General features: G+C 40.9%; 1 protein-coding gene across 6 annotated transcripts; it reads left to right on the top strand.

The window, feature by feature from the left end:
- Positions 1-29852: 29852 nt before the first annotated feature.
- Positions 29853-174201, top strand: Usp9x (ubiquitin specific peptidase 9 X-linked). 6 transcript variants are annotated; one of them, XM_057760228.1, is made up of 46 exons: positions 29853-29940; positions 34830-34945; positions 84551-84804; positions 88805-88950; positions 91584-91663; positions 92787-92899; positions 94064-94282; positions 97623-97738; positions 98149-98400; positions 98476-98614; positions 100692-100844; positions 101516-101620; positions 103608-103814; positions 104909-105045; positions 107016-107164; positions 116314-116401; positions 117043-117385; positions 118535-118630; positions 119162-119373; positions 121563-121803; positions 122312-122461; positions 123129-123249; positions 127104-127234; positions 127433-127711; positions 129939-130064; positions 131370-131495; positions 132685-132851; positions 135107-135215; positions 135391-135537; positions 136795-136941; positions 137958-138180; positions 140908-141128; positions 144513-144703; positions 148755-148928; positions 152221-152362; positions 153807-154557; positions 155356-155479; positions 156763-156988; positions 158296-158425; positions 160628-160813; positions 161185-161405; positions 161494-161582; positions 164887-165043; positions 165432-165692; positions 167081-167176; positions 170320-174201. In XM_057760228.1, exons 3-46 carry the CDS (start codon positions 84709-84711, stop codon positions 170455-170457), a joined length of 7725 nt encoding a protein of 2574 aa, XP_057616211.1. In that variant the 5' UTR covers positions 29853-29940; positions 34830-34945; positions 84551-84708; the 3' UTR covers positions 170458-174201. The 6 variants fall into 6 exon arrangements, with proteins under 6 accessions (XP_057616211.1, XP_057616210.1, XP_057616209.1 ...); XM_057760227.1 differs by lacking the exons at positions 29853-29940; positions 34830-34945 and adding an exon at positions 57862-58134; XM_057760226.1 differs by lacking the exons at positions 29853-29940; positions 34830-34945 and adding an exon at positions 58560-59151.
- The last annotated feature ends 114157 nt before the right edge of the window (positions 174202-288358 follow it).

The raw sequence follows: 288358 nt of genomic DNA on the forward strand, positions 1-288358 counted from the left end.
TGCTTGTCTGTTTTAAGACAGGGTCTCATGTAGCCCAGGCTAGCCTCGAACTCACTTTGTAGCCAAGGACAACCATGAATTTTTTGACCTGTGTGTGTGTAGTGTGTGTGTTTGCATGTGTGTATGCATGTTCAGATCTGTATGGGTACACATGTGTATGTACATGCTGCTGCGGCCAGCGCAGCCTGGATAGCCAAGACTGGCGGGGGGTGCTGGGATTGAGACATGGAGGCTTCTTTTCAGGTGGAAGAACAGCAACCTTTATTTTGCCCAGCAACCTTTTATACCTCTACTCCTTCTGTGGAGACTCACCAACCAGAAAAAACACAAACATCCTTGTCAATTACAGACCACAAGGAAGTTCCGCTATCAGTCAGGGGGAGTGAGGGCAGCTGGATCACAACACATGTGTTCACATGGAAGTCAGAGTCTGATAGTCTCTCCATTTTTTTTACTGAAGCAGGCTTTTGCTGGGCTCAAAGCTCAAGGCTTCAGGGAGCCCTGAAGTCTTGGGGGCCATTTTCTGCCCTCTAAGTGAGAAACTGCAACGTTCTGTTTCCATGTTTCTTCTCCTCCATGCTAACAACTTTGTTTTGCCCCAGCAGACTCCGTAGTACTGTTGCTATGCTGGTTTCCATGTGGAGTCACACCTGCTGGGATGAAGTCTGCCTAGAGCAAGAGTACAAGGTGCAAGGAACAGCTCAGTCCTTGTCAGCCTCTTCCATTCCACGGCTTAAAACCGGACAGAGCACTTGGGAGGCAGAGGCAGGCGGATCTCTGTGAGTTCGAGACCAGCCTGGTCTACAAGAGCTAGTTCCAGGACAGGCTCCAAAACCACTGAGAAACCCTGTCTCGGGAAAAAAAAAAAAAAAAAAAAAAAAAAAAAAAAAAAAAAAACGGGACAGAGACCTGAGAAAGCCTGTATCTCAGGGTTGGAGATGGAACTCAGCAGGATACGGCTTGCTTCCCACACAGGAGCCAAGATTTGATCCCCAGCATGTAAAAGAAAAACAGAAAAGTAATGGGCATATCTTTTTTTCTTTTATATGCATTGGTGTTTTTTGCGGGCATGTTTGTGTGAGGGCATCTAATTTGGGGAATCAACCTGGGTCCTATGGAAATACAATCAGTGCTCTCAACCGCCGAGCCATCTCTCCATCCCTATGGGGATCTCTTATTGGAAGGCCTGCCTCCTCCTCTAAAATTTAGTCTGCTTGAACTTTTGTTTGAATAGTTGTAATCTGTTAATTGTTACTCATGGGCTTCATAGACATTTAAGGGAGGCTTGACATTTCAACTTTTGAAGTTTTTGTTTTATGTTTTGAAAGCGGCTTCATGTAGCTCAGGCTGAACTCTCATTATGTAACCAAGGATGTATGGAATTCTTGAATCTTCTTCCTCAAATTTGTCTAAGAAATGCATTAGCATGCCTGATTTAAGAGTTTAGTTTTTCATCAGGCAGTGGTGGCACACTCCTTTTATCTCAGCACTCAGGAGGCAGAGGCAGGTGGATCTCTGTGAGTTCGAGGCCAGCCTGGTCTACAGAGTGAGTTCCAGGACAGCCAGAGCTACACAGAGAAACCCTGTCTCAGAAAAAAAAATTCAACTTTTTCCCCTAGACATGGCAGGGAAAATACAGCTATGAACTTTCAACCACATGGCTGCTTAAACAAGGCCATAATAACGGCAATGCTAGTTAGCATGCCAATGTGAAGAGGAGAAATTGCACACGGCCCCACCCCTAGATGAAGAGTTACAGATAGTCAAGGGTTACTGACAGATGGAGAACCAGTTTTTCCCAGGAATAAGCCCCCACATAGGTTGTCCAATCTCCAGGGGTCCACCTTGGACACATGAACATAGGGGCAAAGCTAAATGGATTTAGGTTATATATACATGTGAGTACATATATGTTACATATATACGCACACATATATGCACGTACATGTATGTAGTAATAATAACAGTAACCAGAGGAGAGATCATGAATTTGAGATGCAGGACATGGAAGGAGATGGAGGGGCAGAAAGGTTGGGAGTGATGAAAATACAGTGTTTCCGTCTGAAATTTAAAAGAAATAAAACTAATTTTAAAAAAGATTTTTAGTTTTACAGATGTTGTGTGGGGCCGAGGAGATGGCTAGTCAATAAAATGTTGTAGAACAAGTATGAGGACCTGAATTCAATCCTCAGCATCCAAATGAAAAAAAATTGGGCATGGTGACATGCATCTGTACTCTCAGTGCTGGGGAGGAATAAGCAGATGAATCAGGAACTCACTGGCCAACCTGCTTAACCAATTGGCAGAGCTCCAAATTCTTTCCTTTTTTTTTTTTTTCCTTCCTTCCTTCCTTCCTTCCTTCCTTCCTTCCTTCCTTCCTTCCTTCTTTCTTTCTTTCCTCGGTACAGGGCTTCTCTGTGTAGCCCTGCTGTCCTGGGCCTCAAACTCACAGAGATCCACCTGCCTCTGCCTCCTGAGTGCTGGGATTAAAGGTGTGTACCATCACCGCCTGAAGAGCTCCAGTTTCAATGAAAGGCCTTGCCTCAAAACAGTAAGGTGGAAGGTGGAAGACACCTGAAATTGACCTCTGACCTCCACACGTGTGCACATGTACCCAAATACACCTCTCTCTCACACACACACTCACACACAAACAAACATGCACACACTTGTGCACACATGCATGTGTGAGGCTGCATGACTTTTCCTGGAGAAATCTGAACAAACGCTTATTCACCAATGACAAGCAGATGAAATGAATGAAATGGAGCTCGGTGAACCGTGATGTTAATATGATTACGTACAGGAGTATGGGTGATTCAGAGACAGCTGCATCACTAAGACACCCTACTCCAGCACAGTGGTGACTCAAAAGAAACATCCCTGGAGCTCCCTACAGGACTTGCAGGCAGCTTGAACCATGGAATATCTCCTTACCAGAAATTGTTACTGCTTGTATAATCTAAGGAAGGGGTCTTGTGAATCTTCTAAGGCACTTTCTGAAACCTGAGAATTCTGCTTGCATCCTAACACTAAAAATCCCATGTATTTACTGAGTCTTAATGAATCTCCCACTAAGAATGAATGTTTCAATTGGGACAGAATATCTAAGCAACAAAACAACTGCCAAGAAATAAACGCACAGATTTTATAGTTTTGTTTTTGTGTTAGTAAGCAAACCCAGGACCTTGGACATGCTAAGTAGGCATTCTAAACTTAGTTATAGCTCCAGTACCAACTGATCTCATAAAAGTAGGTAGAATAATGGTTAGTTGCTGTGATCCAGCTGCCCTCACTCCCCCTGACTGACAGCGGAACTTCCTTGTGGTCTGTAATTGACAAGGATGTTTGTGTTCTTTCTGGCCGGTGGGTCTCCACAGAAGGAGTAGAGGTATAAAAGGTTGCTGGGCAAAATAAAGGTTGCTGTTCTTCCACCTGAAAAGAAGCCTCCATGTCTCAATCCCAGCACCCCCCGCCAGTCTTGGCTATCCAGGCTGTGCTGGCTGCAGCAGTTACTGTGTTAGTCAGGGTTCTCTAGAGGAACAGAACACACACACAGAGAATTGATTAGAATGGCTTACAGGTTGCTGTGGTCCAGCTAGTCCAACAATGGCTGTCTACCAACAGAATGTCCAAGAATCCAGTAGCTGTTCAGTCCACGAGGCTGGAGGTCTCAACTGGTCTTCAGTGTACACCAGAATCCTGAAGAAGTAAGCTCTAATGCCTGTGAAGGAAAGGACTTGCCAGCAAGGTGAGAACAAGCAGGCAAGGAGAGCAAGCTTCCTTCTTCCATGTCCTTATTTAGGCTGCCAGCAGAAGGCGTGGCCTAGATTACAGGTGGATCATCCCACCTCAAAAGACCTGGATTAAAAGTGTGGCTTCCCACTTCAGATGATTTAACAAAGAAAAAAAAATCCCACCTTTAAACCCAGCACCTGAGAGGCAGAGGCAGGTCATCTCTCTCTCTGTAAATTAGAGGCTAGCCTGGTCTACGAAGCAAGTCCCAGGACAGCCAGGACTGTTACACAGAAAAACTCTGTCTCAAAAAACCAGAAGAGGAAGAAGAAGGAGGAGGGGAGAAGAAGAAGAAGAAGAGGAGGAGGAGGAGGAGGAGGAGGAGGAGGAGGAGGAGGAGGAGGAGGAGGAGGAGGAAGGGAGAGATCTCACAGGCATATCCAGCTACTTAGGTTTTAGTTAATTTCAGATGTAGTCAAGTTGGTCACCAATAATAGTCACTACAGTTGCTATATACTGGGAACTATGAAGAACAGTAGTCATAGAGAAAGGATGGTTCACAGGCACAAGGGTAAAACTGTTGAGGAGGAAGAATTTTTAGTGTTCTGTATCATGATGGGTAGGATAGCTGTGACAGTAACCAGTTGTGTATTTCAAAATGTTTTACTAAAAGAGAAGATTTTGTTCGAGACCAGCCTGGTCTACAAGAGCTAGTTCCAGGACAGGCTCCAAAACCACAGAGAAACCCTGTCTCGAAAAACCAAAAAAAAAAAAAAAAAAAAAAAAAAAAAGAGAGAGAGAGAGAGAAGATTTTGAATGTTCCCAACATAATGAAACACTAAATATCTGAGGTAAGGAAGCCAGTAATCCTTAATCTGATGATTGCACACTGACTTTGTATTACTAAAATATTATATTGTTCCTCTATTAAACATACAGTTCTTATGTATCTGTCAAGAATTAAATACATAAGGCCAGGGATGTGGCCAAGTGGTAAAACACTTTGCCTAGTGAGTTAGGTCAAAAGAATTAATTAAATCAAAAGAATTAATTAAAACTAAAACATACATACACATATATGTTTTTGATTTGTTTTGTTTTTTCAAGACAGGGTTTCTCTGTGTAACAGCCCTGGCTGTCCTGATACTCTTCCTTGTAGATCAGGCTGACCTCAAACTCAAAGATCCACCTGCCTCTGCCTCCCAAGTGCTAGGATTAAAGGCATGTGCCACCACTGCCTAGCTCACGTACGTTCTAAAAGTGAATATTCAAGCCAGTCAGTGGTGCTATATTCCTTTAAACCCAGCACTCAGGAGGCAGAGACAGAAGGATCTCTGTGAGTTAGAAGCCAGCCAAGTCTACAAAGCAAGTTCAGGTACAACCAAGGCTACACAGAGAAACCTTGTCTGGAAAAACAAACAAAAGACAAAACAAACAAAAGTGACTATTGAAAGGAAAGAGGGAGGAAGGAAAGAAGGGAAGGAGGAAGAAAATAGCAGCTATACTCACCTTGTTCTAGTTAGAGTTCTTTCTAGTTAGGTTTCTGTTGCTGTGATTAAAAAAAAACCTGAACAAACCAAATTTAGGAAAAGAAAGGATTTATTTGGCTTTTAAGTCTATTACAATTCATCATTGTTAGAAGGCAGGGCAGGAACTTGGAAGCAGAAAATGAAGCAAAGCTCATGGAGTCAATGCTGCTTACTGGCTTGCTTAGTCTGCTTTCTTACAGAAGCCTGGACCAACTGCCCAGGTATGGCACTGTCTTTACTGGACTGGACCATCCCATATCAATCATTAATCAAGAAAATGCCCCCCAAGACGACTTCTTCCTCTTTCTCCTCCTTCTTTTCCTCCTCCTCCTCCTCTTCTTTCTTTACAGGTTTTCCTGTAGCTTTGGAGCCTGTCCTGGAACTAGCTCTCATAGACCAGGCTGATCTCAAATTCACGGAGATCCGTCTGCCTCTGCCTCCCAAGTGCTGGGATTAAAGGCGTGCGCCACCACCGCCTGGTTTGGAGGCATTTTTCTAATTGAAATTTCCTCTTCCCAGATGACTCTAGCTTGGGCAAAATTGACAGAAAAACAAACAAAAACACACCACAATCAATCAACCAAACAAGAAACTAGCCAACATACACTTTAAGAGATTAGCAGGTTGCCGGGCGGTGGTAGAAATCCCAGGACTCTGGAGGCAGAGGCAGACGGATCTCCGTGAGTTGAGTTGAGCCGATTATGCAGCTTGCCCGAAGTTACATAGCTAACGAGTGTCAGGAACACAGTTTTGAACCCAGAACTTTGACTCTAGATCCATCACGATATCACTATACTCTTTTTGATAAAAGCAATCAAATTATAAATAAACTTAAAATCTATAATTATTTTAGAATAATCATTGTGAGTGAGAATGGTTATTTTTAGTAACATTTATTTTTTTCTCAGCAGCCAGAGTCTCAGAGGTCTAATGTTATGATCCACTAAATGATTCTTTAAATAGTTTCAATTATTTTCAGTCTCTTACATAATACATTTATTTATCGTTTGACTGGTAGTAAAAGATGTTAATTGTCAAAAATATAAGCAATGCACTAAGGGAAAACTACACAGAAATTCTACACAGTAAAATGCCAAATAATTTTAAACCTTATAGCTGAATTTGAATAGTTTAATCCAAAACCCTCATTTCACTGGTAACGAATCTGTTAAAATGTTCCCTGGTACCTTGCAACAGTTTTCACAGGGGAGTCTTCATGCATTTGCAAAACTGAAGTGGGAAATGCAGATAAGGTAGCAATAGTCTTCACTTAAACAACTATGTGTCTTACTCCAACAATTACATGATTAAGAATAGTGAAATATAATTTCTTCCTTGAGAAATGTGTCAAAATTATGACGTTATCATACAGGTAAAGCAAAAGTTTCTAAAGTATCATTAAATTTTACCAACAGGTAAAGGAATCATTCATGTACCCAAGATGGAAAAATAATCATCTTTTATGTTTTAACTCAATCCTTTAACTATTAGTATATGTTTTATAATGTGCAATTCCAAACAACTTCCTCATCCTTGTAGCTAAAGATTGGCCAATCATTAATTTGCCTCTGGCACAATGCTTTATCTTTTGCTTCAGAGTTATTTAGACAGGCAGGCAAGTTTAGAGAGCTTCTCAAAACCACACTAATGAGTTATAGGGAAACAACCTGGGCAGCTGTTACATATATAACAAATGTGATCTTTGGTTATGTGTCTGTGTTTTGTTTTCTTTTTTTTTTTTTTTTTTTGGTTTTTCGAGACAGGGTTTCTCTGTGGTTTTGGAGCCTGTCCTGGAACTAGCTCTTGTAGACCAGGCTGGTCTCGAACTCACAGAGATCTGCCTGCCTCTGCCTCCCAAGTGCTGGGATTAAAGGCGTGCGCCACCACCGCCCGGCTTTTGTTTTCATTGTACTATGTCTACTGGTACTTAGGACATGAGACCAAATGGCACCAAAACAAACAATGAGTTTACTGGATTATGAATATGTCCTTAAATAGATAGTCTAGAACATTGACAGAATGTCATCATCACTGTAGTTCAGGGCAATGACCTATGAAAGAAAATCTGTGGGCTAATATAATAAGAATATAATATAATGGGAAGATTTTTAGGAATTCCAGAAATTTTCCTTGGCCTTCATATCCACAGGGCACAACTCATCAAGCAAAAAAAACAGCCATTATAAATATTCTTACTGAAGTCAAAAAAAAAAAAGAGGAAGTATAGTAAAAGAAAATTAACACGTTCAAAAAAAGAATACTTGCTACACAAAAATAACCAAACAGAAATTCTAAATAGAAAACTATAATGCCTGAGTTTGCAAGATCTCTGCATGAGATTAAGAGCAAATACCTGGCTCCTAATTTGCTATTTAATCTTGTTTGGTTGTTTTTGCAATAACATCCTGTAGTGGGGAGCTGCTGGCTGTGTTCATGCCGCCCCAGCTCCCGGTCGCATGGCTAGCTTATGCCCCAAAATAACGACACATAAACTGTATTCTTTTAAACACTGCTTGACCCATTTCTATTCATGTGTGTAGCACCCCAAGGAGCGCTTACCGGGAAGATTCTAGCCTACGTCCATCCAGGGTGGGAGCTTCATCGCGTCTGCCGGGGAGAGGGGAGCATGGCATCTGTTTCTCAGAGGAGCTGCCCTGCATCTGAGGGCGGCAGGAACACAGCCAACAGCTCCCACTACAACATCCATTTCTGTTTTTGAGACAGGGTCTCTCACTGCACCTGGAGTTCATCAATTTGGTTACAATGGCTAGAGATTTTCTGGTCTCTACCTTCCCAGCACTGGAGTTACAGACACATGCTTTTACATGGATGCTGGGAATCAATCTCAGCACGACAAGCATGTTGTTGATGGAACCACCTCCCCAGCCAGAGATCTTCAACAGAAAGTATCTAAAGTAAAGCATTACAAGGAAAAACAATACACAAACCCTCAGTAACAGTATCAAGTTTTGTGTAGCTGGATGATGGTGGTGCATGTCTTTAATCCCAGCACTTGAGAGGCAGAGGCAGATGGATCTCTGAGTTCACGGCCAGCCTAGTTAACAGAGCGAGTTCCAGGACTAGCTCCATAGCTACTGAAAAACCACATCTCGGGGGGGAAAAAAAAGAAGAAGAAGAAGAAGTTTTGTGCATGTCTGATTAGAATCCCAAGAGAGGAGAAAAGCTGGTCACAGAAAACTATTTAAAGAAAGCTTAGTGGTGGGGGTACATGCCTTTAAACCAGCAGGGAGGCAGGCGGGTTTCTCTGATTTCCAGGCCACTTTGGCCTACAAGGTGAGTTCCAGGACAGCTAGGGCTGTTAAACAGAGAAACCTTGTTACAAACAAACAAACAAACAAACAAACGGCCCAAAGTATTCTGCAAGGTTCAGAAAATGATCTGTGGTATCTACTTCTGTTTTTTGTCTGTTTGTTTTGTTTTTTATTAGTTTTTGGTTTTCCACGACAGGGTTTCTCTGTGTAACAGCTCTGGCTGTCCTGTAAAACACTCTGTAGATCAGGCTCTGGCTGCCCTGGAACTCACTTTATAGACCAGGCTGGCTTCAAATCCACAGAGATCCACCTGCCTCTGCCTCCCAAGTGCTGGGATTAAAGGTGTGCGTCACCACTGCCCCATGCTACTTTCGAATGAGGGAGTTTATTAAGTATATAGTAAGCCAGAGTAAAAGAACAAATAGCACGTGACAGACAGATGCATTGATAGATCCAGGATATTGTCAACCTAGGTACTCAAAACATTCACCAGTCACCTAGAGTTCCAGATAGAGAGATTTCTGGGCACAGTGTCCCCCTTGGGTGAGGTTTCCAAGTGAGAACTACAAACAACACAGAGATAACACCATCAAAAGGGGGTTACAACATCTAGCATAAATTAACTGGAAAGTTGAAACAGGGGGCTGGAGTTCCCAACTGAGCTTTCCCTCCACGATGTGCATCCCATGACTGAGCTTCTGGCCTCTCCTGCCCACTGCAGGTAGTTTTAATGGCACAAACAACAGGAACGTCTGGAGGAAATGCTTTACCTTCCGAGCCAGCTTCTCAGTGAGCACAAGCAGCACATGACAATTTACCAATATAATGTACATTACACAGACTTTCCAAATGTGATTTTAAAAATCCCATAAAGCCACCCATCTAAATCGCACAACGTCTAACAACATAAACCACAAAGAAAACCACATCAACACACACCCGAGTCCAGCTGCTGCAAACTACTGCTCAAGGAAACCTAAAAAGGCTCATGGGAAGAAAGGTGCTTTACGTTCAGGTGACCAAAGCTAAGAATCACTGTAGACTTCTTTAGTTTTATGTGAAAGGCTTTAAAAGAAGCTTTTTAATGAATTGAAAGAGAGCAAAATGCCTCTTCTTAGAATTCTCTCCTCAGCAAACATAGCCTTCAAAAACACAGGGGAGTTGGATTGGAGAGATGGCTCAGGGGGTAAAGTGCTTCTGCACCATATAAAGGCGAAGTTCCGATCCCTAGCACCCAAGTGAGAACCTTCATAGCTGGACCCGACCGGTTTGCAACCTCGGGGATGATGAGTAGAGACAGACAAATCCAGAAAGCTCACTGGACATCCAGGTTAGCCCAAACAGCGAGCTCCTGGTTCAGTGAGAGCACGCCTCAAAAAAGAAGCATGCATAGGCCTTTAGGCTCAGCAGTAGTTTTGGGTCAGCTTGGTTTACATAGTGAGTTCTAGGCCAGCCAGAGCTACATCGTGAGAGAATTTCTTTCAATGAATCAACTAATATGAATGGGCAAGGTGGAGAAGTGATTGATGAAGGCGTTCTCATGTCAGCCTCTAGTCTCTACATATGCCCGTCTGATGCGCACACCGGTACTCATATATGACACACACAAATCTAATTGTGGGACACAGGGAAAGCCCAAGAGGCCTCAACCCTATACAAAGAGCTACAGGCGACTAAGAAATGCTGAGAGAGGGAGAAATAGTCTTCCCCAGGGAAGAAAGAGCACAAGCATATCCAATACCAAACTGTCAGCACTGAAAACATATATACAAGTAACAATATACAGACTGGGCAGGCTATATTTAGAAATACATGTGCATGCACGTGCACACACACACACACACATAGCACAAGTAATAAAAACCCAGAGACAGATATTGTGGTTCAAGCTGAAGATTAGAAAAGCAAAGCAGTCAACCACTGGAGAGACCTTTTACCTCTACCAAATCTTCAGACCAAAGGGGAGATATCATGCCTCCACAAATCCCCAAACTCCACTAGTTCCTGTCTCTTCCCCTTTATATTCCTCTCTCCGCCCAGCCATATCACTCCCGTCTCCACCTCCCTAGTGCTGGGATTAAAGGTCTGTGATCCCAAGTGCTGGGGTCACCTTTGTGTGAGCTCTGTTTCTCTTTTAGACAGATTCAATCTTGTGTAGCCCAGGGTGGCCTTGAACTCACAGAGATCCATTCCGCCTGTGTCTCCCGAGTCCTGGGAGGTGTGTGCCACCACTCCCTGGCCTGTGTGTCTGACTAGTGTGGCTGCTTTGCCCTCTGATCCTCAGACAAGCTTTATTTATTAAAACACAAATAACATAGCACTATGTATATAACAACAATTAAAGAAAAGGAGGCCATGAGTTTGGAAGAGCGGGGCGTGGGGGAGTAGATGGAGTGATTGGAGAGAGAAAAGGGAAGGGGGAAGTAATTATATTATAATCTCAAAAATATACATACATAAAAAACTAGAATAAGAACATACTGAATCCGGAGTTTAGAAGCCAGGAAGTGGTGAGGATGGAAGCTGAAAGCAATAAACTAGGAAATGGAAGCTGACAAGATGGCTCAGTGGATAAAGGTACTTTTGACACAAAGCCTGATGACCTGAGTTCAATCCCTGAAATCCATGGGAAGGTGGAAGGGAAAGACAAATTTTGCAAGGTTATCCTCTGGCCTCCACTCACACACCAAGGCATGTGTGTGCCCTCCCCATACATCATATACACACAATAATAAAAATAGGAAATGGAAAATAATAGAAAGATCAATAAACCTAAAACTGGATCTTCAAAACTATCAATAAAATAAATAAATCTCCAGGTAGCCTTATAAAGGAGAAAACGAAAGATGAAAATAATATCAGGAATAAAGGACATCATATAGGTTATAGAAACTATATGTGTGTTTGTGTGTGTGATTCCTTTTGTGTGTGTAGCAATGCATGAGAAAACAAATTATAACTATATTCATAAGACAAGGCTAGATTGCCGGGTGGTGGTGGTGCATGCCTTTTGTTCCACACTTGGGAGGCAGGTGGATCTCTATGAATTCAAGGCCAGCCTGGTATACAGAGTGAGTTCCAGGACAGCCAAGACTGTTTTACAAAGAAACCCTGTCTCAGAAAACAAACCAAGAAAAGTCTGGAAAATTGTGGATCTGATTTTAAACTAAATAGACAGGCATACCTGCACTTATGCAGCAAACAACCTGGAAAAGCTCTTAAAGGGTTTTCTGATTCAGGTTACTAGCTCTTAGAGAAGGCATTTTCCACAAAATTCCAGCACATAATACCAAAAATATGCAAAACTCTAGAGGGTTGCCACCATGAGTCATCACAACACAGTCTGGAAGGAGCTGGCAAAAACTGCCTTTTATTTTTATATGAAGGAATATGTTTATTTCAGAAAGGCGGAACTGCTGAACAATTTGAAAATAAAGATAAAGGCTATTCACCATATTAACAGAATAAAAGCCTTAAATGATGAGTAAATAAAACATCCATTCATGATTAGAAAAACTGTTCTTCGAAAGCTCCAAATAAGAGACGGGTTTCCTTCAGATGACACCGCAAGTATCATGCGTTGTGGGAAAAAAAAAGAAACCAAAACATCAAATGCTTTGAAAACAAAATCAGACAAGCTTGTGAGCATTGGAATGTAGTTCGGAGCCAGCAGACAGGGCAAGAATGTATCACTGACAATACTAGCAAGGAAGTAATGATGGCCTGTGTGGAAACTCTCATATGTGAAAGGTTGGCACGGGCCAAGGGGAAAATATCAATATTCAAAATCAGCTGGACTGGAGAGATGGCTCAGTGGTTAAGAGCACTAACTGCTCTTCCAGAGGACCTCGGTTCAATTTCTAGCACCTACATGGCAGCTCACAACTGTCCATAATTCCAGCTCCAGGGGACCTGACCCCATGGCAAAACACCAGTGCACATAAAATAAATATTTTTAAAAGATCAACTGTGTGTTTATACTCCATCAAAAATAATCAAGAAATGAAATTCCAAGAGAAACCATTTTCAATGACAACAAAAACCACCAAATACTTAAAATGAAATCTACTATAAAGGTGTAAAGCTTCTACAGGAAGAGTTACAAAATAATGGTCCAATTCTCAAGACAAATGTTAGAAAAACTGGACTGGAAAGCTTTATATTGCAAAAATATCAGTTTTCCATGAATCTGCTCTGATCATTTTTATATTGTGTCTATAGAGAGAGATTAGCTATATTACTCTTTTGAATTGGTTTACTTTTGTTTTGAGACAGCCTCTCTCTCCTTACATAACAATTGCTAGTCTGAAACTTGCTATATAGATCAAGCTGGCCTCTAATTTGTCCTCCTGTCTCTGTCTCTTGGTGCTAGGATTACAGATAGGTGTGAGTCACCACACCCAATTGGATTCTTTTTGTTTTCTGAAAGTGATTTTAATATTTGAAGGTAACAGTGCCATTATTGGAAGTATTGAGGTGCTTTTTTTTTTTTTTTTCGAGACAGGGTTTCTCTGTAGCTTTTGGTTCCTGTCCTGGAAATTGCTCTGTAGACTAGGCTGGCCTCGAACTCACTGAGATCCACCTGCCTCTGCCTCCCAGTGCTGGGATTAGAGGTGTTTGTTACCATCGCCTGCCTTATTGAGGTGCTTTTATGTCCACCTGATTAAAATGGCATTTGGAATAATGAGTGGCTTGTGTTGTACTAATAGCCTGACTAGCTACCTTTTATTTTTCTTATTTTAAAAAAAAACGTTTTTATATTTGTTTATTTTGGGTGGGGCACATGCACCATGGCATGAATATGGAAGTTAGAGAGACAGTTGTCTCCTTCCAACATCTGGGGTTTGGAGATCCAACTCAGGATTTCAGGCTTGGCAGCAAGTACCATCTTATTTTCCCTTTTTTCAAAAGTATAAAAATTATAAATAACTTATGGGAAGCCTTTAGAGGTGTTCTTCTGGGAGATCAAGGATTGGAGAAGCCAGAAACATAAGGCCAATAGGTCATAGAAGGTGGTCTCTACCAGATTTGGGCCTCCCCTCCTAGCAGGAAGTATCAGATTCTCTGTCCTCAATAGCATGAACAGGCAGTTGATCTCCTCCAGGGTTCAGCTCACATTTTCTTCTGAGTGGCTCAAAGAGCAAAGATGCCTGCTAAAATGGGTCTTTATATCTAAAAGGGAGAGTTTGCCAAGATTGCCTGATTTGGAACAGGGCAGAGCTCCAAATGTATTGAGTTTGCCTCTAGCCCTTGCCAAAGTTGTATCAGGCTCTTTTTAAAGCCATTTTCATTTCATTTTACCAGCACTGGAGGTCACACACACATAGTGGTACTTTGGGCTTTTGTAATCAGAAAACAGAAGTGCCATGCTGCCCCGGCAGGGATCCCTTACGGTGCTGAAGTCAGAGGAGCCCACGCCTTGGCAAGGAGCCCCTTCTGCTGTGAAGGAGGATTGGAGAAGAGCCCTTCCTTGAGTACTAGTGTAAACAGCCCTGCTGGGAACCAATTGGCCAATACAGAGCTCTGTGGAAGTGACCGGCAGGTTTTTCTACCTTGCCACATTTCTGATGCACATCATAGCACAGGATAGACTGTGCTCTAGTTGACAAAAGGGTGACCTCTGACCCCCTCACCTCCATCACCCTCTCATTTGCTTTTTCACACCTGCCTTCGTCGGGTGTTATTTGAAGATATTTTGTAATTCCATGTTGGTTTAGCTATAGTGTTCTTTGGATATATTTTGTTTGTTCCATTTCAGATAGGGTTTTGTATAGCCCAGGTTGGCCTTAAACTCATGATGTAGCCCAGGATGACCTTAAGTGTGTCTGATCCTCCTGGCTCGACTTCCCAAGTGGTGGAATTACAGGTACATACAACAATGCCTGGCATGTTTCTCTTGTGCTGCTCTCGTTCTTGTTCTCTCTACCTTTTTCTCTCAAGAAATGCACATGTCTCCTGAACTCCCAGGTTCAAGTCATTTTCCTGGTGCAGCTTCATGAGCAGCTGGGACTACAAATTCATGTCAATGTGCTCTGCTGGGTATATGATTGCATGGTACTTTTAATGTCTAAGTATTACATTATATATACACAAATTAGTCTACTGGAATCTCCATTGAAACAGTTTGAATGAAGTGTAGAAATCTGCCATCTTTCCTTCCTGATAGACTAAGACTTCTCTTGTCATTTCTGTTTATCAAGATTATCATGGCTATTACTTGCTATGCTGGGAAATAAAACCCAGGGTCTCGGGCTTGTGAGGCAGGTGCTCTACCACTGAGCCCTGCCAACTTCTTTTCATCAAAAATTTTTTCTTCAGCCGGGCAGTGGTGGCGCGCGCCTTTAATCCCAGCACTTGGGAGGCAGAGGCAGGTGGATCTCTGTGAGTTCAAGACCAGCCTGGTCTACAAGAGCTAGTTCCAGGACAGGCTCTAAAGCTACAGAGAAACCCTGTCTCAAAAAACAAACAAACAAACAAAAAATCTTCAAAAGTTCATTAGGATCTATATGTCAGCAACAAATTCTCTCCAATATTGTGATTTTGTTTTTTGTTATAAGAGAATGTATCTTGACTTCCCTATCATTCTTGAAGAATATGTTTGCAAGCTATATAACTCTATGTAAGATGCTGTTTTGTTCTTGTTTTTATGCAGGGTCTCACTATGTAGCCCAGGTAGGTTTCTTACTTGAGAGCCTTCTGCCTCAGACTGCCAAGTGTGGGATTACACATGAGACCAAGCATGCCTGACTAAATTTCTTTTCAGCACTTGAAAGACATGGCAATCTTCTATGGCCTTTGCTTTTTAATATTTTTCCTGTAGAGAGAACAGACGTTCCTCTGGATGTTTAGACTATTTTGTCTTAGTTTTCAGAAGTTTGACTTTGGTAATCCATGTTTTTGTTGTTGTTTATCCTGTTTAATTTTTTTCAGGTGTGCCAGGCAGTGGTCCACGCAGAGGCTGGCAGATCTCTGTGAATTCAAGACCAGTGTGATCTACCAAGCAAGTTCCAGTCAGAGCTACACAGAGAAACCCTGCCTAGAAACAAACAAACAAACAAACAATTCCATCAGGTTCTTGTTTGTTTGTTTGTTTTTGAGACAGGGTTTCTCTGTGTAACAGGTCTGGCTGTCCTGGAACTCACTCTGTAGACCAGGCTGGCCTCAAACTCAGAGACCTGCCTGCCTCTGCCTCCCTAAAGCTGGGATTATAGACGTGTGCCACCACTACCCAGCTCCCTCAAGTTTTTCAATCTGTCACTTTATGTCTTTTTGCCAAATTTCAGGCATTAATTCTTTGACTACTATTTTGGTTTCATCTCATGATCAAAAAATTAGATTTTAAAAATATTATCTCCCATGTCCTTGAAGGTCTGTTCTTTTTTTCCCAGTCTATTTTCTCTCCTTGCTTAAATAGAGTAAATTATCTTCTAACCTCCAAGTCTGATTCTCTCCCCAGTCCTTTAGATTCTGCTATTGAGTCTAATTATTTTTACCTGTATGCTGTTGTAAGTTTCAGTTCAAAAAATTACATTTGAGTTTTCTTGAGACCTTCCTCCCCATTTGTTTCAAACAAGCATGCTTATTGTTTGCCAATGCATTTTTTTATGACAGCTGTTTTTAAATCCTTGTCAGTTAAGTCTAACAATTCTGTCATCTTAGTGAATTGTCGTTTCCAACAAGATGAGAACTCCCCGATTCTTAGTATGGAAAGTAGTTTTTTTAACTGACGTTATATTAGTCAAATATTCTGTTTTAGCAGGTTTCCCCAGATGCTGCTCAAAGTACCGGGCTAAGGGTAGGGAAGAGTTAAGTTCCAGAGTCTGCAATCAGCGTTTGCTGACGTGTGCGCACGCGCGCGCTTGCACCTGCGCCTGCGCTCCTGCGCTCCTGGGCTGCATGTGACTGCAGGGCGGGGCGGGGCGGGATGGGATGCTGGCTCCACACTAGGCGTCGGCCGCCAACCACCAGTCGTGGTGCTCTGCAGCGCCTCACGGGGCCTCCAGTAAAGTGCTGGGAGCGGGGAACTCGTCACCGCTGCGCGGGGTCAGAGTTCAGGCTCGGGCCTGGCTGACGTCAGCAGAGGGGGCGGGACGCCTCGGTACTTCTCAGTTGAGGGAAAAGTCCGGGCGGTTTCACTTGAGCCCAGGCATGGGGGGCGCCTTAACCTCCCCGCAGGCACAGCGCTGTGACTCTGCCTTCCCTGATACCTCCCTGAGGCGTGGGGTGTTTGGGATCGTCGCCCTTACTAGTCTCGGTCCTTTCCTGCTTAGGGGCGGGGCCACACAGGCTTTGGGGGATTTTTTTCCCCCTTTAGTGTTTGTCTGAAATGGAGCCATCATCGTGCAGTTTTCTGTTTAGATAGAGCAGATTTTTCTTTCAGGGTTTGTTTTTTAGTTTCTTTTTTTCTTGTTTTTTTTTTTCAGTTTTCTGTCTGTGCCTGCACTTTCTAGGGTGCTGGCTTCTCCAAAGCCAGTCTGGAAGGTATAAAAACACACAGTCAGGTCCGCTAGCCCTCAATAGCTCTGCTCTTCTCCACCTTGTTTTATATTATATCTAAAACGAAGCATTTTGGGTGTTCTTAGTGGTATTGGGGAAAGTACACTTACTCCATTTTCCCAGAAACACAGGGCCCTAATGCAGCTTTATCTTACGTCATCATAACACAGAAAGGATGTGTACAGGCTTGGTAGGCCTTTCTACTGTACGGGAATCCGTGTGTGAATGGGAAGTCATCTTAGAAAAGCAATTAACTTGTTTTGGTTTTGGTTTTTTAACACTTGAAAAGATACATCCCTGCCAACAAATTTCTGTTTCCCTGCTTGCAAGATTATGTAAGAGGAAAGAGCCACGGTTTCAGGGAAAGGACAATAGAGATGGTTCTGGGAGGCTGTGTGTTTTTACTAAGGTTTGATTAGGGCAAGGATGTGTGCGTATTTAAAATACATGATTACATGCAACACACGCATACCACTACAGCATCACCACAATCAACACTCGGAACAAATCTGGCTCTTGCTCTGTAGCCTAGGCTGGCCTCCAGGTCACCGTCCTCAGGCTTCAGCTTCCTGGGTGTTGGAATTACAAGCTTGCTCTGCCACGTCCACGTCACCAATCTGCTTCCTCTCGGAAAAAGAATTATGTATTGTTTAGACTTTTGTAGAACTATACCAATGATTATTGACTGGCTTCTTTCGCACACGATAACTCACAATTCATATTATTGTGTCTGTGGACAGTTTTTCTACCTCCTATGGCTGTATGACAATTTGGTTATCCTTTCATTTGTTGATGGACATTCCAGTTGTTCCCAGTTTGGAGCTGTTTAAATAAAGTGGTTCTAAAAAAAAAAAAATAAAGCAGTTCTAAACATTCACATACAATGTATATGCTTTCTTTGCGTATGGCTAAATTCATAGGAATGAAATGGCTGAATCATAAACTAGGTACATGTTTAACATGTTTTTCTGTGTATATAGGTCAGAGGTTAACGTGGAGTGTTTCTCAATCAGTCTACACCTTACTTTTTGAGACATGGTGTGTCACTGAACCTGGAGCTCACCAATTCAGCTAGGGTAGCCAGCAAGCCATAGGAGATCCTCCGACGTCTGCCTCCCCAGCAATGGGATTGCTCATGTGTATCACCATGCCCAGGTTTGTTTTGCTTTGTGCCTTGATGAGGACTCACTTGTATCACTGGATGGCCTGGAACTCGGTGTGTAGACTAGGTCTCTGCCTCCTGAGTGCTGAAATTAAAAACATGTACCACTCATGTCCTGTTTTTTTTTTTTTTTTACATGGGCCCCAGGAACAAACTTGGGTCCTCATGCCTATATAGCAAGCACTTTACCAACTGCTAAATACTTTACAACATGATTATTAATTTGACACATCTTTTTTGCTCATTTGTTTGTTTTCTGAGACAGAGTTTCTCTGTAGCTTTGGACCCTGTCCTGGAATTTGCTCTGTAGACCACGCTGACCTCAAACTCATGGAGATCCACCTGTCTCTGCCTTCCAAATACTGGGATTTAATGCCTGTGCCACCATCATCTGACTCTAATTGACACTTGTAGCAATAATGTATGAGAGTTCCCATTTTTGCTATTTCCTTGCCACACCCACACAGTCCTTTGGATTTTTGCCATTATAATAGGTTAGACTGGTTTCTTGTGCCTTTTACATTTCCGTAACAATAGTAATGATGCCAAGCACTACAGTAGACTAAAGGCAGAAGCAATCTAAGTGCTTATAAATCCCTAAGTACCTAAAGAAATGTGCTGTGACCATACAATGGAATATTCTCTCTCTCTCTCTCTCTCTCTCTCTCTCTCTCTCTCTCTCTCTCTCTCTCTCTCTCTGTGTGTGTGTGTGTGTGTGTGTGTGTGTGTGTGTGTGTGTGTGTGTGTGTGTGCTATAGCATGGATGACCTTGGGGACTTTATACCAAGTGAGATAAGCCAGTGACAAAAAGACAAATGTTATGATTACACTTAAACAAGGTAACTTATATCATCAAATTCATAGAGATAGATAGCAGAATACTGGGATGTGGAGAGGGAGGAAGGGGGATCTATTGTTTAATGAATAAAAAGCTTCAGTTTTGCAAAAGGAGAAGATGAAGCTGGGAATATAGCTCATTAATAGAACACTTGCTTAGAATGTCTGAAAACTGGGTTCAATGTCCAGCAGCTCATGCACATGAATACACACACACAAAAGAAAGGAAAGGAAGGAAGTTACCTTTTAATAAAGTTTTTTTTTCTTTTGGTTCTTCAAGACAGGGTTTTTCTGTAGCTTTGAAATCTGTCCTGGAACTTGCTCTGTACCAGGCTGTCCTTGAACTCACAGAGATCTGCCTGCTTCTGCCTCCTGAGTGCTGGGATTAAAAACGTGTGCCACTGCCACTTAGCTAATAAAGATTTATTTATTTTTAGTTTATGTGTGTATGTCTGAGTTGCACGTGCCCACAGAGTCCAGAAGAAGGTGTTGGATCCTCTGGTCCTCTGTAACAGCAGCAAGTACTCTTTCTTAACTGCCAAGCCATTTCTCCAGCTCACTATATGTGTTTTGAACCCTGAAACACATCGTAATGACTTTTGTTTAGATAGACAACTACTTTTTAAAGATATTTACACAAATAAAATATATCTTGAAAATTCTTATGATATTCAGGTGTGGCTCAGTGGTAAAACACTTACCTAGTATACACAAAACCATGGGTTCCATCCTCAGCACTGCAAAAATAAATGATCTTATATTTACCAATTTTGCCCAGCATTTCTGGCTCGATTCATTTGTATATATTCAGACTTCCATCTGGTATAATTTTCCTTCTGCCTGAAGGAAACATGAACATTTCTTGAACTGTAAATACTCTGGTGATGAATTCTTCCAGCAATTTCAGATGCTGAAGAATGTGTTCATCTTGCCTGACATTATGAAAGGTATTTTCCCAGGTAGAAAATTCTCATTTTCTTTGTGTTGCTTGTGTTTGGAAGTTGTTGAGTTTCTAGATATATTTATATATTTGCATCAAATTTAAAATGCTTTGTTTTCTTCAAAAAGAAATTTCCTGTTCTTCTTCCTTTTCGTGAGGGAAACTCAGCTTTACAATACCAGAAAACAATAAAAAAATTTAAATAACATTTTATGTATAATATCATCAAAACCCTAAGTTACAGCAATTCAACCACTTGAAGTTGTCAAATATTTCATTGATGCTCTGATTTTTTTAAAAAGATTTGTATATGAGTGTTTGCCCTCATATATGTATGTGCACTACAAGAGTGCTGGGAGCCAGGGGAGGCCAGACAAGGCCATTGGAATCCCTTGAACTGGAGCTGCAAAACAAATCCGGGTCCTTTTCAAGAGCAACCAGTCAGTGCTCTTAAACGCTGAGCCATCTCTCCATCTGCCACTCTTAATTTTTGTTTGTTGTTTTGTTTTGTTTTTTTGAGACAGGGTTTCTCTGTGTAGCTCTGACTGTCCTGAAACTCACTCTGTAGACCAGGCTGACCTTGAATTTAGAGATCCACCTGCCTCTGCCTCCCAAGTGCTGGGATTAAAGGCATGTGTCCCCACTGCCGGGCCCTAGCCCACTCTTAATTTTTAATGCTCCCTTTTTTTCCCATTCTTTAAAAAAAACTATTATTTTTACTTTATGTGTAAAGGTGTTTTGGCTACATGCATGTCTGTGCATGTGTATGCAGTGCTGGGAGAGGATGAAGAGTGTCAGATCCCTTGGAACTGGAGTTACAGAATGCTGGGAATTGAACCACAGTCTTCTAGAAGAGCACTCAATGCTCTTAACCACTGAGCCATTTCTCCAGCCCCTCTTTTTCTTTTTCTTTCTTATGAGACCAGAGTCTCAAGTATCTCAGGCTGTACTTGAAGTTGCTAGTTAGCTGTGGATGACCTTGAACGTCTGACCTTCTTCCCTCTACTACTGAGTGCTGAGATTACAGGCCTATATCACATCACCAGGGTTTATGTGGTGCTTTGGATGTGGCCAAGGGCCTTGTGCATGCTACACAAGCATTCTGCCAGCTGAGCTATATGCCCAGCCCTAATTCCAATCTATTTTTTGTGTTTAAATTTTGATAGTTTATATGACTGTATCTTCAAGTTCATTATTTTTTTTCTTTCCTAGAGGATGAATGATATCTACAAAAAACAATCAATCAAACAAGAAAACAAAACTTATAGCTAGCATTGAGTTAATAGTGAAATATTGGATATTTTCTCATTAATTTAAGAGTCAGGCAATATATCCATACTCCCTACTTCTTTCAACATGGTACTAGATGTTTTACTTTGAGGAAGAATGCAAGGAGGGAAAAGAGGTGATGAAACTGTTTCTATTTACACAAGACTTTACTGTTTCTTTAGCAAACATTTAGGAATATACCCAACAACTGCTGAGAAATTTTTAAAGTCACAGAATGCAAAGTTCATGTGTTCAAAGCTCAGTTTTACTTTGATAAGCTACCAAAAAAACCCCTGAAAAGTAAAAATTTAAAAATATCATTTCACATATAATATCATCAAAACCATAAGATACCTAAATAAATTTAACATGTGACAAAACTTCTTTTTAGTATTCTTTGTTTGTTTGTTTTTTCAAGACTTGGTTTTTATGAATAGCCCTGGCTGTCCTGTGTCACTGTGTAGACCAGGCTGGCCTCAAACTCAGAGTCACCTGCCTCTGCCTCCAGAGTGCTGGGATTAAAGGCGTGCGCCACACTTCCTGACTTGTTTTAATATTCTTGCCTTTTAAAACTCTCATTTATTTTTATTTTATGTGCATTGGTGTTTTGCCTTCGTGTATGTTTGTGTGAGGTTCAGATCTTGGAGTTACATACAGTTATGAGCTGCCATATGGGTGTTGGGAATTGAACCCAGGTCCTATGGAAGAGTAGTTCATACTCTAACCATTAAACCATTTCTCCAGCCCACAACAAAACACTTTTGAGAGACACAAAAAGAAAATGAAGTAGATAATGAGATAATCCATACCTACAAATTGAAAGCCCCAACAATGTTAATATGTCAATTTCTGGTGTGGGATTCCCCTCTGTATGCTGTGAATACCATTGGTTAATAAAAAAACTGTCTTGGACCTGTGCCGGAAATAGAGGTAGGTGGAGAAAACTAAACTAAATGCTGGGAGGAGAAAGGCCAAGTCAGGGAGAAGCCAAGTAGCACCCCCCGAGACAGATGCCAGACCTTTAGCAGGTAAGCCACAGCCAAGTGGGATACACAGGTTAATAGAAATGGGTTAAATTAAGATGTAAGAGTTAGCCCATAAAAAAAAACTAGAGCTAATGGGCCAAGCAGTGATTTAATTAATATAGCTTCTATGTGATTATTTCCGGGCTGAGTGGCTGGGAACCAAATTGGTGCCAATGTGGCTGATTAAAATCCACTTAAAATCTGAGAGGGTTTGAAAAGGAATTCTAGACACAAAAATACAGAGTTTAACAGAGCTTCTTGCTGTTTGCTGGTGGTGTGCTGCAGCTCTTTTAAGAGAGGTTTTCCTGACTCAGCGGTTGCAGAAAAAAGCCATGCCATTTTGAAATGCTGGCTTTCTGGGCCATATTGCCAGCGCGAACTCTAGCTCTTTCAGGAGGTCAAGCATTTAAATGGGGTTTGTAAGCAGTGTGTTACAAACTGCTTGATGGCTTGACATAGACCAGCTGCATACTTGGAACTTTGGCAATGTGCACTGCTTGCAGAGGCAGTGAACAGACTTCCACCATGTTGAACTGTGCTGAGCAAGCAGGAAGTGCCATATATACCCTAATAATGCGGCAGCTTAAATTTTTAAGAAGCATTTAGCATATTAAGAAGTGCTTCTGGACAGTAAATAATTACAGGTACACAATAAAGACAGATTCAGATGGAAAAGACCTCTAAACGGATCACAGTGTTGAATAAATGTACATAGGCTTGGGGGAGAGAAGAAAAAGAGTATAGAGAGTTGAAAATGAAGTAAATCATGGGCAGTGGTGGTGCATGCCTTTAATCCCAACACTCAGGAGGCAGAAGCCAGATGGATCTCTGTGAGTTTGAGGCCAGCCTGGTCTACAGAGCTAGTTCCAGGACAGGCTCCAAAGTTACAGAGAAACCCTGTCTCGAAAAAAACAAAACAAACAAACAAAAAAAAAATAGAAGAAGAAGAAGAAGAAGAAGAAGAAGAAGAAGAAGAAGAAGAAGAAGAAGAAGAAGAAAATCATTTAAAGAAAGGAATGCACAAAACTCAAGTCCAAATGAATCAAAGACCTCAACCAGCCACACTGAACCTTATAGAAGAGAAAGTGGGAAGTACACTTGAACACATTGGCGCAGGGAACCACTTCCTAAATAGAACCCCAGCAGCATAGACACTGAGAGAAACAATTAATAAATGGGACCTCCTGGAACTGAAAAGCTTCTGTAAAGCAAAGGACACGGTCAACAAGACAAAACGACAGCCTACAGAATGGGAAAGGATCTTCACATTAGACAGAGGTATGATCTCCAAAATATACAAAGAACTCAAGAAATTGGACACCAAAAGATCACATAACCCAATTTAAAAAAAATGGAGTACAGACCTAAACAGAGAACTCTCAACAGAGGAATCTAAAATGGCTGAAAAACACTTAAGGAAATGTTCAACATCCTTAGTCATCAGAGAAATGCAAATCAAAACAACTCTGAGATTCCATCTTACACCTGTAGGAATAGCCAAGATCAAAAACACTGATGACAACTTATGCTGGAGAGGTTGTGAGGAAAAGGGAACACTTCTGCATTGCTGGTGGGAATGCAAGCTGGTATAGCCCCTTTGGATGTCAGTGTGGCGATTTCTCAGAAAATTAGAAAACAACCTTCCTCAAGACCCAGTAATACCACTTTTGGGTCTATATCCAAAGGATGTTCAATCATGCCACAAAGACATGTGCTCAACTATATTCATAGCAGCTTTGTTTGTCATAGCCAAAACCTGGAAACAACCTAAATGCCTCTCAACCAAAGGATGGATAAGGAAAATGTGGTACATTTACACGATGGAGTACTACACAGCAGAAAAAAAATAATGACATCTTGAATTTTGCAGAAAAATGGATGGATGCTGAGAGGAAGAGGAAGTGAGCTCAGATACAGGGCAGCTCCTCTCAGGGCAGATGCGATGCTGCTCTTCTCCAGAGCAGATGCGATGAAGCTCCAACCCAGGATGGACGTAGGCTAGAATCTTCCCGGTAAGCGCACCTTGGGGTGCTACACACATTAATAGAAATGGGTAATCAAGATGTAAGAATTAGCCAGTAAGAAGCTAGAGCTAATGGGCCAAGCAGTGTTTAAAAGAATATAGTTTGTGTGTCGTTATTTTGGGGCATAAGCTAGCCAGGTAGCCGGAAGCTGGGTGGCAGAAATGCAGCTCGCAGCTCCCCACTACAGATGGATCTAGAAAACATTATTTTGAGTGAGGTAACCCAGACACAAAAATACAATTATCAAATGTACTCACTCATAACTGGCTTTTAAACATAAAGCAAAGAAATCCAGCCTACAAACCACAGTCCCAGAGAACTTAGCCAACAATGCGGACACTAAGAGAGACTTACATAGATCTAATCTACATGGGAAGTAGAAAGTAGAAAAAGACAAGATCTCCTGAGTAAACTGGGAACATGGGGACCTTGGGGGAGAATTGAAGGGAGAAGCAGGGAGGGGAGCAGAGAAAAATTTAGAGCTCAATAAATATTAATAAAAAATGTATAAAAAGAAGCCGGGCGATGGTGGTGCACGCCTTTAATCCCAGCACTCGGGAGGCAGAGGCAGGCGGATCTCTGTGAGTTCGAGACCAGCCTGGTCTACAAGAGCTAGTTCCAGGACAGGCTCCAAAGCCACAGAGAAACCCTGTCTCGAAAAACCAAAAAAAAAAAAAAAAAAAAAAAAAGATTTTGTTTCTTTTTATACTTTTTTTTTTTTTTTTTTGGTTTTTCGAGACAGGGTTTCTCTGTGGCTTTGGAGCCTGTCCTGGAACTAGCTCTGTAGACCAGGCTGGTCTCGAACTCACAGAGATCCGCCTGGCTCTGCCTCCCGAGTGCTGGGATTAAAGGCGTGCGCCACCACCGCCCGGCAAGAAACAAAATCTTTTTTTTTTTTTTTTTTTTTTTTTTTGGTTTTTCGAGACAGGGTTTCTCTGTGGTTTTGGAGCCTGTCCTGGAACTAGCTCTTGTAGACCAGGCTGGTCTCGAACTCACAGAGATCCGCCTGCCTCTGCCTCCCAAGTGCTGGGATTAAAGGCGTGCGCCACCACGCCCGGCAAGAAACAAAATCTTTAAAGAGAAAGAGTACAGACAGTCATAGATTAAAAGGAGAAAGGAAAATAAGCCATGTATAGATGGAAAATTCAAAGAGAGTCTGAATTATATATATTATTGTGTTTTCTTTGAATTTTTGACTGTGAAGGAAATAAGTACAGAGAGACATTTCATTTTATGGGCTGCTTAGCTAAACCAGCATATATGTTCTAAAGGTATCAGGATTTTAAAATATGAGACTAAGATATGTTGCTTTTAGAAAAGAGGTTCTTCTTTTGTTTCCACAGATGATGAGAACCTGTGGATTCATTCCAGCCTAATATCGTTTGATGGACCAAGAGCCCCTGAAAGGTTGCCGTGAACACCCCCAAAAAATTACTTCACCCAACTGCTGACTGAGATGAACCTAGCACACAGGATACACCATGAAAGACCTGATAAACAGCACCCCAATCAACAGGAAGTAGTCTAGAGAACTTCGCCCAAATTCCCAAATATTGTTTATAAATGTTTGTTTACATTTAAAGGAGGATATACTATAGAGATTTGCATTGGTATGGATCTTGGTTTATTGATACAAAATTAAGGTCAATTTTGTTATATGTGTATTTCTGCTCATGATTAAGGTATTGTGTTTGTGCAGCTCATTTAAAAATGTAATGTATAATTAAGCATTAGAACTTAATAGAGAGTCACCTATAATAGTCAAGCTTGTAGTAATGTTAGTTAGATTTTCTAGATGTACAGGGATGTATTTCAGATAGATATGTATTCTTCAAACCTTTCAAAGACTCAAAATGTGACATTTAAAATGCTTTAAAAACTTAGGACTTTTTATAACAGTGAGACACATCTGCTCTTGGCAGCACCAATCTACTTCAAGAGCATGATGGGCACCAAAGAGGCTCCCTATGGAGTTTGCTAGCCATTTGGGCAAGAAACTGCTCTTGCCTATATTACTTAACTGGATATGAGGGATGCACAGAGAAATGATTGCTGAACTTGCCTAAAGGTGAGATGGTCCTTTGGGCTTCCTGCTTCATGAAAGAGTCTGCTAGACATTCTTCAGGACACAGAAGAAAGTGACTGACAAACTGCCAATATAGGCAGAACTGTTTTTGAAATTTCCTGCTTCATGGAAAAGTCCACTAGATACTGTGGGCCTATATGCTGATGATGGATGCCCCAGTGGTACTGAACTTTGGGTGACTATCCAGGCTGCAAAATGTCTCTGTCAATTCTAGAGTTTTGGAAGTTGTTTACAATGCACTCCCTGTTTACTTAGGTAATATTATATCCTTCTGGAGTCTTTGATGGAGTTGAAGAGTAGGTAGTAATAATATAGCTTTCCTTAGTCATGATAAAAGATAAAATATATATAAATATTGTAACTGTAATTCTTGCTTGATAACTGTTTTGTTATATGTAATTTTACTATGTAAAGTTAAAGCCTTCCTTTTTATTTAAACAGAAGAGGGAGGTGATGTAGGATTCCCCTCTGTATGCTGTGAATACCATTGGTTAATAAAAAAACTGTCTTGGACCTATGCAGGGAATAGAGGTAGGCGGAGAAAACTAAACTGAATGCTGGGAGGAGGAAGACCAAGTCAGGGAGAAGCCAAGTAGCACCCCCAGAGACAGATGCCAGAACTTTAGCAGGTAAGCCACAGCCAAGTGGGATACACAGATTAATAGAAATGGGTTAAATTAAGATGTAAGAGTTAGCCAATAAGAAACTAGAGCTAATGGGCCAAGCAGTAATTTAAATAATATAGCTTCTGTGTGATTATTTCGGGGCTGTGTGATTATTTCGGGGCTGAGCAGCCAGGAATCAACACGTGGGCTCCTCCGACAAATTTCTGCTAAACTGATCTCTAGATTCAATGTAACCCATATCCAGATATCAACAGATGTTTTGGTAAGAATTAAAAATCTAGTTCTAAAGTTTATATGGAAATGTAAAAGACCTAGAATGTACAAGAATTTCTTTTGGAAAGGAATAGAGGTATATTTGTAGAGAAACAATATAACAGGTACTGCACAGGAGGATTGAACTGAGAAATACAACAAACTCAGAAGATCCCTCAGATGACCACTTCTCATGCCAAGACCACCTTAACATCCATTTCAGAAACCATTGCTGGTGCGGGAGAATTGTCTGTATTCTGTCAATCATGTTATAAATAAACGCTGATTGGCCAGGCAGGAAATATAGGCGGGAAAACCAGACAGGAAGTAGAAATGATGTAATGAGAACAGGAGAATTCTGGGAAGGAGGAAGTTGATTCCTCCCACTCCTGCCCAGACCACCGAAGCAGCAGGATGTGATCTGCCCCACTGAAAAAAGGTACTGAGCCACATGGCTAACATAGATCAGAAAAATGGGTTAATCAAGATGTGAAAGTTAGCCAGTGAGAAGCTAGAGCTAATGGGCTAATCAGCTTATAATTTATGGAGACCTATGTGTGATTTTCTTTGGGGCTAAACAGTTGTGGGGTACCACGTGGGACAAAAACCCCAACAAACAAGCAGCCTGTCCCCCCATGTTACACATTGCTATCAATAGTTTGGTAGATTATCATTCAAGAATCTTTTCTCTTGGATTTGCATGTATGTATATACTGAAGAATGTAGTGATCACTTGAAAGTATAAATATGGAGGTATAAGACTGCTTGCATGCTTAGATGAGGCCCTAGTTTCAACCCCTAGAACCTCTGAAAGAAAGAAGGAAAATGGGATCGTATATGTATATGCTCAGTAACTTGTCTTATTCTCTTGTCAGCTTTTATCAGTTTTGCCAATCTGCTCATGACAGCACATGTACATTTTTTAACTGATTCATACTACACCATAGAACATGCATTTGCCAATAGAAATTTAGTTGTTTAATGTTTAGTTGTTTAAATGTTTTTGCCATTAGCAATTATTCTCAGTCAGGGAGATGGCTCAAAGGGTAAAGGTGATAGCTGCCAAGTTGGATCCTGGAACCCACATGATAGAAAGGAAAGAACTGACACTTACATGTTGTCTTCCAACCTCTATGCACATTCATGGCATGCTTGCACACACACACATGTTTTACAGACACACACACAAACACCAGATAAATACAATTTTATAAATAAATAAACATTTTAAACTTACTTTCCAAACAAGCTAGGTCAAATTATCTAATTTTTTAAAAACTTTTTTAAACTGGGCGGTGATGGCGCACGCCTTTAATCCCAGCACTCAGGAGACAGAGACAGGTGGATCTCTGTGAGTTCAAGGCCAGCCTGGTCTGCAGAGCTAGTTCCAGGACAGCCAGGGTTGTTATACTGAGAAACCCTGTCTCAAAAAACTAAAAAGGAAAAGATCCAAACTTTAAAAAATATTGTAGATTAATACCTGATTACATTCTCCATAACTCTGGATATTATCATTATCTTGTTTTTTTAAATCATCCATCTGATGTTTGAAAAATGTATTGAAGTTTTCTGGTGATGTTGAAAGTCTTTAAATATTTTACTAGCAATATTATTTTTCTTTTGTAAATTGCTTTTTTATTGTAAAAATTATATGCCTTCTCTTTTGAACTTGAGTTTTTTGGCTAATTCATTCTTTAAATACTCTAGACTCAATCTTTTGTCACTTCTGTTGAAGATACAAAACACCGGGTTGGAGATGACTTAAAGGCTAGGCTCAAAACTAAAAAGACAAAACGTTGTCTTCAGAGGATGGCATCACTTTTGTTTTTTTTTCCCCTCTGATACTGGGTCTCACCATGTAGCCCCAGCTATCCTGAGTTCCCCTGCCTCTTGCTTCCTGAGGGCACATGCCACCCCCCCTCCCCGCTGAAGGTCTTGATTTTTCAAGCATCCTGTGGTTAACATAACTTTTAAAGTTAAACGTATAAATGTATAAGCTTTCTGTATGGGTTCCACTTTTTAAGTCTTCCCTAAATGCCAGGCATGGTGAGACAGGTTTGTAATCAATCCTTGCACTTGGGAGGTAGAGGCAGGGCAGGGGTTCAAGGTCACTTGCAGCTACAGAGGGAGTTTGAGATTGCCTTGGGCTGCATGAGACCCTGTCTCAAGAAAACAAAAACCCCAACTAGAAACGAAATCCCGTATAACAGAGTCAAAAAGACATTCTTAGATTATCTCTTAAAATGTTTCCCAGATGTCTTTTCTGTGCAAATAGAGAAAAGACTGTATAAAACAAAAACAGAATGACATCATGCATATTGCTTTATAACCTGTTGTTATGTAGCAATATATTTTGAACATCTTTTCATTTGAATAAATGTATCGCTAGTGTTGTGGGTGGGGTTTCCCGGGAAACAGACTCTGGAGACAAGAGATTTGTGTGCAGGAAGCTTATCCGGGAGTGCTTACGAGACCAACGCGCGGGCGTGGGGGAAGGGAGTGAAATAGGATTAGACTGGAGAGAACGTTAGGCGGTGCTGCAGTCGTCACAAGGGCTGGAGCTTGGCGGTTTAGAATTCCCTTCATCATTGTCCCAATTCGAAGAGAGAAAGCTGAGGCATTTGTTTGATGCGGGCTGCCCCTGGGGAAGAGCTGGGGGTGTCACTGGGCAGGGCAGCTGCCTTCTTGTGAGTATCATTCCCAGAGCCAACAATCAGCGAGTTAGGGTTGTAGCTGGCTGGTCACCCTCCTGATAGCCCTAGCTAGGAGCCGGAAAGGGGGGGAATCTGAACAGCGCACCACCACTAAGGACACTGTTGGCTCCCAGACACTCACTTTCAGCTCGGCAATAGGGGATTGGTGGCAGAAAAGTATCCGTCCCTTTCGTGAGGAGAGCGAAAACTTTTGGAGAGGTGCCTAGTAGGCTCTCACATTTCATTGACCTTAACTAAAATGTTAGGTGAAGGGGGAGCTGGGAAAGTGGGGTCAGGGTTGCCCTGATTTTGTACCTTGAGCAGACAACACTACTGCTCGGAACAATACTTCAGCGTAGAGGAACATAAAGGATTTCTGACAGTATCTACCACAAAATGGACTCCTATAGAAATACTTTGAATAATTACATCTGCTTTAAAGAAATAGTTTTCTTATTGACTGGCCTTTGGGTGTCTATAACATTATGTTGTGGTCTGTGTTGAATTAATAGCCTAGCAATTTTCCCTGCCCATATCTTTCGTTGTTTCTTCAGGATTGTCTAGTTTGCTTTCTGTTGCTGTGGTAAACACTATGACCAAACCAACTTGGATAGGAAGGGTTTATTATCTTTTATTTTTGGTTTTTTGAGACTGGGTTTCTGTGTGTAGCCCTGGCTGTCCTGGAACTTGCTTGGGGGGGGGGACTTATTTTAGATCGTAAGTTGTAGTCACTGAGAGCATCAGACAGGAACCCGCAAGCAGGAACTGAAGCAGAGGCTATGGAGGAACACTGCTTATTGGTTTGCTCCCTGTGGCTTACTCAGCCTGCTTTGTATACCGCCTAGTACCACCTGCCCGTGGGTGGTGCCGCAATGGTGGGATTAACCATCCCACCTCAATCATTAATGAAGAAAATGTTCCCACAGTCTAGGCCAATCTGATAGAGGCAATTCCTCGGTTGAGATTTCCTCTTCCCAAGTAATTCAGTTAGTATCGAGTTGATGAAAAGTAACCAGAACAAAGATGAAACGCTAACCATATCATTGGGAGGTGCACTTTTAAAAGAATTTTGATGCAGAATACCAATGAGTGCCATGGGAAAACACTCTATATGTGTGATTTCCTTGAGCAGTAGATGAAGAGGCCAATTTTCCCCCTACATCCTTTCAGATATTGGATTTTAATATTTCCGTTAGTTGTATGTTCCTTTTTATGTTTTTAAAAAGTACCCTGCTTTCATTGTTATTTTGGTGCTTGTTTTTGTTTGTTTGTTGTTTGGTTTGCATTATAGTCCAAAGAAATGTGTTTTAAAATGCGTTAGCTCGGGAAAGCTTTGAGACACCATCTGTCTTGTGTTCTTTGTACTACAAGGGTTAATTCAGCAGACCTGCCTGGCTTTGCTAGTCAAGACATGAAACATACTAATTAACAGTGCTTATTTTTAACCATGGGCCCAAGGAATTTCAGGGCATTTCAACCCAGTTTGGTATACTTGTTTATGGATAACAATGACATTGATTACTTCCATGCCCACAGGACTCTAGCATTCAGAAAAATAGCTGGGTGCGTAAAGACTAAAGCCTAAATAATATTCTCAGGATTGATGGTAGCAGGGCCACATCTGTACAGAAGTACTTTACAACATGAGTGGTTCTTTTCTGACCTATAAATTACACTGAGTAGCTAACTAATGTATGCCAGAAATATTTTGGAAATATCACTCTGAGAAGTAAAAGGAGAAGTTATTCTGCTATTCCAGTGAAGAATGGGAACACGTGAATCTAGAAACAGCCAGCCATAGCTTTCCTGATGGGGAACATGACAGTGCTGTTTCGAAAATAATTTCCTGAATGTAAAGTTTATGAATAATAGGTCTTTAACCCCCATTTTGGATTTTTCTTAGTAAGAAGGTATTTACAGCCATTATTATAGTCAAAATAAAACTATGATGCTATAAATCTAACAAAATACTTCAGATATTTTCCTGTCTCTAAGCATATAAATATATCATATTAAAATTATAGAAATAATTTGTATTGGATTTTATATTGCTTGCATAATCATTGTTGTACTTCACAGTTTCTGTATACATTATAGTCTTGCATATAAATACTAAATATGGCTCAGAAAAATATTCTTGGAGTCCACATGCACTTTAGATTGGTATTTGCTATGTGTATGTGAATTTGAAAAAGAATGAATTATCATTAAAATGTGCCGTGATGAGGTAAACTCAGAACTAAAACATGATGAGGAAATGTATGACTCCTACAGGAATACACTTAGCTAGCTCTGTCACAATAGTAAAGATTAACCCAGTGTAGATAAGAATGAAGACAAGACCAGTCTGGTCGCCACAGCTGGCTCTATGACAGCCAGAACTACACAGAGAAACCCTGTCTCAAAAAAACGAAAACCAAACCAACAAAAAAGAATGCAGACAAGAGTCAAGCATGGTGGATCTCTGTGAGTTCGAGGCCACCCTGGTCTACAGAGTGAGTTCCAGGACAGTCAAAACTACACAGGAAAACTGTGTCTCGAAATCAAACAAAAAAGAGTGCAGACAAAACGAACACTGTCTGTTGTATGTAGAAATGTCATGGGGTGTAAGTGATGTGAGTAATGGTTAATGAGGATCAATTTTGCAGTGTATAAACAGGCACAAAGTAGACCTTGGACTTAATAAATCTGTACCTTAAAGTCAAGTTGTCTAAGATAATCTTATATCCAGAAAATCTTCATACACAAGGATATTCACTGTAGCATTATTTATAATGACAAAAGTATAAGCATTTCAGACACCCTAAAGGTGAAGAAGAATAATTGAGAAATGATGCAGGCGCTGAAACACTAAGCTCCTAGCGACTAAGGAACAGTAGTTTCATAGTAGAGTTCAGAGAGGCTCTGCCGTGAACTGATGACTTCTGCATGCTGCTCTTAAAGGTGTGTTGCTAGGAAAAAGCAAGGCACAGGAGTGTTGGGTAGCAAATCTTCTTTGGGGGCTCTAAGCCTGTGCCTATTTTCTGATATTTTTCAAAGCAAAATACTGGGAAGATAAAGCAAGGGCTGACAACAATGATTTCCTATAGGTAGAGCAGGAAATGTGGAATGTACAAAAGTAGGAGCTAGAGTTCTCTGAATGTATCCTGTTTCATACTTCCTGTTGTTTGGTGTAAAAGATAGCCTCCAATGACAACCATCTCTCAATATTCACACCCTTGTGATGTCCCACCAACAGGGTGGCGTAGTTGGGCTGTGTGACTCCTTCCACAATTAGATTTTAGACACAACGTGGCTTCCTTTTTGTTCTTCCACACTCCTGGGTCATTTGTATTCTGGGAAATTCTTTGTCCTGACAAGTGGTTCCACATGAGAATCTGAGGCCCAATGAGAGCCATGTGAGGGGCCCTGACGGCAGCCACGCCTCTGGCTCCGAGCTAGCCTTGAGGTGCTTAGGCTCAGTACAAGAGTCTGTGTTGAGTATCCCTGAACCAGAACTACTAAACTAAGTTGTCCCTGGTTTCTGACCTCCGAAAACTGGGAGAGAATTCATGTTTGTTATTTCACACTGCTAGTTTTTTATATAAGCTGTTAAGCAGCAGTTCATCACTAATGTGAGAACGGCATGCAGATTTGGATGATTAAATATCATTTAAAACAAACAAACGTTCAGAGATCCTTGGAGAATGGTTAATTCCAGTTCTGAGATGAACCTGGAAGATCCTCTGACTAGAAGTTAAGGATGAAATTAAGACTCTACACTTTCTGTGGAGCTCTTACTCGCCCAGGATAGAACAGTCTGAACTTCCAAAAGCATGCTGATTGTTAGTGTGGTTCAGTGGAAGCGTGTGCAAGGCCGTAGGTTCAAACTCTAGCACCCCTACCCCTAAAGCAAAGCTTGTGACAGTGAGACACTCTACATATTTATACTTTTATTTTAACTCATAGGGTTCAAAATGATGCTAATCAACTAATGCTTTGGAAGTTGCTAGAATGCTAAGCTGGTAAGGATAAGATTGACAGGTGAAGGGGAAGAAGACTGCATCTTGCCTTTCAGCAACTCCAGGAGCATCCAGAATGATAGTTTTTTTTAATATTTATTTATTTATTATGTATACAGTATTCTTCCTATGTGTATGCCTGAAGACCAGAAGAGGCCACCAGACCTCACTACAGATGGTTGTGAGCCACCATGTGGTTGCTGGGAATTGAACTCAGGACCTTTGGAAGAACAGGCAATGCTCTTAACCGCTGAGCCATCTCTCCAGCCCCCAGAATGATAGTTTTATTTGAAAGGAATTCACATATAGAAAGAGTATCGGGATTGGGAGATAGTCATTTAGTGAAGGAATAATTTGGGGTATGTAAATTCTTCTGTCGTCAGTGTGGGCAATCCATGCCTATACAATTTGTAAACATTTGTGCAGTCACTTGCTTAGTATTTATGTGTTTTATTGTAGATAAAGCAACCTGGCTATTTTGTTGTTACCATACAAAGTAGTAGGCTTCATTTGAACACTCACTTATGTATATAATATTGTACTGAAACTCACCAGCCCATGACCCTCTCTTGCCCCCCTTTTTCCTTCTTGTCGGTCCCCTTCTTCCCTGAACATAGTCCCCTTTCTACTTTTAGTAATTTCACCTCGTTGCTAAAAATTACAGACCTGTGTCACCACACCCACTTTTGGGGGAAGAGAGGTGGAACCCAGGACATCTCACTGTGCCTACAGCCTAGGTTTTGACTAGAAACACTGTAAGCCACATATCTGCCTTGCTGGTGGTGTCCCACTTAGTTCTGGCTATAAGAGGCATACAAGGACAGCGACAGTCTGGAGGAGGGTGAAGGAACTTAAATGCTTTCTGTTCTTCCTTCCTATCAGCTTCCTGTGCCTCTCAGCTTGCCCCAGAGGCACTTGGCCTTGGTAGCAGCTGTGTCTTTCCTGGGTCTCCAGCTGAGTCGTCTGCAGTTAACCAGCCTGAGAAACTCTGGCATGAGGTGAGCAGCATTGCTTCATGGGGCCTGGAGCCCAGCCCCATGGAGCCCCTCCTCCCAGTTTCTACCACCTACTTTTCCATCCTTTTCATGAACCCCCTTCCTGAGACAATCTTGGTTTCTCATAGTCCACTGCCTGCATAACACCATAGAGTGCGCCTTTACTCCCTTGGCTAGTTATGGAAAGTTATTAATATGGCCTCCTGTCCTTGACTAGCTTTTGACTGACAGACAAAGCCTCTCACTAGTCACTGGAGAGCTGCATCAACCCCCTAGAAGTTCTGCTAGTTGTTGCAAGTTGAGCCAGTTGATAAGGGAGAGGGACAGTGTCTACAGCATAGCCAAATGGCCCTTATAAAACAAGTGATTTCTTGTTGCACAAGCCTTCATTGTCTTTGAAGGACAGTTTGTTATTACTGATAAGCCCTCTCCATCCACCCTCCTGATCACCTTCTCTTCATTCCTCTCATGAAACAACTACTGTATTAGTTATCATTTATGTGTACTTTTTAACATAGAAATATGTTATTTTGAAATATATGACATTTATGTAGGTTTTTACATTTCAGTTCATGGTATAATTACTTTTTTTTTTGCAATTTGCCTTATTCACTAAGTAATTTGTCTTGGAAGTCATTCCATATAGCCATTTCTTTTTAACTACTGCATAATAGTCCTCAGCATATACACACCATGGTTTATTTCACCTGCTACTCTGTTTCCATTACAAAAGCTCTATGATTAATACTAGTGTCCTTGCTGTTTCACCAGTGTAGATTTGGAGTAGTAGAAATGTTGAGTCACAATGAATGCATATTTTAAACATTGCATTGGATGCTAACAAATATGTTCTCTTGCTGGACTGTGGTGGCACACACCTTTAATCCCAACACTTGGGAGGCAAAGGCAGGTGGATCTCTGAGTTCAAGGCCAGCCTGGTCCACAGAGAGAGTTCCAGTATAGCTAGGGCTACACAGAGAAATCCTGTCTCAAAAAAACAAAACAAATGAATAAACAAAAATTAAACATGTTCTCTTAAAATACAGTTCCAGTTTTCAAGTATCCCAAGAGACTGCCAAGTTCCTTCTTACCACGGGGCTTCTATGGCTGTCTTAGCATGCATTTACCATCTAGCACTGCTCTGGGCAGCTTTAGCTGGCACATCTTCATACCTTTAGTGGGGAGACAGAAACAGCTATTGTTCTTCATCATCACCATCATGATGACCATCGTGATCATCATCAGTAGGGCACTGAGCCCAGGGCACTGTGTCAGTGAGATATATCCCTAACCCTCTTTTTTCCTTTTTATTTGGAGATAGGGTCTTAGTAGGTTGCCCAGGCTGTCCTTGAATTTACTTTGTAGCCCAGGCAGGCTTGTGATCCTCCTGCCTCAGCCTCCCAAGTAGCTAGTATTATAGGCTTGTGCCTATAGACCTGTTTTTAAGCATTGTTTTAAACGTCACCACTTTTGGTTTCTTTGGTAACTTATTTCCTTCAAAACCACATAAAGTATCAAATCAGTTTTCTTCTAGACTCTTCTGTGAGCTGTAATCATACCTAAAGTTCTTCCCTATGCATACTCATCTTTTTTCTAGAGATGTCCTTGTGCTGTTGCATACCAAATGTTGTTTTTTTTTTCTATACACAATCTGTTTGCCTCTACACAGTTCCATATGCTGTAATCATACCCAAACTTCTTGTCTAGACATGGTTGAGAAGTCAGCTTTCTGTGTGTATTCATTAACTTGCTCACAGGATTTTCTCCCTTACAAGTTAATGCTGGTGCCCTGATGCCATTTCAGAAAACAGGCTTTGGTGAGGAGGGTACCACCTCCTATAATCTATTTTTGCATCAGGGCAGAATCCTTGGCTTACCAGAGGGACCCCCATGGTTGTACTGGAGCTGATCCTACCACAGTTTTTAGGCTGGCATAGCTGGTACTACATAACAAGGGCCAAAGGGTAGGAATGGTGCTATGTGGAGAGCTGTGTAAGTAAGATCAACATGGTGTCAATGCTCTACATTCGAGTTCCACAGGACGGCACCGGACCTAAGGAGCCAAGGGACAAACCACCTGAGTGGTAGGTAGTATATTCAGTCATGTAGAAGTCAGATCTCAGTGCAGAACAGCGATGTTCTAGCTTGCCACAGAAGGCTGTAGTTGCCCTTGAGCTGGGAAACAGGGAGGATAGAAAGGGCTGTCCTCCCTCAAACAGGAGATGGGTGAGAAATGGCCTTGTGGCAGTCTCCCACAAGATAGGGACAAGAAACTCCCTTGCAGCAGCTCCAGTCCTTATCTCTGCCTGTTCCAGGAGCAATCACAGGGCACCCTGCCAAGACTCCCTTCAGACTGCCTTGTTCATGTGGCCTAGATGAAGATGTGCAAAGTCACCAGCATGCCACAGTGGGGCCATTCCCCTCGACTTGGTTACACAAAGCTCTTCTTGGCCTTCCTTTAGTATTCTGGATGAAAGGGCAGACCATTTTTTAAACCCAGTCCCCAAATTTCCCAACTCTGACTTCTAACTTCTCCTTTCTGCTCTTCAACCAGCCAGTTCTTGCCTGGGCTTGCCCCCACCTTTCTCCCTCTCTCCCTCCTTTGCTAAGCAGAGCAAACAACCACCAATGCACACGTCCCATCACCTCCTGTCCCCTTTCCATGAAGTTATTGGTGCAGGAGGCATCCTGTATGGCTCCCAATTTATCACAGGTGACATTTTAATCAAGAATGTTGCTGCTTTTTAACGTGGATCTCCATCTTTCTGACCTTCAATACCAGTTCCCTCACTGCCCACTGCTCAGAAACCTCCCAAATGTGATTGCTCACCTTATGGTACTGAGTAAGCGAACAGGTCAAAGGGCAACTTTCCTCTAAACAGTCAGAAACCCAGGCTGACAAGGGCTCTGTGCTTTCAACACATAGCAACCAAAGTCATCATCTAGGGGAAGGTACAGAGTCCTAGGGATTGCAGCAAGCTAGAAGGGGAGAAAAGCTACTCAGAGTATTGGAGTTCATAGGAGCAGGGTCATGAAATTTCTTCTCATGCTCTACCACTGGTCATATCATCATATGGGCTGGGGTGTAACTTCATTGGTAGAGTGCTTGCCTAGCCTGCTTAAAGCTCTGGGTTCCATCTTGCCGTGCTTATATGGGAGCATGGGTGGTGCACACCGGTAGTCTTGGTGCTTTGAACGTGAAGGCAGGAGGATTGGCTAGTCTTGGGTATCTTTAGGTATATATCAAATTCCAAGCCACCAGCCTGAGCTACATGAGACCCCTGTCTCAACACACACACACACACACACACACACACACACACACACAATTCTATATCATATGGCTATATTTTTCTGTAAGGAAGGCAGGCACGGGTGAGGTGAGCAGCTAGCATCTCTACTACTGAAGCGCTGGTGTATTGGCAATGAGGATGGTGAGAAATCCTTCAACTATGAGATTATGTCGAAAGTAGAAGCATCAGAATCTGTTGACTCCAAGATATCTGACCTGAATAATTGGGAAGAATTGAGTTACCATATAACAAGGTGATAGATAAGAAAACCTCACTTTTTGACCTACAGTTTTTGAGATAGCACTGAATATGCACATGAAGTAGGCAGTCAAATAAGCAGGTCTATCATTCAAAGGCACACTCAAAACTGACTTTGTAAGAGTAGGGACCTTTGGGATAGGGAGCATCGTTAAAGCCACTGGACTCTAAATAGGAACTTGTATTCCAAACACTGAATTTTATTCATTCATCTTCCAACACTCAGTGGAATCTTCCATTATTGTGTGATGTTTTACTCTTTTGGCTTTTGGGGGACCCACCACCCAGCTCCCAAATACAAATCACTCTCGTGTAGGCTTATTCTTATGTCTGGTCTTAGCCTGTTTTGTTTTTGTTGTTGTTGTTGTTGTTGTTTGTTTGTTTTTTCAAGACAAGGTTTCTCGGTAGCTTTGGAGCCTGTCCTGGAACTAGCTCTTGTAGACCAGACTGGCCTCAAACTCACAGAGATCCACCTGCCTCTGTCTTCCGAGTGCTGGGATTATAGGCGTGCAGCACCACTGCCCAGCTTCTTGGCTTGTTTCTTGCTGCTTTTCTTAAATTATCTTTGGCCTCAGCGCTTTTATCTTTCTATATTGCTGTATACCTTTTCTTTCCTTCTTACTCCGTGTTTGACTGTGTAGTTAGTGGCTTGGCCTCTGGCGTCCTCCTCCCCCTTGTTCTCTCCTTGCTCTTTCTCCTTTCTCCTCCTAGTTATTCTCTCTGCCTGCCAGCCCTGCCTATCCTTGTCCCTGCCTTGCTATTGGCCATTTAGTGCTTTATTAGACCATCGGGTGTTTTAAACAGGCAAAGAATCATAGCTTCACAGAGTTAAACAAATACAGCATAAACAAAAGTAACACACCTTAAAATAATATTCCCCAACAATTGTGATTGGCAGCATCTTCTTTTCTTGTCAGTCACATTTGATCTAATAATTTTTGTTTTGTTTTGTTTTGTTTTTTGAGACAGGATTTACTCTGTAGCTTTGGAGCCTGTTCTGGAACTTGCTCTTGTAGACCAGGCTGGCCTCGAACTCACAGAGATACACCTGTCTCTGCCTCCCAAGTGCTGGGATTAAAGGCGTGCACCTCCACTGCTCGGCTTAATGATATATCTTATAATGGATGGGACCCCCAGTTCAATGAAATATGGGAGTAATAGCAGTAAAAAGCAAATGCTATGGAGCACTCACTACTGTACATCAGGTACCATACTAATCCTTTATTTTTATGTAGTTATAATATAGAAAGGTGAAAAGCAGGGGTTGGGAAGATAGCTCAGGAGCTAAAGACTTTCATTTGATTCTCAGAACCCACGTGGGAAAAGCCTGATGTAGTAGTGTATATCTGCAATTCTGGCAATAGATAGATGGATTCTGGGGCTCACTGGCCAGCCTCTGTAGCCTACTTGTCAAGGTCCAGGGCAGTGGGAGACTCTGTCTCAAAAAAGGGGGGACCTGGAGAGAGGACTTAGTAATTAAGAACAGTTGCTCTTCCAGAAGACTCAAGTTCAATTCCCAACACTCACACCAGACAGCTCATAACCACCTGTAACTCCAACTCCAGGGGATCTGACACACCCTCCTGGCCTCCAACAGCAACCTCACACAAGTGGAATACACACACACACACACACACACACACACACACACACATATAAATAAAAACCAAAATTTAAAAACTTAATGAAAAAAGATGGACAGCTCCTGAGGAGCCATAATCGAGGTTATCCTCTGACTTCCTTATGAAAGTATATGTATACACACACACACCCATCACATACATGTGTAACTCCCTCCTCCTCCCCTACAGAAAGACTAAAAACATAGTCATGAACAATCACAGAAATCAGACTAAATGCTTAACCTATCTTATCTAAAATGTAATCACAACAGTACCCAACTTAAGGTTGAGTCCAAGAACTAATAGGGATGCTAAGAGCAGTGGTTAGCACATGATGAACACTGAATTATTTCATAAGCATTGGTGTTAAAATGTGAGAACTGATATATACATACAAAAAATAAGTAGTTATGGACTTCTACACCTTACTGCATATATCTTATACATCAGAAAAAGGGTGATCATTTTTGTTTTATTTTAGCTCTTTTTAAAAAATTTATTATGTATATAGTGTTCTGGGCACCAGATCTCATTATAGATTGGGTATGAGCCATCATGTGGTTGCTGGGAATTGAACTCAGGACCTCTTGAACAACAGTCAGTTCTCTTAACCTTTGAGCTATCTCTCCAGCCCCTGTTTGTTTTATTTTAGACAGAATTTCATGTAGCCCACCCTGGAAATTCTGGTCCTTCTGCTTCCTCGATGCTGGGGTTAGATGCAGGCTTCTGTCTTGCTCAGTTTTATGGGAATGCTAGGGATGAAGCCTGGGGCTTTGTGTGTGCTAGGTAAACATTCACCCAACTAACTGAGCTAAAACTACAACACAAAATCTGTCTGCTAAATAAGAACAGGAGAACTAGGGCCATCAATAGTCACTGAAACATTTTTTGTATGAAATGAATGCTTCAGGTTTCTTTTGGTTAGTGTTAGGAAGACAAAAATGTTGTCCTTTTACTTTTGTTGTTGTCGTTTGTTTGTTTTGTTTTTGAGACAGGGTTTTACTTTATATCTGTGACTGACCTGGAATTCACTCTGTAAACCAGGCTGGCCTTGAATTCACAGAGTTCTGCCTGTCTCTGCCTCCCCAGTGCTGGGATTAAAGGCAAGGTCATCCTTCTAATCTTTCAATGACTTAATATTTAAAATGGGTTTCTTAGACAGCAAATAGTTGGGTATTTTCTTTTAATCCCATCTGGCTAGCTCCCTGCTCTCTTCCACTTTTTCCCTGTTCCTATCCCAGTTTCCACGCCATCACCTAGTTTGCTTGCTCTTTTTTTTTTGTGCTGGAGATGCAGTGCAGGGCACCACACAGTGTAAGCCTGTGTTCTATCACTGAGCTACATGCCCAGTTCCTCTATTTGTTGACTGGTGTTTTTGGACCACCAATACGTCAAGTAACTATCAATATAACTTTATTTCTGTCTCCCATGTTTGTTATTCCTTTCTCTTCTTTGACCTTGTTTCTTGCTGTCTTCAACTCTTTTCTACCCTTTCTGGTGTTAATTGAGCATTTTATATTATTCCATTTTCTCTCTTTTCTTAGCATGTTGATTATACTTAAAAAAGAATAATCCCTTAGGGAGGAGCTCATGAGCTCCACCTCAACTGAGGAGCTGTTGATGGTGGATGGCTTCTTGGGGAGGAAGAGACAGGTTTTTAGAAAGGGTGTGATTCTTGGTAGGTCAGCCATGCTCCAGTGAATGGCCCCACACCCAGGGTTATATAATCAGCACAAATAGAGCTTGATGGGTTATTTAAAAAAAAAAAAGAAAAGAAAAGAAAAGAAAAGAAAAAAAAGAGGTCAGAAAGTTGGGAGGGGTGTCAAGATGGAGTTCTGTATCTGGGAGGAGTTAAAGGGGAAGCAGGAGTGATTATGATCAATGTATATTATATGAACTTTTCAAAGAATAAATAAAATACCACATATGGGGGGTAGAGGGAGAAGTAGGAGGAGAGAAAGGAGGGGAAACTGCAGTCAGGATGTTAAATAAATAAATAAATTGAATTAATTAATACAATTTTTAAAAACCTATATATTGAAAAAAATCCCCCAACCCAGGTGTTATATAACAATTCCCCAAGATTGAAACATTCCATCATTTAAACCTCTTTAAGGAGGAAGGTAAACAGCTCAAAACAACTTCAGGAAGTCCCTGAAACTGACCAGATTCACCAGGCCCCCTCCCTTCCAGAGTAAACAATAAAAGCGGAGTGTTTCCTTAAGACTAGGAAGCTGAGCTGCAAAGAAGACTCAGAGGAGTAAAACATGCAAAAAAGACTAGGAGACCACCTTCTTAGAAGAAGCAGAAAGCTGCCGAGCAGCCTGGAAGAGGTTTAGACCAAGTGAGACACTTGTAAAGCTCACTCTCCAACTCTTTGGACTGCAAGCTATGCAGTGTGCTCCAGGTTCCCAGCTTTGTGAGCTGTTATCCATGTTGGGGTGGGCCTTGGTAATGTACCTGTCTTTGAGTCATTTTGGTTCCTATAAGTAACCCCTCACCCATACTCCTGCAGGTAACCCCAGTAAAACTCATAGGTTCACCAAATTGGACTTTGGTAGTATCTGTTCTTTGCTCTGTCATTCTTTCCATATAATTCTGCCAGCCATAAAACTTTGTTTGAGAAAAACCTTTATTTCTCCACATTTAAAGAATAATTTGGCTGGTCACAGAGTTCCAATTTGTGTGCCTACCCCAACACTTTTAAATATTTCATTACACTCTGATTTGCAAGGCTTCCAAAGAGAAGCCGAATGTCACTTTCCCTTTGCAGCTAAGATGCTTTCCTTCTGTGGTTTATTTAAAAACTTTCTACAATGAATATGACATTTGATCATAAATGAGTGAATATGATATCCAGATACTTACTTTTTTTTGGCATTTATCCTGCTTAGTGTTTTCTGCTCTTCTTGAATCTGTGGTTCAGTGTCTGTCATTAATACTGGGGAACTGAAGGCTGGAGAGAGGGCTGCTCTTGCAGAGGACCCAGGTATGGACCCAGTAACCACATGGCAGCTCACAACTCCTGTTTTCCATACAAGTCTTGTTTTCACAACTCTGGTTTCCATAACTCCTGTTCCAGAGGATCTGATTCCTTCTTCTGGCCTCTGTTGGCACCAAGCACACATGTAGTGTGTATACATTCATATGTACATGAAGGCAAAGACATACACACATAAAATAAAAACAAATATTTGTAAATACTGTTTAATTCTCAGCCATTATATTAAATCTTTCTTTTGTTCTTTCTCTCTTCAGTTTCTTTTTTGAAAAATACTTTATGTGCATTGGTGTTTTGCTGCATGCATGTCTGTGTGAGGTGTCACATGTCCTCTGGAACTGGAGTTGCAGACAGTTGTGAGCCACCATGTGGATGCTGGGAATTGAACCTGGGTCCTCTGGAAGAGCATCTGGTGTTTTGTTTGTTTGTTTGTTTTTTGTTTTTTTGAGACAGGGTTTCTCTGAGCCTGTCCTGGAACTAGCTTTTGTAGACCAGGCTGGCCTTGGACTCACAGATATCTGCCTGCCTCTGCCTCATAAATGCCCAAATGCTGGGATTAAAGGCATGTGCCACCACCACCTGGCTTTTGTTTTTTTTTTTTGTTTGTTTTGTTTTGTTTTTGGCAGCTAGTGCTTTTAACCACTGAGTCATCTTTCCAACCTTTCAATTTCTTTTCTTTCTTTTTTTGTATTAACATCTTAGAAGTTTCTTTTGGCTGTCCTGGAGCTCTCTTTGTAGACCAGGCTGGCCTCAAACTCACAGAGATCTGCCTGCTTCTTAAGTGCTGGGGATTAAAGGCGTGCACTGCCACTGCCTGGCTAACAATTTAGAAGTTGCCATTGACATACCTTCATATTCTTTGACATTTTCCTTGACTGCATACCCAGAATACTACAGTTGAGCCTGTCAACGTGTCAAAGGTACTCTTTTTGATTTCTGCTTCAGCTGGAGAGAGAGAGAGAGAGAGAGAGAGAGAGAGAGAGAGAGAGAGAGAGAGAGAGAGAGAGGAGACAGAGAGAATGTATATGTATGTATGCATGTACTGGGTATTGAACCTAGAGCTCTGTTCATGCTAAATCTACAGTCTGTGACCATCCTACATATGTAACCCCTATTTTGATTTCTAGCATTTTCTATTGGTTCTTAAAGTTTCTGTCTGTTTTGAATGTGATCCAGTTTATCATTAGATCCCTTAGTAATGGTTTTAAATTCCTGCTGATATGACCAGTATCTCTCCAATATCTGAATGTGCTTCTGATGCTTATCTCTTCAAACCGTGCTCAGTTTTTTTTTTTTTTCAGTGTGCTTTTAATGTTCTTGGTGACAGGTAGGCATGATGTTGAAGTTGCTGAGGTGAGTGAGTCTTCACTAATGTGGCTGCAGTGTTGGGGAAAGAGGAAGGATACAGTCTTGTACATTAGGTTTTAGGCTTTTAGTGAGCTTGTGTAGCTGGACGGTTGAATTGGGAATTTGGCATTTGCTTCTTCCCCTCCCCATCTATGTAGACTGGCTAGAGAGGGCTAAAGTCTGACATTCCTTTCCCCAGTGTCAAAGGTTAGAGGGCTCTCCAGTTGGGTTAGGATGATAACATCTAAGGTGATTAGACTTTGGTAAAATACTTTTCCTTGCAGGCATGTAGTGAGGAGCTGCGGGCTGTGTTCCTGCTGCCCCAGCTCCTGGTCGCCTGGCTAGCTTATGCCCCAAAATAACAACACACAAACTATTCGTTTAAACACTGCTTGGCCCATTATATCTAGCCTCTTCTCGGCTAACTCTCGCACCTGGATTAGCCCATTTCTAATAATGTGTGTAGCACCCCAAGGTGCGCTTACCGGGAAGATTCTAGCCTACATCCATCCTGGGTCGGAGCTTCATCGCATCTGCCCTGGCGATGAGCTGCATTGCGTCTGTCTCTGAGAGGAGCTGCCCTGCATCTGAGTTCACTTCCTCTTCCTCCCAGCATTCTGTTCTGTTTACTCCACCCACTTATGTTCTAACCTATGAGGGCCAAGCAGTTTCTTTTTTAATTAACCAATGACCTTCCTCCATCATTTCCTCTTTTTCTGTTTAAACAAAAAAAAGGAAGGCTTTAACTTTAACATAGCAAAATTACATATAACAAAACAGTTATCAAGTAAAAATTACAATATTTACATCTATTTTATCTTTATCATAACTAAGGAAAACTAAAGCTATAACTAACTATTCTTCAACTCCATCAAAGACTCCAGAAAGATACAATATTACCTAAGTAAATGAGAAGTAAGCAACTTACAAAACTCTAGAAATCACAGAGACATCTCGCTGCCTGGACAGTCACCCAAAGTTCCTTTGTACCATTGGAGCATCCATCTTCGGCCTACAGGTCCATAGTATCCAGAGACATTTCCATGAAGCAGGAAATTTCAAAGGCAGTTCAGTCACTATCTGCTGTGTCCTGCAGAATGTCTCGCAGACTCCTTCATGAATCAGGAACCCCGAAAGATCATCTCACCTTTAGGCAAGTTCAGTAGTCCTCTCTCTCTGCGGGTTCTCTGTGTTCAGTTTATACAACAGTCTAGGCAAGAGCAGTTTCTTGCCCAAATGGCTATCAAACTCCATAAGGTGCCTCTTCGATGCCCATCTTCTTTCTTCTTGAAGTAGATTGGTGCTGCCAGGAGCAGACGTGTCTCATTGTCATGAAAAACCCTAAGTTATTAAAACATTAAATAGCATATTCCGTAGTCTTTGAAAGATATGAAGAATGTCTATCTAAAATATATCTATGTATATCTAGAAAATCTAACATGACTACAAACTTGACTATTATAGATAACTATTCATTAACAACTTATATACATAACATTTTTACATGAGCTACACAATCACAATACCTTAATCAGTATCAGAAATACATATACATATAACAAAATTGACCTTAAATTTAAATCACTAAAGCAAAATCCATATCAATGCAAATTTTTCATACCTATATCATATCCCCCTTTAAATGTAAAAGAACATTTATAAACAATATTTGGGAATATGGACGTAGTTATTTCTCTCCAAACTGCTTCCTGCTGAATGGGGACGCTGTTAATCAGATATTTCAGGGTATAACCTGTGTGCTAGGTTCATCTCAGTCGTCAATTGAGTGAAGTAATTTTTTGAAGGTGTTCACAGCAACCTTTCAGGAGGGCGTGGTCTATCATACCATATTGGGATGGAAGCAATCGGCAGGATGTCATTGTCTGTGAAAACAGAAGAATCTCTTTTCCAAAGTATCATATCCTTAGGTCCAAATTCTGAAGTCAAGGTATTTTCAAAATATCTATGTTGGATTAGTTCAGTAGCATTTATAAACAAATATCTTTTAGCAATTGTTGCTCCTTCCTCAGCATTTAAACAATTCAAACAGAGCATAATAACATACAGTATCAAAATTCTCTGTGTATTTTCCATCTTTGTGCGCTTTATTTTAACCTCTATTTTGTTTAATTTTACTTTTATTTTTTGCTTTTTGAGACAGGTTCTCTGTATATCTTTGTCCTGGAATAACTCTGTCGACCAGGCTGTCCTTGAACTCTCAGAGATCCTTCTGTCTCTGCCTTCCAGGCATTGGGATTAAAGGCATGTGCTACCACACCTTGAAGTCACAGAGGTCAATCTCCCTCTGCCTCCCAAGTGTTGGGATTAAAGGTGTGTACTACCACACCCAACTACTCTCTTCCTTTTTTACTTTCAAATACTTTAACTTTTAGCTTACATATATATATATATATATATATATATATTTTTTTTTTTTTTTTTTTTTTTTTGGTTTTTCGAGACAGGGTTTCTCTGTAGCTTTGGTTCCTGTCCTGGAACTAGCTCTGTACACCAGGCTGGTCTCGAACTCACAGAGATCCGCCTGCCTCTGCCTCCCGAGTGCTGGGATTAAAGGCGTGCGCCACCACCGCCTGGCGCTTGCATATATTTTTAACACACTGTAAATCATTTAAACATTTTCTTTGACTTTGAATCTTTCTTTTACTGTATATCTCTCTTTTTCTGATCACACGAGCCTTGAAATTACTGAGCAATATGGGTAGGTTTAAAGCTGTGGTTTTGATGGCTGGATCTAGCCCATTCCTTAGCTTTCCAGCCTCATGACTGAGGTACCGGCTGTGGCGTTTCAAGGTCCTTGCCAGCAAACAAGCTACAACACTCAAATGCTCTCTCTATAGCTGACCTCCTGCCTCAAAGAGTCAGAGTTTGCCCTGGCAGGATGGCCCAGAAAGCCGGCATTTTTAAATGGCACAGCTTTTTTCCTGCTACAGCTGAAAACCAAAAAGCATGCATTCAGCTTTTCATCAACACCGTTTAAGTGTTTCGTGGCAGGACCTCTTAAGAGAGCTGCAAGTTTTTTGTTTTTTTTTTTTTTTTTTTTTTTTTGGTTTTTCGAGACAGGGTTTCTCTGTGGTTTTGGAGCCTGTCCTGGAACTAGCTCTGTAGACCAGGCTGGTCTCGAACTCACAGAGATCCGCCTGCCTCTGCCTCCCAATTGCTGGGATTAAAGGCGTGCGCCACCACCGCCTGGCGAGAGCTGCAAGTTTTTGCAGCAAAAGCTGAGTCAGGAAGCCTCTCTTAGATGAGAGCACTTGCTTGCCTCTAGCAAGCAGAGCAGACCCAAGAAATTGCTGCTATCAAGAAAACATGCTTTACTCTATTCTTTCCCAAGCTTTCTCAGGCTTTCTGTGGATATAGTTGTCCACACGTTGGGGGCCATTCTGTAGTGAGGAGTTGCGGGCTGTGTTCCTGCCGCCCCAGCTCCTGGTCGCCTGGCTACCTTATGCCCCGAAATAACAACACACAAACTGTATTCTTTTAAACACTGCTTGGCCCATTATATCTAGCCTCTTCTCGGCTAACTCTCGCACCTGGATTAGCCCATTTCTAATAATGTGTGTAGCACCCCAAGGTGCGCTTACCAGGAAGATTCTAGCCTACGTTCATCCTGGGTCGGAGCTTCATCGCATCTGCTCTGGCGATGAGCTGCATTGCGTCTGTCTCTGAGAGGAGCTGCCCTGCATCTGAGCTCACTTCCTCTTCCTCCCAGCATTCTGTTCTGTTTACTCCACCCACCTATGTTCTAACCTATGAGGGCCAAGCAGTTTCTTTTTTAATTAACCAATGACCTTCCTCCATCACAGGCATGCTTTTGTTAAGGAGAACAAAATCCTCTAAGAATATCTCAGAATTGTTTCTTCTCCTATTTGGCTGAGAAGCAGGTGGCACCCCTCTTGAAACATCCTCAAAGGCACACCCTCCGAACCTATCGGTAAAACTCACAATACTGTAGAGAACCCCTCATCAGCTAGTGTTTTTTTTTTTTAATCTGAAAGTTGTCTACACACACTTTCAGCCATTCATCAACTACAGTTTAACCTTCTCTACCATGGTTCTGTCTGTAGCTGGCAGGCTTCTATTCCAAAGCTTCTGCTTTGGTAAGCTGTGATTTTTCTAAATTTGCATGTGTCTCTGGAGGAGGCAGCAGTTAACCTTGTGACCTCAATTTTCTGATTGATGTGAAAGGAGTTGTTGACTTTAAGGTGTTTTGCTTTTCTGTTATTGGAAGGTCAGGCATGATGACTTCTAAGGGCCTTATGTGCTGGGTCAGAAACTGGAAGTCAGCATTTTCTTATCTTAGCAAAAGGATTAAATAGCATGCCAAATATTTATCAGTTAGGGACTGGTTACCAAGGACGTACAGCATTCACCCAGCAGGGTACTATTGATCAAAAATAGTCAGTTCTGAATACCCTCATGTGAAGTAATGTGCAAAATATTCAAAAATTTAAGTATGTAGAAAAAGCCAGGTTGTGGTGGCATATACCTTTAATCTCAACACTCGGGAGACTGAGACAGAGGCAGGTGGATTTCTGTGAGTTCGAGGCCAGTCAGCCTGGTTTACAGAGCAAGTTCCAGGACAGCCAGGGCTACACTGAGAGACCCTGTCTTGGAAAAACAAACAGAAAAAAAAGTAAGTGGAAAAAAATAAAGAGCTTGTTGACATTTGCTCAGCACTCGTAAACCGAATCAATGCTCATTTGAAAAACAGATACTCATATATTTCTACTATTTCTCAAAGACAATTCAAAGATTAGTAAGAAAAAATGCATAGATACCAAATCATAGCAGTTGTGTTTCAGCACTGTGAAAAATATTTTTCTTTCTCAATTTTCCAAACTTAACCTAGATGTGCCAAGGCAGGCCTGTAATCTCAGAATTCAAGAGGTAAAGCAGGAGGATTAACTGTCCAAGGTCAGCCTCATAGCAAATTTGAGGTCAACCTGGGTTTACCTGTGATGTTATCTCAAAAACAAACTAAAAGCTTCTAATGTTTTTAATTTCATTATATTATTTCAAGAGTTAATTTTTAGAAAAACTGTCCATTCAAATAAACCTGAAAGGAAATATGTTAAAATGACATCAGTCATTGTTCCTGGTGGTAGAATACAAGGCCCAGTTCTCGGCTATTAGCCAGACATTTTGTAGTGTCATCATATTCCATTTAATGTTGTTTGTGCGCACCACATAGAGTTTTGTTTGCTTTGAGCCTTTGGTGCCCAGCTGTTATAAAGTAAATGGAAAGTCCTTTTCCAGACCACTGCTTGGGCCAAGCTGCTTCTGTTGGCCATTCCACTTGTTTCGTTGCCATCTGCAGCATACATTTAAAAGCTGTCAGACGTCACTCTTTCAATAAGCGATTCCATGTTTGTTGAAGGACTTGAGCAAGGAAAAAGGCTGGCTGGGTGCTTAAGCAAACTGAGAGTGAACGCACCAGCCTCTGATAGCAGCCCCTCTTGTAAACAACCACATGGGCTGGCAAAGCTAAGGGTAAGCTGGCATGTCCTACCCCTCACAACCCCCCAAAGAAACAAGAGGTCCTACCAAGAACCTAAACAATGGAAAGGAGACAATTTGTGCTAGGCAGCTGACAAGTGGCCACTTATGTTTTCCCAAGAAGAAATCTTTATCTAAAAGAATAAATGAGAAAAGATACTTAGGAGCCAAGAAAGAATAGCTGTTTTTAAAATAAAACATACGATGTAGCGAGGAGGTGGCGGAGCACACCTTTAATCCCAGCACTTGGGAAACAGAGACAGGCAGATCTCTGAGTTTGAGGCCAGCCTGGTCTACACAGTGAGACCTCTGTCTTGAAAAAACAAAACAGGGCTAGAGAGATGTGAAGAAGGACGCTTAAAAGAAATTCTACATTAGCTCAGAATTGAGAAAAATAGACAGTTATTTATTTAGGGGTAGACTCACAAGTCAGAATCCTCTGCTGGAACAGAGAACAGACTCAGTGGTTAAGAGCACTGGCTGCTCTTCCAAAGGACCTGGGTTCAATTCCCAGCACCCACATGGTGGCTCACAAGCACCGTCTGTACCTCTAGTCCCAGGGACCAACATCCTCTTCTGACCTCCCTGGGCACCAGGCATGCATGTAGTACACAGACACACATTCAGGCAAACATTTATAAAAACAAAAGTTTTTAAAATGCAATACTTAAAATACAAAAAAAATACCAAAATCCTACTAGTATTAATTAAAAGGAAAAAATAGGACCTCTTTGAATTAGAAAAAGTTCTAAACTGTAGGATGCTTTTAATAAAATATCACTATATAAACATATTCTCAAACATATGAACTTAGTTAATGAATTCTGTCTTAGAAATTATGAAATAAAAAGATAAATTCTGAACTAAGTACAATTCACACTTTAGTAGCCTGCCATGGAATTATCTGGGAAATATCTCTTTTAATTGGATTCTTGGCAGCACTAGTCTTTTTTTTTTTTTTTTTTTCGAGACAGGGTTTCTCTGTGGTTTTGGAGCCTGTCCTGGAACTAGCTCTTGTAGACCAGGCTGGTCTCGAACTCACAGAGATCCGCCTGCCTCTGCCTCCCGAGTGCTGGGATTAAAGGCATGCACCACCACCACCCGGCTGGCAGCACTAGTCTTAATTCTAGAAAGTTCGTTGGAAAAAACAGCATTTATTTGGGTCATTGCTGTTATTTCCAAAGACATTTAAAAAAGCCGTTTCTATCACTAAGAATGACTTTGAATCTTAATGATTTAAGATAGCTAAATAAGTATCTTAATACAGTTTTCTAAAATTTTCAAACCAATTTTATTAGGAAACTAGATTGTAAAAAAAAAATTCCCTTATAATTTTGTTTATGCTGTGAAATTCAAAAATGGTTCCTTCTTTTCTTTTAAAAAAAAGAGGGTTTATGCCAGGTGGTGGTGGCACATGCCTTTGATCCCAGCACTCAGAAAACAGAGAGGCAGGCGGATTTCCGTGAGTTTGAGGCCAGCCTGGTCTACAGAGTGAGTTCCAGGACAGGCTCCAAAGCTATACAGAGAAACCCTGTCTCTAAACAAAACAAAACAAAACAAAAAAAACAAAACAAAAAAAACAAACAAAAAGAAAAAAAGGTGTATTTTTATGTGTGTGTTTTGCTTGTTTGTATGTATGTATGTACACCATGTATATTTATGGTGCCCATGTTGGAAGAGGGTATTGGATCCCATAGAACTGGCTACAGGTAGGGGTGAGCCGTCATGTGATTGGTTGCTGGGAAGTCAACCTGGGTCCTCTGCAAGAGCAGCCAGTGCTTTAAACTGATGAGCCAATTCTCCAGCCCTAGTCTTTTTCTCTTTTCCCCAATAACAAGGCAAGCATAAAGATCAAGTCAGTGGCCATGTAGAATATCATATTTTTATTGTGAAAATGATTGAGTCATCTTTTTCTGTGTACAATAAACCTAAGAGACTTACTTTTCAATGGAGAAAACCCAGAAAATTCAGACTATTCCAGATAAATACGTGAACTATAACTGTGAGGAGCTAGGAGTTACTAGAACATGCTAGGTCAGGAGGGAGACATAATCTGTGCCACAATGTGATACTCCTCTCAGACTAAAGAGATTTGTACTTCCTAGAACCACACAGAATTACATTATGCTCACCAGAAAAACACTAAAAGATGCAATTATTTTACATGGTAGTGGTTTACACAAAGTATATAAAATAGAATCCTTCGAATTTTAAGCAAGCATCCAAAGATCCCCATAGTCTAAAGTAAAACGAGTGTCCTTGTACTTTTAGTGAAGACTAACAGACGCACTGGAGAAATATTAACTGATGCTTCCTGTTGGTAGCGAGCTGAGTCAGCTCTAGGATTCAGCCACCTCAGGCCTCAGTTTTCGAATCTTGAATGCCTACAATCTGTCTAGTCTTTGGTGATAACTGCGTGCTAGCCAAATGTAGATAAGTCTCATGTATAGATCACAACTGGAAATGTTCATTTCTAAAGAAAGAAATCTCTTCTTATCAACAATGCTAGGGTATTAATTAACCAAGGGACCTGCTATACAGTGTTAACATTTTGAAAAACTGCTTCTTAATGAGATAGGTGCCCCGTGCTTTTCTGTGGCATCTTCCGTTTGGAGGGCTGGCCTGCTGCCTTGTGAGTCCTCTGGTTTTGTTCCTTCATTTGGACCCTCCTTTGGGCATCCTGCAAAGTCATGCAGCTCCTTGCACAGGTTCAGGGCACTGATCTTTCACCTGACCAGCTTTTAAAGTTCCTTTGAAATATCAAGTTAAACTGGGTGTAATGGCCAATGCCTTTAATGCCAGTACTGGGGAAGCAAGAGAACTTTGTAAGTTTGAGACTAGCCTGGTATACATAACAAACTCCAGGACATCCAGGACTGTGGAGAGAGACCGTCTCCAAACAAACAAACAAATAGAAAAAAAAAACACAAAAGAAAGAAAATGAAGGTGAAAAGTATTTCATCTTGTTATATGTGTTTGTGTTCTGTTTTTCTTGGCTTTTTGTTTAAAGTTGCTAGGAATAACTTTGTGTTTATTATTCAGTAGAGGCTATCAGAAAAACAAGCACAAACTTTTTTACCATGGACACTGAGTTAGTTACATTTCCTTTTTGTTTTTGTTTTCCAGGGTTTCTCTGTGTAGCCCTGGCTGTCCAGGAGCTTGCTCTGTAGACCAGGCTGGCCTTGAACTCACAAAGTTCTGCCTGCCTCTGTATCCTGAGTGCTGGGATTAAAGGCATGCGCCACCATGCCCAGCTAGTTCTGTTTCTTTTTTCTGTGATGGAACACTTAAGAAAAGCAACCTAAGAAAGGAAGGGTCTATTTTGACTCACTATTGCATTGCACATCTGTCACGATGGGGAAGTCAAGGCAGCAGGAGCTTTAGGCAGCTTTTCACATGACATCCACAGTCAGGAAGCGGAGAGAGAAATGCTGGGGTTCAGCTTGCTTTCTCTCTCTTTTTGTTTTTGTTTTTTGAGACAGGGTTTCTCTGTGTAACGACTCTGACTGTCCTGGAACTTGCTCTGTAGACCAGCCTGGCCTTGAACTCAGAGACCCACCTGCCTCTGCTTCCTGAGTGCTTCTCTATTAAATGTCTGTGCCACCACACTCTGTTTGCTTTCTCATTTTTTTTTTTTAAATGTAGTCCAGGAGCCCAGCCCAGGAAATGGTTCCGCCCACACTCAGGTTGAGTTTTCCTTTTTGCATTAAACCTCTCTGAGAAATACCCCTGTAGACACACCCAGAGGTTTGTCTCCTAAGTGATTCTAAATTCTCATCAAGTTAACAATCATAGTCATGAAGACACCTTCATACTTAGGTCTTTTATTATTATCATTTGTTGTGATTTTCCTCTTACCTCTTTTTCTTTTCTGAGACAAGGTTTCTCTGTGTAGCCCTAGCTGTGCTGGAACTCTCTGTAGACCAGGCTGACCTCTAACTCAGCGATTAAACTCTGCCTCCCAAGTGCTGAGATTAGAGACATGTGCCACCATCACCCAACTTCTCTTGCCTTTTTTAATAGAGCTTTGTGAAGTCTGACACACAATCTGGGAAGCTTTCAGGAAAAACTTTTCAAATTAAAATACAAAATTAGACACAAAAGATAATATTTACAGTGAGAACAGAAATCACCACAAATTACAAGTTGTAAAATAGCACAAAATCCAGGAGGGAAAAACAAGTGGTTGATTAAAATGTTTTTATTTATTGTGAATAGTTTAGAAACTTTTGTTCAATTTCACAACTTAATAATATCAAATATATTAAGGTGATTATGAAATTTGAGACAACTATCCAATTTCATATATGAACTGTAAACTCTTAAGACTTATTTACTAGCTAATCTTAAATATTCGTTGATTTGATAACACTCATTAACTAGCTTGTCCTTGATGGTCTCCTTGTAATGGCTGTGGTAGTCATTGGTGACTGCTGATGCAGATACCAAGATTAAAGCATTTACTTTAACTCTCAAGTAGGCAGGTATCAGACACTTCTCCTTTGGAAATGTGTGTGTATGCCCCTGAGACAAATTGATGATCCAAAGCCAGGGTTACTCTTGGTGTCCTTTCTGGACTTTGTATCCAAGCCCTTAACTGGAAATTGGTTAGTTTCAGAGAAGCACCAACAGAGCAAAATGGACAGACCATTTTCTAACTTTTTTTGGTTTTGTTCTGTAATGTTTTTGGCTTGGGGCAATGTTTCTCTGTGAAGTCTTGGTTGTTCTGGAACTCACTGTGTAAGAACAGACTGGTCTTGAACTCCCAGAGATCCTCCTGTCTCTGCCTCTCAAGCGCTGGGATTAAAGGCGTGCGCCACCACTGCTGGCTTTCTGTTTTATAGGGAGACGCATTTACCCCCCATACAGAACTGCTTTGAAATTTGTCCTCAAGAAATCCTATATTTAAAGATGTATGTTACTTAGCAAATTTTTTTTGGGTAGAGTGAAGAGGGGACAGAATGCAATGGGAAATTTTATGAGGAAATGAAATATAATAAGGTTCTGTTCTGATAGCAAAGAACCAGGAAGTTAAAAAAAAATTACAGTCTTCAGCCCTGAAAGGACAACTGTTAGCAAAGAGAAACCAAAACAAAGGAAGCGAGAAGAAAGGGCTGGACTACAGTTAACTTTCATCTTGGTTGTACTCGGGGTTGAATTTACTCTCTTAACCCAGCACTGTTCATTTCCTGTCTCATGAGCTGAATGGAAGATGTCTAAGTGGGCAGTCCTGTAGCCACACCCCCCTCTGGGAGCCAAGTGTACATTTACCCCTGGAGAGTTGCTGGAGAAGACTTAAGGGTGTAATATAGAGATCCCCGTAGGAAATTACCAGTATTTGATTGGAATTGTTTCCTCTTTGAATGGGGGTGGGAGATTGCTGAGGATTGACTCCAGAGCCTCACTTGTGTTGAGCATTACTGAGATTTTATCCTTAAAAATTACATAGTAAAACATACATAACATTTACCATTGTAATTACCTAAGTCTGTTGTTCTGTGGCATTAAGTACATTAACAGTATTATACAAGCATCCCCATTTCCCACTGCCCTAATTTTTTTTTGTCACCTCCATAGAAATCCTGTGTCCGGTAAACCATACCTCCTATCCTCTACCCTACTTTGTCTGTATAAACTTGCCTACTTTAAAGATGCCACACAAAGTGAAATCATATGGGAGCTTCTGTATCTGGTTTATTTTCCTTAGAAGGTTCCTAGGTTCATACATGTTCTAGTCTCTATCAGGAGTCTCATTCCTTTTTAAGGCAGGATAACATTCCATTGTGTATGTCTACCACATTTTATCCATTCATCTGCTCAATGTCTGGGCCGTTTCCACATTTTGGCTATTGTGACTAATGCTGCTATGAACATTGGTAGACAAGCATTTGTTTGAGTCCCTGCTTTCAATGCTTTAGGCTTTGCCTAGGAGTAGAGTTGGCTGGGTCAGATGGTAATGTTTATCTTTTTGAGGACCAGCCTATTACTTTCAGTAGCAGCTGCACCAGTTTACTTTTCCACCAGCAAGGTAGAATTTCAATTTTTGTGCATCTGGCCTTGTTATCTCCTTACTTTTTCTGTTACTAGTCTTAGACTATGTAATAGTAATAGACTATGAAGTGTTATCTCCTGTGACTCTGCTTGTGTTTCTCTAATGAATGGTGGTGGTAAGTATTTTTTCATGTATTTACTGGCCATTCATCTATTTGATGAATGAGTGTTCGAATCCTTTGCCAACTTTTATTTTTAAATTTTAATATTATTTTTCAAGATAGAATCTGACTACATAGCCCAGGCTGGACTCAAACTGAAGATTCTCCTGTCTAACCTAGAGTGCTGGGATTACAGGCACCTGCTGCCTTACACCCAGTTTCCTTTGCTTATTTTTACATTTTGAAAACTGTGTGTAAGTGTGTTCACGTTGTGGATATGCACGAAAGAGGACAACTTGCAGGAGACCATTTACTTCTTCCATCATATGGGTTCCAGGGATCAAGCTCAGGTTGTCAGGCTTGACAGCAAGCACTTTTACTCAGGAAGACATCTCACCATCCCCTTTTGCTTATTTTTATATTGAAGGATTTTGTTTATTTGTTTTGCTGTTGAGCTGAAGGAGTTTTATATATTGTGAATTTTAATTCCTTATTAAATGATTTAGAGATCGTTTAAAACATGCTGTAGGTTGCCTTTTTAGTCTGTTGATTATTACTTTAAGTTGACACAGTAATCATAAATATTTATAGGGCATAATGTAATAGTATTTTTTAGAGGATGGGTGAGGTAGAGATCTCTAGCTTCAGTCTTACTAAAATCACGTAATAGTTTTATTACATGTATTAGTTTTATACAATAAATATTGCACGTGTTTCGTTATAAGGACTATAAATAATGTGTTTGGGGCACACTATTAGTTTTTGTGGCGAGAACTTTGTAAACAGTCTTGTGTTGCATAGAGAAATGTTTAAAACTTAACCAGTAACGTGCTGTCACCTAAATTCTTTGAGATTCCATTTAAAACGCTGCTTTATTAGAAATGAATGTATTTATAGCATAAACTTAACAGTCCTATACACGATATATTTTATAGGATTTTATGATTTTACATGCGAGCTGCTGCCCACAGGCATTTTTAAGTCAAAATGAAATGTGATAGATCAGTAATTGTCTTTATTAACTTTTCATTTGTGCACTTTAGGAAAACCATACACTTGTTTCAAACTCCCCATCCCCCCCGTTTGAGATTGCCCTGATAAATTTTTTCTCTGCAGCCTGCACTTCGAATCTCAATATGCAGAAAATAGTCCCTGACATAGCGGATGGGTTCATAAGTCCCTTCCGGGTTCTCACACTGAATGGTGCTGATATGGCAATATAAGTTTTATTTTGCTACGTTTAGCATTACCGAGTAGCTAGCTGCCTGGTACGGTGTACAACTTTTGTCTTTACTGTTTTAACGATTCCTGTGTCCAAAATGTGCCCATTCCCAGCCAGTGTGCCTTTAAGGCTGACGAAATGCTTTCGGTACTGATGCTGCAGGACCGTGTGAATGAGCTGCTTAAAGCGCCTCCCTCAAAGAGTGGGAAGGAGGCCCCCACTCCGAAGGAGTTCTAGCCACACCTTCCCCCTATCGGCAGGGAGCAGGTGGTCAAACCCTTGGGACCTGGCACCGCCGCTCAGTGGCCCGTCCCGTCCTCGTGTCACGTGATGCGGGTCAGCTGCGCAGTCGGGACCCTCAAACAAGGCGGCTGCAACCGTCTAGCACTGGGACCCAGGAATCTTGACTTTCCTTCCCCCTCCCCCGCACCGTCCCGGAAAAGGGGGAGGCCGATGACGTCATCATCCGGGCACTCGACGGCGGGGCCACACTTCACAATGGAACAAAAACAAGCAGCTAGCTCTAGTCAAACTCGGCGACGCGGCTGCAGCTCGCTCCTTTAACCCTCGCCTGCCCATATCCCCTCCATTCCCGACAGTCCCGTCCACTCGCCCGCTCCGCACGGCAGAACTCCGGCCTCTTTCCCTTCCCCCACCCCAGCCTCTTCTTCGGAGCTTTTTGGGGCGACTGTTAGCTCTCGGCCGGGTCCCCTGGCCGAAGAGGATGGAAGAGTCTCTGGCCCTCGCATGACCCCTCGGAGGGGCCGTCCGGAAGCCACGGTAGGGCCGAACAACCCTTCGCCGGTATTGTCTTCCCCTCCCCCACCCGGGTCGTCGAGTTCCAGGCGTCCACCGCCTCAGCCGGCCCCCTAGCGGCGCGCGTTCTTCTTTCCCGCTCCCCCACCAACCTGAGGTGGCCGGAGAGGCGGGGGGGGGGGGGGGGGGGCTGCTGGCCGAGAGGGGGGCTGGGCAGGGGGAGGGGTGGGCCGAGCGCGGAGGGGCGGGGTCTGGGAGGGGCGGGACCTGACGGGGGCGGAGACGCGGTGAGCCTTGGGCGGCACTGGGACTAGTGGGAGTCTGCGCTGCTGCTGCCGCTGCTGTTGCTGCGCCGCCGCCGCTGCCACCGCCACTGCCGTCGCCGCCACTGGCCGTGCGGGTTTCTTTTTTTTTTTTTGTCTTTTTTTCGTTTTTGATTAGTTGGTTCCGCCATATTGACGAGGCCGTGATACCCAAGGCTGCGGAAGCTAGTCTCCGCCCGTGGCGGAGCCGCAAGCTCGGTAGCCGGCCCATTCGGGCCTCGTCTGTCTCAGCGAACCCTCTCCCTGCCTTGCACCGGCTCCCAGGCCTCGCGGGAGCCGGCCGCTGCCGCCTCTCCCTCACGGGAGGCGGCTGCTTTTAGCGCCCCGGGACTTGGGGTCGCTGACGGGAGCGAGGAGCGGAGCCGCAGGCAGGCGAACAGGCCCGGAGTGGGGGGATAGAGGCGGCGTCTAGGGGAAGGTGAAACTGCCGCTGCAGGAGGAGGAGCAGGAGGAGGTGACGCAGGAGAAACGCACCGCCCGGAGCTTGAGTGAGCTCAGAAAGCGCCCCAGCCTGAGGGGAGAAGGGGAAGAGCCGCCGTCGGCTGAGCGGCTGAGAGGGAGGAGGAGGCGGCCGCAGCCGCCGCGGCCCTAGGGCGGCCAGCGTGAGGAGCGCCGCGCCGTGTCGGCACGCGTGCAGCCTCTCCTCACGACCTGTCCGGCCTCGAGCTTTTGCCTTGCGCCTCTCGCCTCCGCGTGTCCTGTTTCTGAAGACTGCTGGGTGAGTAGCCCGGAGCTCGCGCGGCCGACAGCTGGCCCGAGGGTTGGGGAGCCGGGCGCGGGCGAGGGGGTGTGCGTGCGAGGGCCGGCCCTCCCTGGGGGCCGCTGACGGAGCACCGGCGGGGGGCTACCTCCGCGGCCGCGCGCGACCCTCGGCCGTGCACCCGGCCGGCGGCCCGTGTGCGCGTGTGACGGGGAGCGCGTCCGTGTGCGCGCGTGTGTGTGTCCGTGTGCGTGTGCGAGAGTGTTTTGGACTGGCAGGGAAAATGGCTGACGGCTCCGGCCCTCCCCTTCCTCTCCCTTTCCGTCCTGACTGGAGTGGAGAGGAGGAGGATGAAGGCTCCGGGCGCGGCGTGCCGCCCCTCCACCCGTGCGGGAGTCGGCCCCGAGCGCGCGACGGCGCCGGGGAGGGGGGGTCCGCGCGCCTCTTCACCCCGCCGCGGGCGCCCTCAGCCTGTTCCACTTGACACCGAACGCCATTACTGAGGAGGAGTGATTTGGGGCGGGCGGGCGGGCGCGCTAGGCCGCGGCGACGCCTGGCTATCGGGCCTGCCGGCGCGGCCACCTCCCCTCCGCCCTCGGCGATAACCGCGGGCGCGCGCCCCGTGCCAGAGCCGGGCCCGGTTATCGGCGTCCCACACCCCCCCGGTCCCGGCAGCGGCGCGCGGCCCAAGGCCGGGCAGGCTGCTCGCACGCCGAAGTCGCCTCCGAGCGCGAGCAGACCTGCCACCTTTCTATTTTTAACTCTTCCTCAAGACGGCGACGGCCACAAAATACTCGCGTGTGCGAGGTGCTGCCTAATAAAACCTTCAGCCGCCGGTGACGGGAGGCCCCGGCCGGCTGGAGACGTGGCTCGCTTCTCATTCATTGGGAACTAGGTGCGGACGCAGGGCGAGGGCGGGGGGTTTGTTATTGTTTGCACGGCCCCAGCCGCCGGAACTTGGCCATTTTTCTCGACGACGTGCCTCAGAGAAGCACGCTCTCATTCTGGAAGTTTGTAGTTCCACCGTTAATTGGGTTCTCACGGCCGCAGTTTACAGGTGTGTCTGATTGCCGCGGCCTGTCGTTGAGAGTGGGGGGGGGGGCTTCTGGTTTTAGGTTCAATTCTTATGTTAATGTTTGTAGGAGAGACAGTTGTAATTTTTTCACCTTAAAACTCACCAGCCTTTCATATCCATCCTTTGTATAATTTCACTCAAGAAGAATCATTTTGGGTGCACTGATGTGGAAGCTTTGCAGCCGGTATTTGTTAGTTCATTAGCTCCCTTTATTGTAAGGACTGGCTAACCAGAACTAGGTTTTCTTTTTAGAGACTACAAGCTCTCTAGATCGTTTCAGTCTGTTGAATCACCACCTGCCATTTTGGCTTTAGTAAAATGCCCTCCAATTTCTTGGAAGATTTAGGTATTAGATATATCGAGATACCAACATTTCTTTTATCATGTTTAAACTTGCGTGCATTGTCATACTTGTAACTTTAACCTTCTAAACTTTATTGTTCCAGTGTTTGGGTACACTGAAAGCCGGAAGTATTAGGAATTGACGTTCCAAGGGTGAGATTAAAAATAATTAAGTATGTTTTGTTTTCTCTCACTAAAAATTCCAGGTTTTAAACAATGTGAATGTCTTCGTCCTTTTTCTTATCGACACCTACCCCCCCCCCCCACACACACACGAAGACGCGCTGTTATCTTAATACTATTTATTTCTTCCTTTCGTTGGGTGACCTTGGCAGATTCTAAGAGAATGTCTGTGGGACTTGAAGACAAGAACAGTATGGTCGAGAATCTGTTGCTTTTTTTTTTTTCTGAAAGTAACTTTAAAAAATAGATTTTATCCTTAAATTATGGAGCACTTCATTGGGTCCCTCCATTTTCCTCCTATTCAGTGGAACGTTCCGGTAGGATTGACTTTGGTTCTTTTGTCTACCAGGACCTTGCAATACATTTTCTGATAATCTCTGGAAGAGCAATTTAGTGGTGTCTATTCAGAAATTATTTTTCTTTGTCATAGTATTAATAGTATTAATTAGGGATGTTTGTCAGAAACTCCCAGTCATTTGTTTTTGATTAGTCGGACACATGAAAACTTATATTCGCTTATGTTTTCTATTTAATAGATCAATTTAAAGTTTTTATATTTCTGGAATTTTATTATTGGAACCAGTCTTTGTTTAAAGCAGGTGAGAGAAAATTATTTGAAATACATAGGGGTGTCGGGCTGGAGAAGTGGCTCAGTGGTTGAGTACATATGGTTCTTGCAGAGGACCCAAATTGGATTCCCATCACCCACAGCCCACAACTGTCTATGAATCCCTCGGGTATTTGACACCTCTCTGACCTGTACACACACATACACACATACATTATTAAATTGTGTGTGTGTTAGTCTTTGAGACCCTAAACTGAGGAAGTGGTTATTGAGTTACTTGAGTTTTGTTTTAAAAGCATATAATTCTTTTATTATTATTGGTATATTTTCTTGCTGGTATGTTTTCTGAATCTTGAAATGTTTTCAAAAATTGAGAAACAGTCTTGGTTTCCATTTTATTGTTTGAGGATCTGCATCTTTGAAAATCATGTTTGTCGCCAAGTGTCTTGTATTTTTACACATTATAATAGTGTTTGGGAAAGAATTACTACATTGATCCTCAACTCCAAATGTTAAAATATAACAAAAACCTCAATGGATTCTATGTGGGCCTGGATTAGAGATATATTTTAAGGAGTGTACTTTAAAATATAAAGAAGTGTATGATTTCTGTACAACATCAGAGATAAAACCTTGGGGCTATTGTTGTATGTTATTACAGAACTTGTGTGGATGAATAGGAAAATGGATTTTTTTGTTTTCTATTTTCAGTATAATTGGCACTTAATAAGCATTAATTGCAAGTCAACACTGTTAAACATTTAAGCATTCACATTTATGAAATTATATGGGTATTATTTTCCTTATGTACCAGCAGAGGGCCTGCCATCTGTCATACTCTGCTAGTGGTACTTTAATTTATGTGCCATATTAGCGAAATGTTAGGTTGTTTTTTGAGACAGGATTTCTCTGTGTAGCTCTGGGTGTCCTGGAACTTGCTTTGTAGACCAGGCTGGCCTCAAACTCACAGAGAACCTCTTGCCTCTGCCTCCAAGGTGCTGGCATTAGAGGTGTGTGCCACGATTGCCTGCCTACTATAAAAAAAAATAGAGCCTTTTTAGTTTGTTTTCTGTACCAGAGTAGCTTTAGATTAGTTTTGTTTGTAAGACTATCAAAATAACTTGTTTAACCATGAAAGATAGGTGTCTTCCCATATGTCTAACAAAATGTTCAGAGTGAATTTATAGCTTAAATAATAAGAGGCAACTTTTATATTTCTGTAATGAAAACATAAATTTTATATTCACTAAAAATTTTAAGGCCAAGGGTTTCATTTAGCATTTTGTAGCTTTGGTTGACAATTATGGAATGAAAATAGCCATAACAGACATAAGGTGTGTGTGTCCTGTTTTCTTAGGGCCTAATGCATGCTAGGGTAGTGGAATGCTACCACCAAGTTATATCTCTGTCCCTATGATCATTCTCTCCCTCCACCCCCCTTTGAGACAGGGTTTGTGTAGCCCTGACTGTCCTGGAACTTGCTCTGTAGTCCAGGCTGGCCTCAGACTTACAGAGGTCTGAGTGTTTCTGCCTCCTAAGTGCTGGGATTAAAGGAGTGCACCAACACCATCTGGCCCCTATGATCATTCTTAATGTGACACAAGAATCCTTAAATATCTTTAGTGAATTTTAGAAAATGGGAATTTTAGTGGTCTTTAATGTCCTTTTGTATTATTTATGTTTCTGTGTTCTGAGACAAGAGCTCACAAATCTAGGCTAGACTCAAGCTGGCTGTATAGTCAAAGATGACTTTAAACTCCCCATCCTTCTGCCTCCACCTTCCAAGTGCTGGGATTGCAAGTAATGTGATGCTAAAATGATGACTACTATAGTATATTTTTAGAGAAAAGATACGGGAAAGTATTATATTAAGATGATATTTACCTAAAATTATACTTGAGCTTTGCCAAAAGGATGAGAAGTGACTAAAAATTATTTTTCAAGTATTACCTATGCTATGTTCTATGTCTTCATATGTACATATGTACCTTACACATACATTCAACAAATGACTTTTGGTTGTTGTAGAGTTTGGTGTTTCAGACTGGGTCCCTATGAAGAACATTGGCCCTCAGCTTTCAAAATACTTGAGACTACAGACCTGCCATGCCACACTGAGAAATTTCCAATTTTATTCTGGATGATTGCCTAGCAGTTATTTCTCTGCCTTAACTTTGTGTCAGAATCATTTGTGGAACTTTTTCAAAGTATGTTTACCTCTATAATTGGAGCAGGAACTGGCCTCTTAAAGGAAAAAAAGTAGGGCAAAGTAAGAACTACTTAGAGTACAAGCCTGATGACCAGAGAGCTTCCTCTCTGCAACCCAGGCCAGGAGAGTGTTTGTTTGTTTGGTTTTTGGTTTTCCAGTTCATTTAAGGGAAAGGGAGCATTTGTATGTAGCCCTGTGCTTTTTGTATTCTGTTAGATAGCAACACTCTTGAACCTAATTTTGATAATCAAACCCAGACATAGGGAGAAATTCAGGGATTAAATTGATAGGTATATGAGACACTGATTGTACAGACATGCTTCACATATGTGCGTGTGTGTATACATACGTATTTACTCATTTATCAGTTCTGAGCACCTTCTTAAGAGTTAAGGTTTCTGCCGGGTAGGGTGGCGCACACCTTTAATCCTAGAGGCAGAGGAAGGTGGTTCTCTCTGAGTTCGAGGCCCATCTGGTCTACAAGAGCTAGTTCCAGGACTGGCTCCAAAGCAACACAGAGAAACCCTGTCTTGAAAACAAACAAAAAAGAGTTAAGGTTTCTGACTCCAGAATTAATGTTTTTAATATCTTTTAAGGCATTGACTTTATTTCATCTGTCACATTTATTTGGTGTCTGCTTTGTGCTAGGCATTGTTTTAGCAACTACTATTGTGTAAAAGAAGCAGGACAGGATTATTCATCTCCAAAGTCCCTCCAAGGCATTAATTGTCATTTTTGTGTGTTTTGTAGAAAACTGATTTAGGTAGTTATAAGTAGATCTTTGTTAAGATGTAAGCCAATGAGATTGTCCTATTTTCACTTTCTTTAAAATAGAATATTCTGAACTTATTTTTATATATTAAGAATGGTATAAATGAGTTTTTGTTTTTGAGCCTGTCTCTATGTCACTATGTGTGTAACCTGACCTGGAATTTGCTATGTAGACCAGGCTGGCCTCAAACTCAGAAATCCACTTGCCTCTGCCTCCCAGTGCTAGGATACCAAAGTTACTATACCCAGCTGGAAATGGATTCTTGAGCATTCTTGGCAATGGGCTTTAGGAATTGATTCTCTACTCCTACACTGTCTGCTTTTGTTTTATTCATTTTGTTTAGTTGCTTTAATTATTCTTGTCTTCCCATAGCCCCACTCACACCTGTAGTCACAGACCTTGGGAGCCCGAGGCAGGACTGGAGGAGATGGACCAATATAGGAAGGGCCTGTCTCAAAAAGTTGTTGGTTGTTGTTTTGTTTTTGTCCTTTATGTACTTTTAGGTTGGTCGATTCTATCTACCCAGATTCAGTCCTAAGTCACACATTGATAGATCCTTAACCTACAGAAAGCGCCTGGCAGATGAATGCTTGGTAACCATTTGGTAAACATAGTCAGTTCTCTGTATACCATTATACGTTTTTATGGGGGGGGGTGCTTGTGGAGGTCAGTCTTTTTTCTCCTACTGTGTTTCTGGGGATGAAACTCAAGATTGTCAGGCTTGGTGGCAAATATTTTTATCTACTGTACCATCTTACCAGCCCTCAACACGATTTTTTAAAAGCTGGGTGGTAGTGGCATATAACTTTAAATTCCATCACTGGAGAGGCAGAGTCAAGTGCATCTCTGAGTTTGAGGCCAGTTTACTCTACAGAGCTAGTTCCAGGACAGCCAGGGCTACACAAACCTTTTCTCAGGAAACAAACAAAAAAGAGTACATAGCTACTTTCCCAGGCAACTTGGTTCCGTTCCCAGTAGCTACATATGGTGACTTAAAATCCACAACTATAGTTTCAGGGGATCCGATAACTGCTTTTTGACCTGTGAACACCAGGTGTGCACGTGGTGAACACACATACATACCTGCAGGCAAAAAACTCAATACATCAGTCTTGTAAAAATGTCTATTTTTGCTGTTTTAATTTTTCTCTTCACTACTTAGAGGAATCACTTGACCTAATAAGCCTTTATTTTTATTATGTGTGTGTTGGGGGGTGGGCAAACTATGTAATTTTTGTTGGCCTGAAACTTGCTGTGTATGGTCAAGGCTGGCCTTCAACTGAGATATGCCTCTGGAGAGCTGGGATTAAAAGGCATGGGTCACTATGCCAGGCTTCCTTTTTTGTTTTGTTTTAAGCTTTATTTTATGTATATGAGTGTTAAGTGCACACGTGGATTCATCGCCCCAAAGGTTCTTAAGAAGGCATTGGATCCCTTGGAACTGGAGTTATAGATAGTTCTAAGCCACCCTGTGGCTTACTTAAAAACCAAACCGAGGTCCTCAGCAAGAGCCAAGTACTCTTTACCATTAAGCCATTTCTCCATTCCCTGTAATCTTTTTATGATGAATTCTGGGATGAATTTAGTATGAATCTAGTCTGTCTTTGTCTGTTTCTCCCTCTTATTTTTTTTTTTTTTTGAGACAAGGTTTCTTTGTGTAAACAGCCCTGATTGTCCTGGAATTTGCTCTGTAGACAGGTTGGCCTCGAATGAATTTATAGAGATCTGCCTGTATCTATCTGCCTTCTGAGTGCTGGGATTAAAAGCGTGGGCCACCACTGCCCTGCTGAATCTAGTCATTTTTTTAGTGAAGAAAATGGTCTGGTGAGATGAAGAAGCATAACCAAGATACCATATATATATATATATATATATATATATATATATATATATATATAGTCTTCTTCATGAAACTGTTTCCATAACTAAAAAATATAAGCTGTTTTCTAAATCATTACCTTTGCTATCATCAGTTAATGGATAAGATCAGGGATTTTGTCTTTTACCTTTAGATATTTATAGAACACCAACAATGCTATTTACATAACTGCTTATTGATTCCCTGAATGACAAAATTGGGATCCTATTTTATTTGAGGTAGCAGAGATTAAAACCAGGGCCTTGAACATGGTTTGGCAAGTGTTCTCTCAGCCACTAACCTATATGTACCCTCAGTTCCATCCCTCTCTCCTTCCTTTAGTTTTTGAGACAAGAGTCTCAAAAAGTTGCCTAGGTTGGCCTTAAAGTAGCTGTGTAGCCCAAATAGGCCTTGAACCTTCTGCCTTACCTTCCAGAGTAGATAGGATGACCCGTGGTTGGGGTTGGAGAGTGGGGACAACATAACACTGGAAGATTGTTTGAATTTTAAGTTTTTAAAAATTATTGTATTTTATTGTACCAAATAAGCTTTATTATAATTTCATTGTACAAAATAAGCTTTATTATAATTTCTAAATGTTTCTAGTATACTTTGATCATTCACTTTTTTTTTTTTTTTTTTTGGTTTTTCGAGACAGGGTTTCTCTGTGGCTTTGGTTCCTGTCCTGGAACTAGCTCTTGTAGACCAGGCAGGCCTCAAACTCACAGAGATCCGCCTGCCTCTGCCTCCCGAGTGCTGGGATTAAAGGCATGCGCCACCACCACTCTCACCTTCTATTATCCATTCTTGCTTCCCTCTGCCCCCCTTTCTCATCCGTTTCCTCAAAGTTGCCGTTCTACTTTCATGATTTATTTTTTTATATAATTTAGCTTATCTTCTAAGAAGATGTTATGTTTTTGTTGACTTTCCTATTGAAAGTGCCTTAATTTTTAATTCATATCAGAGCATCGCTCATGTGGGGTAAAGGCTGTTGTCATTACTTTTACAGCCTAAGAAACTGAGGCAATGAAGTGACTGATAGCCAGGATTACTGGGCAAGTAAAATACTTAGGAAAGAGTAAGCATTGTCCCCAACATCTCTGCTGGAATGAACTGGACTAAACCTCCATACAGATGCATCATTATTTTATGACACCTTACACTTTTTTCTGTAACTTAAAATTTATGTTAACTTTGTACATATTAGATCCAGGTTAATCAAATTCAGTCAAAGGGGATTTTTTTGGGGGGTGGGGGGGATAATTTTGAGCTGCTTATTGGGCTATTAGATTCCAACCTGTACATTCTGAATATGGAAGGGAAAAATAATGAGGAAAATGGGAGAGAAGGGGAACCCTGTCTTTGTGCCTCATGTTTTGCTGACTGGTGGCTATTGAGAGTCGTAAGTTTTGGTGGTTGGTCACTGGTCTCTTTCTGACTGTCTTTAACTTGACATCAGAGAACATGACAGTTTGTTTAGAACCATATTCTGACCTTAACAGTGGTTTGTTTCTAAGGACAATAGTGCCAAAGAAAGTGCTTTCCTTGATGACAACTCAGGTCAAAGGAAAGATTGGCTAAACCTTTTCTCTAAAAGGTGAGTTATTAAATAGTTTGAACTTTGTGGGCCAAGAGGTAAAATTGGGTTTATTAAATTGTATGTTGAAATAAAAATGTAACTAGACACAGTTAAGTATAATTCAGGTCTAATGAGAAAAAATGGAATTTGGTTTGGTAGTATAATCTAGTATTTTGCTTAATTGGAAATTTTAAGTCAATGTTCTCTCGCAAATCAATTGCAAGCCATTTTGTGTTAAGTTCATTCTTAGCTTGTAGGCTGAACAAAACAAAACAACAAACCAAGAGGTTGGATTTAGTTTGATTTTAGTTTGCCTGTCCTGATTTAAAGAGTAGTAGTTCCCAAAAAATTCCCAGGTAGGGAATTACCCCTAGAGAATTACTTGATTAATTCTAGCATACCCTACTTCATCAGTCTATCACGGTCTAATTCTATCTTGAATATTTTGAGTTGTGCTTAATTTAAAATTTAGTTATGTAGTAAATGTCTGTTATGTACTAGGATGTACTGTGTATTAGGTATTGTACTAGGTAATAGGAATACAAGGTTAAAAAAACAGAATTAATGAGTTTAAAATTAGTCTTCATATACGCTTTGTTAGAGTCTGAGATAAAACATTTTGAAAGCAGGCCAGTGGTATAAGCTAAATTGGAAAAAAGTCTTCTATCAAATACAGTGATACTTTCTTCATCTGGTATAAATTTTCAGAACATTAAAGCTCTCTAAACACTTAAACTGTAATTTAATATTTGATGGAAAGCTTTCTTTCAGAGGTATTATGCTTTATAATTTTATCTGATTATGAAATTAACATCTTATTTTAGGTAATAATGGAAATAGGCATCTGCTATCATTCTTGACAGTCATTAGTTTCATCTCTCCACTCCACTTTTTAGATACTTTTTTGTTCAAAACTCAGTCATAAAGTTGATTTTTAATAAGACCTGACTTTATTTCTCACTTGTTTGTTTGAGACAGGGTCTCTCTGTGTAGCCCTGACTGTCCTTCCTGTTTTATAGACCAGCCTGACCTCGAACTCACAAAGATTCACCTTTAAATTTAAATGCCCTGTCCACTTTTTAAACACTTATTTTTCATATGCTCTGTTTGTCCAGCATCTTCTTTTAGAGGGTTCCTACTTTTTGGTAGTAATTTTTTTTTTGAGACAGTTTTATTTTAATCCAGGCTAGGCTGTAGCCATTATGTAGCTAAATATTACCTTAAACCTCCTTTTACTATATGCCGGGATTACAGGTGTGTGGTTGCCATGCAGGGTTTATGCAGTGTTGGGTATCAAACTCAGGGGTTTACTAATACTAGGCAGGTACTCCACTAACTGAGCTATATCCCCAACCTTTGCTCCTGTTTGACAGGTGAAGGTTATCGGGAATTTTATAATTTCCTGCATTATGAGAGTGGGGAAATACTATTTAACTTTGAGAGATTTGAATTCTTTGAAAGAGGATAAGGAAGTACACTTGAGGTGTATTTTTTTATTTTACATTTTGTTGTTGACAGGCTCTCTAGCTTCAAACTCCTGTTACTCCTGCCTCAGTTTCCAAAGTGCTGGTAGGGAATACAGGCTTGCACCACCATGCCTGCCTGTTTTCATTTTTAAGAACCAGTATCACATATCTCTGCCAACCTCCAGCTCCCTATAATCTTCCTGCTTAAGCACAAGAGTGATAGGATTACAGTCTTGAGCCATCAAACCCAACTGGGGAAAGTGATTGTGTGTGGTTGTGCAGCTGAATGAAGACCAAAGAATCTTCCCATGATTTTCCTTTAACTGAGAGCTTCCCCTTCCCACACATTTAAGTTAGTCATTTTAATGTAAGCTAGAGGTTGTTTCAATGTCATTATTTCTCCACAAATACTGCTCAAATTGCTTACTGTGCCAATTCCATGAAAAGCGTCATTTTGACATAGTCTGCTTTTGCAAGGTTCTTACATGGTACTCAGCCTTTTAAAACCCTCCCTGCCTCTCCACCCCTTCCTCTGTGTATTAGGTATTGTACCATGTAATAAAGTGTCTTCTTTCTCATATATGCCCCCCCAAACACACACAACTCCAGTGCCTTGGATTATAGTTGTAACTGCTAAGTAGTGAGCAAGTATTTGATCTTGGTGAAAATTTTTTTTTGAAAAAAATCAGACTCTGTGATTATTACTTTCTTCTGATGATTGACTTAAATTCCTTCATTTGACCTCATTATAGGTGTAGGGGATTATAAAGATGGTTATTAATGTCTTCATGACAATTGGATATTAAATAATAAAAACTATTTGGTACAAGGAGCTGGGGTTTAGCTAAGTTATAATGTGCTTTGTATTTACTACTCATGAGGGTCTGAGATCAGTGCTCTGCACACACCCCCTCCCCCCCCAAAAAAACCCACAAAAAGTGTGAAAATGTAGTGGTAGGAAAGGTTGCTCAGTTTGGATTTGAATGAGGCTTGCAGATCTTCAGAGATGCTGTTTTGATGTCCCTGTGAGTTAGGGCAAGGACAGTCAGACATTGTTTCTTAGTCTTATGTTATTGACCAAATACTATTTGGTCAGACAATTCCTTGTGGCACGATGACCTCCGTCCATAAAATTCCAGTTAATATCTACCCCTCTCCTTATTGTGACAATTATTAATGGCTTCAGGAATTGCAAAATGTATGCCAAATGCAAACTTGAGAACCATTTCTTTAAATCGTACGATGGCAGAATGACAAGACTGGTTTTAGAGGAAGAACTAGTAGAGTATAGAAGGAACAGTGGGGAGAGTGAGTCAGGTGGAGTTATGATGAAACTTAAAAGTAATTTAAGGCTAAGGTTACAAGGTATATGTTTAGGGAACTTAAGTTTGGATTTTAGAATTAAGTGAGCCAGGTGGTGATGGTGCATACCTTTAATCCTAGCACTTGAGGCAGATCCCTGTGGGTTTGAGGCCAGCCTGGTCTACAGAGCTAGTTCCAGGAAAGCCAAGGCTATACAAACCCTGTCTTGAAACAACAAAAGAATAATAAGCAAATGACCTTTAACTGAAAGACAGTTTTTGGGTTTTCTTTTTAAAGATAATTTCGAGGGAGCTGGGGAGATAAACCAATTATTAAAGCATGAAGACCTGAGTTAAATCCCCAGAAACCACATAAAAAAGTCAGGCACAGCATGCATCTGTTAATTTCAGCAATCAGGAAATGGAGATCGATGGATCCCTAGGGCTCACTGGCCAGCCCAGCCTTTCCTATTTGGACAGTTCCAGGTGGATGAGAGACCCTGTCTCAAAAATAAGGTGGATAACAAACTTCTAATGAACTACTCCCAAGATTGTCATCTGACTTACATATGCACTTGCCTGCATGCACAAACACAAAGGTTCTGAGCATTAGCATGGTGGATATATTGAAATTGGTAACAGGGAATTTAGATACTTTAATAGTTTTGTTAAGTAATAAAGATTTTGAGAATGAAATAAAAGAATGAGATCCACAAGACTCTATGTATAGAGACTGTAATGATATTTTGTTTGTATTTTAACAAATAAAGCTTGCCTGAAGATCAGAGTGCAGAACAAAGCCACTAGAGGCCAGGGAGTGGTGACACACACCTTTAATCTCAGTGTTAGAGGACAGATGGATCTCTGTTCTTTCAAGGCCACCCTGGTCTAACAAAATTGATCCAGTGTAAAAGAGAAATAGCTCACACAAAGGTAATCCCAGCACTAGGTAGGTGGAAACAGGAAAGGATATGGCTGGGCGGAGAGAGGAATATCAGACAGGAGAAGACGGAGCTCAGATGCAGTTTGGAGTGCAGTGCAATCTGAGGCAGCAGTCTAAGGAGTCAGTCACCCCTTTGGTCTTTGCATTGGTAGAGGTAAGGACTCTAGTGGCTGGCCGCTCTGCTTCTCTGATCCTTCAGCTTTCACCTCTTGATAGCTGATTCCGAGTTTTTATTAAGAACAATTAGAGTTCATTCTATAAGAGACTAGAGCAAAATACCTTTAATTTCTCCTAGCTCCAATTGACTCCCACTGGGAGTTGCTGTCTGCTGAGATGTTGTGAAAGGTCACAGAATAGAATTTGGGTTTAGAATGAGTACTTTTGCAATGGGTACCTTTACATTAAAGGGTAGATTATCCAAATATGTTTATCACCCTCATCCTCTAAATGTAAGGGGCCCAGGATCTGGCACCAGAAAGCATTAACTGTAAGCGCTCCTTGTTTTGTGTAGGTGTTGTTTTGCCAATTTAAAAATAACTAAACCAGTAAAAATAGGTGAATAATCTGTTTAAGGTAGCTTCAGTTTTATTGGTTACTATTTTGTAGGGTTTGTTTTCCTCAGATCTCTCTCTATTTTTTTTATTTTGTTTTTTATTTTATTTATTTATTATTGTACAGCATTCCTTCCATGGGTGCCCGAAAGCCAGAAGGGGGCGCCAGGTCTCATTATAGATGGCTGTGAGCCACCATGTGGATGCTGGGAATTGAACTCAGGACCTCTTGGAAGAGCAGTCAGTGCTCTTAACCACTGAGCCATCTCTCCAGCCCCCTCTCTCTTTATTTTAAGTACTAAGTCAGTACTAAGTTTGTTGGAACCAGTCAGGACTGTTTCACAACTTTAGCTGTCCAAATCTATTATAAATCATTTCATGAACCTTTTGGGTCTTTTGACTTACCTGCAAAGCCAAGGTACTACACAGAGATTGTTTTTGTTTTTTAAGTTCTTGAATTTTTTTTCCTTTATCTTTTTTTTTGTTTTGTTTTGTTTTGTTTTTTGAGATAGGACATCCCTGGCTGTCTTGGAATTTAGTCTGTAGATCAGACTGGTCTCAAACTCAGAGATCACTGGCTTCTGCCTACCAAGTGCTGGTGTTAAAGCTGTGTGCCACCACTGCCCAGCTAGCAAGTAATATCCTACTGAGGAAAAAATTGTGATCTCTAGGGGGGAAAAAGATCTTACAGAAGCCAGGAGAACCAGTAACTTATTAGACTGCTGTTTCCAGGAAAGTTTAGATGTTTAGAATGGCTTATCTATTAAAAATTTTACTTTTTAACAGATAATTTACCAGTATATCAATCAGGTTATGATACAGAGTGGTTTTAGTAGTAGTCTAGAAAGTCCCCTTATTACTCCAAAAACATTTTAACCTCTGTTTTTCAATTATGTCATATATACACATATGTTTGCTTAATGCATGATAAACTAATTTCATTACTGTGAAATGTGCATTTTATGAAATTATCTTGTTTTATTTATCCATTCTTCTGTTGGTTGTCACTCAGATTTCAGTGATTTATTTTTTTTAACCAATGCAAATGTTGACACAGAGCCTGGCATAGTGGGACACACCTTTAATCCCAAGCACTCAGGAGGCAGAGATAGGTGATCTAAGTTCTAGGTCAGCCAGGTCTACAGGTCTACATCGTGAGACTTGTCTTTAAAAAAAGAGAATACACACACATTTTGTGCATGTCTTTGGTAGTTAACTAACTTCACATTTAAGTATGTATATAATTTATCGTTATGATCTCCGTTTTGTGAAATAAAACTGAAAATTTTTGTTGTTGTAGTTCCACTTAGCCCTTTTTTTCTTAATAATAGTGTTAGGTGTGTGGCAATAGACTGGGGGTGGGGTGGGAATGTATTTCAGATCAGACTGGGTATATTTTGGAGACCCTGTCTTTTTTTTTTTTTTTTAATTTTGCACACTACGTACCCATTTTAAATTGAATTTCCATTTTTTGCTTGAACATGGTATTCTTTAAAATTTTGCTAACTTCCATTTGGCTTTTCTGTTTAAGAATTAATCTTTTTGGTCTTACTTTGTGTGCTGAAACCTAAATTTAGTATTGATTGCACAAAGACAGACTTTAGAATGGAATTAACGTATATAAACACTAACAGAAAACAGTTGAAGCCAGGTGGTGGTGGCACACACCTTTAATTCCAGCACCTGGGAGGCGGAGGCAGGTGGACCTCTGAGTTCAAGGCCAGCCTGGTCTACAGAGCCAGGACAGCCAGGGCTACACAGAGAAACCCTATTTCAACAAACAAACAAAAAACAACTGAAATGCCTTCATGGTGAATATAATTCATAAAATATATACAACAGTATATTAGCAGTAAAAAGTGAAGTACTGATACATACTACAACTTAGATGAACTTTAAAAGCATTCTGAAGTGAAACGAGTTATAGAAGGTAGAAAGTAGATTAAGGGCCAAAGGAATGAGGAGTGACTGATTAATGATGGGAGTATGGTTTCTTTCTCTTTTTCTGGTGCTGGTTATGGAATTTCAGGGTTTCTTGCATACAGCTTACCCCTGAGCTGAACCCTTAGCTTTTGGATGAGGTTTCTTTGTGGGTGGTGAAAATACTACAGAATTGTGGCAATTATGTAACAACATATACAAAGACCTTTTCAATTGTGCAGTTCAGATAAATGATCAGTTTTGTGGATTTTGAATACGCTGGAGATGAGCTCATTAATGAGAAGCAATTTGAAGTTGTTTCCTTTGTCAGATCCTTTACTCTTTTTTTGCCTTTACTTTTTTGACTTAACCAGTCTAGTTGTGGAAGATCCAGGCAAGTAAAAAGATGTATATAAAGTTAATTATTAATGATCTATCTGCCTTGATTAAATTATTTATTAAATGAAGTCCTTGTTTCATTCTTTTGGATTAGTCGCTTTTAAAGCGGTTTGACAAAGATTAATTCTGTAAACTGATAACTTTGAGTTCATTTTATGCTGCCATTTCAAGAGTAGGGTAGGTGATACATGTTACAGAAGGGTTTTCTGCTTGATAGGTGATTTATGTCTTCGATGTTTTAAACAGTGTTGCTCACATATGTTGGCTGATATGTTTTGGGGGCTGAAATTTATCCTACTCTTGTACCCTTTGCAAGGATTTAATAAAGAAATTTTAAATAAAAGTATATCTGTTGAAAAGAGACCCTGAACTATATGTACAAAAAGTTCCAGTATTTTGGAAAAAGAGGATGAAGGTAGATATTTAGCCTAATGTTATATTTTGGGGGGCAGAACTGTAACCAATAAACCAGTCACATAGGGAAATAGCTTTTTGATTGTAGAAAAAAGAAAAAAAAACTTTTGTTGGCAGCAAGGAGCACTGCAATCTTAAAAATGTCCCGAGGAATAGTAGCTATAGACTCTCCTTCATTTTGACTGGCTATTTTCAAATCTTAAATGTACTTTGAGCCATCCCATCCTGATTGCCTACAAGGTTCTGGCTTTTTGTGTACTTCTTTGTAGTCATTTTTTTCATGAATCACAAGTTGTTAATCTGTTTTCATCTATTGATTTCTGGGATAATGAGAATAGCAGGCCGACTTAACACATGAATGATGTGTTGGTGCCAAGGGCAAATGATAGCATAGCACATACCATGTGTACAGAGTGGTGTGGTAATTGAAGTAGAAGTGGGAAAGCTGTCTCCCACATGACATATGATGGTTGTATACACATGAAACCTCAGAAACTCAAGCCTTAGTAGTCACAACTACTCTGACATCTGTCATGTTATATTAATAGGTTTGTTTGTACTTAGTTAATGCCTATACTTTGGTTTTATATATTTTTATTTATATAACTTTAAAACCAAAATAAATGTTTAATCTTTTTAAGATTTATTTACTTATTATGTATACAGTATTCTCAGTACTCTGCCTGCAAGCCAGAAGAGGGCACAGATCTCATTACAGATGGTTGTGAGCCACTATGTGTTTGCTGGGAATTGAACTCAGGACCTTTGGAAGAGCAGGCGGTACTCTTAACCACTGAGCCATCTCTCCAGCCCCTAAACCTTGAACTCTTTTTTTTGTTTTGTTTTGTTTTTTCGAGACAGGGTTTCTCTGTCGCTTTGGAGCCTGTCCTGGAACTACTCTGTAGACCAGGCTAGTCTCAAACTCACCGAGATCTGCCTGCCTCTGCCTCCCAAGTGCTGGGATTAAAGGCGTGCGCCACCATCGCCCGGCTTAAATGTTTAATCTTAATTTTGTTTCTTTTTTATATTTAAGTAACATTTATTGGTTGATCTATTTATTTATTTATTTTGGGTTTTTCAGAATAAGGTTTTTCTGGGTAACCCTGGCTGGCCTGGAACTTGCTTTGTAGACTGGGTTGTCCTTGAACACCTTGAACTCAGGCCTGGCTCTCTTAAGTTACGTTTGTAACAGGAAGTAATTAAAAGATTCTCTTTAGAACCAGAATTAGCAAATTCGAGCCAGTTTAGCATTGATAGAAACCTAGCAGGTATAGTTACATGACCTGGGACCACAATTGCATACTTATTACTAAATCATTTCTCCATTAAATAGGAAAGATACATTTCTACCTCAGGGTGATTGATTTGTATGTTCTTTCATTCAGCAGATAATTAGTAAGTTGTATGGCACTGCTTAATTTCGATGTCTTCTTGTTACTAGTTTATTCAATTTCCTTTCTATTAAATTTTCTTTAGATCTAAAACTCTGATAGGAATATTATAACACTATAAATTTTATTGCAGAGGGTAAGAATTTTTTTTACTTGAAATTCATTTTCACAAACTACAGTGTAACTATCAAGTATAGTAGAGTTTTGGGTTGATGCAATAGAATATTAACAGCTATATTATGTGAAACTGTTGAAATTACGTATTTCACAAATCATCCATAGCAATTGTGAACAATATATCGAAAGCAGAAAATCTTGATAATGTATGTATTTTGGAGACTTTCCTTAAATTAGCCTAGAGATCATATTTTTAAGGAGCCTCTGAAGATTCAAAAGTAAGAATTGCCAAGGATGAGTAATAATCAGCATTTTGAGAAATAACCAACACTTGTTAAACAACCTATCATTTACTGGGTTCCTTCTGTGTGTTCCTGGCACTTGCACATTCTCTCATTAAAGCTTTCTAATAATCTCTAGAAGTGTTAGCCACCTAGAGAGAGCAAGATAATACTTGGAGATAGAGCTTTGTGTTGTGGGTTTGTTGTATTGCACTGTATACATTGCTGAGAAAAACCTGTATTCTGCATAATCATCCACAAAAAAAATAATGGGGTTTGTGGGAAACAGTAGAATTGAGAGCAATTTGATTACCCGAAATTAGTAACAGTTTAAAAAGGATGTTACTTTGTAATTATTAACTGTTTAAAATTCTTTTTTTAAAAATATTTATTATGTATACAATATTCTGTTTGTGTGTATGCCTGAAGGCAGAAGAGGGCGCCAGACCTCTTTGCAAATGGTTGTGAGCCACCATGTGGTTGCTGGGAATTGAACCCAGGACCTTTGGAAGAGCAGGCAATGTTCTTAACCACTGAGCCATCTCTCCAGCCCCTTAACTGTTTAAAATTCTAATACAATAAACTGCCTTTGAAAAGGTCCTAAATTCCTGACAACCTACAGTAAGTATAAGACCTTTTTAAGTTAGCATAATGGAAGGGATTGGGTTTACGGAAGAATGAAGTTACTGAGTTGGGATACAAGGTTAAAGTGCATATAAAGATCAGGTAGAACGGCAAAAACAAATTTCAAAATAGAGCGTATGACTAGGCAAAACCAAGAAGAATGTGGAACATTAAGCTTATAGCTACAAAATAGTATGATTGGGGAAGGCTGGCAACTACTACAATTCTACTTTGTATAACTATATGTATCTCATAAATGGAATCATGTTATTTTTCCTTTCCTGATTGGCTTATTTCATAAAATAATGCCTTCAAGTTTTCATGCGTGTCACAGCACATCAAAATTTATCTTTTCTCTCCCCCTCTCCCTCTTTCCCTATTCCTCCCTCCCTCCCTCCCTCCCTCCCTCCCTCCCTCCCCCCCTCCCTCCCTCCCCAGTGTCTTACCATATAGCCTTTGCTAGCCTGAAACTTCATCTGTAGACTAGGTTAGTCTCAAACTGCTTGCCTCCAGAGTGCTGGGATTAAAGGTATCACCACACTTGATAAAATTTCCTTCTTTTAAAAGAAACACATGCTGGGTAATGGTAGTGCAAGCCTTTAATCCCAGCACTCGGGAAGCAGAGGCAGGTGGATCTCTGTGAGGTTTGAGGCCAGCCTGGTCTACAGAGCTAGTTTCAGGAGAGTCAGGGCTATTGAGCAGAGAAATCCTGTCTCAAGAAACAAAAAGCAACATATAAAGGTTCCAATTTCTCCTCATTCTTACCACCACTTTGTTTCCCTATCTTTATTACAACCATCCTGAGGGATGTGTGATATGCAATTGTGCTTTTAATGTCTATTTAGATAAATATTTCGTTAGATCTTTTGCTCATCTTTCAGCTGGATTGTCCGTTGAATTGGATAAATATTTGTTCTAAATACAAGTTCATAATCTGATCATTTATCATTTTCTTTCTCCATTTAGATGGTTACCCCTTTGTCTTTAGGGTATCATTTGAACTCCGATTATTACATTTATTTATTTATTTATTTGTAAGATTTTTTTTAAATTATTATTTTTATTTATTTTCGAGACAGGGTTTCTCTGTAGTTTTTGGTGCCTGTCCTGAAACTAGCTCTTGTAGACCAGGCTGGCCTCGAACTCACAGAGATCCACCTGCCTCTGCCTCCCGAGTGCTGGGCTTAAAGGCATGCGCCACCACCGCCCGGCAACATTTATTTATAGAGTGAGTGAGTGAGTGAGTGAGTGAGTGAGTGAGTGAGTGTGTGAGTGTGTGTGTGTGTGAGTGAGTGAGTGAGTGAGATAGTGCTCAGTGTGGAGGTCAGAGAACAACTTGTTGGGAGTCTGTTCTACCATGTGAGTTCCGGGCAGGGATTAAATTTAGATTGTCAGTCTTGGTGGCAAGAGCCTTTGGCCTACTCAGACATCTTGTTGACCCTTTAATTTTTTTATCTTTGGTACTGGAGATTGAGCTTAGTGCCTGCTTGTTCACATAGAATGCTTGCATTCTCCCATTGTGCTATACCCCAAGCCTTCAAAGTTTGTAGTTTTAGTTAAATCTGGTTTGTCTGTTTCTTTTTTGCTTTTGCTATTAGAAGAATTCATTGCGAAATCCTTGACCATAAGATTTGCTTTTTATGCTTTAAATCCGTTAAGATGAGGCAAAATAATGTATTCACACCAAATTTTCTGTTTCAAGATGTCTTTGGATTTTGTCAGGTTGATTATTAAAATTTCTTGGTCTTGATCTTAATATATACTCCACCTGTAATTTGTTGAAAGCCTTTGATGTTTTTCATTAAATTTGGTGTTAGGTTTTGACCATATCTCATCACAAAGCTTTTATTTTTTTATTACCCTATATTTATGTGCCACATTGCTCTGATGATCTATCTGTTCATGTTATTCTTGCTCTTTCATATTGCTGTCTAACAACCTGCAAGTATGCTGATTGTTTCTTGTGTCAGACAGTTCTGCTGTTGAACCATGTTAGTGGATTTTTAATTTCACTTGTACTTTTGTCTTTGCCCACTCCTCCACCCAACTATTAGCTTTTACTAATTACCTACTGATTGCTCTATTTTATGTTTATTTACCTATTATTTATACAGTATTCTGTCTGCATGTATTCCTGCAGGCCAGAAGAGGGCACCAGACCTCATTACAGATGGTTGTGAGCCACCATGTGGTTGCCGGGAATTAAACTCAGGACCTTTGGAAGAACAGGCAATGTTCTTAACCACTGAGCCATCTCTCCAGCCCCGTGCTCTATTGTTTTACATGATGTTTTGGCTTATAAAATTCCCCACCATCTGATACCTGATCCAATTGAATTCTCATTTTTCAGGGATAATCTTTTGTGCTGGTTCTTGAGGTTCTATTTTGACCCAAGTTGGTTGGTTGTAGCTCCATTTCCCTTGTTCTCTTTGGTAAACTGTTAGTTGGGTATTTTAATTTGTTGACTTTTATGGAACTACCAATATCTTAATCGAAATATAGCCAGTTTACTATAAGAGAACTTTAGAGATTTCTGTTCTTATTTTTCACCCCCAGCCCCGGTGGAACCTTTATATCACTTCAGAACTGAAGCAATAGACTGTAGCTGGCTTCTGTCATAGTTAAAGTACTTACTTACCCTGAGCAGAGTGCTTCATGGAGTCAACATTTACTCTCTGACTCAGCCTGTCTCGTGCCTTGGAACCTTGACCCTATGGATGAATTGTGGTGAGAACCATTAGGACTATAGTATTCTTGGTTTGCTGCCCTTGAAGTAGAACTTCTGTCCCACAAGTTGGGACCTGGATGGAACAAAGGAGCCCAGACCTGATAGTCTTCCCTGCAGTAGAACCTCTTGCTGGATTGATGAGAAATATAGCTGCTTTCTTCTCCCAGGGAGATACCATTAACTAGAAGGGGAGAGCCCATTGTTTTTTGGTATGCTCCTCTAGAATGAAAAGTGCAGTGGTTTAAATGAGATAATGGTAGATTTTTCTTGCTCAAAAGTTTTGTAGTTTGTTATATGTTCTTTTTTTTTTTTAAAGATGTATTTATTTATTATGTATACAGTGTTCTGGTGCCAGCAGACCAGAAGAGGGCACCAGACCTCATTACAAATGGTTGGGAGCCACCATGTGGTTGCTGGGAATTGAACTCAGGACCTCTGGAAGAACAAGCAGTGCTCTTAACCTCTGAGCCATCTCACCAGCCCCTGTTATATGTTCTTAAGACAATTTCCAGAGACTTAATTTTTTCCCCACCTGGTGTTGGTGCTTTTACTGAGGAAACTGCTCACCAGAGCTCCTGATAGCACCATTCTTGAAGTCATTTTATTTGTCAAATTACAATAACCTGAAAAGTTGGCTTTGAAAATGTCTAGAATGGGTACTAACATTTACTGAAGCTTTCAGTATCATAATTGTATATGTAGGACTTGACAGACCTCACTGTGGAGAAGGCCTGAGTAAAGAGAATTTGGCTAATTATCAAGCATTTCTAAGTTGTACATTTCTGTTGCTATAAGTGCAGGGTGCATGTCTATTTTGACTTCGAGGGAGTTATCCTTAGGATAGAGCCATAGCTAGATAGAAGTGACTTAGTTACAAGATTTATGTGGAGGGCTCTAAATAGTGTTGAAAATAGAATGTGAATATTTAGTTGACATGGAGTAACATACCAAAAATTGAACATCCTCATTTACATTTTCTTAATTGATTGGTTGTAAAGTTGTCTAGACCAGACATCACACTTGAAACCTCGTTCTTAATGTTTGGAATCATAAAAATTCAGAATGATGAGTTTATGTACTGATAATTATAAGAGTATTGGGAGCTAGGACAGTGAGATCTTTTACCTATCTATGTAGATATCTGTCTGTCTATCTGGTTTTTTGAGACAGGATTTCTCTGTAGCTTTGGAGCCTGTCCTGGAACTAGTTCTTGTAGACCAGGCTGGCCTCGAATTCACAGAGAGATCCATCTGCCTCTGTCTCCCAAGTGCTGGGATTAAAGGCGTGTGCCACCACAGCTGGGCTCCGGGGATATCTTTTGTTTTTGAGAAAAGGTTAAATTTAAAAATTGCTTAGATGGGGCAGTGAGATGACTCAGCAGATAAAGGTTCCTGCCTCCAAACCTGACAACTCAAGTTCAATCCCTAGGACCTACGTAGTGGAAGGTGAGACTTGAGTTTTAGTAAATTGTCCCGAGGTTTGTTTGGAATTTTTTTCTTTCCTTGTCATTTTTTTTTTTGTTTGTGTTACGTTTTGCTTTTATTTTTCAAGACAAGATTTCTATGTGTATCACTGGCTGTCCTGGAACTTGATCCACAGACCAGGCTAGCCTCAAACTCAGAGATATGCTTGACTCTGCCTCTTGAGTGCTGGGATTAAAGGCAGTGTGCCAGCACTGCCAAGCAATTTAAAAATTTTTAAAATAAGATTGCTTAGAGATGTTTGTATTTATGGCTATGGGCTTAATGTTAAATTATAAATGTACTGTCTTTAAAACTCCATAGCATAACCTTTCACCTTTCATGTGCCCATTGAATAATAATTTTTATGAATTTTTGTGTGTCTATGTGGGTACCATAGGTCAATGCTGGTTTATCTTTCTTAATTACTCTCTTCATTAATTAAGTTTTTAAAAATTTTTAATTAAAAAAATTTATGTCTGTTTTACCTGTATGTATGTCTGTGTACCGCATGCATGCCTGGTGCTTGAGAAAGCCAGAAGAGGTTATCTGATGGATCCCCTGGGGGTTACAGAGTAAAATAAACTTCTTGTAGATTATAGGAATATAACCTGAGTTCTCTACAAGAATAACCAGTGCTCTTAACTGCTGTTATCTATCCATCCCTTTTAAATTTCTTACTGCATGTGTGCCACAGCATGTATGTGGAAGAGGACAGACTATAGAAATTGGCTCTTTACTTTCACCATGTGGATCTCAGAGATGAAACTCGTTGTCAGGCTTGGTGGCAAGCACCAGTATTAACTAAACTGGAACTCAAAGATTGAACTACAGTAGCTGGCCAGTAAACTCCAGGGATCGTACTATCTCTATTTCCCAATGCTGAGATTGCAAACATGTGCTGCTTTGTCTGGCTCTTTATAGGGGTGCTGAGAATTAAACTCAGGTCCTCATGCTTCTGTATTAGGTATTTTATGCACTGAGCTATCTCCCCAGCTTAGTTTTTAAAAAACTTATTTTAAAAATAAGTCAGTTTTTATGAATATAACTAGTTAGGTTTTAGAATATTTAACACGAGGAAATAATTTATTGAAAAGTTCAATTTTAGGAATCATCTCTTTATCATTAAAAATTTTTGATTGATAGATTTCTGTAATTTTGCCCCTTAGTAATCTATGTGGTGCTTTTGTCTGGGATGATTTTCTCATCACTTTTTCCCAATAGCTTTGGTTTGACTATAGATAGGACTTTTGAATATATACGTAAGGAAGGAGGTATGTCTTGTCTGTGCCTATGTGTATAGTAGGCAAGAGAGATGGCTTGGTGGTTTACTGATCTTGCAGAGGTCTCTGGTTCAGTTCCCAGGACCCACGTGGCAGATCACAACTGTCTATAGCTCCAGTTCCAGGAGATTAGAGCCCCCTGGGTTTGGTTCCCAGAACTCGTGGTGGCTGGCAATCTTTTTTTTTAATCCTCTCTTTCTTATAAAGGAAAATATTTAATTGGGGTGGCTTACAGTTCAGGGATTCAGTCCATTATCATCATGGCAGGATGCAGGCACGCAAGATGCTAGAGAGTTAGCTTAGAGTACATCTTTCAGGCAGCAGGAAGCGGTGTGTTTTACTGGCCAGTATCTTCTATCTTGAACATATATATATAAGAGCTCAGAGTCTGCCCCCACAGTGATATACTTCCTCCAACAAAGCCACACCTCCTAATAGTATTTATGGGAGGGTGGCTGGCAATCTTAGCTCCAATTCCAAGGTATCTGTCTCCCTCTTCTGGCCTCTGAGGTCACTGCTTTCACAGGCAAAATAGTCTTACATATGAAATATTGAGGAAGTAGTTTTCTATCAGAGACCTATAACCAGTCACCATTTCATTTTCCTCATTAACCCATCGATAAAAGGTACACTTTGTATTTCTTTTTTACTTTAAGAAGACATAATGTAGAGGCAGATACAAATTAGATTTCGTTCTGAATAGGTTTAATAAACTGCAACTCTTATTTTTGACTATGGGAAAAGGGGAAAGTAATACTTACCTTCTGTAGTACACAGACAGGAGAAACAAATGAGTTGTATAAAGTCCTTGAAGGCCTCTTGCACTTTATAGTTATGATACTGAAGCGCAGGAGCTCCAAGTATGTTTTATATACCATGCTGTATAAGAAGAAATTTTGTAATGTTTATAGACAATTTCTCACAAAGAGCCAGTGGGTTGGGTGATATTTCAATGTTAGGGTTTATTTTAATTTTAGTGGGAGTCGTGAAAATTAGATCCAAATACATTTCACATTAGATTTAATCACAAGAGATTTTTGTTGTTTTTAAAGTGCAGTATAGGCCTGATTACATCTGATGAGGAACCTGGACATAAGTGCCATTAAAAACACCTCTTCAGGTGCTTTTACTCTGCAGGCCAAAAGAAACTCAGTAGTCTAATATGGACTTAAAGTTTTGGTAGTATTCTGTGTACTTTTGTTAGTTTGTGAAGAATGCTTGTTACTAAGTGGTTGGGACTTGTTGCCTTGAATAGGGCTCCAAAGTGCTTTTGATAAATACCTTATCAAAAGTGGAAACTTTAATATTACTTGATGAATTCAGTTGTATTAGGGTAGTATGCTATACAGTTTTACTATGACGAGGCTTGAGGTCATTTGGTTTGGAATGGGAATAGGAAATACAATAGAGCTTGGATTTCTCACAATTATGGAATCTGACATCCAAGATCTAGATGTTGATTTGCTTATTTGTTTCTTTTTTTTAGCGTGTGTGTGTGTATGTATGTGTGTGTGTGTACGAACTAATTGCTATTTTCGTTAGCTAAGTAGTCTCTCTTAAAAAATTTACAAGTCAGTTTGTGGTTTTTGTCCTGATGTACATGCTTTTGCAATATACTTAAGGGATTAACCCGCTAGTTAAGGACAGTTTACCATTCCATGATTTAACTGAGTGGCAACTAACTTCTTGATAACTGTCTTTGGAGTCAGTTCCAGGAGAAAATTGAAATACTGCTTGATAAAGCTAGACTTACATGGTTTTGTGGAATAATAGCTATGGAACCATTAAGTTGAATGTAGTAATGAAGCTTTAGATTTTTTTACTTTTTACCCGTCATTTTATATAGTCATGCTCTCTTGACCTGATTCACTCATGCTACTAAACTTTTTAACAGTTTTTTAGTTCATGATAGTTATATCTAAAGTAAAATGTTCTCTTTCCTTTTACTTGCAGGTTATGCAATGGTCTCTGCAAGATGTTTTATTCTTGAATTGGGGCTTTTTAAGACTGACAAATGCTGGTACTTCATCTTCTATAAGTGGACTATAATTTCTTTTCGTAAGACAACTACATAAGCAGACAAAATTGCAAAGATCTGCCCTGTGTCGAGTATGACAGCCACGACTCGTGGCTCTCCAGTTGGAGGGAATGACAACCAGGGCCAAGCTCCTGATGGACAGTCTCAGCCCCCCCTCCAACAGAATCAGGTAAGACATTATAGATAAAGACACATTGGAATATCTCCTGTGTGCTGAGTGTGGAAACATGATAGAAATGATTGTGAAGCAACCGTAAAATGAATGTTTTGTTTAAGAAAAGTAAATACAGGTCTTCAGCTATAACAAAAAAACTCTAGTGCTTACATTGTCAGTCTTCAATAAAACTAAAGATTTAAGCCCCGTGTCGATTCTGGGAGAAACCATTGTATTATTTATTCAGTATAGCCTATGGGACCAAGTAAATCATAACTCTTATTTTTTTGTATGCCATATACATAAAATCATAAATTATCAATTTACAATAAGATTTTTAAAAGAATATAGAATGAAGTCTTATTACTGGTGTTCAAATTTTACCTTTGCGCCATACCAGCTTTATGACTAGATAAGTTACATAATTTCTAAACCTTAGTTTCTTCATTTATATGATAGGGATAACAGTAATGGAACTTCATGGCATTGTTTGAGGATCAAGTGAAATGTTCATAAAGATCTCTTAGTATAGATACTGGTGTCAGTTTCTTGCTTTGTCCCAATGCTCTTAAAGTAATATTTTTATACTTTATATTTGACTTAGGTAAAGTTTCCGGTTCTCCTGATTCCTGTTCCCCCATCGGAAGATTTTTTTTCTAGTATAATTTACTGATTGTAAAACAAAAACAAACAATAACAACAACAGCAAAAAAAACCTGTGTAGGTCCATCTGTTTTTCTTTCTTTTTTTTCTTTTTCTTTTCTTTTTTTTTTTTTTGTAGGGGGCGGTCAGTTTTGTCCACTTCATCTAAAGCGCCAACTTTATTTAGATGTAGTTGTTTATAATACTGTTTGTGCCCTTGGGTACTGAAATGGAACTCAGGTTCTTGCATACGCTTCTCACCCCAGATCCTGCGATATCCTTTTCACTATTTTTTTTTAAGTATATTGGGAGCTTGTGGCAGTGTGTCTTTATTCATCTCTGATACTGCTGATTTGTATTCTCTCTCCTGATTAATCTTTCTAGGGGCTTACCAATTTCATTAATGCCCCCAAATATTTTGGGGGACTTTGATATCCCCCAAAACATGCCACATGTTCTTACTGTTCTTTACTTTCTTTGGATTTGATTTTCTTGTTTTCATATTCTGAAATTTATCTCAGCCCTTTCTAATCTATATAGTTTTATACATTTGTGATAATGCAGCCCCTGTAGTACTGCAATGGGTAAACTGGTTGAGGTTGTGTAAACATGAGTAATAGGCATGCTGTTTACAGAGATATACATTTTTGTGGAGTTTGTATGGGTAAGTTTTAAAGCAAAAGTGTTGTTATTGTAGACTACTTATATTTGTGATTTGGGGCTAGGTTTTTACTATTCAGCTGTTAGAGGTTAGATATTATATCATTAGTCTTATAGAAGAGACCCTCCCTCTCTCTGTGTCTCTCTGTCTCCCCTTCCTCTGCCACTTGAGAGAAAATGAGCAAACCAGGTCCTCCCTTTCAAATGTGCCAACTTTCTTAATTCATTTCCATTTCTTGTTCCTATTTTTGAGACATAAAATGGTAATACATATGGTCACAAAACTTGACAAAGTAAAGTCTTTCCTGTCCCATAAATTTGAAGGTTCAGTATTCAGTATTTCTTTAAATATAGTTACAGGATTGTTGGACACCAATAATAACTATTTTTAAACCAGAAACTAGTAGTTTATCTTTCTCCCTCTTTATTATCTGTGTTGTATGTGGATTCTCACCTCTTTTTGCAATTTTCATGGCTTTGCAGGGCTTTTAGTGAAAAGAAATCTTGTTTGTTAACATTATATTTATTTTGAAACAGGATTTCTCACTATGTATCTAGCTGTCCTGGAACTCCCATGTAAACCAGACTGGCCTTAAACTCAAAGATCTTCCTGTCTTTGCCTCCCAAGTGCTGGGATTAAAAGCGTATGTTATGGAGCTAGATGGTTCAGAGGTTAAGAAAACTGGCTGCTCTTTCAGAGGTCCTGAGTTCAGTTCCTAGCAACTACATAGTGGCTCACAATCATCTATAATGATATCTCTTTTTTTCTTCTGGTGTACAGGCATACATGCAGGCAGGAAACTGTATTTATAATAAACAAAATCTTTTTAAAGACATTAATTTTATTTTAAAATGTACTTGGTTTTGTAGAGGTCTTAGGATTGTGATAGTAGTATTTCATGTCTGTTAGGTATTAATATATATTTTCATCTATTGACGATAACTCTCATCTTTAAAACAAGAGAATATAAGTAAATTACATTCTTACCTATACAACCACTCTTTACCTATAGAATTTCTCCTTGTTTCTTATTGCTATTTTTTGGTTTGATTTGGTTGGTTTTGGTTTTTCAAGACAGGGCTTGTTTCTTTGTAGCACTGGCTGTCCTGCCTTCCTTTACCTCTTAACTGCTAGGATTAAAAGTGTGTGCCACCACCATCCAGGCTATTCTATGTTATTTAATGATAGGATTTTATTTATTTCACAAAATCTGATAATGTTGGACCATAAAGAAGCAACCAAAGATTTAATCAGTGTCCGATTAGGGCTTAGGGTTTTTGATGTTGTTGTTGTTTTGTTTTTCTTTCCATTATTTTTAATTATATGTGTGTATGTGCATCTATGTGTGAGTATATGCACTAAGTACAGGTACCTACCGAGGTAGTGTCATATCTCCCTGGAACTGGTGGTTGTGAGCTTCCTGGTATGGGTGCTGAGAATTGAACCCACTGCTCTTAACTGCTGAGTCATCCCTCCAGCCCAGGACTCAGTTTCTTGATAGCTTTACACATACTGAAATAAAGAAAAAATTTTAAAAAATTAGTAACTGGAGGTAGTCATTTTTGTGCCACGTGTGTTCTTGGTGTTTAGCTTGAGTCATCAGGCTCAGTGACAAGCACCTTACTAAGCTATCTTGCTGGCCGATAAAGGAAATTTCTTAATCAAATTTTTAGCTTTAAAAATCTGTGCATATAGATTTTAAGGCTCCAAGTATGTCATAAAAACCAGTGACAAATGGGATGAACATTCCTCAGATATGCAGTATTTGAGAAGGTTCTAGAATGTAATATGACAGTGTATGCTAATAGTTTTTAAACAAATTGTCTATATTGTTGTAGTAAATGTTTCTAGTGTCCCGTCTTAAAGAAAAATTTGCTTTCTATAAGATTTATACATGGAAAGCTCATTAATTTTAATTTATGTAATGCTGAAAATTTTGACTACTTAGATATTGAATGGAAAGGGAATAGATACAGCCCTGATTTTGAAAATGAAAAGGACAGATAACAGTCCTAATTTTATTGAAAATTTACACATCCATGAATCGTTTTTCTTTACATTAAAACGATCACAAGGAAGTAATTAAAATGTCCTTGCTGGTGTTTTATTTGTTGTGTGGTATTATAGATGTTTAAAATTGGTTTTTGTCCGTATTTTTTGTGAGCTTGTAAACACAGGACAAAGTGTTTTGGTTGTTTAAAACAGGTTTCTAAAGTTATAGACTGGGGCTTAAGAGATGGCTCAGTGGTTAAGAGCATTGCCTGCTCTTCCAAAGGTCCTGAGTTCAATTCCCAGCAACCACATGGTGGCTCACAACCATCTGGAATGAGGTCTGGTGCCCTCTTCTGGCCTGCAGGCATATATGTAGGCAGAATATTCTATACATAATAAATAAATAAAATTTAAAAAAATAATAAATTTATAGACTTCAATTTAGCTATTTATATGGGGCTTCTGGCACTTGAATTCTTCTGGTGACTTTGTGTGGTAACTGTAGTGTTTTCCATGTTAAATGTAAAAATTCATCATTAAGTTGCTTACTTCGTCTTATAGTTCAGCACAAACTCTGAAAGGAGAACATATTAAATCATAAGCTTTCAGTGATTTCTTTGTAAAATTTTATGCTACTGACATTTTAAATCTATTAGTGTTTGGACTAGTGTGCGTGTGTTATAGAAACTTAATATCTGGAATGTTTAATTTTTAATCAAGACTTCATCGCCTGATTCTTCCAATGAGAATTCCCCGGCAACTCCTCCTGATGAGCAAGGTCAAGGTGATGCCCCTCCACAGATTGAAGATGAGGAACCTGCATTTCCACATACTGACTTGGCAAAGTTAGATGATATGATCAACAGGTCAGTTGGTTTTGTTTCTGGTGTATATAATACATAAGAAAGCCAGGTTTTCCAGCATTCTATGTGGTAGGTAACACAAAGACAGTGGAAGAGGAATCTGCTGCCTTAATCTTCCCATCATAATCACTACCAAGTACTTTATAACCCATGGTTCTTGGTGGATATAATGAAAAAGAGGGAGAAATTTTTTAGGTTAACAATATGCACCTACATAGGGCCATATTTGATTCCAAAGTAGAACTGTTTGTGGTTTTTTTGTTTGTTGTTTGTTTTGTTTTGCTTTGGTTTTTGAAGACAGGGTTTCTCTTTTAACAGTCTTGACTGTCCTGGAACTAGCTCTGTAGACCAGGCTGGCCTTGAGCTCACAGAGATCCACCTGCCTCTGCCTCCCAGTGCTAAATGATGAAGCAGGTTTTCAATTGGCGTATTCCTAAGTTTAATAACTTTAGGGTATCCCTGAAACAAACCAGATCATAAGGAGTTTCTCAGGATATGCCCTTCATGCTGACTCAGGAGAATGACACTTTTAAGATGTTCTTCAGGGTAAGGAAAGAATGTAAAGAAACAGAAGTGTATGTCAAAAAACCCTATCTGAATGTAGTCCTCACTGGGTAGAATGAACTCAACAAGGGCCCCTCAGAAAGAGTAGTGGACACTGGAGCAATGAATGGCTCAACCAGCAAGAGTACTTGCTGCTTTTCCAGAGAACTCAGATTCTGTTCCTGGCAACCATATGGCAGCACCCATCTGTCTGTCATCTGTTATTCTAGACCCAGGGAGTTAGGGTACCTCTTTTGGCCTTGAAAAGTACCAAGCATACATGCAGACTTAATACTCATACACATAAAATAATTAAAATGAGAACATTTTTAAAAGGATAATGGAAAATATACTCAGGAATTTTGCTTTTTTGTTGTATTTTTACTTAATAAAAGTAAAAACTGTTAGATACATGGAGGAATAAAAATCCTCTGCATTAAAACACACTGAGCTGGGTGTAGTGGTGCACATCATTATTCTCAGCACTTGGGAGGCAGAGGCAGGCAGATCTCTGTGAGTACAGGGTCATCCTGGACTACATAGTAAGTTATAGGGCAGCCAGAGCCACATAGACCTTATCTGGAGAAAATATACAAACAAAAATCTAAATTCCTTAGTAATAAGTATGCATTGTTAAATACGTATAGAACTATGTTGTATAATATATAGTAAATAGGTAAAATTTATCTAACCCCTTCCCCCAGCTTTATCCCCCTTACATATCCCAACCAAATATTTCTCTTTAACATAAATCAGGAGTACATCTTTCCATATTTGTGTTTACTATTATATATGTATTTTTCTCTCTATATAAAATCTTATTACAATTTTGTAACTTGTTTTACTTGTTTGGAATATTTTCAATTGATTCATCTTAAAGGGAACATTTGAAAGAATGTATGCTTCTAGTAGCAGCTTTTAATAATCACATGTAATGAACTATTGTCAAATCAATTTTTTTACTTTTTCTCTTTTTTGGGAGTTTTCCTACTTGTACCTTCTGTAAGGCTTTATTTGTAGGTAGATATTGTTTGAATTTGTATCTTGCTTTCTCCAGCTATGGTAATTGCAAGTTTTGGGTATAGTAAGCTGGGCTGTCAGATCAATGTTAGGCTATTTATAATGGTTGTTGGTTGTTCTTAATACAGAGATGACATACTGGAAAGTTGCATTGTTACATTTCAGATTTGTCTAGTGGTTGATGAAATATGCAGGCTAGATATTAGGTTGCATAAAAACTATTGTTTATGGAAGAAAAATGCAAAGGACTTTTTTTTTTGTTTTGTTTTTTCGAGACAGGGTTTCTCTGTTGTTTTGGAGCCTGTCCTGGAACTAGCTCTTGTAGACCAGGCTGGTCTCGAACTCACAGAGATCCGCCTGCCTCTGCTTCCCGAGTGCTGGGATTAAAGGCGTGCGCCACCACCTCCCAGACAAAGAACATTTTTTAAATAATGGTGGGTAGTTATTTATTTCTAATAGGTTATTAATGGAATGTTTTTACTAAAAGGGGCAAGAGCAGTTGAGATTGAGTTAAGACCAGCTCAGTGGTTGGCTAGAAGAAGGTTGACTCTTCTGGGGACAGTGGGTGAATTAATGGTGATGATTGGGAAGGCCTATGAAAAGGATAGCCAGATGGTCAGCACTGGAACTAAAGAGAAGGCTGTATCTTTGTTTAAGGGAGAGTCACCTGTGGATTCTGCAGATCCTTTAGAAAAAATTGCTAGATTATGAGGCATAAATCAGTCTTGGCCTCCTGAAGTTTTTGTTGTTTGTGAAGAAGTTCAAAGCATATTTCTAATCTGAATTCTGAAAGCCCTTTCCTGTGAAGTTTAATAATAGGCCTCTGATGCACAATTGGTATTTTATTATAATAATTTCTTACATTTTTTAAAAGTCTTGTAGAGACAACAAATGATACTTAATTGTTAAAAAGAAAATTCAGCCAGCGCCACTGTTTTAGTATTTAATGATATTTTAGTTAATACTTAATATTCTCATAGTCAAATGAATAATTGTAATTAGTAACTGACTATAGTACGTTTTATATTTAATACACAACCAGTAAACCTCTATTTTATTTTATAAATTCCTAGGCCTCGATGGGTCGTTCCAGTTTTGCCAAAAGGGGAATTAGAAGTACTTTTAGAAGCTGCTATTGATCTTAGCAAGAAAGGTATGTCTGAGTGTCAGTGCTTTTCTAAATGTGTGCTACTACATATATTTTCACTTTATTCCTGAAGACTTTATTTTCCTGTTAAAACACAAGTTTACAGATAAAGCTCTCATTTGTTTAAAAAGGACAGTCCTCAAGAGTGTTAGACAGAACATGTATATGTATTTATATTTCTAAAGAGCAAATCCATTGTTTAGATTTGCAGTCACTCAAAGATTTATTCCTGTTACGGGAATTCCATAATGTGCATAAAAGTTTTTACAATTAAGTACTCTGTAGGCAAAGCTACAGAGAAACCCTGTCTCAAAAAACAAACAAAATAGAAGCAATGCATCTTACTTGGTCTCTTGGAGAATAGTAAAGATATGAGTGGGCGCTAAGTACATAGTTTGCAAGCTAATATTTTAAAAATTATTGTGAAATGTCAAATTTAAGACTTTCAGAACAAAATACTTGAGTCTCTGTCACATGGCACTGACTCATTTTGGGTTTAAGTATAGTCTCATATTTACTTCCTTTATTTTATTTATTTTTTATTTTTTTATTTTTTTGGTTTTTCGAGACAGGGTTTCTCTGCTTTATTTTTTTACTTCATTGATGATTAAACCTAAGATTGTGTATATGTTAGACTAGCTACCCTTGCACTAAGCTATAGCTTCAGCCCTGAGTTATTGTTAATATTATCACTTCTGCATAATTATTTTAGAATTTGATTCGGGAGGCCTCGAAATAGCTGAGCAGTTAGTTATTAATGTTTGCTGCTCTTGCAGAGAGGGGACCCAGGTTTATTTAGAATAGCACTCACGATCATTGGCTCATACTCACCTATAATGTCAGCTCCTGGGAATCAGACACCCTCTTCTGGCCCTGCTTGAAACATGGTATACATCAGGCACACACACATAAATTTTTCTTAATAATTTTTAAAAGTTTATTTCTGACTTAAGTTTCCTTTCTGACATGTAGAAACTTTGAAATAACAATAGTGTTATGATAATGCTGTGAACTTTTTTTCCAGAAGTAGCCTTTAACTGCTAGCCTGTCATCCAGGTTTCCAATTACTTATGTCTTTCATTGCAAAGTTGAACATTGTGAAATAATTTTTTTTCCTCCCTTTTCTTAGGTCTTGATGTTAAAAGTGAAGCATGTCAGCGATTTTTCCGAGATGGGCTAACAATCTCATTCACAAAAATCCTTACAGATGAAGCAGTGAGTGGCTGGAAGTTTGAGATTCACGTGAGTTTTCCATTTGACTTTTAAAAAGCAGATTATATAGTGATCCTTTTGGTGGGGAGGGCAAGTATCTGTGTATTTGTTTATATTTGGCTGATTGGAGTATAAATGTTTAACTTTTAAAGTAATTTTATAGTAAATTATTTCTGTTAGAGGCAGCATGGGTATTTAAAACTATCATGAGGTTTATAGCTAAAAATACTTGATTTAATCTTTCTCCCTGGTTCTCCAGTACCTTTTAAACTTGGGCAAATCCCCCCATTTTATTGAAAATCTAATGCAGTCAATTGTAAGATGTAGTTTTATCTATTTTATATATTGTTAAGGAAGGCAAAATTGCCCAAGATGGGTAAAATGCAATGCATGTCTGAGGGACTAGAAAAGTCATTGTTGTAGAGGTAATGAGAAATGAATTCACCGCAGAAATGAACAGCAAAGAAACATGCATATTTCAGTTTTGGCACCTAAAACTTCTAAGTGTTTAAGCCATGAGTTACTGTCTAAACAATTCTATAGTCTGAATTCAATTTACAATTGTCATCCCTTTTAAGTAGATAACTCAGGGGTTATAATATCTCTGAGTAATGAACAGAAGCAAATGAAAATAGTTTAGTATTTGTTATGTGTAGGATGCAATCATATTTCGTTTAAAGAGTTGTATTTGGACTAACGAAATGCTGTAACTGCTACAGACCTATTACTTGTTTCACTATGGACATAGTCATAGTTTTTGTATTCTGAACATTTTTTCAGTTACAATGATGGGGTAAAAGTCACAATATAACATAATTTCTCAGATTTAGAAATATGATTTGTCAGTATATAGTCTTCCATTTGGAGTAACTGATACATTATTTTATAATTTTAGAATTGTTGCTTCTAGTGTAAGAATTCTAAAGAGGGAAAAAAGGGAATTTGTGTCTTGTCTGAAGACAGCAGGATCTGGCAAATCATTATTTCATTTTTAAGCAAGTAACTTCTTGAAAGTATACACAATATAAATTATAAAGCAGATTAATATGGTCATAATACCAGTGGATTAAATATATTCAAGTAATCAGTATAAAATGGGGAGTTCATTTAATATTAAGAGTAATTAGGATTGCAACTTCTGTTTGAAATTGCAGTGTTTCACATTCTAAATCACCTTTCTCCCATATATAACAGAGATGTATTATTAACAATACTCATCGCCTGGTGGAGCTATGTGTGGCTAAATTGGCCCAAGACTGGTTTCCACTTCTAGAACTTCTTGCCATGGCCTTAAATCCTCATTGCAAATTCCATATCTACAATGGTACACGTCCGTGTGAATCAGTGTCCTCGAGTGCTCAGGTGCCTGAAGATGAACTTTTTGCTCGTTCTCCAGACCCTCGATCACCAAAAGTATGTTGATTTGTTACTTTCAAAATTAAACATTAAGGTTGTTTTGTTCTACTGCAAAACTTTAATCTTAATTTCTTGTGAACACAGAAAGAGACTAATTTAATTATACTCTGAAAGGGATTTTGCATTATGGTTTGAATTCTTGATTTTATACCAAAACTGTTTTATTGTATTCTACTAATGTTTAGTTTTTCTGTGTAGTAATAGTTGAGATCTGACAACCAAATATGGCTTTGAGACTTTTAATGAAACAGTATATAGCACTAGGAGCCTTTGCGTAGTCATAGTATTTCAGTTCAGTGCTTATGGTCCCCCCCTCCATGTATAGTTAATCCCTATTATCTTTTACTCAACCTAGAAATAGTCATAATTTGGTTAATATAAGATATTTGTTTCGTTTGTAATTGTAATAGAGAAAAATTATAACTGATTAGAAACCTCAGGTGTAGATAATAAAGCCGTGATATTTTTTTAACTCCAGAATAGGAATATGTTATATATGCTTAATAATAAATCACAAAAGTAAAATAATAGAAATTATAAAATGGAAGCAGGAAGATAAAACTTTGAAATTTTACTAAAATATATAGTTAAAAATAAATTTCTTATAGCAGTGTAAACAGACTGTACTTTAGATTTTTTTTACTATATACTTGTAAATTTATACTTTTATAATTTTAATTTCCTTTAGTAAGTGCTGCTAATACATAGTTTCTAAATATAGACTTTAAGGAAACTTAAGATTCGTTTTTGTTTCATGTGCATGAGTAATTTGCCTGCATGTATGTTTTTACACCATGTACAAACCTGGTGCCCTTCAGAGGCCAGAAGAAAGTAATGAATTCCCTGTAATCCACAATTCCCATGTGGGTGCTGGGAATTGAACCTAATTCATCTGTAAGAGCAGTCAGTGCTTAACAGCTGAGCTACCTACCTGTCTAGTCCCTAGAGAGATATTTTTAAGATTTGGGATTTTTTTCCCCCTTCTAATCAGCCAAGAAATATTGAAAGTCAGAGGAATTTTGTGACTTTCATTGTTAAATCTTTATAAACTTTTTAAAAATTGATTATCAGGAGGTGGTGGTGCACACCTTTAATTCCAGCACTTGGGATGCAGAGGCTGGTGGATCTCTTGAGTTCCAGTACAGCCGGTGCTGTTACAGAAAACTTTTCTCAACTATCCCCCCTCCCCCGCAAAGAGCATGCACATTCTAGGCTATGGAATCATTTAAATTTTTTTTCTATGTAAGACTGGTTTGATGTTGCCAGTTCTGGGGTATGTGTTGCCTCTTCCTGACCTCCACCCAAAGGTAGTGCACATGCATGCATACCGAACACTTATAAACAAAATCTTAGAAAGAATAGAGGTTTGGGGGCTAGAGAGATGGCTCAGTGGTTAAAGAGCACTTGTTGCTCTTGTGGAGAATCTGGGTTCAGTTCATAGCATCTACATAGTGATTCACAATCTCCCTTAATTTTGACTCCAATGGACCTAATGTTCTCCTCTGGCCTCTGGCACCAGACATGCCACATGGTGAAGTATATAAAGGGAAACACTCATACATGTAAAATAAATACTGAGAGTTTAATGACCTAGGATTGGTCATTAAAATAAAAGATAGGAAAATATTGAACTTACTGAAATATGACAGTGTCTAGTCTTAGAGAACTTAAAATTTCAGTTGTTATAATTAGCTTATTGTATTTGTTCCCTTGGTTTCTTGAGATAGGGTTTCTCAGTGTATCCCTGGCTACCCTGGAACTCACACTTTAGGTCAGGTTGCCCTTGAACTCAGCGATTCCCACCTGCCTTTGCCCTGGTACTGGGATTAAAAGTGAGCACCACCATTGCCCAATAAACAGAATCTGTATTCTACATTTCCTCTTTATAAATACAGCTGTAGGTTTTTTTTTTTTTTTTTTTTTTGCCTAGGTCATTAGTAGAGAAACTGTATTTTCTTCTCCCTCATTTAATTTCAAAATACCGCCTTTTAGAGGGTGGCAAGGTGTAAAAGGTTTGTCTTGGGTATTTAGCTTTCTGATATATTGAAACTTTTTTTTCCCCCACAACAGGGTTTCTCTGTAGCTTTGGAGCATGTCCTGGAACTAGCTCTTGTAGACCAGGCTGGCCTCAAAACTCAGAGGTCCGCCTGCCTCTGCCTCCCAGTGCTGCGATTAAAGGAGTGAACCACCACTGTCCGGCTGATAGATTTCTTTGTAACCTTTCAGTTCATTTTGAGTTTTTTTAAATGGAAAACTTTATTAATAAGGTTAATAAGATGGGAATTGAATACATTTATGTAAATTAGCTAAAGAATCCAGAAGTTCTAATTAGTAATAACACATACCATGGTATAATTGGGTTTTCTCTTCCTTCCTTCCTTCCTTCCTTCCTTCCTTCCTTCCTTCCTTCCTTCCTTCCTTCCTTCCTTCCTTCTTCCTTCCTTCCTTCCTTCCTTCCTCCTTCCTTCCTTCTTCCTTCCTTTTGTTCCTCCTGCAGTGCAAGCAGTGTATCAAACCTAAGCCTTTGCTCTTGGTAGCCAAGTGTTCAACTCCTGTGGCACGGGCTAGTTTTTAATTGACATTTCATTTTTAGGCTTCAAGATTATTCTATTTATATGGAAATTTTTAAAAAAAATATTTATTTATTATGTATACAGCATTCCTTCCATGTATGTCTGCAGGCCAGAAGAGGGCACCAGACCTCATTATAGATGGTTGTGAGTCACCATATGGTTGCTAGGAATTGAACTCAGGATCTTTGGAAGAACAGTCAGTGCTCTTAACCTCTGAGCCATCTCTCCAGCCCCCTTTATATGGAAATTTTAAATGCTTATAACTGTAATAAGAAATTGACTCAGTGAGTGACACATGCCATTGATCCCAGCACCCAGGAGTCAGAGGCAGGCAGATCTCTGAGTTCAACGCTTGCCTGGTCTTCAGAGTGAGTTCCAGGACAGCTGGGGCTGTAGAGAGAAACCCTGTCTTGGAGTGAGGGGATTTACTTAGAATATTTTATACTAGATTGTTAAATAACTTTTCCTTCATCTATTACTTGAGTCTTTTAGCCTCATAAATTATATTAATATAGGTGTTTTTAGGTACTTAGGAAAGTCACATTCTCTTACAGTGTGTGATTGCTGAGACAAAACATGGATTTAATTCCCCAGTAGCAAAACTGATGCCTTATGTTTCTGTAATGTAAATTCATGCTTGCTGTTTACTCTTCATTGCAAGTGGATTACTGTGAATGATTTGACATTAATTGGTTTTAATATATCAGTCAAAATAGTACTTTTCTTAGAAGCCAAAAAAGTAAACTTTCTTACTTTAATTGCAGGGTTGGCTAGTGGATCTCCTCAACAAATTTGGCACATTAAATGGATTCCAGATATTGCACGATCGTTTTATTAATGGATCAGCATTAAATGTTCAGATAATTGCAGCCCTTATTAAGTAAGTTAGATTTTAAAATGAAATGTTCAGTGTTCGTAATAGTTTCGGGTTTTATTTTGGTTCAGTTAAGAAATGGAGTAATTGGGGCTGGAGAGATGTCTCAATGGTTAAGTGACTGTTCTTTTAGATGACCTGATACTAATATGTGGTTCACAATTGTCTGTGACGTCAACTCCAGGTGATCTGATATCTCTGACCTCTTGAGGGTACTTATATTCAAATGCACATGTTTAATCTAAATTAAAATATACACATGTGCGCACACAAAAATTTAAAGAGAAATAGTTGAAGTCAAGATTTTTATTACTTGTTAATTGGATGTTTTTAAAAATAATACGTGTACTATGAGAATCTACTAAATTTGATTTTAAGAAATTGAGTATTTACAGGAGTTTTCTATTTTATTTCAGACCATTTGGACAGTGCTATGAATTTATCACTCTGCACACAGTGAAAAAATACTTCCTTCCAATAATAGAAATGGTTCCACAGTTTTTGGAAAACTTAACTGATGAAGAACTGAAGAAAGAAGCAAAGAATGAAGCCAAAAACGATGCTCTTTCAATGATTATTAAGTCTTTGAAGAATTTAGCCTCCCGGGTTCCTGGACAAGAAGAAACTGTAAAGAACTTAGAAATATTTAGGTTAAAAATGATACTTAGGTAAGTTCCTTATCTTTGGAAATAATCATGTACATGAATTTTTAGAATCAAATCAAAACTGAATTTCTCCTACAGGTTATTGCAGATTTCTTCTTTCAATGGAAAGATGAATGCACTGAATGAAGTTAACAAGGTAATTTCTAGTGTGTCATACTATACCCATCGGCATGGCAATCCTGAGGAAGAAGAGTGGCTCACAGCAGAGAGGATGGCTGTGAGTTCTTTCACTTTTTCTTTTTTTTATATATAAATACATAAATCTAGAATGACTGTTACTTAAATTAGTAATGTTAGCGTTCAAATTAAAGTTGTAAATTGAATGTTTTGATTAATTTATAAGATTGTTAATCTCAAACTTTCTAAAATAGCATAATTATTGGTGGTTGATCTTGTGTTCAATAAATTTCTTGTTAAATATCATTTTATTGCAAGTTTTTCAATAAACTGGGAAATTGATTAAAAGAGAACGCAAGATATTTGAACATAATTGAAGCAAGGGGGCCTGTTCATATGACCAATTCCTGTTAATGACTTGAAAACATACAGGTGGGTGTGGTGGTGTACAATTGAATCTCAGCACTGGGGAGGCAGAGGTAGGAAGATTTGCTCCAAGCTTAAGGCTAGTTAGGGCTACGTATTGAGACTGTCATATATATTATACACACACACACACACACACACACACATGTACATATATATAAACACACGAGAATAATATATATGAGAATGAGAACTACATAAATTACTGTTTTATCTCAATTTTGAGAATTTGTTTTTACAGTGCTTGTCATGTATTTATCAAATATTTAGAAAACTATTTCTCTTCTATATTTCATGTATTACAACTTTTTTTTTGTTTGTTTTTTGTTTTTTCGAGACAGGGTTTCTCTGTGGTTTTGGAGCCTGTCCTGGAACTAGCTCTTGTCGACCAGGCTGGTCTCGAACTCACAGAGATCTGCCTGCCTCTGCCTCCCGAGTGCTGGGATTAAAGGCCTGCGCCACCACCGCCCTGTTCATGTATTACAGCTTTGATGAATAAATTTCCATTTAAATTAGAAAACCCATGTTCCTTGGGTACATGTAGACAGTCATGAGACACCTGTAGCAAACCAAAAACTTTATCTTTATGGCTCCCTTCTGTTAATAGGGGAAACAATTGAAATGATTTTTAAAAACTATCGAAAGGTTAGAGAGAGGATTCAGTGAAGCCTTGAGATCAGTCGTCAACCAAAAAATAAGGATATTTAGATATTTAGACCTTGTCCCTGGGTGAAGAGGCCGGGTGATGTCTAATTTTGTGTATGCCAAGTGCCTGTCTGCATTGGGAATGTTGTTGGTCCTTGAGCTGTGTGACTGACTCATTCTAGAACATACAGAAAATGGCATTAAATGCCTAAAAATTTTTGTAGTAGTTGACAGTTCACACACACACACGTTGTATTTTAGGAGGAAAAAGACTTTCCTTTACCAAGTTGGGAATTTTAATAACTTGTCCTTTAGTAGTAAAAATCTCCTATTTATGGCACGTTTTGGGCCCAACTCAGTATTCTCAGGTTGAATACTCTAGAGGCATAACTGTGAAATACCTTTTTCCATAATAATCTTGAGTCTTTCTGTAATTGCTTTTGAAGTTTGATAAATGACAGTCTAGCTGCAACCTAGCTTAACACAGTATTATGGATGGGTACAGACAAAGGAAGCATGTAGACTTGATTCAGATTCCAGTGCCAGTATCTGTAAACCTGTTTATTACACTAAAACAGTGTATCTCTCACTTGGATAAAAGTCTTTTTAAAATATCTTTTGATCTAAGATTAAAACCATTCTGGGGCAGAATTAGAATTAGTGTAAGGAACTCAAAAATACCAAAGTTGGCCTTATGCTCATTCTACCTAAACCTTAAGTGTTTTATTGCATTTAAATGATATTTTTGTGAGTTAAATGCTGTTATTTATAATCTTTTTAATGATTTGCATATAATTTAATGGAAGATACTCTGATAAATTACTATCAGGTATGGTAGCTCAGAACTTTAATCCCAGCAGTTGGGATGGAGGTAGAGGCAGGAGGATAACACATTCAAGACTAGCCTATGCTGTATATCAGGATTCCATTTCAGGGTTAAAAACTATAGAGTTTTTTTAAAGTAATATTCGATGATAATGCATACTTGCACTCTATTTTGTAAATAAGCTTTAGGATTCCTATGCATTGTTTACATTATATGAATGGTACTTTCAAAAAGTTTTGTTTTAGTTTGTTTTGAAACCTGTTTTTTAAATTACATTTAGGAATGGATACAACAGAACAATATTTTATCTATAGTTTTACGAGATAGTCTTCATCAACCACAGTATGTAGAGAAGCTAGAAAAGATTCTTCGTTTTGTCATCAAAGAAAAAGCTCTGACCTTGCAAGATCTTGATAATATCTGGGCTGCACAGGTAAAGATCTTGAAAACTTTAAGTACCCTAAAATTGTCAGTAATGATTAAAATATGCAACAATTCGTATTTGGTAAAAGTTAAAGAGGCCAAAAGTAAAATAATAGGGAAGCTGAGTATGCTTGTGTGTATATCTGCAATCTCAGCACATGGGAAGTAGAAAATAGGGAGAATCAGGAGTTGAAAACTAGCCTGGCCTACAAAGCAAGAATCTGACCCAGAAGACAAGGGGTAGGGAAACATATAGCCCAGTCCAATGTGTGTTATTTATGGCATTAAAATCTTAGTATATTCAATAAAATGTAATTAAAAAGTTAAGGCGGGGGTGGCACACACCTTTAATTCCAACACTCCAGAAGCAGAGGCAGGTGGATCTTTATGAGTTCAAGGCCAGCCTGGTTTTCAGAGCAAGTTCCAGGACAGCCAGGGTTACACATAGTAATCCTATGTGAATAAACAAACAAGTTGATAGGAATTTCCAAAGTACATATTAACTATGTATATGCAGAAATGGAATTGTGACGTTTTAGGTCTAAAGAATTTTAAGCATTTTATTCATTGATTAAATGGAGATTATGATAGTCTTCCTGATGGTCATCAGCAGTCAGTGTATATTTGTTTCTGTTAGTCACAGTTTAGTGTGCTATGATCTTTGTTTATATTTTTCAATAGGCAGGGAAACATGAAGCCATTGTGAAGAATGTACATGATCTACTGGCCAAATTGGCATGGGATTTTTCTCCTGAACAACTTGATCATCTTTTTGATTGCTTTAAGGTAATTATTAACACAGCAAGGTTGTTAACATTTTAATTTTAAATAGAATTGATTGATTAAAACTACAAGCTGTTTTTAGTCAACAAATAATCAAAATCTCTCATAAGGACATTCTCTGATTTGAAGGACTTTATCTGATGTGAAGGATCTTGCCAGTGTTTTTTGTTTGTTTGCCCATGTGAACTTGATTTTCATTTTCACAATAGTGCTAATAGCCCTAATAAGGACTCTCATTCCTTTTCAAAACTCATGTTATCACTTGGATTTTCTTTCCTATTCTGTATTTTGGAAATAGGTTGAAGTAAACTTTAGAAAAGTAGGAAACGATGATTATGAGAAATGTAAGAGATGACAAGAAAAGGAATAGCAAATACCATGGTATTTTAGGGATATATACTCAGGTAAAGCATAACGTAATAGAAATGTAATAGTTTACAGTGTTGTGCTAAGATCATTACAGTTATATTCGCATTGGTCCCGTTATGTAGTGTTAGCAATCTTCATCAGTGAATGCTTAATTAGTAAGTGAACTTGTGGATTAATAGTATAAGACATGACAGTGTTCACAAAGGGGAGGGCTTATTAACAATTAACACTTGGGAAGGTTAAGCGTTGTTTCTGATGAGGTACAATATTCTGGAAATAGTATAGCACAGCAGTAGAATGCTTTTATATTAGCTACAAATGGTTATGTATATAGGATATATAAGGGATGTCCATTTAATGAAATACTCCATGGCAGTGGGAATAAGCAAACTGGATGAACATCATTGACAGAACATTGAAAAAGGATTAAAACCACCTAATAATCTCTACCTTGAATAAAGTAGCATAAATGTTAGCATAAATGTCAGAAATAGTTCCAGATGGCTCCTTGGGTTCTGTTTGCCTTGTGTGGTTTTTAATATAGGTAATGATTATGTTTATGTCTACACTGGGTCCTCATATACATACATGCCTGCATGTATGCCTACATGCCAGAAGAGGGCATCAGATCTCATAGATGGTTGTGAGCCACCATGTGGTTGTAGTTGATATTAGGACCTCTGGAAGAGTAACTAGCACTTTTAACCTCTGAGTCATCTCTTCAACCGTACACTGGGTACTTTTTAATGAAACATGTTTACATCTTGTTTTATGTATATTCCACAGTAGGCGAAAAAATTACCCTCTACCCCAGGCATATTATGTTACGTCAGTTACTAGGTACAAGGCCTAGAAGACCTTTTTAGTTTTTTTGAGGCAGGGTTTCTCTGTGTATCCTTGGCTGTCCTGTCCCTGGAACTCAGTCTGTAAACCAGACTGGTCTCGAACACAGAGATCCACCTGCCCCTGCCTCTCGAATTCTGGTATTAAAAGCATGTCCCACCACCACAACCTGGCTCTAGAAGTCCATATTTTCAGTAAAGTCAGTCGTAAATCTGTGTCTTGAAAATGTCACTGATTTGAAGGGAACAAAGTATAAAATTAATGTTTTTGTGGTTTTAAATATCATCTTACACATTTCACACATACAAAGATAAACTTGCTGTGTGTGTATATATATATATTCCATCTTTTGAACTATGTTAGACAGCTGAGGAAATAATGTAATCAGTTATTGTGAATGCCCTAAAGTTAATAGTCATTCATCCTTAATGTTGAAATGACTCCTGAAATGGTGGTGATACATAACCAGTGACATATTTATACGAAGGAAAGAAATAGAACAATTGTTATTACATCCCCTGGAGCTTCTTCCTCCCAGAATAATCTTTAGATGATTCCTTAATGATTGATTCCTTTTTGGATTAATAAATGCTTATCAGGAACTTGGTAAATAACAAGCACTTTTGTTTTGAGTTGGGTATCTCACTGTTTATCCCTGGCTGGCTTGGAACTCAGGGTAGATCATGGTGTTCCCGAATTCAAATCTACTATTACACAAACCCTAAAAAAGAAGAGAAAACCAAATATGAATTTTCATGTCATTTAAATGTCTTTCTAGGCCAGTTGGACAAATGCAAGTAAAAAACAACGTGAGAAGCTCCTTGAGCTGATTCGTCGTCTTGCAGAAGATGATAAAGATGGTGTGATGGCTCATAAAGTGTTGAACCTTCTGTGGAATCTAGCCCACAGTGATGATGTGCCTGTAGATATCATGGACTTGGCTCTCAGTGCTCATATCAAAATACTAGATTATAGTTGCTCCCAGGTAAGGGGGTGCTGCTTGGCTTGGTTTTGTGACTTTTCTGCTCCTTCAGTGTTAGAATGGCTTAAATACAGGATAATTTTAGGTTATTCTGGTATTATCTTTTATATGGTTCATGTAAGACTGACTGCCTTTTATTTATTTAATGCAAAATGTTACGTTTTGCAGTTTTCATTCTTGCTTAGTAATTACAAATGGCTTACAAATAAACACTTGAGAAGATTTCCCAACTTTTCTGTATTTGCTTACAAGGTTGGAGCTTCCATCACTGGGTCACCTAAGTGGTTTTGAAAGAATGTGTACAGGTTCGTTTTACAGTGCATTTAAAGTTTGTAATCCTGTTTAAATACACAAAAATAGGAAGGATTAACAAACTCCTACTTGGAAACCAAAAGAAGACAGAAATGCAGTTGAGACAGAACCTATAAGAAACATGAAATCAGTTGGTCAAACTATAGATGACTGTCAACAAAAATAATATGGGCCCTCAAGGCTTTCTGTTTATGCTAGAGGAATCTTAAAATAATCAGAAAGTCTGCCTTTCTTAATTTCTCTATAATAATATTTTATGAATCATATGAATCTCTTTGGGAAAAACTACAAGCAATAGGTCATTTACTAATAATGTTGTTAAATATATGGTAAAGGAAAATAGGTCTTATACTATTAAAGCTGGGTTAGGGACTTTGGAGATGAAATGTTTTTATTTGCTCATAAAAGATTTCATCAGGGTGTTACATGATTCTATGATGAGGTAAAATCTCTTAATTTATTACATTAAAACTCAAACCTGACAAGTTTTAAACAATACTGAATGTACGTAGTTATTTTGGTCTTTTACTTTTTAGAGTTTGGTAGTAAATGTGAAGTTAAGACAAACTGAGAGCACTTTTTTAAAAAAATGTTAAACTTTTTACTTTACTTACAATGATAGAAAGTTAAAGTATTATGTTTATCTTATAAGAAAAACTGATTTTCTAATTCCATGAATAATTGAATTTTAGCTTAATTTTACTGTGATGTACATTTATCTATAAATACTCCAACTTAGAGTTCTCCTGAGTATTGATATATATAAAATATTGAAATTGTTTAAGGATCGGGACACACAAAAGATTCAGTGGATAGATCGCTTTATAGAAGAACTTCGCACAAATGACAAATGGGTCATTCCTGCACTGAAACAAATTAGAGAAATTTGTAGTTTGTTTGGTGAAGCACCTCAAAATTTGAGGTAAGACTTTTAAAACTAAACAATATGAATATTTTTATTTTTATGTTTTGTTAATAAATTTTACTTGGTAAAAGCAAATTTTTTAAGAAAATTAATGGGAACTGGAGAGATGGCTCAGTAGTTAAGAACTCTGAATGCTCTTCCATAGGTCCTGAGTTCAATTCCCAGCAACCACATGGTGACTCACAACCATCTATAGTGGGATCTGATGTCCTCTTCTCAAATAAAAGTGTACATGCAAATAGAGTACCCATATACATAAATAAATCTTTTAAAAAAATTAATGGAGTGACAGGAAACTGAGAGAAGGCCTCATTTGGAACAACAACAAAAAAACTTTGTCATTCCTACCTCCTTTGTTTCATTGATGAGGAAAGTGATCACAATCGAGGTGATACTGCTATTTCAGGGTGTCACATGGTAGTTTTCAAAAAAAGTTTCTTAGTAAATTTTTAAAGTTGATTTAGAAGATTGAATTACAGAGAAATTTAAATGATAGTAGATGACATGATAAAGCACTGAACTTTTTAATATCAGTCTTTAAATATACTCTCTTAGGCCAGGCATGGTGGTGCCCAACCATTCAGGAAACAGAGTTCGATAGATTTCTGTGGGTCAAGGCCAGGGTGGTTTATACAGTTCCAGGCCAGCCAGGATGAAATAGTGAAACTTTATTTCAAATAAATAAAATTAGTAACTAGAGAGATGGTACAGAGTTTATTAGTACTGGATACTCTTTCAGAGAACTCAACTTCAGCTCAAGACTATCTGTAACTCCATTTCATGGAATTCCATGCCCACTTCTTGCCTCAGTAGGGACTGCACATACATGTTGCCCAGATATAAATATAAACACTCATACACATGTAATGAAAATATTTTTAAAAGAAGAAACAAAGTAGGTTAGTGAGCGAAATAAATGTACTATCTTAGATTCCAAAATCTGCTTAATGAAATGAGTTGCCCTCTTCTTTCTGGGAACAGAGGTGGAGTAGTTGGCATAGAAATAAAGAACTGGGTATAGTGGTACCAATATTCATAAATCAAATGTGAACAATACAGTCATTTAATCTTGGGAGTATTCTCTAAATAATGACTTTCTCTGTGTAATAGATACAAATTGGCCGGGGGGTTATGTTTGTTAGTCTATTTTGAGTGTGTTTGGCCCAGTGTACATAACACCACTTGACCATTATCAAATCTATTGCTTTCAGGTAAACATTGTATTCAGCTACTCTCCTAGAAATTAATGACTTTATCTATACTAGAATAGTAGTAGCTATAAAAATTGACTAGCTTCAGAGAATGTGACAAAACAAATTGGAAAGTAGTTATTTTTCTGGTGACAAGAACAACTTAGCGACATACCAACTGTTCCCAGTGTATAACTTTACATAGCTAATACTTTTTTTTTTACTTTTTTTTATTTTGGTGGGTATAGGGGATGAGGATTGATGATACATTGTTTGTGTAGCAGTTGAAGTACAACCTTTAAGGGGGTCAGTTCTCACCTTGCACAGTGAGAATAATGAGGATCAGACTCAGGTTTTCAAACTGGGTGTCAAGTAACTTTTCCTCCTTAGCCATCTCTCTAACCTCTAAAAAAAATTTATAAAGACATTATTAACTAGCAATTACAATGCTATAGTATACAAAGAAGTTTAGATTTTTGTAATTTTTAAATAATCGTGTGCCCTAACACAAATGCTTTGCTACTATCATATTATGAGAGTAGATTTAGTCATTGAAACAGGCTCCTTTTGAAGTAAAGAGAATCTGATGCTTGAATTTCAAGGAATCAATATATTTCTGGTTTTGATACATAAATTTCTTTTAAATTGCTTAATATTGTCATTGAAGGAACTAAATGAGCAAAACGGGCTTTTGAATTTTTTAATTGGTAGCTAAGAATTTAGTTGTAAGAAACTCTTGATTGCAACAGAATTTAATTGCCTAATTATATTGTTAAGTTCTTCTCGTTTCAGTCAAACTCAGCGAAGTCCCCATGTATTTTATCGTCATGACTTAATCAATCAACTTCAGCACAATCATGCCCTAGTTACTTTGGTAGCAGAAAACCTTGCAACTTACATGGAAAGCATGAGACTGTATGCCAGAGGTATGTATTTATTGTAAGATAAGTGAATGATGGCAAGTAGTAATTGTTTTTCATTAATTACCTTAGGAATAGCACTTAATATTAAAAAACCTCAAGATAGTTTATGAAGGGCTGGAGAGATGGCTCAGCGGTTAAGAGCATTGCCTGCTCTTCCAAAGGTCCTGAGTTCAATTCCCAGCAACCACATGGTGGCTCACAACCATCTGTAATGAGATCTGGTGCCCTCTTCTGGCCTTCTGGCATAAACACACACAGACAGAATGTTGCATATATAATAAATAAATATTAAAAAAGATAGTTTATGAATTCTTATTGTGATGTAAGATACACATTGATGCCCAGATCTTATATAATCTTAAACATCAGTCTAGGATTGAAAGCTTTTTATTCAGTATTTGCCTTCCCCGGTTAAATATAGTTTCTCTCTACTTGGAGCTCTGCCAGTCACTACTAAGAATCTTAGAACCTTTTGGATATGTATGTACCTGGTTTGTTTGTTTTTTTTTTTTTTTTTTTAAACTACACCACCATCACCTTTTAAGAAAACGTTTTCTGTAAGCTTTTTTTCCTGTAAGCCTTATATCAACATTTCGCCTTCTAAAAACACAGCTGTGTCAGAACTTTTCACTAGTGTGCTTCTTGGTACACGTTCTTTGTCTTATGCCAAATTTATAGTTCAGCACTCCCAAAAGAAATCAGAACCATGTCATAGGTTCTGATTTGTTCCCATAGCCATAGAGAACTTTATATAGTATCTGTAGCATAAATTCTAATTGGTATTAATAGTAAAAACACAGAGTCAGGTATAGAGGTTAATGCTGAAGATCAGAGAAGCAGAGCTGCCAGTCCCTAGAGAGTTCTACCAATGCTTAGACCAAAAGGGCAATGCTGCATTCAGACTGCATGCCTTCTCAGACTCAGCTCCTGTCTCCTCCCACCTTATATTCCCCTCTCTGCCCAGCCATATCACTCCTGTGTCCAGCTCCTTAGTACTAGGATTAAAGGCGTGTGATCACACCTTTGTGTGAGCTGTGTTTCTCTTTGATACTGGATCAATTTTTTGTATCCCAGGGTGACTTGTTCTGGGTCAGGTGTGTGCCACCACTACCTGACCTCTAGTAGCTTAGCTTTGCAGTCTATCAGACAAGCTTTATTTGTTAAACCACAAGCAAAATATCACTACAAGTATCAGCACTATAGGCTGAATTAGGCATGGTTCCTATATATACCATTCATTTGAAACTTTATAGGACCTACAATGATGTATATTAAAAATGAGGCTTTTGTAACACTATTTCAGTAGAATGGACTTAGCACTGAATGAAATTCATGGTGCTTATAAACCACCAAACTTTTTTTAACATTAAAAATTCAGAGCTGTGCAGTGATGGTTCATACCTTTAATCTCAGCACTCAGGAAGCAGAGACAGGTGGATCTCTGAGTTCGAGGACAGCCTGATCTACAAAAAATAGCTCCAGGACAGGCACCAAAACTACACAGAGGAACCCTGTCTTAAAAAAAAAAATCATATAAACGTAATAAGAAAGCAATTCTTAAGATAGCCCTGCTGATTTTGTTAACCCTGCTCTTGAATTTCTCCCTTTTGGGCCAGGAAACAGTTAAAGAACCAGGCTACTGAGTACACTAAATGGTGATCTTTGATCATTTTAGTCTTAAGATCCTTCTCATCACCACATTGAAAGCCACATAGGTATATAGCCGTATGGTCTAAATGTTCTATACCAAAGAAAGCCAAAATCAGTGAGAAATAAGGTCATAAGCACTATACACAGACATTCAAATGTTGGGATTTAATTAATCAGAGTTTTTATATGATCTCTTTGGTGATTCAGAGCCATTGTAATTATCAACACAGTCTTTGCTCCAGGGTAAGAGTCATACAGGTTATGTGCGTTTTTCTGCTGATTTTTATGTACTTGCATTTCATTGTCAGAAGTTGGGAAGTCTGCTTTTGGATACTTGGGTGGTACATGTGTAGTTTAGTTTCTATTCCATTTGAGTCAAATTCTATATGAATTATTCCCTCAGTTTCATAATCATAAGAATGCTTGCATTCAAGTTTTTTCTAATATTGTCTATTTCTGAGTGTGAATACTTGTCAGTTTGCTTACATATTATCCGAATCTGAAATAATGACCCAAACATAGTATCTGTTAGGACCTTGAATAAATTATTTATGCTAAAGCAATATCTGGCACATAGTAAGGACTGGCTTTTTTCCCCTCTAAATTCATTGACATCACTCACCTTCTCTTTGTCCTAATCAGTCTTCGTACCATTTCTTCTTCTAACTCACAGCAGTGTTCTAGTGAACACTAGTCTGTAGATATTTCAGTATGGGCAAGAGGTAGTTTGTTTGTTTTGAGATAGGGCTTCACTGTACCTTTGGAGAGGTAGTTTTTAAAGCTACTAAAATCCTGTTGAACTCACATTGTTACTCCTGTGATAGTACCTGCCAATATTTCTGAATTTCCCACTGTGCAGTAAATTAGAGAATTTGCTTGTGTATAATGAAGGTATTGTGTGACTCTAATTATAGATAAGATGTTCAGCAAGCTAATGTCAGGCTTCTACAGTTCACTAATACTCTGAATTACAGGTAACCATTGTATCAGCATTAAGTATATGTAGGTGGGGTTTTCTGTCCTGCCAGCCTCTTCCCAAATAACCACATAGAGACTTAATAATTATAAATACTTGGCTGATAGCTTAGGCTTGTTACTAACTAGCTCTTACAACTTAAATTAACCCATATTTCTTATATATGCTCTACCATGTGGTACCTTCTTCCAGCATGTGTTCCTGGCAACTCTGTTTTCCTTCCCCACATTCTTTTTGTCCACAAGTCCCACCTAATCACTATCTGTCCAACTGTTGGCCATTCACCATTTAATAGACCAATGAGAGCAACAAATATTTACAGTATAGAAAAAGATTATTCCACAGCAAGTATATGTTCTGTTCATGTTTCATCACCAAAAGCTTCTTCAGCTTGGGGATGAGCTGGCATATCCTTAGTCAAATGATCAGCAGATTCTACCTTCTGCTTTTGGGTGTCTGTCTCTCCTCGCCCTCCTCACACAGGGTCTTGCTATGTAGCTTTAGCTGTCCTGGAATCTGCCTCCTCTGTCTGCCTCCTGAGTGCTGGGACTAAAGGTATGCACCACTATGCCCAGCTCCACCTTCTATGTTAGCATTTTTCGATAAAGGAAGGTAGACTTACTAAAAATTGTTACCAATGCATGCTGGTGCTTGCCAGTCTTCTTGAAGTTTTTCTGTGCATACAGCAAAGTGTAAACCTGTCAGTTATCACTGAAGCTTTAATTGGTAATTTAATTGGAACTTTTAATTGGTATCCTATATGGTAGGATAATTAATGTGCTGACCTGAACACTTAATGGAAATGTGATTTACATAATTTACCGTCATTTTTCCATGCTTATCATCAGCCGCGAAGTACTATGTATGTTTTCTTCTTGGCTTCAAAGAAAATTTAAAAAGATATATTTTTGTCAGCATTTCTACCTGCCTGGAGAAATAGAGATATTTTCAGGCCTGGAACAAGGACATGTTACTGGAAAAAGTATGAAAGTGACTAATAAATTGTGTTTATGTCCAAAAGATGAAGGATTTGGCTTTTATTGGTCAAAACAGAATCAAAATAATGAAAATAACTACCTATTGAATAAATAAAATATGATTATACTCACATAAAGGAAAATACTAAACATTGAGTGAAAACAAAGTAAGGAATTGTAGGATTTAACTTCTGGAATTGAATAAATAAAAGACTCAGTGGACCTTATCAAAATAAGCATTTACCTTGATAAAAATATAAAAGTTAAAGTGCCTAGAAGTTGTTGTAAGGAGTTTTAACAAATAAGATCCAAATTTCAGAAATAAGCATTTGAGCCACAACTTGTTTCCTGTCAACTTCACCATGTGGAAAACTGTTCTGGGCTGGTTTGACTAAGAAATAGTTCCCCCATGGCTCCTAGTGTAGGAGTGCACTTGGCCTCTCGCACAGCAAGCTGTTGACCTTTTTTTTAAATGTTTTTTTATTGATTTTTATTGAGCTCTACATTTTTCTCTGCTCCCCTCACTACTTCTACCCTCCCCCCTTCAATCCTACTCCCAAGGTCCCCATGCTTTCAGTTTACTCAGGAGATCTTGTCTTTTTCAACTTCCCATGTACATTAGATCTATGTAAGTCTGTCTTAGTGTCCTCATTGTCGGCTAAGTTCTCTGGGATTGTGGTTTGTAGGATAACTTTTCTTTGCTTTATGTTTAAAAACCACCTATGAGTGAGTACATGTGATAATTGTCTTTCTAGGTCTGGGTTATCTCACTCAAAATAATGTTTTCTGGTTCCATCCATTTGCCTACAAATTTCAAGATGTCGTTATTTTTTTCTGCTGTGTGGTACTCCATTGTGTAAATGTACCACATTTTCCTTGTCCATTCTTCAGTCAAGAGGCATTTAGGTTTTTTCCAAGTTTTGACTATGACAAACAAAGCTGCTATGAACATGGTTGAGCACATGTCCTTGTGGCACGATTGAGCATCCTTTAGATATAGACCCAAAAGTGGTGTTACTGGGTCTTGAGGAAGGTTGTTTCCTAATTTTCTGAGAAATCGCCCCACTGACATCCAAAGGGGTTGTACCAGCAGCTTACATTTCCACCAGCAATGCAGAAGTGTTCCCTTTACCCTACAACCTCTCCAGCATAAGTTGTCATCAGTGGTTTTGATCTTGGCCATCCTTACAGGTGTAAGATGGAATCTCAGAGTTGTTTTGATTTGCATTTCTTTGATGACTAAGGATGTTGAACATTTCCTTAACTGTCTTTCAGCCATTTTAGATTCCTTTTGTTGAGAGTTCTCTATTTAATCTGTACTCCATTTTTTATTTTATTATGTGATCTTTTGGTGTCCAATTTTTTGAGTTCTTTGTATATTTTGCAGATCATACCTCTGTCTGATTTGGGATTAGTGAAGATCTTTTCCCATTCTGTAGGCTGTCGTTTTGTCTTGTTGATCGTGTCTTTTTACTTAACAGAAGCTTTTCAGTTTCAGGAGGTCCTATTTATTAATTGTTTCAGTGTCTGTGCTGCTGGGGTTCTATTTAGGAAGTGGTTCCCTGTGCCAGTGCGTTCAAGTGTACTTCCCACTTTCTCTTCTATAAGGTTCAGTGTGGCTGGCTTTATGTTGAGGTCTTTGATCCATTTGGACTTGAGTTTTGTGCATGGTCATAATCCAGTTATGCCAGCACCATTTATTAAATATGCTTTCTTTTTTTCCATTTGATACTTTTTGCTTCTTTATTAAAGATCAGGTGTTAGATGTGTGGATTGATATCCTGGTCTTCTATTCGGTTCCATGTGTCCTCCTGTCTGTTCTTATGCCAATACCAGGATGTTTTCAGTATTGTAGCTCTGTAGTAGAGTTTGAAGTCAGGGATTGTTATGCCCTCAGAAGTTCTCTTATTGTACAGGATTGTTTTGGCTATCCTTAGTTTTTTGGTTTTCCATATGAAGTTGAATACCTTTCTTTCAAGATCTGTGAAGAATTTTTCTGGGATTTTGATGGACATTGCATTGAATCTATAGATTGATTTTTGGTAAGATTGCCATTTTTACTATGCTAATTCTGCCTACCCAAGAGCATGGGAGATCTTTCCACTTTCTGGTGTCTTCTTCAATTTCTTTCTTCAAAGATTTAAAGTTCTTGTCATATAAGTCTTCCACTTGCTTGATTAGAGTTACTCCAAGATAGTCTATGCTATTTGTGGCTATTGTGAAGGGTGTTGTTTCTGTGATTTCTTCCCCAGCCCTTTTATCATCTGTGTACAGGAGGACTGCTGGGTTTTTTTTAGTTAATCTTGTATCTGCTACAGTACTGAAAGTGTTTATGAGTTTGTAGAAGTTTCTTGGTAGAATTTTTGGGATCGCTTATGTAAACTATCATATCATCAGCAAATAGAGTTTAATGACTTCCTTTCCAATTTGTATCCCCTTGATCTCCTTTTAGTGTCTTATTGCTCTAGCTAGGACCTCAAGAACTATATTGAATAGATATCGACAGAGTGGACAGCCTTGTCTTGTTCCTGATTTCAGTGGAATCGCTGGGAGTTTCTCTCCATTTAGTTTGATGTTGGTTGTTGGGCTTGCTGTATATTGCCTTTATTATGTTTAGGTATGTCCCTTGTATCCCTGCTCTCTCCAAGACCTTTATCATGAAGGGATGTTGTATTTTGTCAAGCTTTTTCGGCATCTAATGAGATGATCATGTGGTTTTTACTTTTCAGTTTGTTTATATGAAACTGCTGACCTTTTTATCCTTAGTCCTTTGCTACAGAAGCCCTCTTACAGGCAGAGTAGCTTAAAGGACTCTTCATTACCCTGCCTACTTAGTGCCTATTTAAGGTGAAACATAACTCAAAATAGGGCCCTAGTTACCCTCACCATAGCTGACTCCAGTACTCCATACCAGGATACATTAGTGGCCCTATTTTCACCCCACCCCAACACCTAATGATTCTCCAAGGGATATCGTTCTTGGAGAAGTGGCTGCTGCTCTGCCCGAGTCCTAGCTGGTGTCAGACATTCTGCCCAAAGGGAAAAGAGAAGAAGCCATAGGGAACAGAGTTCTACAGTTGGTTACACCTGAAGAAACAGAACATTTCATGTCAAGTGAATTGTCTACGAAAAGTGGAGATGGGTGAAAAATAACTACAAGGATGGTTGTAGCTCCCTTTTACTGTTGTCACCAAGTGAAACGGTCCAGCAAACAGGCAAAATGAGCCCTTTTGTGATCTCAGTCTCACTGAGGGCTCAGAAATGGTGTGTGAGTGCATTTCACACTGTACCACTCAGAGCTGGATACGCAACAGACTAAAAGTTTCCCAGATGAGCTATAGATGGCTAATAAGAACTTTAAAAGATACTCAGTATCATTGAAGAAATCTGAATCAGAAGCACAGTAAGAGTACATAACTCCTACTAGGCTCATAGGACAACACTTGGTATTGCTGAGACTGTTGAGAAATTGGAGCTTCATTCTTTGTGGGCTCGTAAATCAGCCACTTTACTAATTAGACTGGCAGTTGCACAGAATATTAAACAATTTACCATAGTATGGCCCATACTCAAGTAAAATGGAAACAAATGTAAAAACTTAAATGTGAATGTTCATAGCAAACTTTGTAATAGCCAAAAATGTATAAATAATCCAAACGTCTTAGTTGATTACATACTTAATAAAAGGTGATATGTCCATACAGTATTATCCAAAATATTACTCAGCGTATCAAAAGAGTAACATGCTACAACACATGAATCTTGAAAACATGCTAATTGGTGGGAATGCACCCAGAAAAGACTATATGAAAGGCCTTAGGGTTGGGTATGGGGAGAAAATGGAGATACATGTAGTATTTGAGGTGAAAAATGTAGTATACTACAAGACTGATGCTAATTACAAAACTCTCCTAAAAATCTAAAAATTTAAAGTTGGTAGGTTGCTTATGATGGTAGTACATTTTGTTTAAGTCTTTTTAACAGGAGGACTTCTTTTAGATGTTTTTTTTTATTTTATATGCATGAGTGTTTTGCCTGCATGTATGTATGCAGTATATACATATCTGGTGTCTGAAGAGGTCAGAAGAGTGCATCAGATCTTTCTGGATCTGGAGTTACAGTTTGAGCCACCATGTGCTATGCTGGGAATTGAACCCTACTTCTACAAGAGCAGCAAGTGATCTTACCCACTGAGCCAGTTTTCTAGCCTCAAGTTAATTTTTTTTTTTCTTTTGGTTTTTCGAGACAGGGTTTCTCTGTGGCTTTGGAGCCTGTCCTGGAACTAGCTCTGTAGACCAGGCTGGTCTCGAACTCACAGAGATCTGCCTGCCTCTGCCTCCCGATTGCTGGGATTAAAGGTGTGCGCCACCATCGCCCGGCCCAAGTTAATTTTTTTATGATGCGTTCTGAAATGGCTCCCACAACTTGATATTTAAAATAACTACTGATTTATGTTGGTTCCCGGCTGTGATTTATTAACACTTCCCACCCATTTTCAAAGATAACTGAAATTGATCATATATATTTCCTTAATGGAATACTGCCACATAGACAACACAAGTTAGCAATGGATTGTCTTTATTTGCTAACAAATCAAGGAACTGTTAGGACTGAATATTTACAAAGTATCGACTTCTGTTTGTTTTTTTTTGTTTTTGAGACAGATTTCCTACCTGGCCTGGAACTCAATTATGTGTACCAACTGAACTCACACTGTTTAAGATCTGCCTGCCTCTGCCTCCTCAGTCCTGAGACTAGAGGTGTGCATCAGCATGCCAAGTTTATCTGTTTTTAATAGTCTCGGTGCTTCTCTGTATAAGGCCTCTCGTTGCACAAAGCTACTGTCACATTTCTTGACTTTCCTTGATAATTTGGCTTTCATTGAATTTTTTTAAAGCTCTATGTCCAAGGTGTTAGGAATTAAACACAGAATAGAGCTGGGCTGATGCTAAAGCTAGTGGGGAAAAGTAGCATCTTGACAATGGAGGAGCCTGGTAGAAACCATTTCAACTATGTAGTCAACATGAGCATAGTGAGGATTGGCATAAAGTGGCATGATCTGCCTTCTGATTGTAATACCAGGGGGGGTGTAGCATCACTTCTCTAATATTCTTGGCCAGAATTAATAGCACATCAAAGAGGAAAGGGATTGTGTTGAAGAATTTTAGTAATACATTTAACAGATCATTTATTTTGGGATGCATCAAAGGGAAGTATATTTTGCTAGAATATTAGATGGCTTGAAAAGCACCAATTATTAGTAGATTTCCAGTTACCTTATATAATGATAGAAGATTAATGTGTTTTGTGGTTTCTTTTTTGATTTTTCAAGACAGGGTTTCTCTGTGTAGTCTTGGCTATCCTGGAATTCTTTTTGACCAGGTTGGTCTCAAACTCACAAAGAACACCTACCTCTTGTCTCCCAAGTATTGGGATTAAAGATTACACCACCACCACCCCAGCCAGATTAAAGGATTTTTCTTTAAACTGACAGGTCATTGGTTGAAATCAGCAGTGGTATGATTATTCATATTTTTCTTAATTTGTAGATCATGAAGACTATGACCCACAGACTGTGAGACTGGGAAGTAGATATAGTCATGTTCAAGAAGTTCAAGAACGGCTTAACTTTCTTAGGTTTGTTTGATGTTTGACTATGTCTTTGGTGGGGTGGGTTTTTTTTTTGTTGTTGTTGTTGTTGTTTTTTTTTTGTTTTTTCGAGACAGGGTTTCTCTGTGGTTTTGGAGCCTGTCCTGGAACTAGCTCTTGTAGACCAGGCTGGTCTCGAACTCACAGAGATCCGCCTGCCTCTGCCTCCCAAGTGCTAGGATTGAAGGCGTGCGCCACCACCGCCCGGCTTGTTGTTGTTTTGTTTTGTTTCTTTTTGGTGGTTTTTTTTTTTTTTTTTTTTTTTTTGCTTTGTTTTTTTCTTTTGCCACATCTTATTTTCCCCCATAAAAGGTCCCATGTCTTCTTGTGTTGCTGAATGCTTTAAGATTAGTCCCTGGGTTGTAACATTCTCATTATTTTAAGCTTTAGGGTAGATGTCTCGTTTGTTTGTGCTAGAAATGCTTACTTTTATTACAGGACATTTTTGTTTTTAAAAAAGGGTTTTTCTGTGTAGCCCTGGCTGTCCTGAAACTTTCAGATAAAATCTGATGAACTCTTAGAAAGAGCTGACATTTGTAGTTAAAAATGTAAATGTGATAGAGGTATTCATACATAAACAGGTAGGTTGTGTTGTGTCAAATAAATTAATTTCCTTTTGTTTTTCTAAGATTTTTATTGAAGGATGGCCAACTGTGGCTGTGTGCTCCTCAGGCAAAACAAATATGGAAGTGCTTAGCTGAAAATGCGGTTTACCTTTGTGATCGTGAAGCCTGTTTCAAGTGGTATTCCAAATTAATGGGGGATGAACCCGACTTAGATCCTGATATCAACAAGGACTTCTTCGAAAGTAATGTACTTCAGCTTGATCCTTCCTTGTTAACTGAAAATGGAATGAAATGTTTTGAGAGATTCTTCAAAGCTGTGAACTGTCGAGAAGGAAAACTAGTAGCAAAAAGAAGAGCCTATATGATGGATGATTTGGAGTTGATAGGATTAGACTATCTTTGGAGGGTAAGTCAAAAGTAGGAGCTCTGTCAGCATTGCACCTGATGTTCTTGAATAAATAGCTATAACTAAATGTGTTGCATAAAGTATATATGTATTATCTGATGCTTGTCCCAAGAGTCTGGGATTCATGGTTATCTTTTGCATTTCTGTGCTCCTTTTTGATTTTATTTAACTTTTTTTTTAAAACCTAGAAAAGTATGATGTTAATCATTTAAGGCTAAACTATTTTATGTTTTATATTATTTCTATCTTTTCAAAGTGGCTGATATTCAGTTGCTTCTGTTTTTTACTTACATTTTAAATGTCTGCAAAGTATTTTGTGTAGTATTTTAGTGCTTAACAACTTTAAATAAGTAAAGCTTTTTGTTTTATTTTTGTTTATAAGCAGTGGAAGGGCTTGAGAGGTAGTACATACTTAATCATGGATTTAGCCCAGGATTTAGTCTCTAGCACATATTTTAATATTACCTTTCTGTAAATCCAAATTTGCACTTTAGATACAGTGAGTAGTGGTGTGGTATATACTTGGAGGGTGGAGTATTTTGACTTCTAGGGTAGCCTGAGGCTACAGGTGTAGATTGAGATTCTGATTTCTAAAAATAATAATAACAGTAATAAAACTTGACGTAACTAAAATGTAAACATAGTTAAAGAAAGCCTGGGTATTTTTGTTCATTGTCTCCAGGCTTCTTCATTCACCTTGCCCTCTCCAGTCCTCTTAACAGGGGTCAGTCTTGATACACTTCATATAAACCCTATAGTTTTGAATATAGTTTGAAAGCCACAAGTGTAATAAGGTGTGAATTTTAAATATTATGGAACTGAGAGACAAAAGGGAGAATTTTTATACTAAACTGTATTTTTATGTAGTATCTTGTTTTCTTCTATCTACTTTGAATTCCTTCTTGAAAGACTGAGTGTTTCGTCAAAGCATATTTTATTTGTAGTAAAATGTCATTCTTAAATTTCTTTATTTAAACAGTTGCATCTTGCATTTAGTCTTTATTTTGATCTGTTTGTCTCATTTTCTCAGTCAACTTAACCATTATGTTGTTAGTATAATTGAAAATAACTAAGGATATGATTTGAATTTAAATGCTCAACTAAAACATTTCCTGAGAAACACTAATCTTTTTTTTTTTTTTAATGCAGGTTGTAATTCAGAGTAATGATGATATTGCCAGCCGAGCTATAGATCTCCTTAAAGAGATATACACAAACCTTGGTCCAAGGCTGCAGGTCAATCAGGTGAGGATCCGTGTGCATTAAAACTTTCACAAGCTAGAATTCTAGTTGATAGAACTGTAATTTTCTTTTAATTTAGAATCATAACATATAAAACATAAAAGTTGGGTGTGATAGTATGTGCCTATAATGTTGGCATCTGAGAACCTGAGGCAGAAGAATTAGAGGTTTAAAGTGAGCTTGGACTATATAGTGACACTTTACCTAAAAACACATACATTTGTAAAATACCAAGTTCTTATATCTCTTATATGGAATACTATCTAAGTGAATCTTGCCTTGAGAATGATCTTGAGATGGTTGGATTATTTTGATGTTTATTATTATATTGAAATAGTAAAGACTGTGCTGAGTTTATTTTCATAACCAGTTACATAATCCTAAATGTCTTTTTTAAAATATCATTTGTCCTTAACTTATTTTGACACTAGCTTCCTTTTAACAACAATAGACTATCTGCTTAAATATGATTATTCAGAGCAACATTGTTAGGTGTTTTCATCTCTGTCTTTATTTGTCACATTATGTTTGTAGGTGGTGATCCATGAAGACTTCATTCAGTCTTGCTTTGATCGTTTGAAAGCCTCTTATGACACGCTGTGTGTTTTGGATGGTGACAAAGACAGTATTAATTGTGCAAGACAGGAAGCTGTTCGAATGGTTAGAGTATTAACTGTTCTAAGAGAATACATAAATGAATGTGATAGTGATTATCATGAAGAAAGAACAATTTTGCCTATGTCAAGGTATGTGAATAACTGATCAATTGAGATTAATTTTTAGTCATTTGGTATTTTCCTATCCATTTTTTTAAAATGTACAAGGAAAAAAGAAGAAATTTATCTTCTTGAAAAATGTTTCTTGCCCTTTAAAAAATAAGTATCTTTTGGAAATGTTTACCTATTTTTGTGGTAGAACAGTTTATTAGGAAAGAACACAACCCCAAGAGAGGAATTGGGTCAGGCCTTATATGGCTTTTTTAAAAGTGTGTGGGATTGTTTGTTTTGTTTAAACATATTCTCAGTGTGTAGTAAGTTAGTTTGTGTGTGTAGTCATGCACATGCCATGATTTTGAGTGTGGAGATCATATGACAGTTTGAGAGATCAGTTCTTTGCCATTTACTCTTTGGGTCCTTTGGGTCCCAGGGACCAAATTTGGGTTCTCAGGTGTGGTAGCAAGCTACTTTACGTGTTCATAGGCCCAAGTTTCAATATAATTGTGTGTTATATACACATGTATATATGTAGAATAAGTGTCCATGCTCACTTATGGAAGCAAAAAGTGAAATTTGGTTGTCCTGTCATTCTCTACCTTATTATTCCTTTCAGACAAGGTTTCTCACTGAACCTGGAGCTAGACTGGCAACAAACCCTAATCATCCTGTCTTTGCCACCCACATTTCTAGAGTTCTAACTTTTTAATGTAGGGGCCTGGGAAATGAGTTTGGATCCTTATGCTTCATGCTTGTACAGCAACCACTCTTAACCATTGAGGTATCCCTTCAGCCTCAGTTTTACAATTGTTTACACTATTAAATACTATAGCATGCCTCTTAGCCCAATGCTCCAGAAGCATAGGCAGGGGGACTGTTAAAAATTTGGAGCTGACTTAGACTGGTCAATATAATGAGTTTCTAGACCAACCAAGACTCTAGTGAGATTCTATTACAAAAAAAGAAAGAATATAGTGCATAGTTACTTCTTTTGAGTGATTGCCTACATTGTATGTATGTGTTCCATATGTGTGCCTTGGAGGTCAGAAACAAGCAGTAGATCCCCTCAGACTGAAGTTACAGACATTTGAGCCCTGTGAGATGAGCTGTCAGGTTCTAGGAACCTAACCTGGTTCTTCTGTACCTTGTGTCAAACAATAACAAAATAGCATACTCAGATTGAAAAGTAATTGGAATGAAGTCTTAAAAACTGACTATCAGGTAACCAATATAGCCAAGAAATACTTTCAAATGCTCAAATAATACTTTTTAGGTTTTACCATTTAGTAATTCAAATGATATTTATGTATATTGATGAATATAATTTCCTTTTTTGTATCATACCTTCAAGATAATATGCCAACATATTGTAGTTTTGCATTTTTTTTTTTCGGGCAATTCTGAGTGGTAGTGCATGCCTTTAATCCCAGCACTCAGGCAGAGAGAATGGCAAATCTCTCTGAGTTGAGAGCAATTTGGTCTGCATGGCAAGTTCCCGGCCAGCCAGAGCTACCCCGTGAGACCCTATCTCAAAAATAAATAAAATTCAGGCAAAATGTGTGACAGCTTTTTTGTTGATACTCTCAAAGTTAATCTTACCTTGCACATTTGTGAATAGCAAGAATTAGTGAGTTAGACTTTACAAGCATAAAAATTAACAAACTGTTACTATATCTGTGTCTTAATTTTGGGAGCTGCTTTAGGTTGCTCATCCCGGACTGAAATTTATAATCCTTCTTCTTTTTTTTTTTTTTTTGCTTTTTCGAGTCAGGGTTTCTCTGTGGTTTTGGAGGCTGTCCTGGAACTAGCTCTTGTAGACCAGGCTGGTCTCGAACTCACAGAGATCCGCCTGCCTCTGCCTCCCAAGTGCTGGGATTAAAGGCGTGCGCCACCACCGCCCGGCATAATCCTTCTTCTTCATCAGTGACTGAATTACTGAAATGAGGCACCATACCTGACATTTGTACTAATTTCTTATAGATCAGTACATCATTTGATGCCGCCATGGTTAATAACAAAGGAATATAGTCATTGTGTTTTGGATATTGCAGCATTTATAGTTAAAAGAATTTTTATTTTTAGGGCACTAAAAAGTCTTGTTTGCATCCTTTTGTTTAATAAGAAAATACTTAATGCTAAATTTTTATCTTTTTTTCTTGACAACTAAATTTGGAAATCTGCTGATGAGATATATTTTTTTTTTAATTTCTTTTTCCCACCAGAGCTTTCCGTGGTAAACACCTCTCTTTTATAGTTCGATTTCCAAACCAGGGCAGACAAGTAGATGATTTGGAAGTTTGGTCTCATACAAATGATACAATTGGTTCAGTTCGACGATGTATTCTCAATCGCATTAAAGCTAATGTAGCTCATACAAAAATTGAACTCTTTGTGGGTGGTGAGCTGATTGATCCTGGAGATGACAGAAAGTTGATTGGACAATTAAATCTAAAAGATAAATCAGTAAGTATATATAGTTACCAAAAGAAAAAAATTTTAATAGAACCTCAGACTGTATTTCATTGTTAAATATTTATGTTAGATGTTAAGCTTATAACACTAACTCAAACATTAGGATACTTACAGTATATCAAAACAAATAGCTACAAGAGTATTTTTTAAGTGTACTTTCAAAAATATTAGCATCTGGTTTTGTTTTATGTATATGAATGTTTTAAAAACTTGTATGTCTTTGCACCATGTGTGTACCTGGTGCCTGCCCTTGAAGATCAGAAGAGAGGGCATTGGATACCCTGGAATTGCAGTCACAGACAGTTGTAAACTGCCATGTAGATAGTGAGAATTGAACCCAGGTCCCCTGCAAAAGTAGCCAGTGTTCTTAATCAGTAAGCCAGCTCTCCAAGTCCAGCATCTGTAGTTTTTTGATTCATTGTTGGTATGTCAACAAATAAGTTTTCTTGTTTTTTGTGTTTTTTTCCCCGTTTTTGATTCTAATATATATCATTTTCAGCTAATTACAGCCAAACTTACACAAATAAGCTCCAATATGCCTTCAAGTCCTGATAGCTCCTCTGATTCCTCAACTGGATCTCCTGGAAACCATGGTAATCATTATAGTGATGGTCCCAATCCAGAAGTGGAAAGCTGTTTGCCTGGAGTGGTGAGTAGATTCAGTTGTGCAAGGCATTATGCTAGAGTTGTTGAAAATAATCAAATACATAAAAAAGTTTTTTTTGTTGCTGTTGAGGAACTCTTTCATGAGATAAAATATCTACAGAATTATCCATTTAAATTTCAGTAAAGCCTTCTGCAAGGTAACCCTGTAGTTACTATTTGCTTATACTTGCGTTTAGTTAATCTATTGGAGTTAAATTTGAATACTTCAGTATATGAATTTTGAAAGCTACTACTGTCTTACATACTTATCCTGTAAAATGAATCCTTTCAAAACTCTGTATGCAGTGAAGTATCTGTAATCTTTCTCAGATTGTATCCAAAGAAACAGTGACATCTCCCATTCTTGACCTCTTCTTTCACCCCTCCTTATAAGAACTTTAATGTCTTTAATGACAAGGCACTCCAGTATAAGAACAAACTGGTTAGGAATTTATTAGTGGCATGTCCAGAGTCATCTGAAGTTATATGCAGGTGAAAAGTAATACTTAAAAAAAATATTGCAGATCTTGCTCAGATGATGTTAGGTCTGCATCATGAAGAATTTGTAAAGGTAGGATGAGGAAGAACAACAGGTGCAATTTAAATTTTAGGTAGACCTTTTTGAAGCCAAGGAATAATTTACAGGTAATTTTGTGTATTTTGTGTTCTAGATTATGTCACTTCATCCCAGATACATTTCTTTCCTTTGGCAAGTTGCAGACTTAGGGAGCAGCCTAAATATGCCACCCCTTAGAGATGGAGCAAGAGTGCTTATGAAACTTATGCCGCCAGGTAAAATGTTTCCAATGATGACATAATGCATGGTAACAATAAACTCTGTGTGTGTGTGTGTTATATTCATATAAACATTTTTCTGCAGGTGTGAATTTCCAGACAGGGTTTGTCTCTTTGTGACCTTGGCTGTCTTATAACTTGTTCTGCAGACCAGAATGGCCTTGAACACACAGAGACCTGCCTGCCTCTGCCTCCCAAGTGCTGGGATTAAAGGTGTGTGCCACCACCGCCCAACAATAATTTTTTTTTTCTAAATGAACAACCATGTATCAGTGGTTGTAGGCCTAAAGACCAGAATCTTCCTACAGCTTAATTTTATACACCCCAACACCTTTTTTGAGACAGGGTTTCTCTGGGTAGCTTTGAAGCCTGTCCTGGAACTCTCTCCATATACCAGGCTGGCCTTGAACTCACAGAGAACCTCCTGTCTCTGCCTCTTGTGCTGGGATTAAAGGCATGCACCACCACTGCCCAATTTGAAAGTGTCTACATTTTTAATAGCTAAAATAAAACCAAAAGATATCTCTTGAGGATCTTGTGAGATGGCTTAGTGAATGAAAGTGTCCCTCCAGACCTAATGAACCCGTAGTTAGATACCAGAACCCACATGGTAGAAGATAACTGACCCCCTTCAGCTGTCCTCTGACCTCCACACATTTGCCATTCACTCACACATATACACATACAAACAGTAATAAAATTTCAAATACTTACTTTTGATACCAGATTTTATGAAATTTAAATTTTCATATCCTTTATATGTTTTGCTGGTGTATGGCCACACTCACTCATTCATATATTGTTTGCAATTTTTTGTCAATCAACAGCCAAGAACTGAGTAACAGACCATGTGGTCCCAAACCCTAAAATATGTACCATGGCCATTTGTAGAGCCCGATTACTTAGGACCGGTAAGATGGCTCAGCAACTAAAGGTGCTTGTCACCAGTCTTAAAAACCTGAATTTGATTTCTGGAACCCACTCTTACAGTGGAAGAAGAACTCAGAGATTTGGCTGTCTCTGCCTCCCGAGTGCACCACCACCCGGCCCACCTTGGTTAATATTGACAGTTCTATAGTGTTGCTTCCTCTTCTTTTCACATCGTTGGTTTAATGTATCATTTAATTCGTCCACATAATTTTTGAAGCGATCTTGTGCTTCTCTTAACCATTGTTTTCTAAAGTAAACACCATGTTCTGACATAAGCAACTTTGTTGTCTGGTTACTATGGGACAGAGTAAATTTTCATAATAGATTACCAGCTTAAACTCCTCAATTCAATTTAGTCCTGACCTGCCTATGACAGTTTTTGTTTTGTGTGTGCAGGTTCAACCTCCACAACATAGTTTAAAAATACAAACCCACACCAAAGCCTTGAGCTTGTGATTTGAACTTCCTGCCACCAGAGGGAGACAGTGAGCCAGTAAGGTCAGGCAAAAACAAAATAAAACAACAAAAAGTCAAGGTTGCTTTTTTTTTTTATAAAATCAAGATCTAATGCCTAAATTTGGACCATTAAGATGACTTAGTGGGTAATGGTCCTTACTACACAAACCTGGTGACCTGAATTACATCTCTAGAACACACATAAAAATGGAAGCAAGTAAACTAACTCCAAAAAGTTTTATTCAGACTTCTACACATGAACAATGTCATTGTGTACTCACACAGCTTACATGATTGATGAACTTTTTAAAATCAAACTATAATGTCTAAATTTGAAACAGTCAGCATTTGGTTAAAGTATGTATTGCTTTAACATATTGCTTTGTTATACATATGTTAAAATATGTATAACAAAGCAGAATGAGTTGCTTTTTAAGATCTACTTCCTTCAAGGAGTTTAATGTAAAGAGTATGTAAATATGCCAAACTCTGTTGTAAGGTCTTCATTCTCTTTGTTTTACTGGTTTTTTTAAATTTTTTTTTTTATTTTTGAGACACGATCTTACTGTGTAGGTTTTGCTAGCCTGTAATTCAGAGATCCACTTGCCTGTGCCTCCTCATTGCTTGAATTAAAAGCTACTACCACCCTAATTGGTTGGATTTACTTTTTTTTTTCTAATAATGCATTGCTTTAGGTATATAATTGCTTATATTTAGGCATCCTTTAAAGACTCTAGAGGGAAAACAGTAACCTAAGGTAGAAGCTTACAGACTGCCCACACGTATAGTTAAAAGCCTGCTTACTGTTCTGAATTACTCAAAAAAACATGTTTTCCTTTACTTCTTTTCTAAACATGCTTTCCTTAACACTTGGGCTTTCTTAAATCTTTCTCTAAAGCTTCCCTCCCTGCGTGTATATTGTTGTTTACTGCAAGTCTGACCTCTATGACAGCTTAAATTGCATGACTTTTTTTTCTTCTTCATTTGCCTCCTTCAGGTAGCTGCTGAGGTTTTACAGCTTGCCTGTTCTGAGGTTATTCTTTTAAGCACTGAAAAAATGGTCCTTCATCTTCTTTTAAAAAAAAAAAAGTAAATGAAGTAAATGACCCTTGATGACGAGATTATGGGCAGATTAATTTTTTTCCATCCATATTTTATAATTAAAAAGTTTGAATACGATCAGGGACCTAAAATTATTTAGGTGTGTGTATGCACACACCACAAAGCAGTCCTTTGGTTCAGACTCTTCAGAGAGATAAACTGTAAGCCAACAGCATTAAATGATTTGTTTAGCATTTGTTGCTTCCTTTTGAACTTTTTGTGACAGGGTCTTGCTGAATATTTCTGGCTGACATTGAACTTTCTATGTAGACTATACTAGCCTAGAACTCTTTGGCTGCCTCTACCTCCTGAGTATTGGGACTTAAGACATGCACCACCACACTTGGCCTTAAACTTTAAAGATTTATTTATTATGTATACAGTATTCTATCTACATGTATGACTGCAGGCCAGAAGAGGGCATCAGATCTCATTGCAGATGGTTGTGAGCCATCATGTGGTTGCTGGGATTTAAACTCGGGACCTCTGGAAGAGCAGGCTAATGAGCCATATCTCCAGCCCCAGGCCTTAAACTTTTTTCTTTTAACATTTGTTAAATTTATATATTCTTTTTTTTGTGTAGATAACAGTGTTTATGTGGTGGTCAGAAATTGGTCAGAGATTATGTGGCTCAGAAATTAATTTCCTCATACCACCATGTGAGTTATATGAATTGAACTCAGGTTATCCATCAGTTTGATAGCAAGGACATTTACCTACTGAATGAGCTTAAATGAGCTCATTTCTTCAGTCCTACCTTTTGGTTCCATCCTACATTCAAGATTTTTGATTGTTTGTTTGTTTTGTTTTTATTTGTTTGAGGTAGAGTATCACTGTGTACCTTTAGCTGTCCTCAAACTCACAAACTTGCTTTCCTCTGCCTCTGCACTGAGATTAAAGGTATGCACCATGTGCCAGGCTCCTCTTCAGTCTTATTAAGGTTCAGTTTTTTGGGTACAGTTATATCTATCACTCAGTGAAACAAACTAGGTAGGTAATAATGTAATGTCATTAGGTAAGCAGTTAATTTGGAGGAAAGAACCGTTTCTTTGGAAGTGTTTTTTGTTGTTTTGTTTTGTTTTGAATTGGTCTCCTGCAGCTGAATAGAGCTGTTGACTGGAGGCTCCTGGGATGAGAGACTGTTTCCTTGGGTAATTAAAAAGCCCTGGTTGGTGTTTTGTTTCTCTCTTATTTGGTCGCTTTTAAATCAACTCAAATAAGGTTCTGTGTTATAGAAGCTTAACTGAATGTATACCTCAACTGAATTGTTTGCTGTTCCATGCTTTTGAAAATATTAGAAGTGATAAAGGTGTAAATTGCGTTTTATTTCAGACTATGTTTCTCTATTTTTCTTTCCCTTACAGATAGTACAACAATAGAAAAATTAAGAGCTATTTGTTTGGACCATGCCAAACTTGGAGAAAGCAGCCTTAGTCCATCTCTTGATTCACTTTTCTTTGGTCCTTCTGCCTCACAAGTGCTATACCTAACAGAGGTTGGTTTTTTGTTTTTTACATTTTGAATTTGAGTCTTGATCTTTAAATTGATCTTTGATGTGTTACTATGAAGAATGTGGATAAGATTAGATGGTTTTAAAATAGTCAGGAATGTCTTAGTCTTTGATATGAAGGTTATGTTTTAAATTCCTTTTAATACAATCCTTTCCTTTTCCCCCTCCCCCTTTTATTTTCAGGTAGTCTATGCCTTGTTAATGCCTGCTGGTGCACCCCTGGGGGATGATTCCTCTGATTTTCAGCTTCACTTCTTGAAAAGTGGTGGTCTACCCCTTGTCCTGAGTATGCTAACCAGAAATAACTTCCTACCAAATGCAGATATGGAAACTCGAAGGGGTGCCTATCTCAATGCTCTTAAAATAGCCAAACTGTTACTAACTGCTATTGGCTATGGCCATGTTCGGGCTGTGGCAGAAGCTTGTCAGCCAGGTGTAGAAGGCGGAAATCCCATGACATCGGTAATACAGACTTGTTTGGTTTTGCTTTGCTTTTAGTTTCTAATAGTAGATATAATTTTTAAGATTAAATTTCTCAGCGATTTTAAAGTTCAACTTTGACTCAGTGTTGAAGTTTTCTTTCCAGTGGGTATCTTGTGACTGTATTTGTATTAAAAGTATACTAGATCTTCACTGGCTTCACTACTATTTTGGAGGGCGGTTCCTTCAGTTCTTTTCTGACCATTTGAGTTTTGTTTGGCTCTCACTGTAAACCTAAAAAAAAAAAATCTCACATGTAATGAATTTTTAACTTCTGTCAAACAGATAAGATACCAGTGGTGTTGAGTTGTAGTTGATTTAGCCTCTTACCAGTTTTCTTTCTCACCTTCATTTGCTTAAACTCCAATTATGAAGTTGTCATTCTGTTTTTGCTTGGATCGCATCTTTATTTTGGTGAAATTCTCAAGATAAGCTAGAGTTTTATGCCTAGTTAAAGGTCAAACTGAATTTAATTTTTTTTGAAGATTTGATTATTAGTGTACATTGGGGTTTTGCCTGAGTGTATGTTGAAGGGTATCAGATCCCCTAGAACTGGAGTTACAGACAGTTGTGAACCTCTGTGTGGGTGCTAGGAATTGAACCCTGTCCTTTGGAAGAACAACCAGTGCTCTTAGTCTCTTGAACCATCTCTTCAGTATGTTGATTTTTAATAATATTTAATTAATTGCTGAAAGAAGACAAAAGTCTTTGAGGGATGGAGGCAAGAGGATTATTACATATTCAAGGCCAGCCTAGGCTACAGACCCTCTCTTTACTTATGTCTTAATAGGGGAGGAGTGGAATGTTGGTGATTATGATATATAATTGTTGTTGCTGGATTTTAGTTTCTGGGATATTTTGTTGTTTTTGTTTGGGGGGGGTCTTTTTTTTTTTTATTTGTTTTGGTTTTTCAAGACAGGGTTTCTCTGTGTGACCCTGACTGTCCTGGAACTTGCTCTGTAGACCAGGCTGGCCTCGAACTCACAGAGATTCACCTGACTCTGCCTCCCAAGTGCTGTGATTAAAGGTGTGCACCACCACTGCCCAATGTAGTTTCATGATACCCAAAAAACAGCAATCCTAGAGTAAAGAGCAATAGAGATAGAAAATGAGAAGGAGTAATTAGGTAATTGACAATACTTGCAGAATAATGAGTACCTTGGAGATAATTGTATTATCTTATTCTGACCACTTTCATATGTTAGAAGTTTTCTGTAAAGCAACCAGGTGTGGTGGAAGTTTGTAGTCTCAGCATTTAGGAAGCTAAAACAGGAGTTTAAGGCCATAATAGTATACGAAACAGACCTAAAAGAAAGGAGCAAACTTTCTACAAAAAGATAGAAATGACTAAAATTAAGTATGTATATACATACATACATACATACATACATACATACATACATACATACAATATATATTTTAAAGTAATTCTTAATAGGTTAAAAGGGAAAGACTGGTTCTGGGTAGCTTAAACAACATGAGGAAGGCCAAGAGTTTAGTTGGGATCCTGTATCTCACCCAATGAGGAAAGGGCTCTTGTTGGGATAAAAACAGATTCATACTTTAATCCATGACATGACTACTTAATGATGTATACAATATACACAAAAGCCAGTAACATGCTTTTCTATCTCTTCTATAATACTTTGAGAATATGCCATTTGCCAGTTGCAGATATTAAGGTATTATAATTGTCAAGTATTTGTGGACAGTTAAAAACTTAGTGTAGGGATATCTTAAACATTAACAGTACATAGAAGTTAGAAATCAAAGTCAGAATTACTCAAACTACTTCATATGCCTCCTGTTCATTGAAAATCTTAGTATACTGTTAAGTAAAAATACCACTATCCTATCTATGTTAGGCTTTTTTAATAGTTGTAATTTTTCTCACTTGCAAAGTAGAATTTGATAACTGGAGATTATGAGCGGGGTCTACCCAAAGGGTGCACAGGTAAGAAAAAATAGTCATGATTTGCTGTATCTTTAGATGAGATTGTTCATAGAGACATGGGTTAGATTAATCTACAATAAGGTATTGTATAGAAATTTGTGCTACTTGGATGCCATGTTGGCAAAGTGGAGTGCTTTGTGTATTACTGCGGAAAGAAAACTTCTTAAGGGAATCATTTTAAGTTGATGAGTAGGGTACAAATGTTTGGATGAAGTTATATACAGAATCCTCAGTGTTTTAACTTTATTTTTTCAGGTCAACCAAGTAACTCATGATCAAGCAGTGGTGCTACAAAGTGCCCTTCAGAGCATTCCTAACCCGTCGTCTGAATGCATGCTTAGAAATGTGTCTGTTCGTCTTGCTCAGCAGATTTCTGATGAGGTTAGTATTGTTAAAAGTAGTTGTGTCATAGTGTTACTGCACAAAATTATTTCTATATAAATATGCAAATTACTTTATAGTATTATAATTTTGTGCACTAACACATATAATGCTTTACTTGTCTTAAGTGTTACTCTAAAATTTCTTTAATTTTTATTTTATTATGTGTGTTTTGCCTTTTTCAGTTTAGATAATGTTTTCCTAACGTCATCTTAATATTAGTACAATATTTTTCATCAGCTTTTTGTATAATAGACAGCAGTCTTTCAAAGTGTACAGTTGATACTTCTTTTTAAAATATAAGCACTACACAGAATATTTTTTCTTTGCCATTGGATCTCAAGATCAGATCCAGGGTTTTACACCTATAGCTCTAAGACAGAATATTTCTGTAATTCTTCCTTGTGTTTTTTTTGTTTTGTTGTTGTGTTTTGGTTTGTTTTTCAGTCCATTCTTTCCACTAGTCCCAGGTAACCAGTAATTTTTCTGTCCTGATGAAAGAGAATTTTTTGTTTTGTTCTTTGTTGCTTTGCTTTTCAAGGCAGGATTTCTCTATGTAACTGTCCCAGCTGTCCTGGAACTCACTTTGTGTAGACCAGGCCGACAGAACTCAAACAAAGATCCCTCCTATTTCTGCCTCCTGAGTGCTGAGACTAAAGGTGTGAGCCAGCGTGACTTGCTAAAAGGGTTTTCATTTTCTCGAATTTTATTCATTTGGATCATATGCCTGTAATCCCAGCACTTAGGATGCTGAAGCAGAAGGATAACAAGGCTAGCAAGACTGGATCAAAAAATAAATAAAAACAAGTTAATGACTTTGTGAATTGTCAGTGTTCTAAGACTCCTTAGTTCATTCGTTTTTGTTAAATATTATCCTGTTATAAACTGGTTGTAGTGACACATGCCTGTAGCCCCGTACTTGGGAGGCAGAGACAGGTTGGATCTCTGAGTTCTAGGCCAGCCTTGTGTACATAGAGACCTCCAGGACAGCCAGAGCTACATAGGCTGTCTCAAAACACACACACACACAAATACAAATATGCATATACTTAGAAATATATCTTTTATATATAAAATAAACCTGTATATATCCCATTATGAATGTGCCATACTTTGTATATTTGCCAAAATATACTTGGGGTTTTTTCTCCCTTTTTTTAGATATGAATAAAACTGGTGTGAAAATTCTATACAAGTATTTGACTTTTTCTGTTGTAAAAACCTGGGAGTGCAATCATTTTCATTTTTGTGATGATCAGCACTAATAGTCTTAACAACAGTTTTAATTAATCATTATTTTTATAGGCCTCAAGATATATGCCTGATATTTGTGTAATTAGAGCTATACAAAAAATTATTTGGACATCAGGATGTGGGGGATTACAGCTGGTATTCAGCCCAAATGAAGAAATCACAAAAATTTATGAGAAGGTAAGAGTTGTAAGAGAAATATATCCCTTATATAAAAATGAATGTTAGTGAATTATGTATATGACTATACTTATACTGTATTTATTTTAAAATATCCAATCACTTTCATAGTAATAATTGCAGCTATAATTGAATAAAGATTTACTTTGAAAATAAAGAATTTAATCCTATGAGGCTGCTTTAAAATTAAAAGAGATTTTTCTGTTTTCACTGAAGTCAAACTATCTCAAAGAATTTTTTTCACATTTGTTTTTTAATTATCTTTCAGTCCTATATTAAGTTAGGGTTCTGTCATGTATACCTACCTATCCCTTGGATACTACTGCATTCTTTGGGGGTTTTGTTTTGGTTTTTAGTTTTATTTATTTTATGCGTATGAGTGTTTTGCCTACATGCACATATGTGTGCCATGAATGCCTACTTCTCTCAGTCAGAAGAGGGTGTTGAATCCCCTAGCACTGGAATTATAGACAGCTGAAAGCCACCACGCAAGTGCTATAAATTGGAGCTCGTTCCTCTATAAGAGCAACAATGCTCTTAACTGCTGAGCCAACTCTTCAGCCCACACTGCTACATTCTTAAGAAAAAGTTGAATAGTAAGGACTGACTCACTCACTCAGTAGAACTTCCCCTTTGTATCAAACTCACTGTCCTTTTTACTGTTTCTATGTTCCCATATTATCTGTTTGGTATAGTCCTCAGTATTCATTCAGCAAAATAATTGAAAGCCTAGTTCATTCACATTACTATAGTACTGGCTTTTCGTTAAAATCACCGCATATTTGGGGTTAGGAAGATTTTTGAAACCCTTACTGAGCAATTATCCAAGGAGATTGATTTTTTTTTTTTAATTGCACAATAGAAAAGCTAGCTAATAGAGCTATTTTAACCTACTGTGGTTCACAGGAAAAAGAATGGTTGGTTGTCGGTCTTCAGGAGCTTCTTATTAAACACTTAAGTTTTTGAAGTCATATTTTCCTCTTAAGCACTTTTTAAATGAATTTATAAAGCATTAGATTTTTATTGCACTTTGTAAGCAAAATTTGTTTTTTGTTTCTTCCCTTCCTCCCTTTCTTGTTCTCTCTGTTCCCCAGCCCTTAATCAGGAATCTCCCCTTAGACTTTCATGTTACATATGGTTTTTCTTTAAAAGAATCTTTAAGTAATTTGTTTCTAATATAATTTTACAGACCAATGCAGGCAATGAGCCGGACTTGGAAGATGAACAGGTTTGCTGTGAAGCATTGGAAGTGATGACATTGTGTTTCGCCTTGATTCCAACAGCCTTAGATGCTCTAAGTAAAGAAAAGGCTTGGCAGACATTCATTATTGACTTATTATTGCACTGTCACAGCAAGTAAGTTTGTTTTTAATTTTAAGAAGCTTTATTTTTTTAAGTAGAGTCAAGTTTATGTTAGCACAAGGTATCAGAGAAACCAAATACTCTCCACAGTACATTAATGTTGAAGAAATTTTCATTTAACAATGTTTAACCTAATCTGAATTTGTTTAGTTTTAGTCTACAATATTGGATATTTATTGGCCTCCTGTCATAAATTCCTAGGTGCCAACTGTTACTTTAATGTGAAATTTAAAAGAGGGCTACATAGAAACATCATACTAAAATAAAGATTAATTACTTAGCGTAAATCCCTCATTTTTTTTTTTACCTCAAATGCTGCTTTTTATGTAAGTCATTCAGCTTTAAGGCATTCAAATTTGTAGAAAATGGTTTCCATCCATTTATATTAGTCTTAGTCTGATTTTTCACATCTAAGTAAATTATAAAACTAATTAGGCCAGGTATGGTGGGCACACACCTTTAATCTCCCCACTCTGGAGGCAGAGGCATGGATACCATTGTGAATTTGAGACTAGGTTGCTCTACATCTCAATTTCCAAGACAACAAGGGCTACATAGTGAGGCTATGTCTCATAAAACAACCACAAAAAAACTAGTAGGTGTTGCTGTTATATGTTAATGAGTCAGGTTCAAATTGCCTACTCCTGACAGCACACTAATGTGATACAGTGTAGTATCAAGTGAAAATGTACTGATAGGAAAAGAACCTTAAGTAATTTCCTTGAACACAGTCTGTCTGGCCAATTAAGAAACTCTTACTCTCTGAACGTGTTGGACAAGGAGGGCTGACTGAGAAGCCAAGGACAATGGCATTGGGTTTTGATCCTACTGCATGTACTGGCTTTGTGGGAGCTTAGTCTGTGTTTGGATACTCACCTTCCTAGACCTGGATGTGGATGGAGGGGAGCAGACCTTGGACTTCCCACAGGGAAGGACTTACCACATGACTGCTCTTTGGAGTGGAGGAGGAGGGGTGGGGGGAGGGAAATGGGAGAAGGGGAGGCGATGGAAATTTTTAATTAAAAATAAATGATAAATAAAAAAAGATGAAGTTTTTTTTTTTTTTTTTTTAAAAAGAAACTCTTTCAACCAGGCAGTGGTAGCATACATCTTTGTTTTCAGTACTCAGAAGGCAGAGACAGGCAGATCCTGAGGCCAGCCTTATCCACAGAGTGAGTTTCAGGACTACACAGAGAAACCCTGTCTCAAAAAAAGAAAAAGAAAGAAAGAAAAGGGTGGTGGTGGGAGGTGGGGAGAGAGAGAAACAAACCCAGAAACACTCTTTCAATAGAATCCAAACAGAACAGGAAAAGCTTGCTGCCTCTTTGAGAAAACTTTACGATGATTGGACAGCTCTGTACATTTAGTTCCATTTAATAATGCATTTGCATGCTGGTGTTAAAGGAAAGATTTTTTTTTTCTTTTTTTTATAATTTTTTTTTAATTTTTCGAGACAGGGTTTCTCTGTGGTTTTGGAGCCTGTCCTGGAACTAGCTCTTGTAGACCAGGCTGGTCTCGAACTCACAGAGATCCACCTGCCTCTGCCTCCCAAGTGCTGGGATTAAAGGCGTGCGCCACCACCGCCCGACAAAGGAAAGATTTTTGAATTAGGGAATGCTCAAATCTTAAATTTTAAATTTAGGCCCAAATCTGAAAGTTTTATTGTCATTGATGAAATTGTAACTGGTTCTTGGACACATACTGTGTCTCAGCTCTTTGAGGTTCTAGAAGCATCATGTCAAACAGAGTTGTCTCTGCTCCCCGTGAAGTTTATGTAGTATGTAAACTTAGGTGAAAGATTGATCCATAATTGTTAGATAAAATTCCCATAATGTCATTAGTCCCCTTAGAAAACATACTGTATAAATACTTTGTCCTTAGAGAATATCTTAATCACCTGAAAGATTTGTTGGCACATTCTTGGCCAGGCCTACCACCGTTTCTCATCAGATTTGAGAACTGGCACTTCTAACAAGTTTCCAGGTGATACTGATGTTGCTCCTCGGGAGCCATGCTTTTGGAACCAGTACAACAGTACTACCTACAGGAATATCCTTTCTCTGATAACATAATTCCCTTTGACCCCATATAAAATGCACTTGGATGAAAATTCTGTGTGGGGGTTGGTGGTGGATGTTTTTGGACTTGCTATAGAGCATTTTCTACCTGTGGTAAACTCATTTACTTAGGTATTTTTTATGACTGCTTAAGTGGATATTACTTTATGTTCTTAATAATTTCCATTTCAGAACGGTTCGTCAAGTAGCACAGGAGCAATTCTTCTTAATGTGCACCAGATGTTGCATGGGACACAGGCCTCTACTTTTCTTCATTACTCTGCTCTTCACTGTTTTGGGGGTAAGACACTTAAAAAAAATGTTTACTAGTGTAACTAATTCCTTCAACTACAATATTCAGGAATTTGTGAATTTAGCTTGTATCAGTTAGGGCAATCTATACTTAATCAGTAAGACTCAGGGTTTTGAATAAAAGAAATTCCAAGCATGAACATACTGTATTTTCCCATTTTCAGAGCACAGCCAGAGAGAGGGCTAAACATTCAGGCGACTACTTTACCCTTTTACGGCACCTTCTTAATTATGCTTACAACAGTAATATTAATGTGCCCAATGCTGAAGTTCTTCTCAATAATGAAATTGATTGGCTTAAAAGAATTAGGGTAAGTCACAATTAATGCTATGTTTGTTTTTATCATTGTTAAATGCTTTGTTAATAATGGTTCATAGTTTAGAACATTTTGGTGAAGTGAATAAATCTAAACTAAAATGGAACCAAAGAACATGCATTGTGTTGTTGGGTTGTGCTGTACAGAATGAATGCATTACTACTTACAGAAAATGTGTGCTTAAGATTTAGAATACATGGGCTGGAGAGATGGCTCAGTGGTTAAGAGCACTGGCTGCTCTTCCTGAGCTCCTGAGTTCAATTCCCAGCAACCACATAGCAGCTCACAACCATCGGTAATGAGATCTGATGCCCTCATTTGGAATGCAGGCATACCTGCAGACAGAGAACACATACATAAAAAGCTGAGCATGATGGCACATGCTTTTAAACCTAGTAGGTGCAGAAGCAAGCACATTTGTATGAATTCAGGGCTACATAGTAAGGTGGCGGGGAAGATTTGGCATACTCAGGTTCAGCTGCAGTTTTAGCTTTTTTGCCTTTCAGCAAATTTTCATTTAAAGAAAATGCTGTCCTGGTGGTGGTGGCGCACACCTTTAATCCCAGCCTTAGAGAGGCAGAGACAGGCGGATCTCTGTGAGTTTGAGGTGAGCCTGGTCTGCAGAGCAAGTTCCAGGACAGCAAAAGCTACACAGAGAAACCCTGTTTAGAGAGATGGAGAGGAGAATGAATAAATAAAATGCTGGTGTTCCCCCCAAAAGTAGTCAGATACACTTAATTTTGATTATAACTCTTTCGAAGACTTGTATAAAATTTTATTTCTGAGGTGATCTATAAGGGAGATCTACAAGGGTGAGGGGGTTTAAGAGTCCATATCAAAAAAAGTATGGCAGCAGAAACAGAAAACTGACCAATCCATCGTACTTAAACTAAAGAACCAGATAGGATGAAGCCAACAAACACATCCTTCTAGTAACTAATATATTTCCTCCAGGAGGATTCTACCTCTTGGAGGTTTTTCAAGTGTCCCAAATACCACCAGCAACTGGGGACCAAGTGTTTAAACATAGGAGCCTGTAGGGGACATTTCACATCTAAACTACAGCAGATTTTAGCCTTCAGATTAGCATTTCTTTTAGAAATCCATCCATAAAGCATATTTCTAGAAATTTCAAGATAATTTTACTTGCTTGACTGGAAGGTTTAAAATAGTCTCACGTTCTTTTAGCTGTCTTGTTCAGATTCTTCCATTTCATAAGTTCATCATTGAATTTTTTTTCCCGTTTGGCAGGATGATGTTAAAAGAACAGGTGAAACAGGTATTGAGGAGACAATCTTGGAAGGACACCTTGGGGTTACAAAAGAGCTACTGGCTTTTCAGACTCCTGAGAAAAAGTTTCATATTGGTTGTGAAAAGGGAGGTGCTAATCTCATTAAAGTAAGTTCTGTGTTCTGGATTTTAAACTACATATTCTATCCTTGTAAGTGTTGTCATTGAATCTGATTGATAGTATTAAGTCTTTGATGTGTTATCATTACCTTTTATAAAACCTACCTTTTAAGAATCTTTATCAAGGTTGCAATGTTTGTTTAGATAATATAAAGCAGTTATGTCTTCCAGTAGCCATGTCAGGTTTCTAGGCGTGTTTCTATATGCATATAAAATGTCAGTGTAAAGTGTTACTTAATTTTTCTTTTGTGAAAAATCTGAACTGCGAGCCGGGCAGTGGTGGCACACGCCTTTAATCCCAGCACTCTACAAGAGCTAGTTCCAGGACAGGAACCAAAAAGCTACGGAGAAACCCTGTCTCGAAAAATCCAAAAAGAAAAAAAAAAATCTGAACTGTTTCTACCTCTGTTTTGTTAAGACTACATCATATATAAATTGTTTTTCTCAATTTTTGAGACAGGGTTTCTTTGTGTAACCGTCCTAGCTGTCCTGGAACTCACTTTGTAGACCAGGCTGGCCTCTGAACTCACATAGATTCCCCTGCCTCTGCCTCCCAAGTGCTGGGATTAAAGGAGTACACCACCACCGCCCAGCTTATATTAATTCTTTAAGTTTTTTTAACAGGGTAATTTAGGTGATAAAATGTCATTTTAGTATAATTTCAGTCAAAGTTTTCTTATATTGATAACCATTTGATTTTTAAAGTAAATGTAAAGTAGAGCCTGGCACTACGATCTCAGAGTTCAAGTTCAGGCTGGGCTATGTAGATTCTGAGTAAATATAAATGATACTATAGCAATCAGTTCTGTCTTAATACCTAAAAATAAGTAAGAAATAGGTTGTGTAGATAGTTTTTAAAATTAGGATATTTTCACTAGAAGCCCCACTATGTTTTCTGTGATGTAAGAAAGTCTTAAGTTGTAATAAACTTTAAAATGATTTTCTTAAAAGATAAATTCAAAATATGTCATTAATAATATGTATCCTTTCTTTCAACTGTTTAGGAATTAATCGACGATTTCATCTTTCCTGCATCCAATGTTTACCTGCAGTATATGAGAAATGGAGAGCTCCCAGCTGAACAGGCTATTCCTGTCTGTGGTTCACCAGCTACAATTAATGCTGGTTTTGAGTTACTTGTAGCATTAGCTGTTGGCTGTGTGAGAAACCTCAAACAGATAGTAGATTCTTTGACTGAAATGTATTACATTGGTACAGCAATAACCAGTAAGTACATTAAAACATAAAATTGTGGAGATGATTCTTTTAAATTGTTCTCTTTTTACAAACATCTTCATATTTTTGTTAGTAACCAATCTTAAGATTTTTAGCAAATAGATATGTGGAAACATAGGTACAAGTGCAAGTAGTTGGTAAACTAAATGTCATCTCTCAAATCTGAAATATAATCTATCTTCATTGTAGTCAGTAGCCTTAGTAAATGCAACCAAAACCTAAATCTCATGACTCGAGTCTTATCAGGCATTCATAGAGAAATGAATTCACATTTGTTCTTGTTGTAATGTGGGTTTTTTTTTTTTTTTTTTGAGACAGGATTTCTCTGTGTAACCCTGGCTGGCCTCAAACTCAGAGACCTGCCTGCCTCTGCTTCCCAAGTTCCAGGTTAAAAAGTGTGCACCACCACCACCCATCTGACTTGATTTTTCTTTTAAGACATTTAACTATGGAGTCCTGATTGAATACAAACTCATAAGAGATCTTGCCTTCCAAATGCTGGGGTTAAATACATGTTTCTTCACATGGATATAGATAGATCGATAGATTGCTCAATCATAATATATACTATACAATACATAAATCCTCAGCACTATATAAATCTTTGAAAAGTCTGCAAAATGATTTTATTATTACATTGTATCCCAGAATAGAAAATACGGTTGTTAAAAGTACCTTAAAATTAGACATTTAGGGGCTGGAGAGATGGCTCAGTGGTTAAGAGTACTGCCTGCTCTTCCAAAGGTCCTGAGTTCAATTCCCAGCAACCACATGGTGGCTCACAACCATCTGTAATGAGGTCTGGTGCCTTCTTCTGGCCTGCAGACATACACACAGACAAAATATTGTATACATAATAAATAAATAAATATAAAAAAAATTTAGACATTTCGCTATTCTAGCAAATTTAAATATAGTAAGGTGAATTTTTTTTAAGCTTAATGGAGAGGTGTTTTCCTTTTAAGTAATATATTTGCATGTTAAATTTTAAGTATGAATTGGGTATGGCAATACACACCTGTAATCTCAGTATCTGGAAGGTTTGCTATGAGTTTGAAGCCAACCTGTTTGTGTTAGTTACTTTTCTATTACTATGATAAAACACAATGAACAAGACAACTTACAGGAGGGAGGGTTTATTTGGGCTAACATTTTCAGAAGGATAAATCTATCACCATCTCAGCCAGAAAGTATGGCAACAGGTAGGAACATTAGAAGAGCGCACATCCTGGAACTGCAAACAGGAAACAGAATGAACTGGAAATAGCACATAATTTTTAAAACCTCAGAGCCTGCCCCAAGTAACATATTTCCTCTAATAATGCCACACCTTGTAAATGTAACCAAATGGTGCCGCAGACTGGGGACCAAGTTCAAATGGCCCAAACTGTGAGATACGTGTCATTCAAAAGGACCATACTGACCTGCATGCAAATTCCAGGACAGCTAGGACTGCATTCCAAGGCTCGCTCTGTCTAAAATGAAAGCTAACAAGTGCTAAAGAAAGTATGCCTAAAAAAAGTATATTTCTGGCCATCTATTCTGGCATTTTTGATAGCCATATTATCATCATTTATATCTTCTCTGTGTGTTCAGGTCCTCTGGAAGAGCAGCCAGTGCAGTTAACCGCTGAGCCATCTCTCTAATCCCTTGTCACCTTTTCACTTGATCCTGCTGATATATATCTACAATCTGATTTGCTCCTCAAAATAACATGGTGTGAAAAAATAAGCAGAGCTAGTTTTAACTGTATTTGCAAGTGTAAGGACTAGGACACAAATTCTGGCTATTTGGGATTATTGAAACCACAAACATGAATGAATAGGTTTTATTTCATTAAAGCTGAGCAAACCACCATGTATTGTGGTGTATATAAAGTAAAAGTTAATAATGGAGTAGAAAGATAGCTCAATGGTTAAGAATGCTTACTACTATTGTAGAGGTCCTTAGGTTGGTTCTCAGCATCCACATTGAATGGCTCACAAATACCTGTATCTCCAACTCCAGGGGTTTTACACATATCTCTGGCTTACGTGTATACACAAACATACACATTAATAAAAATATTTTTCGGCCGGGCGGTGGTGGCGCACGCCTTTAATCCCAGCACTTGGGAGGCAGAGGCAGGCGGATCTCTGTGAGTTCGAGACCAGCCTGGTCTACAAGAGCTAGTTCCAGGACAGGCTCCAAAACCACAGAGAAACCCTGTCTCGTAAAACCAAAAAAAAAAAAAAAATTCAAAAAGTAAATAATGACTGAATAGTACAGATAAAACCAAACTGAACAAGGAAATGTTAGCTGTATCCCATCATATGTGAATATATCAAATAGACTGCCATAGAAGCAGAGTTTGTTGGAGTCAGAGAATGTGGCTCAGTTGGTAGAATGCAGTGACTTTCATTTCCTCATACTATATAAAGTAGGCATGGTGGTGCATACTTGTAATCCAATCACTGGGGTGATAAAAGCAAGATTATCCTAGGTTGCATCAATAGTTCCAGGCCAGTCTGGCTACATGAGACCCTGTCTCAAAAACAAGATTTTAGATTGGTGGGTCGCTATCTGTCTTAAATGCATTTATTAGTGGAAAAAATGCCAAGTGAGAGCCCTAACTCCAATGGCTGCACAGGTAATAGTGTTAACTGTTTTGACAGTTTAACAGGGCTTGAAAAAGACAAAATGATTCATGCTCATGCTATAAAACTCTTTATTTTTCAGCATGTGAAGCACTTACTGAGTGGGAATACCTTCCACCTGTTGGACCCCGCCCACCTAAAGGATTTGTGGGGCTGAAAAATGCCGGTGCTACTTGTTATATGAATTCTGTGATTCAGCAGCTCTATATGATTCCCTCCATCAGGAACGGTATTCTTGCAATTGAAGGCACAGGTAGTGATGTAGATGATGATACGTCTGGGGATGAGAAGCAGGACAATGAGGTAAATTTTGCTTATAGTACTTGTTTTTTGTGTTTGAAATTCTAATAACCGATACCATTCTCCCAAAGGCGACTGAGGGAGGCTAGTATAGTCACCAGTTTCCACAAGAGATTGGTCCAGGATCTCCTTCCAGATTCCCTCACCCCTACCCCAGGAGATCAAAATCCACTTACTGGCATTTACAAGTAGTTTGAATAGACCCTACACAAATCCTTTTACATGCTTTAGGTTGTCTGTAGATTTTATATAATACTTTAGTGTCAGTGCTATGTAGTTGTTGTATTACATAGAAAATATTTCTAAAAGTCTGTACATGTGTGGTACAGAATCAGTTTTCCTCCCAATATTGACCTTCATGAATCCACAAATGCTGTCAGTGGATATGAAGAGCTATTTCTGGTGTATTTTCCTTCCTTAGACTGTCAAAACTATTAAAGTTGGCATTAGCTTGGCCTCTCCCACTTGGACTACCTCCTAGTATGATGTCTCCAATGCATCTTTTTTATGTAGTATTTGATAAAAGTTGAACTTTGACTAGTTTAAATCAGCGATGACCACCCTTTTGGTTTTCTGGTCCACATTGGACAAAGAATTGTCTTGGGTCACACAACTTAAAAATCATATTCACTTTTCTTTTTTCCCATTTTTGTGTCCATGATTTTTGAGGAGATATTCCTGCTATGCTGTTCAAGCTATCCTCTGAAGGTCTCCAGCTTGAGTCTTGGAGGTGCCAGTATTATAGTGTATATGCCATGCTAGGCTGTTTTTTTCTGTGCTTACATGGTTTTTCTTATATACCATCCCCCACCGCAGTTATATCTCTACCTACTTAAAACTCTTCTCTACTTCAAATATTTTTCACATGATCTTGTTATGACAAGGCTTTTTTAAGCTGCCTGTAAAGTAGCCAAAGCAGATACTTAGGATGCCTGTTTTCAAAGAAGAGAATGTGGCAGTATTGAAGTTGGGTCATGTCTATACCCATACTATGTCCCTTTTTTAAATGTTTTATCTACCCCTGTTTGTAGTGTTAGTGGGAATTGAAGTGAGAAGCCCAAGTATACTATTCTTGTAAATGTTTTTGGATATTTCTTCTTTTCTTCCCTTCATTCAGGAAAATTGGATTTGTTTTAAAGAAACAGTTTACCACTTCTGGGTCTTCTAAACCAACTCTTCCCAGACATACTAGACTTAAATGATCCAGGGATTGGGGACTGAGTATTTTTACTTTTTACCAAAGCTTCATAGGGGGTGCTTATATCCAGACCTGGCTAGGACCCTACATATTGTCTATTCCTATAGCAAAGGTCAAACACAAAATGTCCACTGAACTATAAATTTTCCTTTGTGGCTCTCATGATTTTTTGAACCTTGGCAATTTTCATGTTATATCTTCTACCGCTATTTGTTTTTGTTAAGGATCTGACTGTTTTGCCCAGGTTGCCCATTTTTAACTCCTGGGCTGGGCTCAAGTGATCTGTACAAGTAGCTGGGACTTTAGGCACATTCTGCAGTACTCAACTCTACTATTTATTTTCCAAGGTTTTACAATATACTGATCTTAACCGTGTTTTACTGTACAGTTAAATAGTATTAAATGCACTTATTGTTGTGCATCATTACCACCATATCCAAAACTTTTTATCTTGCAAAAGTGAAACTCTGGGGCTGGAGAGATGGCTCAGAGGTTAAGAGAACTGTCTGCTGTTCTGGAGGTCCTGAATTCAATTCCAAGCAACCACATGATGGCTCACACCCATCTATAATGAGATCTGAGATCTGGTGCCCAGAACACTATATACATAATATTTTTTTTTTTTAAAAAGTGAAACTCTGTACCCATTAAAGAACTTTCAACCTTGGCAACAGCCCTTGACAGTGACTTTTTTCCCTATATAAATTTGACTACTCTTAAGTGCCTCATATAAGTGGAATTATACAATATTTGCCCTTCTGTGACTGATGAGGTTTTTTTTTTTTCTTTTGGTTGTTTGTTGTTTGTTTCGTTTTGTTTGAGAATAGTACAGACTGACCTGTAACTTGTGAGCTTCCTCCTGCCAGAGGATAATACTTTTTACTGGCTGTATGTAGCACATTTTGTTTATCCTTCATCTGTCACAGACACTTGGATTGCTTCCTCATTTTTTTTTTTAAGATTTATTTATTTATTATGTATACAACATTCTGCTTCCATGTATACCCACACACCAGAAGAGGGCACCAGATCTCATTACAGATGGTTGTGAGCCATCATGTGGTTGCTGGAAGAGTAGTCAGTGCTCTTAACTACTGAGCCATCTCTCCAGCCCCTGCTTCCTCATTTTAGCTCATGCTTTTATGAGCATGAATACACAGAAATCTCTCAGACCCTGCTTTTAGTTCTTAGCAGAATAGGTATTCTAGTTGAGTTTAAGGTAGAACATCTTTGAAGAAAATCTCCTTAAATCTTGCTGCTTTTTTTATTTTTTTAAGGAGGGTCTAATTATATGTAGTTCTGGCTGGCCTGCAACTTGCTATGTAGATCAGAATTACCTCATACTTGAAGTCTTCCTGCTTCTGCCTCCTAAGTGCTGGAATTGCCAGTTCTTTTGCATTTTAAAACTTGAATTGTGAGTTTCAAAAGTCCTATATATTCTGGGTTCTACTTCTTCATCAAATAAGTGATTTTCCATTTTTCTCCCACACTAAATTAGCTGCCTCTCTTGGCAGTGTATTTATGCAAAACTTTTTCATTTTCCTGAGATCCATCCAACTTGTTGATTTTCATGTTGCTTGTACCTTTGATGTCGTAGTAAGAAATCCTCTAGAAGATTTTTCCTTGAAGATTTTTGATGTTTTAGCTCTAACTTTTAGGACTTGGTGCAGAATGAGTTGGGTTTTTTTTTTTTTTTTTTTTTTTTATGTATACAATATTCTGTTTGTGTGTATGCCTGAAGGCCAGAAGAGGGCACCAGACCTCATTACAGATGGTTGTGAGCCACCATATGGTTGCTGGGAATTGAACTCAGGACCTTTGGAAGAGCAGTCAATGCTCTTAACCTCTGAGCCATCTCTCAGGCCCCGAGTTGTTTTTTTTTATAATCACATTTATTTATTAAGGTAATTATATGGGTTACTGCTAAAACAGTGAAATTATTTTTTTTAACTAATATTAAGGAGGCTTTAGCTTCATTCTTTTACAACTATTAATGTGTATATTCTCATTCATTGTGAAGTGGCAGAAATAAGTAATATTATAAAGTAATACATTAAAATGTATACACCTTTTGAAAATTAAGTGCTTTTGGAAACAAAAGTATATATATGTTCACTAATTGGAATATATCTCGACTTATTTTACTACACTTCTGATTAGTTCACTAATGATATCTTTTTGGTTTCTAGAGCAATGTTGATCCCAGGGATGATGTATTTGGATATACTCAACAATTCGAAGATAAACCAGCATTGAGTAAAACAGAAGATAGGAAAGAGTACAATATTGGTGTTCTAAGACACCTTCAGGTTATCTTTGGGCATTTAGCTGCTTCTCGACTACAATACTACGTGCCAAGAGGGTTTTGGAAACAGTTCAGGTAAATACATCTTAAAACTTGATGAATAGCTCATATTCCTAAAATACATATCTTCAGATATCTTTATGTTGAGATTTTAAGCAATAGTTACACTCCAGCTATCCTTAGACTGTTTTCTTCTTTTTGCCCATAAGAATCCATAGTTTTTCCCTATGACTGTCATAATGAGAGAAATGTCCAGTTATGTTTTACTCTTTTGATTTTTTGGGGGAGCCCACCACCCAGCTCCCAAATAAATCACATGGAGGCTTATTCTTAGAGAGTGCCTGACCTTGGCTGAAGATATGGCTCAGCAGTTAAGGGCACTGGCTGCTCTTCCAGAGGTCCTGAGTTCAATTCCCCGCAACCACATGGTGGCTCACAGCCATCTGTAATGAGATCTGGCACCCTCTGGCTTGCGGGCATACGTAGAGGCAGAATGTTGTATGCATAGTAAATAAATAAATTTAAAAAAAAGAGTGCCTGACCTTAGCTTGGCTTAAATTATTCCGTCTACCATTCGCCTCTGGGTTTTTTCCTTTTCTTCTATAAATCTTAACTTTCACTCTTGACTCTATGGCTGGCCCCTGATGTCTTGGTCCTCTCTTTCGTTGATTTTCTTTTTCTTTTACTCTCTGCCTGCCACCACACCTATCCCTACTCTCCTGCCTTGCTATTGGCCAGTCAGCTCTTTATTTGACCATTAGGTGTTTCAGACAGGCACAGTAACACAGCTTCACAGAGTTAAACAAATGCAGCATAAACAAAAGTAACATATCTTAAAATAATATTTCCCAATAGGGAAGGGCAGCTGTTTTATTTTTGATGTTAAAAATTTAACAGATTGTGGAATTCTATGTGATATTTTAATGCATATAGGGACAACATTCTAATCTCTTTTTTACTTTTTTTTTCTTTTTTTTCTTAGTTACTGTTTTATTTCTGTGAGGAGACCCCATGACCAAGGCAACTTTTTTTTTCTTTCTTTTTTTTTTTTTTTTTTGGTTTTTTGAGACGGGGTTTCTCTGTGGTTTTGGAGCCTGTCCTGGAACTAGCTCTGTAGACCAAGGCAACTTTTATAAAAGAAAACATTTGATTGGTCTTACAGTTTCAGATGGTCAGTCCATTATCATGGTGGGAAGCAGACAGTCATGGTGCTGGAATAGTAGCTGGGAGCTTTAGATCCTGATCTGCAGGCAGCAGACAGATTAAGAAAGGCTCTGGTCTTGGCTTGGTCTGTTGAAACCTTAAAGCCCACCCCCAGTGACACCTCCTCTAACAAGGGTGCACCTCAACTTTCCTAATGCATTTAATAAAGTTAATAATACCTTTTAATACAGTTCATGTTCCTGTGACCCCTCCCAGCTCTAAAATTTTATTCAGTTGGTACTTCATAACATGCTACTGTTGTGAATTGTAATGTAAAATACCTGATAATGAAGGGTATTTGATATACCACCCCGCTACAGGTGGAGTTTTCCTATCCTAGAAGCTGCTTCCTAATTACCACAGAGGCTTATATTAATTGTAAATGGTCAGCTAATGGCTCAGGCTTATTACTAACTTCCTCCTACATTTTAAATTAACCCATATTCCTTTTTTATGCTCTGCCACGTGGTTGTGCCTTGTTTTTTGTTTTGTTTTTCATGGAGGCTACTGGATGGGGTGGTGTGCCTCCATGTTTACCTCCATGAAAAGTTGATAAATGATGTTTGTCTTACTCTGATGGTAACAGCAATGAAATCTTTATAACTGCCAGTTTATCCAGAAAATGGGATTTTTTTTTTAGTGTAATTTTAAAGATTTAAAGTCCAAGATTAAAAGTCCAAGACATTTGAAGGAGGAAGGGGTGATAGAGACCCACCATTGCTGGATTATATATAGGAGCAAAATCATGAACAGAAGGAATAAGAACAGACAGGTCCAGACTTGGTCCTTCAGTAACAATCCTTTGGTGTCAACGGTCTTGTAATTTATTACAGATGGTGAGACACTGCCTCGCTGACTGTTATGCTACCCATATCATGCTTCCTATGGTTTTACAGTAAAGACAGCATAAATGAGCCGGGCAGTGGTGGCACATGCCTTTAATCCCAGCACTCGGGAGGCAGAGGCAGGGGCAGGCGGATCTCTGGGAGTTCGAGGCCAGCCTGGTCTACAAGAGCTAGTTCCAGGACAGGAACCAAAAACTACAGAGAAACCCTGTCTCGAAAATCAAAAAAAAAAAAAAAAAAAAAAAGACAACATAAGTGTACTACTGCTCTTGGAAATTGACTTCTTGTGATTGGTTTGGGTTGTGTTTTTGTTTATTTGTTTGGTTTTTTTAAGCTTTAGTTCATGTTTTTCAGTCAATACCTACAAAACTCAGGTAAAGAAACATTGAACTCTCCAGGTGGTGGTTGGTGGCAGTGGCGGCAGTGAGGCACACCTTTAATCCTAACACTCAGGAGCAAAGGCTAGTAGATCTCTTCAGTTTGAGTTCCAGGACAGTCAGGGCTACACAAAGAAATTGAGTTCCAAAGAAGACAAAAGGAGAAGAAACACTGCACTCTTGATTGATAGCAAGATATAGTTTGTTTTTTAAATAGTGCTGCTTTAAGGTGTTGGGGTTGCAGTTAATTAGTCTGGTTGCACACTTGCCTAGCATACCTAAGGGCCCTAACTCCCATCCCCAACAAAGGAAAGTATAGCTCCTCCAGGGAACCTTTAGGCAGCTGACAGAAGAAACCTAGAGGGAGGGGGCTGGAGAGATGGCTCAGCGGTTAAGAGCATTGCCTACTGTTCCAAAGGTCCTGAGTTCAATTCCCAGCAACCACATGGTGGCTCACAACCATCTGTAATGAAATCTGGTGCCCTCTTCTGGCCTGCAGGCATACACACAGACAGAATATTGTATACATAATAAATAAATAAAAAATTTTTAAAAACAGAATAATTAAAAAAAGAAGAAAGAAACCTAGAGGGTTGTCTGTCCTTCCCTGCTTCTGGCAGAGTGAGGGTTCCCCTTGTTTTTTTTCCCTTTCCCTTTAAGAATTTTTTTTATTTTTTTTGACACTCAGCAACAAGAACAATTGCAATTTCTTATATTTCCCTAATTAAGTACCTACTCAGTCAATACTGGAAGTTTGTATGTACTACCAGTTACACTTTTTTCACCAGAACACCCATCTTCTAACTTTACAAACTGACTATTCATTCGTTTTTTCCTCTACTTTATTCTTCTGCCTTTATAAATCTTTTATAAATCTACAATTTCTGATCCTGTTATTCTAAGAATTAAAACACTTTCTCACCTTTTTATGCTGCAATTTGTCTATTGATTACAGTTTTCTCCCCGTTTTTTGTTTTGTTTTTTTGACTTTCATTTTGGTGTTTTGATTTTTGTTATTATTTGAGACTGGTGTATAGCCCAGCCTGGCCTTGAAATCAGGATCTTCTTGCCATGGCCACCTCAATACTGAGATTGTAGGCGCATGCTACAATGCTAGGTATTTTCTCTCTCACTAAGCCTTTGCTGTTTTCTACATTAGATTCAGATTTAACTTGAAAGAGGGCAAAAAGGTTATATTAATTTCATATGTATGTATGTATATATATGTATATATGTATGAGTGAGTTGGTTTTTAAGATTAGTTTGTCTAACTTAAGTCCTCAGATCACTGAAAATAGATTAACTGTAAAAATCTTTTTCACTTGAAAAAAATCAGTTTAATGAAGGTAGACACACAACTCTGTAATCCAAAAATTTAGTGAAAACATCACTGTTGGATCCACCACCTCATTTTAATAGCATCTACAACTGGTTTCAAAATGCATGTGTATATAACATTATCTGAAGCTACCACCCTTCTTAAAGCCATGCTCTCTATCAACCATACCAGTAGTTCTGTGGCAGTTCTTTGCCACTGGAGTACCACTTTCAACGTAAAGTGCTGGACTTTTGTGATGTTTCCTACTTCTTCATGTAGTTGTTTCAGTATGCTGTCGTTATAATTGCCTTACCTACAACCCTAGAAAATATAATGTTCGTATTGTTGTGAATGTTACATGTTATATTGCATTCATTTCACAGACTTTGGGGTGAACCTGTTAATCTTCGTGAACAACATGATGCTTTAGAGTTCTTTAATTCATTGGTGGATAGTTTAGATGAAGCTTTAAAAGCCTTAGGACATCCAGCTATGTTAAGTAAAGTCTTGGGAGGTTCCTTTGCTGATCAGAAGATTTGCCAAGGCTGCCCACATAGGTAAGTGGTCATAGCTAATAGAGTTTCATATACTAACATATGCTAAGAAGAATAAAATTCTTATTAGTGTTAATATAAAAATAGAATATGCCATTATTTTATTCAACTCCCACAATTGAATAAATTAAGTATTACGAATATCTGAGTACTTTGGGGTGGTTTTTGGTTTTACTAAATAACTTGATTCCTTGTGCTTTTGTCTTGTGCTTAATATTTTACTATTTCATGCTTTTAATTCTTTCATATATTCCTAAGGAACAAAGATGACAATTTGCATATGACTAGAAATGTTACTTTTCAGTTCTCCTTTTTATCTTAGAGAATTTAAATGGTAATATAAATACAACTGGTAGATGACTGGCTAAAGGTGTTATTTTCTTTTTAAAACAGTAAAACAGTTCCGCCTATTATCATTTTTGCACACAATATGTGTAGGCATGCATAGGGTACAGATACATAATACTTACAATAAATAAATGAAACTTAATTAAAAAATATGAATTTATAAACACGGCATTTCTCACTATCAAATCACATCAAGGTTTTATTTTGGTGCTGTAAGGAAACCTGTTACTATGTGTACTAATTTCAAAACTGGGGGTAGCTCCTTGTTTAAAAACTGGCTATACTTGCAGAGGACCCAGGTTCAATACCCAGCACCCACGTGGTGATGTACAACTGTCTGTAACTCCATTTATAGGGGATCTGACTCCTCCTGGCTTCTTCAAGCACCAGGCATGCACAGTATACACATTCATACATGCAGAGGCAAAACACCCATGCACATAAATTTTTTTTTTAATAACAAACTCAGGCCTGGAGAAATGACTCAGCAATTAACAAGCCTTTCCTGTACTTCTAGAGAACCCAAGTTTAGTTCCCAGGATCCACAACAGCCAGTTCATAACCATAACTCTAATTCCAGGGATCCAACACCCTTTTCTGGTCTCTTTGGGCACACAACACAACAAATGGCAGACATAGAAACTTACACATGCTGGACTGGGACTGAACGAGCATGGGATCAAACTGGACCCTCTGAATGTGGCTGACAATTGGGGCAGACTGAGTGGCCAATGATAATGGCACTGGGATTTGTCTCTACTGCATGTACTGGCTTTTTGGGGTCCTATTCTATTTGGATGTATACCTTTCTAAGCCTGGATGTAGGGGGGAGGGCCTTGGACTTCCCACGGGGCTGGGTACTCTACCTCTCTTAGGACTGGAGTGGGGGAGAGGGGAAGGTGTGTGGGCAAGTAGGAGGGAAGTGTGAGGAGGTGAGGAAGTAGGAATTTTGATTGATATTATTTATAAAGTAATAAAAAATTAAAAAATAAACTTCATGAATTTTAAAAACAAAAAATACTCAAGTTTGCCAAAATACTGAAGGAGAGAACCAACTTCACAAAGTTGTCCTGACATTTGTATGAAGTGGCATACACACTCTAATACATTTTTAAATTTGTTTTTTATTAGAATTCTTTTTTTTAAATATTTTTTAAATATTTATTTATTTATTATTATGTATACAATATTCTGTCTGTGTGTATGTCTGCAGGCCAGAAGAAGGCACCAGACCTCATTACAGATGGTTGTGAGCCACCATGTAGTTGCTGGGAATTGAACTCAGGACCTTTGGAAGAGCAAGCAATGCTCTTAACCTCTGAGCCATCTCTCCAGCCCCTATTAGAATTCTTTTAAAACAAGTTGGTGATTTGCAATCTCTAAGATGATAATTTTAAAGTCATCAAGCAAAAGATGTGTGTCTCCAAGCTTGATGGCCTAAATGCCATCCTCAAGTCCCCTATTATGAAAGTAGAGAACCAATTCAGAGTATAATTTTTTTAAAGGTGGTATTTTTACATAAACCAAACTCTTTCTTTATGTAGTCTTGGGCTAATTTTGTCATTGAAGGAAACATTTTGTTTTTTAATCAGTAAATGATTGAAAAGTACTATATAAATAAACTTCTGTGGGTTTATAATTTAAATGAGAGGTTATATGTGTTCTTTCGACATATATTGTCCACTAGCCTGGACAACTTTTGGTTCTTTAGAAAAACCTTTTTATCAGAGGCAAATTATATAAATAATTTAACCTCTTAATTATTGATAAAATAGCCAACATTTTGATTAGCTGTTTCCATCAATCTTGTATTGAAATTTTTTACCAAGAAATTTTTTTAGTTTTTCAAGACTGGGTTTTTCTCTGAAGCCCTGGCTGTTTTGGAATTTGCTCTGTAGACCAGGATGGCCTTGAACTCTGCTTCTGCCTCCCAAGTGCTGGGATTAAAGGCAGGTGCTGTCAGCACCACTGGGCTGCCAAGAGAAAATTTTGAGAGCATAATCTTTATCATAATCTATATCAGATCCATAATGCTTGACCAACAATTAAACTAGTTTTGTTTTTGTTAAATCTAGTATAATCAAGTAGAGTCCAAGTCTACTATTACAGGACTTAATTTGCTTAGAATACAGTCCGAAAACTATAGAGCATACGCCTTATCGAGCTGGTTACCTGTTCTATAAAGTTTTATTGGAACTTGCTCACTCAGTAATGTATTGTCTATCTACTTTTGCTAAAATGGTAGAATTGAGCGGGGCGATGGTGGTGGTGCACGCCTTTAATCCCAGCCCTCGGGAGGCAGAGGCAGGCGGATCTCTGGGAGTTCGAGGCCAGCCTGGTTCACACAGAGAATTCCAGGACAGCCAAGGCTACACAGACCCTGTCTCGAAAAACAAAACAAAACAAACAAACAAAAAAAATGGTAGAATTAAACACTTTATACAGAGACAATGGGACCCATAATTAATTACTGTAAAGCTAAAATTACTGAAAGCACGGTAGACTAAAAGATCTTAACCTATAAGCGCAGCTAGCCCTTTTTATTGATGTTGTTTTTCAAGACAGGGTTTCTCTGCCTTGGCTGTCCTGGAATTCTCTCTGTGAACCAGGCTGGCCTCAAATTCAGAGAGTGTTAGATTAAAGGTGGGCGGCACCACACCCAGTTACTCTCTTAATTTCCATTTCACCTATTTCTTTTGACTAAATTAACCTTTCAGAACCCATTTCACTCAAGTGTGGGTGGTGATAGTTCTCAATTTTGTCATGAAGAGTGTATAATCAACCTAATGTAGTGACCAGCACAGTCTAAATAACCAAGAAATGCTATTGGTATTAGCTGAATTGTATGACTTAAGAGTTTTGTTTTTCGTTAAATATATAAATAATGAAATATTTGGAGAACTAAAGAGTAAATCCTTTTCTGATAATTCTTAAACAATATCTTTAGGTACGAATGTGAAGAATCTTTTACGACTCTGAATGTAGACATTAGAAACCACCAAAATCTTCTTGATTCTCTGGAACAGTACGTCAAAGGAGATTTATTAGAAGGGGCAAATGCTTATCATTGTGAAAAATGCAATAAAAAGGTACGTATTGTCTGTTAATTATAATAATTCTGGGAGCTATTGATAGTTGATAGCTCCTGGTAAGGGAAAGACATTCCAGTCTTTAAGTCCTGGTAAGTGGATTACATTCCAGTGAAGAATATGATCAGCACAAATTGGACTTGGTAGGTTCTTTATAAAAAGAAGCGGGGGGAAGGGGGGAAGGCTTGGAGTTTAGAGGTAGACCTACCTGTCAGTCACTTTTTTTTTTTAAATCTTCCTTTGTTGTGATAATAAAAAAAAGCAGGGTGTGTGTGTTGGGGGAAGGAAGTTTAAAAGTAGTGCCAGAAAAAGCTAGGAAATATAAAATTGTAATTGCTTATGTGAATTAACAGAGCTGATGGAGGAAAACATTTTTCCTCTTATGTTTAGGATTATTTTGCTGAAACTATTAGTTTTTTAAATAGAGTAAAATTGTTCTTTCTAATTAGATCTTTCTATGGGAATGTAACTCTTCAAGGGATAAGGTTATTTAAATATATATAAATAGTAAATTATGTTTATCTTTTGACTTCCAAAGTATTTCAAGTCTAAGTTAACCGTGTTGTGTGGCCTACCACACCACTTAGAAAAGTATTAAAGTCTGTACATTGGGATTATGAGCAATGAAGAAAAAGTAAACTATTTCTTCAGTTTATTTACAGCAGACAACCCTTGTTGATAACTATAAATAACAAACAAATAGCTGTAGGCAAGGACAGTATAGAAACCAGGCAGTAAGTAATGTGTCAATGACTGATTTTTGCAATTTGTAATCACTGGTATAGGCCGTTTCCATATTAACCAGTTACATTTACATCAACTTCTCAAATACTTTATGAATGCAATCCAAATAACTTATGAAAACTTGATATAGTAGTTGTATTTTTGTTGTTGTTGTTGTTAAGAGTTTGCTTAAGAGGCTGGAGAGATAGCTCAGCAGTGAAGAAGAATGTTTACTCTCTTGTATAGGACCTAGATTCAGTTTCTGACATCCACATGGAAGTTCACAGTTGTGTATCGTTCCAGTTTCAGGGAATCTATTGCCCTTGTCTGGTCTCCTCAGCAACTAGGCACACATGTGGTATACTTACACATAATTTGCTTAAAGAGCTAGATGTAGTGATTGACAACTTCACAAGGGAAAACATATGGACCCTATGAAGCCCTATCTTTAAAAAAAAAAAAAAAAATCCAAGAGAAAAAGTTTGCCTGGTCTGGTCTTAATGCTGTAACCTCAACTACTTCACATTCAAGACCTGTCTGGGTTACAAAACAAGTTCAAAGTAAATCTGGACAAAAAGAATTGGAGGTATAGCTAAAGGACAAGCACTTGCATAGCATGTGTGACACCCTAGGTTCACTTTCTGATTTCGGAGTGGTGGTGGTGGTTTGGATTTTGGTTTGCTTTTTATAGTGGATTGTATCTATTTTCTCTTTATTTTAGGTTGATACTGTAAAGCGTTTGCTAATTAAAAAATTACCTCCTGTTCTTGCTATCCAACTAAAACGATTCGATTATGACTGGGAAAGAGAATGTGCAATCAAGTTCAACGATTACTTTGAATTTCCTCGAGAGTTAGACATGGAACCTTACACAGTTGCAGGTGTTGCTAAGCTGGAAGGAGATAATGTAAACCCAGAAAGTCAACTGATACAGCAGAATGAGCAGTCTGAAGAGAAGGCAGGAAGCACAAAGTACAGACTTGTGGGTGTGCTTGTGCACAGTGGTCAAGCAAGTGGAGGACATTACTATTCTTACATCATTCAGAGGAATGGAGGAGATGGTGAAAAGAATCGCTGGTATAAATTTGATGATGGAGATGTAACAGAGTGTAAAATGGATGACGACGAAGAAATGAAAAACCAATGTTTTGGTGGCGAGTATATGGGAGAAGTGTTTGATCACATGATGAAGCGCATGTCATACAGGCGCCAGAAAAGGTGGTGGAATGCTTACATACTTTTTTATGAACGAATGGACACAATAGACCATGATGATGAACTACTAAGATACATATCAGAGATTGCTATCGCCACAAGGCCACATCAGATTGTTATGCCATCGGCCATTGAGAGAAGTGTACGGAAGCAGAATGTACAGTTCATGCACAACCGAATGCAGTACAGTTTGGAATACTTTCAGTTTATGAAAAAACTACTTACATGTAATGGTGTTTACTTAAACCCTCCTCCGGGTAAGTGTCAAGGTAGCTTCTTACAGCATAGAGTAATTCTTATTTATTGATAGGAATAAGCTTTGCTTCACCTACCCCCCCCCCCCAACTCCCCCTCCCGAAGACAGGGTTTCTCTATAGCTTTGGAGCCTGTCAAGAGATCCTTGTGTTTCAATGTGATGCTGGGATTTGAACCCAGGGCCTTGTGTATGGTAGTTGGAACACTGCCTTGGGTTATTTTTTGTTGGTTGATTTTGGGTTGAGGGGAGGTGTTTGTTTTTTGGGGTTTGGTTCTGGTTTTTTTTTTTTTTTTTTTTGGTTTTTTTTGTTGTTGTTGTTGTTTTTTTGTTTTTGAGATGGGGTTTCTCTGTGTAACAATCCTGGCTATTCTAGAATTCACTTTGTTGACCAGGATGGCCTTGTACTCACAGAAATCTGCCTGCCTCTACCTCCTGAGTACTGGGATTAAAGTGATACAGCGTGGCTGGCTTTTTTTGTTTGTGCTAAATTCAGGTATAAGAATTTTATAAGTATCCCAGCACTTGGGAGGCAGAGGCAGGTGGATCTCTGTGAGTTCGAGACCAGCCTGGTCTACAGAGCTAGTTCCAGGACAGGCTCCAAAGCCACAGAGAAACCCTATCTCGAAAAACCAAAAAAAAAAAAAAAAAAAAAAAAAAGAATTTTATAAGTAATCTGAGAAGAGTTCTATTTATTATTTTAATAAATTGAGAACCCAGAGTACAAGTTTGTTTGAAAATGGGGCTTGAACAGAAATTTTGATTGTTTTTAAAAATTTGTGTGTATGTGTTTGTTTTTTAGGGCAAGATCACCTGTCTCCTGAAGCAGAAGAAATCACTATGATTAGTATTCAGCTTGCTGCCAGGTTCCTCTTTACTACAGGATTTCACACAAAGAAAATAGTTCGTGGCTCTGCCAGTGATTGGTACCTTGTTTTGGATTTTTATTCCTATTTAAAATTTGGTGGAGTTCTTTAGTAGAGTGTTTTATTTTTTCAGAACCCTAAGATCATTGTTTCAAATCTAAAAGGCAGAATTTTTTTAAAAATGTAATCATAATGAAGCCGGGCGATGGTGGCGCACGCCTTTAATCCCAGCACTCGGGAGGCAGAGGCAGGTGGATCTCTGTGAGTTCGAGACCAGCCTGGTCTAGAAGAGCTAGTTCCAGGACAGGCTCCAAAGCCACAGAGAAACCCTGTCTCGAAAAACAAAAACAAAAAAAAAAAATGTAATCATAATGAGAGAAATCACACTAAAATACTTGACATAAATTGAAGCGTAAAAAAGAAATGTTAAAAAATATAGATACCATCATAATGCCTTGGGGTTTTTTGGGTTTTTGGGTTTTTTTTCCCAGATAGGGTTTCTCTAGTAACCCTGTCTATCCTGGAACTTGCTTTGTAGACCAGGCTGGCCTCAAACTCAGCTATCCATCTGCCTCTTCCTCCTGAGTTCTGGAACTAAAGGCATGTGCCACTACTGACCAGCTATATCTAGTTAGCAATTGTTCCTTATTAAGGGCCAGTGATGTTTCAGTGGGTAAAAGCTCTTAACCACCAAACCTGACAAAACTGAGTTTGATCCCCAGAATCCACATAGTGGAAGGGGAGAGCCTATTCTTGCAAATAGTCCTCTAAGTTACACACACTAAATCAATATAATTTTTTTTTTACTTATCCAGAAGATAGTTCAATAAGGAAAGAAGGGATTTTGTCATCATTTGATAATGTGTTTTGGTTTTTGATTTGGGGGTTTTTCTGTTGGTTTTTGAGACACAGTTTCTATGTGTAGCTCTCACTGTTCTGAAACTCTGTAGACCAGGAACCATTGCCACCTGGCTATTAATGGTTTTTTAGTAACCAACGTAAGCTTTCACCTATTTTGTAATTCCATGAGATTAGGCCAAGTCATATAGTAGTCATGTCTCTACTCCCAACGCCCACAAGATTTCTCTGTGTAGATCTAGCTAACCTAGAACTCCTGTAGACCAAACTAGCCTAGAACTCAGATCCAACTGAGATTAAAGGCGTGTATCATCATGCATGCCCAGTTCCATATCAGTCATTTTAATGTTAATACTAGAAGTGGTCATTACTGCTGCTGCCTTCAGTGAAAAAAGATGTTTGCTGTCTTTTGTTTCCTAGCGATCCATCCCTTTTACTGTAGGAAAAGTGAACTGAATTTATAGTTGTGGTTTGTTTTGTTTTAGGTATGATGCATTGTGTATTCTCCTTCGTCACAGCAAGAATGTGCGATTTTGGTTTGCTCACAATGTCCTTTTTAATGTTTCAAATCGTTTTTCTGAATACCTTTTGGAATGCCCTAGTGCAGAAGTGAGAGGCGCATTTGCTAAACTTATAGTCTTCATTGCACATTTTTCCTTGCAAGATGGGCCTTGTCCTTCACCTTTTGCATCTCCTGGACCTTCTAGTCAGGTAATTGTCCCTTTGTTTATAATTATTTGTGTATTACCCACCCCCGAATGTGTTTTCCTGAAGTTAAAGAGAGAAACTTGAATACTTTTTTTTTATTGTTTACCAAAGTAACAAAACCTGATCCTGAATTCCATTAAAATTACTAGATAAAAAGCAGCAATGATTATTTGCCCTTTAAAAAAATATGGGTAGCCTGGGATGTGATTTGGTGGTAGAGAGCATTCCTAAAATATACTCTGGTGCTCTAGTTTCCATCCCTAGCACAGAAGGGAATTTTTGTAAAGTTACAAGTTTTTATATGTATGTATGCATATGCTTTTTAAACATTTATTATGTATGGGATGTTGTGCATGTGCCACAGCACAAGTGTAGAGGCCAAAGAATAACTTGTGGGAGTCAGTTCTCTCCTTCCACCATGTGGGTACTAGGAATCAAACTTCTAGTCCTCTGTTTGGGTGGTAAGCTCCTTTACCCATTGAGTCATCTCACCAGCCCTATTTTTGGTTTTTCGAGACAAGGTTTCTCTGTAGCTTTGGTGCCTGTCCCGGAACTAGCTCTTGTAGACCAGGTTGGTCTCAAACTCACAGAGATCCGCCTGCCTCTGCCTTCCAAGCGCTGGGATTAAAGGCGTGCGCCACCACTGCCCGGCTACCAGCCCTATTTTTAATTAGCTTACAAAATAGTGTTTTCATGTGAAGATTTTCCTATCTACTTCATTTTGGTGGATTTTTTTTTAATTGCAGCAAAGTGAAAAATCTGTAATTAACTCAAAAGCTGAGTGTGGTGGCATGTGCCTATAAATCTTGAGAAGCTGAGGCAGGGGGATTGAGAATTGAAAGCCAACCTAGGTTCTACATATTGAGGCCTTGTCTCAAAACAAAATTAATAAAATGAAAAAGAAAAAAATAGGAAACCTACTTGAGATTTTCATTCCCTTTACCAAGAATCAAATCCTTTTAATAGTTTATGGCACAGGCCTATAATCCCAACCCCTTTGGAAGCTAAAGCTAGAGGATTGCAAATTCAAAAGCTAGCTTGGTCCAATTTAGTTTAGACCATTATCTATTAGTAAAAAGAGATCTTGGGATATAGCTCAGTGGCAAAGTTCTTCTCTAGCATTAGCATACACATGGCCTTGGATCAGTCTAGTGGTGATAGGCAGGATAGATAGAATTCATGTAATCAGTTTTTCCAAAAAAGTATTTTTGTGTTCAACATATGCATACATGTCCCCTTTTTATAAGAATACAATTATCGCCAGTTGGTGGTGGCACACGCCTTATTAGCTTGTGTTTTCTCCTTTACAGGCTTATGACAACTTAAGCTTAAGTGACCACTTATTAAGAGCAGTACTAAATCTCTTAAGGAGGGAAGTTTCAGAACATGGTCGTCATTTACAGCAGTATTTCAACTTGTTTGTAATGTATGCTAATTTAGGTAAGAAGTGAAATTTTCATTATCTCTGTTATGTTAAATGATAAGTCATTCAAAAGGTCAAATGATGAAATAAGGATTTTTTTTTCTTATTTTTGGTTGTGAGCCCAACCTTTAATGGCTAGGATTTTTTTTTTTTTCTTTGTATCAAACCTTTTCCCCTGTGTGCTTTTTTTTAAATGCCTCTGGTAAACACAGCTGAGACTCTTAAAGTTTTGCCTCCTTAATCGATGATACTGCATCTGTTTGCTTTATTATTTTATATACATTGGTGTTTTACATGCATATCTGTCTGTATGAGGGTGTTGAATTCCTTGGAACGGGGCTGCCTTGTTTGACAGCTCTCCTCAAAGTAACTTGCTCTTTCTAATGTCTGTTCATTCCTGTTCAGTTACTACTAGAACTGTACCTAAATATTGTGCTCTATTGTCTTCTACCATTATTTGTTGCAAAAGATTGGATGGGGGAGAAAACTTGTCTACCACAAATATGGACATTCCAACACTGAAGGGTGGGGACACACCTTTAATTTTTAGCACTAGGGAGGCAGACTGATCTGTGAGTTTGAGGTCAGTCTCCCTAATAGTGAGTGGTGAGTTCTAGACCAACCAGAATGACAATGAGATGTCTTCCCCCCCTCCCAAAAAAAAGCACAAATAATTTTTGTGTTGTTATTTTGGTGTTTATTTTAATTAGCTTGGACAGAAGATATATGTTCTGTAATATTTAAAATTATAAAAATTGCCAGCTGGTCAGTGGTGGCACGCATTTTTAATCCCAGGAGGCAGAGGCCAGCTTGGTCGACAGAGGCAAATTCCAGTACATCGAACAGAAACCCTATCAGAGAGAGAGGGAGAGAGGGGGGGAGGGAGGGAGGATTGCTAATAAGATATTAGTATACCGACCTTAAAATAATTGGCAAATTCCATATTTACGTTAATTCTATTTGGCCATATTTAGAACTGGTTCAGAAACTTGGAGAATTATTTTTTAATGACTTCTTTAAACATTCTTTTTAAAAAGCACTCAACTTTTATGTTGATTCATGGGCCTATTTACTTCTCATTTATCTCTGATTGGTTGCAATCTCCAGCCTGTACTGCATACCAGAACCCTATTGAAGAAGGACGCTTAAAAGAAATCCCACACTAGCTCAGAACTGAGAAATAGATGGCTGTTTATTTATAGGTCGACTCACAAATCAGAATCCTATGTTTGAATGGAGATCAGAAAATGAACCCTGCAACCAGAACAGAGAGGCCAGAAAAGAGAGTGTGCACACATGCTCTACATCGGCTTATGTAGTATAAGAGGCCACGCCCCAGTGGGTGTGTAACCATTGGCTGTAAGATTTCCTACAGCACCCTATTTCTCATTTAGTTTAGTAGGGGCTGCAATATAGTTCATATCTAGACTTTGTATTTTCCAGGCTATAGAGTTTTCCCTATCCTATTGTCTACATACTCAGTCAAATCATAGTCAAATGGTCACTGGTTTGTTTGTTTGTTATTGTTGCAGAGGTGTTTTGTGTGTGTGTATGAGAGAGAGAGAGAGAGAGAGAGAGAGAGAGAGAGAGAGAGAGAGAGAGAGAGAGAGAGAGAGAGAGAGAGAGAGTTTTTCTGTAGTTTTGGAGACCAGGCTGGCCTTGAACTCACAGAGTTCAGCTTCTCTCTGCCTTCCAAGTGCTGGGATTAAAGGCATGCACCACCACCACCCAGCATAATCACTGTTTTGTATAGAAAATTCTAAAGTGGTAAATTTCTTACTATAGTTAAATAAGTCTGAATCCAAGTAAGAACAATGTGTTCATGATTATAAAGTGATAGGCAAGAGTTAGGCATAATACCAGATGCAAGTAGATCTCTGAATTTGAGGCCAACCTGGTCTGCATAGTAACTTCTAGAAGAGTTAGGACTATATAGGGAAGCCCTATCTCCAAAAAAGAAAAAAAAAGGTGATAGACCAGGGTTAGAAAGGTGGCTCAGCAGTTAAAGTGCTTGTACAGGAGTTCAAATCCTTACAACTCAAGTATATGCTGAGTGGAATATGATGGTTTGCCTGTAATTCCAGCCTGAAAAGGTTGAGACATGGAAGCTACAGAGCAAGGTGGCTAATAACTGCTGATTTTGTTCACAAAGTTCTTTTTATCCTAATGTTTTTTTTCCCCATTTTCTCCTGCCTGTTTCCTGTCTCTTTTGACTGCAGGAGTGGCAGAGAAGACACAGCTGCTGAAATTGAGTGTGCCTGCTACCTTTATGCTTGTGTCCTTAGATGAAGGTCCTGGTCCTCCGATTAAATATCAGTATGCTGAATTAGGCAAATTATACTCAGTAGTGTCACAGCTAATCCGCTGTTGCAATGTCTCCTCAAGAATGCAGTCTTCTATCAATGGTAATGTATCCTTGGCAATAGTTTTGAATACTCTGGGTCAGATCTAGAACTAAATTAAATATAATACCGAAAATAAATACAAAGTAAGGATGTGAAGGAAGGTCCATGCTTATGACATTTTATAGTATTTACAAGTTCTGTACTTTTTCACATTAATATGAGTCTTTTTCTGCTTTCTACTGCGTTAAATTTCTAAAATTTTTTATGTTAGTATACCTAATCATTGTAGCATAGTCTACGTTTCTTCATTATGCTTAGGAAACTTGACTTTTGCAGCTCATTTTTCTAAAACAGGCTATTTTCTTAGATGTCTACATTGTTATTGTGGAGAAGCTTATTGGTTGTTCATTGGTGACAAATCTGTATTGTAGGTAATCCTTCTCTTCCAAATCCTTTTGGTGATCCTAATTTATCACAACCTATAATGCCAATTCAGCAAAATGTGGTAGATATTTTATTTGTGAGAACAAGTTATGTGAAGAAAATTATTGAAGACTGCAGTAACTCTGATGAGACCGTCAAATTGCTTCGCTTTTGCTGCTGGGAGAATCCTCAGTTCTCATCTACCGTCCTCAGTGAACTTCTTTGGCAGGTTAAGAAACTATAACCATTGCTACATCTCTATGACTTGATTTGTTATCCATTTATCCATTATTCACTGTGTCTTACCTATTTCCTAGGTTGCATATTCCTATACTTATGAACTCCGACCCTATTTGGATCTGCTTTTACAAATCTTACTGATTGAGGACTCCTGGCAGACTCACAGGTAAAAATACTTTAAACATGATTCAACTGAATTGTTTTTTACTTAAAGAAAACCATCAATAGACTTTTGTATACATGTGAATTCATTTAAGCCTAAGAATTATTTTAGTTTTAGAACTAACCTCATGACACAAAGGTAGTCCTTAGCTGAGGAGGTCACAGAGAATACAGATCTTTAATCCCGGCACTTGGGAGGCTGAGGCAGGCAGATTTCTGAGTTCCAAACTAGCCAGGGCTGTAGGGAGGCCTTGTCTTAAACAAAAAAGAGAGGGAGAGAGAGTTCGTAGGTGGAGCAACAAAATAACTCAGTAGGTGAGGGTACTTGGCTTCTGCCTGATGACCTGTGTTTAGTCCTACGTGATTAAAAGAAAACCAGTTCTTGCTGGGCGGTGGTGGCTCATGCCCTTGATCCCAGCACTCAGGAGGTAGGCAGGCAGGCAGATCTCTGAGTTTGAGGCCATCCTGGTCTACAAGAGCTAGTTCCAGGACAGGCTCCAAAACTACAGAGAAACCCTGTCTCAGAAAACCAGTTCTCTCCAGCTATCCACTGGCAGGCATGCACACATGGAAATGTATTGGTTATCTTAATAGATTACTGCTTACTTATTAACATTGAATTTACAGCCAATAGCTTACACCTCACACCCGATGTGAGCTTCTCTGGAAGATGCATCACAGCTTAGGAACACTAGACTGCACTTCAGTGCTATGCCGGTATACCATTTAAAACAGCAAAAACAAATACTTGTTCAGAGTTAGAAGGGGAAACAAGGCGGAGTCACTTTATTCGACCTCTGCTAGGAAAATGCTAGTTCTGGGCAACTCGAATTATTTGCTACTTTATTCATGATCACAGATAGCTAACAAAGCACTTTAAGTACTGAATTTTAAGATTACCCATTCTTGGGGTTGTAGAATGACTTGGCCATCTTTTTGAGGTGACTCATATTTGGTTCCTAACACCCACATAGTGATTCAAAACCCTCTGTATGTAACTCTCCAGTTCTCTGGGATCTGACAACCCTCTTTTTTTTTTTTTGGTTTTTCGAGACAGGGTTTCTCTGTGGTTTTGAAACCTGTCCTGGAACTAGCTCTTGTAGACCAGGCTGGCCTCAAACTCACAGAGATCCGCCTGCCTCTGCCTCCCAAGTGCTGGGATTAAAGGCGTGCGCCACCACCGCCCGGCCTGACAACCCTCTTCTGACTGCTAAAGGCACCAGGCACATATATATACAATGCAGGAAAAGCACTCCTACATCTACACATAAAATAATTTAAACCTTTTTTTTTTAAATACCAATGTTTAGTCTTAGTGGAAGATTGCAAATGCCAGAATTTACAGATTCAAACTATCAGATTATCTTTTTAGCATTATATGTTTCCAATTACTGTTATAAAAATAGCAGTAAGCAAAGTATCTGTTTTCTTGGAGACAAAATGTTCAAAGCTGTCACCATTGATACTTCACTCCTGAGATAATTTTAATGTAGTTTAGCTTCTAGTATTTTCCTTGTTGAAACAGTGTACGAGACTCTAGCTTTTAGGGAGTAATGGCATATATGAACTTTTAATTCCAGCATTCCAATGCAGAGGCAGGCAGATCCCTTTGAGTTCTGAGTCAGCAAAGACTACATAGCAAGATCCTTTTTCAAAAAATAGAAAAGAATTTGTAGCTTTCTAGTTAAACATACCAAATTCTCTTTTTAGCATATAATATGATGGAACCAAGTTGGATTAACTGTGAGAAAGAAAGTAGTCATTTTAACTCAAGCTTGAAAATCATCTCATAGCCGGGCGGTGGTGGCGCACGCCTTTAATCCCAGCACTCGGGAGGCAGAGGCAGACGGATCTCTGTGAGTTTGAGGCCAGCCTGGTCTAGAAGAGCTAGCTCCAGGACAGGAACCAAAAGCTACAGACCCTGTCTCAAATCAAAAAAAAAAGAAAAAGAAAAGAAAATCATCTCATAGAGAAAGGTGAATCGCTGTAAGTTCGAGGCCAGCCTGGTCTACAAAGGACAGCCAAGGCTGCACAAAAAAACCCTGTTTTGACAAAAACCAGGAAGAAGGAAGTTTTGTCATAATGGCTTCCCATGTGTCCTGCTTTGTTAGGCATGAGGAAGCAACATCAAGCTAATACTGTTTAAAGATGGTATCTGGAAAACTATTGATATTAGTGGAAAGTAATATTTTAGCACTTTATATAAGTTTGCAAAAATGAAGGTAAGGATTGGGGGTGGTTTAGTGACAGAAAGCTTATCTAACATGGGTTGCACCAGCTCTCACCCTCAGCACCACTCCCCCTCAAAAAAAAAAAATTTGAAAAGTAGGATTTATATGTAGTATCTTTTTTTTTTTTGGTTTTTTCGAGACAGGGTTTCTCTGTGGTTTTGGAGCCTGTCCTGGAACTAGCTCTTGTAGACCAGGCTGGTCTCGAACTCACAGAGATCCGCCTGCCTCTGCCTCCCGAGTGCTGGGATTAAAGGCGTGCGCCACCACCGCCCGGCTATATGTAGTATCTTAGATCAAACAGCAAGAAGCCTGTAGCCATTTAGACATTCTTGTTCCTTTCCCGTCCTGACAACCATTTAAATCTCCTTTCTTCTGTGAGTTTGCCTTTTACTATCATTTTGCCAAAATGTAAGTACAACATTTAGCATTTTTTCCCTTTAGCAGTTATTTTCCTTCAGTGTAATGTTTGCAAGGCTCATTTACCATTATAGCGTATATTGGTATTTTATTTCCTTTTTATGGCTGAATGATTATTTAGTCTTACAGGTATGTCATTTTGTTTATTGACAGGTAATGTCTAACACACACACAAAAAAAAACAGGCACTGGGCATGGTGTTACAAGCATATAATCTCAGTAGTTGAGAGACTGACAGTCAGATTGAGAGGTCAAAGCCATTCTTTGTTACATAATGAGACCCTTTCTCAAAAAACAAAAGACAAAAATAAAGCAAATTATTCTCAACTACGGAGTTTGTGAACTTGTTTCTTAACTTTTTTTAAGTTTGTGTTATTCTTGAGTGTTTTGACGTTGCTTCTGGTAATGTATTTAAACTTCATAAGAAGGGCAATTTGAACAAGTAAAGTTAAATGCACAGACTTGAGTCAGATTGGTTGGCAACTGTATGACCCTAGGCAAGCTGTTTATTTTGTCATCTTCTCCAAGGTTTAATAATATTTACTGTCCAGTATGAAACAACTGAACTCACAGGCATTTACTAGGTGACATGTAATAGCACTCAATAAATGTTAGCTTCTCTTAGATTTTAGAAGTTTTTATCTTCTGATTGTTTTTCAGAATTCATAATGCCCTTAAAGGAATTCCAGATGACCGAGATGGGCTGTTTGACACAATCCAGCGTTCTAAGAATCACTATCAAAAAAGAGCATACCAGTGTATAAAATGTATGGTAGCTCTCTTTAGCAGTTGTCCTGTTGCTTACCAAATCCTGCAGGTGAGGGTATTTTCTTGTAATTTCATAGAAATTTGAATCAGAGTTAAAGGTCCTATTTTAAAGGCTAAGGCTATATATAGCTCTGTGGTATACTACTTACCCAGAATATACAAAGCCTTGGAGTTAAATCCCCAGTACCACAAACAATAAGCAAAAATGACATTAAGATCTTGTTTTAATCCAGGACTGGTGGGTGTACATCTATAAAATCAATATTCAAGGCTAAGGCAGGAGGACAACAGGTTCAACAACCGCCTGAGCTACATAGCAAGTCTTTATTTCAAGGGGGGGGGGGACAATCCTGAGTTTGTAGGGGTGGTCGTCATTTTAAATTTTGTTTGAGATATTCCAAATCCTCTTAAGTGTATATATGGTTTTACTTTTAAAGGGCAATGGAGATCTTAAAAGGAAATGGACCTGGGCAGTAGAATGGCTTGGAGATGAACTCGAAAGAAGACCATACACTGGCAATCCTCAATATACTTACAACAATTGGTCTCCCCCAGTACAAAGCAATGAAACATCAAATGGCTATTTTTTGGAAAGATCACATAGTGCTAGAATGACACTTGCAAAAGCTTGTGAACTCTGTCCTGAGGAGGTAAAGAAAGCCACCAGTCTACAAGAGATAGAAATGGAAGAAAGCAAAGTAATTCTTTATTAGGCCACTGGTTGTGTATTAATGAAAGTGTTGTTTCTTAAAGGTTTTGCTAAAGTTGTACTTGCTTTAATATTTAGTGATAAGTTAATCAGGATGCCTCCCTCTGGAAATTTACAGTGCTATAACCTCATTCTTCTAAGAGAATCCAAATTACGAATTTTTATTGTTTTTTAAATCTTTATGTGTATGAGTGTTTTGTCTGTATATATGTCTGCACCATGTGCCTTCTTGGTGTCCATGGAGGCCAGAAAAAAGGATATTGGATTCCCTGAAATTGCAGTTCAACAAGTTATTGTGAACTGCCATTTGCATATTAACTTGAACTTTGGCCAGTAATCTCAGCACTTGGGAGGCAGAGACAGTTGGATCTCTGTGAGTTTGAGGTCAGCCTGGTCTACAAAGCAAGTTCCTGGACAGCCAGGACTGTTAAACAGAGAAACCCTGTCTCAAAAAAACCAAAAAAAAAAAAAAAGAAAGAAAGAAAAAACAATAAAGACTTGAACTGGCTGGGCAGTGGTGGCGCACGCCTTTAATCCCATCACTCGGGAGACAGAGATAGGCAGATCTCTGTAAATTCAAGATCAGCCTGGTCTAAAAGAACTAGTTCGAGGATGGCCTCTAAAGCTGCAGAGAAACCCTGTCTCGAAAAAACACCAAAAAAAAAAAAAAAAAAAAAAAGACTTGAATTTGAAGCAAGTGCTCTTTACTCTGACTCATCTCTCTAGCTCCATCCCCTTCCGCCTTTAACATCATTCATTTACTCTGTATGTGTGTGAATATGAACCATAGCACATGTGGAGATCAATTTTTTTCAAATTAAAATATAGCCACATTATTTTCCCCTTTTAGTTATTCCCACACATCCCCTTGCTCTGTCTTAGATTCATGGCTTCTTTTTCTTTAAATGTTGTATATATGTATATTCTTAATGTATAAATAACGTGTTCAGTTGTGTATAAAGTTACTTACGTGTCTATTACATTAGGAATGACCATTTGGTATTAGATATATAATTAGGGGATTGTTCCCTAGGGGATATAATTTTCCTGCTTTCAGCATTCCTTGTTTACCTATATATAGTTCTCTGTCTAGGCTTAAAATCTCATGAACTTTCCTCCTTCCATGTTAACATCTATCGATGTCCTTGTTTAGACAGCCATGTGTGTGGCTTCCCTGGCATTTATAGGAGATGGAGCCTCACAACAGACATCCTATTCCTCTGACTCTTTATAGTATTTCACCCCCTCAGTGACTGGGGAGGGTCCCTGAACCTTAGATTGCAGAAATTATAAACAGTTTTTAAAAGTTGTTACTACGTCAACAGAGTTGGAAGTGAGTTTGATGTTGCTTACATAATTCTTTTTCTTTAAAATTAGGAACCAGATGACCAAGATGCCCCAGATGAGCATGAATCACCTCCACCAGAAGATGCCCCATTATACCCCCATTCCCCTGGATCTCAATATCAGCAGGTAAGCAGGAGTCAGATAGTGGGGTTAACAACCTCTACAGTGGTTCTCAACCTTTCTAATGCTGCAACCCTTTAATATAGTTCCTTGTGTTGTGGTGACCGACAACCATAAAATTATTGTTGTTGCTACTTTATAACTATAATTTTGCTACTATTATGAATTGTAATGTAAATATCTGATATGTGACCCCTGTGAGAGGGTCATTCAGACCACCCCCAGGGGTTGCAACCCACAGATTGAGAACCACTGCTCTAAAACCAATTTCATGCTTAGTTGTAAAGGATGGCTTTTCCATGACTGAACTCAGATTATCTGAACTGACTCTGGGTACATGATCACAAGAATGGTTGTAATGTGATCATGGTGCAAATTTAACTTGCCCCAGTGATGTCGTTCCCTTACCAAATATATATGTCTTGTACTAGTATAGAGTGAGTAAAACTGCATGATTCTTCTCAGCATAATAATCGTTGCTTAGTGTCAAGGATTATGATAACACTTGTTAGGTTAAGTCTTTAAGTGGATTCTGAAAACACAGAGATGATAGTTAAGTAATGTTGCTTAATTAGCCTGGGATTTCATTGACAGTAGAAATTATGGGGAATTTGACATATTTCTACAGGTGATTATACCTGTAAAATCACAAAAGTAGGGGGCTGGAGAGATGCCTCAGTGGTTAAGAGCACTGCCTGCTCTTCCAAAGGTCCAGAGTTCAATTCCCAGCAACCTCATGGTGGCTCACAACCATCTGTAATGATGTATGGTGCCCTCTTCTGGCCTGTAGGCATGCATACAAGCAGACAGAATACTATATACATAATAAATTAATATTTTTTTAAAAATTACAAAAGTAGAGAAATATTCCAGGACAGGCTCCAAAACCACAGAGAAACCCTGTCTCGAAAACCCCCCCCCCCAAAAAAAAAGTAGAGAAATAATATCCTAAATGGGAACATTCCTAAAACGTAGATGTGACCAAATCAAATGTTTTGAGTTGACAGTAGTACACAATGGACACCAGCTTCTTAGCATGGTGTAGACTGTCAAAACTCACCAAGAGTAGATGACTTAACCATTAATCTCAGCAATCCTGAGACAGAGATAGGCAGATCTCTGAGATTGTGACCAGCCAGGGCTACATATTAAGACTCTATCTTGCAAACTTTTAATCCCAACACTCAGGAGGCAGACATAGGTGGCTATTAGTGAGTTCCAGGGCAGCCAGGACTGTTAAGCAGAGACACCTTGTCTTTAAGAGGGGGGGAAAAACGGGAGGGGGTGCTTGAGATCTGTTGACAGGTTTCCAGGTGTTGCTGCCCTGAAAAGTATGTCATGAGACTGCCACTTAAGACAGCCTTATGTACCAGGCGGTGGTGGTGCACATCTTTAATCCCAGAGGCAGGTGGATCTCTGTGAGTTCAAGGCCAGAGCTAGTTCCAGGACAGGCTCTAAAACTACAACAAAACCCTGTGCATGGGGGAGACACGGGCGGGACGGGACAGCCTTATGCTTTAGGGTACAAATGGAACCACATGGAATCATTAGTGTTTGTTCCATGTAGTTATTTTCATAATCTAGAATAATTGAACATGAAGCCTAAAATCTTAAATTGGCTTATGGAGTTATAAAGAAAACCTCAACCCTGTCAGGTTCAGACATATAAAAAGATGAAAGAACAGTTGCTGTGACACACTTTAATTCCAGCACTGGGAGAGGTAGAGATAGCCTGTTTGACACGATGAGTTTCTCCTCTTTTTTTTTTTTTTTAATAGTTTATTTATTTATTTATTTTTGTTTTTCAAGGCTGGGTTTGTGTGTGTAGCCCTGGCTGTCCTGGAATTTGCTCTATAGACAAGACTGTCCTGTAACTCAGACATTGCCTGCCTCTACTCCTGAGTGCTGAAATTAAAGGCTTGCGCCACCAGGCAAAGTAACATAGTTTCAAGGCAGCCAGAGCTACATACACCACTAGTCCCTATCCTTAAAAAACAATTTAGAGAACCAGCACAGAGGTTACTTTGATCAGCCCTAAGAAAGCTAATCTAACCTAGTTACTTTTTCTTCAACCTTATTGTGATTTCAGTAGCATTAACTGGTAATTCTGTCTGCAGCTGGGCTGTGATGGCACATACCTTTAATCCCAGCACAGGAGGATCTCTGTGAGCTCAAGGCAGCCTGGTCTACAGAGCGGGTTCCAGGACAGGCTCCAAAGCTACAGAGAAACCCTGTCTCGAAAAACAAAATCTGGGGGGCTGGAGAGATGGCTCAGTGGTTAAGAGCATTGCCTGCCCTTCCAAACGTCCTGAGTTCAATTCCCAGCAACCACATGGTGGCTCACAACCATCTGTAATAAGGTCTGGTGCCCTCTTCTTTGTATACATAATAAATAATAAATAAATATTTTAAAAAAAAAAAGAAAAACAAAATCTGTCTGCATAAGCAATTTCATCTATGGATTTCATAGACAATCAGGTTTATCTGCAAAAGAGTCAGTGGGTAAAGCCACTTGCCATACAAGTCCCACCTGAGTTCAGTACCTAGGACTGTTATATTAGAAGGAGCAAAGAATTCCTTCAAGCTATCCTCTGACCTTCCCATATGTATTATAATATACATACCTACACATAGACTAATAATAGAATTTAATTTTTTGAGCTGTCTCTAGTCCCTAAATTTATGTATTTGACACTAAAAATCACTTAGGACAAATATTGTTTCAGACTTAACCAAGTCATTTGATCTTTAGGGTCCTGAGGTTTGTATTTATTTGCCCATAAAGTTTTTCTTTTTCCACCAGTTTCCATTATCAGGCAGGTGTATTTAAAGGTTAAGTCCTAAGAATAAGATACATGTTTACATTCACAACAATTTCAACTCATGGTTTTAAAGTGTGCTTGCTATTGGAAAGGTTGGGTTCTTCCTAGATTTATTTTACCACGTTTAATTATGGTATTGTGCATATATGCCAGGGAGTATCAGTTGTAGAGACTCAGGTGTGTCAGATCTTGTAATTGGAGTTATGCCAGTTATAAGCCACCTAGCATGGGTGCTGGGAACCAACCTCTCATCCTCTGTATAACTGATACATAGTCTGATCCAGCCATGGAAAAGTTGTAATGCACAGATTTTTTTTCCCCTTTCAGAATAACCATGTGCATGGACAGCCATATACAGGCCCAGCAGCACATCACATGAATAACCCTCAGAGAACTGGCCAACGAGCACAAGAAAATTATGAAGGCAGTGAAGAAGTGTCCCCACCTCAAACCAAGGATCAGTGAAATGCACATATTAACTGGTTCCATCAAGACTGTGCACCCAGGCCTTACAGTCCAACTTTTTTCTGTGTCTGGCTAATATTTAAAACTATAAAAACTATTCCTAATCAACATGGATTGGAGAGTTTATTCACTGTCTTATCTGCAGAAATATGCTGTCAATATATAACCTGCCTGCAGTGGAAAGTGTATAGTGTTTTGTAATAAATGGCCTGATGCTAATGTGTAAATGGCAAAGGTGTATATAGTATATTAATGTTTGACTGTTAATTCTTAAACTTTTCCTTGATGAGACTCACAGATCTACAAAAACTACATTAATTTTCTTGTCATACCCACTGCACTCTGCAGCCAGTGTTGCCTACCTTGTGGCAGTTGGATCACCTCCTTTACAAAAACAAAAGTTAACAGCAACAAAACAGCCCATTCATGTCACACCAATAGTTTTCGTGTTCATTCTTTGCCACTGGAATCAATTTTACTATGAGCAATGTAAAGCTGGTTACCTTTTAATTATTTGGTTGATGTGGAAAATTGGTGATGTACTATGTTTCTAGATCTTTTTCATTGCCTTTTTATTCTGATGTTAGGTTAATCACTTTGAAGCTATAGATATGCTGTAACATTTAGCATGGCTTCACACAAGTTAGTGTAGCCAATGAGGAAATATTACCATAATGATTGCAGTTATCCTGACATGGAGACTGCATTGCCTGGAGCTTTCCTTCTTAAACCCTAGACTATAAAATACAGGCTGAGGGGAGAACTGTGGTAAGCAGGCAGTTCTCAATTGCACATGTGTTCCTTCTCGTGTTTGACAGTGCAGATCTCTGGGTGGAATAAAGAACACAAATTTATCAATTTAGTGGTGGGAATTTTGGAAGGTTTAAAACAAAAATGCAAAAATTTGCTATGCCAGGATGCTGGCTGGAGCCTAGTAGAAGACTGTATCTGGTGTGCTTGTTTTGTTCTTTGGTAGAACTTACTAAGTGACTCTTCTCAAACTGTCCTCTGCTGGACCCCAGTGATTCAGAAGTCAGAACCCCACAGTCTTTTGAGTACCTCTGCACCAAGATGTCTGACTGATTCTCTGCTCAGTCATAATTTTACTTGAAAGCAAGAATTGTCCTAGCTCCTGTTCCATTCCAAAAATTTTAATGTTCAAAGCAGGGTCTAATTTAAAAATTAAAAAATTACTGGTCATTAATATAATTGAAGTATCACAATTTTAGAATAAACAATTTGAATTAATTCATCAGTTAATACTGTATTTTAAAGAGAATTGGTGACTTGAATGTGTGTAATTTTTGGAAACTGTCTAAAACCAAATACCCCTGCAAAAAGATACAACCCACCCTATTTAAATATTTTGCTGTTTTATTTTATAGAAATTATTTTGCTGAATTCGCAAATAGAATTTGATTTAAGAAGAACTTTTTGTCTTGTGGTGTGTTTGGGGGTTTTGGTTCTCTCCCCATCCCTCTCTCCCTCTCCCCCTCTCCCTCTCTCTCCCTCTCTCCTGCATATTTTGTGCACAGAAGGATTGGCTCTTTACTAAAAAAGACTTGGAGAGCAGGATGTTGATGTTGTAAAAGTTCCTCTAACAATCAATCTTGTACTTTTTGTATTTTTTTATATACCTGTGTATTTAATGAGCACAAGCTTGGTTGTATTTTTTACATTTCAGTTGATAGAAAAATGTTGAAAGGCTATAGTTGACACTGTTCAAAGCAGATGCAAAATTGAGCATTTATCTTATTTTGTGATTTAAAAGGGGCAGTATTTAAGATAAAGCTTCGGGTATCTTATTCGCAGTATTCCAGTCCTGCCTCTAGGCTTCTTGTAATTTTAGCAGCTTTTGACTCTACTGTAGATTCTGTTTACATCAGAATTTGCTTTTGTTTTGGTTTTTGTGGAGCTAGGGATCCAGGGCCTCAAACACTCCAGGCAAGTGCTCTGCCACTGAGCTGTACCTCCAGCCTGAATTGAAGTTTGAGCAAAGGTGTTGTATACAGTGTTTGCCTTTCCAACTGGAAGTTTTCAAAGTTTCTCATATAGTGAAGTACGTTAGTTTTGTTTGGACGAGTTACTGGTACTAGTTATATTATCTTACCATCTGACAGACAACCTTGACATTTTCTGCTCTTAATGAAATTATGAAATACATAAAACTTAGTGACTTCCTAGATAAGAGAAAACTTGACATTTTCAAAGGCTGTGAATTTTTAGTTTTGGAGGGATTTCCCCCTCCCCATTAGTTGCTTTGAGTGTATAAGTCCACCAGTTCTTAGTGAGGGCTTATGAGTCATGTTTCTCTCCATTTGAGGAAGAGTCAGTCTGTTATGACCATGAGTTAGGGAAACTGAACAGAGTTATTTTTTGTTTATGAAAATTATTTTCTATGTTTAACTCTTTAAGCATTAATGTATAACCGAAAATTTTAAGATGCATGTTATTGTAAGAGCAACTTAGTGGTGATTTTGAGGTCTTTAAAACATAAATGGCACATTTTAAATTTCAAGTCTTAAAGTGCCTAAAAATTATTTGATTCTCTCAACTGATTCTTTTGAGCCATATGTTTCTCCTCCTTTAAATGTTTGTTGCAGATCACTAGTCTTCTTTGAAATACTCCCATGTTTCTAAATGGCATGATTTTTCTATAGAAGACAGTAGAATCTGTTAACGTAAAGACCGAAGAGATTTTAGTTGTGAAACTGTGTGAATTGGGGTGTTGCACCTTTGGATCTAAGTATTTCCGTGTACAACTTGGTAAACACCATATTGCTGCTGTTTCTAAGCCCTCCACCAACTGACTTCTCATGTTCACCATCACAGAGGCAGAAATACAAACATAATCATATTTGGACTTTATTTCTTTTTATTGATTTTCTCAGTGATGATTTCCCAGCTTTTTTGTCTCAGCTATAATTATACAGACCTAGAATTATTCAAATGTTTTCTATTTTCATGATTAACTTTTATTAGTGAACAATAACAACTTTAATCTTTAATCCTCATTGGCTAAAATGATGAGGAGTCTTTTTTATTTGAATTACTTTTGTAAAGGAAAGTAACAGTCTGTGAATATTCAGGTGACTACTTTGGAATAGTTCTTCAAGTTTTTATTAGTATTTTTCCAGGTTATGTTCTCCCATGGACTATTTTACTTTGTCAAATTTTGTGGTTAATTTGGTGACTATATCCTGCCTTATTTAGAATTTTAGAAAATTGCCTTTTTGTGATAAGTGCCCAGCTTTGATTTCTAGTTTGAAGGTACGAGGACATACAGACTGCTGATAAAGGAAAACAGTACCCCTTTGCCCCTGCTTTTATGTTACCAACAAAACCGTTCTTGGTACTGGTTTCATCATAGGGCCCAACCAGATGTGGTCCCACACCTACATGAGTGTTGCATATTGAAAATAAGGCTTTGGTATGATAAATCACTACAGAAGTGCTGAATGTATTAAGAACTTGCTGCCGATTGTATTTCTATTATTTTGTGTTTGCAGAAGTATGTAGCACTTGTCCTCTAAACTTACGGGTGTAAGTGGGGAAAGGTGAACCACATTTTAAAGTCACTAATGAGTGCAATTTTTTTTTAATTTTGGAATTGGAGTTCCCAAAAGGAAATTTCACCATCCAAATCTCACATACTTCTTAGCCTTTTACAAGCCAACAGACTGACATAAAAGATTGTCCGCAGTTCGTAAGATCTAGCACATATACAAAAATAAAACTTTATAAATTAAATTTGGTTTTTCTTTTATTTATTGAAATACAGTTTCTAAGATCTAAAGCCTAGTCCCACCCCACCCCCTCTCCCCCCCGTATTGCTGGGGATGGAATACAGGGCCTCCAACATATAGGCAAGTTTCTTTTTTTTTTTTTTTTTTTTTTTTTTTTGGGGGGGGTTTTCGAGACAGGGTTTCTCTGTGGTTTTGGAGCCTGTCCTGGAACTAGCTCTTGTAGACCAGGCTGGTCTCGAACTCACAGAGATCCGCCTGCCTCTGCCTCCCGAGTGCTGGGATTAAAAGGCGGGCGCCACCACCGCCCGGCTATAGGCAAGTTTCTGAGCCACATTCCTGGCCCTTGAATTTTTTCTAAGGGAAATGATTATAAACATTTATTATAAAAGGTCATTTACAGATCCAACATGTTAATGTCTAAGCAGCTGGACATTTGGTTTTTGTTTTGGGTTTGTGGGGTGTTTTTGGTTTATTTCTGGGTTTTTTGTTTTCTTTTTGGTTTTTCTGTGTAAAGCCCTGTCCTGGAACTACCTCTGTAAATCAGGCTGGCCTCAAACTCAGAGATTCAACTTTCTCCCAAGTGCTGGGATTACAGGCACCACCTGTGTGTGCATCACCACTGCCTGTCCTGATTTTAAATCTGAAAACTCCCCTGTTTTGAGGGGTTCAGTTAGTATGAAAATTCACTTTAGTATTTCATCTGTTCATTTTCAGTATCTGAAAAAATACATTTGACTTCTGCAAAACCTATTGAAATTTCCCCAAAGTTGGAATACTTTAAGGATTACTGCTAAAGAAGGGCATTTCAAATATTCCTCACATTGGATTTTTATTGAAACATAGCCTGTTAACTCAGGCTGGTCTTAAATTCACTCTTAATTCATTCTAACTCAGACCATGACCTTTTGTCACAGCCTCCAAAGTTCCAGGTATATATATGATTTTCTGGTTCCATCCTTCCTGCTCCACTTTTTTTTTTTTTTTAAAGAAAAATTGGCAAAGTATTGTGGTATGCTTATGAACCTACCACTTAAGGGGAAGACCAGTTAAAGGTTATCTTCAACTACTAAATTTGGGACCAGCCTGGCCTATAAAAGACCCTGTCTCAACTATATAAAACCAAATCAAATATTAAATTCTTGCCTTTTGGGAAACTAGTTGGTTTGACCACTTCTATTTGAATTTTAATGTCCCTTAGCTAAATATTGGACAAGAAGTGTTCAGCATCAGGGACTAGGGAGTTACTTTCATATAGGAGATATCTTTGGAATGAGACCCTACTGTAAACACAAATCATGACATATGCACAGTTTGAATAATTCTATATTTGTAATGACCCCTTTGCATTTGACTTTGAGGTAGGTTTTTGGGATTTTTTAGTTTGTTGTGGATAGAGCCTGTGCCACATACTAGTCAAGCTAGCACTGTATAAGCCATCTTAAAAATTCAACCATTAACAAAACATTTCAGACACATTTTAAGACATTTTAAATATACAAAACTTGGGAAGAGTGGAGTGGGAAGCATTTCAACTGAGGTACAATGGTACCTGTTTGATAGCATGTCTCACCAAGTCAGTGAAGAGGGGACCAACCACTTTCATAGACTTGATAAGAACCCATCTGGTTTCTTGCCATTTTTAACTGTGTTCTCACCCATTCCTTTCCCAGCTATTAGAGCATTGAATAACTAAGGAGCTCAGGAGAGTTTTTTTTTTTTTTTTTTTTTTTTTTTTTTTTTTTTTTTTGGGACTGTTCTATCGTACACAAAAGGATACAGTAGATTCATAAAGGTACTGAATTAAAGGCTGGAGAAATGGTTCAGTTACCGCAGTGCTGACTTGACTGCAAGCATAGGACTTTAGCTAAATTACAGAACCCACACTTGGAACACCAACACTAGGTAGGTAAAGATAGGCATATCCCTGGGATTCCCTGGCTAGTCATCCAGAGACCCTGTTTTAATTAAAGGATGGTAGAAGCCTTCGTTGGTACACACCTTTAATCCAAACACTCAGGAGGCAGAAAGAGGTGGATCTCAGGATTGAAGCCAGCCTATAAGGTGCATTCCAAGAAAGCCAGACCTCTGTAATAGGCCCTGACAATTATTACAGTGTATGATGGGGAAGGAGGTCATGCTACTGGGGAGGTCAGAGAAAAGTTCTCTGATACCATGTGGATGCTAAGAACTGAACTCAGATCGCCAGACTTGGCATCAAGTAACTTTACCCTCTGAGCCACTAAGTGTTTTTAAAGTGCAGAATGGACTAAAAGCTGGGTGGGCTGAGCAATGATGGCGCATGCCTTTAATCCCAGCACCAAGAAGGCAGAGGCAGTCGGATCTCTTGAGTTCGAGTCCAGCCTGGTCTACAGAGTGAGTTCCAGGACAGCTAGGGCTGTTATACAGAGAAGCCCTGTCTTGAAAAAACTGCAAAGCTGGGTGGGTGGGGTGGTTCACGTCTGTAGTTTCACCACTTCGGAAGCTGAAGCAGGAGGAAGTCGGGGTAAGTTCTGGGCCAAGGTGTTAAGACACTGTCACAAAAAGTTATATATACACACACAGCTAAAATCCAAAGAACATTTAATGTCACCTGAATCTTTATTAAATACTGAGAGGTCTGACATGAACTTGGTTTAAAACAGTTAAAGGTGGAAGCTAGAGAACTGGCTCAAGTTGAGAACACTTAACTGCTCTTGGTTCCCAACTTGTAGTCAGCCACTAGTAAGCTATTCTCATCAAGAAACCAGAATGAGTTTTATATTTTTTTTATTAAGAGTTTTTTTAATAGTCTTTTCTCATTTTACATAGCTATCCCTTTCCCACTCCCTCCCCTCTTCCGGGATGAGTATGAATCTGGAATTTTTATTGAGCCACAAAAACCCAGCTGGGGGCATGCACTCTTGTAACTACAAGTCTAGAGGTGGCCCCAAGCTGAGTAAACAAGTGGGTTATTTTATTTTCCTCTTTGAATCACTTAGTTGTTTTTTTGTTTTGTTTTTTAATTGGTTGTTGCTTAGTTGACTTTTCTAAGACAGGATCTCACCTATGCAGCTCTGGCTGTCCTAGAACTTTCTCTAGGAATTTTAACTGACTGAAACCAGGTTGACCTCAAACTCAGTGATCTGCCTGTCTCTGGAGTGCTGGGATTAAAGTGTGCACCACCACAGCTCAGCCAAGTAGGGGTTTTATAAATGTAAAAACTGCAAGTCTGGTACATCCTGTTGATATAGCTTCAATGGCTGTTAGCAAGCATGACAGGATATGAACTTTTAATAAGAATAGGGGACAGTTGTGTCACCATGGTATTTCTGTTTGATCAGGAAGGGGAGCAGAGTGCCTTTTGGCTACAGAAAAGACAATGCAGGTTAGCAAAAGTTCCTCTAAGTGCCAATATGTGGCTGAGGGTCAAGCTGGCCTCAGTTTTATCCCAGGCTGTGTCAGGATTTAGCAAATATTTTTTTTCTTACTGCATACTTGTTAAGTTTTTACAGCCCAACAAACCTCTGCCAACATAATAATCCACATCAGACCAAATCAAACTGAATTAGGAAAGGCCCAGGTTTAATGGATGCCAGAAGCCTGGGAGGCTCTCCAGGAAACCACAGAAGAGGGGAAAGGAACACTGGAGAGACCATGTGTTTGTTCTTTGGGAGGCAGTTTAAATAGCCTGTGGGAATGGTCGTGACCCTCTCTGGGGAGGGGGTCACCGTTTGGTGGGCTTTCTCGGAAGTGGAGTCTAGACTGCGGCAACTCCCAGGGGAGGGATCTTGAAATGGAGCTTTCCATCCAACATTCCAAAATGGATGCCAAGAGTGGGGAAAACAATACTCAATATCACCTATAACTCCATGGGCACCAGGCACATACATTGTACATATACATACATGCAGACAAAAACACTTATAAATCTAAAATCATTTTTAAAAGCAAAAGTTAAAAGCCAGAAAGATGGCTCAACAGGCAAAAGTGCTTGCTACCAAGCCTGGAAACCTGAGTTCTGTTCCCAGGACCCACAGGATGAAAGGAGAGAACCAACTTTCCCAAACAAGTCCTCTGATTTCTACATGCATGCTTCTACACATACACAAGAAACAATTGTGATTGATTCATTTATTTGAAATGGGGTCTACCTGGCCTGGGATTTGCCGCAGCCCAGACTCCAACTCCCAGCCTGCCAAGCGCTGACCCCCTCCCCGGTTTGGGTCAGGACCACTCCCACAGGCTATTTAGGCTCTCACCAGAAAAAGGAACACATGGTTTCGGGTTACTTGGGCTCTTCTTCCTGCCATGCTGTCTGGGTCCACCCCAGAGTGCTGCATTAAACATGGGCATTTAATTCGCTGAGATGGGACTTGGGTGTGGGGAGACGTCCCCCACTCATTTCTCATGCACCCCCGTTTTTGACTCAAGGGTACTGTTCAGTGTATGCATCCCAACAGGCCTGAGTCACACCGACATGCTGACATGCGCTTAAAATGGGTTTCTTGTGATTCCAAGCCAATTCCAAATTGCCTTTAGACAGCCTTTTACAAAAATCCTTTTAAATTGGGGCTATCTAACCTAAGTTAACAATACTCAAAAGTCCGCGATTTCTAAATGTGCGCTCTCGTCCTACCCCCACCTCTCTCTCTCTCTCTCTCTCTCTCTCTCTCTCTCTCTCTCTCTCTCTCTCTCTCTCTCTCTCTTTATTCGCACCAGTGTTCTCATTCTGCCTCCGCATTCCCCTGCCTCCTTATTTGTGGCCAGTGCTCCTGTCCTGTTCCGGATTCAGGGATCTAAACCTGACTCCCTTTCTATGGGCCGAGGACAGTGGAGGTCATTGCCCATACCTTTGGAACCACACTCGCCCATCAGCTGTTTCCCTGGCCTCTGCCACCTATGCCAGGATCACTCTGGCCCTGCTCTGCTCCTGCCTCATCCCTGCTATTTGCCACTTGGGCTTTTACAAAAAAATCCTTTTAAATTGGCACCAACACCTAACTTAAACAAGGCTCCAAAAGCCACGCACTCTGCCCCCCTCCTCCCCCATCTAGCTGTTTGCTGTGCTTCCCAGACAGGCCTAACTGCGCTGGGATTTGTTTTTGTTTTTGTTTATTTTCGAGACAGGGTTTCTCCGTAGCTTTTGGTTCCTGTCCTGGAACTAGCTCTTGTAGACCAGGCTGGCCTCGAACTCCCAGAGATCCGCCTGCCTCTGCCTCCTAAGTTCTGGGATTAAAGGCATGCGCCACCACGGCCCAGCTTCTGCGCTGGGATTTTTAAGTTGGTCAGCTAACACAGGTTTCTAAAAATGTTTTGTCTGTCTGTCAGAATGATGTAGCCTCACTATGTCTGTGTAAATGTGTTTTCATGATGTGCTCAAAATATTCCTTTTAATCTTTCTTGCACCTACTAGCATTGGTAAACTGTAAATGGATAAAATACACACCTAAATTTAGCTTATATACCCAGTTTAAATAACAGGTAATGGTACTTAGTTACCAAGTGCCTTTACAGATCTGAGGGCATGGCATTTTAGCAACAAGAGCTTCTAACACAGACGTGCAGCTTCCGCAGCACCCTTTAGCTCATCCAAGAAGACAGAAGACCTTCTGCCTCCAGGACTAGCCTCTGGGTTTGACAAAGCAACCCACAGAGCAAAAAGCGGCCTTCCGCTTCTTCAGCTTCCTGGATGCCTTTTGGGGAATCGATCTCTTCATCCTGCCTAGACAGGTAGACTAATATCCCCCCCCATAGGAGAAATCTTTGGGTCTCTTGTACTCAGCAGCTAACAGCAAGCACTGCTTCTAAGACTGGTGTTCTCCAAGGACTAAGGAGAGGACTTGGGATTGCCTGTGTAGCTAAAAAAGCTGTCATTTTTGCTCATTTATCCTTCCCAGATCTGTATAATGGCATTTGACAACTTAAGGTACTGTTAACTTATTACTTCATCCATGACATTTAATGAAGTTTCCTGCTAAAATACAGACAGGTTTGCCTCTTTAACAGGCTTCATAATCCAGAATTGACAGATTTCAGGTGTGTCTTCAGAGGTTCAGCGTTTCCAATTTCCTTTGTCTTCTAAAATCTGTTCCAGTTTTCTTAAAGTTCTGCTACACTAACCCCAGCCAGTTTCAAGCATATTCTACAGATTACTCCTGCTGCCTGGGCCAATACCAACTCGCAAAGTGCTCTCCAGATAATGCCAAACACTTATACCAGCTCCTGGGACTTCACCATGGGTACCAACTCTTCTGGATCAAGGACACCTGCCAACTAAAATCTGGTTTTATCTGCTATTGTGTCCCACCCCATGGCTAGCCCCATTTCATAGGGCCAACAATAACATTTTTTCTCCTAGCCACCTGCCTTCTCATGTCCCTCAAAAAACAGTTGCCTAAGGACTCCAGGATGACAGCAAACGGGATGCCGCTCAAGCCACACCTCTTCCTGAGCATGAGAACGCCAATTCTCAGCTCTCCCCTCTCCCACATCACCCCATGCCTGCAAGAAGTAGCCAGACTTGAGCCAACACCCCTTTATCCAAAGAGCCTAAAATGTTGGACATAAATATCACCTCAGCTTCTTGTCACACCCATCTGGAATGTAATATTTAGTTAGGGGCATCACCACAGCCCCCTAACACCCCTATATCCAAGAAGTCTGGGATGATTGGAAGCCCCTGGCCTGGGAGTTACCCTGGTCCGGACTCCAACTCCAAGCCTGCCAAGCGCTGACCCCTCCCCCAGTTTGGGTCCGCACCACTCCCACAGGCTATTTAGACTCACACCAGAAAAAGGAACATGTAATTTCAGGTTTACGTGGGCTTCTCTTCCTGCCATGCTGTCTCGGTCCACCCAAGAGTGCTGCATTTATTAAACACGGGCATTTAAATTCAGTCTAATCTGGTTTGATTGGAGTTCTTTGCACTGGTGGAGTGGCTTTTTTAAGATTAAACCAAACACTATGTAGACCAGGCTGGCTTTAAACAATAACTTTTGTGAGTTAAAAGAATTTTTTTTGTTTTTTTTTTTTTGAGACAGGGTTTCTCTGTGTAACATCTCTAGCTGTCCTGATACTACCCCTGTAAACCAGAGTGGCATTGAACTCAGAGATCCACCTGCCTCTACCTCCTGAGTGCTGGAATTAAACCCAAGAATGGTGGGACACAAATTTAATTTAATTTCAGCACTCAAGAGGCAGAGGCAGTTGGACCTCTGTGAATTTGAAGCCAGCCTGGTCTATATATCAAGTTTCAGGATAGCCAAGGTTACATAGAGCGAGATTCCATCTCGAGAGAAAGAGATTGAGCCAAGTGTGGTATCTAAATTTATAGTTCCAGCACTTGGAGAGAAACAAGAGAATCCGTGGATGTGCTGGCCAATCACCCTAGCTATCACCATTTGTATGTACAACTTTGATGGTGCAGGTCCTAGTCACCTAGGGTCTTATGCCCTCTGCAATCTATGCTCAGCTTGGTCATGTAATCTATGCATGATGTGGCTGTTAAGAAAAATCTTAATACGAACCATTCTGCCCACACAAAGAACTCCAACTAAACCAGATTAGACCAAATTAAATGCCCGTGTTTAATAAACAGAGTACTCCCGGGTGACCTGGAACATGGCAGGGTAAGACAGAGGGAGCGCACATGCAAACCCAAAACCAAATGTTCCTTTTTTCAGTGGAAGCCTAAATACCCTGTGGGAGTGGGCCTGACCCTCCCCGGGTAGGAGTCAGCGCTTGGCAGACTGGGAGTTGGAGTCCAAGCACTTGGCAGACTGGGGGGACATTTCCAACTCAATATTACATTCCAGCCTCTTTGGATATAGGGGTGTCCGAGGGCTGGGGTGTCACTTTTTTTTTTTTTTTTTTTTTTTTGGTTTTTCGAGACAGGGTTTCTCTGTGGTTTTGGAGCTTGTCCTGGAACTAGCTCTTGTAGACCAGGCTGGTCTCGAACTCACAGAGATCCGCCTGGCTCTGCCTCCCGAGTGCTGGGATTAAAGGCTTGCGCCACCACTGCCCGGCTGGGGTGTCACTTTTGACCAAACATCCTGGGGTAGAAGGTCTTCTCTCTTCTTGCAGGAGCTAGACGGTGCTGCAAAAGCTGGCATCTCTCTGTGTTAGAAGCTCGTATTAAGATTTTTCTTAACAGATGGAGGTCCCACTGAAAGGGTCCATTTTTTCCCTGCGGGCCAAGGGCATGCTTGAAAACACCCTTCCACCAGGCAAAATCGGCTTTAGGTAAGTTCCTCTTTAAAGTGCCTGCCCTGTAAGGTTTGGGGTGACTCATTTGCTTTTTGGGTTCCCGCACGAAAGCCTGATCCAAGTGGCGAAAGCCAGGGACTTCCGCTGAGATGAGACTTGAGTGTGTTTGGAGACGTCCTCATTTCTCATGCTGCCCCATGTTCGGCTGAAGATTTGTCTCGGCTCTGTGACAGGCTGGAGTCACACAGGCAAGCTCTTATAGTTGTTTTTTTTTTTTTTTTTTTTTGCGATTCTAAGTCAATTACTCAAACGCCCTTGGACAGCCTTTTACAAAAATCCTTTTAAATTGGGGCTAACTTAAATCAAACAATGCTCCAAAAGCCCATGGTTTCTAGATGTGTGCTCTCGCCCCACTTCCATTTTTTTTTTCCTCTGCTCATTTGCGGCCAGCAGTTTGTCCCGCCCCGCACTTCTGCCTCTCTTCTTCTGCTCATTCACGGCCCCCTGCAGTCTGCGGGGCTCCAACGATGCACCCAGAGGTGCGGCCAGCTCCAACCCCTCCCATCCCCTCCTTGCTGTTTGCGTTTAAATAAGGCTCCAAAAGCCCATGGACTCTGCCACATGCTTCTGTCGTGCTCCCCTCCCTGTTCCCCCATCCCCCTCGCCCCCCCTCCCAGCTTCTCTAAGCTGTTTGCTGTGCTTTTCTGGCTTTTGCCCCTACCTACCTCCTCTTACAGCGTTTGCTCTAAAAGGGCTTTGTCTGTCTGTTAGAATGATGTGGCCACAATATCACTGTGTGTGTAGATTTATATTTCTGGGTGCATGTGTGCTTCCAGATTACAACAGCTCTGGAAAAATACAAACATGTGAGTAGCTGCCATTTTAACCTCACTGCCATCTTTGGTAAGGGTAACCACGTGTACTAGTCTGCCATCTTTTTTTTTTAAAGATTTATTTATTTATTATGTATGCAACATTCTGCCTTCATGTGTGCCCACATTCCAGAAGAGGGCACCAGATCTCATTACAGATGGTTGAGAGCCACCATGTGGTTGCTGGGAATTGAACTCAGGACCTCTAGTCTGCCATCTTTGATAAGGGTAACCACATGTGCTAGTCCACCATCTTTGGTAAGGGTAATCACATATGCTAGTATTCTTTGACTTATTAAAACAATTTTTATCTTGCATCTACTAGCATTGATAAAACTAATGAAAAACTGTAACTAATTGGATAAAATACATGCCTAAATTTAGCTTATATGTCCAGTTTAAATAATAGGTAATGGTACCTAGGTCTCAAGGGCCTTTACAGATTATGGCATTTTAACAACAAGAGCTTCTAATACAGAGATGTGTCAATTTTTGCAGCACCCTTTAGCTCCTCCAAGAAGACAGAAGACCTTCTGCCTCCACGCCTTGCCTCTGGGTTTGACAAAGCAACCCACTCAGCAGAAAGCAGCCTTCCACCTCTTCAGCTTCCTGGATGCCTTTTTGGGGAATCGATCTCTTCATCCTGCCCAGACAGGTAGACTAATCCCCCCCCAGGAGAAATCTTTGCGTCTCTTGTACTCAGCAGCTAACAGCAAGCACTGCTTCTAAGACTGGTGTTCTCCAAGGACTAAGGAGAGGACTTGGGATTGCCTGTGTAGCTAAAAAAAAAACTGTTGGTTTTTTTTTTTTTTTTTTTTATCATTTATCCTTCCCAGATCTGTCTAATGCATTTGACAATTTAAGGTACTATTCTTTAACAGGCTTCATAGTCCAGGATTAACAGGTTTCAGGTGTATCTTCAGAGATTCAGAGTTCCCAACTTCCTTTAATTGTCTTCTAAAATGTTCATACCTTTTAACTTAAAGCAATAGCGTTTTGCTATGCTGTAAATCTGTTCCAGTTTCTTATAGGTTCCTGGAAAAGTTCTACTACTGTATCAAAATCAGGTCTGGTAAAAAACAGTCTCCAGAAACTTTTGCTAACCCCAGCCAGTTTCAAACATTTTTTACAGGTCACTCCTGCTGCCTGGGTCGAGACCAACTCACAAAGTGCTCTCCAGATAACGCCAAACACCTGCACCACCTCCTGGGATTTCACCATTGACACCAACTCTCCTAGATGAAGGATACCTACTGACTAAAATCTGGTTGTATCTGATACACCCGAGCCTCACCTGTCTAGCCAGGGCTCTTCCCTGTTCTATTCTCTCTGGCAGTTATTGCATAGGACCAGTAATAACAATTTTTTATCCTAGCCACCTGTCTTCTCATCTCCTTCAAAAAGCAGCTGCCTGAGGACTCCAGGATGACAGCAAACCTGATGCCATTCCAGCCACACCTCTCGCTGAGTGTGAGCGCACCAACTCCCAGCTCTCCCTTCTCCCACGTCACTCCATGTCTACAGGAAGTACCCAGACTTGAGCGAAAGCCCCTTTATCCAAGGACTCTGGGATGTTTGGTTAAAAGTGAGACCTCAGCCCTCTGACACCCCTATATCCAAAGAGGTTGGAATGTAATATTGAGTTGGTACAGTCACTCCCAACCTGCCAAGCGTTTGGACTCCAACTCCCAGCATGACAAGCACTTGGACTACAACTTCCATCCTGCCAAGCACTGACCCCTCCCAGGGAGGGTCAGGACCACTCCCACAGGGTATTTAAGATTGCACTGGAAAAAGGAACGTGGTTTTGGGTTTGCATGGGTACTCCCTCTGTCTTCCCCCTGCCATGCTCTGGCCATCCGAGAGTGTGCTGTTATTAAGCACGGGCATTTAATTTGGTCTAATCTGGTTTAATTGGAGTTCTCTGTATCAACAGAGTGGCTCGTATTAAGATTTTTTTCTTAACAGTGGCTATGTAAGCCCCTATGTCCTGCTGCCAAACCTAAGCCCCTATGCACATGTGCTAAACTGCCTTTTAAAAGTAGACATGCAGCCAGGCAGTGGCAGCACAGGCCTTTAATCCCAGCACTTGGGAGGCAGAAGAAGGTGCTTATCTGTGAGTTCAAGGTCAACCTGGCCTTCTGAGCCAGGCTCCAAGGCAATGCTGAGAAACCCTGTCTTGAAAAACAAAACAAAACGAAAAAAGCAGACACACCTGCTCCATTCTTTTTCCCTTTCTGTTCTCAAGCATGGTAATATGAGATGGAATTGTTCACTCCAAGGGTTCCCTTTTCAGGTCCTTGTGCCTGGGTGCACAGTCTCCATGCCTGTGGAGAGACTTCTGACCTCCATTGTTCTGATTAAAGGACAATGTGTTTCTATAGAAATCAGTCTCCTCTTTATCTTCACACCGTTGCCTCCATCCATCCTGGTTGAACAGCTAGTGCTTGAGCTCCCCTACCCAGTGGAGCAGTACCTGCTTCTTGGGTCCGCTTGCCTCAGCATGTGTCCCCCAGGACAAAATACAAATAATATTCTTATTAACACAGTACTTCAGTGGCTATGAGGAGCACCAGAGAAACTTGGCTCTAGTGCTTGCCCAGGAGTTACCCTGGCAGCCTGTATATAAGGACTGGCATTTCTGTTTGATTGTGTTGCTGAGACACTGTTTCATGGAGCTAGGGCTTGTACTTCTTTCCTCCTGCCCTTCTCCCCTCCCCAGTGCATGGATAAGAGGCTTCTGCCTGAAGATCCATCAAATGACTACTACTACAGCAGACAATGTGCCTGGAACCCCAGCAACAGGGAGGCATGGAGACACACAAATCCTAGGAGCTCCAGAATGAACGAGCCAGTCTAGCCATTTGATCTAGTCCCAGATACATACTATCAAGGAATAAGGTGGAAAGAGGGCTCGTTCCAATATCAGTCACAGTGAGGTTTTTTTTTTTATTGAAAATAGGTTTTTTTTTCGTACAATATATTCTTTTTTTGGGGGGGTGGGGGGATTGTTCGAGACAGGGTTTCTCCATAGCTTTTGGTTCCTGTCCTGGAACTAGCTCTTGTAGACCAGGCTGTGTCAGGAGCCATTTCCGCCCCCCCCCCCAAATTATTATAGGGATCATCACCCTGAGAAGTTTGCAGAGGGCTCCACTTCCCAATTGTATTGAGAACTGTTTTATTGAGAAAGCCTATCCCACACCCAATTAACTGTTAATAGAGAGCTATCTGTTAGCGGAACCCGCCTCACATTCCAAACTATTTAGAGAACTAGGTGTGTCAACTTGTGACTTCCCAACCAAGGAATCGTGACCTGACCTCCTGGCCAACGACCTCGTGACCGGCTTGGACCACGCGGTAAGATCCCATGCCCCAGTCCCCCAAGCTCCTCATCCAGGGGCTATATAAGCTGCAACCATGACGCTAATAAACGGAGGCTTTGACAAGAACTCTGCTTGGCCTCCTTGCTGTCTCCCGCCCATGTCTTTCAGGTAGTGCCCCTCCGTGACCCTGGAATTACTGGACCTGCCAGGCAGGTTACACCTCTAGACTAAGTAACCCGCCAAGGGGGTCGACAAGGCTGGCCTCGAACTCACAGAAATCCTCCTGCCTCTGCCTCCCAAGTGCTGGGATTAAAGGCGTGCACCACTACCGCCTGGCTTCGTACAATATATTCTGATTAGAATTTCCCCTCCCCCAAATTCCTGCCTTTGCTGTGGGAGCTCCTTCTGCTCCTTCAGCCAATAGACTTTAAGATATCAGCCCACTTGGGCGTGGTCTCTTTTGCTTTAAAAAAAAAGCAGCAGTAGCCCTGCTCTCTCTCTCTCTTGCTTCTGGTTCCACTTCCGGCTGCTAGACTCTGTTCCTGGTTGCACAGAGGGCTGTTGTCTAGGACAGTGATCTGTAAGTTTTTCCCCTTAAATAAATAACCCTTTTATTAATCATAATTCCACACTGGTAGCCGGGCGGTGGTGGCGCACGCCTTTAATCCCAGCACTTGGGAGGCAGAGGCAGGCGGATCTCTGTGAGTTCGAGACCAGCCTGGTCTACAAGAGCTAGTTCCAGGACAGGCTCCAAAGCCACAGAGAAACCCTGTCTCGAAAAATAAAAATAAAATAAAAAAAAAAATAATTCCACACTGGTGTGGGATTGTTTTGTAACTTACATCTACACCTGGCACCCATGTGGATTTAAACTCCATGCCTCCCAGGCTCCATAGGTCCGGATAGTCTCTGCCCGCCTGGTTTGCTCTTTTCTGAGCGGTTTTTAAATCCCTGTTGCAGTGCAGCGCCTATGCAGCATGAGTCAGGGCACAAGCATTTGCCAAATGCTGCAACCCCTTGGGGTGACTCTTTGTCACGTGGCAGCATATGAGGCTTCTGGGTTACTGTTCTCTGCCACTGGATTCTGGGTTTCTGGTTCTGTGTATGGAATTGATTTAATTACATTTACTTTGTTCAGCAATTCATATTTCCCAGTCTTTAACAAATACCAAGGCAGAAACTGAAACAGGACCGTTTCTGTTACCTTTGCATTGATTCTAGTCGCGACTTGGCAACAGCATTACTTGCTGGTAATATGGCAACTTTCATTTCCAATGCAACTTATACTGCTTTCTTTACTAATACAATGGATTATATCATGCGAGGTTTATATGACTATGGGGATACCTCAATTTACTGGTTACTGGGTTTCAGTTTTCTTCTCCATATTCTATCATTAAGGAAGAATATGGCACTCTTAAGAATGATACAATCTTTATGGACTAATAATGAACGACTAGTTGAAAGGATTAAAATAATTGAAAATCAGAGGTTATCTGAACAAGTGGATAGTATGATAGACAGAATTGACTCCATATCTAAGGGTACTAGGCAGTTATCTTAAAGAATTCATACTGTTGAATTTGACATTCAAAAGTTATCAAAGCCGGGCGTTGGTGGTGCACGCCTTTAATCCCAGCACTCGGGAGGCAGAGGCAGGCGAATCTCTGTGAGTTCAAGTCCAGCCTGGTCTACAAGAGCTAGTTCCAGGACAGGCTCCAAAACCACAGAGAAACCCTGTCTCGAAAAACCAAAAAAAAAAAAAAAAAAAAAAAAAAAAGTTATCAAAAAGTTTTGATAAAGTAACAGACAGGATGTACCTCCAGGATGGCAATCTACACGATACTCAAAAAAAGTCCAAGGAGGAGATGTTATCTTTAAAGGAGAACATTAAAACTTTGGAATCACAGGAGCAGAATGAGGACCAGAGACTTGAGGCCTCCATGAAATCACTAGAAATATATACAGGCCGGGAGATTCAGGCTTTACAAAAAACAATGCTAAAAAGATTTGAAATGATTGAGGAAATTGTTGGAGCTGATGAACAGGGAAAAAAGGCACAAGGACAGGATGCAACATTGCCAGTGGCTGTCAGAACTGAATTACCCAGGGTTTTAGCATTCTACCCTGTAATTTACTCTAACAAAGCATCAACGTTTAAAGGCTCAAAGGGAGCCAAGAAGGTAGATGGGTGTCAATAGGAATGAATGACCTCAAAGAAATTAAACAAGCTGTTGTAACTTATGGCTTACATTCTGCATTTGTTAAGGAGATGATAAAGACCTGGGCTTCTAAAGTCAGGGCAACCCCCCATGACATTTTTCAGTTAGTTTCAGCAGTCCTGGATGATGGACCTTCACTGATTTTTGGAATTTATTTCAGAGAAGAATCCAAACATATAGAACAACAGGGAAAAGCTAAAGGTCTTGAGGTTTCCCAAGATCAAATTCTTGGTGAAGGACTGTATGCTGACCCACAGGTCCAAGCTCTTTACAATGAAGAAGTATTGTCCTATGTCACAAAGCAGCCTTGAATGCTTAGGATAGGATTCAAAAATAGGAAAAAGAATTGAATCATATACCAGGGTTAGGAAGGGACAGAGAGAATACGTTACTGATTTTTTTACAAAGATTAATTATGGCTCTAGAAATAGGAGTAGCAGACCCAGAAGCTAGACAAATAATTCTTGAATCTGTGGCTTTTGAAAATGCAAACTTAGAATGCAAAAGATAATTAGGCCCTTAAGGTTTAGATCAGCACCTATATATAAATGGATTCTGCATACAATGAATGTTGAGACATTTGACTATAATGATGAATCTTGGGTAGGAGAAGCAATTTCCAAAGCAATGAGGAGACATCAAACTGCTAAGTGTTTCTTTTTTTTTTTTTTTTTTGTTTTGTTTTTTGTTTTTTGTTTTTCGAGACAGGGTTTCTCTGTGGCTTTGGAGCCTGTCCTGGAAGACCAGGCTGGCCTCGAACTCACAGAGATCCGCCTGCCTCTGCCTCCCGAGTGCTGGGATTAAAGGAGTGTGCCACCACCGCCCGGCTGCCAAGTGTTTCAATTGTGGTAAAATAGAACATCTGAGAAGGGATTGAAGGCAAGGAATTTCTAGGAATAATGTCTCCTCTGGGAATGGCAAAAATAGGAGACCTTGGCCTTCAGGTATATGTAGAAGGTGTGGTAAAGGCTGACATTGGACCAATGAATACAGACAGACAAGGCAACCAGATACCATCGGGAAACTCCTTGAAGGGCCTCTCACAGACCCCCAAGCCCAAAGTGGCCAAGTCATTCCCAGTTACAGTGGAGAATTGTCTCACAAAGCAAATTTAAAAATCCAATGCCTGCTGTAAAAAGTAATACTGGTCTGAATGATGGGTTAAATGTGGAGGATGAGTCAAAAAATCCAGTAGGGCAAAGGAAATGGATATTTTGGCAGACTTCTATTAATTATCAAAGACCAAAGCTAAGAGTTTGTACAAATGGCATTTTTATTGAAAGCTTATTAGACATGGGCAGATGTAAGTATCATTACTCCAGAATCTTGGCATCCAAATTAGCCTCTTCAAGTGTTCCTGGGAATTGGAACCCTCTCTTGGGTAAAACAAAGCACAATATGGGTTGAGTGCATAGGGCTAGAAGGGCAAATAGGAAGACTAAGGCCATATATAGCCAATATTGCAGTGAATTTGTGGGGTCGTGACCTATTGCAGCAATGGAATACTCAGATTAACATTCCTGAGCCCCAAAAACTTATGTTTCTGAGGAAAATATTAGAAGATATCATAGACAATGGACACCAGCCATTTGGGCTGTACAAGAACACAAAGCAACTGATAAACTTTCAGAGGTATCAGCAACCCTACCTTAAAATAGTTAACTGAGAAACCAATATGGGTTAAGCAGTGTCCTCTAGCTGAGGAAAAGTCGCAGGCTTTAGAACAGTTGGTACGAGAGCAACTAGATACTTGACATATAGAAGAATCTACTAGCACTTGGAATTCTCCTGTATTTGTTGTTAAAAAGAAATCTAGAGTGCTGGAGAGATGGCTCAGAGGTTAAGAGCATTGCCTGCTCTCCCAAAGGTCCTGAGTTCAATTCCCAGCAACCACATTGTGGCTCACAACCATCTGTAATGGAGTCTGGTGCCCTCTTCTGGCCTGCAGGTGTACACGCAGAGAGAATATTGTATACATAATAAATAAATTTAAAAAAAAAGAAATCTAGAAAATGGAGAATGGTGACAGATCTAAGGGCTATCAACAAGGTTATTCAACCTATGGGCCCTCTACAATCTGGAATTCCTTTGCCTTCTATGTTATCAAAGGGATGACCTCTCATGGTTATTGATTTAGAGGACTGTGTTTTCACTATACCTATACAAGAAAAGGATAAAGAAAATTTTGCCTTCACAGTGCCTACTTATAATAATTCTCAGCCTACTAGGAGATATCAATAGACTATCCTCCCACAGAGGATGCTCAATAGTCCTACATTGTGCCAATATTTTGTAAGTCAGCCATTGGAAATAATTCATAAGCAATTTCCCAAATCCATAATTTATCATTACATCGATGACATTTTATTATCTGATTCAAATATAAATACTTTATAAAGGATGTTTGAAGAAGTAAAGAAAGTTTTAGCTGGGCGGTGGTGGCGCACGCCTTTAATCCCAGCACTTGGGAGGCAGAGGCAGGTGGATCTCTGTGAGTTCGAGACCAGCCTGGTCTACAGAGCTAGTTCCAGGACAGGCTCCAAAGCCACAGAGAAACCCTGTCTCAAAAAACCAAAAAACAAACAAACAAACAAACAAACAAACCACTTTAAATGGTGATAAAGATTTGAATAGTCCCAGAGAATTAACAGCTGAAGCAGAACAGGAACTGACAATGTTTGAGGAAAAATTACAGGAAGCACATTTGGATAGGGTGAATCCAAATCTTAGTTGTATTCTAGTCATATTGCCTTCCAGAATTTCTCCTATGAGAATTTTAATGCAGAGGGACGATATTATTTTATTTTTTAAAAATATTTACTTATTTATTATGTATACAATAGTCTGCCTGTGTGTGTTCTGCAGGCCAGAAGAGGGCACTAGACCTCATTACAGATGGTTGTGAGCCACCATGTGGTTGCTGGGAATTGAACTCAGGACCTCTGGAAGAGCAGGCAATGCTCTTAACCACTGAGCCATCTCTCCAGCCCCCAATATTATTTTAGAATAGATCTTTATAACACATAAACTGAGTAAAAAACTAAAACTTATGTAGAAAAGGTCTCTGAATTAATTATAAGAGGTAAACTGAGACTTCATCAATTAACAGGTATAGACCCAGCAGAAATTATAGTGCCTTTTACTACTGACGAAATAAAAAAATTAGCTGGGTGGTGGTGGCACACGCCTTTAATCCCAGCACCCGGGAGGCAGAGGCAGGCGGATCTCTGGGAGTTCGAGGCCAGCCTGGTCTACAAGAGCTAGTTCCAGGACAGGCTCCAAAGCTAAAGAGAAACCCTGTCTCGAAAAACCAAAAAAAAAAAAAAAAGAAAAAAAAAAAGAAAAAAAAAACCAATATGGGTACCTGAACATCTGGTGCGTGCTATGGATTTTCCTGTCCAGAAGCCTGAAAACAGGACAGAGCCAAGAGATCAAGGAGATACTGGCTTCTCAACTGAAGAGTTGCTGGAATCCTGAGGAGCTGGCTGTGGTGGTCCAAGTGCTAAGGATTGTTCCTCTACCTATCAACCCATCCCATGATAATGCAGCCATTGCTGTGGCTACAGTTGCTGGATTAGTCAGTCAGTTGCTTCTGCTAGCACAGTGGATACCTTATCAGGGCAGGTTGCAAGTGCCTTTAGCCACTCAAATTGAGCTAAATTTACAAATGAATATTGCAGTTAATTTTGCAATTGGTTTTGGTTAAAGACCACTGCTAGGTTATAAAGTAAAAGGCTTATTGTTGTTATTCACGGACCTGAGAGTGCACAATTTACAAATTGGGTCTTGAGATTATTCTAGTTAACTATACCAGGATTCTTCCCACCAGTGCTGAGACCTTACTAAAAGGGCTCCAATTTGGGCAGACTTTTAAAGCTTGAGCAGGCACAGTCTCCTTAAGGAGTGCTTATATGTGCTGGAGCATCATCTTCATGGTTTCATGGTGCCAGAGCCAGAGGCAAGCTCAGGTCAATGTTGCCACGTGGGAAGTCTCCTTAGCTATTGCCCCAGAGAATCTTTCAGTGCAAATCTGGCTGAACTCGGGTGATGGATGACTTGTGAGTTCCAGGGAGCTAAATTAAAGGATCCACCCTAAACAGATCAGATACACCTCTTTCAATTTCGTGGTCCTGAAAAAAATTTTTTCTTTCTAAACTTAACTTTGTCCTCGGCTCTGCCAACACCTTGCCAGGTCCAAGAGACACTGGACAGTTCCACACCACAAATCCTGGACAGGAGTAAAGTGACCAGCTACCCTAGGATGTGACCAGCACCCAGCTTTCTCAGGCCCCCCAAGAAAGATTTTGATGCCCACAAATAAACAGGAAGCAGTCTTGAGGATCTGCTATCCCAATTCCTTCAACCTGCTATGCCTAACTCCCCACCTTTTTATTATAAGAAAAAATGGGAATGTTATAATCCTCTGGCCTGTTCTGTCACCTGAGTACCCTGTCCCTTTAAGAGACAAGCTCCACTCACTCCCAACCTCCCCTCTTCCACTGAGGCAAGTGGATCTCCCACTGAAAGACCCCCGGTGTGGGGAGACTCTCACTCAAGTCTCGGGATAACGCAACCCCCCCCCCCCAGTAACTCACGAGAGACCGTACTTGCTGCAATCACATGAGGTTTTTTTTTTTAAATATTTATTTATTTATTATGTATACAGCATTCCTTCCATGTGTGCCCACAAGCCAGAAGGGGGCGCCAGGTCTCATTATAGATGGCTGTGAGCCACCATGTGGTTGCTGGGAATTGAATTCAGGACCTCTGGAAGAGCAGTCAGTGCTCTTAACTACTGAGCCATTTCTCCAGCCCTCACACGAGGTTTATTGACAGGTACCAGTGCACTGGGGCCAAGACTCATAACCCACACAGGGGAGTTCAACCCTGAGTGACTGGGAGAAGGGGATTTTAAAGGAAGAAACCACAGCCCAGTAGTCTGAAAGGGGTAGGGAGGGTGTCACAGAAAATTACGAAAATACCAGTGATAATCCCAAGGGGGAAGCTCCCTGTTTCTCAAGATTATTCTCAAGATTACAATCTAACTTTATCTTCAACTAGTTCCTGAAACACAGTCACTGAACCGGCTAATCCTAGATTTCTGATTCTTCTCTCCCTGCTTAGATTTTTTGGCTCTATTTTTTTCCTGCTAGGGGGGGTCTGGATATATCCAGATCTTTTACCACCTCCTCTCCAGTCCTCCCTCCCCCACACCCACATACACATATATACTCTCTCTCTCACACAGACACACACACGTTCTCTCTCTCTCTCTCCCTCTCTCTCTCCACTCTTCTTCTGGAGTGGCAACTTCTGCCTGTCTTTCTCCTCACCCCCTTCTCCCCTTCCCCCTTTCCTTCCCCCTCCAAAGCCCAACGAATAAACTCTATACCCCAGTTCTCTCTGCATGGCATATCTATCTGTCTGTCTGTCTCCCAGCCAGGGGATACACTGAAGCCTTAAGTCACCTGCCACCAGCCCTCGTGGGGCCAGGCTCGAGTCACCAGTTTTATAAATGATAGCACTAACAATGAACAAAGGCAACTTAGGTAAGAAAGGGCTTATTTCATTTTATAATCCATCATGAAGAGAAGTCAGGGCAAGAACTGAAGCAGAAGCCATAGAGGGGTGCTGCTTACTGACTTGCTCCCCATGGTTTACTCAGCCTGCTTTCTTATAAAACCTAGGACCACCAGTTCAAGGGTGGCACTGCCCCACAGTGGCTTGACCCTCACACATCAAAAATTAAGAAAATGAGAAAATGCCCTATAGGCTATCTGTAATGATTGTTGTGTCTCTTTAAGAGAAAAGCCACACAAATAAGCAGGAAGCAGTCTTGAGAATCCACCGGCCAAATTCCTTTGACCTGTGGTGCCTAACTGCCTGCTTTTTTATTATAAAAAAGAGACAGGAATGTAATAATTGTTGTATCTCTTTAAGAGACAAGCCATGCCCACTCCCTCATCTGCTGAGGCAGGCTGATCTTCAGCTTCTGGCCTGAGCTCACTCTCTTTTCCATCTTCCTCTTGGAGAGGCAGCTTCGCTTCTGCCTCTCTCCCCACTTCTCCACTTCCCCCCTCTGTCTCTCTCTCCTCTTCTCCTCTCTCTCTCTCTCCCCCCCTTCTCCCTTCCCCCTTCATAACCCCCTGAATAAATACTCAACCTCACTCTGCATTTCGTGCCTATCCATGTCTCTGTCTCTTGCCTGTCCACCACGTGTCTCCCTGCCTGGGACCTGCCACTGCTCAGGGATGAGCAACAGTCTCCGCCTGGGACTGGCTGCTCTCAGGGCCCTCTGCCTGCTGCCACATGGCAGGCTACCACCACGTGGGGACCTACAGCATTTCTGCTGCCTACTGCTGCCAGGGATCCTGCAATATTTTTAATTTTTCCATTACACTATCTAAGTGAGGCATTTTCTCAATCAAGGTTCCATTTCCAAATGTCTAGGTGCCGGAGACCTGTATTTTGTTTGTAGCCATCTTAAAGTCACAAGTTAAGTAAAATATTCACCTCTGTCACCTCTGCAGTGCTAGTTCCAGACCTAGGACCTTAACTTAGTATCTTATCTCCTTGTGAGACCTGCAGATCCCAGGTTTTAGAAGAAATTAGCATTTTCTTTGTTAGTTATTATCTCTTTCTCTCAGCCAGAGATGCTTCTAGACCTGAATTCCAACAGACCTGACTTTCCAGAATCCTACCCTTCCCCATGCCCTTTTGCTATAAAATGCTCCTGAGAAAAAATAAAGTTTGCAGCTTGATCTGAAAGCCAGACTTGCTGTCATTTCTTTTGTCTCTTGTTCCCTTCATTCCTCTCTTCTCCAGGTTTATCAGGGACCCCCATTTGTGTCCTGCTGGCCAGAACATTTAGGTTTGTGTCAAGTTGACAAAAACCAACCATCAACATTTTCCTCTGGTCTTTGCACATGTGTGTGTTTGCATGTGTATGTGTTTGCACATGTATGTGTACACTCTTGTATACAGATACACAGAGAGTGAGAGAATGTTATGACCAGATCACGGGGTCCCCCAAAAACAAACTAGGAAACTGAATGCTGTATGTAAAAGCAAAGAGACTTTATTCTTACACAAGTTTGCAAACTCAGACTGTGTGTGTCCAATGTATTAGAGTGATCAGAGAGCCCTGAGCTCAATTGAGGTTGGGTTTTTATAGTAGCAAGGGTAGGGGTGAGGGATTACTAAGGTTCAGGACCCCTGATTGGCTGAAGCAATAGGTATGTGTTGGCAGGTGTTCCAATGATTGAAACATTAGGAATTTCCTTTGGATGGTATGTTCTTGGGTGGAGGGGCATGGATGGTCTCAGTTTGTGAGTTTGTGGTCTTTTTTTTTTTTTTTTTTTTTTTTTTTTTCTAGTTTTTCAAGACTTCTCTGTAGCTTTGGAGCCTGTCCTGGAACTAGCTCTTGTAGACCAGGCTGACCTCAAACTCACAGAGATCCACCTGTTTCTGCCTCCTGAGTGCTGGGATTAAAGGCGTGCACTATCATCCCAGTTTGTGGTCTTTCTTAGAATTAGGTAATGCCTTAGGGTAAACTGAGACTCAGGCCTACCTTGAGCTTGCCATGGCTGGGTCCTATAAGAGTGTAGCCGCCTCGACGGGTTACTCTGTCTAGGGTTTGTAACCCGCCTGGCTGGCCAGTTATTCCAGGGTCACGGAGAGGCACCACCTGAAAGGCAAGGGCTGATGAGAGAAAGGAGGCTCTGCTTATGTTGTCAAAGCCTCTGTTTATTAGGGTCATGGTTACAGCTTATATAGCCCCTGGATGGGGAGCTTGGGGGGCTGGGGCATGGGGTCTTGCCACGTGGTCCACAGGGTCTGAGAGGTTACGATGGGTCGGGTCACGATTCCTTGGTCGCGCAGTCACAAGGTGACACACCTAGTTGCCTAGATAGTTTGGAATGTGAGGCAGGTTCTGCTAAGAGATAACTCTCTATTAACAGTTAATTTGGGTGCGGGATAGGCTTGGTCAATAAGACTATTCTCAATACAATTGAGAAGTGAAGCCCTCTGCAAAAACTCCTCGCGGCGGTGCTTCCTGTAAATTTTGGGGGGACACGGCTCCTGACATATCCCCCTTCCTTTTATAAAAGCAGGCATCTATCAAGTGGAGGGCACCAGGTCAGAGTCTAACCCCGGTGTCAGGTCTAAATGAGAAGGGACTGGGACAAGGAGGGACCCTTCTCCCGGATTGGTCGAGCAATTTTTTTCTCCTGGGAACAGAGGGGTGCCTTATGAGTAGCATTAGTTCCTTGGAGGTCCTCAAATAAAAGGTATCTAGCAAGACCTAAAGTAAGCAGGTCTTTGACCACAGGGCACCCTGTCTTAGGCCATGTGGAGGGCGATCCTCGTGCCTGGCACCATGCCATGTTGAGCCGGTTTTTACAACCTCTGTATGGTGTGCTGTTCAGGCGAGGGTCCACACTAACTCCCGTCATTGGGCCCCTGTATCTATCATTAATGAAAAGACTGTGAGGAGCTCCTCAAATAAAAGATATAATGATATAATTTTGGCACCAATAGCTCCATCTTCCAGACAAGAAGAAAGGGCGTTTTCCAAACCCAGTATTCACCGTTTAGTCTGGCCTAAGGTATATCCTCCTTCCTAAATGCCTACTCCACAATAAGATTATGAGTGCTGCCTGCCAAACATTAGGGCAGTGTAAAAGGGATCAAAATCTAAAATTTTTAACATATGCATTAAACTTGAACATTTTACAGCATGTGTCAAACTTTTCCCAACATCTATAAGCAGTTACAAATATCATTAGGTCAATTCCAGTAAGAATACATACATTGACAGACATTGTTGTTATCAAATACCACCAGTTCCAGTCTCTGAGCAACAGTCAAAACCCCAATCTTCCCCCTTCTTAAGTAAAGAGGGGTTAGTATTTTAATTAAAATGAGTTTTTGTGTCCCAAAGTTTAAGACAGTCAGATGTTCAGTCTGCACCTCAGCTGCAAAGCAAACAGAATGCAGACTGCAGAAGCAGCTCAACATTTGTGCTTCAGGGCAGGTGGGCTTCCTGGGTGAGGTGAGCTGTAGTCAGCTATCTGAAGCACATCCTGGCAATTATCTCAGCAGTCTCCCTGGACTCTCTAAAGGCAGCATGATGTCCTGCAGAGTGGCGTAGCAGGTTCTGTTATCAGGCACTCCTCCTTGGGGGCAGAGAAGACCGACCGGACCAAGCATTCCTCTCCAATCTCCTCCGGGAAGTCCTCTGTGGGGTGTCTGCAGCCATGACATCAGGTTTAGCTTTTATATTTTCTTTCTGTGAAAAAAGCATAAACATCTCCTCGACCCCAAATATATATAGGTCGGGTTTTTTCATAATGCATTGCAAGGGCTTTTTTACCTTGCCTTAGTAAAGGTCAGCTTGATGTCATTATGCTAGATCCATTTGCATCAGGATCTGTGTGCAACTGTTATAAGTTGCTTTCAAGGAGCCTTAGTATGCTCCATATTTTTTTTTATTAATTATTAGCCATATGTGCAGTTCTTCCTTGGAAGAGCCATTTGTAAAATTTAGCATAAAATCCTTTAAGGGATTTTTAGCTATAACATTAGCAAAATACAGGTGTGTGAATCGTAGCAGTGATCATCTGGGAAAAGATTATTGTTTTGGCCTTTGAATTGAGCAAAGGCAATTGTCCAGGAATCAATCTTAAAATTATCGATGAATCTATTGTTTAGTATAAGAAACATTGATCATAGTCAATATTTTGTTAAACCATCTCCCAGATTTTATCCTGCCCTTTTGTATCAGACAGGCTACTGTTCTAAATTAAGAATTTAATATCTTAACTGGCAAAATTGAGAAGGTTTAGCCATAAACAGCATTTTTTTATAAAACTGTTGTAGAACAAGTTTTATATTTAATATACACACTTGCCATAGCTGTATTATAATTAATATACTGTACCTGTTGATTTATATTTTACCTGTTTGAGTACCTGCTTGGCAGCTTTCTAAGCTCTCTATTGGAAACTTTTTTGTAAGAATTTTACCTAGCGGCTCAAGGTCTCCCATAAGAATATTATAACTAGAGCTTTAACCATTGAATATCTAAAAGCTTATAAGCTATTCTCTTAAGTTGCAAGTCTGTCCCGCAGATAGGAAAAATGAAAAAGGAAGCATTTTAACTAATGAAGTTGGCCTCATTAGACACCACCATGTAGAAGAATAAAAATAGATCCATATCCATCTCAATGTACAAACTTAAGTTTAAATGAGCCAAAGGCCTCAGCATATAAAAATTTTGTTGAGCCTCATAGAGAAAAAATTTTTGAAGTACACTTTGCCACATCTTAAACACAGCCTCAGTGGCACAAACATTTGGAGAAATCATAAATTATTTCTCCTGAATTGAGAAACTTTTGTATAATAAGACTACAGAGTGGGAAAAGTCCTTACTTATCATAAACCCATTTCAAAAACATATGAAGAACTCAGAAAATTAGTTATTAAAAAATTTAATCCAATAAAAATATTTGTTACAAACCTAAACTGAAAACTCTCAACAGACAAACCTAAAAATGACTGAGAGACAGTTTAAAAAAATGCTCAAACATAATATCCTTTAGCCATCAGAGAAATGTAAATTAAAACTCTGAAATTTTATTTTATCCTTGTAAAAATGACCAAGATTAAAAATTATTGCTAACAATTTATGTTTAAGAAAATGTGGGTAAAGAAAAAACTTCATTGCTGGAAGTGCATACTGGCACTAGAAGTGTAAACTGACAGTCACTTTTGGATCCTACACAGTATTGAAAAACCTGGATAAATCCAGACTTCTCCAGCAGGAAGAGAAGAATCAAAAATCTAGGGCTAGTCTGTTTAGCGACCCTGCCCTAAGAACCAGCTGAAGACAAAGCCAGATTGCAATCCTGATAAACAATCCCGAGTTTTCCCCCTGTGATTATCATCACACTGCTCTAGGAACCTGGGAGTGGTCCCGAGAGGCAGGGAGCTGTCCCCCTGCGACCATCACTGGATTTTTGGAATTTTTATGACCCTCCTGGACCACAGGGCTGTGGTCTCTTTTCCAAAAATTTCCTCTCCAGGTCACTAGAGGCCAAACTCTTCCCCCACGTGGGACATGAGCTTCATGCGATTGCAGCAAGGACGGTCTCCTGCAAGTCATTGGGGGGGCCGTGCCCTCCCGAGACCTGAGTGAGAGTCTCCCCAGCATTGGGAGTCCCTCATTATGGCCATTTTTTAAAATTAGGCAAATATTCACCTTAAAACTTATCAATACCCCTGTTGGGCCTAAATATAAAAGTTTTTTAACCATAAAAACATGTGCTCAACTATGTATACAGCAGAACTACTTTATCATAGCCAAAATCTGAAAATAACCCAAGTGTATCTCTTTTACACCTAGGATAAATGAGACATCATCCTTTTAAATATCCATGAATACCACAAAATGTCTTGGAGTAACTCCAAGCAAGCAGGACAGAAGTTTTGGGTCCTGTTACCTTTGCTTGTGAAGGCGAAAATGTTTTTTATTTTTAACCATTATCACCTGTTAGAGTTTAACTCTGGCCCTCGATAAATTTAGTGAGAGGCCCGAGTCTCAGCAGTCCACCCTCAAGCAACACCTGGCAGCAGGAAAGGACCACAAGCTGAGACAATACAACTCCCACCCAAGAGTGGGCGTACAAATGAAAAAACTTGTATGATAAGAACTTTAACTCTTTTAAGAAAAAATTTAAGACATTAGAAAATAAAGATCTCCTATTTTCTTGGGAAAGTAGAAGAAAACATAGCAAAAATGACAATTTCACTGAAAGCAGTCTACAGATTCAGTGTAAATGTCCATTAAAAATTATAGCAACATTCCTCACAAAACTTACATATAGATTTACTATAAATGCACATTAAAATTATAGCAACATTTTTCACAGAACTCGAAAGAACAATCCTCAACTTTATAAGAAAGAAATAAAAACTCAAGATATCCTAAACAATTTTAAAATTCTCTGAATGTATCACAGTCTTTGATTTCAAAACTTTTCTACAGAACCACAGTACTGAAATTAATCTGCCTTAGATATAAATTTATATGCCTACAAACTAAAGATTTTTGACCAAGAAGCAAAATTTTAGAATGGAAAAGAAGCACATTTATCTCCTTTTATTGTCCTGAAGCTGTAACTTTCTGAGTCCAGACCTCCTTACAACCAACCTGTCTGGCTGCCTCAGCTCCACATGGTAGGAGGCTAAGACACAGGCTCTCTAGCCCTAGGGTGTCTTTTGCTTGTCTAGCTCCGTTTGCCCGTTTGTCTAAAATCCTGCCTTTTTCCATAGTGAATTGTAAGTCCTGAATCTGAGAGGAAAGGTCTGAGAGTTCATGTTACAATGCAAGAACTTGTTTGAGACCTCCTATTTGGGCCTTAAGGGCGGCTTTGTGTCAAATAATTTCTGAATCAAAGGCATGCTATCGGGAGCGGTTAGAGCATAGGGCTGTGGCTGCTCAAAGGCATGCTATCGGGAGCGGTTAGAGCATAGGGCTGTGGCTGCTGAGTCCTTTTTGGAAACTAAGGAAGACACGGAGAATAGGGTGTGTTTCTGGGCCTGTTAAAACTAACCAGGGGCATATTTCATCTATAAAACAAAAAAATGCAACTAAATCTCTTTTTTTTTACTCTTACTCCTCTCACCCTGAGTGATTGTTTAAATTCCTTTATGAATTTCTCTTCCTTTGAAAGCGAATGGCCCATGTCTTGTGGGACGACAGCGAACCTGCGCCTACCTTATCCTGCAGATCTGTCCGAGTTCTACAGCTGCAGAATCTTCTATTTCTTCTTGTTGTCCCGGGACTGCGCGTCGTCGTCCGGGAAGTTAACCGTGCTCCGAGTCACTGGTTCGGGCGCCACTGTAGCGGCCTCGACGGGTTACTCTGTCTAGGGTTTGTAACCCGCCTGGCTGGCCAGTTATTCCAGGGTCACGGAGAGGCACCACCTGAAAGGCAAGGGCTGATGAGAGAAAGGAGGCTCTGCTTATGTTGTCAAAGCCTCTGTTTATTAGGGTCATGGTTACAGCTTATATAGCCCCTGGATGGGGAGCTTGGGGGGCTGGGGCATGGGGTCTTGCCACGTGGTCCACAGGGTCTGAGAGGTTACGATGGGTCGGGTCACGATTCCTTGGTCGCGCAGTCACAAGGTGACACACCTAGTTGCCTAGATAGTTTGGAATGTGAGGCAGGTTCTGCTAAGAGATAACTCTCTATTAACAGTTAATTTGGGTGCGGGATAGGCTTGGTGTAGCCGCCTCGACGGGTTACTCTGTCTAGGGTTTGTAACCCGCCTGGCTGGCCAGTTATTCCAGGGTCACGGAGAGGCACCACCTAAAAGACACAGGCTGATGAGAGAAAGGAGGCTCTGCTTATGTTGTCAAAGCCTCAGTTTATTAGGGTCATGGTTACAGCTTATATAGCCCCTGGATCAGGAGCTTGGGGGGCTGGAGCACGGGGTCTTGCCACGCACGTCACGTAAACCAAGAGGTTACAATGGGTCAGGTCACGATTCCTTGGTCAGGAAGTCACAAGGTGACACACCTAGTTGCCTAGATAGTTTGGAATGTAAGGCAGGTTCCCTTAACAGAGGCTCTCTATTAACAGTTAATTTGGGTGTGAGATAGGGTGTGAGATAGGCTTGCTCAATAAGACTATTCTCAATACAATTGGAAAGTGAAGCCCTCTGCAAAAGCTCCTCGCAGCGGTGCTTCCTGTAAATTTTGGGGGGACACGGCTCCTGACATATCCCCCTTCCTTTTATAAAAGCAGGCATCTATCAAGTGGAGGGCACCAGGTCAGAGTCTAACCCCGGTGTCAGATCTAAATGAGAAGGGACTGGGACAAGGAAGGGACCCTTCTCTCGAACGGTAGAGCAATTTACCTCTCCTGGGAACAGAGGGGTGCCTTATGAGTCTTACGCCGAGTGGGGACCAGGTCCTTTTTTCCCCCTTACCCGTCCTCGGGTTCCCAGGACCCTGTCTTAGGTTGGGGGATGTCCTGCCATAAGTTGCCCGTCCCTGGAGCTCCTGAAATAAAAGGTATCTAGCAAGACCTAAAGTAAGCAGATCTTTGACCACAGGGCACCCTGTCTTAGGCCATGTGGAGGGCAATCCTCGTGCCTGGCACCATGCCTTGTTGAGCCGGTTTTTACAACCTCTGTATGGTGTGCTGTTCAGGCGAGGGTCCACACTAACTCCCGTCATTGGGCCCCTGTATCTATCATTAATGAAAAGACTGTGAGGAGCTCCTCAAATAAAAGATATAATGATATACTTTTGGCACCAATAGCTCCATCTTCCAGACAAGAAGAAAGGGCATTTTCCAAACCCAGTATTCACCTTTAGTCTGGCCTAAGGTATATCCTCCTTCCTAAATGCCTACTCCACAATAAGATTATGAGTGCTGCCTGCCAACAATTAGGGCAGTGTAAAGGGATCAAAATCTAAAATTTTTAACATATGCATTAAACCCAAACATTTTACAGCATGTGTCAAACCTTTCCCAACATCTATAAGCAGTTACAAATATCATTAGGTCAATTCCAGTAAGAGTACATACATACAATGACAGACATTTTGTTATCAAATACCACCAGCTCCAGTCTCTGAGCAACAGTCAGAACCCCAATCTTCCCCCTTCTTAAGTAAAGAGGGGTTAATATTTTAATTAAAATGAGTTTTTGTGTCCCAAAGTTTAAAACAGTCAAATGTTTAGTCTACACCTCAGCTGCAAAGCAAACAGAATGCAGACAGCAGAGGTAGCTCGATGTTTGTGCTTCAGGGCAGGTGGGCTTCCTGGGTGAGGTGAGCTGTAGTCAGCTATCTGAAGCACATCCTGGCAATTATCTCAGCAGTCTCCCTGGACTCTCTAAAGGCAGCATGATGTCCTGCAGAGTGGCGTAGCAGGTTCTGTTATCAGGCACTCCTCCTTGGGGGCAGAGAAGACCGACCGGACCAAGCATTCCTCTCCAATCTCCTCCGGGAAGTCCTCTGTGGGGTGTCTGCAGCCATGACATCAGGTTTAGCTTTTATATTTTCTTTCTGTGAAAAAAGCATAAACATCTCCTCGACCCCAAATATATATAGGTCGGGTTTTTTTTTATAATGCAGTGCAAGGGCTTTTTTACCTTGCCTTAGTAAAGGTCAGCTTGGTGTCATCATGCTAGATCCGTTTTCATCAGGATCTGTGTGCAACTGTTATAAGTTGCTTTCAAGGAGCCTTGGTACGCTCCATATTTTCTTTTTATTAATTATTAGCCATATGTGCAGTTCTTCCTTGGAAGAGCCATTTGTAAAATTTTGCATAAAATCCTTTAAGGGATTTTTAGCTATAACATTAGCAAAATACAGGTGTGTGAATCGTAGCAATGATCATCTGGGAAAAGATTATTGTTTTGGCCTTTGAATTGAGCAAAGGCAATTGTCCAGGAATCAATCTTAAAATTATCAATGAATCTATTGTTTAGTATAAGAAACATTGATCATAGTCAATATTCTGTTAAACCATCTCCCAGATTTTATCCTGCCCTTTTGTATCAGACAGGCTACTGTTCTAAATTAAGAGTTTAATATCTTAACTGGCAAAATTGGGAAGGATTAGCCACAAACAGAATTTTTATAAAACTGTTGTAGAATAAATTTTATATTTAATATACACACTTGCCATAGCTGTATTATAATTAATATACTGTACCTGTTGATTTATATTTTACCTGTTTGAGTACCTGCTTGACAGCTTTTTAAGCTCTCTATTGGAAACTGTTTTTTGTAAGAATTTTACCTATCGGTTCAAGGTTTTCCATAAGAATATTATAACTAGAGCTTTAACCATTGAATATCTAATAAAAAGCTTATAAGCTATTCTCTTAAGTTGCAAGTCTGCCCCGCAGATAGGAGAATGAAAAAAGGAAGTATTTTAACTAATGAGGTTGGCCTCATTAGACACCACCATGTAGAAGAATAAAAATAAATCCATATCCATCTCCATGTACAAAACTTAAGTTCAAATGAGCCAAAGGCCTCAGCATATAAATATTTTGTTGAACCTCATAGAGAAAAATTTTTTTGAAGTATACTTTGCCACATCTCAAACACAGCCTCAGTGGCACAAACATTGGGAGAAACCATAAATTATATCTCCTGAATTGAGAAACTTTTGTATAACAAGACTATAGAGTGGGAAAAGATCCTTACTTATCATAAACCCATTTTAAAAATATATGAAGAACTCAGGAAATTGGTTATTAAAAATTTTAATCCAGTAAAAATATTTGTTACAGACCTAAATTGAAAACTCTCAACAGACAAACCTAAAAATGACTGAGAGACAGTTTAAAAAAATGCTTAAACATAACATCCTTTAGCCATCAGAGAAATGCAAATTAAAACTCTGAGATTTTATTTTATCCTTGTAAAAATGACCAAGATTAAAAATTATTATTAACAACTTATGCTGAAGAAAATGTGGGTAAAGAAAAAACTTCATTGCTGGAAGTGCATACTTGCGTTGGAAGTGTAAACTGGCAGTCACTTTTGGATCATACACAGTATTGAAAAACCTGGATAAATCCAGACTTCCCCAGCAGGAAGAAAAGAATCAAAAATCTAGGGCTAGCCTGTTCAGCGACCCTGCCCTAGGAACCAGCTGAAAACAAAGACAGACTGCAATCCTGATAACAATCCCGAAAAACAAGGAATTTTCCTCCTGTGATTATCATCACACTGTTCTAGGAACCTGGGAGTGGTCCCTAGAGGCAGGGAGTTGTCCCCCTGCGACCATCACTGGATTTTTGGAATTTTTATGACCCTCCTGGACCACAGGGCTGTGGTCTCTTTTTCAAAAATTTCCTCTCCAGGTCACTAGAGGCCAAACTCTTCCCCCACGTGGGTCATGAGCCTCATGCGATTGCAGCAAAGACGGTCTCCTGCAAGTCATTGGGGGGGCCGTGCCCTCCCGAGACCTGAGTGAGAGTCTCCCCAGCATTGGGAGTCCCTCATTACGGCCATTTTTTAAAATTAGGCAAATATTTACCTTAAAACTTATCAATACCCCTGTTGGGCCTAAATATAAAAGTTTTTTTTTTGACCATAAAAACATGTGCTCAGCTATGTTTATAGCAGAACTACTTTATCATAGCCAAAATCTGAAAATAACCCAAGTGTATCTCTTTTACACCTAGGATAAATGAGACATCATCCTTTTAAATATCCATGAATACCATAAAATATCTTGGAGTAACTCCAAGCAAGCAGGACAGAAGTTTTTGGGTCCTGTTACCTCTGCTTGTGAAGGCGGAAATGTTTTTTATTTTTAACCATTATCATTTGTTAGAGTATAACTCTGGCCCTCGATGAATTTAGTGAGAGGCCTGAGTCTCAGCAGTTTACCCTCAAGCAACACCTGGCAGCAGGAAAGGACTACAAGCTGAGACAATACAACTCCCACCCAAGAGTGGGCGTACAAATGAAAAAACTTGTATGATAAAAACTTTAACTCTTTTAAGAAAAAATTTAAGACATTAGAAAATAAAGATCTCCTACTTTCTTGGGAAAGTAGAAGAAAACATAGCAAAAAATGACCATTTCACTGAAAGCAGTCTACAGATTCAGTGTAAATGTCCATTAAAAATTATAGCAACATTCCTCACAAAACTTACATACAGATTTACTATAAATGCACATTAAAATTACAGCAAAACTTCTCACAAAACTTGAAAGAACAATCCTCAACTTTATAAGAAAGAAATAAAAATTTAGGATATCCTAAACAATTTTTTAAAATCCTCTGAATGTATTACAGTCTTTGATTTTAAAACTTTTCTACAGAACCACAGTACTGAAATTAATCTACCTTAGATATAAATTTATATGCCTACAAACTAAAGATTTTTGACCAAGAAGCAAAATTTTAGAATGGAAAAGAAGCACATTTATCTCCTTTTATTGTCCTGAAGCTGTAACTTTTTGAGTCCAGACCTCCTTACAGCCAACCTGTCTGGCTGCCTCAGCTCCACATGGCAGGAGGCTAAAACACAGGCTCTCTAGCCCTAGGGGGTCTTCTGTGGAATCAGGGTGGAGCTCAGCAGCTTTCGCTTGTCTAGCTCCGTTTGCCCGTTTGTCTAAAATCCTGCCTTTTTCCATAGTGAATTGTAAGTCCCGAATCTGAGAGGAAAGGTCTGAGAGTTCATGCTGTAATGCAAGAACTTGTTTGAGACCTTTTATTTGGGCCTTAAGTGCAGCTTTGTATTGAACAATTCCTGAATCAAAGGCATGCTATCGGGAGCGGTCAGAGCATAAGGCGGTGGCTGCGGAGTCCTTTTTGGCTGACTAAGGAAGACACGGAGAATAGGGTGTATTTCTGGGCCTGTTAAAACTAACCAGAGGCATATTTTATCTATAAAACAAAAAAAATGCAACTAAATCTCTTTTTTTTTACTCTTACTCCTCTCACCCTGAGTGATTGTTTAAATTCCTTTATGAATTTCTCTTCCTTTGAAAGCGAATGGCCCATGTCTTGTGGGACGACAGCGAACCTGCGCCTACCTTATCCTGCAGATCTGTCCGAGTTCTACAGCTGCAGAATCTTCTATTTCTTGTTGTCCCGGGACTGCGCGTCGTCGTCCGGGAAGTTAACCGTGCTCCGAGTCACTGGTTCGGGCGCCACTGTAGCGGCCTCGACGGGTTACTCTGTCTAGGGTTTGTAACCCGCCTGGCTGGTCAGTTATTCCAGGGTCACGGAGAGGCACCACCTGAAAGACACAGGCTGATGAGAGAAAGGAGGCTCTGCTTATGTTGTCAAAGCCTCAGTTTATTAGGGTCATGGTTACAGCTTATATAGCCCCTGGATCAGGAGCTTGGGGGGCTGGAGCACGGGGTCTTGCCACGCACGTCACGTAAACCAAGAGGTTACAATGGGTCAGGTCACGATTCCTTGGTCAGGAAGTCACAAGGTGACACACCTAGTTGCCTAGATAGTTTGGAATGTAAGGCAGGTTCCCTTAACAGAGGCTCTCTATTAACAGTTAATTTGGGTGTGAGATAGGGTGTGAGATAGGCTTGCTCAATAAGACTATTCTCAATACAATTGGAAAGTGAAGCCCTCTGCAAAAGCTCCTCGCAGCGGTGCTTCCTGTAAATTTTGGGGGGACACGGCTCCTGACAGCTTGGTCAATAAGACTATTCTCAATACAATTGAGAAGTGAAGCCCTCTGCAAAAACTCCTCGCGGCGGTGCTTCCTGTAAATTTTGGGGGGACACGGCTCCTGACATAAGAGAGAGACTCCAAACAAGAACTATCCAGTACATTTATTTGTACATTTGCTCTGGACTTCCTTAAGGACTTTGTAGAAAGTGCTTACTTGCCAGAGACAACAGCTGTTCAGAGCGCTGGCATTTACAAAGAAACCCTCGAGACATCTGAGTGCTAACAGAGATGTGCTAGTTATAACATCTTCAAAGCAAGACTCCTGCATTAGTTGATTTCTGTGTTGGGTCAAGGGGTGAGAGATGTAGCCCACTGCTCTGACTAAGTGTTTTTTATTCCATCTCAGTAACTCCAGAGCAGATCCCATGAACAGCCCATTTCAAATTAGCATAAATCTACAGGCCTGAGCAGACTTTCTGCCAAGGAAAAAAATGTATTCCCCAATTTCCCTGCTCTGTGGAATTCCACAGATTTACATTCCGTATGTATGTATATCTGACAGATTTTTCCATGAAGCAGGATATTCTAAAGGGCTTGGGAAAGTTCATCAGACACTTTCTTATTTTTTTTTTTGTTTTGTTTTTTGTTTTTGTTTTTGTTTTTTTTTTTTGGTTTTTCGAGACAGGGTTTCTCTGTGGTTTTGGAGCCTGTCCTGGAACTAGCTCTTGTAGACCAGGCTGGTCTTGAACTCACAGAGATCTGCCTGCCTCTGCCTCCCAAGTGCTGGGATTAAAGACGTGCGCCACCACCGCCCGGCTACTTTCTTAGTTTTTTCCCCCCAAAATTTCAAAGGAGGCAGTCACTTTCTTTTGTGTTCTGCTTGTCCAATTAGGACAGCATACTGTCAGCAGTTAAGGCAAGAGCAATTTCTTGCCCAGTGGCTTACTTTTGCCACAAAGAAAGTAAACTCCATATGGAGTTTCTTCAATGTCCATCATCTTCTCTGAAGTAGATTGGTGCTGCCAGAGGCAGACATGTCATTTTCATAAAAACAAAAACAGCTGGGCAATGGTGGCACATGCCTTTAATCCCAGCACTTGGGAGACAGAGGCAGGTGGATCTCTGTGAGTTTGAGACCAGCCTTGTCTACAAGAGCTAGTTCCAGGACAGGCTCCAAAGCTACAGCAAAACCCTGTCTCGAAAAACAACAAAAAAAAAAAAAAAAAAAAAAAAAAAAAAAAAAAAGAAGAAGAAAGAAAGAAAAGAAAACAACAACAACAAAAAACCTGTTATTAAAACAATTTAAATGCCATATTCTGTAGATCTTTGAAGTGTTCAAAGACAACTTGTCTACCTAAAATATATTTGTTTGACTTTGAAAACATACCTAATATGACTACAAGTTCAATTGTAATAGGTGATTAACTATTAACCTGCATTTCCTTATTATCCTAAATAGTTTGTAATAATAAATTTCAAGGACTAGTGCAATGGATTTAGTAAAATTGCTGCAGATCCCTGAGTGGCTGCAGCGGCAGAGACGCTGCAGGTCCCCAAGCAGCAGCAGGCAGTGGGTCCCAAGAGCAGCCAGTCCCAGGCAAGGACGGCACAGTTCCCCGAGTGGCTGCAGCAGGCCACGAGTCACAGGCAGGGAGCCATGTGGTGGGTGAGAGACCTCTATGGGGCAGCCAGTCTCATGAGGAGAAACAGACAGATGGGCACATCATGAGACCACGCCACAGGTCTCCTAAGGCAGAGAGTCATGAAGCAGGTGAGAGACAGAGACATGGAGAGCCACACCATGCAAAGTGAGGTTGGATATTTGTTTAGTCGGTTATGGAAGGGAAGAGGAGGAGGGGAGAAGAGGAGAGAGAGAGAAAGAAAGAGAGAAACAGAAGGGGAAAGGGGAGAAGTGGGGAAAAGGGAAAGACCGAAGCTGCCTCTTCAAGAGGGAGACAGAAAAGGAAAGGACTCAGGCTAGAAGCTGAAGATCAACTTGCCTAGGCAGGGGGTGGGGGGGCGGGTGCTGGGAGCAAAGACCTGTATTTGGTTATAGATATTCACCTCTGTCACTTCTGTAGGGCAAGTTCTGGACCCTTATCTCCCCCTGTGAGTTAAGAATGCCAACAGAGGGCTGGAGAGATGGCTCAGTGGTTAAGAGCATTGCCTGCTCTTCCAGAGGTCCTGAGTTCAATTCCCAGCAACCACATGGTGGCTCACAACCATCTGTAATGAGGTCTTGTGCCCTCTTCCTGACTGTAGGCATCCACAGACTGAATATTGTATACATAATAAATAAATAAATATTAAAAAAAAAAAAAGAATGCCAACAGATAGGGCTGGAGAGATGGCTCAGAGGTTAAGAGCACTGACTGGTCTTCCAGAGGTCCTGAGTTCAATTCCCAGCAACCACATGGTGGCTCACAGCCATCTGTAATGAGATCTGGTGCCCTCTTCTGGACAGCAAGCATACAGACAGGACACTGTATACATAATAAATAAATAAATAAATACATAAATAAATAAATAAAGGACAGCAAGCATACAGATAGGACACTGTATACATAATAAATAAATAAATAAATAAATAAATAAATAAATAAATAAATAGAATGCCAGCAGACATAGCGGGGCCCCAGGACTCAGAAGAATTTAGCATTACCCCCCTGTAAACATTTACAGAATCTCAGCATTTCCTATCTCTTCCTATCAGCTAGGGAGTCTCCAGACCTGACATTCCAGCATCCTACCCTCCCCCTGCCTTTTTGCTATATAATGCTCCTGAGAAAAAATGAAGTTGACAGCTTGATCAGAATACAGACTTGCTGTCCGTTTCTCTTGTGTCTCTTGCCACTTTCATTCCTCTGCCTACAAGGTTCGTGCTGGCTAGGTGGTGGTGGTACACACCTTTAATCCCAGCACTCGGGGAGGCAGAGGCAGGAGGATTTCTGTGAGTTCAAGGCCAGCCTGGTCTACAAGAGCTAGTTCAAGGACAGCTAGGACTGTTATATAGAGAAACTCTGACTTGAAAAAAAAAAGAAAGAAAGAAAAGAAAAAAGATAAAAAAGAAGATGTGATATACCAATAGGCCAATTTATTCTTTTTCTTGGGTCATTATCTCTTAGCAATTTGTCCTTCTTCTACAGATGTCTCATTTGTCCAGTGGTCTTCCAATCCCTTAGTTGGATACCTTCATTCTCCTGGAAAGACAAAATCAAAATCCTTGCCCAACCCTAATTCTGGGGAGCTCCCTCATGACAAATTATATATGTTATGAAATGGCACAAGATGAACCTTGTCAAGTGGGTCCAAACCATTGCAGGTGAGGGACAAACAAGCCATAAGCCATGCAGACAGAGCTTACCTTACCTGGATAGTTTTATTGGGGGAAGGGAACAAAGGGAGAGAGGAGAGCACAGAATGACCTTGTGTGAATACAGAGAAAGAGAGAGAGAGAGAGAGAGAGAGAGAGAGAGAGAAACAAAGAGACAGAGAGACAAGCAGAGAGAGAGAGACACAGAGAGAGAGAGAATTGCGGTGTGTGTGTATATGGTGTCTGAGTGGTATATGTGTGTGGTGTGTGTGTGTTATGTTATGAGATTCAATATTAACTGTATCTTGGATCCACTCCTCCAAGGCTGCTGACCTTGACTTTAAAGGTCTAATTACCCTTTTGCATAGTGTGTTTAGCATTTTCAAAAGCCAAAGATTCAATTATTATTTATTTAGCTTCTGAATTTGGTATCATTCTATTTACTGCTGAAGTCAGTATTTGTAAGAAATCAGTGAAGGAGCCAGGCCATGGTGGTGCACGTCTTTAATCACACCACTTGGGAGGCAGAAATAGGCGGATTTTTGTGAGTTTGAGGCCAGCCTGGTCTACTGAGGCCAGCCTGGTCTACAAGAGCTAGCTCCAGGACAGGACAGGCTCCAAAACTACAGAGAAACCCTGTCTCAGGTTTCTTTCTTTTCTTTTTCTTCTTCTTCTTCTTCTTCTTCTTCTTCTTCTTCTTCTTCTTCTTCTTCTTCTTCTTCTTCTTCTTTTTTTTTTTTTTTATTGTTTTTTGAGACAGGGTTTCCCTGTTTTGTCCTGGAACTAGATCTTATAGACCAGGCTGACCTCAAACTCACAGGGATTCACCTGCCTCTGCCTCCCGAGTGCTGGGGTTAAAGGCGTGCACCACCACGGCCAAGCCCAAGCCCAGTGAAGGCTTCTTTTTTTTTTTTTTTTCAATATTTATTTATTTATTAGATATTCTTTCTGTGTGTATGCCTGCAGGCCAGAAGAGGGCACCAGACGTCATTACAGATGGTTGTGAGCCACCATGTGGTTGCTGGGAATTGAACTCAGGACCTTTAGAAGAGCAGGCAATGCTCTTAACCTCTGAGCCATCTCTCCAGCCCCCAGTGAAGGTTTCTTTTGGGTCCTCTATGACTTTAGTAAATGATTCAATCTTCTTTCCTACTTCTTCAGTTCTCTCCCAAGCACTCAAAGCTGCTCCTAGTGTGCTCTCATGTGAGAAGCAAAGCTTGCTAACCATCACAGAGATTCTGAGGTGCTGAAACACCTTCTAATCTTAAGGCAGAACATAAAGACAGGAAAACTAAGGGATATGAGAAGTAAGGGACACCTTGGGATCTAGTTTGCCTTTCTTGCTGCCTAAGAGTCAAATAAATACAACTAAGGGTTGGTGAGTTGGTTCAGCTGGTAAAGGTGCCACCAAACTTGCCACATTCAAGCCTCCAGACTCACATGATGATGGAAAGATAGAAGGCAAACTTCCACAAGATGTCTTCTTACCCCCCCACACATCCAATCCCACATATTTGCCAATACATATACACATGTGTGAATACACATACACACACACACAATAAATGGAAAAATTAAAAACCAAACCAAACCAAGACAACAGTTGGAGAGAGATGGTTCGGAGTTAAGAGCTCTGGCTGCTCTTCCAGAGGTCCTGAGTTCAATTTCCTGCAACCACGTGGTGGCTCACAGCCATCTGTAATGAGATCTGGTGCCCTCTTCTGGTGTTCAGTTATACATGCAGGCCGGAAACAGTATACATAATAAATTAGACAAAAAAACAAGAAAAAAACCAAACACACCTGATGAAGCTGAACTTGCCTTTAGAAACAATGAATGTTTTCCTAAGGACATTTCAAAGATGCGAAAAATAGCACATTAACTGTGTTTTCTTAGGAAAAACTTTGGGTTTTACTATACCAGTACTCTTTTGTCATGCCTAAATCCAAGCACAACAAACCACAATAAGCTCCATTACCATTTCATTTGCAAAAGGCATTTTTAGAAAGGGTCTCATATACTGGCTGACTTCCAACTTGCTAGTATCAGAGGATGACCTTGAACTTCTGATCCTCCTGCCTCTACCTTCAGCCTGCTGAGATGACAGACCTTGTTATCTGGTTTTATTGGGTGCTGGGGATCAAACCCAAGGCTTTGTTTGTACTTGCTAGGCAAACATTCTGTTAAGTAAGCTACATCTCCAGTCTTGAAATTTTTTCTTATTTTTATTCATGAATTTATTATTTTTGTTTCTTTTTCAAGACAGGGCCTCACTGTGTAGCCCTGACTGTGCTGGAACTCACTCTAGACCAAGCTTGAATCTGCTTGAACTTTTTTATTTTTGTTTTGTTTTTTTCGAGCCAAGGTTGCTTTGTAACTTTGGAGCATCTCCTGGAACTAGCTCTGTAGACCAGGCTGGCTTCGAACTCACAGAGATCCGCCTGTCTCTGCCTCTCGAGTGCTGGGATTAGAGGTGTGCGCCACCACTGCCCACCTGGTTTACTTTTATTTTTAAAATTTATTTCATGTGCACGGGTGTGAAGGTGTCAGACCCCCTAGAACTGAAGTTACATAGACAGTTGTCAGCCACCGTGTTGGTGCTGGGAATTGAACCTGGGACCTCTAGAAGAGCAGCCAGTGCTCTTAACCACTGAGCCATCTTTCCAGCCCCATGGTTTACTTATTTTTTTTAAAAAAGATTTCATTTATAATTATGTGTATGTGTGCCTTGGTGGGGATATGCGCATGATTGCAGTTGCCTTTGGAGGCCAGGAGAGGCTGCTGGAGCCCCGCAACTGTATGACAGGCTCTTATGACTGTTCTGACGTGGGTGCAAGGAAACTAGCAGGTCTTCCAAAAGGGCAGCAAGCTTTCTCTCTAGTCCTTCTTATTTTTTTCTAAAAGAATTTCCAGGGCCAGCTGGGCAGGGGTGGTACAGGCCTTTAATCGCAGCACAGAGGCAGGAGGCAGAGGCAGAGGCCAGTGGATTTCTGAGTTCAAGGTCAGCGTAGTCTACAAAGTGAGTTAGTTTCCATGGTTACAGGCAAGGCTACACAGAGAAACCCTGACTTCTGTAAATAAATAAATAAATAAATAAATAAACAAACAAACTGGCTTATTTTTTTACATAACTTTAAAAAATATTTATTTTTATTATTTTTAAGTGTGTGTGTGTGTGTGTGCGCGCGCACGTGCGTACACGTATGAGTTCAGGTGTCCACAGAAACCAGGCAGGCAGCTGTGAGCCACCTGACGTGACTGCTGGGAACTGAACCTGGGTCCTTTGCAAGAGCAGCATCCATTCTTAACCTCTGAAGCCATGTCTCCAGCTCTTGCCTCACTTTTACATGTCATGAGCACTGAAGCTTTAGTCATCTTTAAACTTTATTGTAAATATCATCCTTCGAAGACTGGAATTTAGTAAGTAAGCCCCAGGATCACAAACAGAGCCCTGAAAACCGCCAAAGCACACCCAGCTCTCAAGGCACGCACACCCAGCCTTGGGTGGGGGCAGTCAGGGCTGAGCTATTGTCCTCTCTCCATGTGTCCACCCCTGATTACAAACTGACTAGCTGTTTCACTCTGATCCATCTTGTGCTCTGGCTTAATCTGCCTGGCCCTTCCTCAGGGGGATTCCAACTAACTCCTAGGGCTGCTGAGGTAGCTGCAGGGGCTCACAAATCTGAGCAGCGTGATTTCTAATCAGACACACCCCTGTGAATACTTTGATTTGGGGCGACTCTCCCGAATCAAAGGTATTCACAAGGGAGTGACCCCCAATCAGAGGGATTTACAAGGGAGAGTGACCCCCCCAAAGAGATTCACAAGGGAGTGACCCTCAATCAAAGGGATTCACAAGGGAGTGACCCCCCCAAAGGGACTCACAAGGGAGAGAGTGACCCCCCAATCAAAGGGACTCACAAGGAAGCATGTTAAGAAGTCCCTGCCCCGCAGGCTTGAGGTGTCTGAACTCCTGGTTAGGCAAGGACCGGGTTGGGGCCCAGCCTGTAGCCAGAGACAGGTCTGGACTGGTCTGCTCCCCACACCTCATCGCACTCCTTGAGGGTTTTTCTAATTAAAATGATGAATTAAAAGACTTTAAACGCAGTCTTTTAGATCAAGTCAGAAAGTTTAGGGGCTGGGCTAGCCACGGAGTGAGATCTTGTCACACACACACACACACAAAATTAAATTAAAAAAAATCAATCAAATCTTAAAGAGATAACTGAGCATTAAAATAGATGTCTTTCTGGGCTGAAGACAGCTCAGTAGCAGTGAGGTTTCTTGGCAAGCTCAAGGGCCTGAGTTCCACACCCCCTTCTTTCTGCCCCCACCCCCACCCCAGCCCAAGAGAGAGGGACGGAGGGAGAGGGGGAGGGAAAGTGAGAGACAAAAAGAAAACAGCCCCGGTCGCACAGGCTTGTAACCCTAGCACTGAAGGATTAGTCCAAGGCCAGTTTGGGCTTTATAACTTCAGGCCAAGTGGGCCTCATGAAACTGTTTCAAACAAAACAGAACAAAAAACCTAAATAACAAAAAGGAATAAAAGCAGCCATATTTCTTTTTGAACAACTATCCGGAGTTTAGAGAGTCACGGCGAAGAGCTGCTGGCAGGCAGGGTTTGGGGTTGGGCTTCCGGAGGAGAAGGCCCGGGCAAAGCAGGCGGAGAAAGCTGTCTGCAGCAGGCCGGGCTGCCTTGTCATGCAGATGGCGTCTCTCAGGAAATTGCCACCTGTGCGCCTTTGTGTGGGCGCCCGGACGTCGGACCCCCACCTCCTTTTCAGAGCGGAGAAGAAAAGACCCCTCTGTTTTTGCTATTCCCCTTACAGATGCAGATACTTGCAAATTTCTTCTACAAAAGGCAGCCCTTCACCCCCAGTCGCCGGTTTTGCAGAGTTCCTGAATAAGCAACTGGAAAGTCGGTGACACCTCTGGGCTTACAATGTTTTTTTCTGTGTGCTCTGTGGCGACGACTGGTTGTGGATACACAGTGCCTGTGACATCTGCCAGCTCTGGGCTACCTCCCTCAGGGGCTGGCCCCACAGTCACGCGGACCTTTGCCCATTGGGGTGGCATTCCGCCACACTTTCCGGTGAGCCTGATCTTTAACAGGGAAGCATCCATCAGGGCTCCGCGGCTCCGTGCTAGGCCAAGCGGGCCCACTTTTTGTTGTCACCGATGGATGGTGTCACCGGAAGTCTATGTGAGCGAGGTTCGGAAGTCCCGTCGGCACCCCAGAGAATGAGCCGGGCCTCGCCAGACGTGAGGCTCTGCTGCCGTCTAGTGGCCCCAAGGTCACATCAACTACGAAATTAGGATGAACTGCTCAAGGGAGTGGGGGAGGGGATCTGAGGCGGCTGCGCAGAGGCAAGCACTTTGTACCCCGCCTTCTCAGATTCTACTGCCTCCCCCTCCCACCACCACCTTTTTTTTTCTCTATTTCCGCTCTTTGTTAATCAGAAGTGGAAAAACACCCAAACCTTTCACATTCATGCATGCCCAGAGCAGAGACCCGGAGCTAAGGCTTAAGCTTCTGGCTCGTAGTTTCCTGGCAATCCTTGGAGTGACCCCAGAAATGAACGCTATTGTCATACATTTGGAGAAAGAGTTTGCTATGCGCTATAATTGGTTAAGTGGTGCCTGGCGCACATCTGTAATCCCGACACTGCAAGGGCAGGAGTTCACTGTGGCTTCCAGGCCTGCCTGGACTACATAGCTAGACCCAGTTTCAAAACAAAACACTGCTATCTCCTGCGTCTTTCCTTCTGCCCCACTTCACAGGCTGAGGGACTTCTGAATCCGGAGAAGTTGGAGATGCAGTTAGCATGATTTTGTTGGACCATTTTCGCAGATAGGAATTACTGGCCATCCTGGGACAGGAATGACTTCTAGGAATAATCTGCCTGCCCACCTGGTAGCACCACACTACAGCAGTTGGGAAGTGGGTGGTGGAAGAGCAAAAAATGTTTCAAGTCTGCAGAGCTGAAAGATGGTCTGTGGAAGATTATCCCAGCTATTAGCCAAGAAACTGAGCCGGGACTGGAGAGATGGCTTGGTGGTTTAGAGCACAATTTGCTCTTCCAAAGGACTTGATTCGATTCCTGCCCACCCCTCTCCCCGCATGGAGGCTCACAACGATCTGTAACTCCAATTCCAGGTGAATCTAATGCCCTCTTCTGACCTCAAGATCTGCATGCACATGGTGCACAAATATACACGCGGGCAAAACACCCATCCATGTAAAAGAAAAAGAAATACATATTTAAAAAATTAAAAATTCACTGGGCGATGATGGCACTGGCCTATTAATCCCAGCAATCAAGAAGCAGAGGCAGGCTGATCTCTGTGAGTTCAAGGCCAGCCTGGTCTACAGAGTGAATTCCAGGATAGACTCCAAAGCTACACAGAAAAACCTTGTCTCAAAACACCAAAAAATAATAAATAAATAAATAAATGAATAAATAAAAGTTTAAAAACAAACAAGTAAGTAAATAAATAAAAAGTTCAAGCAGATCCAAATGAAAGTTATTCCTGTCAATAATATAATCAGGGGGCTGGAGAGATGGCTCAGCGGTTAAGAGCACTGGCTGCTCTTCCAGAGGTCCTGAGTTCAATTCCCAGCAACCACATGGTGGCTCACAACCATCTGTAATGAGAACTGGGGCCCTCTTCTGGTGTGCAGGCATATATGCAGACAGAACATTGTATACATAATAAATAAAATAAATTTAAAAAGAAGTGCATTGGGCTGGAGAGATGGCTCAGTGGTTAAGAGCATTGCCTGCTCTTCCAAAGGTCCTGAGTTCAATTCCCAGCAACCACATGGTGGCTCACAACCATCTGTAAAGAGGTCTGGCGCCCTCTTCTGGCCTTCAGGCATACACACAGACAGAATATTGTATACATAATAAATAAATTAAAAAAAAAAGAAGTGCATTGTCTTAAAAAAAAAAAAGAATGGGGCTGGAGAGATGGCTCAGTGGTTAAGAGCATTGCCTGTTCTTCCAAAGGTCCTGAGTTCAATTCCCAGCAACCACATGGTGGCTCACAACCATCTGTAATGAGGTCTGGTGCCCTCTACTGGCCTTCAGGCATACATACAGAGAGAATATTGTATACATAATAAATAAATAAATATTAAAAAAAAATGCAATCAAAGCAATCCCAGCCCTCAGAAGACCCTGAGGTAATACAATGGTAAAGTCCAGACTCTCTTGGGTTACATACTGAGAACTAATCTCAAAAGAATTAAAATGAGGGCTGTAGAGATTGTGTTAATCTTAAAGCAAGCTTTTCTTTTTGTTTTGCTTTTTTTTTTTTGAGACAGGGTTTCTCTGTTCAGCCCTTGGTATTCTAGATTTCAGTCTATAGATCAGACTGGCCTCAAACTCAGAGATCCGCCTGCCTCTGCCTCCCGGGTGCTGGGATTAAAGGAGAGCACCACTGCTGTCCAGCTGCAACCTTTTTTTTTTTTTTTTTTTTTTGTACAAGGCAGGGTTGGAAAGGTCAGCATTGGATATGAGGAAGACAAGGCTTTTAGACCTCAGAGGTAGGGGTTTCCAAGTGGGGGTTTAGTGGGTAAATAATCAGGGTTTCATGGCTATACCAACATTTTGGAACAGGCAGTACAGAAACTTGGGTAGTTAAGGTTACAGGTGGAAAATAGCCCAACCCTTGAGAAACTGATATTTGACCATAAACAGGAATGAGCTTACTTTGTCTTTACTATAAGATGGTTTTTGCTGGGCGGTGGTGGCGCACACCTTTAATCCCAGCACTTGGAAGACAGAGGCAGGTGGATCTCTGTGAGTTTGAGGCCAGCCTGGTCTACAAGAGCTAGTTCCAGGACAACTCCAAAGCTACAGAGAAACCCTGTCTTGGGGGCTGGAGAGATGGCTCAGAGGTTAAGAGCATTGCCTGCTCTTCCAAAGGTCCTGAGTTCAATTCCCGGCAACCACATGGTGGCTCACAACCATCTATAATGGGGTCTGGTGCCCTCTTCTGGCCTGCAGACATACACACAGACAGAATATTGTATACATAATAAATAAATATTAAAAAAAAAAAACCAACCAGAGAAACCCTGTCTTGAAAAACCAAAAAAAAAAAAAAAAAAAAAAAAAAAGGTGGTTTGCAAGACTAAAATGGAGGCAGGCTGGTTCATCAATGGTTCAGCAGTTAAGAGCTGACTGTTCTTCTAGGGGACCCAGCTTTGATTCTCAGTACCCACATGGCACCTCCAGTTTCAGGGACTACTATTGCATGGTAAAACGCTGCAAGTCCCCAAGGACACACACGGCACACATACACGCAGGCAAAACACTCATACATATAAAATAAAAATTAAACAAACAAAACTCAAACTAGCAGAAAGGGTTGAGAAAGGTTCCCTCCAGAAGGGCAGTAAATATACATACTGAGGAAGCTGAGATTTGAACGATTCTAAAAGGTTTCTCCTCAGCTATCAGAAGTGGTCAGTTCCTGCTGGGCCAGGTAACTCTGGCCAGCTGCCAGAAGGCAATAGCTCAGACCTGTCCAGTTGCCTACTTGTCCAGTTGTGCAGAGAACTTCAGGATGTACCTCTTGAGGAGATGTCACCTGTGCTAGGGTTACTTTTGAGTCACCCCTACCCCTGTAAGTGGCCCCTCACCATACTCCCATCAGTAACCCCAGTAAAACTCATTAGTTTATCAAGTTAAACTTTGGTCTATCATGGGGTTTCTGTCTGGGGTAAGTAGAGGTGTGTGTGTGTGTGTGTGTGTGTGTGTGTTATTTCCCCAGGAAAGATCTTTTCACACAACAGAAATCAACAATGCAATAAATGTAATAGCAATTGACTATGCAATAAAATTCTCATATTTTCTCTCTCTTTCTCTCCCCCACTTCCTGTTTTTATGGGAGTGAGATAGAGTCCTGGCTGGCCTTGAACTTGTGACAACCATTCTGCCTCTGCCTCCCCAGTGTGCTTACATCTAACTTTTGTTCTTTCTTTCTTATTCTCATTTCCTTTAATTTTGAGGGACAGTCTTTCTTTTTAAAAAACTACATTTATGCCGGGCGGTGGTGGCGCACGCCTTTAATCCCAGCACTTGGGAGGCAGAGGCAGACGGATCTCTGTGAGTTCGAGACCAGCCTGGTCTACAGAGCTAGTTCCAGGACAGGCTCCAAAAAACCACAGAGAAACCCTGTCTCAAAAAACCAAAAAAAAAAAAAAACAAAAAACAAAAAACAAAAAAACCCCTACATTTATGTGTTCTTGGATTACAATTGAGAAAATAGATTCATCAGTTAAAAAAAAATTAACAACTACGTGCATTCTTTATGTGGTCCTGGGGTTGGAACCAAGTACTCTACAAACTGAGCCACATAACCATCCTTTTCAACTATTTTTAAAAACACGTTTTTAATCTCGCCATGCCCCCATCTCTCTGTGTGTATATGTAGACATTTAAATGCACAAACATGCCACAGCATGCTTGTGGAGTCCAGAGGACACCTTGCACGAGTCACTTTTCTCCTTTCTCCTTCTACCACATGGACCCCAGGAGTAAATCACACGATTTGACTGCAAGCCCCTGACCTTACAACCATCCCTCTTTGAATCTTTTTCAGTTGTTTCTTTTTTTTTTTTTTTTTTTTTTTTGAGACAGAGTTTCTCTGTGGTTTTGGAGCCTGTCCTGGAACTAGCTCTTGTAGACCAGGCTGGTCTCGAACTCACAGAGATCCGCCTGTCTCTGCCTCCCGAGTGCTGGGATTAAAGGCGTGCGCCACCACCGCCCGGCCTTTCAGTTGTTTCTTATATTTTGGTTGTGAGCCTAGCCTTTAACGGCTGAGCCATCTCTCCAGCCCTTTTTCAGCTTTTTCTAAGTAAGAAACTTGATAGACATTTCCATAATTTTTTCTTTTCAAGACAGAGTTTCTCTGTAGCTTTGGAGCCTGTCCTGGAACTAGCTCTTGTAGACCAGGCTGGCCTCAAACTCACAGAGATCCGCCTGCCTCTGCCTCCAGAGTGCTGGGATTAAAGGCGTGTGCCACCACCCAGCTGAAGTTTCCATACATTTTAAAACAACCCCATTCCCAAACATACACAGAGCTACTGATAATTACTAATTATTGATGCTAAAGTTGTCAGTAATGAAAAGCATACTCCCCACCCCCCCCAAAGAAAGAAAGAAAACTGTATCCCTGTCAACTGGGTTAGAAGAAAACCTGACTTATCTATGCTCCCACTAGAAGAAAGCTAATCAAATGCAACCAAAAACTAGAGGGAAAAGGCCCAGATTCAGCAAGTAGTTAACCAAATTTTGTTAGTTTTCTGAAGTACTTGAAAATTTGAAACTTTTTTTCTCTCTCTCTTTTGGTTTTTCAAGACAGGGTTTCTCTGTGTAGTCCAGGCTGTCCTGAACTTGCTCTGTAAATCAGGCTGGCCTTGAACTCACAGAGATCCTCTTGCCTCTGCCTCCCAAGTGATGGGATTAAAGGCGTGCACCACCACCACTTAGTACATTTCTTAGCTTTTAATTTTTGTGAATTGTGTTTTCTGTCTGGTTCTAAGTAAGCATGCATTTGAGTCTGAAGTACATATTCTGTTTTCATTTTGTTTTACCTTATTCTTGCTTGCAGTGCTGGGAATGGAACCCAGGGCTTCTCAAAGGTTACATACCCCAGGCTTGTCTTGGTTTTTTAATAAAGGGTCCTCCAAGTTGTAGGATCTTTAGGCACTACCAAACTTGAATCCATGCACATGAAAACACACATGCACATGTTATGCCCCAAAACCAACTAGGAGATGAGTCCTGTATGTGAAACAAAGAGACTTTATTCTTACACAAGTTTGCAAACTTGGTCTCTCTGTGTGTCCAACGTATTAGAGTGATCAGAGAGCCCTGAGCTCAGTTGAGGTGGGTTTTTATAGTAGCAAGGGTAGGGGTGAGGGATTACTAAGTTTCGGGATCTCTGATTGGTTGACATTTGTCTAGAGGTGTCCTGGTGAAAAGCGATGGGTGTATGCTGGCAGGTGATCCTATCTAAAATGGTTGAAACATTAGGAATTTCCTTTGATTGGTCTGTTCTGGGTGGTGCCGGGGTAGTCTCAGTTTGTGGTCTTTATTGGAACCAGGTATTTATTGCCTTAGGGTAAACAACTGAGACTCAAGCCTCTACTTAGCTTGTCATGGCTGGGTCTTATATTTCCCCCTTCATAAATAGGACCCAATCATGGGTCTTGTTTGCCCAAAGGTTTAAGGAGATAGTATGGGGCCAGGTGATGGTGGTGCACGCCTTTAATCCAAGCGCTCAGAAGGCAGAGGCAGGCAGATCTCTGTGAGCTGTGAGTTCGAGACCAGCCTGGTCTACAAGAGCTAGTTCCAGGACAGGCTCCAAAGCCACAGAGAAACCCTGTCTCGAAAAACCAAAAAAAAAAAAAAAAAAAAAAAAGGAGATAGTATGGGGACCATTAGCTAACAGATTTTTTTTTCAAAGCAGTGGTCATCCTCCCAGGCCCTGTAGCTCAGATCTTTGGGTACAACCAGATTATAATTATAATCCTGGATGTCCTCTGGTTCTGCATAAAGAACCAAGGTATCTTCTTATTGTAGAACCATTTTAGAATCCATTGATTGACAACTCTGGGCCTGCTTTTTTTTTTTTTTTTTTGTATGTGATGGGCATTATAGGTAGCTTTGCCAGGGAGTTCCTCCCCTTGTCTTAGTATTTCAACCTATTCTGGGCAGGGAGCATGGTACAATGTGGTCTTTTCTGTAACTACTTCAAGCTGACATTGGGGCATTGTTAACAGGGCCCAGGTAGGCTGAAAGGCTAGCCAAAGGTAAGGAGGGAGTTCAGGCAATGGGGCACTCGTCAGAAGCATCGGATTTACTGACTCTGTTGAAGAGACAGGGAGCATCCACATCAGCTCTCAGCAAGTTCAGGCCTCTCAGTCATTCAGAGCAGGTTGTAGTCAACAACTGATGCTTAAATGTGTCTGCCAGCCAAGTGGAAACCCATTGACACAAGGTTTAAACTTGGAACAGAAGTTAAAACCTACGTACTTTTTTTTTTTTAAAGATTTATTTATTTATTAAGCATACAATGTACTGCTGGCAAGGAAGGCACCAGGTCTCATTACAGGTGGTTGTGAGCCACCATGTGGTTGCTGGGAGTTGAACTCAGGACCTCTGGAAGAGCAGCCAGTGCTCTTACCCTCTGAGCCATCTCTCCAGCCCAAAACCTACGTACTTAAAGGAAAATACATTTGAAACTTTCAGGCCCATATTGAAATCCATATTGTAGAAAAAAAAGCAGATAACAGGTACCTGTAAAACAGCAGGAATAGACTCATATCTTTGAGTCCTAGATAAAAACTACAGATTTTGGTTAGAAGCATATATAGTTTTTTACTGTCCAGAGAGCCAGGTATGGATTGAACAGAGATGTCTTTGGTTTGATGAGAAACACCTTTAAGTTTATATTTAGATGGCAACCAGAATAAATCTAAAATCTTGAGCTTGTGACCCAAACAGTAATTAGTCATTGGTCTGTCAGCTTATCAGAACTATACCATAAAAGGGAAAAGGAATCAGAAACATTTTCCATATCTTAACATCTTTTTATACTGTTGTAACATGTATTGCTGAGAGAAATGAAAAGCCGGTCAGAGTGACCTAATTGCTTTCCGCCTGAACCATGCTGTTTAGACTAGGCTAAAAACACTTCATACCTGACAAGGGCCAGGAGCTGATAACAACTGGGAGAGCATCCTCAAGGACAGCCAAGAACTGGTGAATTAAAAATATGTCTATAGTATGCTTCCTCTACTGTCAGGAGCTGTGTCCCCCCAAAATTTACAGGAAGCACTGCCATGAGGAGTTTTGCAGAGAGCTTTACTTCCCAATTGTATTGAGAATAGTTTCATTGACAAAGCCTATCTCACACCCAAATTAACTGTTAATAGAGAGCTATCTGTTAACGGAACCTGCCTCACATTCCAAACTATCTAGACAACTAGGTGTGTCAACTTGTGACTTCCTGACCAAGGAATCATGACCTGACCGATCGTAACCTCTTGGCTTACGTGATGGACGTGGACCACGTGGCAAGACCCCGTGCCCCAGCCCCCCAAGCTCCTCATCCAGGGGCTATATAAGCTGTAACCATGACTCTAATAAACGGAGGCTTCGACAAATCTGCCTAGCCTTCTTCCTCTTATCAGGCTATGTCTTTCAGGTGGTGCCTCTCCGTGACCCTGGAATAACTGACCAGCCAGGCGGGTTACAAACCCTAGACAGAGTGACCCGTCAAGGCGGTCAACACTCTACATATCCCAAGGACAGATAGGAACAGGCCAACTGAGAACGTACTTATGTTCATACTTCATTTCCATAATGATATCATGCTTATTGGATTTTGTGCCTGTAATGATCTGTTCTATCCCTTTGAGAAACAAGCCATGCCCACAACCCCCCTATCTGCTGAGGCAAACTGATCTTCAGCTTCCAGTCTGAGTTCCTTCCTTTTCTGTCTCCCTCTCGAAGAGGCGGCTTCTGTCTCTCCAGTTTACTTCTTCTGTTGTAATTGGAAGTGGGGTTGTGTCCCGCCACCCGGCTAGCTTTACCCAAAATAATTACATGGAAACTGTATTCTTTTAAACACTGCCTGGCCCATTAGTTCCAGCCTCTTATTGGCTAGCTCTTACATTTTGATCTAACCCATTTCTAATATTCTGTGTAGCACCACGAGCTGGCTTACCAGGAAGGATCTTAACCTGCGTCTGTCTGGAGTGAGAGAATCATGGCGACTCACTGACTCAGCTTCTTTCTCCCAGCATTCTGTTCTGTCTACTCCACCCACCTAAGGGTTGGCCTATCAAATGGGCCTAGGCAGTTCCTTTATTAATTAACCAATGAAAGCAACAGATTAGAAAGAAATCACTCCCACATCATTCTCCCCTTCCCCCACTTCTGTTTCTGTCTTTCTCTCTGCTCTTTTTCCTTTTCCCCTTTCCTTCCATAACCCACTAAATAAATATCCAACCTCACTCTGCATGGTGCAACTATCCATCTGTCTCTCACCTGCTGGGGCTGCAGCTCCTCGTGTGACTGGCTGCCCCACCAAGGTCTCTTGCCTGTGCTGCTCCCTGCCAGGGCTCACAGGTCATTTGGGGGCTCCTTGCCTGGGACTTGCTGCTTCTCATGGCCCACTGCCACCACTTGGGGATATGCAGCATTTTGCTTAATCTATTACAGCACCCCCCCCTTTTTTTTTTTTCGAGACAGGGTTTCTCTGTGGCTTTGGAGCCTGTCCTGGAACTAGCTCTTGTAGACCAGGCTGGTCTCGAACTCACAGAGATCCGCCTGCCTCTACCTCCCAAGTGCTGGAATTAAAGGCATGCACCACCACTGCCCAGCTTACAGTGCCCTTTTGTATTCGTTTGCTGTCCTCAATTAGGTACGGGTATGCAAATTAGGTGAGAACTGGTAGTCCTGCGAGATTGTCTATAAAAATCCCTGTAATCTCTAGGAGATTGTATTGAATGTACTGGATGAGTTCCTTGCCTGGCTCGTACTACACTTTGGAATAAACCTCGCTTTTTGCATCCAAGTTCCAGATCCCTGGTGGTCTCTCTGGGGGGTAAGAGTCTGGGCACAACAGTTACATCTTAAATCATTTTTAAGACCCTGAAAGCTTGTGATCTTTTATAACCTCAGACCTTTAGATGTTTTAAAATATTTTTTTTATGAAGAGACTTAGTAGCTTTAGGAAAAGCAAGTCTTGATATATATAAAATGAGCTAACAAGCTGGATATAGCTTTTTAGAAGGATTTAGATGCCTGCTGCTGCTAAGCTGACAAAGTAATAGCTGGCCTAGCTATCAATAGGGTCAGAGATCCCAGAAAGATAAATAAATTACACCTGAGTATAGACCAAGCAGCTTCTGAATCTATTAAAATTGACAGAGACCAGAGTCCATATACAGTTAGCCATGCCCAGGTCTCCACAGCATTGGAGGTAGAAATATCTTAGCCAGGCCCATGTAGAAGAGGGATGTGGAAAAGACTGATTTTATTTTGTCTAGGCAAAAGTGATGCAATCAATTCTCCAAAGTCTTGCTATTTGTCCACAGTCTGGGCGGGTCCTGGTAGCAGGTGTTATATTGGGGCATCTTGCCCAGTGGTCAGCGTTGTCATGATCCAAGTGGAGACATCATGGTATTCCATAATTATCTTTGGAGACCTTGGGGCATAGAGTCTCTGTCTAATATAATAAACTTTTTAATCATCACTTTAAATACCATATTCTGCAGATCCCTGAAGTATGAGGGCTGCCTACATATATCTAATTAGACAAACTTTGTTTCTAGTAACTTGTTTTATGTTTGACTTTGAAAACATGTACAGGGGACCAAAAAAGGCTTAATCCTGTAATTAATTATATCAATAGTTTAAGGATGACTGACTAACTTGTATTTCCTAATAGTAATAAGGTAGCAGCTTTCATAAGATTAGAACTTTACATTCTTTCAGGTTTAGCCTTAAAAAAAACCAATGATTTTGAGGCTGGAGAGATGGCTCAGAGGTTAAGCACACTGACTGTTCTTCCAGAGGTCCTGAGTTCAAGTCCCAGCAACCACATGGTGGCTCACAACCATCTATGAGATCTGGTACCCTCTTCTGGCCTGCAGGTGTACATGCAGGCAGAACACTGTATAGATAATAAATAAAATCTTTTTAAAAAAACCTAATGAGCCGGGCGGTGGTGGTGCATGCCTTTAATCCCAGCACTTGGGAGGCAGAGGCAGGCAGATCTCTGTGAGTTCGAGACCAGCCTGGTCTACAGAGCTAGTTCCAGGACAGGCTCCAAAGCCACAGAGAAACCCTGTCTCAAAAAAACAAAAAAACAAAAAAACAAAAACAAACAAACAAAAAACAAACAAACAAAAAAAAAAAACCTAATGATTTTGAATTGAAGCTAATAAAGAAACTAAACTAGTAATTCTGAGGGTAAAAATAGAACAAGTTTGTATGCAGCTGTTAATGCTGTCTCCTGCTAAGGGGGAAATGGGAACAGGAGGAAGCCTAGGGGCTAGCATTACCCTCTAAGGCCCTACAGCTGTGTGTGACAACAGGGCACAAGTTCCTTTAGTCACAGATAAGGAGCATGACTCTTGCAGGAATGGGAGCTTTATCTGAATGCCTGACCTTGGGAAAAGGACTTTGTAGTTTTATCCTTAGAAAACAATTTTTCCTCTTACTATCAATGCAAAAAAAATTTATATGACTCAGTTTATCCAAATAGCTGGAGCCCAACAAAGCTAGCAAAGACAAGGAGGCTAAACATGCATTTTGAAGCCTGAATAGACCTTGAGCAAGGAGATACATTTTTTAAACCATTAGTTAATATTTTTAATGTTTTGACCTTTTAATACAGTTTCCCATGTTATGGTGATCCCCCATTACATTTTTTTTCTGCGTTTATTTTACAAGTTCAGTTTGCCAATGTTATGAATCTCAATTCAAACATCTGGCATGGAGGTGGTCCTAGGCTACTCCTGTATAAATCCCAAAGGAGCCGGGCGATGGTGGCACACGCCTTTAATCCCAGCACTCGGGAGGCAGAGGCAGGCGGATCTCTGTGAGTTTGAGACCAGCCTGGTCTACAGAGCTAGTTCCAGGACAGGCTCCAAAGCCACAGAGAAACCCTGTCTCGAAAAACCAAAAAAAAAAAAAAAAAAAAATCCCAAAGGACTGAGACCCACAGGCTTGGATATTGTTTTAAGCCCTCTATCAAACTGCTTATGTCACTGTCTTCTGCATCACAAGAAGTGAACATTTTGGTTTCTGGTTAGCATTTTGTGCTTATGGCTGTACCCTAATTTTTAGCTTTATATTTTAAGTCCAAATATTAACAATATAAAAAAATTTTCTTTCTTTTTTTTTTTTGGTTTTTCGAGACAAAGTTTCTCTGTGGTTTTGGAGCCTGTCCTGGAACTAGCTCTTGTAGACCAGGCTGGTCTCGAACTCACAGAGATCCTCCTGCCTCTGCCTCCCGAGTGCTGGGATTAAAGGCGTGCGCCACCACCGCCCGGCTTAACTGTTCTTAAAAAAAAATTAAAATCTCTTAAATGTCTTCCGGCATTATCAAAAATAAGGTACCTCTTTGGCCTTACCTTCAACAGCATATACATAGCTTGTCTCTGAGATCTCAGCCTGCTCCATTTCACTGTAGCTGGTACTTCTGGTGACTATCAACCTGGCACTGGCATTTCTAAACTACTAAGGTCTATCTTTGTAACTGCACATTCTTTGGGACTCTAGTCCTGCCATACATTTGTAAACCTCAGCTGTTTCCTATGATCCCTTTATGTCTTTATAACCATCATGGCCATGTAGATGGCAGCCCCTCCTCTCATCCTTCCCCACCTACATCCTCTACCCCTCCCTGAGGCCACCATGCAATTAGGGCAGAATTACATACAACTGGTTAGGAGGAGTGGCTACCAGAGTGAGGGCCTTATAGTCCTACCTGTCCTTCCTGTGAGGGAACTAAGACAGTTGTCTGTGGGAACAGCAGCCCCGAGTTATGAGTTATGATATCCCTGCCCCCACTTGAGGTGCTTATCTGCAAAGAAAACATAATAAATACCCTCTGCTCCTGGAGTGGGGGAAGGAATTTTGAGTGCATGGTGACCGTTCTTTGATCCCTGATGGGGTCAGATTGCAGTCCCTATGCAGCCCCCTCCTCATTTGGCGCCATGGTATAAAGCCAGCCCTAGCAGAACAATAAAGAAGCTGTTCCACCTCAACCTTGTGCTCTGTGCATTCATTCAACCTGGACACCCTTAGTCAATATATTATTGGACTTCAGGGCTGTGTTGGCGCAGCAGTTGTCAACAAAGCCAGCTGGTATGATGAAGATGGTGGCTGTTTGGCTCAGAAGACAATCCTGTACAACACTGAGACAGGATCCCACTATGCAGTCCTGGCTGGACTTGAACTCACTATGTAGACCAGGCTAGCCTCAAACCTGTAGTGGTCCTTTTGCCTGCACCTCCTGAGTGCTATCTGACTCATGCTGTGTGTGTGGGTCCCCCTTAGGGCTTCACAAGCACTCTACCAACCAAGCCACACCCCAGCGTCCCCCCCCCCCCCCGCCCGCCCAGGACTTTATCATTTACTTCTGTCCTTTACTCAGAATGCAGCCGTTCTCCTCAGGCTCACAGTAATTTCTCAGTATGTGCTGGAGGAGCTCTCACCATGCCTGAGACTGGCGGTTAGTGTCACCTGGCGAATACATGGCCAGTGTCACAGGCACTGTCACACTCCTGCTTAGCCAGCATTTGTGCCTCCAGCTCAGTGCTCAGTTCCCTGGTCCTCCTGGGAGCAATCAGTTCCTTTGACACACCTTGACTGGCTACGATGGTCTTCAAGAGCCTACTAGCTACCTCTAGTAATGACATCTGTGGTCCCCCCGTCGCTTACCTGGATTTTGGGGCTGATGGCTACATGAGCCAATGACTGCAAGGTTGGCCTTTACTATGAACACTTTGTCCAGGAACTTATGAGGTGACCACTCCTTTATTGACATTGAAGCCCTCTCTCCATGATGACAGAGGCTTGGAGAAAGCTAGGGAGAGGAAGGACAGGGGAGGGCTGCACAGTAGGATATTTGCCCAGCACTTGGGAGGCTGAGGCAGAGGGAAACTGAATTTGAGATAGACCCTGTGTCACAAAAATAAGCCAAAACAACAAACAAACGAAAGGAAACTCTTTCAGATGGAGGAGTGTCCTTGGTGGCTGGCTCCTGGTAGGTGGCTTCTAAACCCTGAGGAGATGGGGACCAGTTAAGGGGGATTCATTCCTTTAACACAGAGGGAGCAATCAACTATGTCTGGGGTGCTGGCCCAGGTACTACACTTTGCAGAACGGGGCCTGATCCTGTGTCTGTAAAGTGTGTCAGGGACCCTGTTTTTGCACTGAGGATGGTGACAGGCTGAGGCAAGAGGAGGGTGAAACATTCTAGGCCAACATGGACTACACAGAGTCAGTCTGGGCTATAAGAAACCCTGTCTCAAAAAAAAAATTCCTGCTGGGCGGTGGTGGCGCACGCCTTTAATCCCAGCACTTGGGAGGCAGAGGCAGACGGATCTCTGTGAGTTCGAGACCAGCCTGGTCTACAAGAGCTAGTTCCAGGATAGGCTCCAAAACCACAGAGAAACCCTGTCTCGAAAAACCAAAAAAAAAAAAAAAAAAAAAAAAAATTCCTGCTGTATTGGTCAGAGTTCTCTAGAGGGACAGAACCAACGGATTAAATCTATATATATATAAATAAAAAGAGGTTTCATTAGAGTGGCTTACAGTCTGTGGGCTGGTTAGTCCAATAAAGGCTGTCTGTCTCCTAATAGGCCAAGAATCCAGTAGTTGACTATATATTTCAGTTGGTTTTCAGTAGATGCCAGAATTCTGAAGACGGTTCTCATGGTAGAGAAGTAATGCCTTAGCATCAGGATAGATGAAATTACCAGCGAAGCCAGGCAGTGGTGGGACAAACCTTTAATCACAGAGCAATTGTTTGGAGGCAGAGGCAGGCAGATCTCTGTGAGTTCGAGGCCAGCTTGGTCTACAGAGCGAGTTCCAGGACAGGCTCCAAAGCTACAGAGAAACTTTGTCTCAAAAAAACAAAACAAAACAAAACAAAAAGAAAGAAAAAGAAAAAAGAAAAGAAAAGAAAAAGAAAAAGAAAAAAAAAGAAAAGAAAAAAGAAATTACTATGAAAAGTTGTTGGGTCCAAGGGGGTCACGCAAAGATGAGAGAACCACCAAGTCTAATAAACCAGAAGCAAGCTTTATTCCAGAAACCAGATCCTAGGAAAACCAGAAGCAAACTTCAAAATAAGAAATAAAAAACCACAGCAGGCCACAGAAGCTTATCAGCTAGCTGAGACCACAGCCAGAGATGGTGTTTGTTAGGCTGTTGCAAAAGGCCTGTTTTTGAACCCACTTTTTATAGTAGGGGCACCAAGCATTAGGTCTGAACAAAGGAATTTTTATGATCTTGCCCTGACCTCCTGGATCAGTTAACATAGATCCTAAGGAGGGGAGTGAGTTTTAACGTCAGTGGGTAACTAGGAAGCTATCATGAAATATGTTTTAGAGCAGATTGCAGTGAAAGTCACTAATTGCAAGAAAACAGATGTCTTTAGCAATTAGTCAGAAAAGGGACTATTAGTAATACTAGAAGGTTAATAAATTAAAATTAATTGGTTTTTAGGCTGAGAACTTAAAAGATATCAGAAAGCTTTTCATACTAACTCAAGGTAAAACTCAGATACTGACTGCCATACTTTACAACCTCCGTTATCAGAGCTCATTAATTAAACCATTGTATTTGTCCACTGTCTCCTGGTACTTCTAGGCAGTGTATACTGGAGTCCCATGCCTCCCCTTTGGTGGTGCCAGTTTTCCATAACAGAGACAGTGCCTAACCCAGAGGTCACATATCTCTGTCTCCTAAAGGTTAACTCAGTTCACATCTGTCGTTTATCAAGGATGGCCAGGACACCACTCTCAATCTGCAAGGAGAAGCTCTGGTCTTGTAAATAAAACAGCTAGTTGTAAAATGAAATGACCTAAGCTTCCCAAGCATCTGAGAAAATAGCTCGCTGTGATCCTTGATCTGCTGAGAAAGCTGCTGACAGTCATTCTCCTAGACTTATAACTTTATATATCTCTATTTTTACATTTTTATTTTTGGAATCTACATTTATATTTTCTTATTCTTGGACTCTACAAAGTGAGCAAAAGTAAGTACAAACAGGAAAAAAGCAAGAGCTTCCTTCTTCCATGCCCTTTTATGTGGGCTGCTACCAGCTGTTCTCTGACCTCCATACATATACTGTGGCAAATGTACTCCATCTCCAAATCATGTAAACACTAATAACAACAATAAAAGTAGGGCGAGAGAGATGGCCCAGTGGTTAAAGAGCACTGGTTGCTTTTCTAGAGAATCCAGGTTCAATTCCCAGCACTCACATGGCAGCTCACAACTGTCTAGTGATGGAGGAAGCTCTGTTAACCAATCACCTTTAAGAAGTGGAACCTAGTTAAGGCGTGGCTACCTGGAGCCCAGGAAGAAAACTGGGACAGAACAGGTGTGCGCTCTCTCTGGGTGATTCCCACTGGACACAGTGGAACTCAGACTTTCCATTCTTTTTTTTTTTTTTTTTTTTTTTTTTTTGATTTTTGAGACAGGGTTTCTCCATAGCTTTTTGGTTCCTGTCCTGGAACTAGCTCTTGTAGACCAGGCTGGCTTCCAACTCACAGAGATCTGCCTGCCTCTGCCTCCCGAGTGCTGGGATTAAAGGCGTGCGCCACCACCGCCCGGCCAGACTTCCCATTCTTGTGGTGTAAGTTTCCCCTTATAACAATTAAAAATATAATTGTGTATCTTTAAGCTGGCCTGGTTATTTCCTGAGTCAAGCGAGCAGGTACAAGTCTGTAACTCCAGTTCCAGAGGATCTGACACCTTCACACCAATGCACATGAAATAAAGTTAATTAAATTTAAAAAATTAATAACAACAATTATTTTATTTTCGAGATAGGGCTTCTGGGTAGCTTTGGAGCCTGTCCTGGAACTCACTCTGAAGAGCAGGTTGGCCTTGAACTCACAGAGATCCTCCTATCTCTATCTCCCCAGTGCTGGGATTAATGATGTGTGCCACCACTGCCCAGTAATAATAACAAATTTTAAACAATCAAAAGGGAGGAAATCAATGTGTGCATTTGTAAACAAAAGCACTCTGTAGGTCCTGGGGTTCAAATTCAGGTTGTCAGGCTTGGTGCCAAGTGTCTTTTCACCAGCCATTATTTTATTTTATTTTTTTTTAAAGATTTTTTATTTATTATGTATATAGGTTTCTTCCTTCATGTATCCTGCAGTACAGAAGAGGACACCAGATCTTATTACAGATGGTTGTGAGCCACCATGTGGTTGCTGGGAATTGAACTCAGGACCTCTGGAAGAGCAGCCAGTGCTCCAGTCACCACCAGCCATATTTTTGAGAATTTTATATATACATACAATGAAATATGATCATATTTAACCCCATTTCCTCTTTCCAAATACCTTCTCACATATATTGTCTCCCAACTTCATGTCTTCTTTTTTTTTTTTTTTTTTTTTTTAGGTTTTTCGAGACAGAGTTTCTCTGTAGCTTTGGTGCCTGTCCCGGAACTAGCTCTTGTAGACCAGGCTGGCCTCAAACTCACAGAGATCCTCCTGCCTCTGCCTCCCGAGTGCTGGGATTAAAGGTGTGCGCCACCACCTCCTGGCTCCTTTTGTTTTTTGATGACACACTAAGTCCAGTTAGTGTTTCCCATATGTGCATGGATGTAGGATTGTCCCCTGGAACATGGAACACTCATCAGTGACCACATCCTCCAGAAAGCATGCTTCGCAGAGCTGAAGAGATGGCACAAGTAAGTATTTTAGAGCACTTGTTTTTTTAGGGGACCCAGGTTCCGTTTCTGATACTGCATTGCAGTTTAAAACCATCAGTAACTCCAGTTGCCAAGAATCCAGCACCATCTTCTGGCTTCTGTGAATATAAACATACATGCAAACAAAACACAAAGACACTCATACATGTGAAATAAATAATTAAAACATTATTCTTCTTTCCTCTGTCAACTGTCTACTGTAGTATGGGGTAGTGCTGGGAATCATCTATCCCACCTATGCTGGGACCAGCAGACCTGGGCTGCTCTCTCTCAGCCTTAGCCAGAGAAACCTCTTTGTGCAGTAGATAGCAGGGATACATAACTGGCAGAGAGCTGGAAATGAGAGACTGAGAACTCACCTGGGCAGTGGTAGTGCTTGCCATTGATCCCAGCACTCAGGAGGCAGAGGTAGGCAGATCTCTGTGAGTTCAAAGCCAGCCTGGTCTACAGAGCTAGTTCCAGACAGGCTCCAAAGCTACACAGAAAAACCCTGTCTCAAAAAACAAAACAAAACAAAAAAGAGAGAGACAGAGAACTCATTCCTAAACAGATTTGTATTTATGTGTGTAATGGTCCTGTCTCTTTAAGAGACAAGCCACACCCACTCCCTCCCCCATCTGCTGAGACAGGCAGATCTTCCTCCCTGCTTGCAGACTGAGTCTCTTCCTTTTCCATCTCCCTCTCGAAGAGGTAGGTTCTCTCTCTCTCTTCTGTCTCTCTGTCTCTCTCTCTGTCTCTTTCTCTCCTCTTCTCTCCCTTCGCTTCCATACTTCTATAATCCACTAAATAAATATCCATCATCACTCTGCATGATGTGCCTATCCTTCTGTATCTTGCCGACCACTGCCACATGGCTTGCCACCCGGGACCAGCCACCTTTGGAGACCTGCGATGTGGTCTTGTGCGCTGTCCCTGCCTGGGACTGACTGTTTTCAGGACCTGCTGCCCCATATCAGCTGCCACATGGCCTGCTGCCTGCCACTGCTCAGAGACCTGCAGTGTTTCTGCCACTGCAGCTACTTGGAGATCCGCAGCATTTTAATTAATCTATTACATTGGTGCTGTGAGACTCGGGAGGCTCTCCTGCCCTGAGCTCCTCTCCCAGGGTCGGGATCTAGAACCAGGTATTTTTTCCACAACAACCACATGTTCCATATGTCTGAGCGTTATTTCTCTGCACACCACTGCCTTCGATTGGTAAGTTTCCCCCATTCTGGATGGTTGAGCCCTTTGTTGACATTCATCTCTGGATTGCTTCCCTTAGCTAAAATTGTGACCAGACTGACCCTGATCAGTCCTCCCATGCTAGCTCTGCACACTCTGTGTGGTACATTTGGTTGGGGGCCCAGGGTCCCTCAGTTTTTCTTTCTCTTTTTTTTTTCTTTTTTCCCCCACTGTGTTGCTTGTTTTTGTTTTGGTAAAGGCTGCATGGAGGCCTTGTTGTGTCACTGTTTTTTGTGGGTTTTCATGGTTTCAGCTATGGGTAGGAAGCCATCCATGTCCATCAATCCAGTCTCCCCCTGGGATAGATGCCTTTTAGAGGCCCTAAAACCCCAGGCCATAATGCCCTACTTCTTCAGCTCCTACCCTCACTCCACCTGTGTCCTGCCGACTCCAATTTTATGGGAGCTTTATAACTACTGTCAGAGTTTCCTCAAACTGTCCCTGCCACTGCTACTGCTGCCAACAAGATTGGTCGGATCCATGAGGCAGCTTTTTTCAATTCCAGCCTTTTGCTCCCTGCTGCGGTTTGTGGCCTGACGGCTCAGTGACAGGGTGGATCATGTCTCTAGGTTTCTCTTATTATTAACCTTAAAATCCCTGCAGCTCAAAAATTGTAGATTTTCCATACAACATGTGACCTCTGCCATTTTGATTGAGGTCAGGTGACCTCACTGCCATCTTAACTGAGAGCCAGGTCAGGTGACCAAATCTTGCCATCTTTACTATATACCTTGCCTGGTCCCCCAGTTTATTTATGTTTTTGTCTCTAAATTCTTCTTGCTGACTCTGTTGCATGTGTGTTTTGCACAGTGGCATGCCTTTGGTAGGGCCCACCAAGAGCATTCACTTCACCCAATTCCTGTTCACTCTCTGTGTGTGTTCATACATGTAAGTTAAATGTACCTATGATTAATGTTATAATTGTCTGTTCATTGCATCTCATTGCAGTGTACAAAAACAGTAAGTCTCAGCCGGGCGGTGGTGGCGCACGCCTTTAATCCCAGCACTTGGGAGGCAGAGGCAGGCGGATCTCTGTGAGTTCGAGACCAGCCTGGTCTACAAGAGCTAGTTCCAGGACAGGCTCCAAAGCTACAGAGAAACCCTGTCTCGAAAAACAAAACAACAACAACAAAAAAAACAATAAGTCTCATGCTTTAAAATGGTATGTACTGGGGCTGGAGAGATGGCTCAGTGGTTAAGAGCATTGCCTGCTCTTCCAAAGGTACTGAGTTCAATTCCCAGCAACCACATGGTGGCTCACAATCATCTGTAATGAGGTCTGGTGCCTTCTTCTGGCCTTCAGGCATACACACAGATAGAATATTGTATACATAATAAATAAGTAAATATTAAAAAATGGTATGTACTTTTAAGTCTCTTACAAAATTACTTTATATTTAATCCAATCCTCATTTCAAATATATTAAGATGTTCTCTACTATTGTCAGTTCTGCCGTTAACCGTGTATTGCAAGCAATTTTTTCTTCTTTCTGTCTTTTTACGAGTGTAAATCTTACCTGTTGAGATCCAGTACAGTCAAGCTCAGATCCAGCTCTTCAGGCAGATTCTATACTGTAGTTACACCTAATAAACAGCCCTCAACTGCTCAGAGATCTGGGGAATGTAGTATTTAAATATTTAATTATTAAAAACTTTTCACAACAAAAGGACAGGTTGGCTCCTAGCAGCAGCACTCTACTTCCTCAAAAGAAGACAGAAGACAAACGGGCACAGAACAATGCCCATCTGCAGTTCACTTCAACTGCTGAGCGCTGACCATTGGAAAAAACTGCCTTTCATCTAAGCTGAAGATCTCCAAACTTGCACAGAATTTCTGGAATCGACAGCCTAGCTGCTCAGGTCAAGGTAGGCTTGTCTTCCTACAGATTTCTTAGGCCACAGGCTCTTCTGGATCCTGGCAGGCCCTGTGCTAAACAGCAAAAGGCAAATGCGACCTTCAGCAACCAGGGGAAGACAGAGGGAGCACACAGGCAAACCCCAAACCACATGTTCCTTGTTCTGGCACAAGCTTACATACCCTGTGGGGTTAGTGCTTGACAGGCTGGGGTGACGTTTCCAACTCAATATTACATTCCAGCCTCTTTGGATATAGGAGTATCAGAGGGCTGAGGTCTCACTTTTGATTAAACAGTGCAACATTGGAGGCTGCCCTTGGGCTTCCATTTATAAGAACATACAGAGGCACTGTGAAACATTCTGCACTTTATTTTCTAGTGGCACTAGGGTTTGTTGAACTTAGGGCTTTGTCTATGACAGGCAAGCACTCTACTACTGGGCCAGCCTTGGTCCTCTGTAGACCCATATTACTGTATGGTGTAGCAGCCAGGCATAAAAGCCATAGGCCCGGTCTGAGCTGATCACATAACTCTGCAGACAAGCTGTCTCTGTTTAACAATAGCCAGGATGTGCTGCTCCTAATTTATTTTGTTATAAATGTAGATCTCCTGAGAAGAGGTGTTGGCTGAAGCTGGTCAGGATTTTTGGTTCTTATTCCTTTGTAATTTGGAGGAAGCCTTATAGAGATGCTAATTCATGGCCTACCTGACTGCTAGCAAACAGGTAGATGCAGATGTGACTTGAGCCCAGGCACCTGGTTACCTAGGATACAACCTAATGTGTTTTCCTGCTCATTTTATGTGATGATATATAAGGTGTTTGGATAATAAAGGAGAGGATCTTCGAGAGAGATCTTGCCCTTTCATGATGACTGTGTAAGCTGTGTCGGTTTTATTCCTCGCGACTCCGTTCCAGTCCAGTTAGGGAATCTGTGTTGGAGCCACACGGCCTCCAACAGTCCTCCTGTAAGACTATTCTACATGATATTATAATGGCAGATAAATGGCACATAAGCTTATCTAACTCCAGAGTGTACACGGTTGATAGTGAATGAGTCTAGATGAGGACTGGGGGTTATGAAAACCATGTGGATGGCAGCAAATGCACTTTCCTGGTAGGGGATGCTGATATTGGGCAGGCCATGCACATGACAAAAGCATCTAGATAGATAAGTGGGAACTCTGTGTACCTTTTCTTCAATATTGCTGAGAAACCAATGCTATTCTAAAAAGTCATGTAAAGGCTGGAGGGATGGCTCAGCAGTTGCACTGATTGCTTTTCCAAAGGATCTGCGTTCAATTCCCAGCACCCACATGGTAGCTCACAGCTAACTCCAGTTTCAGGGGTTCTGACAACTATAATGGGACTTTGGGCTTTCCTCACAAATAACAACACAGAGACTTATTAAATTTGAAAATTCAGCTGTAGCTTAGGCTTGTTTTTAACTATCTTTTTTCAAGACAAGGTTTCTCTGTAGCTTTGGAACCTGTCCTAGAACTTGCTCTATAGATCTGGTTGACCTCAAACTCACAGAGATCCACCTGCTTCTGCCTCCCAAGTGCTGGGATTAAAGGCGTGTGCCACCAGCACCACCTGGTTTAACTAGTTCTTACTTAAACTAACCCATTTCTATTAATCTACATTCTGTCATGTACTGCCCATCCTGCTTCCTCCATGTATTCTGGTGTCTCTTGCATCTCCTGATTATCTCCTTCTACTTCCTCTCTCTGCCTGGAAGTCCCACCTATACCTCCTGCCTAGCTATTGACTGTTCAGCTCTTTATTAAACCAGTCACAGCAATATATCTTCACACAGTGTACAAATAACTCATAACAGATACCCTTTTCTGGCCTCCACAATCACTGTACCTGGTGTACAGACACACAATTAGGTAAACGCCTAATGCACATAACATTTGTTTGGGTTTTTTCAAGACAGGGTTTTTCTGTAGTGGCCCTGGCAGTCCTGGAACTTGTTCTGAAGACCACAGAGATCCACCTGCCTTTGCCTCCCAAATGCTGGAATAAAAGGTATGTGCTGCTACTGCCTGACCACATAACATTTTTGAAAAAAAAAAAAAAAGTAATGATGGAAAAAAGCGATTGTCCAAAGGCTGCAAATGCCTCTGATCTTGCTTTGTGTACCCTCTGCAATGTGCCTCCCTTCCAGTTCCTACTGTATATACTGTATAGACCTGATATTTCTTTGACTTTCCTCCCCAGTCTGGGCTGATTTCCTGTAGTCAGTAAAAGGGAATCCCATCAGCAGGAAGCTTGATCCTTCACCTTGGAACTTGGATTTTCCTAGAAAAGTCTGGTTGCTATATAAGGAAGTTCAGGGTGCGGCTGTCACTGGAGAGGACATGGGTCCTTACTGATAACCTGATACCCAGTGAGGCTATCCTGCCATCTCCACTGGGATCCTAGTCAAAACAGGGCTGTAACTCAGTTGGTAGAGTGACTGGCTTAGCTGAACAAAACCCTGTCCCTGGGTTCAATCCCCAGCACCCCAGAAGCCAGATGCAGTGGCCTACACTTGTAATCCCAATTTGGGAAGGCAGGAGGATCAGACATTCAAGGTCAGGAGCTAGAAAGATAGCTCAAGTTAGTATACAGTTTGTCTCAAAAGCACGAGAACTTAAGTTTAATCACTCATAGGAAAAGCTAGGCATCGTGGTATATGTTTATAATCTCAGTTTTGGGGAGGTACACATAGGAGGACCCCTGGGGCTCACTGGTCAGCCAGGCTACCTAATTGATGAGCTCTAGGTTCAGTGAGAAACACTGTCTCAAAGAGTAAAGTAGAGAGTGGGAGAGATTGCACAACAGTTAAGAGCACTGGCTGCTTTTGCAAATGACCTAGGTTCAGCTGGGTGGTGGCAGCACATACCTTTAATACCAGCACTTGGGAGAAAAAAAAAAAAAGAAAATACAAAGTGTCTAGATTATGCATATATATATATATTTTGTTTGTTTGTTTGTTTGTTTTTTGAGACAGGGTTTCTCTGTGGCTTTGGAACTAGCTCTGTAGACCAGGCTGGTCTCGAACTCACAGAGATCCGCCTGCCTCTGCCTCCTGAGTGCTGGGATTAAAGGCGTGCGCCACCATCGCCCGGCTATTATATTTTCTTAGAATTTTTTGACTGCAGAGAAATTTGATTCTGGGGGCTGCCAAGCTAAACCAACATATATATTTTAAAAATATCTTGAGTTCAAAATTTGAGTCTGAGGATATATTACTTTGGAAAAGAGGTTCTGCTTTTGTTTCCACAGAGGACAAAAACCTGTGGATTCTTTCCAGACTAATGTGGTTTGATGGACCAAGACCCCCCCCAAAGGTCTCCATGGACCCTAAAAATACTTTGTTCAACAAATAGCAAGAAGTAGTTTTGAGAAAACAATGTCCAAATTCCCAAAAATGATTATTTATAAATGTTTGTTTTCATTTAAAGTGGGATATGATAGAGGAATGAATATTTTACATTGATATGGACTTTGGTTTATTGATACAAATTTAAGGCCAATTTGTTATATGTATATTTCTACTCTTGTTTAAGGTATTATGTTTATACAGTTCATTTAAAAATGTAATGTACAAGGGCTGGAGAGATGGCTCAGAGGTTAAGAGCATTGCCTACTCTTCCAAAGGTACTGAGTTCAATCCCCAGCAACCACATGGTGGCTCACAACCATCTGTAATGGGGTCTGGTGCCCTCTTCTGGCCTGCAGGCATACACACAGACAGAATATTGTATACATAATAAATAAATAAATATTTAAAAAATTATTTTAAAAAAGTAATGCACAATTAAGAAATACAGGTTAATAGTCATCTATAATAATCAAACTTTTAGTCATGTTAATTAGGTTTTCTACATATACAGTGATATATTTTAGTTAGATAATCTTCAACACTTCAAAGACCTACAGAATATGGCATTTAAAATGTTTTAAGAACTTAGACTTTTCTAGAAAGTGAGACATGTCTGTCTGGCAGCACTGATTACTTCAGAGTGGTTGATGGGTATTGAAACTTGTTATGGAATTTGTCTTTAACATGACAAGGCTAGCCATTTGGGCAAGAAACTGCTCTTGCCTGGACTACTTTATGGTATGCTGTATGAACTGCACATGCAGGGCCCACAGAAAAGTTACTGCTAAATTTTCCAAAAGATGGAATGGATCTTTAGGGTTCCTGCTTTACAGAAGAAACTGCCAGACATTCTGTGGGACACAGAAGAAAGTGACTGAAAACTGCCAATATAGGTGGAAAGGATCTGCAAATTTCCTGTTTTATGGAAAAGTCTGCTGGATACTATGGGCCTGTAGGCTGAAGATGGATGCCCCAATGGTACAGAAGAACTTTGGGTGACTGTACAGACAGTGAGGTGTCTCTGTCAATTCTAGAGTTTTGGAATTTGCTTACAATGCACTTCCTGTTTACTTAGGTAATATTATATCCTTCTGGAGTCTTTGATGGAGTTGAAGACAGATAGTTATAGCTATAGTTTTCCTTATTTATAATAAAAGGTAAATTAGATACAAAACTTTAGATTCACAAAGGTAAAATAGATGATAGAATATTTTCTTTAATTTTGCCAGATACAAATAGACTAAATATTGTAACTAATTTTTGCTTGATACTTGATTTGCTATATGCAATTTTACTATGTTAAAGTTAAAACCTTCCTTTTTATTTAGACAGGAAAGGGGAGATTATATGGGATGTTATTCTGTATATGTGTTGCTTTTATTGGGTAATGAATAAAGCTGTTTTGGCCTATGGCAGGGCAGAATATATATAGCCAGGTTGAAAGATATATTTAGAGAGAGTGTAGGCAGAGTCAGAGAGAGCCATGTAGCTGCTGAAGGAGACAGATGCTGGCTGGAGCCTTACTGGTAGGCCACAGCCTTGTGGTGATATATACATTAATACAAATTGGTTAATTTAAGATGTAAGACCTAGCTAGAAATACACTTTAAGCTATTTGCAAAACAGTATTGTAATTCATACAGTTTCTGTGTGATTATTTGGGTGTGAGCTGCCAGGAAACGAAAGAGCAGTCTCCGTTTTCAAGATGCCTTCAACCTGTGTCAACTTGTCAAAAAATTAACCAGCACTAGTGACCCGAGACTAACCATGGAGAGCTCAGCCTGCCTTATATATCTGAAAACACGACTTGAGGTAGTCCCACATCCTGGCCAGGCAATTTCCCAGCAGGGAGGGAACGTTCAGCCTCCAGATCCAGGTGTCCATGGCTGGGTTGAGGTATGTATGTGTTAAAAAGTCTCAGCTTGAATGGTGACACTTTGCCCGATGCTATCTCATCTTACCATGGACCTGTTCAGGTTGCTCACCATGCAAGTCCCAGAGCTGCATGAAGGATAATGCTGGTATTCTGACTGAAAAACAAGAGCCTTACTCACTGAGACCTTAGAGAAAGAGTGTCTGCCTGAATTACTAATTCTACCTCACCCCTCGGGGTGGGTAAAAAACTCCTAGTGGCCACATCAGATCATCCTGGGACAACTCTGCGTTCTTCCTACACAGTGACCCGGTCCATGTGGAGTCTAGGAAAGGCATCCTCTGACCCTCGCAGGTGCCTCTGGGCTTCCATCACCGCTGACTGGAAGTGGCCCGCAGTGGAAGTGGGGACGCCCCACATGTGCCTACAAACTGAAGGGCACCTCTCAAAGAGGCAGTACCCCTGCCCCCTCCATGCGAAGCACATGGAGAACCCGAGTGTCAATCAACACCCGATGGATCCAATCTCCTCTTTGCAGTGTGTGCAAAGGTTGGATTGAGTTTTCAGGCCTCGAAGCCATTATGAAGGCATCCTTTCCTTCCAGAAGCCTGGAGTGGAGGGAGAGGGGCATGGCAGGCTGGAAGAAGAAGGGGAGGAGGAGAGCACAGTAGGCCTGGTAGCCTCGGAATGGACATCCTGGTCTGCCCTCTGTCACATAAGATGCTTCTCCACAGGGGCACGTGTTCTGGTTCTGAAGTCCAGGTGCAGGAAAGCTGAGCAGAAATACAGGTAAAACTCCTTTTTGGTTCTGTACATACAATAAAGAAGAAACTGCTGCAAGGCAAGAAGGGGAGGGAGGGAGGGAGGGAGGGAAGGAGGGAGGGAGGAAGGAAGGGAGGGAAGGAAGGAGAGAGGGAAGAAGAGAGGGAGGAAGGAAAGAAAGAGCCTCTGGTTTGCTGCTTCTTATATAAGAGTGAGCTGGGAGGCCTGCTGGCTCTGTTCCATCCTATCTCCTGGCCCTCAGAGAGAAGACGTAGGAGAACACAGGTTGCAATTGGAAAGCAGGGCAGAGTTGGGCCTGCAGCTATCACATGGCACCCCTGCAAGCCCCCAGCACCCTACACCCTAGAGATGTTCTCTTCCCTGGTCTCAGCTCCGATCTCTACTCCTCGTGGAAGCAGAGCTCAGGGCCACTGATGTTGCCTTGCTCAGGATTTGAACCTGGGAGACGGGAAGAAAAAGATGTTATCCATTAAGTGTCAGGTCTAATGTGTGAGGAGAGAAGTTTGGGGACTATAACGAAAGAAAGAGACAGGTCCACTGTAGCCTCCTCCCATTATCCTCAATAATTCACAGATACCTCAACCCAGACCTGTGACCTCATTCCCTGGTTCAACCAGCTTCAAATTCCTGGGAGGCAGGCTCTGCTCCCGAAGTATCCTCCAAGCCAAGCTGGCTTCCTCATTTTCCTGTTGATTGTTTTCAGAGTTAATGTCGCTTTGCAGGGAAAGTCAGCCAAGAGCACAGCAGCAGCCTCCACCACAGAGGGGCTTTGGTTACTAGAATTTGACCCATGTTGTCATTACACAGTCACTCAAATCCAGCGCTTATATTGTTTTTCCAACTGGTGGTGTACTTTGTGTGTATGCAGACAAATTTGGGTCTTCATCATGAAACAGAGTAGGGGCCATGTGCTTTATTCAAACAGTGATTCATATTCTCTCTCTCTCTCTCTCTCTCTCTCTCTCTCTTCCAAGAAAGGGTTTTCTCTGTGTAGCCCTGGCTGTCCTGGAACTTGCACTGTAGACCAGGCTGGCCTCAAACACACAGAGATCACCTGCCTCTGCCTCCTGAGTGCTGGGATTAAAGGTGTGCACCATCATTTCTGGCTGTGTATTGTTTTTGGAGATAGGGTTTCACTATGTAAAGCAGGCCACCTTCAAACTTAGTATGAAGCCAAGGATGACCTTGAGTTCCAAAGTCTCCTGTCTCTGCCTCCCAACCTTGGGATTCTAGGCATGCAACATCACTCGCACTCAATCCTTTATCCCTTTTGTCTCTATAGCCTTGCAATTTCCAGAATGTCCTGTCCTTGGACTTGTTGTGAGCTTTTCTGGGTTGGCTGCATTCACTGAGCATCTCGTTTCACTTTTATGAAAACCATTTCCTGTTTATATTCTTCCAAGCTTTCTCTCATTTAATATACACAATGAATAACAGCTTCTAATTAAGGGACAAGCTGACTTCAATCTTACAAGTAAACTGGAATCAAATGCTTCTCCTTGTAGACAAAAAGAAAATACAATATACTGACTGAATGGTGGGAGAGATCCCTGGCATTGCTGGGCTTTGCAGTCCAACCTGTGCAAAGATTCAGTACCTTCCTTTTCCCCTGCAGGGGTTCTGAAACCCCATGCAGGGTGCCAAGGTATGCTCAGCTGCTTCCACTTACTCCCACTCCTGCCCCACCTCCAATTGGCAGCATGGCCCATCTGCAGTCAGAGGTGCCTTGTGGTACTGTGGGGCAGAGGCAAAACCATCCCTGGGTCCTGTTTCAGGGACTCCTGCCAACGTTCATGGCTTTCTTGTTTGTCTCGAGGTCATCAACATTGCACTGCTGGTAGGCACTTAAGCCGGGCCTTCTCTATTGCATCTTCCATCAGCTTTCGGAGCAAGAAGTCATCAGAGAAATGCAAATCAAAACAACTCTGAGATTCCACCTTACACCTGTAAGAATGGCCAAGGTCAAAAACACTGATGACAACTTATGCTGGAGAGGTTGTGGGGTAAAGGGAACACTTCCGCATTGCTGGTGGAAATGCAAGCTGCTGGTATAACCGCTTTGAATGTCAGTATGGCGATTTCTCAGAAAATTAAGAAACAACCTTCCTCAAGACCCAGTAATACCACTTTGGTATCCAAAGGATGCTCAATTGTGCCACAAGGACATGTGCTCAACTATGTTCATAGCAGCTTTGTTTGTCATAGCCAGAACCTGGAAACAACCTAAATGCCCCTTGACCAAAGAATGGATAAGGAAAATGTGGTACATTTACACAATGGAGTACTGCACAACAGAAAAAAATAACGACATCTTGAATTTGGCAGGCAAATCGATGGAACTAGAAAACATTATTTTGAGTGAAGTAACCCAGACCCAGAAAGACAATTATCATATGTACTCACTCATAGGTGGATTTTAAACATATATCAAAGAAAACCAGCCTACAAACCACAATCCCAGAGACCTTAGACAACAATGAGGACACTAAAAGAGACTTACATGATCTAATCTACATGGGCAGTAGAAAAAGACAAGATCTCCTGAGTAAATTGGGAGCATGGGGACCTTGGGGGAGGATTGATGGGAGGAGAGGAGAGGCAGGGAGGGGAGCAGAGAAAAATGTAGAGCTCAATAAAATCAATAATATTTAAAAAAAAGAGCAAGAAGAGTGGCACTTTCTTTTCTTTTTTTTCCTCTTTTTTTTTTTTTTTTTTCCAGACAAGGTTTCTCTATTGGTGCTTGTCCTGGAACTAGCTCTTGTAGACCAGGCTGGCCTCGAACTCATAGAGTTCTGTCTGCCTCTGCCTCCCGAGTGCTGGGATTAAAGGCGTGCGCCACCACACCACCCAGCTTAAAAAAGTAGCACTTTAAATAGAGTTGTCAGTCACTCTGTAACCACAGGACCCCTGCAGATACAAGAATCTTCAGATGCCCACTCTGTAGTATTTACAAAGAACACACACATCTCTTCCCATGGGTTCTGTTGCTGTATAGCAAAGACTAGCCTTGAACTCCTGATCTTCCTGCCTCTGATGCAGGCTGCTGGGATTACAGGTGTGTATCACCACAACTGCTCCTCACGGACAATGTAGATGTGCGATCTCTAGAAGACTTCAGACACCCAATACAATGTAAACACTATGGAGGGGCTGGAGAGATGGCTCAGTGGTCTCAGCCCAGCCTGGCCTTGAGTGCCTAATCTTCCTTCCTCTACACCTCCCAAGTGCTAGGCTTAGAGGTACGTGCCACCGAGTCTGTGGCTTTGGAAGCTGTGGATACAGATGGTGACTAGACTGACTGCCGATGCTGCCAGGCCCTTCTCTAAGTACTTTAAATATATTTAGCTAACCTTCACAAGTTGATGAGCTAGGCAGTAACATTAGTTCACTTTATGTTTGGGTGCATATATGTGTGCGGGTCAAACCTTTTTAGGCACCATTTACCTTTTCTTGTGTGTGTGTGTATGTGAGTTTGAGTGTGTGTGTGTGTGTGTGTGTGAGAGAGAGAGAGAGAGAGAGAGAGAGAGAGAGAGAGAGAGAGAATGAATATGAGTGGGAGTGAACATTGTGTATCAGTCAGAGAACAACTCCAAGTTCAGACTTTTACTTTGCTATTTGTCCCCGTGTGCACAGGCCCTTCAGCAAGCTCCCGGGGATCTGTTTGTCACTACCCCTTGTCTTGCTGTAGGAGTGCTGGGATTACAGATATGTGCCAACATGCTAACATGCCTGGCTTTATGTGGGCTCTGCGCATTCAAATTCAGGTCCTCATGTCTGCACATCAGATGATTTGCCCATTGGGTCATGTCCTCGACTGCCATCTTATTTATTTGGGTCAGGGTCTCTCACTGGCTTGGAACTCACCAAGTAGGCTAGGCTGGCCAGCGAGTCCTGGGGATTCTTCTGTCTCTATTCCACTCCTCACGTCTTGGCTTATTCTGTTTGTTAATGCAACCTACGTTCAGCAGGTGGGGATGGCACAAGCGGAGGTTGCTGGGGGCCATTTTGGACATTGGCTACCAAAGACCTGAAGAAAAACTAGACAGAAAAGGGCCCAGGAACCTTCTCCAATCTGCTTTAGAGTGACTGCAAGATAATGTTTCATAATAATAAACAAAAATATAAAAAGCATTCAGGCCTTCACAAATGCTTGTCAACACTCAACAGGCTGCTGCCCTGTATCTGCCACAGTGAACTATCCCAGCCAGCGGGATACAAATGGGGATTCCTGATAAACTTGGAGGAGAGTAATGGAAGAGCAAGAGACACGACCATTTATTATTCCTCAGAAGCTGTTATATAGCAAACAGGCAAGGGGTAAGGGGAGGGGTGTCAGGTCTGCTGGAAATCAGATCCAGAGACAACCCTAGTTGATAAGTAAATGCTGAGAGTCTGTGATTGTTCACTAACAAAGGAAACGCTAATTGTTTCTAAGAGCCTGGGGCCTGCAGGTCTCACTAGGCTAATGCCCTAGGTCCGGAACTTGTGAACTTAAGATGGCTGTAAACAAAATGCAGATCTCAAAATACAGGTCTTTGCTTCCGGCGGTGAACCAGGCACTGTGAAGAGATGTAGACGCCTCTAGAAATGAGACCTGCTAAAACTATTGCCAGTCCTCAACTTCCATATGGCTGTTGTGCTGCCAGAAAGATTTTTAATTGATTGACACCAAATAAAGAGATGTTCTTGCTGGTCTTGGAAATGTAACAGCTTCCTGTTTTAAATGATCTCAGCTATATTAAAATGTTTTACATTTGTAATTCATTTTTTATTGTGTGGATATGCTCATGCTATAGCATTCATGTGGTGGTCAGGGGACAATTTCTCTCCTTCTGCCGCGTGGGTCTTTCAGAGTGAACTCCGGTTCTCAGGCTTAGTGGCAAGTGCCCTTCCTCATCCACTGAGCCATTTTGCCAGCCCTCATCTGTATTTTTAAAAATTACTTATTTTAGCCAGGCGGTGGTGGTGCACGCCTTTAATCCCAGCACCAGGGAGGCAGAGGCAGGCCTGGTGTACAAAGCGAGTTCCAGGACAGCCAGAAAAACCCTGTCTCACAAAAAAACAAAATAAAAAAATTACTTAGTTGTGTGTGAGAGAGGGAAAGAGGGAGGGAGGAAGGGATGGAGGGAGGAGGACAACCTGTAGGTGTTGCTTCTCTCCCATTGTATACGTCTGGGGAGTGAATTGAGGTCCATGAGGTTAGTCAGCAAACACCTTTACTAAATGAACCACCTCACTGGCCCTCTTTCTATTCCCATACTTTTTGTGCTAAGATATACATAAAATCAGTTCAGAAATATTTATTTAGGGGCTGGAAAGATGGTTCAGCAGTTAATGGCACTGACTGTTCTTCCAGAGGACCTTGGTTTTGATTTGTAGCATGCTCACGACTGTCTAGTTCCAGGAAATCTGATGCCCTCTTCTGTTCTGCACCAGGATCACAGAGTACACAAACATACATGAAAACAAAATACTCATGTACATAAAGAAATAAAAAATTCGGAGGCATCACAGTCCTTGACTTCAAATTCTACTACAGAGCTACAGCACTGAAAACAACCTGGTACTGGCATAAGAACAGACAGGAGGACCAAAGGAACCGAATAGAAGACCCGGATACCAATCCTCACACCTTCAAATACCTGATCTTTGATAAAGAAGCAAAAAAATCAAATGGAAAAAAGAAAGCATATTTAACAAGTGGTGCTGGCATAACTGGATATCAATATATAGAAGAATGAAAATAAATCCATGTCTATCACCTGCACAAAAGTCCAAATGGATCAAATACCTCAACATAAAGTCAACCACACGGCACCTCAGAGATCAGTGGGAAGTACACTTGAACGCATTGGCCCAGGAGGCCACATCCTAAATAGAACCCCAGCAGTACAGACACTGAGAAAAGCAATTAATAAATGGGACATCCTGAAACTGAAAAGCTTCTGTAAAGCAAAGGACATGGTCAACAAGAAAAAACGACAGCCTAGAGAATGGGAAAAGATCTTCACTAACCCCACATCAGACAGAGGTCTGATCTCCAAAATATACAAAGAACTCAAGAAATGGACACCAAAAGATCGCATAATCCAATAAAAAATGGAGTACAGACCTAAACAGAAAACTCTCAACAGAAGAATCTAAAATGGCTGAAAGACACTTAAGGAAATGTTCAACATCCTTAGTCATCAGAGAAATGCAACTCAAAACAACTCTGAGATTCCATCTTACACCTGTAAGAATGGCCAAGATCAAAAACACTGATGACAACTTATGCTGGAGAGGTTGTGGGGAAAAGGAAACACTTCTGCATTGCTGGTGGGAATGTAAGCTGCTGGTACAACCACCTTTGGATGTCAGTGTGGTGATTTCTCAGAAAATTAGGAAACAACCTTCCTCAAGACCCCACAATATCACTTTTGGGTATATATCCAAAGGATGCTCAATTGTGCCACAAGGACATGTGCTCAACTATGCTCATAGCAGCTTTGTTTGTCATAGCCAGAACCTGGAAACAACTTAAATGCCCCTCTATTGAAGAATGGATAAGGAAAACGTGGTACATTTACACAATGGAGTACTACACAGCAGAAAAAAAATGACATCTTGAATTTTGCAGGCAAATGGATGGAGCTAGAAAACATTATTTTGAGTGAGGTCACCCAGACACAGAAAGACAATTATCACATGTACTTACTCATAACTGGTTTTTAAACATAAAGCAAAGAAAGCCATCCTACAAACCACAACCCCAGAGAACTTAGACAGCAATGAGGACACTAAGAGAGACTACATAGATCTAATCTACATGGGCAGTAGAAAAAGACAAGATCTCCTGAGTAAACTGGGAGCATGGGGAACTTAGGGGAGGATTGAAGGGGGAGGGGAGAGGCAGGGAGGGGAGCAGAGAAAAATATAGAGCTCAATAAAATCAATAAAAAAGTTCACAGCAGAAAAAAAGAAATAAAAAATTTAAAAATAAGAATTTATTTATTTTTGTGTATGATGTGTGTGTGTTGGTGGGGGCATGTGTGCCATGTCTCATGTGTGGTGGTCAGAGGACAACTTGGTGGAAATAGTACTTTTTTTTTAAGGTTATGTATACAGCGTTCCTCCTGCATGCACGCCTGCATGCCAGAAGAGGGCACCAGATCCCATTACAGATGGTTGTGAGTCACCACGTGGTTGCATGGAATTGAACTCAAGACCTCTGGAAGGGCAGCCAGTGCTCTTAACCTCCGAGCATCTCCTTTTACCTTTACTTGGATTCCAGATCAAACTCAGGTCACCTGGCTTATCTGGCAAGAGCTTTAATAGGTTGAGCCATCTCTCCAGCCCCAGCTTCTCTCTCTCTCTCTCTCTCTCTCTCTCTCTCTCTCTCTCTCTCTGTATGTATCCATTTTTAATGAATATGTGCATTGTAGCTCAGGCTAGCCTCCAACTTGGTGCATAGTTGAGGAGCTGAGGATGACTTCAAAACTTTGCCCTCGCCGGGCGGTGGTGGCACACACCTTTAATCCCAGCACTTGGGAGGCAGAGGCAGGCGGATCTCTGTGAGTTCGAGACCAGCCTGGTCTACAAGAGCTAGTTCCAGGACAGGCTCCAAAACCAAAGAGAAACCCTGTCTCGAAAAAGCAAACAAACAAACAAACAAACAAAACTTTGCCCTCCTGTTTCTTTCTTTCTTTTCTTTTTTATTTCTTTTCTTTTTTTTCTTTTTTTTTGGTTTTGGTTTTTCGAGACAGGGTTTCTCTGTAGCTTTGGAGCCTGTCCTGGAACTAGCTCTTGTAGCCCAGGCTGGCTTCAAACTCACAGAGATCTGCCTGCCTTTGCCTCCCTGAGGGCTGGGAATAAAGGCGTGCGCCACCACCGCCCGGTGGACCCTCCTGTTTCTATCTCCCAAGTGCTATCATTGCAAGACATGCCCTCACCAGTTCTTATGCTTTTGTTTTGTTTTAAGGTTTATATGTATTGCTTTGTCCTCACGTGTGCATGCTCACCAGAAGAAGGAATTGGATTCCATTACAGATGGTTGTGAGCCACAATGCAGCTGTTGGAAATTGAACTCAGGACTTCTGGAAGAGAAGTCAGTGAGCTCTTAATCACTGAGCCATCTCTACAGAGAAACCCTGTCTCGAAAGCCAAAAAACAAAAAACAAAACAAAACAAAAAAAAAGATTTTTAACCTCTCACAAAGCAGGGTGCATTTAGTTCTCCCAGTAATAAATTGTGACAACACATGTGTGACATTGTCCCCCAGAGCCACTTAGTGTCCATCCCGAGTCCTCACTGGGCGCTGGCAGCACTGCACTCAGCAAGGAAGCTCGTGTTTGATTTGGCAGGGACCCTCTTAAAACGCAAATTTGTAAACACAAGTCAGGGGCTGTTGTGTGACTTATCCTAGGGACACAGGAGCAGACATATGTTCAGTCACAGGGCACCGATGAGGACCTGTGCCAGTGTCAAGGGAAGGGATGAAAAAGGCTTTTTCTTGAAGTAGTTTAGACCAAGAGTGAATCCAAATTTGAATTCTCCTCTTTGCTTCCTGTGTCTTCCGTCTGTAGTTTGTGACCTGTGGCCTGTCCTCTGTTGTGCGTGTGTGGTATCTGTGTGTCCCTAACAAAGGGCATTGTTCTGTATGAACTGAGCAGCACAGAAAACACGGTGTGGGAAAGGAATGTTTTTACGGGGAAGAAATCACTTCACTGCCCACAACTAGCACTCAAAACCCACAGATGTTAGCAACCCATGGCCATATGTTGCTTCTAGTATTTATGGTGGATATTTATTTTGTTAAAAGTCACCTTCAGAGCCGGGCGATGGTGGTACACACCTTTAATCCCAGCACTCGGGAGGCAGAGGCAGGCGGATCTCTGTGAGTTCGAGACCAGCCTGGTCTACAGAGCTAGTTCCAGGACAGGAACCAAAACCACAGAGAAACCCTGTCTTGAAAAACGGAAAAAAAAAAAAAAAGTCACCTTCAGTCCATTAGCTGCTTTCAGCAGGTCATTAACACAACACACACGTAAACTATTTTCTGGGCAGGGCCATGGAAATGTATAGTGCAAGCTAAAGCTACACATTTAACTTAGGCTGGGAAAGCTGATTAGTGCGAAGTGGGAAGCAAGGAACGGTTAGTTACATTATTTTATTTCTTTCCTTTCAAAGACTACTTGTTTGTTTTTGTTTTCCTACACTGGTTTCTCTAAGTCCCGCTGGGTGTTCTGGAACTCCTTCTGAACAGGCTGGCCTTGAACTCAGAGATCTACCTGCCCCTGCCTGGCTATTTTATTTTTTAAGATTTTTTAAAGTTTCTACTTTCTGTGCATGTGTGTTTTGCTTGCATGTATGTATGTGCACCAGTGCATGCCTGATGCCACAGAGGACAGAAGAGGCTGTCAGGTACCCTAGCACTGCAGTTATAGACTATTGGTAGCTGCCATGTGGGTGCTGGAATCGAACCAGGGTCCTCTGGAAGAGCAGCCAGTTTTCTTAATTGCTAAGCCATCTCTTCAACAGCTACATTGTTTTCCTTTTTCTGGATTTCTGAGACAGGGTTTCTCTGTGTAGCTTTGGAGCCTGCCCTGGAACTTGCTCTGTAGATCAGGTTGGCCTTAAACTCAGATATCTACCTGCCTCTGCCTGTAGCATGATTAATAAAAACCCAGAGATAGAAATTGGGGTTCAACCTGAAGGTCAGAAAAGAAAAACAGCCAGCCACTGGCTCTTACCTCTACCTCAGTCTGAAATGGCGACCCTGCCTCTAGGAATCTCAGAATGAGACTGTGTGTGAGACCCATCTCCTCCCATTTTATATTCCTCTCTAGGGCTGGGATTAAAGGTCTGTACCACTACCGCCCGGTTTCTACGGCAAACTATGTGGCTGCTGGGATTAAAGGTGTGTGTCACCAGTGTCTGGTCTGTAAAGCCGATCGGTGCGGCTGTTTTACTCTCTGATCTTCAGGCAAGCTTTATTTATCAAAATACAAATGAAATATCACTACCTCTGCCTTCCTCCTGAGTGCTGGGATTAAAGGAGTGTGCCACTACCACCCAGCCTACACTCTTTTTTTGAAAGGCAAATTATTTTTGACTCCCCTGCCCCCAAGCTAAGGGCCTTGGGCTTGCCAGACAAGCTCTCTACTTCTGAGCTAACTCCCCAACCCCTAGACAGTTTTCTTTTTCTTTCTTTCTTTTTTTTTTCCTTTTGGTTTTTTGAGACAGGGTTTCTCTGTAGCTTTGGAGCCTGTCCTGGAACTAGCTCTGTAGACCAGGCTGTGCTTGGACTCACAGAGATCCGCCTGTGGGCCACCACCGCCCAGCCCTATGCAGTTTTCTTAAAGGCCAAATTAAACTGAAACAAGCTGAGTTTACAGAAGGGTAGTAGATTGGCTACAGCTTTAAATGGTCTTTTTTTTTTTTTTTTGGTTTTTCCAGACAGGGTTTCTCTGTGGTTTTGGAGCCTGTCCTGGAACTAGCTCTGTAGACCAGGCTGGTCTCGAACTCACAGAGATCCGCCTGCCTCTGCCTCCCGAGTGCTGGGATTAAAGGCGTGCGCCACAACCGCCCGGCTGCTTTAAATGGTTTTAAGGTACACTATTAACTATTAACTTTCTTTTTTTTTAAAAAAAAAAAAAAACTTCCTACAGCTTACTTAATTTTATTTTATGAACATGAGTATGAAGGTGTCAGATCCCCTGGAACTGGATCTTCAGACAGTTGTGAACTACCTTGCAGGCAGCTGGGAATTGAAGCCGGGTCTTCTGGAAGAGCAATCAGTGCTCTTAACTGCTGAGCCATCTCTCCAGCCCTGCAAAGTGCAGTTTCTGAGGGCAAGAGGGATTTTCGGAATGAACTGTTTTTCACAACGACTGAAAACAAAACCTTCCCCAAGTATAGCTTAGTGAGCAAGTGAGACGATTTGGGGTTTCTTAGGGCAGTATGCAGAGGAGGTATCTGCAGGAGCAGAGGTGACCCCAAGGCAGCTGCATCATCCAAAAGCCCACCCTAACACAGATGATGCTAACTCAAGAAAACTATCCTGATGCTCCCTTCACGACTGGCAAGCAGCTTAGCTGGCTGAGCAGTGTCCTCTCCCAGAAATTGTTATTACCTGTGTACCTGTGGGGCCTTGTGGATCCTGTAAGGTTTTCTGAGCCTTGCAAATCTTGAGTCTTAAGGGCATCCTTCTTCACCTCTAGGGGGAATGTTCCAACTCAGAGGTGTGTGTGTGTGTTGGGGGGATATTACTACACACCATGGGCCAACCTAGTGGGCAGGGTAGGCAGGGCCTTCTCAGGCAGCCAGACAGGCCTGCTGTGCATATGGTTTTCTGTATAGCCTGCACTCTGTGGTCCATGTGGAGCATGCAGAAGGGTCTTCCTTGCAGTGTTTCGAGTGGCAGGGTCTGTAAGAATCTGGGCGTCCTTGGGGCACTGGGGGAGGTTCAGTATCGTGACTGCCTAGCCTGGAATGTCATGGAACAAGGAGAAAGTGTGGATTATATGTACAGGTGTTAATAGGATCACCTGAGCAAAAGTCCGAGGTGGAGAGGTAAGAAAAAGGATGAAATCTAGACCCCAACAGCATGAATGGAAATCTTTCCCCCCCAAGACAAGGTTTCTCTGTGTAACAGCCCCTGGCTGTCCTGGAACTAGCTCTTGTAGACCAGGCTGGCCTCGAATTCAAAAATCAGAAAAGTTAAACCACAGAGAAACCCTGTCTCGGAAAAACTAAAAAAAAAAAAAATCAGAAAAGTTATCTATATTGTTCATACTGTTAGGACTCCAGGTCATCAGGGAGGTGGCGTTCCAGAGGGTACAGGACGTCCTTTGCCAGTCATGTTTTCTGTTTGAGACAGGATGTCACTATGTAATGAAAGCTCGTCTGCTCCCCGATGCTGGGATTCCAGGTGTACACCCCCTGCATGTTCTCTCTCTCTTAAAAAAAAAAACAAAAAAACAAAAAACAGTTTTCTTTTAATTTATTTATTTGTATTTCAGTGTTCTGTCTGCATTTCTACCTGCAGGTCAGAGGAAAGCATCAGATTTCATTGCGAATGGTTGTGAGCCACCATGTGGGATTCTGGGAATTGAACTCAGGACCTCTGGAAGAGCAGCCAGTGCTTTTAACTGCTGAGCCATCTCTCCAGGCCCCTGTTTGTTCTCTTTCTTAAGCTGGGCCCTAGCTTCAAAGACATACTCACTCTGTGAAAATTCATTCAGCCACACGTATACGATATGTGTCTTTCTCATGGTTATCATATTTACATTAAAGTAAAAAAAAAAAAAACCCACTGAGGGCTAGGGTGTAGTTCAGTGATAGGGCATTTATCTAGCATGTACATGGCTGTAGCTTCCATCGCAGGCACACCACAGAAAAAAACCTCCCCTTCAGGCGCAACACAACAAAACGGAGAAGAACAAAGTTCATGCAAAGTGAAAATATCCATTTTGCACGCCCACATATGACGAACTAGATATATATAATCCCCTGCATAGCTGCATCCAGGTTTGTTAGCAGGCACCGCCAAGGGCGACTCCGGTATTAATGTACCTTCAATGTGCCTTTTTCTTTCTTCCCAGCTAAAACTTCATGGTATAAACTGAGCATGCTCAGAGAAATTCCGGTCTATCTCTTTAAATTTTTAAACAAGCATTCCATAACCTTAAACTGAGCATGCCTGAGCGTGCACTTCTTAACTGAGCATGCTCGGAAAGTGGCCTCATTTCCGAGCATGCTCAGGAGTGTAGCTACAATTGGGCATGCTCAGAATTGTAAATAGACCAACCCCTATATGAATATGCATAGGCTTCCTGAATGAGGTCTGCACGATTCCTTTGTTCGCGGAGGACCTTGCTTTTCAGTAACTCCCCTCCCCCAGCGCTTGTTCCTTGCAGTGGGTAATAAATCTTTCTCCTTTTTCAAGCTGAGCTTGTTCGGATTTTGTTTTCTCCACGGTGTGAGCCCTTGGCCTCTGGTTACAGGTTTAACCCGTTGTAGATTAAAAACACTCTGGGGAAAAAGATTTCATCTCTGAACATTGTTCTTCCCTTAACAGTATAATATAACATCTGTCCACGTCTGCAGTCACCATGCATTCGTATTTCTAGAGGTGAGCCAGTGTATAGGGGAGGATGGTCATAGGTTATTAGCAAATAACTCGCTATTATCTTTTATTTAATCGTTTACTTATTTATTTAGAGACAGGCATCGCGTACACCTGAGCTTCCTGCATTCACTTCTTGAGTGTGGCGATTACCAGTGTGTACAATCACTTTCAGCACTTGTGTGGACTTGGTGCCTCTCAAACTGAGTCCCCTGCTCAGGACACAGAGGGACCAGGGATACAGATTGCCTGTGAGACCGAAGGGATAGCACAGGCCAGCAGTAAAGGGCTTACCCATCATGGGAAAGCCGTGGGTTTAGTCCCGCCCAGCACCTCAAAAACAATCACCACCAAACTGGGTTGGGGGTGTCGCTCAGTGGTAAAGTGCTTGCCTAGCATGCTCAAGACCCTGGGTCTGATTCCCAGCCCTCCCAATAAATGCCTGTGGGGAGAAAGGACCCGAGTAAGGGTGAAGGTGATTTAAAGCCACAGCTGGGGACCATGGGGGCACACCTGTAATCTCAGCCCTTGAGAGGCAGAGAGTGAAGGCAAGGAATTGGGATTCAATGTTAGTATTTATCAAAATAGTGAGTTCAAGGTCAGCCAGAGCTCTATGAGATCCTGTCTCAAAATAAGGAGAGAGCTTTAAGTAGATCAATGCTGCTAATACATCACAGAAGCACAGGGATATGGTTAAATTGAGCTCATCCCTGGTCTCAAGCCAAAAAGTTCTACTTGTGATCCCGCCATTCAGAGGGCTCCAATGCAGCACTAATTTCTTTGTTCTATTTGTCTATCGCCCCAGTTTCCAAAGGGTCTGTAACTCTTTGCTCAGGCACTCTGACCTTAGAGTTCCGGGGTTACCTCGGGTTGAGCTTGAAGAGGGCCTGCAATTTTTTTTCCTTTGGTTTCTTTGTGTACCTTTATTTTTTTAAAATTCTTTTCTTTTTTTATTATTTTTATTGAGCTCTACATTTTTCTCTGCTCCCCTCCCTGCCTCTCCCCTCCCCTTCAACCCTCTCCCAAGGTCCCCATGCTCCCAATTTACTCAGGAGATCTTGTCTTTTTCTACTTCCCATGTAGATTAGATCTATGTATGTCTCTCTTAGGGTCTTCATTGCTGTCTAGGTTCTCTGGGATTGTGATTTGTGAGCTGGTTTTCTTTGCTTTATGTTTAAAAACCACTTATGAGTGAGTACATGTGATAATTGTCTTTCTGGATCCGGATTACCTCACTCAAAATGATGTTTTCTAGATCCATCCATTTGAGGGCCTGCAGTTTAACTTTGCTACTGTGGAGGTTTCTTGGCTCTGCTACCACTGGCTGAGCGTTGACAAGGAAGACATGCACTGTAAGCCACCAGGTGTTAAAGAGCATTGCCAATTCTCCACTGTGTTCCTCAGAATGCCCCTGGAGGGCTCTAAGAAGCAGACGCTTTAGTGTCTGCCTCTGAGTTTCTCCTTGAGTAGCCGAGGTGGGGCCTGAGGAGCTGTCACTTATTTTAATTTGCAGTGTGTGTGTGTCACGTGTATGGATTCTCATTGGTGTACACATGCCTGTGTATTCATGAGTGTGTGTGTGTGTATGTGTGTGTGTGACAGTGCATGTGTGCAGGTTGGAGGACACTGTGGGAATTGGTTCTCTCCTTCCACCACATGGGTCCTAGGGTCGGAAATCAGATCACCAGCTCTGGTAGCAAGTACCTCTACCCACTGAGCCATTTCAAAAGCCAAACCTGGCATTTTTACCTGGCCTACTGCTCTCCCCCAGAACCAGAGGTGCTGTCATAGAAAACTGCAGCTGTGGCCACTTTTTTTTTTTTTTTTTTTTTTTTTGGTTTTTCGAGATAGGGTTTCTCTGTGGCTTTGGAGCCTGTCCTGGAACTAGCTCAGTAGACCAGGCTGGTCTCGAACTCACAGAGATCCACCTGCCTCTGCCTCCCGAGTGCTGGGATTAAAGGCGTGCGCCACCATCGCCCGGCTCTGTGGCCACTTCTGTTCGGCAAGCTCTCCTCCCTGGGTTCACTGGTTTCGGAGATGAGTCTCAGCCCTGGCTGCCAGACGACTCGGTGGTGAGTGCACAGAAGGGGAGCTAATTCCCCAGGCAGTGCAGGAAGGGGCTCAGCGCAGAAATATGGCGACTCTGAATTGTGAAGCTCGGCACCATCCACATCCAGCTTCTGCGGCTGGCTCTGCCCTCCTTCCACCAGGCGAAGAGAAATCGGGGTCATAATCCAGTTCACTATGCTAATGATCTCAGGGAAATCAACTCCCCTCTTCTAAAATCTTGCCTCTTCGGGACAGGAAAGGCCCTGGGGTGACGGACCTGGGAAACTGTGCCCCCTCTTCAATGGCTGCCTTCCCAGATTCGTATGGGCCAGGGAAGTTATGCCCTTCTCCTCCAAGGCTGACTTCCCCAGGGCCAGACAAGGACTGTTGAGCCGCCAGCAGAAGTGGCAACCCCTCTTCATGAGCAAGAATTCATGACCATGCTGGAAGAATGATACAAGAGGGATAGCCTGGGGAGGGGGTGTCTAGACCAGTGCCCCCTTTCACATACGCCACATACTGTAGGGTTTGTTTGGCAGTATCTAGATGAAGCTTGGAAATGGTGAAAAAGACTATGACATTTGTGGTGGCACATGCTTTTAATACCAGCACTCAGGAGGTAGAGGCAGGTGGATCTCTGTGAGTTCGAGACCAGCCTGCTCTACAGAGTGAGTTCCAGGACAGCCAGGGCTACACAGAGAACCCTGTCTCAAAAAACTAAACAAAACAACAATGACAACAAAAAACTAACGGTCTACTCTCATCATCTGTGAGTCAAGAATCTGTAAGTGGGCCGGGCGGTGGTGGCGCACGCCTTTAATCCCAGCACTTGGGAGGCAGAGGCAGGCAGATCTCTGTGAGTTCGAGACCAGCCTGGTCTACAAGAGCTAGTTCCAGGACAGGCTCCAAAGCCACAGAGAAACCCTGTCTCGAAAAACCAAAAAAAAAAAAAGAATCTGTAAGTGGTCATAGGGTAATACAAGCTGGAGGTCTCAGTCAAGCCTGGACTCTCTCTCTCTCTCTCTCTCTCTCTCTCTCTCTCTCTCTCTCTCTCTCTCTCTCTCTCTCTCTCTCTCTGTGCGTGTGTTGTGTATATATATGTGTATATATACACACACACAATACACACACACATATTCTTTTTTTTAATATTTATTTATTTATTATGTATACAATATTCTGTCTGTGTGTATGCCTGAAGGCCAGAAGAGGGCGCCAGACCTCTTTACAGATGGTTGTGAGCCACCATGTGGTTGCTGGGAATTGAACTCAGGACCTTTGGAAGAGCAGGCAATGCTCTTAACCTCTGAGCCATCTCTCCAGCCCCACACACATATTCTTAAGAACTGCACAGAGGCTGAAGGAACCACTTCTAAGATGGCTATCTCATGGTACTAGCTGTGAGTTGGGGCCCTCAGTTTCCCATCACCATGGGCTGCTTAACTGTTTTCACCACACAGTAGATGGCTCTCCTTAGACTGAACGTTCTGAGAGAGAAGACATAGGGAACAGGCTGCAATCTCTTAGGTGAAGTTATATCTAATGTCACACATTACCACAGTTTATTTCTTTGTTTCTTTGTTTTCAAGACAGGGTTTCATGGTGTGTGTGTGACCTGGTACTCACTATGTCACTTAGTGTGCTCTTGAACTTGAGATGGTCCTCTTGTCTCAGCCTTCCCTCCCAGTGCTGATTCCAGGAGTGCAGATCCAGGTGACAGTGTCGCATTCATTCCAGGTGGAAAGTAGGGGAAAGCCAAGGGTATTCTGCATGGTTCAGAGAAAGGCTTACAGAAGTCATTCTTTTGGGTTTTTGTTTGGCTATCCTGAACTCTGTAGACCAAACTGACCTTGAACTTAGAGATCCACTGACTTCTGTCTCCGGAGTTCTGGGATTAAAGGTGTGGGCCCCAGCACCTGGTTAATACTTTTGGTTTTGAATGAGTTTATGAAGTTCACAGCAAGCCAAAGAAAAAGAATAAATAGCAAGTAATAGATGGTTGCTTGATTGACAGATAGACAGCAAAAGAGCATGAAACTGGGCAATCAAAACATCCAGCAAACCAAGTGTGGTAGTGCATGCCTTTAACTCTGGCACTCAGGAGGCAGGAGCAGGTGATGGCTCTCTGTGAGTTCCATGCCAGCCTATGCTAGCCTCTTCTACAAAGAGAGTTCCAAGGCAGTCAGTGGTCTATAGTGAGACCCTCCCTATAAACAAAGAAACCCCAGCTGAAATGAAGGTGCAGCTGGCCGTGCTAGCTCTTGAGGATGCCCTTCCCACGACTTCCTGCTTCTCTCCCACCGCAGGCATTTTCATATCTCGGGCCAAATCTCTGTCGGGAATGGCTTACCTTCTAACTGTCTTCAACGACATGCTGGGTTTACTCTTGGCTTATTCTCTTTCCTCCCCAACACAGATTTAGGGGGATAGGTTTGCCCTCAGACAAGGATCTTGGAGGACACTTAATATAACCTTATTTGAGTCTGAAATGGGAGATTCAACTCCACTCCCAGAGCCAGCTCCCTGGGCAGCTCAAACAGTACCTGACACTTAGTTACGTTTCCACTGCTGTGATAAGAGGCCGTGGACAAGAATGAGTTCAGGGAGACCTTAGAGCTCATGACTTTAATCCTAGCACTGGGGACGCATTGACAGCCTGATCTCTGCGAGTTCAAGGTCTACATAGTAAGTTTCAGGACAGCGGAGTAGATTTATTCTGGCTGGGAGACCGGGAACTGAGTCTGCCTACCTTCCCAGGGAGCTAGCTGCCTATGCCCACAGGCTTATCAGACTCTGCCTGCCTCTGTCCCTAGGATTCTTTTGCTCTCTCCTTTCATCTCTGCCCCTTGTCACCTAGCAGCCTCCTTCTCAGCTAGACCATTCTTTCCCTAAAGATTAGAAAGAGGTTGGGCATGGGGTGCATGTCAGTAACCCCAGTAACCCCAGCACTTTGGAGGCTGAGGTGAGGAGACAAGTTTGAAGCCAGCCTAGACTATATAGCTAGTTCCATTCCACCCAGGGCTACCTACATAGTGAGACCTTGTCACAAACCAACCAACCAACCACCCAACCAACCACTGTGGCACATACCTTCAATCCCAGCAGAGCAAGTAAGTCTCTGTGAGTTCAGAATTGGCCTGGTCCACAACATAGTTCCAGGATAGCCAGATGTACACAGTAAGACCCTGACTTGGAAAAAAAAAAACCCAACTGGATGCAGTGACACACATCTGTAATCCCTAGCTTGGAGCATGCAGCACAGCTACAGAAACAAGGCAAGATGGATGGTTAAAGAAACCAATCCTGCCGGATGGTGGTGGTATATGCCTTGAATTCCAGCACTCAGGAGACAGAGGCAGGTGGATCTCAATGTGTTTGAGGCCATGATTTTGAGACCGGACCAGTCTGAGCTACATGGTCAGCACTCAGCCAAACTTTTTTTCATGGATAGCCAGTCTGGATTAATCTTTGAAGACGAATCTTTTGAAAGAGAGTGAGAAAGCATCACAGGAATCTAGAAAGGTCTAAGGGTGCTAAGACTGTCAGGGTTAGTAGAATGTTTGAGCAGCATGCCAGAGCCCCTGGGCTCAAGCCCAGTATCTCATAAACAATAAAATAGTGCACACCTTTAATTCTAGAATTCAAGAGGTAGACACAGGACTATCAGAAGTGCAGAAGATGTTCTGCTATGAGCCCAGCCCTGAGCCCAGACCCTGTCTCAAAAAACCAAAACAACCAAAAGCATGAAAAACAACAATAAAACCAGAACTGCCAAATAAAAGCAAACAGCAGAAAGGCCTAGGAAATGGAACCCAGTAGGACACACTGAAAGGTCTGACCTCAGCGAGCACATTGCCACTCAGATAGTCAGTTTCCGGAAGGGCCTGTACTGGGGTTGAGATACGTGTGGCCTGAGAGAGCTGAGTGACAAGGCCAGGCCAGTTCACCAGGCCTCAGGAGAGGAAAAGGCCCCAATTAACGGCTTTGTGTTTGGAAGGAGGGGTTGGGTAGCACACAGAGCCTTAAACCTTCTGTTAGGGGGAGCAGGGAAACCGCCTGGGTCTGGTCCAAGGATTGTCAAGCATAGAGCTGGCTCTCATTAATCAGTAATGAAGTACCTAAGCCAGGCCTTGTGTTTATGGATTTTACCCTAGCAACGTGGGAGCAAAGCAGAGGAACAAACATTTCAGATGCCAGTTCCCTCCCAGCCCCTTGCTTCATGCTGGCTTTTCTCAACAGGCACACTACCTAGATGGGCCCTCACCAGTTGGGTGGAGAGGCTACCATGCCACCCCCGGGGCAGGGGCGGCTGACTGACTGTCCCTGTGCTGTGTCAGATGCCTGTGTCTCAGGGCCCCTGCTTGTGGGAGTCTTAGCTTGGTGCCCTCAGTCCCCTCGGCTTCCTGATTCAGGCTGGAGGAGTGGAGGTGAGGGCTAGGGAGGGTGACTCTGCTGCCTGCTAGCCCCAAGTTCCCTTTGCTTACAGAAGGAAAATTGCTCGAGGCTCTTGGGAGTCAGAATCCGCAGAGTCCAAGTCGTCCCTCTGCGCCCCACTGGCCTGCAGTTATCTGCAGTGGGACATAAGAGAGAGCAGAGTCCCCTGTAAGGAAGGCAACCCCCCCCCCCCCGGAGTAACAGGCAGAGCCCGAGGACTCTCATCTAACCCATTGCCTGGCACCCTCCGGCTTACTTTTTTTCCGTGTCTGATCATTTTATGATTACAAGATGCCATGCTCATTACCTGAGATTCCAGGAATGTGGAAATGTACAATCCGAAATATTGTCTGTGCTTCTACCATCTGAAAATGACCGATGGTCACTCTCGGGATATATACAAATATTCTCAATAAGAATTATACTCCTTAATCTTCTTTTTCTTTTCTTTGCGTGTGTATGTGTGCTGGAATTACACTTAGGGCCTCATACATGTTTGGCAAGCATTCTGCCACTGAATTACAGTCTCAGCCCTAAATTTTGTCTCTTATTGTGGTAAAAATAAACCTAATTAAAAAAAAAAAAAACTTTTGCCGGGCGGTGGTGGCGCACGCCTTTAATCCCAGCACTCGGGAGGCAGAGGCAGGCGGATCTCTGTGAGTTCGAGACCAGCCTGGTCTACAAGAGCTAGTTCCAGGACAGGCTCCAAAACCACAGAGAAACCCTGTCTCGAAAAAACCAAAAAAAAAAAAAAAAAAAAAAAAACAAAACTTTTATCAAATGTTTAAACTATTCAAAATGTGAAATTTTCCATTTTAGTTTTTGTATGTATGGTACTGGGGAGTGAACCCAGTTCTACATGCATGCTAGGCAAGTACTCTGCCGCTGAGCCACACGCCCTACCCCCCTTCTTTTTGGTCTTACTAAATTGCATGAGTTGGTTTTTAACTTGCTATGTAACCCAGACATTCCTTGAACTTGCAGTTCCCCTGGTTTCCTTTCTCAGCCTCCTGAGTAGTTGCTATTATTGGCTTCTATCACCTTATCTATTGTGGTAGTTTGAAGGAAAATGACCCCCAAAGGGAGCAGCACTAGTAGGAGGTGTGGTGTTGTAAGAGTGGGTGTGGTCTTTTTGGAGGAAGTGTGTCGCTACAGCGGTGGGCTTTGAGGTCTCCTATGCTCAAGCTACGCCCAGGGAGAAGACCACTTCCTGTTGCCTGCAAGATGTAGGACTCTCAGCTCCCTCTTCAGTACATGTCTGCCTGCATGCTGCCATGTCCCACCATGATGATAATGGACTAGACCTCTGAAAGTGTAAGCCACTCCCTGAATTAAATGTTTTCCTTTATAAGAGTTGCCGTGGTCATGGTGTCTCTTCACAGCAATAGAAACCCTAACTAAGACATCTGCCTAATCTTTTTTTTTTCTTTTTTTTGAGGTCTTTTGTAGTACAAGCAGGCCTCAAACTCATTTTGTAGCTGGAGGCTGATCTTGATCTTGTCCTGCCCCTAATTCCCAAGTGTTGGCCTTACAAGGTACACCACTGTATTGAACTATGAGGTGCTGCAGAGGGAACCCAAAACTTGATGCATGCTAGGCACATGCTCTACCAACTGAACGTTTCCAGCCCTTTAAACACTTTATTTTATTTTTATTTACTTATTTAGTCTTTTGAGACAGGGTTTCTCTGTGTAACTGACCTGGCTGCCCTAGAACTAGCTCTGTAGCCCAGGCTGGCCTCAAACTTAGAGAAATATGCCTGCCTCTGCCTTCTGAGTGTTGGGATTAAAGGTGTGCACCACCACTGTCTGGCTATTATTTTATATTTATTTTCATTCATTCTATTTTTTGAGACAATTTCTCACTCTGTAGTACTGGTTGGCCTGGAATTCACTCTATAGACCAGGCTGGCCTCAAACTCATAGAGATCCACCTGCCTCTGTCTCCTGACAGCTGGGATCAAAGGTATGCACCACTACACCTGCCTATTCTATTATTTTTAATTATGTGTACATGTTAAGTGTGTATGAGTAAGAGGGGTGCAGGTTTCTGAGGAGACCAGAAGAAGGCATCAGATCCCCTGGAGTTGGAGTTATAGGCCATCCTGAGCTACCACCTATGGTTCCAGGGAACCAAATTCAGGTCCTTTGCAAGAGCAGTACATGTTTTAAGAATTGAGCCATATCTCTAGCTCTGACCCTTTAAATTTTTTCTATTTTCATTTATTACTTTATTGTTTTAAATAAATCATTTATGCTTATCATGACATGCATGTGGAAGTCATAGAAGTGGCTCTCTCTTTCTACCATGTAGGTCCCAAGGATCAAACTCAGATAGTCAGGTTTGGTGGATCAAACTCAGTCAGGCTTGGTAGCATCTGTTTTTTTTTTTTTTTTTTTTTTTGAGACAGGGTTTGACTGTACAGTCAAGACTGGTCTCAAACTGGCTTCGTCTTCTCAATGGCTGGAATTGCAGATGTGTGCCACCATGCCTGGTTTATTTTCATCATTTTAAATATATAATTGAGTTGGGCAGTGGTAGTGCATGTCTTTAATCCCAGCACTTGGGAGGCAGAAGCAGGCAGATTCCTGTGAATTCGAGGCCAGCCTGATCTACAGAGTGAGTTCCAGGACAGCTAGGGCTACACAGAGAAACCCTGTCTTGAAAAGCCAAAACAAATGAATGAATGAATGAATGAATGAACAGCTGAGCAGTATTAAGTACATTCCCATTGTGCAATCATCACCACCACTTGTCTCTAGATCTCATTATCTTTTCAAATTGATATTTTCTCCATCACTCCCTATTCCTTCTTTCTCCATGCCAAGTAGCATTCTCCATTCTCTAGTCTGTCCTATGAAACTAACTATATTATAAGTACCTCATTTAAGACAATATTTGTCTGCAATTTATATCTATGTCATAGCATATTTCAGAATTTCCTTCCTTTTTAAGGCTGAATAATATTCCAGTGTAAGACTATTTCACATTTTGCTGGGTGGTGGTGGCACACGCCTTTAATCCCAGCACTCGGGAGGGAGAGGCAGGAGGATCTCTGTGAGTTCGAGGCCAGCCTGGTCTACAAGAGCTAGTTTCAGGACAGGCTCCAAAGCTACGGAGAAACCTTGTCTCAAAAAAACAAACAAACAAAAACAACAACAACAACAATAACAAAGACTATATCACATTTTGCTCCTCTACTTATCCAGTAATGAATATTTGGCTTGTTTCTACTTATGATAGTTTGGATAAGAATGGCCCACATAGGCTCATATATTTGAATGCTTAGTTACCAGGGAGTGACTCTTCCATAGGATTAAAAAGATTAGGACTTGTAGCCTTGTTGGAGGAAGTGAGTCATTGGGGGTGGGCTTTGAGGTTTTAAAAGCATATACCCAGCCCAGTGTTTCTCTCTCTTAGCCTATAGATCAGGATATAGTACCATGTCTGCCATGGCCACTGCTATTCTCCCTGCCATAAAAATGTACAAAGCTCTGAAACTGTAAACCAATCTTCAATTAAATGCTTTCATATTCCCATTCCCATTCCTCTCCCAACTCCACCCATCCACCCACAATGTCTATTCTATCTCCCCTTCCCAGGGAGATCCATGTGTGCCCCCCCAACCCCAAGCCTTCTTGTTACTTGGTTTCTCTGGGTCTGTGGATTGTAGTATGATTATCCTTTCCAGCTAATAATCACTTATAAGTGAGTACATACATGTTTGTCTTTCTGGGTCTGGGTTATCTCACTTAGGATGATTTTATTTCTAGTTCCATTCATTTGCCTCCAAATCTCATGACATTATTGGGGGGGGGGTGATCAGGTTGGGGAAGGATGGAGGGAGAGAGTACTGAGAGACAACTGGAATTGGGGGAATCTTGGGGAGTAGCTAGAAACCTAGTGCAGTGGAAACTCCCATGAATCTATGAGTGTGATCCTAGCTAAGACTTCTAGCAATAGGGGATACAGAGCCTGAACTGGCCATCTCCTGTAATCAGGCAAGACTTCCAGTGGAAGGATTGGGACACCAACCCAGCCACAAAACCTTTGACCTACAGTCTGTCCTGTCTACAAGATGTGCTGGGGTAAAGGTAGTGCTGCAATTATGGGAGTGGCCAATCAATGACTGGTCCAGTTTGAGATCCATGCTACGAGAGGGATTCCACTTTGACACTACCTACAGGCCAGGATCCAGAGCAGACGCTGTATAGTCCAGATACCTAGGATAAAACGAAACAGGAGGGACCAGAGAGATGGCTCAGAGGTTAAGAGCATTGTCTGCTCTTCCAAAGGTCCTGAGTTCAATTCCCAGCAACCACATGGTGGCTCACAACCATCTGTAATGGGGTCTGGTGCCCTCTTCTGGCCTGCAGGCATACACACAGACAGAATATTGTATACATAATAAATAAATAAATATTAAAAAAAAACGAAACAGGACTGGCAAAAAAAAAAAAGTCCATGAAATGATGCCTAACAACATTCTGCTATACTATAGATTGGTGCCTAGCCCAGTAGTCATCAGAGAGGCTTCATCCAGCAGCTGATGGAAACAGATGCAGAGACTCCCAGCCAAATGTCAGGCTGTAGCCTGCAGAAGAGGGGAAGGAAGGAATGTAGGAACCACTGGGATCAAGGACATCACAAGAAAACCCACAGAATCAACTGACCTGGCCTCCTAGGGGCTCACAGAGACTGAACCAATAACCAGGGAGCCTGCATGCGACTGACCAAGGCCCTCTGCATGTATGTTATGGTTGATAGCTCGGTCCTCTTGTGGAACTACTAAGAGTGGGAGCAGGAACTGCCTCTGACTCTGCTGACTGCTTTTGGGACCCTACTTTTCATACTAGATTGCCTTGTCCAGCCTTAGTATGAGGGCGGTGCCTGGTCTTACTGCAGCTTGCTGTGCCATGACTGGTTGATATTTGTTTTCTGGAGAGAAAAGGAGGAGGAGTGGATGCAGTGTGTGTGTGTGTGGGGGGGATGGGGGAAAACTGAGGAGAGCTGGGAGGGGAGGAAGGAGGGGGAACCAGTCAGGATGAAAAATAATAATCATAACAATAATAATTCTTTCATATAAGAATACATTCTTGGGGGCTGGAGAGATGGCTCAGTGGTTAAGAGAATTGCCTGCTCTTCCAAAGGTCCTGAGTTCAATTCCCAGCAACCACATGGTGGCTCACAACCATCTGTAATGAGGTCAGGTGCCCTCTTCTGGCCTGAAGGCATATATTGTATACTAAATAAATAAATATTTAAAAAAAAAAAAAAGAATACATTCTTGGAGTTGGGGATATAGTTCAGTGACAGAGTGACATTAGGTGTGTGTGAGGCCCTGTGGTTGATCTACGGATTGGCAGCACTACAAAACAAAAGAAAATATGCAGGACTCTGCCGCTGAGCTACATCCTCAGCTCCCAAGAATGCATTCTTAGGTGAAAGACCATCAGCTAATCTTGTTCAATCTCTGAATTTCTTGTTGAATCTCCAGTTTACTCTTACTGTATTTAGCTCCTGTTAGACCGAAGGGACCAGTAGACATATTCCCTGTCCTTCCACGTCTATAAGAGAATGGCTTCCAGGATAGTCCCCTCCCATTCTGGATTCTGCCTTGCTTCTAGCCTCGGCGGCGCCGGCAAGGCAGGCGGCGGCGCCTTTGTGCAGCCATGTTTGAATTTTACTTAGCACTTTCTGTCACCTAAAACTCTGTCCTCTCTTCCCTCACACTTGATATCCTTTCCTCGCCCCTGGAACTGCTCTAACTGCTCTTCCTCTAGCAGTGCTCTGCAACCTTCCTAAGGCTGCAAACCTTTAATACAGTTCCTCGTGCTGCGGTGACCCTCCCCCGCAACCATAAAATTATTTTCGTTGCTACTTCGTAACTGTCATTTTGCTACTGTTACAAATGGTAATGTATCTCTATTTTCCTATGGTCTTAGGTGACCCTGTGAAAGGGTCTCTGGACCCCAGGGGGTCGCGACCCACAGGTTCAGAGTTGCTTTGAGGGCTTTCCTGCTGTTCCTGTCCGCAGCTGATTTACAGATTAGCATGCCATTCACCCCTCTCGCCTCATTCTCACTTTGAAGCTCACTGGAGGCGCCATTCCCGTGAAAGGCGCCCTTCCCTTTAGAATTCTTGCTAGCTCTAAATTCCACACCGGACAGTGATTTATGGAGGGCCAATTCCTTGGGATTCTGAGAGTCTGGCTAAGTAATTTGGATTTAGTATTAGGGGAGCATTGTAAGTCATTTTCTGCAGCGCATGTTTCCTGTCTGAGAAAGAACGAAATAAAATGTCCTTTACTAGTCATGAGAACGGTGACTTCCTCCCTGTGTCTGGTAAACTCTTCTCGTCTTATAATAAACGAACAATATGCCCGTTCAGGCTGGCATTCCCAAGTCATCGCGGCAGACCTAGCCCCACAAGATGGACGGGAGTCAGCACTGCAGAAAGGAAAGCGCTCTAAGAGATGGGGAAAAAAAGCACATGTGATCGTTGTGAACAATCTGTCGGTGAATTTGGAAAATTAGACGAAAGAGACAATCTTCTGGGTGTAAAATAACAGCATAAGAAAAGGAATATCAAGGGTCGGCCAGATAGCTCAGTGGGTAAAGCGCTCACTGCAAGAATGACGACCTGAGTCCTATCTTTTGAACCCACAAAAAGGAGAGAACCGACTGCACAAAGATGTTTTCTTTGATTTCCACATACCCTCCCCCACCCTCACCCCCGCATCACACACGCGCGCGCGCGCGCGCCTTTCTCTCTCTCTTTTTTTTTAAAGAAAGAAACGGAGTAGCAAGCCAGGCATGGCGCCTGGCTGTAATTCTAGCACTCGAGAGGCAAAGACAGACAGGAGGAACACGAGTTTGAGACTAGCCTGGGCTATAGAGTGAAATCTTGTTTTAGCCTTCCCATCATCCTGTCCAGCTTTGTCTTCAGCCAAGGTCTCCTCGACTTTGCCACCCACCGCTTGTCTCGCGCAGTTTCCGCTGTGGCGCAGCGCGGCAGAACAATATCCTGGGGCGCCTCTCCTGCCCAATTCCTTTTGATGGCGCTATTAGAACCCACATATGCAAACGAGACAAGTACAATAACAAGATCAGAAAGAAACTGGCTGAACTTCCTTATGAGCACAAAGCCAAACATCCTAAGTACATCAGGAAGTTGCATGCAGGAGCGAGGAACACGCTAAAATTCTTAAGATGGAGCTGAGCAGATGCCGGGGCTCAAGGTCCAGTCCTGAGCTCCCGGTGGGACCAGGCTGAGTCTAGACTCCAGAAACCACATCCCTGCCTGACTTCTCCCTCCTCCAACCGCCTGGTGAGAGCCCTCCCTCAGTCATTCAGGCATAACTCAGTCCAGGGCTGTGCTGTGGGGGAGGCATTTGTGCCCCCCTTGGCGGGGGGGGGGGATGTTGGGGGCAGGGGTGGAGCTGCGCACATGCGCAGACGCATGCCCTTTGTTCCTCTTGATCATCAAGTCTCAGAACACAAGAGTAGTGATTATGGGTTTATTTCTCCCCAAGGCGGAGACCAAGTCTCATAAATATTTCTTTCCTCTCTCCAACCTGGAAAGGATGAAGCCAAAATGATTCTGGCTCGAAGGAACTCCTGGAGAGGATTTGCAGCTGCTGGAGCTGCTGCGTACAAAGAAAGCCTTTTGAAATCTTGGTTTAAGCTGTGTAGAAAAACGAAAAACATGACCTAGTTCCCGTGGGTTGTCACATGCCAGCTAAGCTACTAGAATGCAGCCTGGGACCTCTCTGATTGCTGCTCGAACGTTAAAGTAATCACTAGGCTGTCGCCACTCCCAGCCAGAGGGAGAATGTGTGGCTCAAGGCCATCCAGAGTCACACAGTCACGACCACCGACCACCTAGGCATTGCTCTAGGACTTTGGAGGGCAGAACCCCAGACAGAGAGCTAGGAAGGCACCAACCAAGTGTCAAAACAGAAGAGGAAACTGGTGCCCACTTGTAAACCCAGCTCTAGGAGGCGGAGGCAGACCCACGACTGAAGGAAGAGGGCAGAGGAGTGCCCACAGAGTTAGGGGTAGGTGGGCAAGGGGGAAATGCTAGTATTTAATTGTTTCCATTAAAGTCCATTCAGACCCGACGGTGGTGGCGCACGCCTTTAATCCCAGCGCTAGGGAGGCAGAGGCAGGCGGATCTCTGTGAGTTCGAGGCCAGCCTGGTCTACAAGAGCTAGTTCCAGGACAGGAACCAAAAGCTACAGAGAAATCCTGTCTCGAAAAACCAAAAAATAAAATAAAGTCCATTCAGTCGGGCTGCCAGAACGGCTCAGCGGGTAAAGGTGCTTGCTGCCTCTGATTCCCAGAACTCGCATGACAGGAGAGAACCAGTTTACTTCTGTAAATTGTCCGGACCTCCATACTTGCACCCCCCCTCATCTGTTAAAAAAAATAGGATAAAATCCATTCAGTGGACTTAAGCTGGATGTAAGAATTTTGTGTAAATTTGATTAAGCCATAGAGTACTCAGATATTTGGCTCAACATTATCCTGTTTCTCTGAAGGCGTTTTTGGATAATACTAACATTTACATTAATTTACTAAATTAAGCAAATTGGCCTTCTCAATGTGGGTAGGCCTCATCCAATCATTTGAAAGCCTGAACGGAGCAAAAAGGCTGACCTGCCATATTATAAAAGGCAACTCCTCCCCGTCTTTGAGCTGGGAGTCTACTGTTTGATTTTGCTCCCTACTTCAGGCTTTCAGCTCTCCCTAGAGGTCTGCGGCCTGCTGTCATTTGGACTGGCGCTGTGCTATTTGCTCTTCTGGGTCTCAGACCTGTGGACCAGGGACTGGAACCAGGCTACTGACTCTCTTGAAGCTCAGACCTTTGGACTTGGGTTAGAACTCTGTCACTGCCTCTCCCATAACACACTGTGGAAATCCTGGGACTTGTCAGCTTGCACAGTTGTGTGTGTGAGCCGATTCACACATACACGTACATTCTACTGCCTCTGTTTGGCCGAGGAATCTTGGCCTCAACATTAGATAAGTAAGCCCCATTCCTCACTAACTGTTCCAACAGATACTATGCCTTTTCAGTTTGGTCTCAGGTAAGGTATACTTTATTTTGTGGTTCTGGGGATGGAAGCCAAGTGCTGCTAGCTATATTCCTATCCCCGTGAAACACTCTAAGAGGGCCCTGAAAGCTACACGCATGGCCTCTTCATAATTAGAATAGCCTACCTATCCAAGATATTCTAACTTTTCCCTTCCCTGGCTCAGGTCCACTTGGGTTTGGTATCCTTAAGCAGGAAGTGGGTGTGTCTAGCTTTCTATCTATTTCTCTGACTTGTCCTTCCTGCTCCCCAAGTTCTTGAGAGAGAGGTGGGTGGAGGGTGGGCCTGTTGGGCCAGGCTTCTTTTACTGTGGTTCTCTCTGAGTCCAGCAGATGTCGGAAGCTGAATCTGGAAGTTTCCATGGGCTCTTCAGAGAATCCCTGGGGTTCTCCCCAAAGTCTCAGCTACAGAGGTATAGACATAGTCTCTCTGATCTCTGAGGACTAGGTAGTGGGTGCCTTTCAGTCTTTATGTTTTGGTCTCTTCGTCATCCACCACTGTGAGTCCTCTTAGGCAGCCTGTAACGAGGGCCTAAGAGAGCTGCCTCTTGTGGAGGCTGAGGAAGCATTCAGACATCTTTTCTCTTGTGGGTTCTGAGTTAGTCTGGGCTCAGTAGAGCAGCACTCTTCTCTTAGACATTGTGGTAATCAGTCATCTGTCTCCCCCCCTTTAGAAGCTCCATTTTGGGATGGCCGGTAGTAGCACTGTGTCTTTAATCCCAGCTCCCAGGAGGCAGAGGCAGGTAGATCTCTGTGAGTTTGAGGTCAGCCTGATCTACAAAGAGAGTTCCAGAACAGCCTGGGGCATTACACAGAGAAACATTGTCTTGGAAAAGAAGCAGCAGCCGTCTCTTGGGGCAGCCCTCAGGGCACACTTGGTTTAACTTTCTTCGGTGCCGGTCTGGAGGAGCTGGGGACTACAGCACCTCCCTCAGCTGGTGGACAGCTCTCTGGCCCTCTTTGTGGGTAGAGGTCTGAGGGGAATGCACTAAGCACTTTGACATTTGTGCAAACACCTTGAGGGCAATCTTTCAAGGCTTTCAGAGCCTGGGGTAAAGACCACCCTTTCCCCTCCAGAGAGTAATTATGTTTTCTTCCCTGGATTCTTCCCTGGATCTTCTGTATGCTCAGCATTTGCTCTACTATCAGCTTCATTCCCAACCTAGGCAAACAATTCCAAGATACATTTACATGGTGACTCAGAATGTCCTAGGTGACACCCCGCCCCAGCCCCATATCTACAATAATGACGCACCTGGATCCGCCTCTTTCCCTGTCCCTCACTCCCATTTCTTCAAGGGAGTTCTTTCCTTAGGTCCTGCTTTGAGGGCTTCAGTGGGGTTATGGAGTGAGGAGATGACCTTGACCCCAGATCCTTTCCTACGTGGGGGTGCAACACCTTCACTTCAAGTCTCTTCACTTCTCTCCCCCTGCTCACTCTCGCGCTTATTCCCATCTTTGACCTGGTGAGATCTTACATACTGCTTTTGCGAGTCTGTATCCAGTGAACAATTACTTGGCACCTGACTTTTGAAATGTCATGTTCACTGTAGCTTGCTGTCTCTATAGACACTGTGCGTGTATCTTTTTAAAATTAATTTATGTTTATTTTATGTGCATTGGTGTTTTGCCTGTATATGCTCTGTGTGAGGATGTTAGATTCCCCTAGAACAGGAGTTACTGACAGTTATGAGCTGCCATGTGGGTGCTGAGAATTGAACCTGGTTTCTCTAGAACAGTCAGTGCTCTTTTTTTTTTTTTTTTTTTTCAGTCAGTGCTCTTAACCACTGAGCCATCTCTCTGGCGTGTGTGTGTGTTGTGTGTGTAGTGTGTGTGTTGTGTGTTGTGTGTGTGTGGTGTGTTTGTGGTGTTTGTGGTGTGTGTGTGTGGTGTGTGTATGGTGTGTGTGTGGAGTGTATGGTGTGTGTGTGTGGTGTGTGTGTGGTGTGTCTTATGAATGTCTTCATGTGTGTGCATGTGGAGAGCAAATGTCAATGTCAGGCATTTTCCTCATTTGCTATCCATGTTAGTTTCTGAGACAGGATCATTGATTCAGCTAGGCTGAATAGCAAATGAGTTCCAGGCATCCTCCTGTCTCAGCTTCTCCACCCTTCTTCTGCAGCACTCAGGGGCTTTACAGGGGTACTGAGGATCTGAACTCAGGCCTTCATCCTTGCATTGCAAAAACTTTACTGACTGAGCTATCTCCCCATGCCCCTGGTTTCCATTTTTGTATCTTGTCACCCACAGTTCATTCAGCCTTGAGTTAATCTCTCCTCTGGGGAATGCTAACATATAGTGTTTTTGTTTTTAAAAAGCATTTATACCATGATTTCCAGTTCCCCTGCCATCCTCACTGACCATTGTGGACTCACTGAGCTTAGTTATTAGCACCAGCCTCAAAAGCTGCCCATGCTAGTGAGACTAAAGAGGTATAGCTAGACCTCTGCTGCTATATTATGCAGCTATGAATGAATCTTGGGCTCCTTTCAGCAGCCACATCATCTGTCAACTAAATGGCTAGTTAGTTGCTTCGCATTCGTGTTTCCTAAGGCCTGCTGGACTTTTCCACTGGCATGTCTTCATGCTCCTCAGGTTAACAGGGCCATGGCAGCTTGTTATGCCCTCCCACAGAGCTCTGCCTCATGCATTTGTGGTCTTGGTGAACGGAGTCATCCAAACTGTCCCTCAGGCTGGTCACCTTCTGAAAGACTCAGGACCCTCTACTTTCTCACTCTCTTCTGTCTCTTTCCAGATTCCCCACCACTCTGCCGTCCCCTCCACTCGGCTATCCCTACCATTCGGCCATTCCTTTTGTTCTTGGCCCATCACTCCAGCAGCCCTGGGACTCTGAAGATTTCCCACCTCTAGTTACTGCCCTCCATATCAACTCAGACAGCATCACTTAATTTTTTCCCCCCATGTTGGCTCTAGAACCCAGGGTCTTCTATATGTCAAATAAATCTACCAATGAGCTATATCCCCAGTCCAGGTCTTAGTAATGCTGGTGGTCCTCACATAGATCATATTGTCCATGCTCTCAATGCATGACCCAGAGCTACAGATCTTCCCAGCTAGGTCCCAACATCCTCTCCCAGGCTCAGTCTCTGCACACAAAAGATGTCCAGGAGCTTCCCTCAAGTTCAGCCTCTTGAGCCCAGTGGAACTATGGTTTGAAGCTCTAAGTCCTTCGTTTCCACTACCAGACTGGGCACTCTGGTCTCTGACTCTGACCTGGTGAGTGAGGCTTTGCCATCCCCAGTCATTAGTTTCTGACCTTATCATATTGCTTCATTGCTCTAATGAGTCAAGTTTCTTAGTGATGACTGCCTATTAATTTTCAGTCTCAAGGGTCATGCTAGCCACATTCAACCATCTGAACATGTCTACCCAGTCCCCTGTAGAGCAGCAAGTGGTCAGAGGCATTGGAAAACTGCTCTTAACCACTGAGCCATATCTCTAGCCCCTCTTTGTCTGTTCTGAGAGTGGTCCAAGGGTCAGAAGAGAAGGTTGGGAGACCTTAGTGCCTCAAGAGTATATGTAAAGAATGGATGAAGCCCACAGGGTAGAAACTACCCAGACTAGGGCTGAGGACTTCTTCTCTCAGGATCTCTGCACATGTCAACATGTTGACACTATCTCTCTAGCATATTTTCTGTGCAAATATTTGCACATGATCCCTTGAAACCTGCAGGCAATGCTTCCTGGTGATCTGCTTCTTTTTATTAAAATTTATTTATTATGTATATAGTGTTCTGGGCACCAGATCTCATTATAGATGGGTGTGTGTCATCGTGTGGTTGCTGGGAATTGAACTCAGGACCTCTGGAACAGCAGTCACTTCTCTTAACCTCTGAGCCATCTCTCCAGCCCTGTTTCTTTTTACTTAAGATACCATAGGCATTTTCTTTCCCAAGGCATTAAACAGCTTTCTTTAATTTTAATGACTTCATAGTAATCAATCATTTAAATGCTTATTTTCCTTTTTGTTTTTGCTACTATATTTTTATTTATTTATTTTTAAACAGGATCTCACTACATAACCCTGGCTGGCCTGGAACTTGCCATGTAGACCAGCCTGGTCTGGTACTCGCAGAGATCCATCTGCTTCTGCCTAGGAGTTCTGGGATTAAAGGTGTATTCCCACATCAACTTCAATCATGAAAAGAAAGAAAAAGGAAAGAGAGCCTGAGTCGGGTGTGGTAGTACATGCTTTTAATTTCAGCACCCAGGAGGCAGAGGCAGGCAGATCAGACTTGAGTTCAAAGTCAGCCTGGTCTACAAACCGAGTTCCAGGACAGCCAGGGCTATGAAGAGAAACCCTGTCTCAAAAACAAACAAACAAAATAATAAAAAAAAAAACAAAAGCCTGTGAGCTGGCTCAACAGGTAAAAAATTGGGTCTGCAAGCTTAATGATGTGAGTTTGGAAGAAAAAAACTGACTCCCTAAAGTTGTCCTCTGATCTCAACACACATGAGGTGGTGTGTACACACACACACATACACACACACACTCTAATAATAATAATTATAATAATAAAGAAAAGGAGGCTGGTAGTTCAGTGCTTGCCTAGTATATGTGAGGCCCTAGATTCTGTTCCAGCACCAGGAGAAAAAAAAAAGAGAGGAAGGAAGAGAAAAGAAAGATGAGGACTGGAGTGTTTCCTTCTGAATCGTCACGATAACCCATGTTACTAGATCCCGTCTGCCCAAACGGAATGCTGAAATCACTTGCTAATTAATTTGCCTTCCTAATATTGCTACCTCACATAGGGTGTCTAACATTATGTTAGGAGTCATGGGAGGGATTTTTGCTTCTTATCAGGGTGGGGGTAGGGAGGAGTCTCAGCCCTCTGGGCTTTAGTGAGGAGTGTGGTTGTCACAACTGTCTTCTCCACCTTTAGGTACCATCTTCTGAAAGGACAGGATAGAGTGAAAGCAGATCTATATAGACAATGTCCCCAGAGGTCACCAACTCAGTCAGCAGTGCTGTTAAACGGGCCATTGATGGGAATTGGTGGGTTTTTCTGTTTGTTTGTTTGTTTTAGACAGGGTTTCTCTGTGTAGCTCTGACTGTCCAGGAACTTGCTAGGCCTGAACTTAGATCAGAGATCTGTCTGCTCCTGTCTCCAGTACTGGGATTAAAGGCATGAACCACCATACCTAGCTGGGATCACTGGCTTTGTTTTTTAAATAGAAAACTGAAAATTTTTTTTTCTGTTTTGTTTTGAGACACGGTTAATCTGTGTAGCTTTGGAGCCTGTCCTGAAGACCAGAGATCCGCTTGCTTCTGCCTCCTGAGTGCTGGGATTAAAGGTGTGCGCCACAACTGCCCGGCATAAGTAGGAAATTTCTTGAAGGGAAATTCCCATCTTGTCTGGCTGACCCTGAGGTTACAGGTCGCAGCTGATGTAGAGAACACAGCACAACCCTGAACCCACACAGAACAGAATGGAAAGCCCACATCAACATCAATAGTTCAGTGTTACATAACGCAATTCAAGCTTGATAGAATTCACTAGAAAGATGCCGTGGTTAAGAGCACTGGATGCTCTTCCAGAGGGCCTGGGTTCCACTGTCAGAACCCACATGACAAGTTAACAGTTGTCTGTAACTCCAGTTCTAGAGGATCCAACACCCTTTTCTGACCTCTGCAGGCACTAGGCATGCATGAGGTTCATAGACATACACACCCAGGTAAAACACACAAGCACATAAAATAAAAAATAAAAAAATAAAAACAGTCAGAAAAACAGCAACAGCGAACAGGCAATAGCCAAATACATACCGGGTATGTCTGTAAATGTCATTTTGAATTTTGTGATTTGGACCTTGGACTGTTCTGTTTCTTTTTTCCCTTGGATAAAACCAGAACAGTGTTGTATTTCTGAGCTATATCTCAAAATTCTTTATAATTCATATTTATAATTCATAAGATGGCTAACTCTCTCTTTTTGAGTCAGGATCTCACTATATAGACCTGGCTAGCCTTGAGCTCCCAGTAATCCTCCTGTCCCAGTCATCTTCCCAACAGCAGGGATTATAGATATCCATCCACCACCACATCTAGTTCTCTTTCTCTTATATCTTTTAAAATTACATTTATTTCTTTATGGATGTGGTGGATTCACCCATAGAAGTCAGAGGACAGTTTTGGGAGTTAGCTCTCTCCTTCTGTCTTGTGGGTCCCAGGGACTGGTTTAGGTAGCCAGTGTTTTTATTATCTGTGCCATCTCACTGGCCCGTCTGTTTCTCTCTGAGACATGGTGTTCTCGAATTTGATTATGTAGCCAAGGTAACCTTGAACTTTTGATGCAAGCATCCCAGCATCTAGTTTATGCTGTGCTGGGGATGAAACCTAGGGCTTTGTGTGCTAGGTAAACATTCTACCCAGTGAGCTATAGCCTCAGTCTTGGCATCTTGTTCCCACTAACTTTCTAATAAAAGAGAATTATTATTTTGCAATAATAATTTACAAAAATAAATAAAAACTGGAGAGATGGCTCAGCATTTAAGAGCACTTGTTCTGGCAGAGGACCTGGGTTCAATTCCCAGCATCCACATGGTGGCTCACAGCTGTCCATTTCCAAAATTGCAGCTCCAGGTGATCCAGGGCCCTCTTTTGAACTCTGCGGGCATCAGTCACACATGTGGTGCGTAGATATACATACAGGCAAAATGCTCACACACATAAAATAAAACAAATCTAAATAAATGAAACAATTTTAGGACAAAGACCCTTCCCTTGGGGAATATGGCTAGTGTCTTGTGTGGCTCAGGCTGGCCTGGAGTCCTGCTTCAGCCTTCCTAGTACTATCTGTAGAGGCATGCTGCCACACAGCTGGCTTGGGAAGCTTTTGATAGCTGTTTCAGGGAGTGCTCAAAGTTCAGTGCCGGCAATCAGCAGTTCTTTTTGTTTACTTCACAATCTGTGACCGTTTAAACGGTAGCTAAGGCACTAACATCTCTCTGGTTTAAGACAAGGCACGACTGAGGGTGGGCTGGGATTTGGCTTATCCGTGGATTTCAACAAAGAGGAAAGTTTTGTGAAGAACTACATGCTGGCGGGGAAGAATTCCTCAAGCTGGGTATGGTGCCTCACACCTATAATCACTCTGAACTGAGGCAGAAGGATTGCTATGAATGTGGGACCAGCTCAGTGAGATCTTGCCCTAAAAAACAAAACAAAAAATCAAAACTAAGGAGACTGAGAGGGGAGAGGTGAGGTCGGGGTAGGGTTGGGGAGAAACACGATTGCTGTAATGTTTCTAGTACACAAGGGGTTTTCAGCTAGTCCAGCTTAGGTGACAGAAGGTTCCCAGAGAGCGGGGCCTTTTCCACCATCTGACTGCAGGCAAATGGAGGAGCTCAGCTGGGCCCGATAACATCCTCTAAACTGTGAAGATAGTAAATAAATCGTTTTAAACTACTAAACTTTGGAGGATGTGGTGGTTTGCATGAATGCCTCCATAGTCTTGGGCATTTGAACATTTTGTTCTCAGTAGGTGGTGCTGGTTGGGGAGGTTTAGGAGGTGTGCTTGCATGCTGGAGAAGGTGTATGTATGACTGGGAGGTGGCTTGGAAGTTTTAAAAGTCAGCTCTGTTTTGCGCTCGTGATTTGAGATGTGAGCTCTTAGCTTGCTGCTCTAGCTACCATGCCTGTCTGCTGCTAAGCTTCCCTACTGTGATGGGGAGGAACTCTTTTTCCTCTGGGACCATAAACCCAAACCTCCCTTCCTAAGTCACCGGGGTCATTCTGTTTTATCACAGTGGTAGAAACAGAACCAATACAGAGGGATTTTTCCCTAGAAATAGATAGCTGGAACCCAGCGAAATCCTAACTGTGCTTCCTTACAAACCCTCCAACACTTCAGTTCCAAGCGAACATCTGCTTCCAAGCACATGAGGGTGTGCTGATCTGTCTCAAGTTTCAGCCTGAAGGAGCATCAGGACTCTCTGAACATAGGCAAGGCATGGTGACATGTGTTTAACTTCAGCCATCAGGAGATGGAGGCAGGGATATCTCTTAGTTCCAGGCCAGCAAAGGCTACATAGTAAGATCCTGTCAAAAAAAAAAAAAAAAAAAAGCCTGAATATGCTCAGCTTTTGCAACTTGAGGCATGTGTTAGTTATTTTTCTGTTCTTTCTTTCTTTTTCTTTTTTTTCCGAGACAGGGTTTCTCTGTGGTTTTGGAGCCTGTCCTGGAACTAGCTCTTGTAGACCAGGTTGGCTTCGAACTCACAGAGATCCGCCTGCCTCTGCCTCCCAAGTGCTGGGATTAAAGGCATGAGCTACCACTGTCTGGCTTAGTTCTTTTTTTTTTTTTTTGCTGTAATAAAATACTATAATCAATTCAACTTATAAAAAAAGTGTTCTGCTGGGAGTGGTGGCCTAGCATTTGGAGGCAGAGGCAGGTGGATCTTTGTGAGTTCGAGGTCAGCTTGTTCTACATAGTGAGTTCTAGGACGGCCATGCTGTTATACAAAGAAACTGTGTCTTGGAATAAAAAAGTAGGGCGGTTAACTGGGATTATGCTTTCAGAGGGTTAGAGAATATGATGGCAGAATAAAGGCATGTTGGCAGGGATGGCTGAAAGCTCACATCTGTATCTGCAAGCAGAAGGCAGAGAGATTGTTGGAGGAAAGCCGCTTGTTGGTTCCCGGCTGCTCGGCCCCAAAATAATCACACAGAAACTGTATTAATTAAATCACTGCTTGGCCCACTAGCTCTAGCTTCTTATTGGCTAACTTTTAATATTAATTTAACCCATTTCTATTAATCTGTGTATCTCCATGTGACTGTGGCTTACCAGTAAGGTTCTGGCTCGTCTGTTCCAGGTGGCAGCTACATGGCTTCTCCTTGACTCTGCCTGCTTTCTCCCAGCATCAGTTTAGTTTTCCCCACCTAGCTCTGTTCTACCCTATGATGGTTCAAGACAGTTTCTTTATTAACCAATGGTATTCACAGCATAGACAGGGGAATCCCACATCAAGAGATTCTGTAAATGGTGACAGTCTTTTGAAATCTCAGAGTCCATTTTCAGTGACATATCTCCTACAAGACCACACCTCCTACTCCTTCTCAAACAGTTCCACCAATGAGGGTCAAATGTATGAGCCCATGGGGGACACACTCAGTCAAACCACCACAAGGTCTTTGGTTAGAAGCCCAGAAAATACAATTAAAGCAGTGATAAAGAAAGAGGTGACAAGGACCATGAAAAAGAGTCACCCTGTGCCGGGCAGTGGTGGTGCACGCCTTTAATCCCAGCACCTGAGAGGCAGAGGCAGGCGGATCTCTGTGAGTTCGAAGCCAACCTGGTCTACAGAGCTAGTTCCAGGACAGGCTCCAAAGCTACAGAGAAACCCTGTCTCGAAAAACCAAAAAAAACAAAAGAAAAAAAAAAAAAGGAGTCACCCTGTAAGGGTGCTTAGCAATTAGCACCTTGTAGCATTCTAGCAGGCAGCACTGATGGAACCTCAGAAGTAGTTCCCAGCCAATGAATGTTCTAACTGACATTCCCCAGTGATTGTGTGTCTACAGTTTAACTGCTATTGGTTAAAATCTCTTAGATGGCTGGGCAGTGCTGGTGCACGCCTTTAATCCCAGCACTCGGGAGGCAGAGGCAGGCGGATCTCTGTGAGTTCAAGGCCAGCCTGGTCTACAGAGCCAGTTCCAGGACAGGCTACAAAACCACAGAGAAACCCTGTCTGGAAAAATTAACAACAAAAAATCTCTTAGATGTTTCTCTATAATTCCTTTCCAAGAATCAGTGGCTTCTGGAGGCCTAGAACAGTCACATGTTTTTCCAGGACGCACTTATAGAATTGTGCAAAGAGACCTTCTGGGCTTGTTGCCTAAGATTCCTTGAGCTACAAAGGTGACTGGAACAGAGCCATCACTTTCTTGGTGAGTCTTCAGTGAGCTGATGTTGTTTTTTATGACAAGACTTGAAGGCTCGGGGCTGAACAATCACACAGGTTAATGAGTCAGGGTCACACAGCCACACACAAAACAACCCAACAGAGGCATTCCAGCGAGTTCCATTTATTCCTGTTTCTCAGAAGAAAAGAGCGGGCGATTACTTAGAAGGGCTGACGAGATACACAGTTTGTCCAGGGGAAGGTTTCCTATAAGACTGATAATGGGATGCTTTCCTCACTCACCTGCACTGCTTGAACAAAGTCCTCAGACAGTTCACCTGATGAGTGAAGCTATGACTCTGAAGCCCTGAAACTGAGTAGTCTGGAGTCAGATAGCCCATGGGCTCCTATAAATAGTGAGATTGAAAAGAGCTCCATTCATGCTGTATTGAGTTTCACCCTAGCTAACTAGATAGGGTGTCCTGTTCTATCTGGAAAAAAGTAAAAAATATAGGATCAGAGTGGGAACTGGGATTGCTATGTAAAATGAAAAAAGATAGTTTTTCTTAAAAAAATAAAAACTATATAGAATCAGGGACATCTTGGCGGGACGGGGGTGGGAGTAGGGAATGGATGGACACATCACCAGCCTTACGTTAACACCAGGTATTCCTGATCTGTATCCAGCTGCTCTCAGAGGATACAACAAACTGGTTTTGTTAGTAAGATGTGGTGGCGCAGGCTTGGCATCCCAGCATGCTGGAGGATAAGGTAGAAGATCAGGAATTGCAGGCCGGCAGGACCACCCTATGAGACCCTGTCTCAAAACAAACTAACAGAAAAAAATAAATCAACGTATTTCTTGGCTGAGAATGTTGGCACATATGTCTTAAGCCACCACTCAGAAGGTAGAATCAGGGAGATCAGAAGTTCAAGACCAGCCTGGGTTAAGGGAAACCCTGTTTCAAAAACAATGACATCAAAAACCTTGTTTGTTCCTCACAGGCTTTCTGTAATATCACGTATAATATCAACTCTGCCTAGGGGCTCCACATGGGAGGAACTTAGAGGGAACAAAGGTGCTTACAGTTACCCTGTTTCTAGTATCTCAAACCGAAGGACCTTGGAGGAATATTTTCTACTTGTCTTTGTGATGAGGTCAAGAAATAAGACAAGAAGGTTGTGACAGTCAATTTACTACCAAGCAAGGAGCCTTTCCTGCCATTAAAGGCCAGTTAACAAAGAATATAATTGTCCAATAACCCTTTGTGGGGCACAACAAAAGGAGAGTTACTACCCACAGTGTTGATGAGCTTACACTCTAGACACCCTAATGTTCCAGGATCCTCAGAAAACTCATGGCCCCAACATATGTCAAAAGTTCTCTAGAGGAACAGAACTGATAGAATAAATCTATCTATCTATCTATCTATCTATCTATCTATCTATCTATCTATCTATCATCTATCATCCATCTGTCTATAAAGGGGATTTATTAGAATGGCTTACAGGTTGCTGTGGTCCAGCTAGTCCAACAACGGCTGTCTACCAACAGAATGTCCAAGAATCCAGTAGCTGTTCAGTCCACGAGGCTGGAAGTCTCAGCTGGTCTTCAGTGTACACCAGAATCCTGAAGAAGTAGACTCTAATGCCTGTGAAGGAAAGGACTTGCCAGCGTGAGTGAGGGCAAGTAGGCAAGGAGAGCAAGCTTCCTTCTTCCACTTCTTTATTTAGGATGCCAGCCTGGTGTACAGAGGGAGTTCCAGGACAGCCAGGGCTACTCAGAGAAACCCTGTCTGGAAAAACAACAACAACAACAAAAATGGGTCTTGTCACCTCAAATGATTTAATTAACAAAAAAATCCCTCACAGGTGTATGCCCTCTGCTTGGGTTTCAGTTAATTCCAGATGCAGTCAAGTTGAAGCTGAGTACAGTCATCACATGGGTTTTGTTTGTTTGGTACTAGGGATTGAACCCAGGACTTGATGCAAGTCAGAGGGTAGTGATAATGATTTCCATGCCAAAGGAAGAAGGAAGGAAGGATAGGAGGGAGGGATGGATGAATGAATGAATGAATGAATTGGTATTTGTTGGGTTTTCAAACTTAATTTTTTAAAAAAATCGTGTACGTGTGTTGCATTCTCCCAGGAAGTCACTCACCAGCCCCCTCCTCCCCCAGACCTACTCACCTAGGAAGAGAACAAAGTAACAGTTGTGCAATTTGGCGAAGCAGTGAATTTTTACTAGACTTACTAACAGGAGTATGGGTGGGGGATTAAAGGAGCAGGAACTGTTAAAGGAACTGAAAAGTTTGTCCAGCAGAGACACTAGCTAAGACTCTGACAGCTGCATACCTCATGCTCTCTCCACACAGATCTGAGAGACTGCTGCAGCTCCCCTGGTCACAGTCCCCTCCCCCCAGTAGTTGTTGCTGTTTCTAGAAAGCTGGGAAGGGGCCTTTGAGAATCTTACATTTCCAGCCTTCTTAGACAGGAGGTTTGTATATTTCCTGAGTCTCAGGAGCCCCCCTCCCAAAACTGGGGGAGTGTTTCAATTCAGAGGAAACCCTTACACAGTCCTGGGGGGTGGGGAGGAAAGGGGGTGATAAGATTGTCTCCAGGTCATTTTGTCAAGTGTAGCTTATAGCGTATCAAAAGCTGGAATTCTGTCTCAAGGCTCCCTCAGGCCAGCGCTCTGTGACTGCTCCCCATCCCTCCCCTTTCTTAACCCTAGCTTCGAAGCTGGTCTCCATCTCCAGAGCTATGCTGAACAATGAACCTCCCAGAAGTGGGATGGTGTGACAGGTATCCCTTGGAGACTGCTTGCCTTGTTTTCCCAATTCTGCACGACTCCTTGGAGATGCATCCATAGTGTTGAATATATTAATAGCACTGAGAACCAGAGAGATGGTTTAGTGGTTAAGAAGCACTTGTTCTTGCAGAGGACTTAAGTTCAGTTCCCAGAACCCACATGGTACTTCACAACCATCTATCACTCCAGTGCTAGGGATCCAGTGCCTTCTTCTGACCTCCAGAGGTTCCAGGCACCCACAAGATACCCATACAGACTTTGATGCAAAATAAGCATGCATGAAAAATAAACAACTCTAAAAAGAGTTTTAAATTTTTACATCTTTTAATGTGTATGTGCGTGGGAGTGCAGTCTACAGGCATGCATGCAGAGGGAAGAAGATAACTTGTGGAAGTTGGTTCTCTCTTCCTACCATGTGGGTTCTGGGGCTCATGGTGCTAGGACTGTTGGCAAGATGGCCTTGAACTCACAGAGATCCACCTGCCTCTGCTTCCCAAGTGCTGGCATTAAAAGCAACTGATTTTTTTTTCTTTTAAAGCCTGGATCTCATTTTCTTTTTTTTTTTTTTTTTTTTTTTTTTTTTAGGAATCCTATAATTGATTTTTTTATTAATTAATTAATTAATTTAATTATTAAAGATTTCTGCCTCTTCCCTGCCACCACCTCCCATTCCCCCCCTCCCCCAATCAAGTCTTCCTCCCTCCTCAGCCCAAAGAGCAAGCAGGTTTCCCTGCCCTGTGGGAGGTCCAAGGACCACCCACCTCCATCCAGGTCTATTAAGGTGAGCATCCAAACTACCTGGGCTCCCACAAAGCCATTACGTGCAATAGGATCAAGAACCCATTGCCATTGTTCTTCAGTTCTCAGTAGTCCTCATTGTCCGTTATGTTCAGCGAGACCGGTTTTGTCCCATGCTTTTTCAGACCCCGGGCAGCTGGCCTTGGTGAGTTCCCGATAGAACATCCCCATTGCCTCAGTGTGTGGGTGCACCCCTCGCGGTCCTGAGTTCCTTGCTCGTGCTCTCTCTCCTTCTGCTCCTCCTTTGGATCGTGAGACTTCAGTCCAGTGCTCCAATGTTGGTCTCTGTCTCTGTCTTCTTTCATCGCCTGCCTGATGAAGGTTAATATTCAGGAGGATGCTTATATGTTTTTCTTTGGGTTCACCTTCTTATTTAGCTTCTCTAGAATCACGAATTATAGTCTCAATGTCCTTTATTTATGGCTACCTGGATCTCATTTTCACTCTGTATTCCAGTCTGGCCTTGAACTTGGGGCAATCCTCCTGCCTCAGTGTTGACATTTTAGACGTAATTAGCACTCCCAGTTCCACAGTTCTTTGCTTTCTATTGCTGAGTCATCCGTGATATGGAAGTGTCAGGTAGGTGGTGGGAGGTGGCGTGGTTGTAACCATTTGTTCATTGAAGGACGTTATAAAGGTTCTTACAGTTTCTGTCTATTACAGACAATGCTATTACAAACATTTGTTTAAGAAGATCTCTGTGAAAATAAGTTTTTATTTCTCTGGGATAAATGCCAAAAAGTACAAATGCTGGGTCATAGGATCTATTTTCAGTCTTAAACGGAACTGCCAAATTTTTCTAAAGCGTCAGTATCATTTCCATTCCCTCCGGCAAATGACCCAGTCTCTCTAAGTCTCTCCAGCATGTAGTGTTGTCAGATTTTCATTTTTGCCAGTCCAATAGGTTGATTGTGATATTGCATTGCATTATTTTGTTTGCTTTTGGAACATGTTCTCACACAGTTGAGGCTGGCCTCAAATTCTTGATCCTCTTGTGTCTGCCTCCCAAGTGCTTGGATTACAAGTGTCTCACTATGTAGTCCTGGCTGGCCTGGAATCACTATGTAGCACTCATAGAGATGTGCCTACATCTGCCTCCTGACTCTAGGATTAAAGGAGTGCACCACCACATCTGGCACACCTTTTTATTCCTTCTCAAGCCTTCCTCTTTTCCATTTCACATCCATTTTAGTTTCATCCCCTCTTTGCCCTCTAGTTTCGATGCGTGTCAGAAAACATGTGATGCTTGTCTTTGTGAGACTGACTGAACATGGAGACAAGAGATTCCTGTAATAGAGTGTTCTCCAGTTCCACCTCTTTTCCTGTAAGCAACATAATGTCATTCTTTATGACCAAGTAAAATTCCATGTGCATGCAATCCATATTTTCTTTACCTATTCATCTCTTGATGGGCACCTAGGCTCTCTAGTTCAGGTTGGTTTTGAACTCACAGAGATTTGCCTGCCGCTGCTTCTTGAGTGCTGGGATTAAAAGCGTGCATCACCACCTCCCAGCTGGCCATTTTCTAATCAGGGAGTTTATTACTGTTGAGTTTTGAGCCTTCCTTCTCTTCCATGGTGCTGAGGATGGAGCTCTGAGCTTTGCGAGTGCTTGGCAGGTGAGCTACCTAAAGCTACAGTCCTAATTTGAGTTTTTTATATTTTCTAGATATCAGTCCTTTGTCAAATATTTTCTCCAGTTTTTATTTTTCATCCTAAATGAGCCTTTGGCAGAACAAAATTTTGATTTAGATATTAAGTATTCCCAAATGTTCATGTGTTCAAGGTTTGGACTCCATGCAGCAATGTTCTGAGGTAAAGCTTTGGGGAAGTAATTATATTCAAGTAATTATATGCCCGGTTGGTCAATTCATTCATTCATTGATGAGTTCACAGATGAATGGGCTATTGGGAAGTTTGGCCTAGTTGCAGGAAGTAAGTCACTGGCCCCATGCCTTCGAAGGGTATATTTTGTTGTGTCTCCTTCCTGACATAAGGCAAAGAGCTTTTATCCATCACATGCTCCCTGCCATGAGGTTCTGCCTCACCATAGCCCAGAAGCAAGAAAGCCAAAATAAAATCCTTCCTCCTCCTCCTTCAAGTGTTTATCTCAGTCGCTTTGTCACAGTGAAGGAAAGCTAACCAAAAAACAATCAAACAAATAAACAAACAAAAACTATGGTTCAATGTTAAATTATTTTCAAAAAGGGATCTTCTAGCCTGTCCTGAAAGTCATGCACTGTCATGACATGTACATATCCCATTCATTCATCCGTTCATGCACTGTTTATTGACTATGGCCCAGGTTTAGTATCAGGTGCTAGGAATCTGAAAATGAATATACTAGAGTTGCATCCAGAGTATCCACAGTCTTGTAGGGACAGGGGTGTGTAAACACATGCCCTTCCTGGGAGTATGGTAAAGGATGGAACTCAGGCCCAGAATAGAGTACCTGCAGTGGCTGGCATGCTGCTGAAGGTTGTTCATTGTCAGCTATGAACCAGTTGAAACCCTAGTCTTAGTCCAGCTAGATATAGGTCAGAGTGTATTCTAGAGACCTTTTCGTGTGTGTACTCACTGTCTGTTGAGACAATATCCTCTATATAGCCAGGCTGGTCTGGAACCAGCAGTTCCGCCTCTGCCTAGACCATGCTAGGATTGCAGGTGTGTGTGTGTGCGTGCCTGTGTGTGAACCCATGTGGTACATTCTATAAAAACATTTCCATCTATTCTTTTCATCTTAATTATATATTCTTTTCCTACATCCCCGAATAGCTATTACTAAAATGGAGATCCTATGAGATTAAAGCAGAGCTCATCCATTTTTAGAAGTGATCACTCCTTTAAAAAACTACAGTGGAACCTAGTAGTTCCGCAGCATTCTTTGCTGTGAAGAGCTGGCATGAGGGGAAGGTGTAGATAGGTCTTATTGCATAACAGTCCTTGGTCCTAATATAGCAGTGTTCATCTGGGACACCTGAAGGACTCGCCTCACATGACTAGCTGCCTCATTTTCACACTGACTCTTCGAGGAAAGCAAGATGAGATTTAATATGCAGTGGCCTACATTCCAAGTAGAGTATGCTGCTCCTTACCCAGGCTCCTAGAAAAGTCTATCAAGTGACACATTCGGGAGGAACCCATGGATTAATAACCAAGAAGATAGGACTGAACCTTTGAGTTAGGCCTCGATGGTCTACTAAGAATTTTTGAAAGAATAAGGCCTGATCATGCTTATACAGAAGGCTGCTTAATGGTTTGGGGATGGGACTGGCAAGATGGCTCAGTGGGT

Source organism: Chionomys nivalis, chromosome X (genome assembly GCF_950005125.1).
Source record: "Chionomys nivalis chromosome X, mChiNiv1.1, whole genome shotgun sequence".
Taxonomy (NCBI): domain Eukaryota; kingdom Metazoa; phylum Chordata; class Mammalia; order Rodentia; family Cricetidae; genus Chionomys; species Chionomys nivalis.

Coding starts and splice junctions, on each gene's coding strand:
- Usp9x (XM_057760228.1), top strand. CDS start 84,709: ATGACAGCCACGACTCGTGGCTCTCCAGTTGGAGGGAATGACAACCAG. Junction 118,631..119,161: donor CAAGGCTGCAGGTCAATCAG/GTGAGGATCCGT, acceptor TTATGTTTGTAG/GTGGTGATCCATGAAGACTT. Junction 136,942..137,957: donor GAGGTGCTAATCTCATTAAA/GTAAGTTCTGTG, acceptor TCAACTGTTTAG/GAATTAATCGACGATTTCAT.